This window comes from Astyanax mexicanus, chromosome 17 (assembly GCF_023375975.1).
Source record: "Astyanax mexicanus isolate ESR-SI-001 chromosome 17, AstMex3_surface, whole genome shotgun sequence".
Classification (NCBI taxonomy): Eukaryota; Metazoa; Chordata; class Actinopteri; order Characiformes; family Acestrorhamphidae; genus Astyanax; species Astyanax mexicanus.
In genome coordinates, this window is record NC_064424.1 from 7,301,400 (window position 1) to 7,517,898 (window position 216,499).

At 38.9% G+C, this 216,499-nt stretch overlaps 1 protein-coding gene across 4 annotated transcripts; it reads right to left on the reverse strand.

Moving 5' to 3' along the window:
• Nucleotides 1-19,828: 19,828 nt before the first annotated feature.
• zbtb16a (zinc finger and BTB domain containing 16a) lies at nt 19,829-213,151 on the reverse strand. Of its 4 annotated transcripts, none has more exons than XM_049466533.1 (8): nt 213,042-213,151; nt 206,591-207,348; nt 205,021-205,615; nt 138,183-138,280; nt 101,852-101,938; nt 37,582-37,752; nt 28,669-28,836; nt 19,829-24,788 (listed from the first exon to the last, which is right to left on the reverse strand). In XM_049466533.1, exons 2-8 carry the CDS (start codon nt 207,252-207,254, stop codon nt 24,559-24,561), a joined length of 2,013 nt encoding a protein of 670 aa, XP_049322490.1. In that variant the 5' UTR covers nt 207,255-207,348; nt 213,042-213,151; the 3' UTR covers nt 19,829-24,558. The 4 variants fall into 4 exon arrangements, with proteins under 4 accessions (XP_049322490.1, XP_007250128.3, XP_022531746.2 ...); XM_007250066.4 differs by lacking the exon at nt 37,582-37,752 and adding an exon at nt 53,229-53,399; XM_022676025.2 differs by lacking the exons at nt 37,582-37,752; nt 213,042-213,151 and adding exons at nt 53,229-53,399; nt 212,781-212,920.
• Between the last annotated feature and the right edge of the window lie 3,348 nt (nt 213,152-216,499).

The following is a 216,499-nucleotide window of genomic DNA, read 5'->3' on the forward strand; positions in this document are numbered from 1 at the left end:
GGACGCTATGTTGTCCTAGACATTATTGCAATAAATAGTATTGTCATTTCAAGACTATTAAATGCCACTGACATAATGATAATATAACAGCGTAGACAAGCAATCATACAGTATATTTATGTACTCACAATGGTAATGGAAGTTCACCATAAAACAACTGGTACAATCATAAACCACTGTCACTATTTATTTAATGTATATATATATATATATATATGCACACACATTAAATATTTTTTTTAATAGTAGATTAATGAAAAAAGTGTTTATTAAACCAAAATATGTTCGATTTTTAGATAGTTTTATATTTTAGATTCTTCAAAGTAGCAGTACTTTGCTTAGATGACAGCTTCAAAACTTTGAAAGTATCCTCAAGTCGCAAAGGCCATCAAAAATATTATGATGAAACTGGCACTCATCAGGTCTGCTCCAGGAAAGAAAGAGCAAGAGTTTCCTCTGTTGTACAGGATAAGTTCATCAGAGGTACCAGATTCAGAAATTACAAGTTAACAGCTTCCCAGATAAGAGCATCTAAATGCTTCTTCACAGAGTATTTTGGTTTGTTTAATACTTTTAAGTTACTACATGATTCATTATGTGTTCCTTCATAGTCTGAATCACTTCAATATTAATTTACAGTGAAGGAAAAATGAAAACACTGAATGACAAGGTGTGTTTAAATTTTCAAGGAGGATTGGTCCCAGCTCTGGTCACATGGAGGTGCGAGCAGGTACTAAAAAAGTATCTGATTTTTGTTATCGGAAACTAAATTTGCCTGAAAAAGCAAGCATAAAGCTAAGTATAGTTGAATTGAGTAGTGTAGGTACCCTGCAGTGAAAAAGCACCATGAAAATGAGATGCTAAGAACATATTTGAGCTTTTATGTTGGAGAGTTTGCTGCAATAGGTTTTGGTAGTTCAGAAAACTCAGTAAACACCATTGGCAGTACCGATGATACTTAAGCAATAGAACACGAGAGGGTGTGTGTTATCACGAATAACATCACGTGACATTCGTGATAACACGCCAAAAAGTAGTTCCACAAAAACTGTAACAGAACTGAAACTTAACTACAAAACTGTGTATGGTTTATACAGACTAATACCGCAAAGGTTAGCTTGAACGCAAAATTGGGAATAAGCGAAGATGGCAACGTTAGGAGGGTGAAATAACGCTAATACTCTCCTCTACTGCTCTGTGGAGTCGTCTTCAGGTGAACGCTGCGCATTTTTGAGCATTTCTGCTTGTTTTGCTGGATGGTGTTGGTTAGCATGCATGCTGGCTGGACTGTGGTTAGGTTAGCGTAGCTTGCTTTAGCTCAGCAGTTCTGGCTGTCAGACGGCATTAGCCGAGCGATTTTCCTTCCCTTTTTTCTACAAAAGACGAGTCAGCGCTGCAGAGCGAGCGTGCCACGGCTGAGCGCTAGCCTGTGCTAAGCTAACGCTGATGCCGTTGATAATGTAAAACTGTCCTGTGTGTATAAATACGCCGTTACTTGGCAACGCGTCGGCGGAGTGATACAGTTTAGTGTGAGCAGGCCGTGATGTTATCACAAATATTAGCACGGCTAGAACACTTCTCAACCAATCAGATTGTGAGGTCGGAACTAACAGGTTGATAATATAAACTAATGGTTTATATTATCAAAAGAAAGTTAAGTGAAACTATTGAATTGAACGTACCTATTCTGTACACTAGGGATGTTAGGTCTGTTATGTTACTAACCCTAGAACGCTAACGCCGGGTGATTTTCACCTACACAATATTTTCATGTGATTTTCATTGTGTTGTTGTTGTCTGAGTTGCATGAAACTTTGGGGAGCTTCAGGAGTCATTGATATCATTAATGTTATGGTTGATTACCTCCTCCCATCCCATGCATCCCATGTTAGTGATAAAGAGTAACATATTTTATGGGTGTAATTTACCTGATGTCAGTGTTTTTAGTGTGTTTAAATCAGGTGCTCAGGTGTCCCCAGAATGGGTGGACCAATGACCAAGTTCCCAGCAGCATTATTTATTTGTTTTTTTTTTGTTTAGGACATTACCTGTTAAGGATTACCTGATTTTCCAATATTTTTTCTGCCCTTTTAGGTTCATCTATGGTACCTTATTTTAATTTTATGGGATGTTGTATATAATTAAAGTTGTATTGTAAAATTAAAGAAGGGTTCCAAAACTTGTCATACAGTGTAAACCCAATGTTACTGATGGTGTTACTAATTTTAGCATTAGTGTTCCAGGGTTAAAATGGATATATCCTACTGTATAGTTGTGATTTTTTTGAGTTAACGATGCACAAACCCTGAAACACTGACATAACTCTGTTACAAAACTGTTACAACACAAACACACAACCCCCTCCTCCTCCTCCTCCTCCTCATATCAGCTTGTCTATAGAGCTGTTTGTTATTAATCCTTGCCTTAGGACTAACACTAAATGCACTAATTGTATAGATTTCTTTTACCTCGGTGAGAATGCACTCAGCAGGCCTGTGGTGATTGGATAAATGCCACTGACAGTCGCCATAATTAAAGCAAAAATGAGTTAGACAGTAAATGGGAGCATTGATCCCAATACAATCGATAAGACTGCATGTTTGCAGCCTGTCAGAGGGAGGAGTGTGTTCACACTTCACCAGCCATTAGCCCATCACTCAGTGGCTGAATACAATAAGCCATTTGGTTTATTTATTGTTACAGCCTGTACCACAATAATATATCAATTTAATTGCTTGAAAGTGGTATTGTTTTTATATACAGTACGTTTAATTTCTTAAAAATGTGACCCCTGTGATACATGTTGCCTTGTTGCCTTTAAAAGAAAATGGGTAAGTAAACCGGCTCCCTTTATTTGTTCAGTTTATATTCTGTATATCCATATTCTGCATATCCAACTTGATTATTCATTAAAAAAAGAAAAAGAAACAGCCAATAAAAATGGAAACAAATGAAAACACGTCACAATAAATACAGTGCCTGCCTAAAGTGTAAAAGTTTATTTTTTCTACATTGTGGATCCCTATATAAGACATAAAAACAATTTCAGGACACATATGGAATTATGTAATAAACAGTAAAAAAAAAAAGTTTTTGTTCTCCACAATCCCCTGATCCAAACCTGATCAACTGAGATGGTGATTTGAGGTGATTTGGGATGAGCTGGTGCTTCAACAGCAGCAACTGTTCTTCAGCACCTCCAGGAACTCCTTCTTTCAAGATGCTGAGAAAACTATTCCAGGTGACTCTCCCTCAAAAAGACACTGAGATTAAAATACCAACAGTGTGCAGATCTGTCCTCAAGAATCTAAATAATCTATAAAACTGTTTTGTTGTAATGGTTCAATATTAAAGTGACAATGTAAAACATCATAAAAAGAAAGAAAAAACACATTGAAGGAGAAGAAGCATGTCCAGACTTTAGTTTTTCATGTGTACTGTCTAAAAGCAAGGCAGTTCCTCTATTAAAGTCTACAGGAAAGCAGCGTGTCATGCTCGCTCTCCATCACTAGAGGGCTATAAAAGCTAAAGATTGTCCGCTGTAGCTCTGGCTCTGGCTTTGTCTGAGGATCTCACAAAACATCCCTATGAATAAGAAGTCTCACTCGAGTCTGAAACGGGAAATAGCAGACAGTTTATAATCAGTAATTTCCTGCTGAATGGAAATCACTGGCAGTTTTTGAAAAAAGGGGGGTAAAAAGACACAGAATCAGCACACACTGTGTCAAATTAGCAAGAGAAAAATCAGTCAGTGATCAGCCACAGCTGTCATTCAGTGAACCCATACCCTCACAAAACCCTGTGAATGAATGGCTTCCGTGGGTTCTTGTAGGACATCACTTGTTTTGTAAATGCGCCGGTCAATAGACGCCCTCTCGCCGCCTCAGGCTGAGCCAGCCGGGCCTGCTGACGCCTATGGGCACGGTTTAGCTGGGAACACAATCCGGGGGATTTGGACAAGACCACGTCCGCCATTCACCACATCACTGTCTAAACTCCCCTCGTCCATTAGATCATATCTGGGTCAAAGAGCGCCCAAAGATGGGACCCCCTTGGCCGCCACACAAAGGCTATTCAGCGCCAGATCCGCATTCACTGCAGCCCCTCTCTCACATGGCTGGGAGGGTCACATGACCCGAACCGAGACCCAGCGGCCCAGGGTGCCAGCTCGGACGCTTCTTAATGATGGCCTGAGAAAAGGAGGCACCTTTAATGTGATTAGAAGGCCTTACAGACGAGAGCTGGGCTTTGGACCCCACTCAGTTCTTCCAAAAACCTGTGTTTGACATTGAAATATGATTGTCGCTTTGTGGGTCCTGCTATCCCTAAAGTATACTAAGCATTATTATGTTATATAGTGCACTAAAGTGTTCTTATAGACACATTATTAATCAGTATATTTAAAGAGCAACAAACAGCAATCCACTACAGCACTAAAATTGCCTCTGGGATCTCAATGTTAAATTCTGTATTATTTGCTCTGAAAACAGTAAATCTATTAAATAAAATAAATAAATGTACTCGTTAAATGTAGCCAGTGATGTGGACAGTGGACTGGAAGTGTGTTGAACAAGCATGCTCTGAAATATGGGATTTATTGAATTTATTCAAATGAATACAGTCAAACATATAAAGATATAAATGTCATAATGATCTGTCATCACACTGTGTACTGTGCTTCTTTGTGCAGAAAAAGGTTAATAACTTGGGCGTTTTACATACATTTACATCGCTTTAAAAGGATACAATCAAGCTCTACCCTAGTTAAAATAAAGTAGATTAAAGTATAGTAAGCATTAATATACTATAGTATACTAAAGTGTTCTTATAGACACATTATTATTAATCAGTATAATTAAAGAGTGCTAAAATGGAACAACTTTTTTTGTACTTATTATACTTTAATTGGATAAAAATAGTACTTACCTAAAAGTCTTACTTAAATTGTGCTAAATGTACTTAACTGTACTAAAATGGAACTATTTTAAATATACTAGAAAGTAACATTTAAACTACTTTATACTACTTCATGTATGTAACCCCATATTTGAAATATGCTTACAGTAAAAGTATAATATATTTAATAAGTATTACAACTATATCATTATTATACACTGAGTATATTAAAAATACACTAAGATTTGATGTTAAATATATGTATTTATATATGTATATATCTATTTACATTAGCGTACACATATGCTTCTTGTTAAAAAGTCTCATAATACATTGCACTTTAAGTAAACTTCTGTAACAGTTGATTTTAACACACTTGCTAAAAATGTACGAAAGTATATTTGGAAATAAGTATTTTAGATGTAAACTGAATTACGTTAAACTAAAAGTGTACTTTATAGTAGTCTGTTTGTTTTAAATACACTGTATTGTACTTTATTTAAAATATGATCAAAGTTTTATATATATATATATTATATATTTAATATAATGGAAGTATTTTAAATATACTTAAGTAACATTTAAACTACTTTATATTACTTCATGTATGTAACCCCATATGTTAAATATGCTTACAGTAACATTATAATACATTTAATGAGTATTAAAGCTGTATCATTACTATACACTGAGTATATTAAAAATATACTAAGATTTGTTAAATATATGTATTCTATTTACATTAGCGTACATATATGCTTCTTGTTCCTGTCTTTTGTAAGTAGCACACTTCTATTATACTTCGTTGGGTATATATATTAATATACTGTACTACAATATTTAGCATGTTACAAATTTACTTAATTTTGTTTTTAAATGAGTAAAAATTATATATTTTACTTTAGGTAAACTACTGTAACCGTTGTTTTTAACACACTTTGCTAAAAATATACAAACGTATATTTGGAAATAAGTATTTTAGAAGTATGTTTAGGAGGTATGATCAAAGTTTACCTTTAAACATTTGATGAAAGCATAATATTAATGTACTTCTAATATATTTAAAGTAAGTACATAAATCTGTTAGTATGTTTACAGCATACTTATAGATATTTTTTAATATGTTTAAAGTACTATTAAGTATATATTTGTTCTCCAGGGTATTCAGAAAGCTCACAACACAAAACCAAACAAAACACAGACAAAAAACACATTTAAATATGCAGAATACCAAACAGAATAAACGGAAAACATTACAGATTTAAAAAATGGAAAAGTGAAAAGCGAACAGTTTTAAGATTTGGATGCATTATTTTACGCATTGTTCCCTCTCCGCTCTCCAGCCACGTATGCAAACTAAGCCATTTAAATTCACTGTTTTGGAGATGTCACAATAATGAAAGCATTTACGTACAGCCAGCTATTCAGCCTGCAGCTGTTTAGCCCCGCCAATTCACACTGAAGTGTTAGAAGTGTATAAGCACTGTTCCAGTGCAGCTTTTAAAGATAAAGGATAAAGAGAGAACGGAAAACACTCATGTAGGTATTTTTAGTGAAACATTACATATAAAGAAAGAAATACAGTACCAGTCAAATGTTTGGACACCTCTTGCTAAGATGACAGTTTTGCACATCTCTGCTGGATTTTCTCAGTAAGCTTTATAAAGTAGCGTCACCTGGAATTCAGGCTTTCAGTTAACAGCTGTGCTGAACTTGTCAAGAGTCATTACTTGAATTTCTTGTCTCTTAATGTGTTTGAGAGCATCAGTTGTAAAGTAGTGAAGAGGTAGAGTTACAGGTATACAGTGAAAAGCTCTATTTGAGTAATGTTCTAATCCAGATTATGAAAAGCAAGAACTACTCAGGTAAGTAAAGAAAAAAATACTTGAAGAAATGAAAGTCAGTCAATATGAAACATTTTAAGAACTTTGAAAGTATCCTCAAGTGCAGTCACCGCAAAGACCATCAAAAATGTTATGATGAAACTATCTCTGTTAACAGCTTTCCAGATCTATCTATCTATCTATCTATCTATCTATCTATCTATCTATCTATCTATCTATCTATCTATCTATCTATCTATCTATCTATCTATCTATCTATCTATCTATCTATCTATCTATCTATCTATCTATCTATCTATAAATATAGTCAAAAGTCACCCTCTCAGGTTCAGCTGTGCTATAGGACTATAGGTGTGAATGCAGATCAGTCACTTACAGTTTTTCTCAATTGGTTTGGCTCATTTCTTGAAACTGAGATGACATTCCTATAACTAAAAGGTAAATTGGCCAAACAGACTTACAGTTCTTCACAACACTTCAGATAACCAGCAAAATGTCATATGTCTCCCAAAACGTTCATTCTTGCTTCAAAATGAAGTCTTTCTCCCATATAAATAGTCAGTACCATAAAAATGGCATAGATCCTTCTCAATTGCTTTGGCACATTTTCATTAATTTTGTCCATCTGTCAAAATAAACTGGACGGTGCAGCAAAACTACATGGATCCTCATCACTGCTCATATCGCTCCAAAAACAGTTTACCCACGTGTCAAAACTGATTTCCTTTCTCACACAAACCATCAGTGCCCCCAAAATGCATTGTCCCTTTGGCATTGTGTAAGTACTGCAAGTCAAAATGCTTAGATGTTTTGTCTTTATGGCAGAGGTCTAGCTAAAGGAATACAATGTTCACACCACACACACTGCACTCTTTCTGCTGAGGAAATTGTAACTATTTTTATTTACAAGTACATCTTTACACATTACTGTAGGTAGAAAGAAAAGAAAATACTAAGGAAAATGTATCAAATATACTATGTATACAAATTACAAAAACCTGCAAAAACAAAACAAAATACATTACAGTAGGTAAAAAAATAGTCAAGCATCACAAATGCAATACAGTAACATTCTGACTACTCTGTGTCACTCCCCTCTCTCCATCACCTTCCTGGCCATCCATCCGCTGCAGTCTGTTTGGCCATAAATTCTCATCAACATTGCATCTGATATGTTCTTTAGCAATGCACTGTGGGAAGAATGCCTGAGCCATCCTCTACACTGATCGCCACAGGACTATATAATCATTATATCATCACAGGACTATATCATCATTATATAATCACAGGACTAGCATCAAAGAACTAGCACCAGGCCAAGATGTATACAGTGGATAGAAAAAGTCTACACACCCCTGTTCAAATGGTAGGTTTTTGTGATGTAAAAAAAATTACAATAAGACAAATAATTTCTACCTATAATGTGACCTATAACCTGTACAATGCAATTGAAAAACAAACAGAAATCTTTCAGGGAGGTGAAGTAAAAATAAACAACTGAGATATTGAGGTTGCATAAGTGTGCACACCCTTTTATAACTAGGGGTGTTGCTGTGTTCAAATTTAACCAATAACCTTCAAACTCACTTTAAATTGGAGTCAGCACACACCTGTCAACAATTGAAGTGCCTCTGATCAACTCCAAATAAAGTTTAACTGTTCTAGTAGGCTTGTCCTGATATTTTTGTAGCCACATCTTTCAGCACAAGCCATGGTCCACAAAGAGATGCCAGAGCATCAGAGGTATCTCATTATTCATAGATATCAGTCAAGTGAAGGCTACAAAAGTCATTAAATATACCATGGAACACTTTGAAGACTGTCATCATCAAGTGGAGAAAACATGGCACAACAAGACATTACCAAGAACAAGACATTTGACAAAAATTGATGATAAGACAAGAAGAAAATTGGTCAAGGAGGCTGCCAAGAGGCCGACAGCAGCACTGAAGGAGCTTCAAGAATTTCTGGCAAGTACTGGCTGTGTAGTACATGTGACAACAATCTGCCGACTTCTTCATATGTCTGTGCAAAACAAACATCCAGAAAACATCTAAGCTCTACTTCATTTTCCAAAAATTCATCTGATATCTACCAAACGCATGTGGGAAAATATGTTATGGTTTAATGAAACCAAGGTTAAACGTTTTGGACATAATTCCAAAAGGTATATTAGGCGCAAAAGCAACACTGCTCGTCACCAAAAGAACAGCATACCTACAGTGAAGCATGGTGGTGGCATGGGGCTTTATTCAGGGTGGACGGAATTTTGAACAGTTCCAAATACCAGTCAGTATTGGCAAAAACCTTTGGCCTCTGGTAGAAAACTGAAGATGAAAAGGAACTTCATCTTTCAGCACAACAATGACACAAAGGACACATCTAAATCAACAAAAGAATGGCTTCAGCGGTATAAGATTAAGGCTTTGGAATGGCCCAGCCTGAATCCAGACCTGAATCCCATTGAACATCTGTGGGGTAATCTGAAGAGGGCTGGGCACAGGAGATGCCCTCACATTTTGTCAGATTTTGAGCAGTTATGCAAAGAAGAGTGGGCAAATTTTGCCACATCAAGATGTGTCACGCTGATAGGTTCCTACCCAAAAAGACTGAGTGCTGTAATAAATGCAAAAGATGTTGCAACAAAGTATTAGTTATATGTATTTAACCAGGTGATTTTAAGTTTTTTGCTTTATATTTTTTTGCTGTAAAGATTTATGTTTGTTTTTCAATTGCATTGTACAGGTTATAGGTCACATTAAATGTGAAAAAAGTTATGAAATTATTTGTCTTGCTTTAATTTTTTTACAACACAAAAACCTGGCATTTGAACAGGGGTGTGTAGACTTTTTATATCCACTGTATATAGAGCAATGCCAGCATTCAAAATAATAGACAACAAACTGATGGATTGGTCACCAGTAATGTGGGACACTCCTTTTCGTCAAAACCTGCTTTCACCTGTTACCTACTCACCTGATTGTAATGAATTTATGAAATGTTCCAAAATATGTGTTCTGTATTGTATTACAATTTCTTAATTCATTTTGAGAATTGAGCAGACTATTCTGCAGATGATGACTTATATGATGAAATTGTGCTGACATGTTTTGAAGAGAACAACCATTACACTGAGAACTAACCAATTAAGATAGATCAACAAGATGCATTCTTTTGGAAAAAGTACTAAATGTAGGATGATTGTGTTAAGTGTAGGCTACTTGTACAAAACCATTTGCAAAGATGTACTAAGTGCTTGAGACATGTACAAAGCATTTGAAATGTGATGAAAGCAATGAGAAATGCCATTCTGTTATGAGAAACTGCAAGTTAGTTTGGGAATTTGTCCATGTTATTTTGAGAATGTCATCTCAGTTTCAAGAAATGAGCCAAACCAATGGAGAAAAACTGTAATAAAACGGACCCCATGTCCAACCATCTGTGCCTCGCTGCTATCAGAGGCACACTATTCCTCCTGCAGCTCAGCCACTCAGCTCTCCCCCTGCCCCTCCTCTAAACCCATACATCACTCAGTGCCCTGTTGAGCTGAGAGTGGAGTCAGTAAAAATGAGGGGGTTTAATGCCCCTTTAAGCTTGACAAGTAAATGTTTTAGGTATAATTATAGTTTTTAGTGAACATTACTTAAGTAAATTCAATGTATTCAGGCAAACTGTGTATCCTACTGGGGCCCATCTTTGATATTCATACGTAGGGGCAAGATGTAACCCATGAACAAAGATTTCGGGTTTACTATTGAGCAAGAACTTTAAAACAAGCTTTTTATTTTAACATATCCTTGGTGAAAAAAATATATATATTAAAAGTACAAATATATATTACCTAAAATATATTAAAAGTACATTAATAGTATGCTTTCTTCAAATTTTGAAAGTAAATTTGATCATATATATTTTTTTAAATCTATTTCACAGAAAATCTATTCTATAAGTCTATTTTAAATAAATAGACTACTATGAAGTACATTTTTAGTTTAATGTAATTCAATATACTTCTACAATAGTTATTTCCAAATATACTTTTGTACATTTTTGGCAAAGTGTGCTAAAACAGCTGTTACAGTAGTTTACTTAAAGTACAATGTATCATGTAACTTTTTAGAAAGTAAATTACATTACTAGATTTATAAAATTTTAAGTAAATTTATAACATGCTAAAAATTGTTGTGCAGTATATTAAAATATAGATTTATTAATAATATTTGTATACCCAATGAACTAAAAGTTACTAGAAGAGTGCTTCTTAGAAAGGAACTAGAATCATATTTGTACTCTAATGTAAATATATTTAACATCAATTCTTAGTACATTCCTGTATAATTTTAGCACTCTTTAAATATACTGATTAATAATAATGTGTCTATAAGAACACTAGTGCACTATAGTATAATAATGCTTAGTATACTTAAATCTACTTTTTTCACTAGGGTAGAGCTTGATTGTATCTTATTAAAGCAATGTAAATCTATGTAAAACACCCAAGTTATTAACCTTTTTCAGCACAAAGAAGCACAGTACACAGTGTGATGACAGATCATTATGGCATTTATATCAGACGTGTCTGACTGGCTTCATTTGAATAAATTCAATAAATCCCATATTTCAGAGCCTGCTTGTTCAACACACTTCCAGTCCACTGTCCACATAACCGGCTACGTTTAACGAGTACATTACCCGGATAATAGAATCACTATTTTCAGAGCAAATAATACAGAATTTAACACCGAGATCCCAGAGACAGTTTTAGTGCTGTAGTGGATTGCCGTTGTTTGTTGAAACGATTCCTCAGAGCCGTGTGTAAAGAGCCCAGGCAGACAGCGGAGAGCTCAGCGCCTCTGCAGGGCTTACGTTTGTATTCTCCACTCGTCTGCTTTCTGGAGAAAACGAGAGCTGAGACTCTTTTGTTTCAGTCTATTTCCCTCCAAATGGTAATCAGAGCAGGCTGTGATGGCACAGGCCCTGCACAGCTAATGCTACAGTACATGTGTGACTCCCCTCCACTAAGCAAAGCCTTTATCTGGGGGCTGTGTTTTTCCACTGCAGGAGATGTGAGTGCTAACAGCTACAGTTTATATTCATCTCTCTCTCTCTCCCTCTCTCTCTCTCTCTCTCTCTCTCTCTTAAATTGGTGAACACTATTGGACACCACAGCTGGTGCCGTTAAAGTGAGTCACTTATTACAGTTCACTGTTTAAAATGTATGTGGCAACTGTTAATTGATTCACTGACACTGTACAATACATATAATAAAGATTTCTTGGCCTGTCCATGGTTATAAAATCATTTTTCATAGATTTTCTTTTTAATTATGAATTTTCGACCTAAACACAACCAGTTTTATCTTGCACTTCAAAGCCTAGGCCGCCTAAGATGAAGTGGGGGCGATTTGAAGAGATAGAGAGATTTGAAGGACGCAACTGATGTATCCTTTGTGGCTGTCACTTACCCAATTTCAATTTACAATCAACATACCAAAATGAAAAATTATAAGACCCCTTATGCCTGGACACATGGATTGGCCACCACAGAGTCCAGATCTTAACCTCATTGAGAATCTTTGGGATGTGCTGGATGGAGAAGAGTTGCTTTGTGCAGTGGTCAGACTCTACCACCATCAATGCTGCTGCAAGATCTTGGTGAAAAATTAATTAATGCAACACTGGATTGGAATAAAGATGGTGACATTGCAGAAGCTTATTAAAACAATGCAACAGTGAAATTGTGCTGCAATCAAAGCTAAAGGCGGTCCAATGAAATGAAATTAGAGTGTGTGACCTTTTTTTTGGTGACAACTTTTTTTTTTTTTTTTTGGCCAGGCAATGTATAAATAGGGAATATAGCTGAACAGTGATTTTGTCCCAACAAGTATATATAAGTCATACAATAAATTAACAAAACATATATAAGAGACCACTTAAAAATGATGAGTTTCTTTGATTTTGCCAAATTGAAAACCTCTGGAATATAATCAGTAGGAAGATGGATGATGACAAGCCATCAAACCAAGCTGAACTGCTTGAATTTTTGCACCAGGAGTAAAGGCATAAAATTATCCAAAAGCAGTGTGTAAGACTGGTGAAGGAGAACATGCCAAGATGCATGGAAACTGAAACCACTTTATGAATATAAACTTGTTTTCTTTGCATTATTAGAGATTTAAAAGCACTGTACCTTTTTCATTATTTTGACCATTTCTCATTTTTGGCATAAATGCTCTAAATGCCAATATTTGTATTTGGTATTTTGAGAAATGTTGTCCGTAGTTTATAGAATAGAACAACAATGTTCATTGTTAAATGTTCAAACATATACATATTATATAGTAAAATCTGAGAAACTGATCATTTTTAAGAGGTCTCATTTTTCCCCCAGAGCTGTATATTGTTTTAAATTTATGTTTATTAATAAATAAATAAAATAATGCACTTTACATCAAATAAAACCACAAACTGAATTGAACTCTTGATTTTTCTAAACGTTTCAACTTATTAAAGCAATTCAAAAATAATAAATTCCTCAGTATAAAATGATAGCTGCAGGTCTGCTGATCTATAGCTCATGCTCGCGCGGATCTGCTGTGTAAATGATTTGTAGATCAGCGGATGTGCTCAGCGGGTCATGCGCTGGAGTCACACCTGTTCAATCACCGCGTTTATCGCTGATGGACGCGCTGCTGGGCTGGTTTCAGGTAAGAACAATATTATATACTAAAACATTAAACAGACGTTTAAACGTGGCTCTTCTCCTGGCAGGTGAATATAACAGGTACATGTGTTTTTAAACTGTTTAGGTTAGATAATGTTAACCTGGTTAACCTGGTTAATTGACAGTAAACAAACCTCGTTAGCTAAACAGGTAGTTAGCTTAATTAGCTAGTTTAACCAGGTTATATGTTGTAGCTACAAAACACGGTATAAACAGCTGGCTAACATTTACATTACGTTAGACACACCTCAGCTAGACCTGGTGGTGTAGGAGAAAAGATTAAATGATGAATTTGTGTGTGTGTGTGTTTGTGTGTGTGTGTGTGTGTGTGTGTGTTTGTGTGTGTGTGTGTGTGTGTGTTTGTGTGTTTGTGTGTTTGTGTGTGTGTGTGTGTGTGTGTGTGTGTGTGTGTGTGTGTGTGTGTGTGAAAGAGTAATATATAATTGTGATACGAAATTACATTACAAATTTGATTTATATGTGTTTTTGTGGTGCATGTTAGAGCATATCCAGCAACAGTAGTGGAACATCTAGTATTTATTTGTGTATCTATCATCTATCTGTTATCTTTGTTGTGTATCTATCATGTGTTTGTGTATTTGTGCTGCGTTTTGGAAGATATTAAGATACAATAGTTGTCATTGAATATGCATATTTTGTTAGTGTTAAATTGTAGAAAAAGACTGTCTCAAAAAGACACCCTACAAAAACTACCCACCACCACCACCAAGCATGAGCCACTGTTTATATATATATATATATATATATATATATATACATGTGTATATATATGTATATGTATATATATATATATATATATATATATATATATATATATATATAGTATTTATATATAGTATTTATATATATATATATATATATATATATATATATATATATATATATATATATATATGTATGTATATACATATACATGTATATACATACCAGTGCATCTAAAAAATAGAATATCATTGAAAAGTTAATTTATTTCAGTAATTCAGTTTAAAATGTGAAACTCATATATTATATAAATGTATTAAATACATTAAATAGTGATCTATTTTCACTGTTTATTTCTTTTATTGTTGATGATTATGGCTTACAGCCGATGAAAACCCAAAAATCAGTGTCTCAAAAAATTAGAATATTAGACAAACCTATTGGTACTTTCGGCAGTGTGGGCAGTGTGCCAAGTCCTGCTGGAAAATGAAATCCTCATCTCCATAAAAGTTGTCAGCAGAGGGAAGCATGAAGTGCTGTAAGATTTTTGGGGAAAACAAAACTGCACTGATTTTAGACTTGATAATAACACAAAGTGGATCAACACCAGCAGATGACATGTCTCTCCAAACCATCACTGATTGTAGAAACTTCACACTAGATATCAAGCAGTTTGGACTGTGTGTCTCTCCACTCTTCCTCCAGACTCTGGCTGCTTGATTTACAAATGAAATGTAAAATTTAATGATGATCAGTAATGGTTTGGAGAGTCATGCTAATCATCTGCTGGTGTTGATCCACTGTGTTTTCCTGCAAAATCTTACAGCACTTCATGCTATTCTTTTCTGGCAACTTTTATGGAGATGTGGATTTCATTTTCCAGCAGGACCTGGCACACTGCCCACACTGTCAAAAGTACCAATTGGTCATATAATAATTTACTTTTCCAAGACACTGATTTTTTGGGTTTTATTGGCTATAAGCCATAATCATCAACAATAAAAGAAAATTAGAATATTGTTTATGTACTTGCAGTAAAAATGGTGCACTTTGGGTTTGTGGTAGATTTTTGTTGTTACATGTTTTTGTCCCATTAACACACATTCACATTGTGACCTTTTGTAGTCTAACAAAATGTTAATTTTTAATGTTAATGTGCAAGAGAGAAGGGGACAGAGAGAGAGAGAGTAATCTTCCTTCTGAACTCACCTGTACTGTGCTAACAACATATAGTGACCAAAATTTGTCAGATTATTAATGCATAAAAAATAATTAACTTTTCAGATTGACAGACACATATTTCTTCATTATCTTCTATCTTAAGTAAAAGCCCTTTGTTAAAGTGACCTAATGACGTAACCTGTTGATGCTTTTTTACAGGTCAGGAGCACCGCTGCTGCTAAAAGATGGAGAAGCCCTGATTCAGAGAAACGTCCATGGTAAGTTTATTTTAATACATCGTGTAAAAGAAACCCAATTTGTAGATTTATTTTGTGTGAAAAAAAATGTACTGGGTTATCCTTATACTGAGCTTATCAAGTGATGATGTAATATACAGTCAGACCTATTAGCATTTGGACAGTGACACAGTGTTCATAGAATTTATTAGACACATTACATTCAGACAGTTTATTTTAAAGGTATAGATAGATAGATGGATGGATAGATAGATAGATAGATAGATAGATAGATAGATAGATAGATAGATAGATAGATAGATAGATAGATAGATAGATAGATAGATAGATAGATAGATAGATAGATAGATAGATAGATAGATAGATAGATACTTACTTACTTACTTACTTACTTACTTACTTACTTACTTACTTACTTACTTACTTACTGACTTACTGACTTACTGACTTACTGACTTACTCACTTACTTCATTGTTCCCCGAGGGGAAATTCAAAACGTAAAAAAACAACTTGGAAAAACACACAAAGAGACGGAGCTACTGGAACAGGAAGCCAGAAGACATTAGACATTACTTTACATTCAGCCAGTTACTGACTCACTCCAGTTTATTTTACTGGTCGAAACTTGACATTCAGACCGTTTATTTTAATGGTAGAGGCTTTACATTGAGACAGTTATTGACTCACACCAGTTTATTTTACTGGTCGAAACTTTACATTCAGACCGTTTATTTTAATGGTAGAGGCTTTACATTGAGACAGTTATTGACTCACACCAGTTTATTTTACTGGTAGAAACTTTACATTCAGCCAGTTACTGACACACATCAGTTTATGTTACTGGTAGAAAATTTACATTTAGCCAGTTTTTTTTACTGGTAGAAACTTTACATTCAGACAGTTTATTTTAATGGTAGAAGATTTACATTCAGCCAGTTACTGACACACACCAGTTAATTTTACTGGTAGAAACTTTACATTCAGCCAGTTTATTCTACTGGTAGAAACTTTACATTCAGCCAGTTTATTTTGATGGTAGAAACTTTACATTCAGCCAGTTACTGACACACACCAGTTAATTTTACTGGTAGAAACTTTACATTCAGCCAGTTACTGACTCACACCAGTTTATTCTACTGGTAGAAACTTTACATTCAGACAGTTTATTCTACTGGTAGAAACTTTACATTCAGACAGTTTATTTTAATGTAGAAGCTTTACATTCAGACACTTTCTGACACACACCAGTTTATTCTACTGGTAGAGGTTTTATATTCAGACAGTTACTGACACACATGAGTTTATTCTACTGGTAGAGGCTTTGAAGCATGAATTTGGGGACAAAATTGGTAAAATAATTACTGCATTAAATTATTAAAAATGATCAAATTAAAGCTTCCAAAGATTGACAGCACTATTAAATAGACATGTAATTTACAAATTAAGACACATACTTCTTGCCTAATCTTGCCTATTAAGTAAAACCCCATTGTTAAAAGTGACCTAAATATGATGAAGTTGTCAAAATGACCTTGGCAAACAACTACTGTGAGGAGTGTAGATACATAGATGTCGAGGAGAAATACCTTTTTTCCACCACCAGTTAACATCAGTAAAAAGCCTTAAAATATAAAATTAACCTGATGTTTTTTTAACACAGTTTGGGAGCACTGCTGCTGCTGAAAGTTGGGGGAGCCCTGCTTCAGAGAAGCGTCCAAGGTAAGATTAAACTTTTATTTTAAAACCCCATTCTGAAAAAAAAAAGAACCTCAAATAATGCAAAAAAAAAAAGTTAATATTCATAGAGTTTAGAAATCCATATTTGGTGAAATAACTGTTTTTTAATCACAGTTTTCATGCATCTTGGCATCTTGTTCTCCTCCAGTCTTGCACACTGTATTTGGATAAGTTTATGGCACTCCTGGTGAAACAATTCAAGCAGTTCAGCTTGGTTTTTATGGTTTGTGATCATCTTCCATCTTCCTCTTGATTATATTTCAAGTTTTCAGTTGTTTTCAATTCAATGGTGAACTCAAAGAAACTACCTCTTTTGCAGATAGTGTTTTTACTGTAGAAATAAAGTAACCTATTTACTTTATTGATTACTTGATTTTAAAAGTAACGTTTTTTTTAAAGTAAAGTTAGATTACAATAATTACAAATTATTAGTTACATTTAGCAGCTACCGACAACAGCCCTAGTTTTGGCAAAAACTTACTTTATTGGAAGCTTCTGACCACCTGGAGGGACTTGATCTGTTAGTTTAATTGGACGTCAAATGTAATTGTAACTTCAGATGTTTCTTCACATGTAACGTTGTGTTTTTGAATATAGATAGCACTCTGTTGCAGCACAAATTATACAACCAGCCTTGATTTTAAAACTTTTCAGCTGATAGTGGCTGTATTTCTACATAGATAACGTGCATCTCTCTCCTCCCTCCATTGTGTATGTTTGTGTGACTGTATGATATTGCATAGTATTATAGGCCAAAAAATAGATCTTTTTACTGAAGAAAATTTTATCTGATTACTGGATTGGAAACAGTAACTCATTAGATTGCTCATGGTCAAAAAAAAAAATGTTCAGATTAGAGTAATGCTTTACTGACATCATTGACTAAAAGAGATAGTAAAAAGTTAAAGTGAAGTTTTAAAGAAACTAGTTCTTGGTTTAAGTTCTTTGGTATATATTCTAGAACTAGTATATTACACAGGAAATAAACAGATTACATGCTTAAAACTGTAGATTTTCACTGCATAACATATTGTTTTAGCATCATCATTTTATTTTCAATGACATATCTCCCAGATACTATATCTGCTTATTCTCGTTTATTTTACCCCTCAAATCTTGGATACTGAGTCACTGACTGGTTAAAAATTGTGATTTTTTTTTCCATATTGCAGTATATAGTACATCATTTTTCCCCAAAATCATGCAGTGCCATTGTACAATATTTCCCCAAACTCCTTAAGCATTAAAAGACAATGATAAAATAATTTACTGGTGTCAATTTCACAGTATGTAACAACCAATACTCTCCACCACAGGTTTACCTTATTTATTTGAATAGCACCACCATGTGGAGTAATGAGGCAGTAACTTTAGTAAGTCAAATTGGGGCGAGTGATGGAGAGTTTAGAAAGCCTGTTTCAATAAAATATATAACAAATATTGATATTTAATGCCACATATGAAAACAATGCAATATATTGATATATCATCCCAAACCTAATGCTGCTAATTCAGATTTCTTTATTATTCCACTGCTTTTCTCACATATTAAGAAACAGTTTGAAAATATAAAATTAACAAAAAAACAGAGCTTGATGAAAATATATACAGCTCTGGAAAAAAATGAGACCACTTAAAAATGATGAGTTTCTTTGATTTTACCAAATTGAAAACCTCTGGAATGTAATCAGGAGGAACAGCCATCAAACCAAACTGACCTGCTTGAATTTTTGCACCAGGAGTGGCTTAAATTTATCCAAAAGCAGTGTGCAAGACTGGTGGAGGAGAATTAAAAACTGTGATTAAAAACCAGGGTTATTCCACCAAATATTGATTTCTGAACTTTTAAAACGTGAAATCTCTGCAACTCTTTTGTTATTTTAGCCATTTCTCATTTTCTGTCCCCAAAAACTCTAAATTAAAATATTTTTATTTTACTCACACATACCTATAAATAGCAAAATCAGAGAAACTGTATATATGTTTTAAAGACTTTAAAATATCTTTATACATATGGCTCTGTGTAGTATGATTCTGTTCATTTAAAATTGTAATAAAATTTTATAGGGTTATTCGATTACTAATATAAAATCAACACTTTTTATTGCTTATTAATGTAATTCTGAAGTGAATCAGAATACTCGTAATTGTAGAATACTGTCCCAGTTACGCCTGTTTAAACAATGTTTTGCTACATTTACAATTGTAAAAGCTGACTGATATTGGGCCCTACTGAACTCAATAAGCAGGTAGAAGACATAGAAAAAGCCAGACAAACTTAAGTCCACTTTTATTTTTCTTTTCTAACTGCAGATTTTAGGAATACAACTGAACATTTTTATTTGATGAGACTCATAAATAAAAATACAAAACAAAAAAATCACTACAAAACAATCTACTGTTAGTAGGATGTAAAAAGTCTCTCACTATTAAAGGCACACAATTGACTTAGTAACAACATTGAGAAGAAAACCTGCAGCATTAAATCTCTTTAATTTCTTTATTTTTTTTTCCACACTCCATCAGAGAACACTGAAATGTTACAAAGAGATGTGTCTGATTCTACACAGAAAGAAAAACTACATCAGAAACTGATGCCGATATCTGTAGCACAGTTGCCAGAAAGTAGTGCTACAAAAATAGCATGTTGCTGGAAAAGACAAAGGACCTTTGCAAAGCTTAATGCAAATTAATCTTCTTTTTTTTTTTTTTTTTAACTTTTTCTTTTTTACAATTGACAACCAACAGAAAAAAAATAATAAATGGGCACCTTCTAAGATTAGGCTAAGATTAGGTGCTGAGGTAGACGTAACTATAACAATTCAAATAATTATAAAAACACTATAATTTTTTTTTAGTACAGAGCAACTGGACTGGCACTTGTGCTGTCACAACAACAAGGATAAAAAAGATAAGCAAAAAAAAAATAATAATAAAAGTGGGTGTACAAGTAAAAAGGGGGGGGTTGGGGGGGGCGTCAGGTAGGGAGTAAGAGCGACAGAAAGAGAGAAAGAAAGGAAGATAAAGAGAGAGAGCAAGAGAGTGCAGGAGAAAAAAAGAAAGAGAGAGAAAAGCATTGTTACAATAATAAAAATAAGCTTTGTTATGCTTGGTCCGACAGGGCAATTGGTCCTCAGTGCTAATAATAAAAAAATAAAAACAGAAAAGAAAAGGAAAGGAAAAACAAAAAACACGACAATGTCTTGGTGCTTTTTACTCAAACAGTTTAGTCTAGACCTCGATGGCACATGCATGGCAACACGGCATGAAATGGCTACTCTTTCAAGAACACCACACTTGAACACAGTGAGCCAACTCCAGGGATGCCAGGATGATTTCTCATTTACAGTATAAGTACTCTAACCAAACAACAGGCATATATGTCAAGCTGGGGCAGTAATCTCAGTCTTACATAATAAAAAAACTAACAAAAACACTTCTTATATTCAGCTCTACTCGGCAAACCTGTTGCCGACATTTAAACGACTGAAGAAACAAGAAAATTTATAAAATAAAAAAAAAATCCTTCAACATTTAGTGAAGATAAATGCACAATATTCTATACCAAGGAATGTTTTTGTCTCATCCAGCTTCAGTTGGCTTTCAGATTGTGTACAAAAGCTTTGAAATGCAGCTGAAATTTTGTAGATGATAAAAAATAAAAAAAATAACTTTTTTTTTTTTTTATGGGGCCTCCTCTTGTATGGGAGGTTCCTCAGAATCATTATGATCATTATGGCATCCCTGGAGCCCTAGAGACACCAAATATAATTTTCTTTTTTTGAAAGTACAGAAACTAAGCAGATATAGATGGACAATTTGTTTGAACAATTTCATTTAGGCACAAATATTACAGAAACATCAGAAGAAGAACATTGAGGGAAGAACTATATCAACGCCAAGATCTTTTAATCATATCGAGAGAAAAGTGGCATAGAACATCACTGTTTGATTAGTGCATTTCCACACTAATATACTCTCTCTCTTGCACGCTTTCTCTCTCTCTCTCTCAAACACACAAACATTCACTTTCACATTCACACTTATATGCACACTTTCTCACACACACACTCACATAAAGTAAAGTAAAGTAAAGTAAATCAAAGTTTAAAAAAAAGTATATATAGAACAGTGACACAGGTATGTGGCTTAATATCTCATTTTTTTCCCCCTTCCGCCCCCACGTTACAAACTCCCCTCCACTCCGGTATCTCCTCAGGATCGTCCGCCGTTCGCCACGCATAGAAAAGCAAGACTCACTCCATCTCTTACACTGAGCTACGTATGCTTGTGTGTTTTAAATCTCACAGGGGGGCCCAAAAAAAAAACCCCGAAGCCCCCCAAACTCACAGTGTTTTCCAGGATAGAACAACAACAAGACACAATACAGTTACTCCCCACCCCCCGCCCTGGTGTCCGCCCATCCCTTATTTTAGTCACTTCAAGTAAAGAAACAAAAATGTTGGCAACATGATTGTTTGAAAATCGTGTGTGCAATGTATATTTGATCATTGGCATCACATTAAATCTCTTTCTCTTTTTTCTTTTTTGTCATATTCACGAAACAAAAAAAAAAGGAGTTTGTGGCTGATTTAGTCCTTCACCTACAATGTATTGACATCCAGAAATCAACACTTACCACAACATGTTCACACACTTTATGTCCAACATTACCAAAGAGGAGCAAGGCAAACAATTCAAACCAGAAAAATAAAAACATGTAAAAAAACGAACGAACAAAACTACAAATATATTTGCCCTGCTGAAGCCTCGACGAATGGAAAAGGGACTGACACTCAATACAAAAATATCACAATTTTATATATCAAATGGCCTCTGTTGGCTCTTGCTCAGGACTACACGCATATAAAGAAACGTTGACCGATAGGATTTTTCTCTTTTTTTTTCTTCTCCTCCTCTCCTTCTTTCCTTTCATCTCCGATTACCACTTGCAGTCCCAATTGTCCAACGCACAATGCACAGCTGCATATGACCTGTTCTCAGTGGTTCACGCCTAGCGAACCATCTTTTTTCACATTACAAAACTACAATTCTATTCACATATTTTCAAGTTTAATGCTTTTTTTTTTTACTTTAAAGTACTACACTCAGTCAACCCCGTACACACCTCCCCAGATCAACTCTTACCCGAAACTTAAGGCTTCAAATTCTCTTCTCTGCTCTTAAGGAAAAGGTCTGCGGGGGGGTAAAAGAAAGAGAAAATAAAACACGTGTTTTTTTTTTTTTTTCTCACATCGTTCACATATCTTACCCTTTTGTACACGTCACTTACAGATCTCACCAGACGAAGCATGAGATGAAAAGTTGCAAAAATGCAAAACTTTTTAAACAAAAAAATGCACACGGGCGCACACACTCTTACACACACACAAAAATGTGCTTTTTGCCAATGAAAGTAAAACATACAAACAAGGAACAGAACATAAGAGGTAGCTTACAAAAAAATGACCAAACCCACAAGCTCTTCAACAAGCAGGGTTAATAAAAAAAAAAAAAAACATGAATAAACAAAATACCAAGTTTGGTAACAACAACGACAACAAAAAAATAATAATGCAATAATAATCTCTCCACCGTGGCACTTAATTTCTGAGTACACATTTTTTTTTTTACACGTTTTTCACATCTCCTCTGCACGACATAGCAGACACGTGCGCTCACAATCAAATATACAGAAAACGAGAAAAAAAGGAAAGGAAAAAAATTAAAACACAAGCCCATGAGGTCACAAAAATACGAGGTAATTCAAGTACAATGTGCTGAGATAAATCAAGGTAAAAGGAAACGCAGACGTAGCGAAGGAGCGACAAAAACAATAGAAGGGTTGATCTATTCTTTCGTGGACAGGCCAGGCCTAACCTCACATACCCTCAAAGTGTGAAATAATAATTCTTCTTATTATTATTATTTTTCTTTTTCACCAATTATTCATTCAGATATGTAGGGACCAGTCCTGAACGTCACAGTGCCCTTTAGTGTCCAAGCCACTGGCGAAAGCAGCTTTTTAGTCTGTATTTTGGTCTCTATATCAGAACAGCATAAACCGTCGTTGATTAGATTAGATTTCTAGTGGGTGGATGTTCTTAATGCACTGCCAACAGACAAGTCTTGTGGCTGATCTTAACTGCTGATTACTGTGGGTTAAGTGTAGTTTGGAACCGGTCAATAAAAAAGGAAAGAAATGAGAACACTGAGAGCAATATAAAAAGAAAACCGAAGAACATCCAGTTAATATTTAAAAAGAAAAAGAAAAAAAAAAGTACAGTGTGCGCTGAAAGAGAGAGAACTGAGGGGAAAAAAATAAAACAGAAAACAGAGCAATGAAACATGAGATGTGGCTACTCAATAATGTCAGATACGAAATATCAAACAGAAACTGTCGTCGTGGTGCGTAGTACGAGAGTCTGCGGTGCGTGCGATGCAGTGCGATGAAGCTTAAGGAGGGCTATGGATTGGATATGGAAGGCTATGCAGAGATTATGCAGCGAAAGTGACGTTAAAAATGACATTTATGAATGTAGCATTGTTTATGAATTGAGAGCTTTGCTGATTTGTATGCTGGTTAAACCAATAAACACTTAATGGAGGTGAATCACGCAGGAAGGCTCTACTCTATTGGTACGTTGGTTAATTATTATAATAATACAAAAAAAAGCTCTTTGCGAAAAGCAAAGCTTCTCGTCTTGCTTCTTCCAAAGCAAAGCAGTACCAACAGACCAACACACGTGACGAGCTAGACCTACTGTACTGGAATTCAGATGTAAGTGCTTGGCAGTAGGTGTAGTAGTAGGCTTTAGTGTCCCACTTCAGCTGTGTAAAGGGGGATCACGTGACCTCAGGGAGTAGAGACGACCTCCTGTTTGAGACACAGCGAGCAACGAAACGCTGTTTCACGACAACACAACAGAACGCGACACCACCACACGTGATTCACAACGACGCCATCCTGAAGGGGTAAGATTTTGTTTGTGTTTTTTGTTTTGCCTTCTGTTTGTGTCCTTAAATCCTCTCTCTCTCTCTACTTCCCATCCCTTCTCGATTTGCCTTGCCCAGCCTCTCTGCCCCAAAACTGTGCCTCCTCCTCCTGCTTCTTCTTTTCCTCTTCTTCCTCCCCCCTGCAACTTCTTCTACCACTTCCTCCTGCATTCTGTCTAGCATCCACGCTTCTCTCGCCGCCATGTCGCCCTGCCCGCTCTCAGACGTAGCACAGGTACAGGTACGTCTTCTCTATCCTCCAGTCCGGCGGGATGTCCTCGGGCTTGTGGCCCTTCATGTGCTTCTGCATGGCCGACAGGCTGGGGCAGTACTCCAGGCAGATGGTGCACTGGTAGGGTGAGGCGCCGTTGTGGGTGCGCAGGTGCTTGATCATGGCCGAGTAGTCCCTGGAGCGCTGGTGGCACAGCTTGCACTCAAACGGCTTCTCACCTGCAGGGAATAATAATAAATATATAAATAAATAAAAAAACAGGGTCAGGAACCAGCAACACTCAGCTGGCACAAGGGTCCTCCGTCAAAGGTCTGTCCAACTTAAACACCTGGGTAGTTTTTTCTTTATCTATTTTGAGATAGGTAGGATTAGTGCTGGGTGTCGTTTTAATTATCAATATATTCTCGATACCGGTATTTATTTAACAGCTGACATGAGTAATCTCATACTCACAGTGAGAGACCCTATCTTTCTAGATAAGCATGTTTGGGACGATTTATTGAGAACAAATATTATTGCTTGTGATTAAACTACTTTTTTCTATGCATATTGCTTCATACATTTTAAGTTTTTTTAAAAAGGTTTTTTTTTTTTTTAATGAGTTATTTAAAAAAAACATCAGCATTACATTGACAAAATTATATTCAATTATATTAGCGTTTTAGTTAAAAATTAATTATAATCAGAGAGAGAGAGAGCGTTTGGTGATTTTAGGCACCTTTTATGCAAAGTATTGAAAACAGGCATCATTTTATTTTTAGTACTCTGTAGTACAAAGACATTTCAATCGGTGCCTTTTTGGTATCGAATTTTTATTCCCAGCCCTATGTAGGATCAGCATTTTTACCACAATTAAATTCTCACTTCAATAATGTAAAACCAATTATTTGCACTCTTTGTATTAAAGTAATGATGTCAGAATATCTATATAAAAAAGTCCACTAAATATTGATTTCTGAACTCTTAAAACCTTATGAATATGAACTTGTTTTCTTTGCATTATTTGAGGTCAAAGTTCTGCATCTTTTTTGTTATTTCAGCCATTTTTCATTTTCTGCAAATAAATGCTTTAATTGACAATATTTTTTATTTGGAATTTGGGAGAAATGTTGTCCGTAGTTTATAGAATAAAACAACAATGTTTAAAATGTTCAAAAATATACCAATAAATAGCAAAATCAGAGAAACTGATTAAGAAACTGAAGTGGTCTCTTCATTACTTCCAGAGCTATATTTACTGTACAGTCAAATGTATTCATTTGGAAGATGCTTTATGGAAAAAATGGGAAATTTCTCCTAAGAACGGTGATGAATGAAGTCCAATATTTCTAAGTCAGGATAAGTGTAGGGCATGGTAAGGTAAAAGATGAATTTCTGGTACAAGCTAAAACCTTTCTAGGCACAGTAGTAGTAAAGTGCAAAATAGTGTAAAATAAAGGAGGTTTTAAGAGAGCAATACTTCAAGACAGTTACAGAATCTCTCTTCCATTTATTCAGACAGCAGCACATAAGTCATCTAAATGTTGACCTTTAAGAATGTCACCGGAGGATGCGGAACAAGGTGACGAGCAAATCCACAGCTTGCGTAGGGTCATCGCGGCGGGACTCTGAACACAGCATTTGTTTGTTCACGTCTTTCCCTGCACTGACAACGCGCTGGACCAACCTTGACCTAGGCGGTGGGAGCAATGTCACATCCGTCTGCGGCCGTCTATGCAAACGGGCCTAATGAGGTGGTCATTAAAGCTTTAGGAGGCTGCGGCACGCGCATGTGTGGCCAGTGTACTTTTAACCACACTGTAAACAGGGTGGCCTCAGATAACCAGGCAATAATGAATTGCAAATGGAGCCCGGCTATCGATCGGCCATTGACGGCGCAGGGCTGCCAATGTCAATGCTTCATCAAGCGGCTCTCTTTTGTGTGCGCTGGCCTTTGACTGCGAGCTTGTCACTGCTCTTGTTATCTCGGGTGCGCTCGGCCCTGGCCGGACAAAAAAAGCCAATTATTTGACAGGCTGCCTTGATAGTGTGGCTTAACGGCAGCCTTTAGTGAGCAGCGGAGGGAAGGAGAAGGCCCAGCCTGGACGTACACTGGTCTCTCTGCTACTGCCCTAAACCCCTCCTGTCACGGGGGAGTGCTGACAGCACTGGAAATGCCCTGCCCTTTGGTGAAGGCCTTCTATAAAGACTAAGACCTTGGAATCAATCAGACTTCTACTTAACAGCACCACAAGGCTTCTTTAAGAAGAAAGTGATGCAACAGCTCAGTCATGTTTCAGTTTGAAGAAAACACACTCGAGTCGAGACATAAAAGAGACATGAATGCTGCACAAGAACCGCAAAGACATTAAACGCCACTGACAAGTTCCTTCTCCTCCCTCGGTGAAAGCGCATTTTAATTAAGGCTGAATGATCTGGACAAGGTTCAACGTGATCTTTTACCAAATCGCAATCGCAATGTCAGAACTCGATGTTTGATATACAGTACTGTGCAAATGTTTAGGCACCAAAGCACCAAATTACACTAATCCATTTATCTCAGCAAAATAAAGCACCACATAATATTTAAACAGATGTAAATAAACATACATGCAGTTAAATGTACCATGGAATTCTCATTTTTAACTAAGTATGTTATATCCTGTGATCTGAGCTGAAGAACAAAGTGTAGAGATTCCAGATTTCTCCTGGATGCTCCTCAGCCAGCATGTGTATATGTTCAGTTCCATCAGCAGCTCACCTGATTTACCAAATTGACCAATTTAATTTTACAAATTTATCAAACCAGGTGTTGATATGATGAGAACTAGAAACAACTCAGATGTTAAAGCTGTATAGCTCTGCTTTTTGTAAAATTGCTGTTTGTATTTATTGTACTGCTGGTGTTTTACTGAGCTAATAAACACTTATTGCACAGATAAGAAGCTTTTTCTTTACTGAAATTCCCACAGGTGCCTAAAACTTTTGCACAGTACTGTATATCTGCTTGATGTGGTGTGAAGAGCCTGCATGAATTGCATTGACCAGATTGTTTAAGTACATGGATGCGTTCATTCTACAAAACCTTCGCTGAATACTCCTCAGGGATGTCCGTGATTGGTCAGGTTACAGCGCTCAGGTATTTGTATATTAAGGCCTCTTGGGAAATCAGTATCTTAAAGGCTAATATTGTAGGAACGATTAATTGAAACAATGTATTATCCAGCCCTGTTTCTGATCTAATAGCAACAGATCTAGCACATAGCTTGGGTAGAGACACATTACTGGCTGATAGAGAGAATAGGGGTGGGACAGTATATTGATGTTGCAATATATCATATTGCTTTAATCGTATTGTAATCATATTAAAAAGTATTGTAAAAAGTATCAAATATCAGTATTTTTATGGAAACGTAGGCGCTCTAAACGAATAAATCCATAATTCCTGGTATTAAGTTATTTAGGAGTATTTCATCCTCTTCAGTAACACATACGCAAGCATGAAACATGTGGCCCATGAGGTTGTTTAAACTATAATAACCGATACCCCCAAAAAATAAAGAATAAAATAAAATAAAGAAATAAATTCTCCCCCGTCTCTCTGTCGCGCTCTGCATGACTTTAGTTTCCGCCCGTTTCTGTTTTTCCACTCGTTCTTGTGCTCCCTATCTCCTTATTAGGGCGGGTTTCACCGGCTGCGTCCCAATTCACTAGTTGGGGCAGCAATAGTGTATTGGACCGTGACCCTGATGACACAGGTTCGATCCTGTGTGAGGAGCAGTGTGTTTATTTATATATTTTTTCTGCCTTGGGATCAACTGTTCTGTAATTGGGTTCAACAACCCTCTGGGCTGGAGAGCTACTAGTCTGAAGCACTCCATTCCATTACACTTCATTTTCCAAAACAGATTTTTTTTTTTGTGGCCCACGTAATGGCTTGGAAAATATCTTAATTGCTGACCCAGGTCATAGAGAATTGTCTTATATCGATATATAGAGTATCGCACAATAACGGTGATATTGTGATATCATTGTTATTGTGGGGAGCATAGTGTGATTGATACTAGCATATGATCAGATGCTCTGTGATTTCTACCATCTAATAGAGGATGGACGTACCTGTGTGCACTCGGTAGTGGGTCTCCAGCTGGTGTTTGAGGCTGAACTTCTTGCCGCAGCCGTTACATTCGTAGGGCTTCTCTCCGGTGTGGATGCGCTTGTGACCCTTCAGTGTGCTCTCGTCCCGGAAGCAGCTTCCACAGAATTCACACTCAAATGGGTGGTCACCTGAAAAACCAACACAGGAAAGGATATTTTAAAACATTCAGGGAGCAGTACGTGTTTGAAATAATCATGCTGACACACAAAAAATAAAGGTAAAGTAAAGCAAAGCATCTTAATTTGGTAAATCTGCAATTGCAACCTGTTACTCTTAGCATAACATATATATATACATATAGCAAACATTTTTGAATTTTAAACCTTTGAATCTCACGCATGGGTATTTTTTTATTATTATGTATACTTTGCTTTTCTCGTTTCTCAGTACTTTAATTTTCAGTGTTATAGTGATGAGGACAGGTTGCTTATTTCATAAGGGTTAAGAACCCAATTTAAACCACCACCGCTATAATATCCACTATTTGTGAAATGTATTATGACTTCAAACACATTATCCCTATGCTCTGCTCTGTATTATTAGCACCCTGGGAAAAAAATCGTAATACACGCATTCCAGTAATAGTGTCAAATTCTAAGTAAGAGTGCTACAGCAGCACTTCCCACTGGCAAAATCAATTACATTTCACTCGGTATGTGTGAACCAGTATGTGTGAAACATTCAGAGTAATTTGCAAGGCCAATAGTTCCCCGGTTGAACCAACAACAGGTGTAACAAAGAGGCCAGGAAGAATAAAAATAAATCCAGTAGCAGAAAATTAAGCAAATGGAAGGAAATGGATTCCACTGAGAGTTTTTAGTTGCGCTGTGTTGGATATTGTAGTTTCCAGTGTGTGATTGTTTATTGTTCTGCCAATTACATTTCCAAAATGTGATTGGATGAGATGCTTTCAAACCTGTTGCAAAATGCATGATTTATACACTGCATCCATGTTTAGCTAATGTCCACATTAGAGGTGTGCCATATCGTATCATATGTGATAATATCACCAACATTTTTGAATAATGTGAACGATATTATAACCTAAAAATAGTGCCATATCACCCACCCCTAATTATCACATCAGGGTACTACTTTTTTGGCTGTTTTAGGCAAAAGAAAAATTCATACTGTTCTCATTTCCTATTAAATATCTACTGGAGATATATTGTATCTGTTCAGTATCACTTATTTACTTTAATCCTGAATATATGGAGATATATGGAGGGCATTATTATTAGTAGTATCATGACATTTATGAATTCTTGACTTCTGTTACACATCTGCTAAAATTCTTTTTTTTTATATCTTAGAGGTGTGCAATATCATATCGTATACAATAATAAAATGTAAGTTTTGTTTTGTTGCAGTAGTGTATTTTTTATTTTTTGTCATATCAACAAAAGTATCATTATCGTGATAATACCATGAAATATCGTGATATTATTTTATGACCATATCGCCCACCCCTAGTTCACATCTGAATTCTTTATTAATACACCTAGAACCTAGATTGGCCCGAGCCAAATCAACCAGCTCCATAAACTGTCACTATGACCCAGAATGACTCGATTTAAACCTGACATTTGTTAAGAGCGTTAAAACTGAGCTTTTTAAAAACAGATTTGGGCTGTTTGAATGAGCAAAATCTGTTCAGAAAGATGTTATTTTTTAACATTGCAACACTGAAGAAGCAAAGACTGTGTGAATTTAACATTCTAACTTGTGTAACTTTTTTTTTTAACAGTTGTATTTGTTCCTTTGCTATATTGTGATCACGCCACAGCTTTATATAAAACAAATATAGCATAAAAAAACAGAAGCCTACATCACAAAATATTGTCTTAAGCCCGACCTGATCCTAGAAGAGTGGTGAAAATTTACCAAGTAAACACTATCATGAAATTTTAATAATAAGTCTTTAGTGGTCTTTTGTTGCTGGGCAACAATGACATACTGTAAATGAACTAGCTATATTACACAGTGGAAAATTGTTTAAAGTTTATTACACATAAAGAATGAATAATTAAAGGTTTACTTATTTTCTCTCATTGCTGCTTTACTGTATAAAAGAAATAAAAAGCCACTCTTAAGGGTGTTGAGCGTTTATCCTCATGTCATGTGTTGATACCATGGGTAAATAACATTACAGTAACACACTTTTCTCTTCTGGCTTATTGGTTTAACCTAATACGATTTTTTTAGTAGTATTAATTTCGTTCATGATAACCAAGCTTTTAGAGCCATTTGATTTATTTTATAAAAACAAAAGCATAAAACACTGACAAATTCAGATCTACAGACAGGCATCCTTGGTTTCTAGAAATTCGCAGTCTAAACACTGTTTGACGTACAGTGGACCATGGCATTTTGCAAGCATGTTAAAATAGCATCTCATTTGCATATTATGATCCTCTTCTTACAGACCGAGTTTCATCGTGGCTTTCTGGGAGCCTGGGCACACATGTAATAGATATTCAGATGTCAATAATAGGGGATATTATGATATGCAGGGATGCTCTTTCTTGCCCTTTGCTAATTGCTTTCCTGTGTCTGACTAGCAGCCTGCTCATATATCATTCTCGCCCTGTACAGATGCGCGACGCTGCCAGGCGTGTAATGTTCTCGATTAATGCATTTCACTACGGCGCTGAAGGTTTAAGTCATCGTGAATGACCTACGTGTTTCATTATCTGGCTGTCCGAGCGGCACCGTGCCAAGGAATAAATTGCATTTCTCGTTATGTACTGTCATGCTCAGCCACTCGCCACCCCCCGTTACGAGACAATGTCAATTTCCTCAGGCAGGTTCGGTGGGAGACACAACCTGAACGCTCTGCACGTTTTACACTCGGCTATTTGGGCTCAAATGTCACCGCTTTCCGTTCGGAGAAGAGCCAGAGCCTAATGGGAACAGAAAGAATAACAGGAGGAAGAATCAAGAATAGGAAAAAACAAAGGAGGGTGGTGGAGGAAAAAAAAAATCAATAAAAGTGACAGTCTTTATTTGTCTGCATGAAGTTATCTGCGGCTCATGCTGTAAGACATTCTGCTCTTCCCAGCGTCTCTAGCCACCGCGCGCTGTGCAATCCATCACGCCCCTGTATCTAGGCTCCGGCACGCGACCGGAATAGTAATCCCGCCAAATTTCACCTGCCTTTAATTGCGACTAAGCCCGTGCTTCAATCAAAGACATCTGCGCTGAGCCCACGGAAGAGAAAAAAAACTGAAAGTTCCTCGCTGTAAAATGCCCCGGAGTTAAATTCGGTGACTTGCTCCCACACTCAGCGCGAGCATGTTTAATCTTTATTTGGCAGAATAATTGGTGACAGCTCGCACTCGACACTACAGGGCACAAATTCATATATCTAATATGGGGCGTTATTTTTAGGGTTACAGGGCTCTGTGTAAATACAGCATCCGCTTGCCACAGACACGGGCCAATCTGCTTATCAAATTTCACAGTGGTTCGAGGGGCTTGGCACGGATCGGGTTTTGTTAGGAATGCGTTGCGCTCGGAGGCAGTAAAGATACAAGGTGATAGATCAAGACGCTGCGTCTGTTGCTGAGCTTCTGTGCTTCTCCCCTCCCTGCCTGTAACGCAGAAAGCCATCAGGCACAGACAGAGTGAGAATCTGGTTGTGTGTGTGTGTTTGTATGTTTGTGTGTGTGTGTGTGTATATGTGTTAGTGAAGGGGGTGGGGGGGGGTGGGGGGGTTTGTTCGGAAAGCTCGGGGGCTGCCACCTGCGTCCCAGTGCCCCCGGAGGGGGGTCCGTGGCGCTGCTGTACCTGGCCGGGGCGCGTGGGTGCTGGGGCCGCGGCTGAGGGCCCAGTTCATTATGCACTAAAGCGGCGTAAATCAGGGATCCATCACTGCCAGGGCCTCGGCTGGCCTGCGCTATCAAACACAGCTGCGAACACAAAACACCCGCCGCAGATGGAAAATGGGCCCCCGAATAAAACACAAGCGCCGAACAACAACGGAATATTAACGAGGCCCAGCCGGCAGCGAGGGGAGGGAGGGAGCGAGCGAGCGGCCATGATTGTTAACCCCTAACATACTAATCCACAGCTCTCTGCTACTGTATGTGGGCAGTTTTTAAAGGGGCTTTGTAAAGGGAGGATTGCAGGAGATAAAAGAGAGAAAAAGACTAAATCTATCTATATACTATAAGTCCATCAGTCAGTAAAAATGATTAAAATTTAAATAAAATGATGGCTTCACAGAATATAGGGACAAAATCTGTTCATTCCACTTAAAGCAACAAATGATGTGCTCTGATTTGATGCTATAGACACATAATGCTAGAGTTTAATATATATATAATGCTGGTGTCAAATGACAAGCATTTTGGAAATATGTTTGTTTTACAAGGGATGAGAAAAAAACTTCAGCTAATTCATTTAAAAGCAATTAATATAAATTGCTCTCATTCACTTCAAAGAAAAGTGGTGAAATGATGGGGAAAAAAAGTTTGGATTGCCGTTAAGAGCAGCAATACAAGAGTAGATTTGTAGATTTGTGGGCAAGGCTGACTGTTTTGTGTTTTGCTCTCTGCATTCTCTGCAAAACCTGTAGGGAAAGTATTCATCAGCCAGGGTAATCACTTTAGTCACCCTAAAGTAGCAAGTTTATTGCTGATATTCAGATGTGTGGGTCTCTACGTTGGCACGCCGAGAGCTATAGGAATATATATCAGTCAGTTTCTAAATTTATCCAACGGTTGGAAAAAATAAAGCACAACACTGAGAAGTTAATTATTCCACACAGAATATTAATGCAATTTTCAAGTAGGGGTTAAAAGGGGTGAAGCCGGAGCTGCATGGGTGTCTGCTCTATCTGCAGCAGAACATCAAGTGTGTTTTTACACCAGTGATCCTTTCTACAGCATGAGAAAATATGAATGAGATTAAGAAGATCAAAGGAGAACTAAATGTGAGCATTGGTTTTCTCTCTCTCTATCAAACAAAAAAGGAAAAAAAAACAGACTTATTTTTGGTGCTTTTGCCTGGGCCAATTGCAGTTTTTCTTTTTAAATCCCTTGACAAAAGCCCCCACATCACATTAAACGGGTGCTTGTGATGCTCATTGTAATTTAATACACGCCTACAGAGAATTGGGTTCAAAGAAGCGCGACGCTGCATCTTTCTCCCCCTCTCTCTCTCGTCTCGGCAGCAGGGAGAGCCGCTGACATTTATGTGTGCAGGCGGGAGCGGCGGCACGTCGCCTCTGATGTGGCGTCCGGCGCCAACGAGTGTGTACAGTATCTCCACCCAATAAGGGCCATCCCTCGGCCCGTAAACAGGCCCCGGCTCTGCTCATCTCACCACTTTCGCTTCAAATATTTATCCCGGGCGCAGCAGCCCGGAGCGGCTTTGACACACCAGCCTGTTATTTAAGGTCAGAGACGGAGTGTGGATGGGGTTGGGGGGGGAGAGAGAAGCCTTTTCGAGAGAAAATGGGATTCATTTCCATCGTCTCATATTCTCGGCGCGTAATAGAGGCTGTTCCCTGAGTCACCTCATCTGCTCGCACACGCGCTGGGCCGGCCCGGGACAGCCGAATAACGGCACTGTCACAAACCATCACAGTGCAGCGCCCTCCGCTAAATGACCTGTCAATTCAGCACTGCTGTTCTCCAAAGGGCCGGCACTGCTGCTGAATGGCACGAGCGATCAAAGAGCCAACACTACAGTGCAGAGCCTCCACATCCACAGCCCTACACACTCCCTGAACGCTTCTAGTCTTGGACTACTGTATCAGTGCAAACTTTACATTGTATTGAAGGTTATAACAACTGTAACAAATACTATGTGCCTGTACATTTTTCCTATATAGGCATTTTAAAATTTGATTTGGAAATCAAGGAAAATCAGAGTCTGGAGGAAGAGTGGAGAGACACACAGTCCAAACTGCTTGAGGTCTAGTGTGAAGTTTCTACAATCAGTGATGGTTTGGAGAGACATGTCATCTGCTGGTGTTGATCCACTGTGTTTTATTATCAAGTCTAAAGTCAGTGCAGTTTTGTTTTCTTGCAAAATCTTACAGCACTTCATGCTTCCCTCTGCTGACAACTTTTATGGAGATGTGGATTTCATTTTCCAGCAGGACTTGGCACACTGCCCACACTGCCAACAGAACCAATTGGTCTTATATAATATTCAATTTTTCTGAGACACTGATTTTTTGGTTTTCATTGGCATCAACAATAAAAGAAAGAAACACTTATAATGGATTACTCTGTGTAATACATCTATATAATACATGAGTGTCACATTTTGAACAGAAATAAAGTAACTTTTCAAAGATATTCAAATTTTTGCACTAGTTTATTTTGCCTTATCTACTTCTGATGATTTATTAATGCTGTCACCCAATTTATATTATGTTTGGACAAAGTATTTAGACTGAAATTTAGAGTATTGAATGAGAGAAAGTGAGAGTTTATTCTGCTTTTGTTGGAGTAACTGTCTTTTTACTCTCTAAGCAGGCTTTCTATCCTTACTATCTAAGCACTGCCGTGAGGATTTAACGGCATTTAGGCTCCAGACCCATACGTAACCATATCTACCCAACCAACTCATCCCAAAAGTATTGGATGAAGCTCCATCATTCCAGAGACCTCAGTTCTACTTCTCCACAGCTTATTGTTGGTAAGCTTTGGCATGTTCATGTTTATCTGCTCCAGAAAGTCCTTTTTATTTAGCAACACTTCTCTAAAGGGACTAGACAAGCTGTCTGAGTGTATGGATTTGCACAACTGTGTCGGCAGTGGATGCAACCTAAAGTAGCTGAATGCATTCATTGGGACGGGGTGCTCACAAACATTTGGACATATATCGTGTAATTATTGTCAAAGACTTACTATCTACAAGGTGAGGGGCATTTTTAGATGTTAGAAAGTGGTGTAACCTGTCTGCAGCATGGAGTATTTTAGTAGTAAATGAAAACAGCTCTACAAGGGTGTAATAGTATATGTTTCTGTACTGAACTGCTATGGTTCGCTGCCTGCAGTTGTAGGAAAAATGCAGGCAGCTTACTTTAGACAATGTTTTCAAACAGTGGATAAAGACTGATAAACGTAAGGTGGAACAAAATATCCAACAGGAATAGATCCAGCAATAGATCCACTGTAAAGTTTTTAGCAAGTAAAATTTAGATTTGTATGCTAATATGCATGAAAAAGCTAAGTTAATCTGTGGGTATAACTGTGGTAGCGATTCCTTTAATTCTTTATCACTCACTGTTAAACAACTGAAAATAAACAAGTATTTCAGCTAAAAATGTGCAACATGACTTTAATTTATTGTATTGGTGATGCACAATAAACATTTCTAAGCATATTGTGGATATTTTCAGTGCTTAAACTGCGTAAAAGTACATTGACCAACTGCTCATTACATCACAGTGCAGTGCTAACACTTTACAATAAATGTCACAAATAGCAGTGTTTATGACAGTAAAGCAATGTTGATGATAATAACAATTAGTTAAAAATGTTGCAATCATTAATAATGTCAACTAGTGTCAATTGATGATTAGTTCAAATTAGTAACATTTGGCTCATTTCTGTCCTATTTTAGTCCATAAAAACATGGGGGCAGTTTCCCAGACAAGGATTAAGCCTAGTCTTGATGTATGCAGCATTTTAAATGGATATTTTCTATTAAAAGGAAAATACATTTTATGACTAAGTAGTGCTGGGTGGTATGATTAGAAATGTATATCACAGTATTTTTCTGATTCTGACGATTTACAGTATATCATAGTATTTTTATTATTTTATTAGATTGTTTTTTTGCATGACTTTTATATAGGTTTGTAACTTACTGTACTGTTAGGAGTATATATATATAATATAAAACACTAAGGCTTTAAATTAAGGATTTGATTAATATTGGGTTTACTTTGTCCCACAAAATGACACAATATATGAAGGAATCAGACTGCATTAGCAGAAAAACAGCTGAAGAATGTAACTTTAACACAGCTTCCTTTTCAAAACTTAATATTTAAATCCATTAACACTATAAATAGTCCTAAAATACTTAATTAAGTAATTATCCAAAGATATTTTTCTCAAAAGCTCTATTGCAAAAGACAGTCACCAGTTTAAGACACATTTCTTTTTTTCTTTTTGCACCAAACTCACACCGAACCATGATTTTTGTTTGAACCAAACCATGACTTTTTTTTGTGTATTGTGAAATCTCTACACTCAACAGGCTCTAGTACTTATTATTAACTCAGTACTGGTTGCAGCTAGATGCCTACTGTCATCTTTAACATAGGTTAACAAAAAAAAAAAACACATGACTCCTCAGCTACTGCTTACTAATTTAGTAGCATGAGTAATTTCTCTGTCTCATGTGCAAGACTGGGGCATCATTTTCATCAGCAGGAGGTTCATAATATACTCTGTGTGCTGCATCTCCTATACAGTGTGATGCAACAAGGGCATGGGTGCATGAATACTGCATAACAGTTGAAGAGTGCACTGTGTAGCTGTATTACGAAAAGAATCAATGTTGCATCAGGTATCGGCAGATACTCGATTTTAAAGGGCAAAAAAAAAAAACAGGGACATCCCTAACACCCGAGCCTTTAATACACACAGGAATATATATCTCGAAGCCATCAGAGCTTCAAGAGCTGGAGCTTCAAACCCTGGAATTCCCTGCGCTGCCTTAGAAATGGAGGGATTACAAATTCTGTCTGTTTACGAGTCAAAACATCAAAGCGGCTCGACTATTTGGGCCGCTCCATAAACTAGGGTGCGTGCGTGTTTGTTTATTTATTTTATTTTGGCATAGCCGGCGGAACATCTGGACTATTGGTGCTGTGGAGGGCTGGAGGGGGGTTCGGTACAGACCTGTGTGGGAGCGGAGGTGGCGCTTGAGTGCCGTGTGGCTGGGGAAGGTGCGGTTGCACTCGCTGCAGATGTAGCTGCGCACGCCTGCATGGACCTCCATGTGCTGCTGCAGGGCCGTCTGCGTCTGAAAGCGCTTCCCACATAACAGACAGAAGATGGCCATGTCTGATCCTATAGAGAAAGAGAGAGATAATTGTATTAGCAATGCACAGTATTGGAAAAAAATTACATTGCAAATGTGCTTTTTTCACAGATATATAGCACGATATTAAACAATGCAGGGCCCATGACATCACCAGCTGTCTCATGTCCAGGCCGACGAGAGCTGAATCAGCACTGCACACTCAAAACCCGAGGAAAACAGCAAAACAACAATAATCAACCCTGTAATCATGCATTTAAATGGCTTATTAAACGGTTTATAAAAGTGTTTTTTCTGTGATTAAAAGCGTGAATTCAGCTGTAACTGGAAATATCTGCACTGCAAAACTTCTCAGGCAGCAGCAGCCTGTAACTCACACAGACACAGAGACAGCTCTGTGTATCTACTTCTTGCGTCAATTAGAATCAAAACATTGCAACATGACGTGTTTGATTAATTTTTTTTTTAATGACATCACACGTCCTGCAATGTGAGTACTGTGCGTGCGCACATTGCAATGATGATGCTAAAACGATATATCGTGCAGCCCTACATTGAATACACTGACAGAAATAGTATGAAATTACTTTTGATACCATGAATGTATTTTTTTAATGACTAGGTTAGTAGAATATGGTTCAATAGCAGGTAAAATATGTTTTAATGGTTACTTTTGTACAAAGTGACTGCAAGAGTGGACGTGAGAGTGTGTACATATTTCTTTTTCTTTATCTAATTTATTTTCTACATTGTAGATTAATATTAAAGACATGAAAACAATTAAGAGAAATATGCAATTACTTAAAAAAATACATACAAAAGCACAAAGCAACAGATTTTTTTCCCACATTATGACTTTTTTTTTAATAAATTAATATATTATATTACACCAGCAACATCCAACTATTGTATTTACACAGCAGGTACCATTTCAAACACCTGACAACCCCCTAAGACACCATCACACCCTTCTAGGATGCCATAGCAACTGCATAGCAACCACCTAGCAACAGCTCAGCAAGCACTAAACAACTGTTGCTACAATGCTTTGGCAATAAACCTAACCTAAATCTAAATCATATAAATATCTTAATGAGAAATCAATGATTTTTCCATTATTTCACTTCGGTGTTGCACTAAACGATTAAACTATTAAAGTGTAGATGCTGTATTTAATGTATGTTTAAGTTTGCATCAGAAAGACAATCGATAGAGGACAGTTATACATTCCAAACAAGTTCATCATACATCCTTATAGGATCAATAGAATGGCTGCGCCGAGCAGGGAGCCCATAATCCAGAGCTGTGTGAGGTCAGGAGCAGTTAGACTGAGTAATCTGAGCTACACTTCAAATATACATCAATATAAACTACACTCAGCTGCTGCAGGCCCTGCTCTATAAAGACTCTAAACTCAGAGTACTCAAGAGTGCGCTCTCTCTCTCTTTCTCTCTCTCTCTCTTTCCTGCATTTCTCACTGTCTGTGACTCTCTCTATCTTTCTCTCATACACACACACACACACAGACACACGCACACTTTTTCAATTACCAGACTCTAGAAAACTCTGGGGAAAGCGGGAGTGTTTCAAGCGCAGCTTCTATTCCATCAATCAATAATGCATCTTTGGGGCAAAGCTGCTGCTAATTTAAAAATCTATGAGGAGCCCCATCCTCATGTTCATAAATGTGGATCAATCAGTGAGAAAGAGAGAGAAAATGAGAGAGAGAGAGAGGGAGAGGAATAAAATGAAAGAGAGAGAGATACACAGAGACAGAAAGAGAAGCAAGACGGGAGCAGTCGTGTTCTTAAATCTCAGACAGTGCGGCTGAATTGCTGCTTCTGTGCAAATAAATACTGACAAGGCTTCCTTCTGGCGCTCTCTCTCTCTATGTCTAACTCTCTTCTTTCCCCCCCGTTTGCTCTCGCTCCCCCCTTCCAGCTGTCTGTCTCCACATCTCTCACTCTCTCTCTCTTACTGTTTCTCTCTCTCTCTCCTGCCTTGCTACTTCCTGCTCTTCATTTATCAATGAAAAGGGAGCCATTGATTGGAGATGATTGTGGCTTTAGACCCAGCGGGATGGGCCGGTTTAGAGATGGAGCTGAATGATAGACACACTTCGCACTAGAACATTAGCCGGGGTTGCTTCAGGACTGTCTGCTTGTCTGGTGTATTCTCGTCTGCCGCTCGGCCCAACGTGCATGAAGAATTCATGGCGAAAAAAGTGGAGAGGGAGAGAGACAGAGAGACAAAAAAGTCTAAAAATGCAAACTCTCACAAGCAAGGAGATAAAAGAAAGAAAGAAAGCGAGAGAAAGAGAGAGGGGGAGAGAAGGTGGGTGGGGGGAAGCTGGCTGGAATGCAGCAGGGTTACAGGGCTGGATTCTGGACTGTGACCTAGAGGACACAAAGGTCTGGACAGGGCAGGGGATAACCAAAGCCATATCAACCAGTGCAGCTTTGTTTGCTTTGTAAAATCCCCCATTTCTCAGCCTAATTTAAAACTGATGAAGGTTAAAGGAACACTCCACCATTTTTTGCAGTAATCTACAATCTACAATTGAAACAAGTAATGTAGGCGTTTCACTATTTCACTTTTTCATAAAAAAGACCAGAAAAGTAAGTGACAAACACAAATATAATAGATATAGAAAATCAATAGTTAATTGGCAGTTGCTGAAATCTATTGGTAATCATAATATAGGTGCATTAAAAATGTGAAACTCATATTATATAGATGTTTTACACACAGAGTGTCTCAGAAAATGAGATTATTATATAAGACCAATTGGTCTTACTTTTGGCAAGTCCTGCTGGAAAATGAAATCTGCATCTTCATAAAAATTGTGAGCAGAAGGAAGATATCTCTCTAAACCATCACTGATTGGTGGAAACTTCACACTAGATCTCGAGCAGTTTGGACTGTGTGTCTCTCCACTCTTCCTCCAGACTTTGCTCCCTTGATTTACAAATGAAATGTAAAATTTACTGATGATCAGTGATGGTTTGGAGAGACATGTCATCTGCTGGTGTTGATCCACTGTGTTTTATCAAGTCTAAAGTCAGTGCCGTGTTTGTTTCTTACAGCACTTCATGCTTCCCTCTGCTGACAACTTTAATGGAAATGCAGATTTCATTTTCCAGCAGGATGCCAAAAGTACCAATTGGCCCTAAATAATAATCTAATTTTCCGAGACACTCTGTGTGTGTAATACATCTATATAATATGAGTTTCACCTTTTTAAACAGGCTCAACAGAACTGTACAACACTTCAGTCAAATACACTGTATACCCATACAATTCATTGTATATTGTGGATACTCCTTCTATTAAAAGCATTCAGTTACTGGCAACAGAATAGGACTACCTTGAACAGATAAACATGAAACTACTGCTGCCATGTCTAATTCCAGCCATGGGCTAGAGGGGCATAGAGCCACCAAGCATTGAGCTGTGGAAAAGTGGAGAACTGTGTTCTCTGGAAAGCAATCAAATCTATTAGAAAGCCTTTCTCTGGACAGTAGAGACAGTTACACTAACAAAAGCAGGCGAAATTTCCAAATAGACAATAAATGAGCTGTAAGAATAAATGTCACAGTACTTTTACAAAACAACAACTCTTCAGCAATACAAAATGACTGTTTATTTACTTAAACAAACGAATAAATAAGATATAACTATTTATCCTAAAGGAAATTCTTTTGCCAGAGTTACATGAAGATTACTGTCACAAGAAGATCACGCTTAAAAATACCTATTAGATAAAATAATACACCAATAAAAAAAACTTAAAAAAAGACCTCTTACATAATATAGTTCATGATCTTTATATCTGTTCTGTAGTAGTGTTGTAGTATTGATAGAAAAGGTTTATATAAAAATGTTACCCAGCCTGTAAGTCCATCTAAGCATTACAGAAAACATCTCATTCTGTTACTTTGAAGCAGCCCTGGAGGGTCTCAAGCATATATATCATATAAAAAGTGTGTTTATATTATGTTGTTTCTATATATTCTAAAAGCTGGGACATTTTTTCCAGTAATAACTCAGTTCCAATAATAAGTTTTCTACTTTAAGTCATCCCCTTATGTGTTTCCTAGGCCTTATAAATTCAGTGACACAAACAATCAAGTAATTAAAGCTTGCAGGTATAAAAATAAAAGTATAAAAGGAATTAAGAAAAAACATTAAACAGATTTTATATGGCCCAACTCTCACAATACCTTTCCTTGTTAAAATCTAAAGGCCGTGGTTTTGAATTAGCATCATTTACTCACATATTTTAAATATTTATGTGTGGAATTCAGCAACTGCCCAATGACTTTAATTATAAGATTATGTCAGTAGTCAATAGGTATCCTGTTCTTTTTTAAGTACAGAAAAACATGAAATTCCTCTCTGTTCTAATGAACTCTATGATACAGATTAGGTTGCTTTAACAGTATTTAGGCCAATTAAATCATCTTTCCACTTTCATCTCCTCCATTAAAGCAACCAAACGCATTTACAGAGATGTCAAGGCTCAAGTTGCACGCTGTTATGACTCGATCCTGATCTGAGTTGAGGCATATCATGAAGTAATACGTGTTTGTGTATGTTTATAGACGTGTGTGTGTGTGTGTGTGGGCAATTGAGTGTGTCTGTATGTGCAGCAGACAGACTGCCCTTTCACCCTGTATCTAAACATATCCTGTATGTAATTAGCTAGCGGCACAATAACCTACATTCATTCATTCACCTTCAGCACAGGGGGAGGGATACACAAATGAACACACCAGCTCACCACCTTCAGAAACAGAGAACAGATGATGTGGAGCTGGAAGATTAGGTCTAGATGTGTGTGTAAAATTCATAATCACCATATACTTCTTGTTTTGGTACATATAATATAATTCTGACAGTATAAACAGTCAAACAGAGCTGGGCAATTTGGTAAAAAAAAATATTATATCACGATATTTAAAGATATTTAAAAAATACGCAGTATTTATATTCATATTCTTACACACAGACAAGATGCATCAGAAGTGGTTGATTCTTAAAAACTATAATTCAGGCACCGAGCGGTCTTTAGAGAGGTCTAAAGCGCTGCCACTATGATTGGAATATCGCTGGTTCGAATCCTGGTCATGCAGCTTGCCATCAACTGCCGGAGCCCCTAGAGAGCACATTTGGTGTTGCTCTCTCTGGGTGGGTAGATGGCGCTCTTTCCCCTCATCACTCCAAAAAGGGTGATGTCAATCAGCACAAAGCATCTGTGAGCTGATGTATCGTAACGAAGTTGCTGCGTTTTCTTCCGAGCACGTTTGCTTCACTCTCCTTGTTTTGTGGCATCACCTGTGATTGGGGGATATACAGCTGACTATCAGCTGAATGTGTTGTGCAATTGGCCTATAGCTAAATTAGGAGAATACTCTTGTGTACAGTACAGTCATTTTTATTATTATTTTGCTGCTCTTTATTCAGTTTAACAGTTTTTTTTTACACACCCTGTTGCTGCTTTTCCTTCACGCTGTTCCAAATCTTAGTTTTTTTAATTTACTATTTAATTCCATATGTGTCCCTTGACTGTTTTAATGTTTATTATTAAACTACAATGTAGAAAATAAATTACATAAAGAGATAAAGAAAAATATTAAGAGAAGTTGTGTCCTTTTTTTCTTAACAGGTACTGTAGATTACAACCACAGTGAAAATAATAAGCATACTAAATGAGTATTATAATATGCTCAGTTAGTTAGAGGGTGTCACTGTTTGGGGAAAGAAAGGGCAATTTTACTAGAACAACAGTGTTGAACTTTAAGGATTCAAGGAGACTTTGTCATTCGCATCACATGTGGTGGTACATGAGGTGGAACGAAATTGTGATCTCACGATCCAGTTTACACCCAAGAGCTGTTACACAAAATACACAAAAAAAAAATGATAGGGAGAGAAGGCAGGTTGCAGCAACACGAAGTCCAGAGTGCAAGTTTAGCTATAGCAGCATAATAATGTAAATTAAGAGCAGTATAAGATAAAGTGTAGTGCAAGTGCATGGCACACATTAACAAAAAAACAGCGAAGAACGGAAAGCTGAGGCTGCTTCAGACGAGTTGTAAACTTTTCCTTATATTGAAACTACAAAAAGAAACAGTGCACTTTAAAAAAAAAATTAAATAAAAATCTGTGAGAAGTTCACCAAGGGTCACAAGGCCAAGCCAGCCAACAAGTCAGAATCAAGCAAGGCTGCAAGAAGTAATAGTGACAGATTTCACTACGGCTCTGCTGCTGATAATATTTTTTTTTTCAATCCGAGACAGATATTGGGAGTTCACTCAACTGGTAAAAACACTTTCGCTGGAGAGAAGAAGGGGAAAAAAACTATTTTGGAAAGAAAGAGAGACAGAGCTGATAGAGCGCAGGCTGGGAGAGGAAGTGCACTGTCCATCTGATTGGTGTTAGCTGGAATTAAGTGTTCCACACTGAGAAGTTAGGAGAGGCAGGAGAAAATGGACTGGCGGAGAGAAGCTCTGCTCAAAGGTAGAGAGCGAGAGTGAGCCAGACAGAGAGAGAGAGACCCAGCCACCTCTATTACAGTGTAAAATTGAGTCGGACAAAGTGGCACCTGGACAGAGAAGTGCTTAGCCTGCTGCTGCTGCTGCCGCTGCTGCTGCCGCTGCTGAGTTTTGGCATAATTTGCCTCCACTCATGTGTCTATTTGTAAGGGCCTCTTTGCTCTACTTGCAGTGTTAAGTTAATGGGGCTGTAGTGCCTCTGGCCGTTGCTTAACGGTGGCCGTACAGCGCCGTCCGGCCCCTGTGGAAGAACTCCAGCGCTTCCTGTGGATTATGAGAATGTACGGTACATGTGTTTTATTTGTGTGATCTATAGGCTGTTATTGAGGATATGGTGAAAATTAGACAGCGCTCTGATTAAATTGAAACATGTGAAGGGGACGAGATTGGAGCTGCTCCGGCTGTCAGCTTCAGCGTGAGGGGAAGAGGCTCCATGAGACTGTGTTGTGTGTGTATATGTGTGTGTGTATATGTGTGTGTGTGCGATTTGAAAGCCAGCGACTGTCATTCGAGACTGTAGTCAATTAGCTTGTTTTTCATTTCGGCGGTGTTGATGGAAAACAAACTCCTGCTGCTCTGTCTGTCACCCCAGCAGTGGGGTGTGATGTCACCTGTTGCTCAATGAAGATCTCCCCATGATGGTGCTGCTGGAGAGGCGCACTGCTGCTCTGATCAACAGGAGAGCATACATTAATGCCTGAACACTGCATTTCAGGAGCTATAAGCTGTAAGCTCAGCCTGACCGAGAGCTTCTTTCTGTCTGTAGTGAGTATTTGAAGTGGCTGGCGGTGGGAGTCATGATTTAATAAAAAAACATTGTATTTTAGAGATTTAAACTTCTCAATGTGAAACAAACTCTCTAAAACAAACTTTCTAAAGGAAAACACTAATTTTAATATTAAGATGTTTGAGATTTGAACCAATTTTAACTTTCAATGTCAGTGCAAATTAATATATTATAGAAGACCAATTGGTACTTTTGGCAGTGTGGGCAGTGTGAAAACCAAGTCCTGCTAAAAAATGAAATCACTGATTGGTGGAAACTTCACACTAGATCTCAAGCAGTTTGGACTCTGTCTCTCCACTCTTCCTCCAGACTCTGCTCCCTTGATTTTTCAAATGAAATGTAAAATTTACTGATGATCAGTGATGGTTTGGAGAGTCATGTCATCTGCTGGTGTTGATCCACTGTGTTTTATTATTAAGTCTAAAATCAGTGCAGTTTTGTTTTCCCACAAAATCTTACTTAAGCACCTAATGCTTCCCTCTGCTGACAACTTTTATGAAGATGCAGATTTCATTTTCCAGCAGAACCTGGCACACTGTTTAATACATCTATATAATATATGAGTTTCACATTTTCAACTAATTTACTGAAATATTTTTTGTTACCTAGTTTACTTATTACTAAATATACTTCAAGTTAAAATTTACAAGAAATGTTCTTTGAAGAACCGCTGAAAGGTTCTTTAAGAAGTGAAGGAAGGCTCTTTAAAAAGCAGGGCTTCTCAGATCCTTTCTGGTTCCATCTGGCACATTTATTTTTAAGAGCGTAGGACACGGAAGAACAGCATGGAATATAAAAAAAGACAGATGTAGAGCAGTTACACAGAGCCAGTAAATGTCATTGTACTATAGATGTCAATGTGGTTCATTCATTCATTCATTCAGGTATGTGTAAAAAAAAAAAAAAAACAATAATAGTGAATATTGAATTATATAATAAGTAATAATTATATATCATACCCATCTTTTATAGGTTTTCTATTTCTAATATTTTTACTACCGTTTTCTAGGTGCATTAACTTACAAAAAAAAAAAATATATATATATATATATATATATATATATATATATATATATAGATTTTGAAGCATTTCTATTGGTTCATTTCTTGTGAGCCACCATTGGAGACCATTGGACACAAAACTTTAAATGAAAATTTATGATTTAAATGAAAATGAAAACTTTTTAATGAAATTTTAATAATAAGTCTTTAGTGGTCTTTTGTTGCTGGGCAACAATGACATACTGTAAATGAACTAGCTATATTACACAGTGGAAAATTGTTTAAAGTTTATTACACATAAAGAATGAATAATTAAAGGTTTACTTATTTTCTCTCATTGCTGCTTTACTGTATAAAAGAAATAAAAAGCCACTCTTAAGGGTGTTGAGCGTTTATCCTCATGTCATGTGTTGATACCATGGGTAAATAACATTACAGTAACACACTTTTCTCTTCTGGCTTATTGGTTTAACCTAATACGATTTTTTTAGTAGTATTAATTTCGTTCATGATAACCAAGCTTTTAGAGCCATTTGATTTATTTTATAAAAACAAAAGCATAAAACACTGACAAATTCAGATCTACAGACAGGCATCCTTGGTTTCTAGAAATTCGCAGTCTAAACACTGTTTGACGTACAGTGGACCATGGCATTTTGCAAGCATGTTAAAATAGCATCTCATTTGCATATTATGATCCTCTTCTTACAGACCGAGTTTCATCGTGGCTTTCTGGGAGCCTGGGCACACATGTAATAGATATTCAGATGTCAATAATAGGGGATATTATGATATGCAGGGATGCTCTTTCTTGCCCTTTGCTAATTGCTTTCCTGTGTCTGACTAGCAGCCTGCTCATATATCATTCTCGCCCTGTACAGATGCGCGACGCTGCCAGGCGTGTAATGTTCTCGATTAATGCATTTCACTACGGCGCTGAAGGTTTAAGTCATCGTGAATGACCTACGTGTTTCATTATCTGGCTGTCCGAGCGGCACCGTGCCAAGGAATAAATTGCATTTCTCGTTATGTACTGTCATGCTCAGCCACTCGCCACCCCCCGTTACGAGACAATGTCAATTTCCTCAGGCAGGTTCGGTGGGAGACACAACCTGAACGCTCTGCACGTTTTACACTCGGCTATTTGGGCTCAAATGTCACCGCTTTCCGTTCGGAGAAGAGCCAGAGCCTAATGGGAACAGAAAGAATAACAGGAGGAAGAATCAAGAATAGGAAAAAACAAAGGAGGGTGGTGGAGGAAAAAAAAAATCAATAAAAGTGACAGTCTTTATTTGTCTGCATGAAGTTATCTGCGGCTCATGCTGTAAGACATTCTGCTCTTCCCAGCGTCTCTAGCCACCGCGCGCTGTGCAATCCATCACGCCCCTGTATCTAGGCTCCGGCACGCGACCGGAATAGTAATCCCGCCAAATTTCACCTGCCTTTAATTGCGACTAAGCCCGTGCTTCAATCAAAGACATCTGCGCTGAGCCCACGGAAGAGAAAAAAAACTGAAAGTTCCTCGCTGTAAAATGCCCCGGAGTTAAATTCGGTGACTTGCTCCCACACTCAGCGCGAGCATGTTTAATCTTTATTTGGCAGAATAATTGGTGACAGCTCGCACTCGACACTACAGGGCACAAATTCATATATCTAATATGGGGCGTTATTTTTAGGGTTACAGGGCTCTGTGTAAATACAGCATCCGCTTGCCACAGACACGGGCCAATCTGCTTATCAAATTTCACAGTGGTTCGAGGGGCTTGGCACGGATCGGGTTTTGTTAGGAATGCGTTGCGCTCGGAGGCAGTAAAGATACAAGGTGATAGATCAAGACGCTGCGTCTGTTGCTGAGCTTCTGTGCTTCTCCCCTCCCTGCCTGTAACGCAGAAAGCCATCAGGCACAGACAGAGTGAGAATCTGGTTGTGTGTGTGTGTTTGTATGTTTGTGTGTGTGTGTGTGTATATGTGTTAGTGAAGGGGGTGGGGGGGGGTGGGGGGGTTTGTTCGGAAAGCTCGGGGGCTGCCACCTGCGTCCCAGTGCCCCCGGAGGGGGGTCCGTGGCGCTGCTGTACCTGGCCGGGGCGCGTGGGTGCTGGGGCCGCGGCTGAGGGCCCAGTTCATTATGCACTAAAGCGGCGTAAATCAGGGATCCATCACTGCCAGGGCCTCGGCTGGCCTGCGCTATCAAACACAGCTGCGAACACAAAACACCCGCCGCAGATGGAAAATGGGCCCCCGAATAAAACACAAGCGCCGAACAACAACGGAATATTAACGAGGCCCAGCCGGCAGCGAGGGGAGGGAGGGAGCGAGCGAGCGGCCATGATTGTTAACCCCTAACATACTAATCCACAGCTCTCTGCTACTGTATGTGGGCAGTTTTTAAAGGGGCTTTGTAAAGGGAGGATTGCAGGAGATAAAAGAGAGAAAAAGACTAAATCTATCTATATACTATAAGTCCATCAGTCAGTAAAAATGATTAAAATTTAAATAAAATGATGGCTTCACAGAATATAGGGACAAAATCTGTTCATTCCACTTAAAGCAACAAATGATGTGCTCTGATTTGATGCTATAGACACATAATGCTAGAGTTTAATATATATATAATGCTGGTGTCAAATGACAAGCATTTTGGAAATATGTTTGTTTTACAAGGGATGAGAAAAAAACTTCAGCTAATTCATTTAAAAGCAATTAATATAAATTGCTCTCATTCACTTCAAAGAAAAGTGGTGAAATGATGGGGAAAAAAAGTTTGGATTGCCGTTAAGAGCAGCAATACAAGAGTAGATTTGTAGATTTGTGGGCAAGGCTGACTGTTTTGTGTTTTGCTCTCTGCATTCTCTGCAAAACCTGTAGGGAAAGTATTCATCAGCCAGGGTAATCACTTTAGTCACCCTAAAGTAGCAAGTTTATTGCTGATATTCAGATGTGTGGGTCTCTACGTTGGCACGCCGAGAGCTATAGGAATATATATCAGTCAGTTTCTAAATTTATCCAACGGTTGGAAAAAATAAAGCACAACACTGAGAAGTTAATTATTCCACACAGAATATTAATGCAATTTTCAAGTAGGGGTTAAAAGGGGTGAAGCCGGAGCTGCATGGGTGTCTGCTCTATCTGCAGCAGAACATCAAGTGTGTTTTTACACCAGTGATCCTTTCTACAGCATGAGAAAATATGAATGAGATTAAGAAGATCAAAGGAGAACTAAATGTGAGCATTGGTTTTCTCTCTCTCTATCAAACAAAAAAGGAAAAAAAAACAGACTTATTTTTGGTGCTTTTGCCTGGGCCAATTGCAGTTTTTCTTTTTAAATCCCTTGACAAAAGCCCCCACATCACATTAAACGGGTGCTTGTGATGCTCATTGTAATTTAATACACGCCTACAGAGAATTGGGTTCAAAGAAGCGCGACGCTGCATCTTTCTCCCCCTCTCTCTCTCGTCTCGGCAGCAGGGAGAGCCGCTGACATTTATGTGTGCAGGCGGGAGCGGCGGCACGTCGCCTCTGATGTGGCGTCCGGCGCCAACGAGTGTGTACAGTATCTCCACCCAATAAGGGCCATCCCTCGGCCCGTAAACAGGCCCCGGCTCTGCTCATCTCACCACTTTCGCTTCAAATATTTATCCCGGGCGCAGCAGCCCGGAGCGGCTTTGACACACCAGCCTGTTATTTAAGGTCAGAGACGGAGTGTGGATGGGGTTGGGGGGGGAGAGAGAAGCCTTTTCGAGAGAAAATGGGATTCATTTCCATCGTCTCATATTCTCGGCGCGTAATAGAGGCTGTTCCCTGAGTCACCTCATCTGCTCGCACACGCGCTGGGCCGGCCCGGGACAGCCGAATAACGGCACTGTCACAAACCATCACAGTGCAGCGCCCTCCGCTAAATGACCTGTCAATTCAGCACTGCTGTTCTCCAAAGGGCCGGCACTGCTGCTGAATGGCACGAGCGATCAAAGAGCCAACACTACAGTGCAGAGCCTCCACATCCACAGCCCTACACACTCCCTGAACGCTTCTAGTCTTGGACTACTGTATCAGTGCAAACTTTACATTGTATTGAAGGTTATAACAACTGTAACAAATACTATGTGCCTGTACATTTTTCCTATATAGGCATTTTAAAATTTGATTTGGAAATCAAGGAAAATCAGAGTCTGGAGGAAGAGTGGAGAGACACACAGTCCAAACTGCTTGAGGTCTAGTGTGAAGTTTCTACAATCAGTGATGGTTTGGAGAGACATGTCATCTGCTGGTGTTGATCCACTGTGTTTTATTATCAAGTCTAAAGTCAGTGCAGTTTTGTTTTCTTGCAAAATCTTACAGCACTTCATGCTTCCCTCTGCTGACAACTTTTATGGAGATGTGGATTTCATTTTCCAGCAGGACTTGGCACACTGCCCACACTGCCAACAGAACCAATTGGTCTTATATAATATTCAATTTTTCTGAGACACTGATTTTTTGGTTTTCATTGGCATCAACAATAAAAGAAAGAAACACTTATAATGGATTACTCTGTGTAATACATCTATATAATACATGAGTGTCACATTTTGAACAGAAATAAAGTAACTTTTCAAAGATATTCAAATTTTTGCACTAGTTTATTTTGCCTTATCTACTTCTGATGATTTATTAATGCTGTCACCCAATTTATATTATGTTTGGACAAAGTATTTAGACTGAAATTTAGAGTATTGAATGAGAGAAAGTGAGAGTTTATTCTGCTTTTGTTGGAGTAACTGTCTTTTTACTCTCTAAGCAGGCTTTCTATCCTTACTATCTAAGCACTGCCGTGAGGATTTAACGGCATTTAGGCTCCAGACCCATACGTAACCATATCTACCCAACCAACTCATCCCAAAAGTATTGGATGAAGCTCCATCATTCCAGAGACCTCAGTTCTACTTCTCCACAGCTTATTGTTGGTAAGCTTTGGCATGTTCATGTTTATCTGCTCCAGAAAGTCCTTTTTATTTAGCAACACTTCTCTAAAGGGACTAGACAAGCTGTCTGAGTGTATGGATTTGCACAACTGTGTCGGCAGTGGATGCAACCTAAAGTAGCTGAATGCATTCATTGGGACGGGGTGCTCACAAACATTTGGACATATATCGTGTAATTATTGTCAAAGACTTACTATCTACAAGGTGAGGGGCATTTTTAGATGTTAGAAAGTGGTGTAACCTGTCTGCAGCATGGAGTATTTTAGTAGTAAATGAAAACAGCTCTACAAGGGTGTAATAGTATATGTTTCTGTACTGAACTGCTATGGTTCGCTGCCTGCAGTTGTAGGAAAAATGCAGGCAGCTTACTTTAGACAATGTTTTCAAACAGTGGATAAAGACTGATAAACGTAAGGTGGAACAAAATATCCAACAGGAATAGATCCAGCAATAGATCCACTGTAAAGTTTTTAGCAAGTAAAATTTAGATTTGTATGCTAATATGCATGAAAAAGCTAAGTTAATCTGTGGGTATAACTGTGGTAGCGATTCCTTTAATTCTTTATCACTCACTGTTAAACAACTGAAAATAAACAAGTATTTCAGCTAAAAATGTGCAACATGACTTTAATTTATTGTATTGGTGATGCACAATAAACATTTCTAAGCATATTGTGGATATTTTCAGTGCTTAAACTGCGTAAAAGTACATTGACCAACTGCTCATTACATCACAGTGCAGTGCTAACACTTTACAATAAATGTCACAAATAGCAGTGTTTATGACAGTAAAGCAATGTTGATGATAATAACAATTAGTTAAAAATGTTGCAATCATTAATAATGTCAACTAGTGTCAATTGATGATTAGTTCAAATTAGTAACATTTGGCTCATTTCTGTCCTATTTTAGTCCATAAAAACATGGGGGCAGTTTCCCAGACAAGGATTAAGCCTAGTCTTGATGTATGCAGCATTTTAAATGGATATTTTCTATTAAAAGGAAAATACATTTTATGACTAAGTAGTGCTGGGTGGTATGATTAGAAATGTATATCACAGTATTTTTCTGATTCTGACGATTTACAGTATATCATAGTATTTTTATTATTTTATTAGATTGTTTTTTTGCATGACTTTTATATAGGTTTGTAACTTACTGTACTGTTAGGAGTATATATATATAATATAAAACACTAAGGCTTTAAATTAAGGATTTGATTAATATTGGGTTTACTTTGTCCCACAAAATGACACAATATATGAAGGAATCAGACTGCATTAGCAGAAAAACAGCTGAAGAATGTAACTTTAACACAGCTTCCTTTTCAAAACTTAATATTTAAATCCATTAACACTATAAATAGTCCTAAAATACTTAATTAAGTAATTATCCAAAGATATTTTTCTCAAAAGCTCTATTGCAAAAGACAGTCACCAGTTTAAGACACATTTCTTTTTTTCTTTTTGCACCAAACTCACACCGAACCATGATTTTTGTTTGAACCAAACCATGACTTTTTTTTGTGTATTGTGAAATCTCTACACTCAACAGGCTCTAGTACTTATTATTAACTCAGTACTGGTTGCAGCTAGATGCCTACTGTCATCTTTAACATAGGTTAACAAAAAAAAAAAACACATGACTCCTCAGCTACTGCTTACTAATTTAGTAGCATGAGTAATTTCTCTGTCTCATGTGCAAGACTGGGGCATCATTTTCATCAGCAGGAGGTTCATAATATACTCTGTGTGCTGCATCTCCTATACAGTGTGATGCAACAAGGGCATGGGTGCATGAATACTGCATAACAGTTGAAGAGTGCACTGTGTAGCTGTATTACGAAAAGAATCAATGTTGCATCAGGTATCGGCAGATACTCGATTTTAAAGGGCAAAAAAAAAAAACAGGGACATCCCTAACACCCGAGCCTTTAATACACACAGGAATATATATCTCGAAGCCATCAGAGCTTCAAGAGCTGGAGCTTCAAACCCTGGAATTCCCTGCGCTGCCTTAGAAATGGAGGGATTACAAATTCTGTCTGTTTACGAGTCAAAACATCAAAGCGGCTCGACTATTTGGGCCGCTCCATAAACTAGGGTGCGTGCGTGTTTGTTTATTTATTTTATTTTGGCATAGCCGGCGGAACATCTGGACTATTGGTGCTGTGGAGGGCTGGAGGGGGGTTCGGTACAGACCTGTGTGGGAGCGGAGGTGGCGCTTGAGTGCCGTGTGGCTGGGGAAGGTGCGGTTGCACTCGCTGCAGATGTAGCTGCGCACGCCTGCATGGACCTCCATGTGCTGCTGCAGGGCCGTCTGCGTCTGAAAGCGCTTCCCACATAACAGACAGAAGATGGCCATGTCTGATCCTATAGAGAAAGAGAGAGATAATTGTATTAGCAATGCACAGTATTGGAAAAAAATTACATTGCAAATGTGCTTTTTTCACAGATATATAGCACGATATTAAACAATGCAGGGCCCATGACATCACCAGCTGTCTCATGTCCAGGCCGACGAGAGCTGAATCAGCACTGCACACTCAAAACCCGAGGAAAACAGCAAAACAACAATAATCAACCCTGTAATCATGCATTTAAATGGCTTATTAAACGGTTTATAAAAGTGTTTTTTCTGTGATTAAAAGCGTGAATTCAGCTGTAACTGGAAATATCTGCACTGCAAAACTTCTCAGGCAGCAGCAGCCTGTAACTCACACAGACACAGAGACAGCTCTGTGTATCTACTTCTTGCGTCAATTAGAATCAAAACATTGCAACATGACGTGTTTGATTAATTTTTTTTTTAATGACATCACACGTCCTGCAATGTGAGTACTGTGCGTGCGCACATTGCAATGATGATGCTAAAACGATATATCGTGCAGCCCTACATTGAATACACTGACAGAAATAGTATGAAATTACTTTTGATACCATGAATGTATTTTTTTAATGACTAGGTTAGTAGAATATGGTTCAATAGCAGGTAAAATATGTTTTAATGGTTACTTTTGTACAAAGTGACTGCAAGAGTGGACGTGAGAGTGTGTACATATTTCTTTTTCTTTATCTAATTTATTTTCTACATTGTAGATTAATATTAAAGACATGAAAACAATTAAGAGAAATATGCAATTACTTAAAAAAATACATACAAAAGCACAAAGCAACAGATTTTTTTCCCACATTATGACTTTTTTTTTAATAAATTAATATATTATATTACACCAGCAACATCCAACTATTGTATTTACACAGCAGGTACCATTTCAAACACCTGACAACCCCCTAAGACACCATCACACCCTTCTAGGATGCCATAGCAACTGCATAGCAACCACCTAGCAACAGCTCAGCAAGCACTAAACAACTGTTGCTACAATGCTTTGGCAATAAACCTAACCTAAATCTAAATCATATAAATATCTTAATGAGAAATCAATGATTTTTCCATTATTTCACTTCGGTGTTGCACTAAACGATTAAACTATTAAAGTGTAGATGCTGTATTTAATGTATGTTTAAGTTTGCATCAGAAAGACAATCGATAGAGGACAGTTATACATTCCAAACAAGTTCATCATACATCCTTATAGGATCAATAGAATGGCTGCGCCGAGCAGGGAGCCCATAATCCAGAGCTGTGTGAGGTCAGGAGCAGTTAGACTGAGTAATCTGAGCTACACTTCAAATATACATCAATATAAACTACACTCAGCTGCTGCAGGCCCTGCTCTATAAAGACTCTAAACTCAGAGTACTCAAGAGTGCGCTCTCTCTCTCTTTCTCTCTCTCTCTCTTTCCTGCATTTCTCACTGTCTGTGACTCTCTCTATCTTTCTCTCATACACACACACACACACAGACACACGCACACTTTTTCAATTACCAGACTCTAGAAAACTCTGGGGAAAGCGGGAGTGTTTCAAGCGCAGCTTCTATTCCATCAATCAATAATGCATCTTTGGGGCAAAGCTGCTGCTAATTTAAAAATCTATGAGGAGCCCCATCCTCATGTTCATAAATGTGGATCAATCAGTGAGAAAGAGAGAGAAAATGAGAGAGAGAGAGAGGGAGAGGAATAAAATGAAAGAGAGAGAGATACACAGAGACAGAAAGAGAAGCAAGACGGGAGCAGTCGTGTTCTTAAATCTCAGACAGTGCGGCTGAATTGCTGCTTCTGTGCAAATAAATACTGACAAGGCTTCCTTCTGGCGCTCTCTCTCTCTATGTCTAACTCTCTTCTTTCCCCCCCGTTTGCTCTCGCTCCCCCCTTCCAGCTGTCTGTCTCCACATCTCTCACTCTCTCTCTCTTACTGTTTCTCTCTCTCTCTCCTGCCTTGCTACTTCCTGCTCTTCATTTATCAATGAAAAGGGAGCCATTGATTGGAGATGATTGTGGCTTTAGACCCAGCGGGATGGGCCGGTTTAGAGATGGAGCTGAATGATAGACACACTTCGCACTAGAACATTAGCCGGGGTTGCTTCAGGACTGTCTGCTTGTCTGGTGTATTCTCGTCTGCCGCTCGGCCCAACGTGCATGAAGAATTCATGGCGAAAAAAGTGGAGAGGGAGAGAGACAGAGAGACAAAAAAGTCTAAAAATGCAAACTCTCACAAGCAAGGAGATAAAAGAAAGAAAGAAAGCGAGAGAAAGAGAGAGGGGGAGAGAAGGTGGGTGGGGGGAAGCTGGCTGGAATGCAGCAGGGTTACAGGGCTGGATTCTGGACTGTGACCTAGAGGACACAAAGGTCTGGACAGGGCAGGGGATAACCAAAGCCATATCAACCAGTGCAGCTTTGTTTGCTTTGTAAAATCCCCCATTTCTCAGCCTAATTTAAAACTGATGAAGGTTAAAGGAACACTCCACCATTTTTTGCAGTAATCTACAATCTACAATTGAAACAAGTAATGTAGGCGTTTCACTATTTCACTTTTTCATAAAAAAGACCAGAAAAGTAAGTGACAAACACAAATATAATAGATATAGAAAATCAATAGTTAATTGGCAGTTGCTGAAATCTATTGGTAATCATAATATAGGTGCATTAAAAATGTGAAACTCATATTATATAGATGTTTTACACACAGAGTGTCTCAGAAAATGAGATTATTATATAAGACCAATTGGTCTTACTTTTGGCAAGTCCTGCTGGAAAATGAAATCTGCATCTTCATAAAAATTGTGAGCAGAAGGAAGATATCTCTCTAAACCATCACTGATTGGTGGAAACTTCACACTAGATCTCGAGCAGTTTGGACTGTGTGTCTCTCCACTCTTCCTCCAGACTTTGCTCCCTTGATTTACAAATGAAATGTAAAATTTACTGATGATCAGTGATGGTTTGGAGAGACATGTCATCTGCTGGTGTTGATCCACTGTGTTTTATCAAGTCTAAAGTCAGTGCCGTGTTTGTTTCTTACAGCACTTCATGCTTCCCTCTGCTGACAACTTTAATGGAAATGCAGATTTCATTTTCCAGCAGGATGCCAAAAGTACCAATTGGCCCTAAATAATAATCTAATTTTCCGAGACACTCTGTGTGTGTAATACATCTATATAATATGAGTTTCACCTTTTTAAACAGGCTCAACAGAACTGTACAACACTTCAGTCAAATACACTGTATACCCATACAATTCATTGTATATTGTGGATACTCCTTCTATTAAAAGCATTCAGTTACTGGCAACAGAATAGGACTACCTTGAACAGATAAACATGAAACTACTGCTGCCATGTCTAATTCCAGCCATGGGCTAGAGGGGCATAGAGCCACCAAGCATTGAGCTGTGGAAAAGTGGAGAACTGTGTTCTCTGGAAAGCAATCAAATCTATTAGAAAGCCTTTCTCTGGACAGTAGAGACAGTTACACTAACAAAAGCAGGCGAAATTTCCAAATAGACAATAAATGAGCTGTAAGAATAAATGTCACAGTACTTTTACAAAACAACAACTCTTCAGCAATACAAAATGACTGTTTATTTACTTAAACAAACGAATAAATAAGATATAACTATTTATCCTAAAGGAAATTCTTTTGCCAGAGTTACATGAAGATTACTGTCACAAGAAGATCACGCTTAAAAATACCTATTAGATAAAATAATACACCAATAAAAAAAACTTAAAAAAAGACCTCTTACATAATATAGTTCATGATCTTTATATCTGTTCTGTAGTAGTGTTGTAGTATTGATAGAAAAGGTTTATATAAAAATGTTACCCAGCCTGTAAGTCCATCTAAGCATTACAGAAAACATCTCATTCTGTTACTTTGAAGCAGCCCTGGAGGGTCTCAAGCATATATATCATATAAAAAGTGTGTTTATATTATGTTGTTTCTATATATTCTAAAAGCTGGGACATTTTTTCCAGTAATAACTCAGTTCCAATAATAAGTTTTCTACTTTAAGTCATCCCCTTATGTGTTTCCTAGGCCTTATAAATTCAGTGACACAAACAATCAAGTAATTAAAGCTTGCAGGTATAAAAATAAAAGTATAAAAGGAATTAAGAAAAAACATTAAACAGATTTTATATGGCCCAACTCTCACAATACCTTTCCTTGTTAAAATCTAAAGGCCGTGGTTTTGAATTAGCATCATTTACTCACATATTTTAAATATTTATGTGTGGAATTCAGCAACTGCCCAATGACTTTAATTATAAGATTATGTCAGTAGTCAATAGGTATCCTGTTCTTTTTTAAGTACAGAAAAACATGAAATTCCTCTCTGTTCTAATGAACTCTATGATACAGATTAGGTTGCTTTAACAGTATTTAGGCCAATTAAATCATCTTTCCACTTTCATCTCCTCCATTAAAGCAACCAAACGCATTTACAGAGATGTCAAGGCTCAAGTTGCACGCTGTTATGACTCGATCCTGATCTGAGTTGAGGCATATCATGAAGTAATACGTGTTTGTGTATGTTTATAGACGTGTGTGTGTGTGTGTGTGGGCAATTGAGTGTGTCTGTATGTGCAGCAGACAGACTGCCCTTTCACCCTGTATCTAAACATATCCTGTATGTAATTAGCTAGCGGCACAATAACCTACATTCATTCATTCACCTTCAGCACAGGGGGAGGGATACACAAATGAACACACCAGCTCACCACCTTCAGAAACAGAGAACAGATGATGTGGAGCTGGAAGATTAGGTCTAGATGTGTGTGTAAAATTCATAATCACCATATACTTCTTGTTTTGGTACATATAATATAATTCTGACAGTATAAACAGTCAAACAGAGCTGGGCAATTTGGTAAAAAAAAATATTATATCACGATATTTAAAGATATTTAAAAAATACGCAGTATTTATATTCATATTCTTACACACAGACAAGATGCATCAGAAGTGGTTGATTCTTAAAAACTATAATTCAGGCACCGAGCGGTCTTTAGAGAGGTCTAAAGCGCTGCCACTATGATTGGAATATCGCTGGTTCGAATCCTGGTCATGCAGCTTGCCATCAACTGCCGGAGCCCCTAGAGAGCACATTTGGTGTTGCTCTCTCTGGGTGGGTAGATGGCGCTCTTTCCCCTCATCACTCCAAAAAGGGTGATGTCAATCAGCACAAAGCATCTGTGAGCTGATGTATCGTAACGAAGTTGCTGCGTTTTCTTCCGAGCACGTTTGCTTCACTCTCCTTGTTTTGTGGCATCACCTGTGATTGGGGGATATACAGCTGACTATCAGCTGAATGTGTTGTGCAATTGGCCTATAGCTAAATTAGGAGAATACTCTTGTGTACAGTACAGTCATTTTTATTATTATTTTGCTGCTCTTTATTCAGTTTAACAGTTTTTTTTTACACACCCTGTTGCTGCTTTTCCTTCACGCTGTTCCAAATCTTAGTTTTTTTAATTTACTATTTAATTCCATATGTGTCCCTTGACTGTTTTAATGTTTATTATTAAACTACAATGTAGAAAATAAATTACATAAAGAGATAAAGAAAAATATTAAGAGAAGTTGTGTCCTTTTTTTCTTAACAGGTACTGTAGATTACAACCACAGTGAAAATAATAAGCATACTAAATGAGTATTATAATATGCTCAGTTAGTTAGAGGGTGTCACTGTTTGGGGAAAGAAAGGGCAATTTTACTAGAACAACAGTGTTGAACTTTAAGGATTCAAGGAGACTTTGTCATTCGCATCACATGTGGTGGTACATGAGGTGGAACGAAATTGTGATCTCACGATCCAGTTTACACCCAAGAGCTGTTACACAAAATACACAAAAAAAAAATGATAGGGAGAGAAGGCAGGTTGCAGCAACACGAAGTCCAGAGTGCAAGTTTAGCTATAGCAGCATAATAATGTAAATTAAGAGCAGTATAAGATAAAGTGTAGTGCAAGTGCATGGCACACATTAACAAAAAAACAGCGAAGAACGGAAAGCTGAGGCTGCTTCAGACGAGTTGTAAACTTTTCCTTATATTGAAACTACAAAAAGAAACAGTGCACTTTAAAAAAAAAATTAAATAAAAATCTGTGAGAAGTTCACCAAGGGTCACAAGGCCAAGCCAGCCAACAAGTCAGAATCAAGCAAGGCTGCAAGAAGTAATAGTGACAGATTTCACTACGGCTCTGCTGCTGATAATATTTTTTTTTTCAATCCGAGACAGATATTGGGAGTTCACTCAACTGGTAAAAACACTTTCGCTGGAGAGAAGAAGGGGAAAAAAACTATTTTGGAAAGAAAGAGAGACAGAGCTGATAGAGCGCAGGCTGGGAGAGGAAGTGCACTGTCCATCTGATTGGTGTTAGCTGGAATTAAGTGTTCCACACTGAGAAGTTAGGAGAGGCAGGAGAAAATGGACTGGCGGAGAGAAGCTCTGCTCAAAGGTAGAGAGCGAGAGTGAGCCAGACAGAGAGAGAGAGACCCAGCCACCTCTATTACAGTGTAAAATTGAGTCGGACAAAGTGGCACCTGGACAGAGAAGTGCTTAGCCTGCTGCTGCTGCTGCCGCTGCTGCTGCCGCTGCTGAGTTTTGGCATAATTTGCCTCCACTCATGTGTCTATTTGTAAGGGCCTCTTTGCTCTACTTGCAGTGTTAAGTTAATGGGGCTGTAGTGCCTCTGGCCGTTGCTTAACGGTGGCCGTACAGCGCCGTCCGGCCCCTGTGGAAGAACTCCAGCGCTTCCTGTGGATTATGAGAATGTACGGTACATGTGTTTTATTTGTGTGATCTATAGGCTGTTATTGAGGATATGGTGAAAATTAGACAGCGCTCTGATTAAATTGAAACATGTGAAGGGGACGAGATTGGAGCTGCTCCGGCTGTCAGCTTCAGCGTGAGGGGAAGAGGCTCCATGAGACTGTGTTGTGTGTGTATATGTGTGTGTGTATATGTGTGTGTGTGCGATTTGAAAGCCAGCGACTGTCATTCGAGACTGTAGTCAATTAGCTTGTTTTTCATTTCGGCGGTGTTGATGGAAAACAAACTCCTGCTGCTCTGTCTGTCACCCCAGCAGTGGGGTGTGATGTCACCTGTTGCTCAATGAAGATCTCCCCATGATGGTGCTGCTGGAGAGGCGCACTGCTGCTCTGATCAACAGGAGAGCATACATTAATGCCTGAACACTGCATTTCAGGAGCTATAAGCTGTAAGCTCAGCCTGACCGAGAGCTTCTTTCTGTCTGTAGTGAGTATTTGAAGTGGCTGGCGGTGGGAGTCATGATTTAATAAAAAAACATTGTATTTTAGAGATTTAAACTTCTCAATGTGAAACAAACTCTCTAAAACAAACTTTCTAAAGGAAAACACTAATTTTAATATTAAGATGTTTGAGATTTGAACCAATTTTAACTTTCAATGTCAGTGCAAATTAATATATTATAGAAGACCAATTGGTACTTTTGGCAGTGTGGGCAGTGTGAAAACCAAGTCCTGCTAAAAAATGAAATCACTGATTGGTGGAAACTTCACACTAGATCTCAAGCAGTTTGGACTCTGTCTCTCCACTCTTCCTCCAGACTCTGCTCCCTTGATTTTTCAAATGAAATGTAAAATTTACTGATGATCAGTGATGGTTTGGAGAGTCATGTCATCTGCTGGTGTTGATCCACTGTGTTTTATTATTAAGTCTAAAATCAGTGCAGTTTTGTTTTCCCACAAAATCTTACTTAAGCACCTAATGCTTCCCTCTGCTGACAACTTTTATGAAGATGCAGATTTCATTTTCCAGCAGAACCTGGCACACTGTTTAATACATCTATATAATATATGAGTTTCACATTTTCAACTAATTTACTGAAATATTTTTTGTTACCTAGTTTACTTATTACTAAATATACTTCAAGTTAAAATTTACAAGAAATGTTCTTTGAAGAACCGCTGAAAGGTTCTTTAAGAAGTGAAGGAAGGCTCTTTAAAAAGCAGGGCTTCTCAGATCCTTTCTGGTTCCATCTGGCACATTTATTTTTAAGAGCGTAGGACACGGAAGAACAGCATGGAATATAAAAAAAGACAGATGTAGAGCAGTTACACAGAGCCAGTAAATGTCATTGTACTATAGATGTCAATGTGGTTCATTCATTCATTCATTCAGGTATGTGTAAAAAAAAAAAAAAAACAATAATAGTGAATATTGAATTATATAATAAGTAATAATTATATATCATACCCATCTTTTATAGGTTTTCTATTTCTAATATTTTTACTACCGTTTTCTAGGTGCATTAACTTACAAAAAAAAAAAATATATATATATATATATATATATATATATATATATATATATAGATTTTGAAGCATTTCTATTGGTTCATTTCTTGTGAGCCACCATTGGAGACCATTGGACACAAAACTTTAAACATTTACTAGTGCATCTCAAAAAATTTTAATATCACCGAAAAGTAACTTTATTTACACAATTCAGTTTTCCTGCTGGAAAATGAAATCACTGATTATGGAAACTTCACACTAGACCTTAAGCAGCTTTGACGTGGTTTAAACTTGTTCACAATCATGTATTGTCAGGTTATATTTTTCCATATTATTGTATTCTATAACTAGCTGGATAGAGATCATGACTTCATGATTCAGTGGCTTGATGAACGGAGATAGAGATGTATAGTGGGTGTGTGCCTGTGTGTGCGTCTCTGTGTGTGTCCTGCGGCTGTGTCCTGAAGTGTTAACACAGTGCGAGTAGCTGATAGGCGGTGCGCTGTATGTACACACTGCGGTGGTGTGGTATGCACGGCGCTGTGGGAGAGGCTGGGCTGAACAGCAGGAGGGGTGAGGGGTCAGCGGGGGCAGCTGCGAGGGCCAAGTGGGGGGTGGAGGCACTGGGTGCTCTGGCAGCCCTGCTGAGGCTGAGGGACAATGGGGGCTGAAGGGGCGCAGGCGCACACACAATATGGCCAAAACGGTGCCAAAACTACACCACAGAGCGTCCACAGGAGCAGGTGTGGCAGCAGAAACAAAAGGAGTCAAACTCACACTGCTGCCATCAGGAGATATACATTATATATTCTAGTGCATCTTAAAACAATTTCAATATCATTTTAAAAAAAGTTACTTTATTTCAGTAATTCAGTTCAAAATGTGAAACTCATATAGATATTATATAGATATATATCACACATAGAGTGATCTATTTTAAGCTCTTTTTATTAAGCGATTTTATTGTTGTTGATTATGGCTTACAGCCAATGAAAACCTAAAAAATCTGTATCTCAGAAAATTAGAATATCACTTAAGACCACTTTTGGCAGTGTGTGCAGTGTGCCAAGTCCTGCTGGAAAATAAAAGTTGTCAGCAGAGGGAAGCCAAAAAAAATGCTGTAAGATCTATTTTAAGCGTTTATTATTTTTTTTTTTATGATGATTATGGCTTACAGCCAATGAAAACCTCACAAAAAATTTGAATTTCTCAGAAAATTTGAATATTTTTGTATAAGGTTTTGTTATGACACTCAAATTATGTGTTCAGAAAGTAGAATCCAACTTTTATAAGTGAATAGTTGCTTACCATGTTAATCAGTATTTGGCTAATATTTCAGATTTAACAAATATTTGATTATGTATTTAGAACTGTATTTTGGAAACTCTGGTTATGTGTTAAAAGTCTAAAAATGTAATTTATAAATTGTGTATTCATACTATCAGAAACAAAAAACAAAAAAACAAACCAAAGTACAGAATATTTATTACATGTACAGTACTGTGCAAAAGTTTTAGGCACCTAAGCAAATTATACTAATCCATTTATCTCAGCAATATGAGTGATTTTGCCAAAAAAAAAAGGCACCACATATGATTAACAGATGCAAATAAATACAAATACAGTAAAACGTAACAAGAATTTCTCATTTTTGGTAGATGCGTTGTATCCTGAGCCAAGCTGAAGAACGTTTAGAAAGTGTAGTTCCAGATTTCACTTGGATGCTCCTCAGCCAGCATGTGTATATTATGTTCAGTTCCGTCAGCAGCTCACCTGATTTACCACTAAACCAGGTGTTGATTAATATGATGAGAACTAGAAATAACTCTATTAAACTCCGATGAGGAGAGATTAGATGTTTTAAGGAAAACAGGGCTGTAAAAGCTCTGCTTTTTGTAAAATTGCTGTTTGTATTTATTGTAATGCTGTAATGTGTTTTACTGAGTTAATAAACACTTACCTCACAGATAAGAAGCTTTTTCATTACTGAAACTTCACACAGGTGCCTAAAACATTTGCACAATACTGTATATTAAAGTGCAAACATATATTATGCAAAAAATCCTCTTATATTACTATCACAATTTATATATATATATTGAATATATATATATATACTTTAATATAAGCAGCAGTAGTAGTAGTAGAAGTGAGTGAGTGCAGTATAAAGTGTCTGCAGTAGTGAATGTAGAGAGAGTACAGGGGGCTGAACTGGGAGCACTGTAAATGCTCTCCCCTTTGAGCTGGGTAATGGTTTTCTTAAAGAGTGTGTCTTAATTATAATTGGGAGGCATAAACGAGCACATTGTGGGTATCGCTGGGGGCCGACACCGCTACAGGCTGCTCTCTGTTCACCGCTGTGTTTCGGGGTTTGGAGGGCAAAGGCGCATCTAAAGTCTTCCCGGCCCATTCATTTCCACAGTAACCCGACCCTCAATGAAAACCAAACACCGAGGGGTCTCACGCCTCTGCCTCCGACAGACAAGCATGACCGATTGCAGAATGCATGCACACACACACACACACATACATACATACACACACTCTTTCCTATCCTCATTTTTATCTTGCTTTTTGTCTCAAACATGGCATGCAGAGATATCTATAAAAAAAGATCTAAAAGATCTATGCAGTATATATACAATAAAAGAAAGTAAGACATAAAGAGAGCCAGAAGGATATGTGTTCATGTAATGCTTCATGTACAGTAATTCTATGATGGGCAACTGAGGAGTCAATTATTTCAATTTGATTTTATACATATAGCGCTTTATTTTTTTTATAACAATTGTTGTTGCAAAGCAGCTTTAAAAAGCTTTATGAGTAACACCACAGTGATAATGCCAAAAGTTCATAAGAAAAAACTCACTCATATCATTGAGGAACCAAGTCTCAATGATAGCACTTTTTAAATCAGCACGGTTGTGGTTCACAAACATAATTTTGAACCGGTGTTGTGCCAAATTGAGCACCCCCGCCAGGAAAAGCACCCCCACTGGCGTCTGTGTAGACTACCTAGGAGTAATGGCGATGCTTTGAGCTGAAGCTCCCACTAATAGTATGTAAACAGTGTTTTTTAATAAGCTTCTTGTGCACTTTTTAAGTTATTAATGCCTCGTTTTAAATGTCAGGGCTCTCTGGATGCTACCAACAAGGTGCGGAGCTACTTTGAGCTGGATAACAGTGAAGAAAGCGATTTGTCAGTGCAAATTATGCACTGTTTCACCCAGTCTACCAAACTGTTTAAATTTCTGGATCTCTGAACGCTGTGGGAGAACAGAGGTGTGCTATTCATCAAAGGTAAGTACTTTTTAATCATGTTTTACTACAACAAAAGTCCATTTTACACCGGAGTTCTCCTTTAAATCATTGATGCCCATATTGTATTATTATTATTAATATTATGACATGTTGGATCACTATATAAATTACAACAACAAAATGCAAAATGTATCACAATGTAAAGATGTCCCAATATTGTGCAGCCCCAGTCTCTCTCTATGTGTGTGTGTGTGTGTTTTTACACAGCATGATGAGTCCAGTGCCTCACAGTGACCACAATATTCGCTCGCTCACTCACCGAGGCTGACACCTAATGAGGCCAGACTACAGGAGAAGCGCACATCCATGTAATCCCAGTGAGTGTCTGGGCATAATGTGGTATTAGAGCAGCCGGCAGCTGACAGGCCCACTCTGCAATACAGAGCATGTGACAGTAGAGCGAGAGTGCGGCTTTAATGCATTCAAAACGCCTCTGCGCCTCTGACAAGAAAAGCAAAGAGAAGAGCCCGAATGAATTGTTTATTGATCTAACAGGCGGGAGGGATGGGTAATGGCGAGAGAGAGAGGGAGAAAGAAAAAGAGAGAGAGAGAGGGAGGAAAAGACAGAGAACGCGAGAGCGCAAGAGTGAGCAAGCGAAAAAGCAAAATAACATTTTATACGTCGCTATCAAAATGCCACTGGCCTCTTAGGACACGCCGTCCAAATGCAAGTCAGCTCTGCTACTTAGCTTAAAAACTGTCTCCTCACTCAGGGTTCTTCCCTTTAAAACCAAAAAAAAAGTGTGAAAACGCCCTAAAATGACCACTTTCAGGCGAGAGAGGCAAAAAAAAAGACAGAATGAGGACTGCGCTCCTTCCATTAACACAGTGAGACAATTACTTCTCTTCACTCAGGGGTCGAGGCCTTTCCCAGACTTTGCACCAATAATAGCTCCCGATAATTCACTCTCATGTTGGTCTGCTGTAGAGTCCGGGCACGGCGAGATGCACCGCGCTGCTCGCGGACAGATTTAATGCCACCAGATGTCATTGTAGATGCCATATTAATTACCTCAAGATAATGTCATGGAACCATATGGTTCCTCCAGTGTCCATTTAGACAGAGAAAATGTCTTCATCACTCACAGACCCCACATGGAAGAAATTGGCCCTACTGAGTTTGACAGGTGTTGGAAGCAGATTCTTCATAATTAACTGAGCTTTCAACACTATCCCCGATGTGATCGGAAAGGACAAACTGTAAACAATTGAGATTTGGAAGGCTGATAATAACAGGAATGTACCTCTATCTCATGAATTTTGTCGTGTATTGGTTTCTCCTGCACTGAAACATTCCTCAATCATAGTTTATTTCACATTCATGGCTTTAAATAAGGAGTTTATCCTGCAGCTTTTGTTGAAGAAACTGTCTGTCTCTACTGTACTAATCTACTAGACGTACATTTATATTATTGATATAAATACAAATACTAAAAAAAAACAAAGTATTAGATGGCGCCCCATCATTCCATAGTACAAAGTTTAGTACAAAGCTAGTCAACTCAATACTGGGAAGTTGAGGCTTTATACCCCTCTAGCCCATGCCCATCATTAGGCATGGTGCCAACAGGTTCGTTCTGCTCTAGAGGGTCCTATTCTATTGGAAGTACTCCTCTGCAGGGATTAAACAAGCTGTGTGTGGATTTGCACATCTGTTAGCAGTTTAAAGCAGATGAAACCATTTATTAGATGGGGTATCCCAAACATTTGCACAATACAATGTGGTAAAATCAAAGAAACTCATCATTTTTAAGTGTTTTCTTATTTTTTTCCAGAGCTGTATGTATTTAAGCATTAAATACTGCTTAAAGTGCACTTTAATGTTGTTTTTTTTTAAATAAATAAAATTCAAGTATATTAAAAAAAAAAACATACTTAAATTTACTTAAGGTTTGCAGAAGATATATTTAATAGCACTTAAAAGCATTAGCATTGTGCTTGTATTTGAATATAGCTTAATTACAATTAAAACATACTTAAGTTGTTTCAAAACAGTAAATTTAGTATGTATTAATTTAATGTTAAAAGTATGTAATTTTGCATGTTAAATATACTTTAAAAAATATATTTAAAAGGAGCGCTTCGGTGTAAAATAGACTTTTAATTTCATGGCTCTCAAGGAGGTGTGGAGCTATTTGAGCTTGATAACGATGTAAAAGCAATTTATTGGGGCAAATTATGCCCCATGTCGCCCAGTCTGAAGGGTGTTTGGACAAATTTCTGGATCTCTGAAAGCTGTGGGAGAACGGAGGTGTGCTATTCATCAAAGGTAAGAACTTTTTATCATGTTTTACCACAACAAAAGTTCTTTTTTACACCAGAGTTCTCCTTTAATGCACTTTTCTCTTATAAGGCTATTATTGAGTGTAGAACATTTTTTCACTGTCATTCTGAAAGACTTTAGACAGAGCAAGAAGAAATTAGTTTGATTATTTGCTTACCTGAATATTTGATAGATTACGATTTACGATCATTATTAGATCACAGATATGGTCACTATATATAGTCAATAGCAGTAATCATCACAAATTGATCTGTATAAAAAGGGGCCATTTGAAATTGCAGCAATACCCTGATGAATGGATTGCTAATAGTGATAATACACCACAACTGCACCACCTATGTGAGACATCACCAGCTCACAAAGCTGAGATGCGGGATCTTCCTTTAAAAGGGCAGAATTTACAGTGTTATGTCTTCACCTTGTCTCACGGATCATTTGCAAAACACTGTGTCGCTCTCGCGCTCCCCTCCACCCTCCACCCATTCCCACAAATCCGATTTAATCAGACAACCCTTGCAGTGCGGCTCCCAGTAAGAAAAAGGATAATTAGTAAACAGGCAGCCTCTCCTCGGCTTCATTGGCATTCGAGCGGGGTTAGTGTGTCGCATTTAAAATGCAGTCTGATGAAGTCTACAAAATCAAACCATTTGTTACTCCTATTGAGGAGGCTTCAGGCCACTGGCAATTAAATTGGAATTAGTGCTGGGAATGAGATACGGCAGATTCATACCAAGGAGGGGAGAGAGTCTGGAGGATGTCTGGAGCTCTCTCAAGTTTACAGTGCTGATGGATTTTTGATATTTTGATATTTTACAAAATGTCAAATACAGAATGTAGTAAATGATTGTAAAATAGGATGTACGTAGCAGTGATCCTATAAAAACAGGGCGGTCATATAAAAAGGAACTTAGTAACATTATTTTATTGTATTGTGAAACTTTGTATTAATATGCAGTATACATACAGTATACCATAACTGCACATTTCATTGCAGACAGTATAATCAGTCCTAGTAAATTGGATAAATTGCATCAAACTGTGCATAAAAATGACTGTACTAATGATGGATGAAGTTGAGTATTAGTTGCTACTGACAATTTTCTGTATCCTTCAGTCCATGCTAAACAGACCCCTAGACAAGGGTTGTATCATCGATGCCTTTCTTATTCTTATTATCATTATCACACAAAACCCTGTATCTCCATATATTGCTTTTAATGTAATTTAGCGGTTACATTTAACAATTCTAATCCCTTTTTCATTTTCTTTCTTTTTATTTTCTCGTTTAGTCTCTATCTCTTTTGCATGTATCAAGATCCTGATCAAGTCCTGATCCTGATGTTCACACTAATAATTCACAACCTGTTTCAACATTAGCTATAACTCTCCAGTATCTTTTTAAACATTAACACTGAGCATAACTACATCACCTACTCAGATTCATAACCCATAACCTGTTTTTACATTAGCTATAGCTCTCCATTATCTCCATTACTGCTGGGTTGACCAGAGGAGGATGGGTTCCTCTCATTGACACAAGGTGTCTTCCTCTTAGTATGAGGAAGTTTGGCTCAATCACTGTGGTGTTGGACCCGTATCTCTGTAAAGCTGCATTTGTGATAACATTTGTTGTAAAAAGTGCTATATAAATCAAATTAAATTGAACTGAATTAAACTGAATTCTCTCCCCTGTAAAGTTACATTATAACAGATACACATTTTTTTGTTGTGACAGTGACTAAAAACAGTTTAACGTAAATTCTTCCAATTTTTTCCACATTGTTCTGGAACTGTTAACTCGTAGCGCTGCTCTTTCCGCAGCTCAAGCTACGCACATTTCCTGCCGATGTTATCATCCTCATTTGATTAGTATGACTGTCATGTACGAGACCAGATCTTATCGTCTCTAACTGAATACCAACCGCTCCGGATCGGATGCCTTTTCCCTTTCTACCTTCGCCAAGAAATGCACGAGAGGCGCTGAGCCGTAAACTCGCACTCGACAGACCCTCGCTGGTTAATAGATGCTGAAAACAGAAAATACAGTCTTGCGCTCGGCTGCCACGACACTAACGCTGGGGCTGAAACGAATGCCTTGCCCAATGTCAGTTTTGACATTGTTATTGATCTGCGGTTTAGGAGTAAGTGCTGCTCAATGCCTGGGTGTATCAGCGAGCAGCGTGTGTGTGTGTGTGTGTGTGTGTGTGTAAAGGCGCACACGCACGCACGCACGCGCGCACACGTCTGCACGACAGTATGATGTCTGCATACTGATTTCTGGGCTGGTGTGTTTTTGTGGAGAGGACAGTGTGAGCTATTTTGAATGAATAAAAGGCGGAGGGAAGAGATGCCATTTACTTTGCACAGCTGATTGGGCACAATGGAGATGGGGTTACCACTGGGAGCTTGTGTGCATGTGTGTGTGTGTGCGCACGTGTGTGTGTGTGTGCTGGCGAGGGCTGCGGAGATGGGAGATAAATGAACTGCAAATGAGAAGGAACAGCTCCTGCAGTACAGCTGGCTTCCGAATTGCTTGCTTGCTTGGCTGTGGCAACCAGCCGAACGGTTGCCAAGCGTGTCAGTATTCAGTATCCCTCATTGGCCACGAGTGAGCATTTCACAGGCTGCAGTTCTGCACTGTGGCCAGGAGGGGCCACTGCACTTAGCACATCCAACGCAGCCACCTTGTGCTCTTGTGTTTTTACACTCTGAAAGCCCAAAATATAGTTTGTACATATTATTCAAATATGAAGGTCTGGACATATCTGGACATTTCCATCAAGAGCTTGAATTGCAGCTCATAAAAATAAAATAAAATAAAATAGTATAGTACTTCTCAGAACTGGACGGTATCAATGGTAATGATTTCACACTGTCACTTATTGTGTATGAATATGAAATGCATGCTGAGTCAATCAATTCAGACAACTGGATCAACTCTACTGGATTTCTGTGCATGCTGTAGATCTGCAAATCACTCCACGAGCTGTTATTTGCTGTGAGTAAGGCTGGGGTAAATGTGTGTGTGTGTGTGTGTGTGTTTTCCCCTCAGGGTGTATGCAGAAACGCTCTCTATGCGAGCCCATTACTGGGAAACACATCAGGAGGATGGAAATAAATTACACTGTTCCACCAAATGACAAACTGTCACTATGAGAAAGATCTGCACTGAGGAAAATAACGCAAAAGTTCTGTGTTTTTTCCTTTTTTTCTTCCCGCCCCTCCCCCGAATCCCCTTCCTCCTAAAAAACTGTTTGTTTACTGCTTCTTGTTCACTTTGATCCTTATCTATTTCGGCTAATAATGGAGCTGGCTAATCTTTTAAAACGGTTTAACATGATCTTTCCAATCAATGCGAGCGGCTAAGATGTATTTCTAATCCGTTTGACAGATCTGATATACAAGCTTATTTGAATCCTGCCGTGCAAACGGAATACTGAATATTCAGAGATTGTAAACAATTAAAAGCACTTCTATTCAAAAGAGGAAAAGAGATAAAAAAAAAATAAAAAAAAACGAACAAACAGGGAAATTTGTGTGCATGCAATGAAGTCTAATTAAACACGGGTTGTTACGCCATCAGCGTGAATAAGCCGTGTTGTAGTGGGCGGAGAAAGATTGAGGCTGAGATTGTGATTGACAGCAGGTGGCTCCGCCCAGTTGGAGGGAACAGAAGGGCTGCGGGGTGATGAATTTACACAGAACCGCTCAACCTGCTTTCAGGAGCAGCCTGATCCCCTTCATCACCAACCCATTCCAATATGTTTGTTCGTTTTTGTGGCTTTGCTTTCTCTTACTATAGTTCCAAATGCTCTATGACAGACATTTGGCATGCAGGGCTGCGGCGGCAGCTGCTCGTTCAGTAGGAACAGGCAGATAACTCCTGCGCTCCGGAGTGCGCCGGGCGACTTTCTTCACTCTACATGATAATCTGACTGGAAGCCTTGCTCTGGAATTCATTCAGCCACTCTTTTCCCATGCTTTGTTCCCCCCACTGGCCATCTGGACAGTGGACAGACAATGTGGCAGGGGCCATGAATGACCGGCTGCATTAGTCATAGGCTCTTGGCTCGACCCCCTTACGTCCCTAATCTTTACATTTTCAGGCTTTTACTGTGGCCAAATGACCGGAGCACCTTTTCTCACTGGCCGCTGACACGGTCTTTCCCAATGGACAAAAGGCTTTAGGCAGCCCCCCTTACCCCACCCCACTGTCACCCCAACACCCTACCAAAAAAAGAAAAAAGAAAAAGAAGAAGTAAAAAGCTCCTGCCGGACCGACACCGACAGAGCAGAGACTTTTTTTTATATTGTTTTCTGAGACGGCAGCAGTAAGAATAGAAATGCGATGCTGCTGCACGGCTACAGAAAACAGCAAAAAGGTGGGGTGAAGGGTGGGGGTAAGAGAGAGAGAGAGAAGGCAAGGCATGATATCCTTTTGAATACTGAATACTGAATACCCCCTCAAAAAAAAGAGAAAAAAAAAAAAAAAAAAACATAGAAACCCTTAAAAAAAGAAGGAGTAGTGCTAATCATATTCAAATGCATTAAGAGTACCATGGCCAAATGACTTATAAAGATAAAGGTATTAGGTATAATAGGAATGCCATGCCTCTTTCCAGCTTAATGTAGGCTTTTGTGGGGCTATTAGAGGAAATGGGGCTGAGGGACAAGGCAACGGCCGGCAGAATCACCTTCCTGATGGCAGGAACAAGTTTGCTTTATTGGACTCGGCTGAAGGAGTGGCGTGTTTTAAATGCAGCACTCCGAATGAATGCTCAGCAAGATACCTACAGCTGCAGTGAAGGCACTCTCTGTAACAGAAAGAGGCTTAAATAGAAAAATGGATGGTAATCAACATGCTCCATAAATTGGAAGCTGGTGGCATTACAGAGCAACAGTGTCTTCTCCGCGGCGTAACTCTGGGGCACCGTAAACAAAATAACGGGAGTAAAATGGAAAACGACAGTCGCGGTTTGTCTAAGCGACTGGCGGCGGCTCGTAAAAACAAGGATATTTCTTGTGCAAAGCAGGGTCATACGGAGCGGCGCGGCGCGCGTCAGCGTTTCGGCTATCACGAGGAAAGACAAACACTTCATAAATATTCCCATTTAAAGGCCGTGCGTGTGTATATAAGCGGCTACTGTACCATCCATCACTGCAGGAGTCACACTAATGCATCTTGACAGCTTTACACCAGGTGATGATACAAAAAATAAAATAATAAAAAACAGAAAAATCTCTTAAAAAGAACCTAGAACTAGAAAGTAGCCAGCCCACCAACAGTGAAAAGGACCCCCCACCCCCCATCCCAAAAAAAAGCATTTTCAAGGGAGCCCCCTTTTTTCCCCCAAATAGTTAGTTGACAGAGAGCGACCGTCTCAATTAGGCTTGGGTCATTTTCCAAATGATCTTTGAAACGTGTTTATTCAGAGCGGACTGCCCCTGACCTTGAAGACAAACCGTCAACCACAAAGCCTTTGTGAGGGAAGAAAAGACTTTATTTATAGATCAGCTGAGTGTCGATCAAGCCGCATCAGAGCTCTGGGAAGAGGGGCCTAGGGGGAGCGCTTTTGAAGCAACTAATATAGCAGTCTGCCTCCATCACTTCAACCCTTTTTAATTCCATTAGAAAGCCAATTGATTTAGCTTTGTAGCCACACAGCACAGCAGACGACGTACACTTACAAGTAGAGAAAGAGAAAGGAAGAAAACGAAGGGGAAAAGGGAGAAAAAAAATAAAACCTCAGTGGAACTGAACGATAAAAACAGAGAAAAAGAAAAGAGATGTACTTGTCGAGAGTGTGCATTAGAAAACATTAGATTGGGGACACTTAAAGATGCGATGGGATGAAGAGTCAAGAGCATTCCACTTCAAAATCTTCAGAATCTCACACACACACACATACACACACAAACAAGAGCAGCTTCTGCACGCTGCCGGGATTTCGGAATGTTTGAAAAGTGCAAATGTGTTTGTGATTATTTAGCTAGCGCTTCAATTTAGATAGAATCTAATTAATTTCTGTTTGATACCGGAGGAGACGCTCTCATCGCTTTGTCAGTTAGCCCGTGTGATAACACCTGTTAATTTACTGTCTCGGTGGTAATGAGCTTTTAAAAGGGTGGAGGCTCCAAAAACCCAGACACATTCCCAAATGACTGTACACTGTCAGAACACCTGCAAACACCCACACACCCCCGCCCCCTCCCCCGTTAACACAGGCCTGAACACCTCTGCTGGTATTGTACACAGATTATAGGCTGCGCTCAATCAGCCCGCTGAGGGTCAAGCTAAACGAGATCCTGACTGACCACAGCTGTGCCTGTCTGACCGTCATCAAAATAAATTGTTGAGATGTAAATGCATTATTTCTGTGAATGCTGTTGATAATCATGCTGTTACGTGTAAATAATACCCATATTAAATATTACTGCAATCATGTACATATTGGTATATACTTAATATTTTTATCAATTTAACATACTTAATGTCGAGGAGCAAAGAAAACTTGTGAACATGACTATTAACTCTTTGAATCTTGATTCTAGTTTGGGAGATTCAAACCAAATAGTACATAAATCATAGTCTCCTAATTCGTTTTTAAAGAACACTTAGAAGACCTGTATAAGTTGTGAGGTGTTATCTTGTAAGTAATGCCTTAACACTGGCCAGTGTGCTCACTGAAAGATTCATTATGGAGTTTAAGCGAGGACTGATTGTGACTGCAGATGGATGGGACACATCATTTCTAAAGTTGTGTGGGCATTTATAATTTCTCGATCAACAGGGTTACAGGTGTATTGGAAATACATCATCATAAAAGGCTAATATTACCACCCACAGTGTCATGATGGTGACCGACAGCATCTGGCTAGGGTTGTCCTTGCACACAGCCACAATCAATGCAAAAGGTCCAACATGCAAGCAACCAAGCAATGCTGGCTGCAGTACAACTACTGACCGCACTACTACAGCGCTACTATAAAATCTATTCATTTGAGCCAAGTCTATTTATTTGCATTAGTTTCAATAGATCTATTGTTTTATTTAACCTGTTAGTTTAATAAAATAGGGGTTAAAACTGTGAACAGTATATTTAAGGACCAGTTAGCAAAATAAATGTGAAGAAAAAAAAATATCTCGAAAAACCTTTCATTTTATATATATATATATATATATATATATATATATATATATATATATATATATATATATATATATATATATATATATATATATTTCTTTTTTTTTTTAAATACAGATTGAAAGCTAAAATATATAAAAATAAACATTCTAAGGATATACCCAGATGTCTAGAAGTCCAAGTACTTATGTAATATTAGATATCGACATCTGCCTAAAATTCAACATCCCTACATTCCACCTAATGAAACTATGATACATTAGCTTGACGGCCAATACTCCCAATCTATTGTAACAGTATGCAATTTCTAAAATAAACAAAATAAATATGATTTGAGAGAAGTATTGCACCCTAAACTCCATATTTTTACTAAAAAACTGTTTTAAAGCTACGAATTCTCATCAGCTTAAACAACATTTCCAGCAACAGCTGCTGTTAAACAGTATTTGCGGATGGAGGTCAGATGGAGTCAACTGATGATAATGCCTTAATATTCCTTCCATATCACTCGTGTACCTATCAGAACATGACCTCCTCCTCCTCCTCTTCTTCTCCTCTACCCTGTTAACAGAAGCTTTGCACGACTGAACCGACGCCTGACCTTTTGTTCTGTTTGAACAGATGAAGAAGAAATAAACACGGAAGCTCTGTGAGGTACTAATTACTTTCATTATGTTCCTTCATGAACCAGATCAAAAACAAATCACTGGGTGTGCTTGTTTCATTTGCTCTAACTGCTACTGTAAATTGTGAGCCGTAATGTTGTTGAACGATGGGTAACGGTATTTCAGCTTTCAGACAGCGGCGTCCTGCCCAGTCAGCTCTAAAGCAGAGTCCAGTAACCTTGCGGCTGCCTGTCTGCTCGCGCCAGGTAAGACTTCTCTCTCTTCGCCGGAGGAGTCGGATACATACAGACGGACGTGCATAAATACAAGCAGCTGCAGACAAGTCCAATCAATCAGATCTCACAACAGGTCCAATTCAGAGAGGATCTCATATTGTTTAATCACATTTATATATATAGAGGAATATAAGGAGGAAAAAAACATAAAATAAATAAATAATCTGATACCAATCATGTACTTACTATCTACTGTATTCACATATATGATATGATCAGCAGATTAAAAATAACACATAATATGGAACTTTTTTAAAAATAATTTAAGATAAGATAAAATAAGATAACCTATTATAAATCCCACAATGGTGGAACTGGTCAGGAAAATATATAAACAAATAATAATAAACTAAATATACACAAAAGACTAAAAAATAATAAACTATATATACACAAAAGACTACAGGAAATATATAAAATATATCCTTCCGAAAAACAATGTGGTGTGGTAAAAATTATCCCTGCCATTTGGGATCAGAAGGACCCAATTATTCCATAAATTAAATTTGACTAAAACTACTTTTTAAACATAAAATTGGATTAGAATTTTTATCTGGCCCATGTTTTTGTATGAACTGGCTGTGGAAACTTTTGACTGGGATTCCCCTCTTATTACTTTTAATCATTTACATTTAATGTTGTCATGTGACCACTAGATGTTAGGTGCAGTGTGTCCCTGTGAGCCCAAACAGTCAGTGTTTTAGAAAAAATAAAGCATAATCCTGTAGAGAAGCAGAAATGTAAATGTCCTCATATGAGGACGCAGGGTCTCAAGAGGATATACATCTAGTGCAGCTAAGATAAGATAAGGTCAGAGGAGATTGATTGATGATTATGGTAAGGAGTGACCAGTATTATTGCACAAAGAGTAACAGTGCATAAATAACATATAAATAGTAGATAAAAAGGTGAGAAAATATTGCAAGTTAAACATACTGCACAAATGGTGATGAAGAGATCACAGTAGACATAATGAATTGGATATTGCACACAATAAAGCATTACAGCTATACTGAGTAAGTATGCACATTTTGCATGAAGTTTTGCACGAGGTACTACTAACCTAGTAAACAATTAAAATTTATAATTTGACATTATAAAATGATTTACACCACATTTTGATGTGTGAATAAGTTACAACACATCTACTCAGAACTAAAGCTTAAAATTCACCTAACAATATATAAAAATAGTGAAAGGAAGATGCTTTAAGAAAGGACAGACTGTCTGGAAGGGTCCAGTGAGTGCACTGACGCACGGTCTGCCAGCAGGGGGAGCTATGTTAGCTTGTCTGACCTCTGTCTGCTGCGGTGATGACCACACGAGCCTGACCAAAGCAGAGAGCAGAAAAGACCTCAAATGACCAGCCTCAGTACAGACATGCACACGAGGCCTGAAAACAAATAGAGCTGCTCATTTAACACAAATCAATCTCAATTTAAAGATTCAAAATGCTGTTTTATTAATGGTGGGATAGAGGGAAAAAAGCAGACGTGCAAGAAATGAATATATTTTGCATTTAAAGAATCATTTAGATTCTTTAAATTTGTCATCTTCAAACATAATGATTACATTTCCATATTTCTCTTGACTGATTTCTCCTGACTGACTGACTGTTTATTTTATCTCGGATCTAAAATGCACTGCAGAAGCTCAACAGTCAGTATCATGTCCCATGACTTTTGTCACATCCCACGAAAGCTAATAAAAACCTTGCACACAATCACATGATGTGATGTGTGTGTATTGTCTTTTGCATTTAATGTTGATGTGCTTTAAGCCAGAGTCAATTTAGCCCGACACCACAGGTCACAACCATTACCCACCACTGAGCTGTCCACTGTGGGAGGTAATAGTAGCCTTTTATGATGGCGGTACACAGGTGACACTGGGACTGAACATCCCATTCATTCAAAATCCACTAAATCAGACCTAACTCAAACTGCCATAATTCACACAGGGCTGGGTAATGGCAAAAACTTAATATTGCAGTATATACGATCTAATCTATTTCAATATATTGCAATACTGTAAGTAACACAATATAAGAAAACTCTTATAGTATTAAAACATTTATAAAATCTTTAAAAAAAGACTTTACTTTTCATGTAATCCGAACAATGTGTTCTAAAGATACAGTACGCCATCTAGTGAGCAGCTTTAAACCACAGCACAAAATGAACCACTGTCCGTCTAACCAATCTTTACTAACCTTTAACTAATAATTAAATACCAATACTTTGTTTTTTGTAAATTGATACTATAATGCAAATATATATATATATATATATATATATATATATATATATATATATATATATATATATATATATATATATTCTTACACCCCTCACTCACAAGATAGCACCTCACAACTTATACAGATGTCAGCATTCTCAAGCTTTCCCCTGATGCAACACTTCATTATCATGCTATATACTATATATATATATACACTGTAAAATAATAAAAATGAGGGAAAAAAAACAATTTTTTGTCCATTTCTTTTAAATGTGGTGGTTCTATGGGAATGTTATGACCGTATCTCTCAACTAATTTTTAATTGGACATTATTATTCATTATAACATTTTTTAATAAATGTCTTATTTCATTATTGTTATTTACAACATTCTTAAGCATTAAGAAAATGAGTTAGTATTATTTAATAATGTGTTAATTTGTGTCAATTAATAATTACTTTTGACAATACTTAACCATTTCTCAATGTCTGTTACTGCTGTTAATACTGTGATGTGACCCTTATTGTAAAGTGTTACTGAACGATCAGGCCACATTTGCTGTTGCTATTTGCTTTTAAAGACTCTTTAAAACTGTTTTAAATGTCTTATTTTATGTGTTTACACCATGGATTTACTTCTGTATTCTATATATATAAATTTTCAATGGTAACCATACTAAAAATATCGCAGTTATTTATCATGATAATGATAACCTCATTATATCACCCAGCCCTACAAAAAAAAAAACATATCTTTTGGCACCTGTATTTTTCAGTGCAAGGAGCGAGACGTACAGCGAGGCTAGACATCAGATCATTTGTAGAGAGCTGGAGGTTTGTGTATGACTCAGTCTGGAACTGATGAGCCCTGCGCTTCTCACATTCACATGAGGAATGTACTCCAGCAGGACAGCATCATCTGTTTGTTACAGGACGCGTCTCTGCGGAGCACTGCCGAGTGAGAGTGAGGCTCAGGGCAGCTCCGGCCCAAAGTGACATTCTTTACAGAATTTAGGTGAATGTTTCTCACTGTGGGGTGGAGGGGGGAGAGACCCCTGACCGCTGAGGCTGCTGGGTAGAAGATACTGCATTCCAGACTGAAGGGAAAGGGCTTACTCTCTCTCACTCTCTCTCTCTCTCTCTCTCTTTCGCTCTCTCTCTTTTTAAAGATCACTGGCCTTTCACCCTGCCCAGAGACCTTCCTCGGGGTTAAAGTATAATCCAGGTCCGCTGACCACAAAGACTGGCCCCTGAGGGCCAAGAGCCAGCACATATTCTGAACTGCACCGTCATCCTGAGGCCTGACTGACCACACATCAAAGGCTTCCATGGCAGGGTGGCTAATGGTGGCTTTGCCTCACTTGTCAAAGATCAGCAAATTGCCAAACCAATTCTCTTTTCTCTCTTTTAGAGAAGGGGGAGGGGTAGTGGTCAGTGTATCCTAGATTGTGACCAGAAACTAAAATGTGTACAGGGTTTGGACAGGGTTTAGACAGTTGAATGGTGCATTATCTTCATAAAAACATTTATCAGTCCAAGCAAAGAACCTCAAAAGTGCTTGGCCAGTCCATATTTGGCCAAAAACCCTTTATTTGTTGTATTAAACCAATTATCTTTTTTCTCTCTTTTAGAAAAGGGGGATGGGTAGTGGTCATTGTGTAGATTTTGACCAGAAACTAAAATGGTTAAACATTGTTTGGAAAGGGTTTAGACAGTTAAATGTTGCAGTATCTTCCTAAATACACCCATCAGACCAAGCAAAGAATCTACAAAAAGTTTATTTATGCCTAACAAAAGGTTCTTTACTCTAAAATACTGCATGTAAAACAGTGGCTTCGCTCATGCATTTAATTTTATTCTTCTCTTACATGTTATTACATTATTACATACAATATTAAGAAAAATGGTTAAACAGTCATGGACAGCATTTGGACAGTTGAATGGTGCATTATTTTCATAAATACACTTATCAGGCCAAGTAAAGCATCTACAACAAGTTTCTTGGCCAGATTTTTTTTTGGACAAAAAAAACAAACAAAAAAAAAAACATTTTTATTTATATAACAGGGTTCATTCACTGTTTAAACAATACATTTATTATTTTTTCGTGGCATCTCCATGCTTTCAAGGCAAATTTTCATGACCATACACATTTTTTAAACAGTGCAGACATGGACAATAAAACCAAATATCAACTAAATCTATAATCAAAACTGATTATAGTAGGTCTAAAATGAATGACACACAATATTTAATGATAAAATGTGTATCAGATCCTGAGAGCTCCATTGTGTAGGGTTAAATTACTGAATTAACTCTGTGCTGATGTTTTTGTTAGCTCAAAATAGCCAAATTTCCATGGCTTTTCCAAAACTTTCTTGGTATTTTTTTTTTTTTTTTTTAACTTATCCACACCTTAAAAGTGCTATTTTCATTTTTTTTTTTGTTATTTACGCCTTATAAAATGTTCTTTAAACTAAAAGCTAAATTGTATTTAAAACAGTGTCTCTTTAAAGAATCCACGCTCAGAAAGGTTCTTTAGGGAAGCAAAACTGGTTCCTTCTCCAGCATCACACAAACAGATTAGAGCTCAGATTAAAACAACCACAGTTCGCCCTTCCACATTTCCATATTCATACAGTATATTGAGCCGAATTTTCCAAAGGAAGCTGCTGTTATTGCCATCTCTTTAATAAGTTAAACATTTCTTTAATAACTGCGGAGCAATAAAGCAGACGGAGGTTTTAATATGCACTAACATCATTGTTCTCTTTATTGAGCAAAAATCGGAGACATTTTACAGCCTTATAACTCGTGCTTCAGTTGCCCGTTTTAGTTCAATAGATTTTATGTTGATGCTTTTCAAACGGAACGAGCCGGCGTATTTAAGAGCAACTCGCTCTTTAAAGACGGGCAAAAGAGAGGGAGAGAGACAGAGAGAGTATGTGTGCGAAAGAGAGGAAGAGAGAGAGACAGAAAAGTTGTTTAATTGACAGTCCCTTCCCCCACTTTCCCAGGGTGAAGAAGGAGGAAAAAGGAGGGTTTTGTGCGGCTCTTCTCCAGACCCTCACTGTACAAAAGAAAGCCGATTTGCGGATGAGATGACCCCGTAACCCCTGGAGCCGCTGAAAGGTTCTCAATGGCACAAATCCCACATAATCAATCACATTCCAGGGCCAGTGGTCAGCGCTGGGCCACGCGGCCTGCCCACTGAGCCGGACTGTAAACGGACACCCACTCCTGAGTGGAGGGGCCCTTAGAATTCAACTCAACATTCCTCATTCCTCTCTTTCCTTTTCTCTAAATTGGATTGATAGCTGCGGATAGATGTATGTTACTACTCTTCTGGTTCTTGGCTTTGACTTGTGGTTTTAATTCTAATTGGTGTAGAACCTTTACATTAAGTGTGGGTTCATTAAACTTAAAATACAGATGTATTTTAAGCTTTTATTTATTTTATTGTTGTTGATTATGGCTTACAGCCAATCAAAACCCCAAAAAACAGTATTTCAGAAAATAGGATATTATATAAGACCAATTGGTTCTGTTGGCAGTGTGGGCAGTGTGCCAAGTCCTGCTGGAAAATGAAATCCGCATCACCATAAAAGTTGCCAGCAGAGGGAAGCACTTTGGACCTGTTATACAACACATTGGACCAACACCAGCAGATGACATGTCTCTCCAAAACATCACTGAGAAAATGTTGCTTTTCATTTGGAAATAAAGTCCATTTCATTTTCCAGCAGGACTTGGCACACTGCCCACACTGTCAAAAGTACCAATTGGTCTTATATAATATTCTAATTTTCTGAGACACTGATTTTTGGGTTTTCATTGGCTGTAAGCCATAATCATTAACAATAAAATAAATAACTTTTCAATGATATTCGAATTTTTTGTGATACTCCTGTAACTACGCATTTTAAAAGAACCAATCAATTGTTCATGTTTTGCCGCCTTAAGGTTTTAACCCAGAAGTATGGCTATAAACATTGCCAAACATTGTGATGCAAGACAATTTAATTTATTTCATTAGTTTATGTGAGTTGAGTGTAAATATATGAACTTGGAAACATGGTGTTAATCAGCTCTCAGTGCAGTAACTTTATGTATTCAACAGAAAATACATCATCAGTTAAACACAGTAGAATAAAAAAAAAAACATCGTCAGTAAGTTTTAGTTTCAAGTTTCAAGTGGTGGATACAAATAAAGCTAAATATTGGTGCTAATTCCTACACAAACACACATAACTCCCTCAGAGTCATGCTCTCCAAACACGGCCAATTTTACTTGAACACAGACCAAGTGTCTTAGAAGCTCAGAGCACAGTGGGAAAGATTAACTCTCGCAGCCTCTCTCAGCTTTTATGAGCGCTGGGCAATCAATAGATGGGGATTTTTTAGCGATAGCTTATCTAAGCAGGCATTTCATTTCTTCTGCTTTGTGCAAGTGGTGAGTGACTGACCAGGTGTCATCTATCAAAAACAATCCTGGTCCTTGGAAACCTGCTATTAACTGATAAGGGCGAGCCTCCATGGCGTAATGGCTCCCATCTGAGTTGCCAACCCAACTCCAGCCATCAGAGAAAGAGAGAGAGAGAGAAAAAGAATGAAAGTCAGATTTGTTCTTGTGGAGTTTCTTCTTTGACGAGGTGAGTGAGCATTATTAACACATCCCCTATGATTATGGAGCCACTGTTACTCCATCAGTGGAATGGGGTACATACAGGTAGCTAGAGCCAACTGCCCATCTAAATTGGCCAACGTGAAAACCATGTCACTAGGCAACGGGACCTGATCGCTCCTTTGTTTGAGGTGAAAGGTTGGAAGTGTTCGCACTAATCTTGGCGTTCACAATTAAGTAACAGAAGAGGGTATTTTTTTTCCTCTTTCCTTCTTTCCTCCGTTCCCCACACTCTCTTTTTGTAGTGGGGTGGGTTTAGGAAGGAGGGGGGGATTGTGCGAACAAAGCCAAATCCCTCCATTGCTAATGGAAAGGTATTTGCACTGTAAATTAAAGGGTTCACTTTTTTATATGCATTATACCGATCACTTTTGAGATGTCTGCAAACAGCTCAAATCTAATTACAGGGGGGGAGATTTACTCCAAACGCCGAGGGAACAAAAGGAGCCCGGTCCATTGTGGAGCTTCGCTGTTGCGCCTCTAGTGAATCCTTTTCTATTCAGCCACTCATGGCACAGGGGTTAATCCATTACAGGGATACTTCAAGGTGGGAAACTCAATCACAAAAGCGTCTCCCTGTGTGTGCTGACATTTTTTTTCTCTTTTATCAAAGCAGAAGATTTTCCTGTACTTCACGCACCCCAACCTCCCCCCTCGACCGCCACCATCACCACCATCGCCAACGCCGCCACCCCCATCGCATCTCACCTCACCTCCTCCATGCTTGCTAATTAACTATGACCATTAGTATTTGAGATACAATACAATCAGATTCGAGAGGGGGGCTAATGCTTGTTCAACACAGGATGAGTCTCATTGTAGTGGGAAGATACGACACATCTCTGGCTTGGACGCTGGCGGATTGGGAGATTCCTGCTGGCTCCTTTTCGCCATGTATGAATCGCAGAGTCTACAGGAGTCCATAATCTCTGGACAAAACTTTCTCTCTCTCTTTTTTTTTTTTTTTTGTTCGAACATGTGCCGCTGTCTTCTCCTCACAATGCTCATGAAAGGCCCTCTCTCGTGGAGATTCTCCCCTAACGCCGGGCCAAACGGATTTAGATATCAACGTTCTCTGTCAAATCGGTGGCGGGAGACAATGTTGCCACGGCAGTCATGCAGAGACCCCACAAAGGACCACCGGCATCCGCGCTAAGCCGGCCCACAGAAGCCCAGAGCAGAGTGTCGGTGGTGGGTCTGAGGAATTCTTCTCTCTAAAGGGCCGGCGGTCCGCGTTCCCAAGCAGAACACACACAAGCCAGACTGTGACCAGAATGCAAGGAGTCAGTCAATAAACGAGCGACTCATTGTGGGAATTTATACTTCGGCTAATGGCTAAACATTCTTGCCAGCAGATGATTACTTCTGGGTGTTGGCTGCACGTCTGCACATGGTATCTATCAGCCAGCTGAGCATCGCAGCCACTGGAAAACTCATTTAGATCCTATCTGGGGAAAAAATTAGTTTGGAGGGAGAAAAAAAGGAGAGAAAGAGAGCGAGAGAGAGTGAGAGAGTGAGAGAGGCTAGTCTGGCCTGTAGTTGATTTAATTTGGTCACTGATACAGCGGCCAAAGCACTTGTGCGCTCCTTATTTTTGGGATGTAAAGAGGAGAAAAAGCCTTCTGTTCAAGAGCGTGGTTGTAAGGACACACACACACACATACATATGTACGCCAAACACACACACACACACACACACACACACACACACTTACACACACTCCACTTCAAAGCATTTAAGCATTACAGAGAAGATTGCAGAGAAGGTTGCTGCTGCTGCTGCTTCAGCTGGACCAAGTGCTTCAGCTGGACCAAAACTCGTACACACACAAAAACACACACACACACACATACATTCAAATGAATCTCTTCATTTCATCTTAAGACCTTCATGACGATGCTCAAACAGCTCTCAGAGCTCAGGGTCAAACACTAATGCAGAATCCATGTTCAGTGCTGGCTGTGTGCAGAAAGCCTGGACCCTGCCAGCCGTTATTCACTCAATAATCTATAAACTGAAAATGCATTGTTTCTTAACAGATGAAAATAATCTTAGCTTTTGCTAGAGATATTTAGCTTACTGGCTCCCAAAAAAAAAAAAAAAAGCGCATGACAACGCCTGTGATAATTACAATCACGCTATAAATCATAATAGTGGAGTCTGACTGTAAGTAAGCTATACAGAGAGTGAGAGGGACTCAGACAGATGGGCCCTCCGCTGGAGTGGGGGACAGCTTGCTCAGTAATGGATGTAAAATGAGATATGGGGATAGAGTCTGGCACAGCTAATAAGTCATTTAATCATCGGCAGCTGACCGGCACATGGACGCTTGTTGCCACACGAGCTACGGCCAAACTATCCATTTCAACCTTTCAGACAGGAGTACGTGCAAACGGTGCATGTTAAGTGCTGAGGTATCTTTTTGCTTGCATTATTTATTTGACAGAACAGAATCATGTCAAAATGGCTAATAACACAACTAAAGGAACTGGCTGCATCATTTAAATAGCAATGGTGCTTATAGATATACAGCTCTGGGAAAAAAATTAAAAAGGGACCACTTAAAAATGATGAGTTCCTTTGATTTGACCAAATTGAAAACCTCTGGAATATAATAAAGATGAAGATGGACGATCACAAGCCATCAAACCAAACTGAACTGCTTGAATTTTTGCACCAGGAGTGGCATAAAGTTATCATCCAAAAGCAGTGTGTATGACTGGTGGAGGAGAACATGCCAAGATGCATGAAAACTGTGATTAAAAACCAGGGTTATTCCACCAAATATTGATTTCTGAACTCTTAAAACTCTTTATGAATATGAACTTGTTTTCTTTGCATTATTTGAGGTCTGAAAGCTCTGCATCTTTTCTTGTTATTTCAGCCATTTCTCATTTTCTGCAAATAAATGCTCTAAATGACAATAATTTTATTTTATTAAATGGAATTTGGGAGAAATGTACATAGTTTATAGAATAAAACAACAATGTTAATTTTACTTACACATATACCTATAAATAGCAAAATCAGAGAAACTGATTCAGAAACTGAGGTGGTCTCTTAATTTTTCTCTAGAGCTGTATATATGCCAACACATGTACACCCCTGCTTGTTACACACTTACACATAGAGACAAAGTAGTGCACAAACCCATAGCACATGCCAGTTGACAACTACGCAAAATGATAAACAAAATGAACAAGCATGGAAGAGTAGGTCAGTTTCCTCTGCGCTGTTAAAATAGCAATCTGCCAAAGTCAGAGCACACCTGGTTCTTAAAAGGGAATGAAAAGTGATTCGCTGATTATATAAGAGAATTTGTAAATGCCTTTTGTACATTTTGAGCCACGCAAGGTGTACTTTTCCTGTCATTACGATAGCAAAGACACATAGACACATCGTTGCAGTTGAGGAACTGGTCTTCTGCCTCTTGCTATGTCTGTCTGGTGGATTTGTCTGGTGTCCATTATCTTACTTTTATCTGTAATTGGTGGATTTTGTCTATATTTTGTAAGAAACTGACCAATGGACACTCAGGAAATCTCTATGACCTTAATTCATTGTATAATTATTGTGGAATGACTTTAAATGCAGCCTTCCAACTGAACTTGCTTCATAGTTTAGGCAAAGAAGTGTCATAACTCTGTTTATGACTCATGCATAATCTCTCACATTAAGATGTGTTCAGAGAGGCAGATGATACAGATTCAGACAGTGTTTTCTACACTGTATTGAAAAGCATATTGACACAACTGGTTCTTTGTTTGAAGCCATAGAAGATTCAATTTTAGCTTGTAAAACAGATGCTCAAGTGTGAAGATCCTTTAAATTGGTCTTAAAAAAGAAAATTCATGAGACCTTCACTATAAAGGTGTTTATGTGATGCTAGTTCAGCCCTGGGACAGGGACAACAGGACATTATATTTTCTTTCTGAACTGACATTTATCTACACTTTATTATCACTATGTTATGGAAGTTATAAAGTTCTGACTGAACTGCAAATTCATTTTACCAAATCTTTACAAAACATTTTTAGTGATGGCAGCAAAAAAGCCTCAACACAGCATGATTTGTTTTAGTCTTTTAATGTCCTTTTACAGTTACTACACTAAAATGAACTTCGATTTTTGATAATAAAGAATCATTGTTCTGTACATTTTCAAATACAATGTTTTGATTTATTTATGAATTACATTTTTAGAAGAAAAGGGAGACTGGCCCTTTAATAATTTAGATTTTGATCTGGCCCAATCTGTCCACACTTTGAAAAAAAGTTAAGATACCCCAGTTGTACACTGTCTGTAAAAAAAAGTCTCCACCTGGATGTAAGTAAGTAAATGATGTGGGGTTGGTTGTTGCTGCAGTTGGTCTGCAGGTTTAGGTTCAGCAACAGTATGTGCTGAAAGAATGAGGTCAGCTGACTACCTGAATATACTGAATATAGACCAGGTTATTCCATTAATGGATTTTATATTTCTTCCCTGATGAACACAGGTATATTCCAAGATGACAATGCCAGGATTGATGGGTCTGGAATTGTGAAAGAGTGATTCAGGGAGCATGAGATCATCATTTTTACACATGAATTGAGAGAGTTCACCACAGAGTCCAGATCTTAACCTCATTGAGAATCTTTGGGATGTGCTGGATGGAGAAGAGCTGCTTTGTGCAGTGGTCAGACTCTACCATCATCAATGCTGCTGCAAGATCTTGGTGAAAAAATAATCCAGCAGTACTGGATTAAAATAAATCTTGAGAGATTGCAAAAGCTTATTGAAACAATGCCACAGCGAGTGTGTGCTCCAATCAAAGCTCAAGTGTGGTGATTTTTTTTTTTTGGCCAGGCAGTGTATTTTGCTATCCACTGTTTTCCATCTCCTCTTTTGCTTATTTCTGTTTGAGACTTGGTTACTTAAAAGGTTTCTTCTGCATAGTTTTTTTCCTGTCTAAGGCCCCGAACCTTATAATACTATAAAGCTGCTTTTTAAAGAGCTAATAAAAAAAAGATCTGAATAGAAGTGAATTTAATACACCTCTGAAAAAATATAAGCTCAACAGGGATCTGCACTCATCTTCCCTCATCTCTATACTCCATACAGCTCTTTACTTTACACTTTATACACTTTACACTTTTTAATTTTTTTTTTAGTGCACAAGCATTTGCTTTTGTGTAATCTGTAGCAGTTACTGGATAATGCGGCTTATGATTAATAACTAAATAATACGTGTAGAATTAGAGGGGTTAACAAATTTGCCTTTTTGAACAAATCTGCGCACTGAGTTTCCCCACCGCACAAGCAGCCGCATTGTGTTGTCCAACTTTAATGCACTCTGACAAGTTAATAACCTCACAATTAACTAAATGCTTAACAGACGCTGCGCTCGCACTGCTATGATTGAGATAATAGACGTGTATGACATGACCTTTATTTACCAGTGGCACAGACCTCGTTTGTGAGTGACAGGCAGGAGGTAGTGGAGGGGGGGGCGGGGGGTTCATAGAGCTGGGGGCATAATTAGGGGATATGTTCAAATGTGTGTGTGTCTGTTTTGGGGGGGGTGAAAGAACCAAGAAAAAAAAAGAGAATGGGTGGCAAGGGGGTTTGGGGTGTATGCTCCTTTCTCTTTTCTCCCTTTTCTCTATCTCTCCCTCTCTCTCTTTTTCTCAGCACCACAACACACAGGCGTGTTGTCCTCCTGCTTTTCTCTCGCTCTGTCAAAACTATTTCTGGCTTGAGAAAGAAAGTGTTTACTCTGTGGCCTGCTTCGCTGGAGTCACGCCGTGTTCCCACCGAGCAAATCCACTGTTCCCCATCCAAAATGGTTTGCATATTTTCCCTGTAACACAAGACTTAAAAAGGACGAGGGGAAATCGAGAGGGAAGGGGAGGGGGGGGGGAGGCAGCGGCTGCCATTATTTCTGGATTTACATGCAGTCAGTCAGTCAGCTGCCCTGCCTAGTTCGCTGAGCTGCTCTGGAAACAGCACTCTCGCTCGGAAACAGTCGTCGATCCTCCGGTTGCGCACTGAGAACGTCTCGGACGGCCCGAGGTCAAAACGGGAGCCGAAAATCTGAAAATATCTGACTAATACTGACTAATCAGGGTCCCAACGGACGCGTGATTCGCTCAGAGGCATCAGTTCTAGCGGAGACGGAGGGGTTTCCTGGTCTGTTTCTTTCACACTGTCATAACAGCATTGTTCACAGAGACTCCAGACACTATTCGTAGCCACCCACTCCGCCGAAGCTGCCACAGACAACCTAGAACTTTCCTCCCATCTCATATCCTCTCTCCTCTCATCATGGGGAGAATAACGGATAACAGCACCCCAGCGTGCTAAATACGGCTCCTATATATAAATATATATTTATATATATCACACACATCATTTCACTTAAACACTGACTCAATCTGAAGCGAGACTCATGAAATCAATACTGCTCATTTCAGATGCACGCGCTACATAACGTGCGAGCCCCTTTAGCAACATTCATGACTGCTTTCTCTCTTTTTTTTTCCTCCATCCTATTTCTCCCTTTCTTTCGCTTTTCTTTCTCGTTCCAATCCCAAGAGATGAATGATCCTGGATTTGAAGTCTCTTCAAATTGTGCTCTGCCCTTTAAAGTAGGTCAGACTCGAGCAGCGCTGGAGCTGTGCGTCAACAACAGCACATGATGTTGTTTTTCTCTCAAAGTCCTGGCACCGAACACCAACTATTTTAGGGCCTAAACTCAGCCCCTGCACTGTCTTAAAGAGCCACTGCTCGCACGTCAGAGAGAGAGAGAGAGAGAGAGAGAGACACCTAGCCAAAGAATGAGCGGCAGCAGCAATAAGCCAGACCAACTCCACCACCAGACCAACACCTACCACTTACTATTATTTTAGTTTGTGTGTGTGTGAGTGTGTGTCGTCTTAATGGTATTTAGTTATTGAAATAGATTGAGATTAGCTCCTGGTATGCAGCACTGCGTCATGCTGGTTACTCAAGAGGATTACACTCCACATTAATAGTGCAATACTTAAATAAATAATAATAAAAAAAAAAAAAACATTAATACAGATTAAAAACAGGAAGGCAACAGGATGAAATAATGTGTAATGTAAACAATGTGGGTGGGTCCGTGCCCTTCCAGAAGCCGAACTGCGGCAACAGCTGATTCGTCTGATGTCAGCGGCACACAGTGGGCACTACAAAGGCGCCTATTGAAGGGTCGGTGTTACCCTGGAATGAGCATGACTTCAGAACACTGGCAGAAGACTGGCAGAAGACTGGCATTCGCCACTGGTGCCAAGCGTTCGCTAAGACAGGGCTGACCGTCAAAAAGCTTGAATGCGGCTTTCATTCCACACCTTGCACCTTTTCTTATTTAACCCACACCCACTTAACTCACAGACATTTTAATCAATTTTCTGCTTGATATTACACGGCTTTGTCTTGAGATTTTGTACTGAAACATTACTAAGTTAAGTTTTCATGTTTAATAAGAAACATTACTGAAAATCATAATTATAACTAATTGTAATAAATATAAAATAAAATTTGGAAGAAAATATGCAACTGTTAAAATATAATGAATTAAAATCATAAAATTGGCCCTTACAAGTGAGCACCATCTACGCACCCAGAGGGAACAAGGCCAGTTGTGCTCTCTCAGGTCTCTGGCAGCTGATGGCAAGCTGCATAAATGGGATTCGAACCTGTAAACCCTCCCGCTCATAGTGGCAGCGCATTAGACCACTGGAACACTCTGCGCCCGTTTTCAGGAACATTTTAAAATCTATATTTTCATGAATACAAGTCAAACATTTTGCGTCCTTTAAACCTTTCATTTTGCCATAGTTATATAAATATGCAGCATTTAGGGTTGATTTCTCTTACTGATCTGAAATGATTAAGTGGAGGAGAACAAACTTCCAGCTTCTCTAAGTGTCTTGTAGGAGATATTAATTGAGATTTCAACTCAATTTTTTTAGAATGTAAATTAATTATGGGTTCTGTATTACCCACACTTGTAGCCTGTATACGGCCCAAGGCCTGATAAAGGGTTAAACCTTTTTTTTCTGGCTGAAAGCAGATTGCACTGATCTTGATTGCAAGGTCAGTAACTATGAAAGAAATCAGTTTAGATTTTTAAATGACCCAAAACAATCAAAGGACCTATCAAACAGATAAACAGCTATAAATATAAACACATCATTTTCCATGAACGATTCCGATTTGGCTGCGAAGGCTTTTCCAACAGCTCGCGTAAGGCAGCGCACTTCAGCAGCGGAGCTTCAGATAACATTACAGGAAGTGACCGCCGCTCTCTGCACTTCTCTGCTGCTTTGCTGGACCAGCTGCCAACTTGAAAACGGAGACCTGGATGTTTACAATGACATGAAAACTTTAGCCATCATAAACACCACCAACCTCCATGCCGACAGCCATTAACTATTTATAAGGTGGGTGCAACACAGAGTTACATATCCACTAGAGAGGGCGTGTTTGTGTTTGTGTAGACGAAGAGGGGACTGGAGGGGGGTTGGGTTGTGACTAGGGCTGCACGATATATCGTTCAAGCATCGTCATTGCGATGTGCGCATGTTGCAATGTTTTAATTCTTGACACAAGAAGTACTGTGGATACACAGCGCTGTCTCTGTGTCTGTGTGAGTGACAGGCTGCTGCTGCCTAAGAAGCGTGAGATATATCTGCATGACCTCCATCCACATGGTTGGGCACGTGCTTGTCAACGTGAGCATGTGTGGAAAGCTGTGCACCTCAGTCCAACACAGTTTTGCAGTGCAGATATTTTCAGTTACAGCTGAATTCATGCTTTTAATCCCAGAAAAACGCTTGCTCTTATTCACCTTTTAAAAAGCCATTTAAATTCCTGATTAAAAAAAGGGCCGATTACTGTTGTTTTGCTGTTTTCCTCGAGTTTTGAGTTGAGCTCGGCACTGATTCAGCTCTTGATCGGTCCTGATGCGAGATAGGTGGGGGCGGGGCTGGTGACGTCATGGGCCCTGCATTGTTTAATATCATGACATACAATACAGGCCAAAAGTTTGGACACACCTTCATATCCAATGCGTTTTCTTTATTTTCATGACTATTTACATTGTAGATTCTCACTGAAGGCATCAAAACTATGAATGAACACATGTGGAGTTTTATGTACTTAACAAAAAATGAGCTGAACCTCCACAGTCACCGGATCTGAACCCAATCCAGATGGTTTGGGGTGAGCTGGACCACAGAGTGAAGAAGGCAAAGGAGCAACAAGTGCTAATAAACACCTCTGGGAACTCCTTCCTTCAAGACTGTTGGAAAACCATTTCAGGTGGCCACCTTTTGAAGCTCATTGAGAGAATGATGCCAAGAGTGTGCAAAGCAGTAATCAGAGCAAAGGGTGGCTATTCTGAAGAAACTACAATATAATTTTTTTTTTTTTTAGTTATTTTACCTTTTTTTTGTTAAGCACATAACTTATCATGTGTTCATTCATAGTTTGGTGCCTTCACTGAGAATCTACAATGTAAATAGTCATGAAAACAAAGAAAACACATGGAAAAAGAGAAGGTGAGTCCAAACTTTTGGCCTGTACTGTGTATCATCAAAAAAAGAAAATTTGCAATGTAAAATATTCCAATATTGTGCAGCGCCAGTTGTGACTGTTACTGTGAAGCAACAGCGCTCCTGATTGTGCCTGATTGCACCTGTGTTACAAAATTATAATAAGGGGAAAAATAAAAAAAAAGAGGTGAAAAGAGGTGAGAAACTTCGGTTTAGTCAGCAGTAACTGAAAGATAACCAAACAAGCGTAAATTCCGCTTCCTGTCGCAGACTTCACACCATCACTAAAACGCCATTAAACTGCATTCCGCCAGCGTAAAACACACTTCAGAATGGAGCGTGTGCGTCAGTAATCTCCTCTCAAAAAGTGTATTTTCCACATTGCCTCACACATAAAACCCCCCTGATAACCCACTTCCAGTCTATCTAGGCTGCGGAGATGAAGCATATGGGTGAGCATATTGAGGGACTGTGCAGAAAAAAAGAGGAAAAAAAAAAAAGGCCCAGCGTATCAAACTAGCCATGCGTTATAGCACATTTAAAATATAAGCCTGGTAGCCACAGGGGAGGCTGGCCTCGCTGCTGTTCAGCTCCCTGGCAGGAGGACAAGTCTCGCTGCCCGTTTTTTTTTTTTTTTCCTTTTTTTTTTTTTTGCTCCAGACTCCAGTTCTATATTTAGCCAGGCTTTCCGCTGGTATGCCTCTCTGATCGTTAGCCCCGTTTAACCCCGCTTTACAACGGGCCCCATATTGGTCAAGGCCCTGTGGAGGCCCCATCAGTAGGGGCATGTCGAGCTCTTTACATGTGGCTGTCAGACACTCGTGAGCCTGTCCAGAACTGATCTGGGATCAGCTGTGGTGCTGGAGGAGGCCTGGGTGAGGAGCACAGTGTGCTGACCGCTTTAGCACTGCTGATATAGGCCATCAACTGTATTTTAACAGTGAATTTTTTAGTTAAATCTGATTGGCCCATTTAATCAATTTAGATCAATTTAAATTTGAGGAGGTTACTTAAATTAATTTGTTTAATTAAATCACTATTAATGCTATTTTCAAAAATGAGATAATAGAGATTGTATATTTTTACATGTAGAAGCTTAAAGAGTGAATCTCAGTAGACAGACATTTGCTCCTGTCAGAAATCTGTAAATAACTACTATTATATGTGGCAGTGATGGACGAATTTTACACAGATTATGAATACATAACGTGTTTAATATGAAAGCTACATGTAAGGTTGAAAGAGGCTTGCTTACTATTCTGTAAGAAAAAAATAATACATAATATTAAATAATGGTAAGAATGAATAATCTAAATCATAATCAAGAATTGCTCAAATATTTGAAGAATATCAAGTTTTTATTTTTAACAGTATGGCCCAGATCTAATTTAATGTGAATATCGGACTATTCATTCATGTTTTTGTCCTCTTATACAATTAATAATACAGAATTAATCAATCAGAAAATCCCTGTGCTTGAGGTTTAGTGCTAATTTCCACCACATGAAGAAAGTCAGCAGAGTTACATCAACATATTTTTGAGCGTTTATCTGATTTTTAAATAAAATCAGTAAGAAAAAGAGAGACACAGTATATGAAGTGCAGCCTAATTTAATTGCAGCCTAATTTAGTTGCAGACATATCTGATATATCAAGTCCAAAGTCAGTGTCAATGCAGTGTTTTCACAGAAAATCTTACAGCACTTCATGCTTCCCTCTGCTCTGGAGATGCGGATTTCATTTTCCAGCAGGACTTGACACACTGCCCACACTGACAAAAGTTCCAATTGGTCTTATATAATATTCTAATTTTCTGAGAAACTGATTTTTGGATTCACTGGCTGGAAGACATAGTTTCACAGTTTGAATTCACAACTGATTTACTGAAATAAAGTTACTTTTCAACGATATTTAAATGTTTTGAGATGCACTAGTAAATAAGGATTAATCTACAGTTACAGAAGATACAGAATCACCAGCATAGTATAGTCTGCCTCAGCTCTCTGTAATTGGTCTGAAAATCTGAAACATCTAAAACAAAAAGTATAAAAAAAGTAATAATTACAGTCTAGTCCAGGACTGAAAGCTTCTCCGTTTTTTCTATTAACGCAATATAAAATATCATCTGACACAATCGTATATTTAGAAGATGAGGTGATGCTGAATTGAATCAATACAAAACAGGACTAACTATATTTACGCTGCACTGCCACTGAGCCACACACTCTTTTAATAGAGTGTGCCTACGCTGTACAATACATCAGACACACTGCATTTTATTACATTTACCTGAATGGATAAGAGCATCCGAAGGTGTTTGATGCTTAAATTTACAGTGATTCTGTTATGAGAGCGTTCGAGTGTGAATCACTCTGCATTGTGCTTAACATGAACCCTTGACTCCAATTTACTTAACTAAAGAAAATACAGCGCACACACAAATGTGTGTTTTTTTCCAACTATAGAAGATGGTACATTAAATTTCCGTTTCACTCAAGAATATTAAAATTATTTAAAATGCTCAGCATCTGCGATTCTCATCTCAGTCTGGTTCAAGGCTACAAATGAACACATTTAGATGCTCACAAAAAACAGAAATATGCAGCTATGAATTACATTAACTTAGCATTACTATTAGCCCAGTAAAGGGCAAGAGTCTGAGTGTGTGGCCCACATTTACATTCCTTGATCTCATTCAGACGCAAAGTGCATAAGTTACATAATATACATTTTTATATTATATATTATATATAAAACGAATGTGAAGTTTAGTATACCGCAGATGGTTCTGATCATACAATGACTGTCTGAGACCATCAGAGAGTATCAGTCATCCTCATTCATCCTGAGCTCAGCAAAGATCAAGGCCATGATGATGAAAGTTTAACTAAGATAAAACGTTAATAGAAATAATAACTCTGGAAAAAATGTGTCTTAACAGCAAGTGTAATCAGGCTACACTTGGTATGGACACAACCAAAATGCTCTTATTAGAAACAGTTAACACAATAATAAGTCTAGGTAGGGCTGAACAATTAATAGTTTTTTTTTTTAAGAAATCGTGATTTTAATAAATGTGATTTTTCAATTGCAGGAGCTGTGATTTGAATTAGCCAATAGCCTGCTCTTCCGGAGACACGTCACGACATTGCGGCACATGTGAAGTGACATCACCGCATCTGTAGTCCGTAGAGTGCTGGGGATTGTAGTCTTTGGGCTCATAGTCACTCCCATGTTCATATTAGATATTACTTTACTCAGGGTTCATACGGGTGCTTGAAATCCTGGAAAATGCTTGGATTTTAACGTTCTGTTTTCCAGGCCTGGAAAGTGCTGGAATTTTGTAGAAAGTGATTGAAAATGCTTGAAAAACTACATTTACTATCTGACTAAATAAGTTCGCTTAAAGAAAAAAACTGCAGAGCATAAAATGAAAAAGACTTCAATTTATTCTCCTTCTGCTGTTAGCAAACACAATTCTAGTTGAGTTTATGTAAACATAATACCATCTCTTGCAGTGTGACAAGAAGCAGTTAATTTTGAGTATATGTATGTATAAATGCACTCAATTTATCCCTAAATTTGACATATTACAGTGACTTCTCAATCAAATGAATAGAGTAAACATGCGGCGAAGAACATTGGTATTTAAATTGTGTGAAACTGACCCCAATAAATCCATAATTCCTGCTATTTACTTACTTAGGAGTATTTTTTCTCAGTAGCATAGTTGCTGTGAAGTGTGGGGAAAAGTTTTGCGATACATTGATTATCGCTGAATTGCAGCTTTAAGATATTACCGTTATTATTAATTCACCACAGCTGAAAGGTGCTGAAGACCTTAAAAATGAGCCTTAAAAGTGCTTGAATTTTACCTTGTAAAAGGTGTATGAACCCTGTTTACTTAATTTAGCACATTCTGTGGCATCCCACAGGGCTCTGTTTTAGGGTTTATGTAGTTGCTGATTTGTTAATTTAAACAGTTTTGTAGTTGTAAGAGTAAAAACCCTATGTGTAGACCCACACCCACAAGAAGAATTAAAGGGATTAAACTCTTTATTGATCAAAAATCTGGTAAATTAGGTTTTAATCGTTTTAATACTCTCAGTGATATTTGCTATATACAAATGAATCAGGGTAAGATAATCACTATGGGATGTATTTGTTTACATTCAAATATGTTTGATTAATTGTATCTTTTTGACTTTGAACACAGAGTAGCAGCTGAATTTCAAAAAAGTCAAAAACATCAATGCAGAATAAAAAAAAAGGAGGAAGTGTGTGTGTGTGTGTGATTGAGAGCGAAAGTGAGAGAGGGAAACACAGAGTCCCAATATAACCCATATTTCAATATTTATAAAAAGTAATCTACCTTCTGAACTTCCGAGCAGTAATAATGTCATGTTTATAATCACTAAAAAGACACTTAAAACGAAGGCTCTGTAAAAAGAGTGAAATAGTACAGGATGTTGGGCCAAAATGTATAAAATGATTGCTGCGTCGCATTAGACCAATTTCTACGTAACCTACTGATATTGTTGAAGTCAAGGCATGTTGGGTATGGTAAGTGGGTAAGTGTGTCTTATCCAGCTTACTAGCTAGTGCTGGAAATATCCTTTTAATTAAAGCTGATGTCTGTAAGTTTTGGGATTTAGATTCCTCTCTGGTGAGAATGGATAATTGCACCGAGCATGCACAATCATTTGAATCATTTTAAACTGGGCGGGTGTGATGGGGTCTCCTTTCAGAGTGGATTAATCTGATTCCAGGTTATGTTCAGTCAGAGAGAGAGAGAGAGAGAGAGAGAGAGAGAGAGAGAGAGAGAGAGAGAGAGAGAGAGAGAGAGAGAGAGAGAGAGAGAGAGAAAACGCTCATTTAGAAACTTCACTCCTTTGTTTCTTTGCATGAGATACTGAGCTCTGAGTTTCTTCTTCTGAAGTCTCCATTGCTCCACCAGCCGCTCGCGTTCAGAAAAACTGAGCGGATCCTCTTTTAGAGGCTGTACGTAATGTGATGTAAGTACGTAAAGATGTGTGACGTGGCTAGAAGAACCCGACACCCCAGTTTTTAGAATATATATATTAGGCTCGTTCCAGCACACAGTATTTTATCCCTTCTCCACTCAGAAATGCTTATGCTTTCAGTTTAGAAACTAAATAATACGGACTGCCATTTTCATTTTTAGTTTTTAATTTTTCTTTTTAATAAGTGAATAAAAGGGCACGAAAGGCTCCAGTTTAGAAGATCCACAGTAAAATATTCTACTACAACAAATGACTCGGAATGCATAGCCCTGTTTTACATGGAGAATGATCTAAGTGAGTCTGATGGCTACACTGTGGAGTGCTAGACTTGTGCGAGTGTGTGTGTATAGTGTGTATAGTGCGAGAGTGTGTGTATAGAGTGTGTGTATGTGTGTGTATGTCTGGGTGCTGGAACATTCTCCCAGAGGCAGATAGCTGGGCCTGTCGGGAGAGTGAGGAGTTGGAGGTTGGCAGGATTCCAGTGTACCGAGGGCCGCATGCATCACCACATCACTAACTCGCTCTCTCTCTCTCTCTATCTCTCTCTCTACCCTCTTCCCTTTTTACCCCCATCCTCCCTGCCCCAGCAGCCCAGCAGCAGAGGTCATCCTGCCCTGGACAGCATCACGGCATCACGTCAGCAAATAACCCACACCCTGGTGCCAACCCAACACTCGGGCAGAAACCGGAGAAGCCTTGCTGTAGCCGAGGCTAAATAAAGCGGTAGGCGCGTACACATACGTCACATGGAGGGTTCCTTCACCCAGTACCGTTATTGTGGGGACACTAATAAACAAACAGAGCCGGCCAAGAGCGTCTTCAGCTATTCCATAACTCCCATAATTCTCCTCTCCGTAACGACAACCAGCTCGGGAGGGGGGCTGACAGGGGAGCTCATGACCACCAACTGCGTTCCCCACATCCACAGAAAAGGTTGGCTGGCCTTTCCAGCCGTTTTCCAGTAAGCGCTCATCTCCCGGCCTGCGTGCCAGAGAAGATTCCAGACCCGTCTCCACACACACACATGACCATGACTCAAGCTTTATCTGTTTATAAATAGTCCGGACTATCGCCTTGCCTAACGTTCACTCATGTAAACAACTTTACGGTGCTAAGAAGAGGATATGCAATACAGTTCGAGATACATCACGGGGCATTACGGGGTTTGGGAGGGGGTGTGGTATCTAAAAAGGGCTCGGTCCTGGAAGTGCATGCATCCTGTATCTGTTTGTGTGTGTGAACCTATTAGGGCTGCACTGATTCATTGATATAATCAACAAATTACAACTATAGAAATGTGTTGACTAATCGTTAGTTCAATAAAAGCAGAACACATCTAAAAAGGGCCCGGCCCTGGAATGGCATTCATCCTGTATCTGTTAGCATGTGAGCACCTATTAGACTTTTTAAGCAGTACATGTTAAAGATTTTTTTCATGACCAAACATCAGTTCAGACATGAACAATACAACCAAAAAGCAACTATAGCAAGCCTAAAATGAATCTTATAAAAATGTTGACACACAATCTTTAATAAAAATATGTGTCTGATCCTGAGAGCTCCATTGTATTGAGCTAAATTATTGAATTAACTCTGAATTAATAAGATTTTCTCCATCAATAAATGGAAACACAAAGATTTGTAGACCTAATTTCCATGATTTTTCCAAAACATATCCAGGCCTAGAAATTGCTATTTTCAAATTCCATTACTTTTTAAGGTTTTTCATGACCCTTTATTAGTGCTGCAATAATTAATTGATATAATCAACAAATTGTGACTATAATCATATATTTGACTAATCGTAAATATGTAACTGCGGTACACTATAAGCAAAAAACATTTATTTTGTGATAAAGGAAAACAAATAAAGTAAAGTAATGGATCAGAAGAAGAAAACTTGCTTTGTAAACAACTTTACAGTGCTAAGAAGAAGATATGCAATACAGTTTGAGTAAGTTTTGGGAGGTATCTAAAAAGGGCCTGGCCTGGAAGTGTATGCGATTACTTGATAAAATCAAGTCAATCCAATCGGGACTAAAAAAATTGGTTGACTCCAAATTTCAGACTAATTGTTAATTTGTAACTGCAGTTCACTGAAAACAAAAAGTGCTGGGGACAGAAACAAAAAGGGAGAAGGGAAATGGGCTCACTCACACAGATTACGCTCAATTTGGCCACCAAAAGGCTTAAAAAAGGGCATTTAAATCCCATTTTCTGCTATTTCTATCATTTTGAAGCGAAAGAGAAAACTAGGAACAGCTAAGAGCCATACCCACAGGAAGCAGAGATGGAAGGCATGGCAGAAATAATTGAAAAATAATAAAAGATTAGTCAACTTCATAATAATCACTATTTGCAGCCTAGTTGTATGATCAGAACCATCTAGCCTAGCTAGTTTAGTGTTTTTATTGGGCAGGTGACACCAGGGGTTAGCACAATCTTAAAAATAAAGGTGCTGCAAATGGGAAAAAAGCAAAAGAAGAAAACAACTACTATTGTTATAAAGCAAAAATAAAAAGATGTGTACAAAACCTTTATAAGGTTTAAAGTAATGGATTAGAAGAAGTAAAGTATTTTTGGTTTCATAAAGAACCATGTTTGTTAAAAATAAAAGATAGGTGTAAGTAATATGTAAGGGTTTAAAGTGGCAGAAATGTTTTTGTTGTCTTTTTTTTGTACAATTTTAAGTTTTAGGATATTCTCATGTAAAAAAAAAAATCCTTTATTATTCTTGGAATTTAAATCAAATCTGATCTAAAAATCACAAAAACAACTGTTTTTCTGTTGCAGATGACATGTATTTTTAAGAGTGCAAGATATGTGGTGGATGTGTAAGCAACCACATCAAAAACAGGAACCACAAGTTCACAGGAAAAATATTCAGCCAAAAATATAAAGTTGCTAAATAAATATAAAAAACAGAGCGGGTGGCAGAGTTTCAGTAACTCCTGAATTCCTGAGATGTGTTTGCACTTTTCAAAATCCAGGAGGCTAAAAATGCTGAAACACTGCAAAAACTAATGTTGTCATGCTATGTTGATACTGGCACCAGCGTCAGATATCTACCTGTCAAAACAAGGCCTGCTGACAGCTGGCTGTCCGAAAATAAAGACGGTACAGTACGGTGTGTTCAGACAGGTTCACTCAGGAACTCACTCTCTGTGCATGTTATTACAGTTAGAGCTGTGTGATTAATCAGATTTCTGTTGTTATTGCAATATGAATTTTAACACACTGAGATAAAAAACATTGAAAAACACAATGCAATAATGGATTGAAAAATGCGAGTATGCTGCCTTTTATATACATTTCTATACAAGTGCCAAAAAAACAACAACAACAAAAAAATCTTAAATGTGACAAATTAAAAAGTCCTTTGCATCTTAAAATGTAATTGTATGCATTATAGAAAAAATAAAATGGAGCTGTGTTGGACACATTTTTAAGGATGCACAATAATATCAGAATCATAGCAGCAGACAGTTGCTTTAAAAGGGGCAAACATTATTGATAATGCATCCTATGAATCCTGCATTTATAAATCATTGTTAATGCATGTTTAATGCATTATATATACACACTAGTGCATCTCAAAAAAAATTTATATCATTGAAAAGTTACTTTATTTCAGTATTTTAGTTCAAAATGTGAAACTCAAATTATATACAGATGTATAAAACCCAAAGTGATCTATTTAAGGCATTTATATCTTTTATTATTAATGATTTTGGCTTACAGCCAATGACAACCCAAAAATCACTGACTTTAATTCACTGAAAATCTTACAGCACTACATGCATTTCATTTTCCAGCAGGACTTGGCACACTGCCAAAAGTACCAATTGGTCTTATATAATATTCTAATTTTCTGAGATACTGATTTTTGGGTTTTCATTGGCTGTAAGCCAAAATCATCAACAATAAAAGAAATAATCGCTTAAAATAGATCACTCTGTGTGTAATACATCTATATAATATATGAGTTTCACATTTTGAACTGAAATACTGAAAAAAGTACATTTTCAATGATATTCTTATTTTTTTTTTTTAGATGTATATTACCTTATAATGACAGTCATACACTCGAAGGTAACAAATTACAGTACGGTTCACAATTAACAGAACTTATAACAGTAATAAATATTATTAAATGGTTAAGTTATAAATCTTAATGCTTAAGAATGTTGTAAATAATAATGATTTCAAAGGTTATTTAAAAAATGTTGCAATGATTAATAATGTCTTAACTAGTGCTAATTAATAATTAGTTGACACATTCTATCGTAAGTACTGTTAAGTAATGTACCCCCTTTTTGTAAAGAGTCACCAGTGTATATACTAATACTATTAACACTATAAGTACTTACAGCAATATCTATTATAAAAGTACAGGTTTCATGACACCTTATATATTGACATGCTTAAGGGATACAGAGCATCATGGAACCTGTTTTAATAAGGTAGCACAATTTATAAACGCAGTTTATAATGTGCTACATATTATCACTGTCCAATGAATGACGAGCATCTCCAATACAGCAACTTTACAGGAGGGAGATAAATCCTTCTTGACTTTTTTAATGGAAGTAAATGTAAAAAAAAAAAATAGTTTATTTCCTGTCATTTTGGAGAAATTCTATTGCTCCTTTTTATCAAGAAACTTTGATTCAGTATAAGGGACAGTTAAGTGTGTTTAAATTATGTATTAAACTAAAAATTGAGATGCTTGTTTTTCATAGAACAGCGACAATATTATGTTACTATGCAAGCTTATGACTGTCATTATAAAGGTATGTTGTATGTTATATAATTATAGGATTTTCTTTGGACATTTAGGTGATTAAATGTGTTGTTTTACAGAATAATGGCATATTTCTTCTTCCTTTTTTTTTTTTTAATAAACAATTTTTGTTTTGGTAGGGCCTGCACATACGCACTCACAGGGAGTGATCAAAGGGTTTATAATCCTACCTGTGTGGATCTGTCTGTGTGCTTCAAGAGCATCTTCCTTCTGGAACTGAGCTCCACACTGGTCGCACACGATGGCCTTCTCTCCAGCTGCACACAGAAACAACACAGACCTTTCAGCACACCAGGCATTTAGAGGGCAGGCAGCAGAAATGCAGACACAGTTCAAAATCTAACAATAAATGCCAATAAACAACACGGTTACCAAGGACATTAAAAAATGAGGGGGAAAAAAAAGCTACATCCCCTCTATTAGTCACTCTCCTAGAATGTGGATGTGCAGAAAGTGTTGCAATCTGGATCCAAACACAGGAACTAACAGTGCACACAGCACTCACACACTGGCTCTGGCTCCAGCGTCTGATCAGAGGGGTCATCTCAGGTCACAGCCCTCATATTGTACTCTATTCGCGCTGCCGCAGGTGTGGCTCAGGCAGAGGTGGAGCTACTCTTTCTTTTTTTTTTTTTTCCTTCAAATTTTACAATAAGGCTCAGTGTATTCACAACACCATGTCCTCTGGTTACGGCACCTCAGCAATCAAAACAGGAAGTCATAGTTAACATAAAACAGTGCGATGGAGATGAAGCGAAGGCCCTGTTTCACAACCATTGTGAAGTTACAAAACGTACTGTACCCTCGCCTGACACAGGAAGACACACTTTTCATCCTCCACTGGTGGTACACGTGGTGCAACAACACGTTCTGCTTTATGCACAAAAAAAATAAAAAAATAAATAAATCCTGGTCAGAAACATTCATTTGCAACTCAACCTAAATATAACGTTATCCGCAGAGTACACTACACCACACACAAAGTGTGTAAAATGGTATTCCCAAACTTGTACACCAATTTGATCACACTGCAATCAAAACACAGTCAATAATTACATCCACGCTATGTGACACTGCACACCCGTTAATCAGTTCTGGAAAGAAGTTATGTTAAGAAGTTATAGAAATTATCTCATGCCTAGTCCTGTCACGATAAGATTTTTTTTGTGCACGATATATTGTCCCAGAAATTATTGCAATTAACGATATTTTTGTCATTTTTAAACTATTAAATGCCGCTGACATAATGATAACAGAATAGCATAAAAAAAGCAATGAAAAAAAGATTTGAATTAATAAATTATTATAATTAGTTTGGGATTATATACTTATTTCTTCACCTAATTTAGTCCACACTGTGTGTATATAACTGAGTCACAGTTATTGAAGCATGACTGGCTAAAATACTGTTTACTGTTAAATATGTGAACAAACATACAAATAAACACAATAGACGACATCACGATTATTACAAATATAAAAAATGATTGAGGTCATGATCATTTATTGTACGATAAATCGATATTGCAATTATTGTGACAGGCCTACCCATGCCCTCACCACTCAAATTTGGACACATCTAATTCAAACATTACAGTAAATGACATTACAATCCAACACAAGATAAACCGTAGCAAAGAAATTAGTTATAACTGCACAGAAATTCATGATTCTGTTCTCTGTTTAGCTGTATTTTGGTATATATGTATTTATATATGTATATGTTCTGTTTCTTTCCTCCCCTTGTACCCCCTTCTGCATCTCTCTCCCGAGTCCCTCCAACCCTGAACCCCCCAACTGTAAAAAAAAACAAAATCCAATATTCTGCAATTAACTGTGAAATCACACTTATTCTTTATAAGATGCAAGTTTTCATGGTGGATGTTTAAATGTAAATAAAAGAATGAATGTAAAAAAAAAAAATAATTCAATTATATTTATATTAGTGGTGTCAATTAAAATACTAGTATATACTGGTATGTTTGAGGGGAAATAAAGCCAACGTGGGGCGCTGGAATAAAGAATGCATGATAAATTGGATAGAGGAAACTTTTTGTACTTTATTATAAACATCTCAGCTTGGTTGTAGGTATTTCTGAATAAGAACTTTAGAAATTTGCTGAGTATAAAAGAGCGTTTTCAACCTGTGGTTGAAAATCAGTTGATTAATTATTTTTTGGAGTGTTCTTTTCTTTCTGTTTGGTTTGGTTTCACACAGGCATAAACATTAACTCATCAAAATAAGCACCAATAAATCACTCGAGCACATTCTCTCCTCTGATTGGTCAGAGCTGTCTGGCACGAGAGCAAGAAAGTAATTGTAGTGAGAAGATTGTGTGTTCCAGCACGTATATCTGTATATCTGTGCAGCATGAAGCTTGAATGCTTTAACACAGAACAGTGAAAATTTGTAGCTGCGCTTTTAAAGAACATTTTTAATGGGATGTGCAGTGCGGCTGTGAGCAGTGAGCACTGCACATACTGCGCTCTTAGAGTGTAAACAGCATGGAGCAGCAAAGACACTGTTTTTTCATTGCAGTATATTTTCTGGCTAATATATTAGACTAAACTGCACTTTATGAGCAGTTTAGCTCAATAAAAAGGAGTATAATAGATTAATCTCATCTTTGGTCACCCGTAATATATTCTGAATGGGACGAGTTGGGGACTGAGATGGGGTGATAATCATCCGACATCCTGACCTTATTAATGCTGTCATTTCTGCATGCAATCAAATCCTTACAGCAATCCTAATATTAAATTGTAATGGAAAGTCTTTGCCTAGCTCTAAGCTCCTAGCTCCATGCTAACACTGACCTAGGCCCAACCTTCACCGCACTGCTGTAGCTGTGGTGCAGACATGCAGACAGACCCGTCCTGTGGTGGAGGTGTTGGAGCGCAGTGAGGTTTTGGGGGCAGGGGGAGATAAACAGCCCCACATCTGGCCACAGGGCAGCTGGATGCAGGTACTGCAGCAACAGCCTCAGGTGGGCAGGTGGGAGACATTAATCACGGCATTAAGTGGTAGAGAGAAAGCGAGGGAGCCGGTCTACAACCCACCCGCAACACAAGCAGCAGCCTATCAGAGCAGGTCATTATCTCGCAGGGGGGTCACGGTGTCCAGCCACCCAGCGGGAGGGTGCTTTCAGGCCTCGGCTAAAAAGTCATGAAATTAAAGTGATAAATTCTAGCCCTCCTCTTTGATCAATAGGTGCTTTCCTGTTAAGTGAGGGTGAAAAAGGGGTGGAAGAAAAACACCTCCTTCAGGTTTGGCACAGCGTCTCCCCGCTCCTTAACCCCACTCGTTCCGCCACTCGTTCCCCATCTCTCTCTCTCTCTCTGGGTCTCTCTCTCTCTCTCCGGGCTATGGTGCAGAAAGAGAGCAGAGGGCCAAGGCTAGAAATAACTGGCTCTTGAACACAACGAGAAAAAAAAAGAAGCAGTGGCTATAAAAGAACTGTTTTCTAACAACTCCCACTTCCTTCTTCTCCCCCCCCCCCCCCCCCACCCCCACCTCCTTGGAGTTGCCACAGCGGGGCCAAACCTGACATAATGGGCCCTTACACAACACGAGGTTCCCAACAAGCGCAGGAGAGGTGCCACGTGCCACCCCGGCCTGTTCCCTTTTCACTTCCCCTCTGAAATATTGCACAACTGGAAGAGAGGGATTTACAGCTGCAGAAGAGGACACTGTTGATCACTTGGGCAGGAGAAGTGCAGCAGACTTGTGCTAATGGTTTTTGCAAGTGTGCTCCTGTGTGTGTGTGCAGGTTTATAAAAAATGGGGGTTGCACAATGCATCATTTACATTCATTTATTTTCAAGATTATGACCGTAGCATTGATACTGATATTGCAGAAAACAATGTTAAAGAGTGTAAAAACATATTAAGGTGACACTTTATTTAGATGGTCCAATATAGATCTAGAGCCTCCTAGAGTGGAAAGACACACAGTCCAAGCTGCTTGAGGTCTAGTGTGAAGTTTCCACAATCAGTGATGGTTTGGAGAGACATGTCATCTGCTGGTGTTGATCCACTGTGTTTTAATATCAAGTCTAAAGTCAGTGCAGTGTTTTCCCACAAAATCTTACAGCACTTCCAGCAGGACTTGGCACACTGCCCACACTACCAAAAGAACCAATTGGTTACCAATATTCTAATTTTCTGAGATACTGATTTTTGGGTTTTCATTGGCTGTAAGCCATAAATCATCAAACAATAAAAGAAATAAACGCTTAAAATAGATAACTCTGTGTGAAATACATCTATATAATATATGAGTTTCACATTTTAAACTGAATTATTTTGAGATGCTCTAGTATAGTCTAGTACACCTAGGCTTAATTCCACTTCTTCTGCAGTTTTCCTTTTAAAACATCACATTTAATGGACAAACTGTATATCCAGGGTATATAGTCAAAACTACTTTATATTAAATTATAAAGGTAAAGTAATTTATTGGGGGAAAAATTCCATTAAGGACATACGCTTATGACCACACCACAGGGGAGTAGAAAAGTACAGATACTGGTGTAAAAATGTAAGGATTAGAAGTATTAAGTTGTCTGAAAAATAACTTTTTAATGATTTTTTTTTATTTTTTGAGATGCTCTAGTATAGTCTAGTACAACTAGGCTTAATCACATTTAATGGACAGACTGTATATCCAGTTGAAAAATCTGCTTTGCTAAAGACTGTAATAAGACCATGCTGTCCATATACTGTATAATGCTTATATACAAGCATTCTAATCCTAATCCCTAATCCAAAACCATAAATCAAGCCTAAATTAAGACAAACCTTAACCTACAACTTTTAAATCTAACCCCAAACCTTACACTGAAATGTTAAAATTAGAATATTAGAATACAGAATCATTTACCTTCACCTTTCAGTTCAATTGCATTTAATAGACATGCAGTTGAATGTTAGATGAGAATCTTTGAGGCATCTGTAATAGGCTGTCCAAATAGCCATATTAATAGCCATGTAACAACAATGTAATAACTGGTGATTTTCCTGTTACTTCCAAAATTAAAGATATTTAGAAAAGGTTTTCCTGCTTTTGTTGGAGTAACTGTCTCTACTGTACAGTTCTAGTCTATCTGAGGATCAGATTGCAATTAGCTAAAATAGCATTTATTATATATCCCAATTATAGAGCCTACAGCATTTTGAATGGAGATTTTCCATTAAAGGACAAATATAGTCTACGACTAGGCTTAATCTCTGTCCGGGAAACTGACCCATAATGTACTTTTACAGCACTTTTACTTTTGAAACTAAATGAAATTGTAAATCCAGTGGAAAATTCTGCTGTGCTACAAAGGGTAATGAAACCATGGCATCCATGCTTACATACAAGCATTTGAGCAGATAAATAATGATTTACGTCTGTTTATCTCATGAGGACTTCCTTCATAAAAACTCCACTCCAAGAACATCTGTCAATAGAATGCTTATTGCCTGTAATAAAACACTAATCAAAACACTGATTAGAGGCTCATATCAGTGGTGTAAAGAAGGCTGATAGCATGATAATAACAATATAGTAACATATATTGGCACGAAATGCCAAATTCAAGGATGCCTCACATCTGCACTGCTCTCTCAGAACTGTCTGGTGTGTTTAAACTCCCAGATGTGTGGTGGAGGTCGTTGTTGAGGTGGTACAGAGAAGATGCTGCTCATCCTGCCTGATATCTCTCAACTGCAAACAGCACAGCCATAAACAGTCTTCAGATGGCTGTAAAGATTCCTATATTTACTTCCTTGATCCGCCCCAGACTGGTCTGACCAATAAGCTGAAAGAACATTCTCACATGGTTTGTTGAGACAGATTTTAGTGTGCTTGGGTTTTTCCAAATCAGAGACGAATCAAATGGGAAATGCTCCAAATTTACAAACTTGTTAAACTGATTCTGGGCAGAATAAAGGACATATAGTTGTAAAAAAAAATCCCTAACATATTGGAAAAAATCAGTCAGACTTTGTAATAAGCATCCCTAAGTACTTTGTAGTTACTTGGTAACAATCCATATAATTACATTGTAACTACTGATTAAGTACACATTGTTACAGGTTAATTACAGAGGTACAGGTTATGTAATTACATGTGTGTATTAAGGTTAATTTTGATGTAATAGGGCAAGTGTAATTGCACATGTGTAACAATAAGTTAAGTTCTCTTCTCTGGTTTGTAATTAGGGCTGATTGAGTGTTTTATATTCTAAAAATCATTATTCAGTTATTCAGGAAGCTGTGGGGAAAAGTTAAAATGTATCTTTAAGAAAAACTATTAAAAGTGAACTATTATATAGTCTATGTATGTATATACCTATGGTATTATCAGTACAGTAATGGCGGCGCTCGGAGCTGAAGCTTGCGTTATGGAATGTAAACAGAGGTTTTTGAGCTGGATAACGGTGGAAAAAGCGATTTATTGGGGTAAATTATGCCCCGTGTCTCCCAGTCTGAAGGGTGTTTGGACAAACTGTTAACATTTCTGGATCTCTGAACGCTGTGGGAGAACGGAGGTGTGCTATTCATCAAAGGTAAGTACTTTTTATTATGTTTTACTACAATAAAAGTCCATTTTACACCAGAGTTCTCCTTTAATTCACATGTGTAATTACATAACCTGTACTTCTGTAATTAATCTGTAATAAGGTGTACTTAATCAGTAGTTAGGGACACTTATAAAGTGTATTGCAAATAATGATTGCAATATACAATGTACTTTCAGGAAAAGACTGAATGAAGCGAGAACAAGCAGATCTTCAGGAGCAGTCAGAACAGAGAGATGCTGCACTGATCCAGGTTCAGATTACCTTGAAGCCGGCAGGGAGGAGAGAGCCGGAGGGTGCTGCTGGAGCGGGGCTGTAATGGACAGGCCGGGTTAGCGAGCACACTCGCTAATGTTATAAAACTGACTCCTCGTCAGCCCTATGTGATCAGCCTGCTCCCTCACTCGCTGTCCGTCTGTCCGTCTATCTCTCTTTCTCTCTATCTCTCTCTCTCTCTTTCTCTCTCCTTCTCCCTCGCTCGCTCGCTCGTTCTCTGCTTCTACAGCGCCAACGAGAACATGAGTAGACAAATACAGCACAAAAACAAAAACATACCCTCGCTGCTCGGTGAGCCTACACAAATGGGTTATATAAGACAGCACACTCAGTACCAAAAAACAGCTAAAATCCATAAAAAGGGGGAAAAAAGGAAAATCTGTGCCGTCAGAACAATGAGTGCAGACACCATGCTCTACCCTCTTTCCTTCAGCAGTAACGCGCTGTGCTGTACAGTTTTATTTACACTACCCTCTTATCAGTCACAGAGCAGTACGGAGACTGCCAATTGGAAAGGACAGCCAGGAACTGTGTGTTCCCTCGCTCAAGTAGATGTGTACTGCAGGCAGAGCATTTTTTATCAACCAAGACAAAAATCCTGGGAGTCTGCCAGATTCCCCTCATAAACACAAACACACACACACTCGTGCACAAGCACAGACACATAAGTGAGGGCTTACACACAAACACACACACATACACACTGATGGCAAAACACAGACAAAGGGACATGCACACACATGCATGCAAACGTAACAGAAAAAAAATAGATAGAAAGAAAGCAAGATAGAAAGAGAAAGAAAAACAGAGGCAGAAAAAAGAGAGAGAGAGAGAGATAGAGCAAAGGCGAGGGCCAGGGACAGAAAAGGAAACTCTGCACAGTCCACGTACAGTAGATAAGGCAGTTAAGTCCCCGCTATCAGAAAATGAAGAGCAGTCAGCTGGTTAATATTTATACTGCCATTCACAGAAAGGAAGGATTTGTTCAAAGATAAAAAAAAACAAAAAAAAAAACAGACAATATTTGGGCTTCTTCTGATAGCCTCACGGTCCGGCACACAAGGCAGAGGACGTCTAGGGACAGAGCAAAAGCAGACAAATATTGACACGGCAAACACACTTCCCCACATCAAAGACGCTTCCAAATTTCACATTCGCTAAAATGAACACGCTGTCACATCATCATTCACTCTTGTTTTCTGCACACTAAATCTCCTAATCCATTCTGCCCGCACACCAATTTGTCTGTCTGATCAGAAAACATGCACACACAGAACGAGAGAGAAAGAGAGAGGGAGAGAAAGAGAGAACAAGAGAATGAATATATATATATATAGAGAGAGACAGTGGTGGGTTTTTGGTCCAAATACGCATAGAAACTGAATGAAAAGAGACATAATTTCTTTATCCGAAAATATTTAGGCTAAGACGGGAATCGTTCATATATAACTAAAGTCAAATACTAAAAAGTGATAGTAAAGAGTTTATCAAATAAACAAAGATGTATTAAGACAGTAAAGTTATATGACTCTCTTATCAGTTGCCAAAAAATGCCAAATACAAAGCTTCATCTAAAACAATGTTTCTGCACTTCTCTACCAGAACTGTCTGGTGTGTTTGCACTCCCAGACGCATGGTGAACATTTCAGCCTGATGTCTCAGAACTGGGGATGACCCCACTCATCCCTCACACGAACTATTCTCCCTCCTGCCTTCGGGAAGAAGGTACCGCAGCATCCGGTCCAGCACGACCAGATTCTGCAACAGCTTCTACCCCCAAGCCATCAGACTCCTTAACTGCAGAGACTGAACTGATGGTTTTTCTGTACATGCACACACACTCTTACCCCACTTACCCCAGAAAATGGAAAGCACTAAAAACCCTACTACCTCACTGGACTCTATTGCACACTGTGTAATAGAGTAATTACTACCTCACCTGGTCTTTTTTGCACACTGCAAAATTTGCACACTGTCTTGTTATTTATTATTCTTTGTCTGTATTGTGTTGTATTGTCTGTCTGCACTTTTGTACTGTTGCACTATTGTTCTGTCTACACTGTGTTTATGTGCACCATGGTCCTTGGAGGAACATTGTTTCGTTTCACTGTGTACTCTGTATATAGCTGAAATGACAATAAAAACCACTTTGACTTTGACTTTGACTTTGGGGGAAAAAAAAAGCAATACAGCCTTAAAAAGATAGAAGATGGCTCTAAAGGTCATTTTTGGAGTGAAATCTTTCCATTCTGTTTGATTTAAAATATTTCACCAATTCTTTCCCAGCTGAAATGTCATAATTAAGTGTATAACTCTTGCGAACCATCTGATTGAAAAAATTGCTAAAGAGAAAAAGAGAGGAAGAGAGAGAAAGGGAAAGAAAATAGGGAAAGAGGAGAGAGTTAGGAAAAAAATGAGAGAGAAACAGTAGAAACGAGAGAAGTAGAAAGCAAGCATGAAAATAGGATAAAGAAAATACAGAGACATAGGAGAGAAAAGGAGAAAAAGAGACAGAATGAGTGAGAAGATTAAGTAGTGAAAATAAAAAAGAAATATAGAGAAACAGAATGGACAGAATGGAGCACATGCAAGAAAAAGAAAAGAAGATGGACAGAAGCAAAGGGAAAGAGCATGAGAAATGCATGAGCATAAGTGGCTGAGAGACATAGCAAGACAGAGACAAGAGAGAAAGAGTGAGAGAGAGAAAGTGGGAGCAAGCGCGAGAGCGGGATATGTAAGAGTGAGTGGGACTTGAAATGCAATGCAGCCATTCCAGCTTTTGGTCCCTGGGGACAGTAGGGGCATTTCAGTTCACACAACACACACACACACATAACACACACATACACACACATACACACACATACACACACATACACACACATACACACACATACACACACATACACACACTGCAGACCCTACAGGGAAGACAGACAGTCGTGGTGTCTCGGCCTCCTGAAGTGTCGCAGTCTGATCTCCACACTCGGAGGCAAAGTAAACAGCACTAACAGGAAAGCGCTTCAGCATGACCCCGCCGGCGTGTCCTGGACTCAACCAGCCACCCCACCCCTCCAGCTCCACCCGCCCGCAAAAGGTTAAAGGTTCCATGTGTTTTCCGCTTCCTGTTTCACCCCTCTTTTGTCGACCCCCGCTCCTTTAAATTATGACACAGAGCAGCTCCGCTCCGGCCGCGGTGCCGGGGACAAAGGCCTTTAAGAAGTGGAGGAAACAGGAGCCGGGTCGGGGAGGAACCAGCAGGGCCAGACTGGTGTGAAGTGGCAGGAAATGAGCGCAGGCCCTCCTGCATCTCGCTGCCATCTTCCACCGCCCAAAGTCCGTTTAAACCCATTCCACCACTATGAGAAAGATCAATCCCAATGCCCTATGGCCAGCCATGTCAAGAAGCTCCGCTCTAATGCTTCGGACACACTCAATGCGGATTGGAGATGCCGGCTAATGAAAAGCTGCTATAGGAAATAGTGGAGCAGACAGGCTTCGCTTCTGACCCCGGCATAACAAACGCCGGCTTACGGGGTCGAATCCATTTCGAGCGAGTTTTGAGAAAGCTGGAAAATGCTTTCTGTCTGAAAGAAAGCCTTAAGGAGAGCCTTCGTTTCATTAAAGCCATTTTATGAACTTTCTGTTTGCTGATTTTGCTACTGTGTCTTTAAAACTGATGTATGGAAAAAGACCCATATTCGTACTATATTCACACCAAATTTGCTGCCCTGTTCAATGTATGGAACCAACATGTCAAATCTGAAGGGAAGGAAGGGAACTTGGGATTAAATACATTTCTATAGACGTTTATTTGGAGATATTACTGCATACAATATGATATGGCACACCCCCTAATGGATATTTTTAACAGATTGAAAAAGAAGCCAATGATCCAACAGTTCATGATACTAATGATGCACTCCAAATATCTCCATATATCCAGGACTGAAATAAAATAAATGATACTGCAGATATAATCTGTCCTTAGTAGAGATTATTTAATGGGAAATGAGAACAGTGTGAATTCTCCTTTTTGCTTCAAACAGCTAAAAAAGTTGTACCCTGATAGCGATCACGATATTTCAGGATATTTCTAGGATAACAAAACTAAAAAATGTTGGAGATATTATTGTAAATGATACAACATGGCAGACTGCTAGTAAATTCAAAATTTTGCCTGACTAAAGGAGTTTATGGCAAATTTTGAAACTTAAGTACTGAAAGAGTACTTAAACAGACTGAACACTTAAACACTGAACTCGCAACTTATTTCTATAATCTGTATATTTCCACAAGGGTTTGAGTTTCCAAAATTGTAATTTTTTCATACTATGAATCCGTTAAACCAAAGAAAATGCAGATTTTTGGGTAAATAAATGCATATTTCTGTAAATAGGCTAAAGCAGAACATTCCATACAGCAGCGTCTGTTCTGAGGATCCTCCACATAGTAAAAGTGGAGGAAGAAGTGAAGCTGCGGTGGCTGATCAATAACTGGGAGGTCGGCTGTAAGGGGAGCTCGTCCCACCAGCCCTCTTTTATTTATCAAGGCAGAACCTGAGAGGCTGACCATGCGGTGAACCCTTCCCCAAACGACCACCGAAACTTTCAGCGAGCCGCTGGATACGGCAATTGAGGTGCCTTTACAGTGCTGTAAATGCCTTTATGGCTAAAGACAGAGCAGCAGGAGGGAGAGGCGGCAGCTCCTTCCTCCTTGGCTCAGAGCTTTTATGCCTTCATTGGAAGGCTCGGGCTGCTCCTTGAAATATGACTGGACGGGCTGATATCAATCGACAGCTTGAGCCAATAAGAGAGGCCAGGAAGCAGAAAGTGTCCAAGAAATAGTGGCAATCAAATGAAACTAGAGACAACACGCTCTGGCAATAAAAAAAGCATGGGGGCCTCATGGTTGGAGTATCTCTGGGGAGCCCGAGGCTTGTTTGAGATGTGAGAAATGCTGACCAGGAACTGACAAACGCACTCATGCACTATCCAGTTAACGGTTAAGATTTTCAGAGAGCAGCACGGAGAGCAGAACAGTGCAGAGAGAGAGAGAGATCCAATGGCTGGCCGGATCCAATGGTAGAGCCAGGCGAAGGCTGCGGCCTGTAAGCAGAGGCTGCTGTACGTGCGCTCTCTCCACAGGTCAATAACCTGTAAAGATTTAGCGTTTAGGGCCCATTATTTCCTGCTTTCAAGTCACACGTTGTCAAAGGCAGCCTTTGGTTTATTAAGACTGAGGTCAGAAGGCCTGGGGGCAAAAGGGGGGGTTAGCAGGCGACACAATGACCTATGGGACAGTAACTAGGACACAGTGACAGAGTAAAACCCGTTATTTATAACGGTTTGATTTCTGGCTTCCCTACTTAACACATGCCTGCGACAGAGGGAGGCCGAACGATTTTCCCACAAGAAATAGAAAAATAGCGCATTTTTCAAAAAGGAAAAAGCACAATGGTAAAAAATTCTCTGTGCCAGGAACGCCTGAGCGTCTCCAGATAGAGTTGGAAAGCCAAGTCAAACAACTGCAGCAAACAGAAACAGTGGAGCTTCAGATAATAGGAAATCCAAAAAAAGAAAAAAAAAGAAAAAGAGAAAACAACAGGAACTGCCGAAAACACACAGAGTTTAACTGCTCTCAGGTGCACTGATTTACATAGTTGTTTATCATTTGATTCCAGATATTCCCCGCCCCCCCCCAGCCCTACCTGTCTCTATTAGGCCCATCCATAAAACTTAATCACCTGCAGACTCAAATAACAGGGTTTAAAAAAAATATCAGATATGCACGTTTACAAGGTAATCATGTTTAGTAAAATAGGAAAGGAGAGATTTCAATAAAAAGCTTACTGCCACAGAAAGCGAAATGACACGCAGTAACCCGGCGCTACATTTCCATTATGTCATTTGCTGTTTTGTACAAAAACCTTAAACCTTCCTCTGCTTTAAAAAAAGAACGACGTAAAGAGGAAGAGAAAGACAGTCCCGGCGAGAGAGGAGGAGGAGAGAGAGAGAGAGAGAGAGGGAAAAAAAAGGAGTCACTTCCATAAAATGTCCTTTCTTCACAAATGTGGACAGTGCGACACCTCCTCAGACTTCCTCACTAAACCGTTTTTACAATGTCCGACACACATTCCAACCTTACGGCCTTCCCCTCTCAGATCTGCAGGCTTTATTTGGACGGCCTGTGATTTTTAACTCAAACAGATAAGCGTGGACTGACTGACATCTCACAGATACGCAGTACGACTACAGAGCATCCACTAGCAGAGCTCAGCTGGACTGTAGTGCTAAATTAGTGCTTTCCTTATCGGTTTTATTCTAGTACTTTTCATTAAAAAGTTACTTTATTTCAGTAATTTAGTTTATATAGATGTATTACAAACAGACTGATCTATTTTAAGCGTTGATTTATTTTATTGTCGATGATTATGGCTTACAGCCAATGAAAACACCCAAAAATTGGTTTCTCAGAAAATTAGAATATTATATCCTGCTGGAAAATGAAATCCACATCTCCACAACAGTTGTCAGCAAATGAAATGTAAAATTTACTGATGATCAGTGATGGTTTGGAGAGACATGTCATCTGCTGGTGTTGATCCACTGTGTTTTATTATCAAGTCTAAAGTCAGTGCAGTTTTGTTTTCCCACAAAATCTTACAGCACTTCATGCCTCCCTCTGCTGACAACTTTTATGGAGATGAGGATTTCATTTTCCAGCAGGACTTGGCACACTGCCCACACTGCCAAAAGTACCAATTAGTCTTAAAATATTATAATTTTTGGGATTTTATTGGCTGTAAGCCATACTCATCAACAATAAAAGGAAAAGACAAGTAAAATAGGTCACTCTGTGTGTAAAAAAGTTTCACATTTTGAACTGAATTACTGAGAGATTTAAAGAGATTTCAAAGAGATTCTAATTTTTTGAGATGAACTAGTATATGCGGTCGAGTAAATCATTGATTAATCTGATGAAAAAAAATTGGAAAGAGAAAAACCACACTGTAAAATCAAACTCATTAGTATTATTAATCAGTGCGCAATTGGGATGCACCAAAAAAATCAAAGCAAAAGCATCTACAGAATGAGATATAGAAGAAATAAATGCGATTTAACAGAAGATGCAAGAATACCTGGTTTAAAAGAATAAATCACTGGTTAAATATAGAGAAATTGGATAATACTACTATATTTAGATGCTTCCTTATGAAGTGGATTTGGAAATACACTTTGACCTACATACACAGATTTGTACAGTGCTTCCTGGTACGTTCCCCATATTTAATACTCAGAGCATTTCAGCCAGTTTTTCTGGGACTAAAATCGTGAATTCAGCTGTAACTGGAAATATCTGCAAAACTGTGCTGAACTGAGTTGCACAGCTTTCCACACGTGCCCACGTTTACAAGCACGTGCCCAACCATGTGGATGGAGGCCATGCGGTAAACTCGTATTTACTACCCCTCCCACTCTGCTACACCCTTCTGCTTCTCAGGCAGCAGCAGCCTGTCACTCACACAGACACAGAGACAGCGCTGTGTACTGTATCTTCAGTACTTCTTGTCTCAAGAAGCAAAACATTGCAACATGATGTGTTTTAATTTAATTGCCTTCAGAGTGACATTGCACGTCCTGCGATGTGACTATTGCGCATGCACACATGCACACGAAGTTGATGCTTAAACGATATACAGTGCAGCCATCAGCTAAATGCCATGTAATGTAACGTAATACTGGTGATTTCTGAACATAATACAAAAGCATCATCGTTGCAATTTGATCAACAGGGTGGTTGTGACTACTTTAATTATACTTTACTTCAGTGTGCGGACAGTACAGTGCTTCACGCTGCAACAAACAAGCTTAATTGGTATGCATAAACATGCAACCCTGCTAGCCAAGAGTTCAGAGTGGGTTATGTAATAGTGTGGCTTCACTTGTTTACCTGCAATAGCATCCCCGCTACTCTCGGACTCTCTGAGTGTTTTAGAAACCGGAAGACAAAAACGGCTCGGCTGGTCAGTGACATTAATTACCCATTCCACCAAATGAGCCTTTTACAGCCAGTTGAATGGAAGCGGAATTGCGTTGTTTTTTTGTTTTTTTTTCGGCGGGACTACGAACCATTCAGCCAGACTCGGATTAGTATTCTGATCCATATATGTGGCTGCAACAGTAATAACACAATATGCATGGCTGCTTTTCATGCTGCACCTCCCAGTGGAATGGTGAGCATAAAAGCAACCCTTGTGTGTCCTGGCTACTTCCAGATGGCTTTGGGACTGCTTTTATCTTTTTTTTTTTTCTCTACTCCTGCTTTTGCTTTTTTTCCCCCCGCTCTCTCTTTCTTTTCACATGAAAGCGCCGTCGGCAGATCTTTGCTCAGCGCTTCGTTCTCTCTTCATCCCAAATATAAAAGTTTCAAAGAGCGTTTCACGAGGGAACTCTACCATAAATGGGATTCATAGCTTTTTAATCTGTGCTAAGAAATTGATCTAAAAGTTTCCCAAAGCCATCGTCCAAACTTACATAATGCAATAAAAAGCGGGCCTCCGAGAGCATTTACTTTTATTGCCATTACATGGAAAGTAAATCATGTTTCCTTCAATTTGGCCCTGGTGAGTGTGTGCGTACGAGTGTGCGTGCGTAAGAGTGTATATGTGTGTGGGTACGAGTGTGTGTGCGTGCGTGGAGGGGTGTGTGCGTATGTACATTTGCGATGGATGCTGCTGTGTGTGTGTGTTTAGTAGTAGAAAAAGAAAAAGAAAAAAAAATTATATATACATATATATATATACATATGTATATATATATATATATATGTATATATATATATATATACATATATATATATATATATATAGAGAGAGAGAGAGAGAGAGAGAGAGAGAGAGAGAGAGAGAGAAAGCACAGTAAGAGGATTTTCTTGGTGTCTCCGACAGTCTCGGACTGTTAAACTTATCATATCAATGGGTTGGGCAATAACTGTGTGATCCTGTGTGTGTGTAGTGTGTTAATGTATTAATATACAGTATTGTGCAAACGTTTTTTAGGCACCTGTGGGAATTTTGAGTAAAGAAAAAGCTTCTTATCTGTGAAGTAAGTGTTTATAAGCTCAGTAAAACACCAGTATTACAATAAATACAAACAGCAATTTTACAAGAAGCAGTGTTTTTGTTTTAAACATCTCCTAATCTCTCCTCATCTGAGTTTATTCCTAGTTCTCATCATATCAACACCTGGTTTGGCAAATCAGAGCTGGAACTACACTTTATTCTACAGCTTGGCTCAGGATACAACCTACTTGCCTAAAAGAGAGAAATTCATGTTATGTTTTACTGTATTTATGTTTATTTGCATCTGTTTAATGAATGAATGAATGAAGTTACACTTATACAGCGCCTTTCTAAAAACCAAAGAACGCTTTACAATTTACACATTCTACACACAACCATTTATACTCAGCACTCATCCACACACCGATGAGAAGCGACAGCCAATAGCGCACAGCGTACTCTCAACCGAAAATGACCGTCCACCTGGAGGACTGCATCGGGCACTACAGCATTTACCCAGGACAGAGTGCCACAGTCCTACATACATTTACACACACATACACACCAGACTAATTATATAGTATCCAATAAATTTTTTTCTGGGCAATTTAGAATATCCAATTTACCTGATCTCCATGTTTTTTGGACTGTGGGAGGAAATCCCCTGTGGGAGGAAACCCACGAAGACACGGGGAGAACATGGAAACTCCACCCAGATAGGGACTTGAACCCAAGACCCCAGTGCTGGGAGGCGAACGTGCTAAATGTGCTTAGGCTCCTAAAACTTTTGCACAGTACTGAATGTGTGTGGTTGTGTGTGATAATGTATGTGTATGTGTGTGTGTGTGTGTACCCATCAGACAACCAACCAGACAACCAATCCATAATTAAAGCCACCCCAGCTCTGGCGTGCAGCACAGACGACTGCGAAGCAAATCCAGAAGCATGTTGAACACGTCTGAACGCAGAGGGCTAGAAAGACGCGAGGGTCTGGAATAAAGGCGGCCCCCGTGGAGGAGAGGCAGGCAGAGGGAAACAGATGTGTGTGAATGGGATAAGCGGGATGGAGGCATTTATCACACTACGGCACACACACACAAACACACACACACACATGCGTACGCTCAGTCTTCACAAGCCCGTGCCCAGATAAAGGGCAGGTGAGCTGTTCGACGGGTGGCGGTGCTGAAGCGTTGCAACGCTATTGTGCACGTGCACGCATGTGGACGTGTCTGAGACTCGAGAACGGCCCTTCCTTCTTAACATGCAGCACCACGTGCGAGGCGGCGGCGACAGTGGCAGCGGCGGTGGCAGCAGGGGCGGCGGCAGCTCCGGAGGTGTGCCCGCCTGCTCACTCAAACTCAATTGAACTGGCACAGTGGGTGACAACAAATTCCTGCACTTACTTAAAGCTCCGGCTACGGATGACCCTCTTAATCCTTAATCTAATAATCACACCAACGCTGGAGACACTGTTATATCATTACAGCCGCAACACTGAGGCTTTATATTTGAGGGGGGATGATCACAGGGCGTTGACAATTGCTCCTTTTAATCTGAGATTATGTCTGATTTGAGGAGTGATCTGATACACCATAAAAAAATAAAACGTGTGTGTGTGTTTATCTGATCAGAGATTTGTTTGTATGTGTGTTTTCTTTTGTTTACTGTACAAAATAGATGAGAATATATGGGCTGCCTTTTGAATATATATATATATATATATAAAAAAAAGTGAATGAAGCTCTGAACCTCTGAAAACATATACTGTACAGTATTGTGCAAATGTTTTAGGCACCTGTGGAAATTAAAGTAGTAAAGAAAAAGCTTCTTATCTGTGAAGTAAGTGTTTATTTATTAGCTCAGTAAAACACTAACTTAGCATTACAATAAATATAAACAGCAATTTTACAAAAAGCTGAGCTTTTACAGCCCTGTTTTCCCATAAAAACATCACCTAATCGCTCCTCCTCATCTGAGTTTAATAGAGTTACAGTATTTTTAGTTCTCATCATATTAATCAACACCTGGTTTGGTAAATTAAATTGGTAAATGTGGTAAATCAGGTGAGCTGCTGATGGAACTGAACATAATATACACATGCTGGCTGAGGAGCATCCAGGAGAAATCTGGAATCTCTACACTTTATTCTTCAGCTTGACTCACAGGATATAACACAGTTCAAAATGACAAATCCTTGTTACGTTTTACTGTATGTATGTTTATTTGCATCTGTTTAAATCATATGTGGTGCTTTTTCAGGAAAAAACACTCATATTGCTAAGATAAATAGATTAATGTAATTTGCTTTGGTGCCTAAAACTTTGGCACAGTACTGTTTATCTGATTAGAAGACGCTATTTATTTCAAGATTCCTCTAAATAACCTGGTACCTCCATATCTCTCTGACCTTATGTGATCACCTTCATCCCTACAGACCTTCCCGCTCTCTCAGATCCTCTACTGCTGGGCTTCTAAATGTCTCGTCATCCAATCTCTGTAGTTTTGGTGATCGGGCTGTCTCCAGGCTCGCTCCCTTATTATGGAATTCTTTTCCAACTGCAGTTAAGCAGTTAATCTTGCACTCTTCCCATATTTAAATCTAATCTTAAAACTTTTAAATTGATTATCTCTTCTGCTTAAGATCTTTCCTCAGCTTAAATGTTGTATATTTGTATTGCTTTGTATTGTCTGTGTGTTGAATATCTGTATGTTCTTTGTATTAATGATTGTAAGCATCTTTTGGTTTTGGAAAAGCCCTATAGAAAAATTATTATTATTATTTGGCGACGCAGTCCAAAATCTACCAATGATCGGATCTCATCCAAAAGCACAAATCTCATCCGATCGCCTGCCCATGTAAATAAACTCTAACAGTAGTGGAGCAGGTGTTTCATTAACAGTAACCGACACGCATCACCGTGACAGGCTCTGCTGCATTTTCAGCGATACACAAAAGCCACACCAGCGCACACAAAGCTCTTTGTATCTCCGCTCTCGCGCGCGCGTCCTCACATCAGACTTAAATGGGTGAATCTGTGCAGAGTGTGAATGCGATTTGAAAGGGAGGTGAAAAGTGATATGATAAATCCAGGCCGCGCATCGTCTATTCAGCGGTCCGCCGTTCCCGGCAGAGAGGGTCCGGCCTACTGCCATGAAAAGAGCGGGGCCTGACAAAAAAACAAATCCATACTGGCCACAGGCTCCTCTCCAATCTATTTTCTGCTCAGCTGGTTTTAAATGAAGTTATTATGACTCATTAAAATGCCCGCAAGCTTGTGGAAGTCGGCCAATTACAATTTAAATTTAGCCTCCCTCGTACCCCCCCTCTTCCTTTCCCCCCTCAATATCCCCCCCTTACACACATTTCCCCCCCGCCCCTTCCCCTTTTCCCTCCGCCCGCACCAACACAACACACCACACGGCTGCGATTCAACCACTGGCTTACAGCTGCCATCAAAGCCTTGATCTTTGAACACAAACGCAACCCAATAAACAAACAAATCATCATTTTTTCCAGCCAGCCTGCCAGAGGAGGAAACAGCAGAATCTGGCAGGGCTGTGGAGCGAGCTCACCACAATGCCTTCATTAACGTGGCTCCAAGCCACCCCAAAAAACGAGCATTAACCGAGAGAGGCCGGCCTAATGAAGGACAGTGCTTTTCCTTTTTCTTTTTTTTACTTTTTTAAAAGAGCAAACCCTGATTAATTTGCAGGCGCTGTCGTGTATGAGTCACAAAACATGACATAATTAGCGGTGGACTCGTTCCACCCCTACATGCTTTAAAATAAAGGTGCTTCAGAGGGTTCTTTTGCCAGAGCCATCAATGCCGTACAAGAATCACTTTTGGTACCAGATAAAAAAGCATGCTTGCAACACACAAGTTACTTTGTTGTGAAACTCATACATTATATAGATGTATTAGATACAGAGTGAAAATGTTTTAGTGTTTTGTTGTTGATTATGGCTTACAACCAATGGAAACCCAAAAATCAGTATCTCAGAAAATTAGAATATTATATTTTAAGACCAATTGGTACTTTTGGAAATGTGCGCAAGGTGTCAGTGTGTGTCCTACTGGAAAATGAAATCTGCATCTACATAAACGTTGTCAAATCAGAGGGAAGCATGAAGTGCTTAAGTAAGATTTTGTGGGAAAACAAAACTGCACTGACTTTAGACTTGATAATAAAACACAGTGGACCAACACCAGCAGATGACATGTCTCTCCAAACCATCACTGATTGTGGAAACCTTACAGCACTTCATACTTCTCTCTCATTTGACAAGACAACTTTTATGGAGATGCGGATTTCATTTTCCAGCAGGACTTGGCACACTGCCCACACTGCCAAAAGTACCGATTGGTCTTATATAATATTCTAATTGTCCGAGACACAGATTTTTGGGTTTTCATTGGCTGTAAGCCATAATCAACAAAAATGACCTCAAATCACCATCTCAGTTGATCAGGTTTAGATCAGTGGTAGAAAAACACTTTTTTAATCTGTTTAATCTGTTTACTACATAATTCCATGTGTCCCTTAATTGTTTTCATGTCTTTAATATTAATTTACAATGTAGAAAATAAATTAAATAAAGAAATAAAGAAGAACATAGCACGAGAAGGTGTACAGTACATTTTGACAGGTACTGTACTGTAAATTAAATCACATTACCAAGTTTACAGAGTCTGGGAACATATTAGCTTCCTATTCTTTTTTTTTAGTGACTCAAACACAGTCTTGCTACTTCTAAGTAAGTTCAGAAGGTAGATTACTTAAAATATGGATTAAATAACTTCCTCTACCTCCCCTACACACACACACACACATATACACACATTTAAATATCTATTATTGGAGATTAACGCTTATGTGTTAAGAACAAGTGTGAATAACTGTAATTAATCACAGAACATTGATATGATTAGTCTGATTATTTTTTTAATTGACTGACACCACTATATAATATACAATATATTATATTTTATTATATATTGTATTTTATTATATAAATAAACACACACACAAACACACCACAAACCACCCTCGACCCTCACCCCTCCCTCCCCCAATCCCTCCATCACCATCAGCGCCAATGTCCACCATTGAGAACAAGGGCATGATTTCAATTCTTCACTCTTTCAGACGGCCAGGAGCAGCACGGAGGTAACAAATGTCTTCTCTCCTCTAGTTGTGCCTGTGTGCCTTTTGCTTTATTTTTCAGACTGTGAGTAGTGCATGTGTGTGAGTAGTGCATGTGTGTGCGTGTGTGTGTTCTGCTGTATCGCTCTCATTTCCAGCAGAACAAATTAATCTGTGCCCTTCCAGCAACGCTCCCCTTTTGACAAAGGCTGCTCAGAGGAGAAAAATGATGAAGCAAATCCAAAATTCAATTGCCTGTGTTCTGTTTTAGAAGGCACACGGTGTACTGTACAGACCATAAAACTCCCAAACAGCCTCCAGACGCTGCTGCAATCACCCTCCATCAAAACACTTTGTCTCGCATACAAAAATAAGACCCGGCATCGAGCTGAATACCAAATCAGCCCATTAGAGCACAGGGGCACTTGCTACTTAGCAACCAAAGGGATTTAAAGCCGCAATACCCAACAACAAAGGAATAAGATCAGGATCTTTTACAGGGTATTACGGGCTAGTTCCAGCTTATTCTGCGTTTTAATCGAAAACCTTAGCAGCGGCACAATCGCAGAAACGTAAACAATATTACAATATTACTATTAAAAAAATGAATAAACATCTTTAAAGGCTCCAAAAAAGAGCATGCTTTTGTTCCTTTGCTCTTTTTTCCCCACGTCTACGGACGGGAGGGTGGCGCAGGTTGTTTTGTGATTTATTCAACATCTATTACATCAACATCCATTATGCCGAAGAAATGTGGAGAAAGGATTAAGCTGATAAGAACATTCAAAGTGATCATAATCGTACACACACTGAATTACAATGCAGAGCTCGCACTGTATTACATGTATTATTACTATTCCATTTTATCAGACAAATAAGCACACTTTACTTGCAAAAAAAAAAAGAGAGGTGGTTTAGGTTTAGGGTTCCTATATGAACCACATAAATATATAAAACTTAAAAATTAAAATGTGCAATACTGCAATATTTTGGTCATCGCCATATTTAAATTGACGTAAACATAAAGTTAAGATTAGAATAAATTAGTGGAATTTTATTTATTTATTTATTTATTTTTACTGTGGACCTCTACCTCACTCCACCTCCAGCCTAGTCAAGTCACGTGACCACAATCTGAAGCATGAAGTGCTCCCTATATTGCCGCATACTGGTAATGTGATGTGGTTTGCTGTTATTCACAATGTTATTACAATTCTTCCGGTGTGCTTATCGTAAAAACTCATCACCACATCATTAACCACACATTGTTGATGCAATTTCAGTTGCTGTTATTCACAAATGTTACAGCAGCACTTTTTAGGTTTATCATGAAAATGTATATTGCAAAAAATATGACTAATTGTTACGTTAAACTTAGGTAGCGCTAAGCCTAGGTTACGTTAAGCACAGGTTACGTTAAGCACACATTACTTAATCTACAGGTTGCGTTAAGCACAGGTTACGTTAAGCACAGGTTATGTTAAACCAGGTTACAGTTTGCTGTTATTTTAGCATTTTCATTTTTAAATGTTTTGTTTTATAATAAAAACTCATATCACGATAATGATTAAAGTACGCTACATCATACAGTCCTTGTTTAGGTATTCTCATTCTTTGTCCAGGGGCTTTATTAAAGGCAGATAAGCAGACCTTGTAGTAAGCACAGGTTATGTAAAGCACAGGTTACTTTATCTACAGGTAACGTTAGGTACAGGTTACATTAAGCACATGTTATATTAAGCACGTTACGTTAATCACGTTACGTTAAGCACGCTACATTGAGCATGTTACGTTAAGCATAGGTTACTTTATCTACAGGTAACGTTAGGTACAGGTTACTTTACGCACGTTATATTAAGCAAGTTACGTTAAGCACGTTACGTTAAGCACAGTTTACTTTATCTATAGATAACGTTAGGTACAGGTTACATTAAGCACGTTATATTAAGCATGTTACATTAAGCACATGTTACATTAAGCATGTTACGTTAAGCATGTTACATTAAGCACATGTTACATTAAGCATGTTACGGTAAGCACAGTCTACTTTATCTACAGGTTACATTAAGCACAGGTTTCGTTAAGCACAGGCTATGTTAAGCACAGGTTACTGTCTCTACAGGTTCCGTTAAGCATAGGTTACGTTATCAACAGGTTACATTAAGCCCAGGTTACATTAAGCACAGGTTGCTTTAAGCACAGGTCACGTTAAGCACAGGTCAGGTAAAGTGCAATAAAACTACACCCAGCAGTGTGAGTGGTCTCCTCACTGCTGGCAGTCAGTGGTAAGATCCTAACATTAGTACAGGAGATCCCAGCATTAGCACTCCCCCGTTTGTGACCCAGGTTCAGGACTGGGTGGGCAGCGCTACACGCCGGTCGACCTCAGAGACGTCACGGGAATAAACTCCACTCGGCTTCCTGATGAGGAGCGAAGTTGCCGAACAATTACAAGGCCATTACCCGGACGCCTAATCATCTCTCCTGGACCTTATAATGGAGGAGATTTATGCCCCACATAATTCAAGTGTTGTTTTAAATGAGGGTTTAATGTACATCAACAGGTCAGGGGAAAGTATTATGGGTTTAAACCACCGGAGAGAAGTTAGGGCATGCGGCCAAACAGAAGCTCAGGCCATTTATCCATGCTGCCCGTCATCCCCCGCTAATGCTCTGCAGGGAGGGAGGGGAACGAGAGAAAGAGAGAGAGAGAGAGAGAGAGAGAGAGAGAGAGAGCGGGGGCTTTATCAGCTGCTCTAAAGAATTTACATGAGAGCATGGAGCACCAGGGCATTTTCCGACTTTTTTTCCCTCCCCCCTCCTCTTTATTTAGAGCCCATTCTCTCAGTTCCCCCCTCTGCCCCCCCGTCCCACTTGCAGGCTCTCTCTATTTTGGAATATGTGGCTTGGAAAGCAGTCAAGTTTCATTAATTTCTGGTTTGGGTACAGTATGTTCCTGGACACACATCTGCGAGCGATCATAAACGCTCTGGAATGCTGGCAGAACATCCAGACCTGCCGGCAGCCGATGATGTCATCACTCTGAGGGAAGAGCTGGCCAGCGGCCAGACCGAGGGAGCCCGGCGCTCACTGCCTCCGACACACACAGAGAGAGAGAGAGAGAGAGAGAGAGAGAGAGAGAGAGAGAGAACAGAGATGGAGAGAATGGGAGCAGACAGAAGACAAGTGAGAAATGGGGAGAGAGTGAAAGAGTAAGAAAGTCGCACAGGGAGAAAAAGTAAAGTCAGACGTAGAAATACAGATACAGGCTGAATGAAAGTTCCAGAGTAAGATGAGGCAGAGTAAGGTCAGACATTAAGTCTAAGAGTCAGAGAGAAAGACAAAATTAGATATAAAAACATAATAATGAGTCTGATCGGACCAAAAATGAGAGTCAAAAACAGAGATTGACTCATTCTCTGTTTTTTTTTTGCTCTCTGTCTGACTCTTGTTAGGACATGTGAGAGCCAGACAGAGCATGAGAAGATGAGAGTCAGAGAGAGCTAGAGTCAGAGAATGAGAGTCAGAGAGAGCTAGAGTCAGAGAATGAGAGTCAGAGAGAGCTAGTGTTAGAGAATGAGAGTCAGAGAGGGCTAGAGTCAGATAATGATAGTCTGAAAGGGCTAGAGTACCAGAATGAGAGTCAGAAACAGCTAGTCAGAGAAAGATAGAGCAACAAGTAAGAGAGCACAGTCAGAGAGAGAGAGAGAGAACAGAGATGGAGAGAATGGGAGCAGACAGAAGACAAGTGAGAAATGGGGAGAGAGTGAAAGAGTAAGAAAGTCTCACAGGAAGAAAAAGTAAAGTCAGACGTAGAAATACAGAGACAGAAAGAAAAGGAGGGTCAGATAGAGTGAAAGTTCCAGAGTAAGATGAGGCAAAGGTCAGACATTAAGTCTGAGAGTCAGAGAGAAAGACAAAAAAAAAAAAGTGTGAGTCAGGACGTTGGACACAGTCAGACAGAAGAGTTAGAAGTCAAAATTAGATATAAAAACATATAATGAATCAGACCGAATCAGACAAAAAATGAGAGTCAGAAATAGAGACTGACTCATTTCTCAAAATGATGCTCTCTGTCTGACTCTTGTTCAGACATAGTGAGAGTCAGACAGAACAAGTCAGACAAAGAATGAGAAATCAGAGACAAAGAGACTGTCAGAGAATGAGAGTGAAAGAGAGCTAGAGTAAGAGAATGAGAGTCAGAAAGAGAGAGCTAGGCTCAGATAATAAGAGTCAGACAGAGAGAGCTAGACACAAAGTCAGACAGACAGAAAATGAGAGTCAGAAATACAGACTGACTCATTCTCTGACTCGAGCCCTCTGTCTGACTCTTGTTCAGACATAGTGAGAGAGCAAGCTAGAGTCAGAGAATGAGAGTTAGAGAGAACTAGAGTCAGAGACTAAGAGTTAGAGCTAGAAATATAGACAGACTCATTCTCAAACTTTAGCTCTCCATTTTTCTCTTGTTCAGACAGAACAGAGCCAGACAGAACGAGTCAGAGAGAGCTAGAGTCAGAGAATGAGAGTCAGAGAGAGCTAGAGTCAGAGAATGAGAGTCAGAGAGAGCTAGTGTTAGAGAATGAGAGTCAGAGAGAGCTAGAGTCAGAGAATGCGAGTCAGAGAGAGCTACAGTCAGAGAATGCGAGTCAGAGAGAGCTACAGTCAGAGAATGCGAGTCAGAGAGAGCTAGAGTCAGAGAATGAGAGACCAAAAGAGAATTGAGAGTTGGACAGAGAGAGAGACAGAGAGCTAAAGTCAGGGAATGAATGAGCTAGAGTCAGAAAATAAGAGTCAGAGAATGAGAGTCAGAGAATGAGAGTTAGAGTCACAGAGATTCAGGCCTAAAGAGAGTCAGAAAGGAGGTTAAAACATCCTCTTTCTTTCTCTCTCTCACACACACATACCACAGATTTTTCCAGTCTTAATACTTTAGCCATTTATACTGATACACACACAGAGCAAGGGTCAGTCCAGCTAAGATTATGTCATGGTCACTCACACACACACACACACACACACACACACACACACACACACACACACAAACACACACACACACACACACACACACACACAGACACAGACACACACACACACACCTCTCTCTGCTAGCATGGAGCAGCACTGAAGGCTGAGGACATGAACCAGGAAACTGACGTGGACAGAGCAGACAAACGCTCCTACACAACACAGATAATGGCACGCCAACAATGGAGCTAAAGAACAGCCCACGGCCACAATAGCACGCTTATAATTGAGAAAAAAAAGGCTAATACAGTGCCATCAAAAGCAGCACAGCCCGTCTGCTCAGCGGCAACATGAGAGCAACAGTTACTGACTCACAGCAGCACACAAACTCATCTCTGCACATACGGGTGGCGGCATCCTTAACACAGATAAACCGATCCAAATATGTATCTCTCCGGCGTTCTGAGCAGCGATCCTAGACCAGAGCTCTTATACGATCAATATATAGTATAGTAAAACACATCTACAGTATACAGACAGTTATACAGACAGTCATACAACAAGGCCCGTCACGATACTTACATCAGCGATTTATCATACGATATATGAATATAACCTAATCGTTTTTCAGATCTTAATATTTATAATACATATTTTTTCTTATCAAGGAGAGACCATTAAACACACAAAATGAGATTAAAAACAGCTTTTTTGAAAATTTAAACTTGATTTACAAAGCCAATTAAATTGTGACTACACGTGCAGTAGTATGTTTTTAGGAGGAAATTACAAGACAAAAAAGTTAGATTAGTTAATTGTTTAAGTTGAGGTCAACAAAGCAGGATAAACTCTATCTTAATACCCTTGATTTTAAAAGTAACATAAAAAACACCTGTAATCACATTGATACATGCTATTAATGTGTAATTACACAATGGTCTTCAGCTGTATCAGGTTTGGTATACTAGTGCATCTAAAAAAAATTGAATATAATTAAAAAGTTACTTTATTTCAGTAATTCAGTTTAAAACGTGAAACTATTACACATGGAGTAATCTATTTTAAGTGTTTATTTCTTTTATTGTTGATGATTATGGCTTACAACCAATTAAAACCCCAAAAAATCAGTGTCTCAGAAAATTATAATATTATATAAGACCAACTGGTATGAGCAGTGTGCCTGCTGGAAAGTCCTGCTGGAAAATGAAATCTTAAAACCACAAATCACTGACCATTAGTAGCAATGTCATCTGCTAGTGTTGATCCACTGTGTTATATCAAGTATAAAGTCAGGGCAGGGTTTTCCTGGAAAATCTTAAAGTACATCATGTTTCCTTGTGCTGAGAACTTTTATGGAGATGCAGATTTCATTTTCCAGCAGGACTGGAATTGGCACACTGCCCACACACACTGCCAAAAGTACCTTAACTTATATTCTAGTTTTTTTTTAAAACTTACTCTGTGTGTAATACATCTATATAATACATTAGTCCCACATTTTGAACTGAATTACTGAAATAAAGCTTTCTGGAACTTTTCAATGATATTCTAGCTGTTTAAGATGCACTGGTACATGTTTTTTTTTTTTTAGAAGAAACATTGAATGTGCAGTTTTCTGATACTTTTAATTATATAGTTTAACAAGCATCCCTATCAACCATATCAACCGAGACACAGATTGATGATCTCTTGCCGTACAAGTGTAGTACCAGTCCGAATACAAGTCCACAAGTAACTCAGAGAACAAGTAACAACAAGGGAAGCTCTCTTAGGTTCTCCTACAGGCTTTAGTTCAGAAAGTCACGGCCTCGATGGTCCTAAAGGATGGCACAGCATTAGGGGCTGGGTGTGGGCGCTGGTAGCCGGGCAGAGAGCTGCTGGAGCCTGGTATGAACAGGACCCTGCTGTCTGAGCCCTACCTCTAGTCTACTGAGCTAATGAAGTCAAGTGAGGTCCACCGGCTGGGCCCTCTGGAGAATAGCACACAGACTTAATCAGCCTGGGCCAGGCACTCTGGCCTGCTAATGAGAGTGTTCACACAGCCCCACGAGAGTGCGTACGTCTGCGTGTGTGTGTGTGTGTGTGTGTGTGTCTGGACGGTTCAATTCAGCCCCGTCTTGTCTGCGCACAGGTGGGTGAGGAAGCAATAGGACCATTTTGTTCTGCTGCTCTCATGTCAGGTGCTGGTTATGTCACCCTGCTGTTGTTGACCTCCTGTTTTTCCTGGAGGCTTGTGGTGTTTTTTTTTTCTTTTTTTTGGCCTGTTTTTTTAGAAGGGCAGAGGCGAGACAACAGCGACGAACACTTCATAAAAAGGCTGAGGATAAAGACATCCAGGAACAGGAAGAGAAAACAAAATAAAGAGGCTCAAATCATGGCGAGAGCTACATGTCTGGAAGCCTTTTGTCAAGCTCCACATCCTTGAGAAAGAGAGAAGAGAGAGAGAGAGAGAGAGAGAGAGAGAGAAAAGAAAAAAAGAAAAAGATGAGGCAGATCTAAATATGTCTCTTGGCCAGACCGACGAGACCCAAGTCTTCCAGTGTGCTCTTTGAAGTCACAAGGGGAGCTCACATAACACTAATAGCCCAGCAACGCTCCAAATGGCTGAGTCACTTTTTTTTTCTCTCTCTCTCTCTTTCACTTCAGCGCTGCACCGTCTCGGTACCCAGCAGCTCGTGGACCATGTTGACCTTAACCTGAGGAGAAAACACGAGCGCACGCCATTCCATTATCGGGCCCTCAGCATGGACGCCTCTCCACCCAAGGCTTTCTGCTCCCGGTGCCAGACACAACTCTCGACTGCGCCATTTCAGATATGGGTCAAAAAAACACCAAACCCTTAAATTAACTCATTCATAAAAGCTTTAACTCATTATAACCAATGAATAAATTTATTCCCATATTTTAAAAATATATTATTTTTTCCCCCATACTCTCAGTATCAGCTGACACAGTTTTATTCTTTTGGGTCATACACAACTGTAACATATTTATTCTAGCGCTGTAACTAATGTCCTTATCCACTTATAGATGAAAAAAGGGCTGATTGTTGGATTTAAATGCACTTCAAACGCCAAGATGATGTAAAAATGTAGACATTTCTGATCATAAGGATCATAAGGATTATTTGACACAAAAATGTAACAAAATACCCCATTATTAAGATTAGTTGCTGACTGGTGAACGTCTTAAGCTCTACACTTTAAGGTTAATAATTGTAGGACTTCACTATCAAGCACTGTGGAATAACAGTGACACTAGTATTATACCACCGTGAGTTCGGTCCCCGGAAATCTGACTGGCTGAGAGGCATTCTATGAGTACCATTATCAGCCGGTAATGCACTGTAACCGAAGCTCTCCATGCATGTATTACTATGCCACATACAGGTAACCTAGCAACGATGCAGCGCTTACAAACCAAACAGTGCAGCTACAAACAGAGCTGCAATGAAACTATTTTAACTCGCATACTGTTTATAACCAATCAGATCGTATTTTCTCATCCTCTAATGTTCCATCAATTGATTTTGGCCAGTATTGGAATGGCGCCGATATTGAGTGTCAGATCGGCACACTCCTGAGCACAATAATAGTGACTAAAGTGCTTAAGTCTAAAGATTAAAATTAAAATTTTGATTAGGTAACTATGTAATTGTACAAAACGTGGCTCATGTGTGTATAAAATAAAAAAAAATTGCACCTTAAGAAGTTAGGATAGGTCTCTTTATCAAGCTTTCTGCTAATTTGCGATGCCTGAGCCTTCCTAAAACTCCTGAAGCCAACTGAAGTCTTCCTGAAACTCATCTTTTTAGGTAACTTTATCTAATTTAACTTTTATTTAAATTACTTATTTAATTGTCTGCTACTCATCATGTTCTTTTACTTTTTTTTTTTTTACAGGCTTTTACTATGTATTTTTACTTGCTTCTGTTTTATACATGTCTTTTTTACTTGTTTTGTGTTTCTTTCAAAATTGTACTTCTTTTAAATTCTATTTCATTATACGCTAATGCCATTTTAATTTTAATATTTTATAGTTTTTACATGCAGTATTCTTGTGTTTGCATGCTTACTTGTAGGTGCTATATAAAAATAAAATTGTATTAGTATGAGTAATCGTGGTAGTTATTGTTTATAAACACAGTGGGAGAATAAATGCTTTGTTGCTTTGTGGACCATTTTATTTTACATGCTTAAAAATTTGCTATGTAATATAATTAAAAAAAGTGATATTTTGTAAAGTTTTAAGTTCTGCAAAAAGTTGAGTAATACTACACTCTTGTAAACTGGCATGTAAACTGATTTTTTTTTCCAGCAATATTCCATTCAAAATAAATCAAACATTTACACAGTCATGAGCTAGTAAAAGTTCTTAGGCACTTAATAAAAATAAAAAGTCCGGTTTATAACCCCCCCTCCTTCCTCCCTCCTTCCTCCCTTCTCAACCCCCACTGCACAGTCTGTGCCAGACATCATCCACCCTCCAAACTCCAGAACATGGGGCACATGCGGGCTGCTGTACCACCTCAACCACCAACACCACCACCACCACCACCACCCCTGCCGCTGCTGTCAGACAATGATTAAAGAAAAAAAAAAAGAAAAAAAAAAAAAGACAAACACTGGAGAGAAAGGAGGAAAAAAAACACTGGCACAGGACTCACTGTACATACTGTACCCTCGGCTGTGGCAGGCGGCCCAGGCTGGCGCCCTGCCAAGTCTACAATAAAACAAACACAGAGACAGCGTGCACCAGCCGAGAGGATGGAGGGAGGGGGGGAGGAGGAGGAGGAGGGTGGCAGGGCTGTGGGTCGGCTCTGAAATGGCACACCACGGTACACACACCGCACGCCTAATATCATTCCCCGCCACCTTCTCGGCCTTTCTGCAGCCAGGAGAGAGAGAGAGAGCAGACGGAGGAAGAGAGGGAAGGAGAGAGAGAGAAAGATGGAGGGAGGAGGAGGTTGGTGGAGATGGTGGTGGAGGTAAAGGTGGAGGGATAAGGCAGTGTCACCGTTGCGAGCGCTGATAAAAATCAAACTGCTCGAAACAGGAAGGATAAAAACAGAAAGTTTGAGATGGAGAGAAGAAAACAAAAAAAAAAAAAGAAGAAAAATCAAAGAGCGCTGCTCCGTCTCTTGCCTCTCCGCCACTGTCTGCGTCTATAAAAATGCTTCCACTGAAAAGCTTGAGCATTACACAAGAGTGAAGCTCTCCTGAGCCGAGCCGCTACAAACAAAAAATCAGGTTAGCGTTGTGTGTCAACTAGCAGACGAACGTCAAAACCTCCTCCCCACACCCTCCTTTTCTCTTTTCCTTTCTTTCTGTTTTTTTTTTTTTTGATGCACTAAAAATACGCTGCCTGCAACACTCAGTTATTACAACTGTTGAGGGGGGAAACTGTCTGCGGCTGCTCCCTCGGTGAACATCTTACGGAATTATGAGTAGTTTTCCCAGCTTCTCTCAAAACAAAGCTGTCATCATTGTCGTGATCATTATCATCACAACTGGTGTGATTACAGATTCGGTTCTTGGCACGGCGCTCGGAACGGCGCAACTTCCAGGGAGGTGGAAACAGCGGAGATGCTCCGTAAACACTCACGCCATGTGGTACTCTAGTGTACTGTAGTGTACTGTACTGTTACAGTCCAGTCCTGCACACAAACACACACACTGTGCATTACACTTGCACTTGTTACGAAAAACACTATTAAACTATTCCCTATTCTATTAGGGCCTACCTAACATCATGTCATTTGGTCATTGGTCGATATTACAACATTGATAATACAGGGATGCATGGACTAGACTAAACTACTAAACTAGGGCTGTGTATTGGCAAACATTTGCAATAATCAATATGACATAAATTAGGCTTTTTGATAAGTTAAATTTACTTAAAAAATTATCATTTATAACACATATGCAAAAAGGGCAACAATATAGATGGCTGTGGGATCACTATTTGACAAACAACAGGTCATTGTTGCCCTTTCTATGTATGTGTTATAACTGATTATTAATGATTTTTATGGCATTTACAACCTAATTAGTAACCATTAATAAACTAATTGTAAACCATTTATAAACCCTTTATAAAGGTAGTCTTATTTTAAAGTGGTACCAAAAAGTTAAGTAATGGGTAATGAAAACTTAAGTTAGCATAGCTTAGAATATCAAGTTATTACAACTAAAGGGGAAACCTGATTTAACTTTTTTATTTTTGTTATAGGGTAAGACCAGATAAATTGAGTTTACTTAACTTTTTAAATTCAGACGGTTTGCTCAATTTTATTAAGTAATGTGAAATGAAAACTTGAGTTAACATAAATTGAAACACCAAGTTTTTACAACTAAAGGGGAAGTTGATTTATTTCTAAGGGATCCCCCTGGGGGAATCACTACACACTGATGGTGAGTGTCTGTCAGAAACTGTTGGACACACCCAGTATGCAAATAGATTGCAACAGAAGCCAATAGAAAAGAAGCTGTTAATGACAACAGACTAAACTCAGTTATTATAAGTTGGTTTAACTCAAAGATCTCAGTTTGAATAGTACAGTAAATGTGCCCACAAATGTTCAACTAACTCAAAATAGTTGCGTATTGTTTAGAAATATCCTAATGTTATGTAGAAACAGACTTAAATCGTTTGAGTTCAAACAACGTATGGGTTTACAGTGTATATATTATGATATATATTTTATATTCACACTACTATATTTCTAAAATCTGGAAAAAAAATGTTTACTTTTTTTATGCAGTCATAACAGGGATCTAATGACAAGAGTACAGCACTACTATCTAGTGGGCGGGGCTTAAACACAACAGTTTGACACCAACCTTAACATGTAAACCAGTAACTAAAGTATATAATATGGATAATGTCAATATGACATACAGTACCAGTCAAAAGTTTGGACACACCTCTTCTCATTCATTTTTATTAAATTTCGAAAACATTAAAAGGACACAAAAAGCCTTAAAAATTGAATGTTTTATACTTTAGTATACTTTATACTTTTTTTAAGTAGTATATTTATTTTTGAGGACAGATCTGCACACTCTTGGTATTTTAATCTCAGTGTCTTCATGAGGGAGAGACACCTGGAATAGTTTTTTTTTTTTCTCAGGGTCTCGGAGGAAGGAGTTTCTGGAGGTGCTGAATAATAGTTGCTGCTTTTCCTTCACACTGTGAAGCTCCAGCACATCTATATGCTCATTCTATATGTGTCCCTTAATTGTTTTCATGTCTTTAATATTAATCTACAATGTATAAAATAAACTAAATAAATAAAAAAAGATTTTGTTTAGGCCAGTTTAGGCTGTTATTGTCTTGTTCCTCACACGGACTCTTTTCTACATTAACAAACACACTTCTATTTTTGTGCCAGACTGTACAGAGAGTGTTTAATCACCAGCTTTATAACAGCAATACAAATACGAGATACAGGAACACTCAGCCTATTATTATTATGTTATGCTCAACTGTACGGAACAGCAATAACATGCCCAGGTCATACTGACCTGAATCATCTAACCATTAAAATTAACAATCCAAAAGTAGTTCATTATAAATGTAGAATGGTAGATAAAATGAATTTGATTGGATTAGAAGTATAAAAATATACTATTCTGACACTATTGCTTTATACAATCCATCACACCTGCACACGCCATGCCTCTTACATTACTTTTACTTTTATACTTTAAGTAACTTTAAAACCAGTACTTTTTTACTCTTATACTTAAGTAAAAAGCTTGAGTTAATATTTCAACTTCTAGAGAAGTGTTTTGACATATACTACAGAGTAGTATATGTCAATTTTTAGGTCAATATTAGCAGTTATCTGCTGGCAGTTATTTTAAGATCAGTCCTTAAAACACTTGTGTTGGTCAATCTCTGACTTCAACACGCCCAACTCAGATAAGACAGGGTTTGATAATTAACTAAAATGAGTAGATCTGGTGGTGGGAAAATTTTAAGGACTATAAGGCGCGCTGGATTATAAGGCTGACCATCAATGAACGTCTACTTTCAGGTCTATTTTCATACATATGCTGTAACCGATTACAAGGCACATTATAAGCGGCACTATTAAGGATGCCTACATCGAAGGAATCGCCTAAGTAAACAAAACCATAATTATAAAAAAATAAATAAATGTCAATCTACACAGATTTCTCTCCTGAAAACTGTTTATTTTGGTGAGTAAAGAGCTTCTGTTATTTACAGACAGCTTAGATTTCCAAAGTTTTGTCTAAGGGTGAGTTTTCAGTGAAGTTTCTCCAGCACTAAGGCTGGGTGCAGCAGCATTAGCTTTAGCCACTAAGCACAGTGCTAGCAGGACATAAATACCACTGAGGAACCCTGAGTGATTCAGTAACCCAAGGCTCTATCAGCTATGTAGCTTGTTTTAACAAGGCTAACACATAGAATACAATTGAACATACTCGCCTCTAAATGGCAAAAGTGCTAGTGCTGTAGTTAGCGGCTAGTGCTAATGCTGCTGCACCAAGCCATAGTGTTTGGAGAAACTTCACTGAAAACTCTTAACCCTTATAACGCTGTGCTTCAGTGGAGTGGCTTTACTGCTCCTTAATACCTTTACTGTTCCTTAATATTTGGGAGAATTAAATTATTTTTAGTGCACCTTATAGTCTGAAATATACAGTATGTAAAACTGCACAGTGGGTTTTTCCAGGCCTGGAGTTACAGTGATCTAGTCCAAAGCTGAAGCCTCACAACCTGTCTTACTGAGACAGCCTGATTTGAAGGGTGTGGAGAGGAGAAGTCCCTCAGTGATTTGGAAAGAGTGAGAAGGAGAACAAGAAAGAGAGAGAAAAGGAGAGAGAGAGAGAGTGGACCAGTCTCCTGCCTGCAGCACTCTAAAATGGTTTCAAACGCATTTCCGTCTGCACCTGAAATGGGCCGAAGGTGCTAAGGCCATCTCTCCAAAGACGGCGGCGCAAGCTGGGCTAAGGAATGAGCTTTTTGAAGTGTTCTCCAGCCTGCATGCAGTGGAGGAAATAAAAAAAAAACTAAAATAAAAAAATAAAAATAAAAAATACCCAGCGTCTGAGCTCGGGATTATCCCCCACTCGTTTTATCCAAACTGCGCAATCCCACCTCCCATACGGCTTTCTGGATTACAAAGTCTTACCGTAATGACATGAAGTGTACGCTTTTTTTTGTGCGAGTAGGAGCGCATCGACTGAGGGCCAGCGTGGAGCGGTAGATGAGAAAGTCGACACACTGTTCCCTTGTCTTTATTAGAGAGCGGCTCTCATAAATGTCACAGCGGAGCACATGCGCGGTGGGTAGCCATCACGAGTGCAATGGCGCTACAATATCTCCGCGGAGTCTGTTATTGAACATACATCTTGGGATTAGAGTGGCCTCTAAAATAAACATAAGATATTTTCTTACAGCAGCTTTCCTCACGCTGAGTCGTGCATGAATTGAATTGGTCGGCCCAGCGTGAAATGCCATTCATCTCCCCACTCAACTTAGCCTCGAACGCTCACGCGAAAAAGTCAATCCTATCTCACTCTATGGAGATATCGACATCAAAATATTCCATTGTTATGGAGAAAGGTGACTTTTTTTTTTTGTGGGGCGTGAAAAATTCTCCTTATTTTTCCTCTTCTTTTCTAGCAAATCTAGCTAATCTGATCTGCATCCCTAATTACTGAAGTTACTGAATCAATTACTTTGCAATAAAGTGCTGCTTATTACCACATCTACCCAAAGCTAATCTACAGAAAAAGAAAATTGGCTAGAAAATTTGATCAATGAGATGCTTCTTTTTGGGAAGATCTGGTCGTATTTTTTTGTTTTGTTTTTGCGGAGAGACGGGATGGGAGAGAGGAGGGGAGTCCCGCAGAGTCCAAACACACTCTCCATATAGACTCCAAGAGGGGACTTCAGCCCCCCGTAAAAAAGCTCTAACTCTAGTAAAAACCCAACAGTGCAAATAAGCCCCCCATGATTTAGGCAGGTTAGCAGAATCAATAGCCTGTGTGTGTGTGTATATATGTGTGTGTGTGTGTTGAATTACATGGCTGTTAAGCTAGTAATGCAATAAGTGTTAGCACACTGCTGCTGGCACACTGTCTCCTCAGTAGCCATTTCCAGCGTTGGCTAGAATCGGGCGGACTCGTGAATGGATTTCACAGACGACATGCTAACGACTTTAAAAAAGGAGCTCAGATCTGGTCTGGGCCGTTTTGTCTGCAGCCAGATGCTATTTATGTACAGTTTCTTTTTTTTTTTTTCTTTCTTTTGTGTCATCACCACCACCACAAAATATATGTCTCCCTCTCCCTCTCTTTTTCTCTCTCACTCTCTCGTTCTCTCGTTTTCCTGATGGTACGCTATTTCTAGCCGCGTTTGCAGCCGGCGTGAGCTATATTTGGCTATGGATGTACAGACGTGGAGGCAGGCCCCTACAGATGCGAGCGGGTGAGTATTACCTGAGTGAGACAGCAAGTGCATCCTCAGGCGTAGGCTGTCTAGGAAGCGCTTGCCGCACAGCTCGCAGCCGTAGGTCTTCATTCCGCTGTGCAGCTTCCTGTGGAGAGAGGCAGGGCAAAACAACATCAGCGACTAGCGCACAGCCAACTCCATTTATTTAACTCACACAGACACGGCGCTCAAATCCAACCCCCCTCCACCCTCCACCACCTCCAGCGCCGGCACCAAGTACACAATGTACATGATTTGATTAGGGGGATAAACGGCAAAGACAGAACAGTGTAATTTCACCTTGCAAATGGGACGTGAGGAGCCCTCCGCTGCTCACTGTTTAACAGAGCAGGAGGGAATTGGAGGACAAAATGATGCACTGTGTGGCAATAAACAGCCAGCCATCCTCAGACAGATAAATTAAAGCAGGCTAGTGGACTGGAGGAGACTTAAACAACGACGAAAAGCCTATTAATTCATAACGCAAGACGTCCAAGAGCACCGAGAGCAGTTTTAAGTAAGCCATTTCAGTAGACACCCTTCACACCGGTAGGAAGTCATTTACTCAGTGCCACACGCACAGGAGTCGTCCTGTTAAAATTCTCAGCGGCACACAAGGTTTTAAAGTGCTATTGTTCATTCATGTAGTCCCTCAGCAGGAATGAAGGAGCTCTTTATCTGAACAGAAACATATAGATGGCCTGCGAGCCCTGAGATGAGTGTGCATTTACTCAACTCGCGGGGTGGACCGCCTTAAAGCCCTCCAGGCATCGTTTCAAACTGAGGGCCAACCTCTCTCTGGACAGAAAGTGAAACATTTGTTCTTTTAATTATACAATCTCTGCGCCGCTGGCACAGACGACCGGCCAGAAGAAGAGGAAGAAAAGGAGGAAGAAGAGGAGCAGGAACTCACGCTGTTTGAGTTTCTCAGCAACATGTTGCAGAGTTAATCCACAGCTCCACGCTGCAAATCCGGCACCGCCAGACGCCTCCAAACATATCCAGACATAAGTGTTCGCAGGCAATTACGATAGCCGCAATTAGCATTCCAGATTGACCCTGTGACCCTTGCAGGGATTAGCATGAACCAGTGTCTGTGTGTCAACGTTCATGTGTGTGTGTCTTTCTCAGGGTTCACAACAAAGAGCAGGCTATCTCAATCTTTAACCCAAAGCTAATCATCATCAGACCCGTTGCATCCTCACACAGATAAGCCAGCAGGACCCATCCAAAAGTCAACACGAGGAGGATTACCAAACTCAGGTTGGGTAAAGAGCTAAGTGGCTGCCCACCCATAAAGAGCACGAAACCGAGCCTCGGCAGGTAAGCCAGTTTATTGCTTTATGGACGGCCCCCCCGCTTAAGTGGACTGCAGTGGAGCAACCGCTCGACCGCTCAAAGTAAGAATGCTGGTGATGTGTTACAAGTGGTGAGCTGAATTAGCTTTTATTAGCATGCTTACAGCATTCGGTAATTGTTTCCAGGGTAGTAATTAGCTCATTGTTTGCACCTCCGTGCCAAAAGTATATACACGTTTAACGAGAGAACCTTCGACGAGAGCGAGGAAACCTTCTCCTGTTTCTATTTATGTAAAAGAAAAGAAAAAAAAAGAAAAGAAAAAGTGAAGAATGATTATTGCAAAACATATGGTTACAACATGCATGGCTGTGTATTTATTTGAGGTCGTAAATCACACAATAAACGCTTAGATTTCAGCCTGAAAGAACAGGAGGTGAAGGAACCTCGTGTGGGTTACGTTCTTATCCAACTCTCAACCAAGCAGACCAACTGTCCGTCCTTATCTGTTTCCCGAAACTCAAGGCCATATTTCCTATCTTATGCATTAGGGGTGGGAAACAAGGGGTATCTCACAATACGACCACAATATGACTTGCCTAATATGCAAATAGTGACAACATCAAAGAAAAAAAAAAACCCTGCATAATTGCTCAGTAGACCCTGTTCAACTAAAGAGTCAAACTGAGCATGAGCAGTAGCGCAGAGTATTTGGCTTGGTCTTAACTAGGGTTCAACTACAATTTGTACATTTTGCCAATACAGATTATTTAGTTAGAATTACTTTTAACAAGAAACTTAAAAAGTTAGTTGAGGCAAGTTTTAGTTTGCTATAGTTTATGGTTCAATTCAATTAATTTTTTCCAGAAGCTGTAAGACTCTTAAACTTCACCTAGCCAACACACATTACTGATACTTCTTTACAAGGACAAGTCCATATTTAAAACAACACTGTCACTTTAAAATCTGCATCAAGTCTTTTTAACCTGTTACTGCTCTTCATTCAGACTTATCCATGCTGCTTTAGCAAAACTTGCACTCTGGATTTCTTTTTGCTGCTACTTTTCTACTCTTATTTATATTTAGTGTATTTATCTTGCTATCTATTTTATTATACATTATTTGATTAGATTTTATTTAAGTTTAGTTATCTGTATATTTATCTTATTATTTTAACAATTGCTCTTTTGGGTGTAACTGGACTGCGAAGTCTCCTTAAATCTTTGAAATGTTATTGTTCAGCTGACTTTAAAATCACATTAATTTTTTTTTTTTTTTTTTTTACAGTGTGCAAATAATTTATTTCTTGTTATTTTTTACTGTTTCTTATCAAATCCAGTTCGTCAACATCACAGACCCGGCTGCAGTGAGTTAGGTGTTTTTGTTATGCATGCGAGTTGGCAGTTATAAGCGTAGTGGCCAGATTTCTAAAGCATGGAAGTGTGGTCTAACCTCAGTGAGAATAAATTGATGGAAAACCATTTTAGGCTCTGAACAGAGAGCGGGACAGAAAAAAACTCCAGAAAATAAAAAAAAGAATAGGAGGGGGAAAGAAAAAAACAAAAAAAACTTGCAAAGCGTCCAAAATCCTGATGGCTGTCTTCTAGATGGGAATTGTGGAGACCCAACAAACAAAGGGAAGAATGAAGCAGCAAAGCCCTTTGGCAAGCTGTAAGTAATTAAAAAGGCCTGTAAACGCCTCCCAGGATAAAGGGCACTTCAAAAGGCAGGCGGACGAGTGAGCGAGCACTGAAAAAAGTGTGTGTGGGGGGCGGGGGTGCCTGGGAAAAGCCAGGGGTCCGTGCACCTTTGGGAGTCGGGGGTGAGAGTGTACTGCTGCACTACTGCAATACTGTAAGGAGACCCCTCACTTCACTCACTTCAAAGCCTTTGTGAACTCTCTCAATCTACTCATTGTCTTTCTCCTGCGGCCTGAGAGGAGAGAGAGGGGCAGATCATCCGTCATATATAAACCTGGCCACTTCATTAGTGCCGTCTTTATTTTATTATTATTATTATTATTATTATTATTATTATTATTATTATTATTATTATTATTATTATTATTATTATTATTATTATTTACTTTAGTAGACCTGAAGATCTAAAAAAAAAAAAAAAAAAAAAACAGCATCTGTTCTTTACATTATGAGAAAAAATCATTCTATTAGTACTGCACTTGTTGACTATCATCAGTAACAATGCAGCTTAAAAACAATGCAACTGATCATAATGACAGTTTTAAGGCTCTTAAATAACTAAATTAACAAATAAATACAATAAATCACACCAAAGACAATAAGACCTTGGTCTTTACTCATCATTGCAACTGTATAAATAAACTAATGGACAAATAGATTGTGAATAAATAAGACTAAAGTTTAAACTACACAGAGATCTGACTACACAAAACTGACTTGGGCTTGGGAATGCCCACACCTGTATACATTGTGAGGTGTTGTCTTGTGAGTAAGGATAAACACTGACTGGCCAGCGTACTCAAGGAAGGCAAGGTGATGTGAAGGTCTAATGTCAGATAAGGCATTACCACCCATCATGAACAGAGTAATGATTGATCATGACTGGCGGCTTCTGGCTTAAGTTGTCCATGACTTTTGGCATGTCAGCGTATAACAGAGTATGTATAGTTAAAGTTTTTTTTATTTTTTTTATTTTTTTGAAGCTTTGAAATATATATTATTCAATATGTACTATATGGATTTATGTTTTATTTATTATGTATAATATACTAGATCATCTAAAAAAATTTAATATTATTGAAAAGTGGCTTTATTTCAGTAATTCAGTTCAAAATGTGAAACTCATATATTATATAGATGTATTACACACAGAGCGATCTATTTTAAACGATTATTTATTTTATTGTTGAGGATTATGTCATCTGCTGGTGTTGGTCCACTGTGTTATATCAAATCTAATCAAGTCAGTGCAGTGTTTTACCAAAAAAAATCTTACAGCACTTCATGCTTCGCAACGTTTATGGAGATGCGGATTTCATTTTCCAGCAGGACTTGGCACACTGCCCACACTGCCAAAAGTACCAATTGGCCTCATACAATATTCTTATTTTCTGAGACATTGATTTTTGGGTTGTTTTATTGGCTGTAAGCCACACTCATCAACATTAAAAGAAATAAACACTTAAAATAGATCACTTTGTGTGTGAAACATCTATATTATATATGAGTTTCACTTTTTGAAGTGAATTACTTGTGATATCATGTGATATCATGTGATGTTTACGAACTGGATGGGCAATAACGAACATTTTAAGATTTTTTGCCCATAGATAAATTGGTATTAAACATTATTACACTATATTTGGTATTGGTATCAAAAGTGAAATTTGATATTGGACGACCCTGAGTAACAGTATTGGGCGGTGCAGGCCACAGGTGGAATGCTATTGGCTGCCTAATGTGAAAAAGCCGAAGAGAGGAACTGTGAACTGCAGTCAGTCATTATTACCAAGCTGTATTTTCTGGACAACCAGAAGTGACCCCAGTTTATGGGATGGGTGCGCACACACACACACACACACACACACACACACATGCACACATATACACACACACACACAAACATACATCTCCTATGGGTGAACTGTGGCAGCTCACTTTGCCCTCAGGTCTCTCCAACCAGCTGTGCTTTTAATTTGCCGCAGAAACTGTAGATGATGTGTGTGTGTTCGCTTTTTGTGTGTGTGTGTGTGTGTGTGTTCAGAGTAAGTGTGTGTGTGTGTGTTTAGTGTGAAAGAAAGACAGAGACGGAGATGGTGGGGGGACTACGAGTGCCTGAAACAGACTGACTGTAGTCATTAAGGAAGCAGACATAAAACTCTCTCAAGCCATTTACTCAGTTAATAAGCGACTTTGTCCAACAGTCAGTTTTGACAACGGCAATAAATTTCAAATTTATGTCAACAAAACATATGCTGAACACCTCATTTCAGAGCCTGAGTGGCGCGCTGGCTCGTAAATCAGGGCCGTGTTTGAAACCCGAGTAGATTACGGGGCCGTGTTATTGAGCTGTTACAGCTCGGCCCGTATAAATCTGAACTTTCTCACTCCGGAGCGGACCCCGGGCCGTCCATCATACCCGGGAGCTCTGCTGTCACGAGAGCCAGCTCGCTGCCTCCCAGCGGGACTGCAGAGTTTAAGCTGCCGCGCTGCTCTCCTGCCTCTACAGTCATACATAAACAGCAGCCCGGCTGAAAAAACATGCTATTAAGCAGCTTCGTATAGGAGCGGGCCGTTACCAGCCTCATCCAACCCCTCCAAATTACCCCTGCAGAATACAAACCATCTCAGAAACACCTCCAAATAAAACTAATGGTGGGAGACGAATCTTGGTTGCTTAGTGCCTATACTTCGCAGCTTCGATAAACCATGCTCCATTGTCCATCGTCTACTGTCCGCTGCACTATCCTCTCCCAATCCAATTTCCTTTGCTGCTTTGAATACTTGGCTTAAATGCGCCATTTGTGCACTTCAGCTGCAACCGGGCCAGAAGATTTTAAATGAAATCTGTGAAATCTGAATTTAGTGCAGGTCAGGAACGTTTTATCTGAGTCTGACTGACCTACAGCATTGTATAGTTGGTCATAGAGTCCAAACTCAACCGTAGACTGAAGTTTGTTTAAATAGGATACAAAGACTGAGAGGTGGTACCCTCAAGTAGACCTGAGGGCAATCTGATAATATTTTATCCTGTCATAGTGTCATAAATGTTCTTATTGTATTGACAATATCCTGGAATAAGCATATTGATGAGCTGCTTTTTTTTATTTTTTATTTTTTATACATATTTTAAATCTGGCAGTTGTTCTATTATGTTTTAAAATGATTGAAAAGAAGTTCTGCAAAACTGAGGATTTCATTTCCAGCAGGACTTGGCACACTGCTCACACTGTCAAAGCACCAAATTGATTTCAATGGGTTTTCAATGGAAATATTGACTTTCATTAACTGTAAGTAAAGTATCATTAATCATTAAGGTATTAAGGAGATACCACGTGCTGTAGATATGGTGAAATATTTCCAGTAGCAGGTTACTCAGATCCTGCAGGGCGTGTGGTTAATGGGCAGGGCTCTGGAGTGTGTGGTTCGCGAGCGGACGAGTAATGCACGCCAGTCAAAAGAAATGATAATGGAAAAAAGGGGACACTAAGAGGCGGTTCCTGGGAACAGCAAAGCTGCACCATGCAGCCAGCCAGGCCCCCCATTCATAGAGCTTCACGAGGTCCCACTCAGACCTTAAAAAGCATGCCAGCCCATGTGCGCGGTCAGATTAAGGTATTTGTCAAAGGAGCCCAACAATGTGCCCGATAGGGTCAGATAGAAAAAGAGAGAGAGAGAGAGAGAGAGAGAGAAAGAGAAAGAGAGAGAGAATGGGTGGGGGTGGTGGGGGTGAAGGAGGTTCCAATCTGTCAGTCTATGGTCCTGCTTGCTCTTAATAGAGATTTCAGTCAGGTGTTGACACCGCGCTGCCAAAACATTACCATAATGATGATTAATGCTAATTGACTTTTCTATAGATCCACTTCCTTCAAGATGACAGGATGACTGACCCCATCCAATAAAGGAAAAATGACACAGCTAAGAGATTTAATCTTAAACACATATACTGACATACTGGTGCCAATACCCTGCATGGACAAAAGTATTGGGACACCCAGAGACATTCTTTAGTGCATATCTTCAGAAATCAATGCTATTAAATGCTAAAATATAAAATGACTTTATTGACCAGCCAGGGAAGACTGTCTACTACATTCTGAAACATTTCTGTGAGGATTTTTGACTATGTAACCGCATTAATCAATGATGGTGCTTCATCAAATACTTTTTTTTTTGGGATGAATTGCACTATTATTCCAGAGAACAGAGCTTCACTGTTTCACTTATTCTAATGGCAATTATACGCAACACTGACTATATTACAGTATATGTGAATTTTTACATCTGTCTCAGCAATCAATGCAGCTTAAAGCAAGTGTATAGATTCATTAAACCAGTTTGGTTTGGACAAAATCTTCCATTTACCAAATTAAACCTTTAAAAGAGAACTAAAACGTAATTTACTTTAGATAGATTACTTTCATTCTGTTTTGAACCTTTTTTATATATAGGTCTAATATATTTCCTCACAATGTAAAAAAAAAAAAGGAGTACTATTTCAGAAGTGATGAAAAATGGTTATTTCCAATGCTGGGATGAGATAACGAGATTTAGTTTCGCGTAATTACATGTAATGTTGGACTATTTCTGATTGCCTATTCTTAGTCAGTTCTTAAAGAAATGTTAGTGTTTTAAAATGTAAAAAAATATATGTTAAAATGTAAAAAAAACACAAGTTACTGGAAGAAAATGTTGATTATTTTGTTGCGGCCAAGAAAAAAAAATTGTACCTGTTGTACATTGTGTCAAAGTTTCATAAAGTTTTACAATGAATGGATCAGTAGATATACACTAAAATTGCTTGGAATTCAATCTTGTTACACTGTCTTACATTGATAATTAGGAAGTTACTTTCTTTCTACTGTAAAATTACAATTTTTGGTAATATCGTTGCTGTCCAATAAAAAAAAACAAGCAGCTCAATTTTTGTTGATTTTTAGTTTACTACATAATTTGAACACACAACTATCCTATACACTGTGCCAAAATTTCTTAATAACCAGACCAATAGAAATGCTTTAAAATGACCTGAAATAAAATCTTTTTCCATTCACTTCCATTGAAACATTGATTTTTTTTTTCTCTCTCCTGTAAAATTAGGATTTTGGACAAATACAAACTAAAGATCTGCCACAGTGTCTCACACACACATCCTAAGAGAAGCTCCTGACCAGCGTCTGAAAAAATATATATTAACATAAAAGCTGGATGAGATCATTCGCCACACTGTTTATGTTCCGCTCTGGTCTACGGTACATAGGTAGACTAACTATGTGTAGCATCTTGGTTTTATTTTAGCAGTCTTTGTAGAGGACGAGACTGGCGAGCCTTTTTCCCCAGCCCTTTCCAGCCCATTAGGAATGAATGAGGCAGGCAATGGCGAATCAGATGGTATGGGGGAACAGAGGAGGAAAAAAAAAACACAACACATCAGCATCCATGCCAAAAAAAGAGGGAAAAAAAAGAGAGATGGCAAAAATAAAGCTAAAGCTAAAGCTGAGGAGATAAGGACCACCCTCGCACCCTGGAAGTGCATCCAGGAGGATTCACCTTTCCAGATTTCAGTGTTTTTATGAACCTTGAACATCATTTAATAACAACAATAATAAATAAATAAATAAATAAATGAGCACTCAGACTAACACAAATGAAATAATCTGACTGATTGTTCAGCCTGGTTCTGCCCTTTGTTTCAAGATCCCCTTTTCCCCCTCTTTTCCCTCCACCACTCCATACATCCATACATCTATCCATCCATATACACCACCCCTTCCACCCCCACCTACCCAAATCAAAACGTATCAAGCGGCAGGGTAATGCTGGGCGGCGCTGGCTGTTTATCAACGAGTCGTCCCGCACATATCAATGACTCGGCCCCCTCTGTCCCTGCAGCGAGACGTTCATATGAATTCCAGCCACAATCACACATGCTGCAAACTCGTGCTAAGCATAGATGAGTAGCAGCGAGAGCGGGGAGAGAGGGAGGGGGGGGCAGAGAAAGAGGATAAAGCGAGACGCTCGCTGCCTTTATTATCATACACACTGAGCTGCTGTTGTTGTTTGGAATGCACATGCGTTAATATCCACAGACCCACCTACCCTGCACGCACAGCCTGATAGATAGATAGAAGGATAGATAGATGATATGGCTGATAAGTCACATCATCTTCACAGGCTGTGTGTTACATGATGAGGTTTCAATAGGGGTGAGTAAAAGGATGTAAAAGGATGTGTAAATGGCACGATATTGATATGGAAAAATGTATATTGCAAATGGTCTTTTTTCAACGATATACAGGGGTTGGACAATGAAACTGGAACACCTGTCATTTTAGTGTGGGAGGTTTCATGGCTAAAATGGAGCAAAAACCTGGTGGCCAATTTTCATTTATTGAACATTGCACCAGTAAGAGCAGAGTGTGAAGGTTTAATTAGCAGGGTAAGAGCACCGTTTTGCTCAAAATATTGCAATACACACAACATTATGGGTGACATACCAGAGTTCAAAAGAGAAAAAATTGTTGGTGCACGTCTTGCTGGCGCATCTGTAACCAAGACACCCCACGGTATCGAAGGTAATGTCAGCATACCACCAAGAAGGACGAACCACATCCAACAGGATTAACCGTGGACGCAAGAGGAAGCTGTCTGAAAGGGATGTTTGGGTGCTAACCCAGATTATATAAAAAAAAACATAAAACCATCGAGACAATAAATTACTGTGGTCTAAAATCAGTTTCATGGTCCAACCCCTATATATATATCGTCGCTGTCCAATAAAAATCAAGTATCTCCATTTTTGTCAATTTTCAGTTTAATACATAATTTGTACACACAAACTGTCCTTTAAACTGTGCTACAATTTCCTGATGAACGGACCAAAAGAAATACTTCAAAATCTGAAATTAACACTTTTTACATTGACTTCCATTGAAAGTTTAGAAGGTATTTTCTCTCTCCTGCAAAGTTGCTGTTTCGGAGATACAGTCCAGTTTTTTACTGGACAGCCTCGATATACATCACGATATTAAACAATGCAGGACCCATGGCGTCACCAGTCCCACCCCCACCCGTGCATGTGCTGTCTCATGTCCGGACTGATCAAGAGCTGAGTCAGATCCGAGCACTCAAAACCTGAGAAAAACAGCAAAACAACAGTAATATCAGCCCTTTATTCAGGCATTTAAATGGCTTTTTAAAAGGTATAAATAAGAGAGAGAGTTTTTTTGGGAGTAAAAGTGTGAAATCAGCTGGAAATCTGGAAATATCTGCGCTGCAAAACTGTGCTGGACTGTGGTGCACAGCTTTCGACACGTGGATGGAGGCTTCTCAGGCAGCAGCAGCCTGTCACTTACAGAGACACAGAGACAGCGCTGTGTATCTACAGTACTTCTTGTGTCAAGAAGACGATGCTTAAACGATATATCTTGCAGCCCTAATTCCAACACAGCTAATTCCAGCACATCAACCCTAAGACCAAGAGCACACAGGCTTAGGAAAAAAGAGCTTGATCAACGTGAAGCGCCCAATTATCAAACGCTGAGGCATTACAGTGAAGTGCAGAGTGAAGGTGATCAATAAGACGCGGCCTTGTTTTATTTTCCCTCCCGGATCAATCCCTTTCTTTTTCTCTCTCCCCTCAGTGAATGTCATTTGCGATGCCCCCACCGAAGCCGGGGCTGGGTTAAATAACCGGCGTGCCGTCCAGGCTCCCCTGTGCGTCGCCTGCGCAAGAGAGAGAGGGGGGCTCTTCAAAAACAAGACAGTGAAGGTGTGCTGGGAGACCGCGGCGTTGAACAAAGCTCAATTATGTTGTCCGGGGGAACGACACAGCGCTCCTTTCATTATCCCGGTGAAGCAGCCTCTTTTCTGTGGAGTCAACAGGCAGAACAGCTTCAGCGCTATAGCCGCGCACACAAGAGCTCGCTCTGTCAGGACCCGGGCTTAAGCCAGCTCCCCCTAATTGCGCTACCTGGGAAAAGGAAAAGAGAGAGAGACACATTTCCCCCCTAATCCACAATTTATACCTGTAGCCGCCTCAGCTTAGAGGGTAGGATTCTGCGCTAATGCCTCTTTTACCTACAGCCATTATGAGGATGCTTCTGTCATTAACCTTCTGACACCGGCACACACACACTATGATCAGTACATTTTCCAATACAAGAGCTCGAGCACAAAGCTTAAGGTTATTAATGGGTCTCTCTCTGTGTCTCTCTCTCTCTCAGTCTCTCCTTTTTGTTTTCTCCTCAGGTCATCATTCATGTTTGCAAATACCTATATAATCTATATAGATTATAATACAGGCCTGTGAATAGTGATTACCATGGTGATCTGACAGTTTGTGACAGTGATCCAAAACCTTAACCAGCAGCAGCCTCTCTCTCTCTCGTAAGCTAATCAAGGGGTCCTGGGCTCCTGTTGTTGAGGGTTGGGACAAAAGAGAGGAATGTGTTGGGTTAACTCCCATCTTTAAGCCCGTCAAAATTCCAGGTTAAATGCCAACGCAAGCTCCCAAATCCCCCTTTTCTTCTGCTTTGTATCAAAAAACGGCGAGCTCTTTCTACCCCTGAATATAGCTCCGCTTTTATTGAGTTTTCTCTTTTTTTTTATATTTCACCCCCCTCTCTCTCTCTTTTTTTCTTCTTTAGCAGTTTGTTATGTTCTTGTTTTCTTCCGCTCCCATTTGTTGATCCTCAGATCCACGAGGTTAGAATGCGCGAGCGCGCCACGGCTCTATAAAAAGCTCCAGACGAGAGTTCCCTCTTTGCCATGCATTATTCATGGGCATCACCTTCAATCGAGTGGCAGAAACCTCAAGGATGTCTAACTTTAGGTCTCCTCTTTTTGAAAAAGAAGACAGAAAGCAGCCAGGAAACATTCCGCCGTGTCTTGTATAATTTATTCCCGCCTCAGATGACATCAAATGTTTGTGCCCTCTTGCGCACTGCAGTTTATATCTGCCAGGCTTTTCAGCACACAGAGAGAGACAGAAAGAGAGAGAGAGAGAGAAATAGAGTGTGTGTGAGTGAGAGAGAGAGAGGGAGAGATATATATTTCTCCCTGTTCTAACAAGCGAGCACCTGTTACATTAATAAAGATGAAACTCAATAACAACCCCGGAACATGGTGGAATGTGCAAAAAAACAAGATGCCAAAAGTTAAGCGGAGTGCGCGGCGGAGCGCTAACAGAGCCGGAGTATGGCGGCATCATGGCACAGATGTTGTTTATCATGGAAAAAACATTGCACCCCATCATATCAGTTCATATCATCAGTATCACCACCTGGTACGACATTCACTGTAAACAGCCACGCTCGGCTGTCTGGGCAGCCGTACAAGATAGAGAGAGAGAGAGAGAGAGAGAGATTGAGAGATTGAGAGAGAGAGAGATGGAAAGAAGCAGAGAGAGAGAGAGAGAGAGAGAGAGAGAGAGAGAGATTGAGAGATTGAGAGAGAGAGAGATGGAAAGAAGCAGAGAGAGAGAGAGAGAGAGAGAGAGAGAGAGAGAGAGAGAACGAGGCTAGCACAGACCAGTCGACAAGCAGGCAATTATTTGAGCTTTGGCTGCACTTCCTCAAAATATTATGCAACGACTCAAGATTGATTTACCCGAAAGGAACACAGTTCAATTACATTTTTCGGACTGAGAGTGGCAGACCAAGAAGACAGGTGTGAGAGAGCTGAGAGAGCTGAACGAGATGAACGGGTCTCACAGATGGAATATAACAGGTATCAATGGTCATCAATGCTGGCATGCTATCAGCAATCAGAAAATAAAGACATGAAAATTTGAATGGGAATGTCAGATATGACAAAATATAGATACAGATAGATATCGTATCGTTTTTTTTCATTTGCGATACTATATTTGACCATTTTAAGACCATTAAATGGCGCTAACATAATGATAATCTCAAGGAACAAAGGAATTACACCCTTTTAAAGACAACAAACTTTCCATTCCTGTTCACACACCTAATTTTAGAACCCAAAAAGTTCCCAGCTTGAACCAAAGTAGGTTATAGTAGGTTCTTTAACATATATATACACACAGCCAAATAAATCTGATCTGAGCAACGCAACTTTTAAAATGATGTTGTCTTAAAATAGCTTAAAGTTGTGCTGTTCAACATAGCATTTAATCATCAGCAGTTCATACAGACCTAAGGATATCAACATATCGTATATATCAACATATATCTGCAGCTATGTATCCTCTCCCAGACACCGTATAAGTACATATGTTCTTTTTGAAAGAGAAAATAAAAAGGACAGCCAAGGAAAGCAGAGGTCATTTACATGCATCGGACTCAAAACTACAACACAAAAAGGCATGCTAAACCTTTTTTGTTTGTAAGTGGACTTCAGAAAAGCAAAATAAAATAAAAGAAAAATGTTAAATATAGGCACTTTAAGCAGAAGCCTTCCCTTAAAAAAGGCTCATTTTAAAGCTAAGCTGTTTATAAATAATAAATACGGGATTTGTGTCAGCCAAATTCCTATTTCTAATAAAAGAAAAAAAGATAAGAGGTTTGAAATGAGATTTAATTGTAACACTGCAGGCAACTACAGCTAAAATGAACCAAGTCAGACTAATCTGGCTCTTTAGCCAACAAGCCTGTTTATTAAACAGCAGCAGCAGCATCCAGAAAGCTGGATTTCCTTAAGAGCTGCTGTTAATAACAGTTTTTTTAAATATATATTTATATATATATTATACATTTACCATGAAAAGCTCATCTTTTATAGACAATGGTCAGGATATGCTGCAGTTTTTTAGTATTGTTGTAACTCTGTCAACTTTGGTCATTTAGAATAAACCTGCACCACTTGCTTGACAATGAACAATTTATTAATCTTAAGTTTATTTCTAGTCCATTGTTGCCATCATGCAAAAGCTTATATCTCCTTTTTTGTTGCGATTCTGCACAGTATTACTTCACTTTGAGGTTATTTAAATTTAGTAGTTTTACTTTTTGTCACCATTTCCTGATCATTCAATGTTGCTAGATTTTTGTACGTATGTATAATAGTTGATCACGGCTTACAGCCAATGAGAACCCAAATCAGTCTCTCAGAAAATTAGATTATTATATAAGACCAACTGGTACTTTTGGCAGTGTGCCAAATCCTGCTGGAAAATGAAATCCATAAAAAGTTTCAGTAGAGGGAAGCAGTAAGACAGTGCATGAAAACAGTAAATTCAGTTCATTTCTAGTATATTGTTGCTGTCACCCAAACACCATCAATATCCATTTTGCCATTTTTTGGGCATAATTTAAATCTGGTAGTTCTACTTTGTGTCAACACTTCATGGTAAATCCGCGTTGCCGGTGTATATACACACATAATTATATAAATAAACCTGGTAATGTAAACACTGCAGAGAACATTTATATTTGCATTTTTTACATTATATCAGTTTTTTAATACATGTAATAATAGGGGTGGGCAATATGGCCCTAAAATAATAATATCATGATATTTCATGGTATTTTTGCGATAATAATACTCTGTGATATGACCTTTTTTTTTTTTTTTTTTTTTTAAAACACACTACTGAAACAAAATGAAAATTACATTTTATTATTGCATATGATATGATTATGGCACACCCCTAACTAAGATATTAAAAAATACATGAATTTAATCAGATTTGTATCAGAAGTCAATGATCCAGAATATCTCCATATATCCAGGATTAAAGTAAAATAAAAGATACTGTACAGATATAATCTGTCTCTAGTAGATATATAAAGGGAAATAAGAACAGTGTGAATTTTTCTTTTGCTAAAAACAAACAAACAAAAAAAAACAAAAGTAGTTCAAAAACTGCCGTCCTTTGAAGACACGCTGTGCTGATGTTTTCTAGTAAATGGGTCAACTTGGGTCATTTAGAATGAAAATCTGCCAATTTCACCATTTCCCTCAAACACTGATCAATCAGAGCGTTCCTAACAAACACACCACCCTTCACCCACTTTCATCCCTCTATCACACAGAGTGATAGAGAGTTTCACAGAGTGCTACTTCTGTCCACAAACACACACACACACACACACACACTCTCTCCCACACACCCTGCCAAGACGAAAGCATCTGCAGAGTCACAGCATCTTCTGCCCTGCTCTGTAACTGGAGTGGTCTTCAACAGCCCCCCCAAAGCCTGGAGTAAACAAGACCCCGGCCTGGCTCGGCCTGAGAGGCATCTGAGCCCTGCTACGTGCAGAGTCACCGTCCCAGAAGAGGAAAGAGGGTTAGAGCGAGGCGTGAAGAAGACGAGCAGCACAGGAACAATGAAAAAAAGTGGAAGTAGTGCTGGGCGATTATGGCCTAAAATAATCTTCGATAAAAAAATAAATAAAATAAGATTTTCTATTCTAATAGATTTTTACCTTCCTACTACTACTACTAAAAATCAAACTACATATGACGAAGAAATGGTTTAAAACTAGGTTTACCTGTTATAATCGCACTAAACGAGTCACAGAAGAAACTTCGAAGGAGAGATTATTATTGTTTTTCACGATTAATCACAACCAAGATAGCCAGGGAAAGACGGATAAACACTTTAGAAATGAGTAGCGTTTCCGGATATTTTAGATAAAAAAACATAAAATGTCTGTATTGCGACAGCGCCCCTGGGGATAGGGCGTTGCCACCGTGACCCATCACAGGTCTTGAGTTCATGATTTCAAAATAAAAGCCCTCTGCACAGTTTTGTAATTGTGATTTCATGACCTTTTATATAATTCTGAAGCACCAGTGCCAATAAATTATATCATAATAAGTTTAAATAAAACATTTATTTACAAAAAATATATACATGCAGCGAAGACACCATATATTAGAAATGATCGAAAATATGGAGGAATTTGGTACAATATTTTACAAACTTTTCTTAGCATTTAAAGCTAAGAAAGTTTATAAGAGGTTTTCCCTATTTTACTAGTAAAGCTTGGAATTTACACAAGGGTTTGGTTTAGGTTTGATTTCACATTAAGCACAGGTACATGCTTTTTAGACTTAAAAAGTACCTTTATTTTGGGTACAAATGCCCTCCACCAACACCCACAACAACTCAAAATATAATTACGCCGGGCCAGTGGGGTTCCAGTCGCTTAACTTGTGACTTCCAGTCTTTTAAGGGTCCGTTCTGCCTCAGCCTTCCTCTCACCTGTAGCGTCTCTTTTTTTAGTGAAGGCTGAGTTTGAGTCTTCATGCCGGTTGCAGCTGCATGTGCGGACCCTCGGCTTCCCCACCTCTGCATGTTACAGCATGTAAAAATTGCATTAAAACTGTAATTCGAATTAACCGAATTAATTGTAAAAATCGCCCAGCACTAAGTGGACGAGAACAACGACAACAGCACACAGAACAGGGCTATGTGAGGAATGTGTGCTGTATTAGATTTCTGCTGCTGTACATGCCGACATAATGCTATTGGCTGTCGCAGATTTAATGTCACCCTGTCTGGCTGTTTGTGCCGCCTCGGCGCGGAGGTTTATAGAACGGGCCAGTGTTCTAGTTCAGCTGAGTGCCATTACACAGTGCATGGCACTTGGCGAAACTGCATTAGAAAAATGTGATGCAAATGTTTGTGGGTAATTTAAGTCAGCATAGCACCACCCAGACGCTGAATACAGGAGAACTGTTGACTGCTCTCGCAGCCCGGCAGTAAGACTTTATATAAAGGTGGGGCTCGGCCCATCAGATTCCCTGTCAGAGAAACCCTCCCCCACAATATTGGATTAATCCAAATGATTTAATATCATGTTTGTGCAGATTCAGAATCTGATCTGAGGTATTTATTATTATTTCAGAGTCACACAGTGCACAATTTAGATAAATAACATTACGCGAATCTAATCCAATTTAGACACAATTTGCAAGACAACAGTTAAAATACTACAGTAAATTCAATTCATTTCTAGAATATTGGCGCCGTCACGCATTTCCATCTCCATTTTTGCTGTTCGTTTTTCACCTTCTGACATGATTTACTTGATGTAAACTATTTACTGACATACTTATATTTATTTATAAGACATCACTCTTGGTATCGGTTAAATGCCTCTTTATACACAAACTGCTAACTGTTCAGAATCAAAATCAGAATCAGAATGACTTTATTTTGCTTTATTATTTATGTTACACATACAAGGAATTTGGCTTGGTGAGAGCAACACATGTATGACATGTAACAGTTACACAGCCAATAAATTAGATTAAAATAAGGTATTTTATTTAAATTTGGTGGAATCTGGTAAAATATTTCACCCACTTTCACTCAAAGCTAAGAAGGTTCATAAGAAGTTTTCCCTCTTTTACTAGTAAAGTGTTTTTGTTTTTTGTAAATATGTTGCCTTTATATTTCAAATTCGTCTAATTTCAAATTTGTCTTTATCTCAGCTTTGAACGTGTTCCTCTTACCAAGTGTTTAACAGCTAGTTTAAATGTGTTTTTCTTTCCTTAATAGGTGGCTAGTTTAACCACAGGGGAGCACTGGAATTGAGGATATTATAATTGGCTGTGGGGATGCTATCATTTTCCACTTTAAAAAGCTCCATGCTGCAGACATTTAGACCTCTTACTGTATGTATCATGTGAAGTTAGGTTTGAGCACACAATATACACCATTAATCGAAAAAATATATATATTGTGATATATACAAGATACATATATTTCATTTTTTATTTATTTTATTTATTTATTTATTTATTTTTTCAGCTTGGACCAGGTCATCCCTGCAGAAACCCTGATGCTTAACTTGAGTTACACACTGATCACAGACCAGGTCTGGACTCTCGCCACTGAAGGGGGTTTAACCTGGGCGCGAGTCGCGGAGCACATTCGGGCGGTGGGGTGCGGTGCGGTATGGTGCGGTGGGTGTACAGTGGTGAGAGAGAGTGCGAGCAGCTGGGCAGCAGTAAAGCAGTAATAGGGTGTGTGAGTCAGGTCCACCCCGGGCCTCATTACGGACCGCCTGCTGGCCCAGAGCGAGAGGAGAGAGAGAGCTGAGAGACGGGTGAAGAAGTGAAGGAGCCGCGGCTCTGGAATGAGAGCATAAAGAGAAATCAATACAGGTTTTGACTCCGCCGCACTCCGTCTTTCATTGTGAGGGGAAATCAAAACAGACTTCTGTACAAAACTAATAACTATCAGCAGCATGGCAGGACTGGAAGGACTTGTCACTCCAGCACCGTGTCTGAGTGGCTCGTCCAGAGAGAGGGGGGGATGGAAAGAGACAGAGGGAAATGGGAAGAGAGAGACAGAGGGAGAACGATATTGAGAACAAGAGAGAGAGAGTGAAGGTAAGAGGGTTGTAAGATAAATTGTACTTAAGCTTTATAGCGATATGAGTTTTCATGATAAGGTAAATCATAGGAGCGGTCATATCATGAATTAGAATAATCTCAAGCTGGAGGTAAAGCGAGGCAGAGCAGGGTATAGTGATATATAGTGAGGTAGAGCAGGGTATAGTGATATATAGTGAGTTAGAGCAGGGTATAGTGATATATAGTGAGGCAGAGCAGGGTATAGTGATATATAGTGAGGCAGAGCAGGGTATAGTGATATATAGTGAGGCAGAGCAGGGTATAGTGATATATAGTGAGGCAGAGCAGGGTATAGTGATATATAGTGAGTTAAAGCAGGGTATAGTGATATATAGTGAGTTAGAGCAGGGTATAGTGATATATAGCGAGGTAGGGCAGGGTATAGTGATATATAGTGAGGTAGAGCAGGGTATAGTGATATATAGTGAGGCAGAGCAGGGTATAGTGATATATAGTGAGGCAGAGCTGGGTATAGTGATATATAGTGAGGCAGAGCAGGGTATAGTGATATATAGTGAGGCAGAGCAGGGTATAGTGATATATAGTGAGGTAGAGCAGGGTATAGTGATATATAGTGAGGTAGAGCAGGGTATAGTGATATATATTGAGGCAGAGCAGGGTATAGTGATATATAGCGAGGTAGAGCAGGGTATAGTGATATATATTGAGGCAGAGCAGGGTATAGTGATATATAGCGAGGTAGAGCAGGGTATAGTGATATATAGTGAGGCAGAGCAGGGTATAGTGATATATAGTGAGGCAGAGCAGGGTATAGTGATATATAGTGAGACAGAGCAGGGTATAGTGATATATAGTGAGGTAGGGCAGGGTATAGTGATATGTAGTGAGACAGAGCAGGGTATAGTGATATATAGTGAGGTAGGGCAGGGTATAGTGATATGTAGTGAGGCAGAGCAGGGTATAGTGATATGTAGTGAGGCAGAGCAGGGTATAGTGATATATAGTGAGGTAGAGCAGGGTATAGTGATATATAGTGAGGTAGAGCAGGGTATAGTGATATATAGTGAGGTAGAGCAGGGTATAGTGACATATAGTGAGGTAGAGCAGGGTATAGTGACATATAGTGAGGCAGAGCAGGGTATAGTGATATATAGTGAGGCAGAGCAGGGTATAGTGATATATAGTGAGGCAGAGCAGGGTATAGTGATATATAGTGAGGTAGAGCAGGGTATAGTGATATATAGTGAGGCAGAGCAGGGTATAGTGATATATAGTGAGGTAGAGCAGGGTATAGTGATATATAGTGAGGCAGAGCAGGGTATAGTGATATATAGTGAGGTAGAGCAGGGTATAGTGATATATAGTGAGGCAGAGCAGGGTATAGTGATATATAGTGAGGCAGAGCAGGGTATAGTGATATATAGTGAGGCAGAGCAGGGTATAGTGATATATAGTGAGTTAGAGCAGGGTATAGTGATATATAGTGAGGTAGAGCAGGGTATAGTGATATATAGTGAGGTAGAGCAGGGTATAGTGATATATAGTGAGGTAGAGCAGGGTATAGTGATATATATTGAGGCAGAGCAGGGTATAGTGATATATAGCGAGGCAGAGCAGGGTATAGTGATATATAGTGAGGCAGAGCAGGGTATAGTGATATATAGTGAGGCAGAGCAGGGTATAGTGATATATAGTGAGACAGAGCAGGGTATAGTGATATGTAGTGAGGTAGGGCAGGGTATAGTGATATGTAGTGAGGCAGAGCAGGGTATAGTGATATGTAGTGAGGCAGAGCAGGGTATAGTGATATATAGTGAGGTAGAGCAGGGTATAGTGATATATAGTGAGGTAGAGCAGGGTATAGTGATATATAGTGAGGTAGAGCAGGGTATAGTGACATATAGTGAGGTAGAGCAGGGTATAGTGACATATAGTGAGGCAGAGCAGGGTATAGTGATATATAGTGAGGCAGAGCAGGGTATAGTGATATATAGTGAGGCAGAGCAGGGTATAGTGATATATAGTGAGGTAGAGCAGGGTATAGTGATATATAGTGAGGCAGAGCAGGGTATAGTGATATATAGTGAGGTAGAGCAGGGTATAGTGATATATAGTGAGGCAGAGCAGGGTATAGTGATATATAGTGAGGTAGAGCAGGGTATAGTGATATATAGTGAGGTAGAGCAGGGTATAGTGATATATAGTGAGGCAGAGCAGGGTATAGTGATATATAGTGAGGTAGAGCAGGGTATAGTGATATATAGTGAGGTAGAGCAGGGTATAGTGATATATAGTGAGGTAGAGCAGGGTATAGTGATATATAGTGAGGCAGAGCAGGGTATAGTGATATATAGTGAGGTAGAGCAGGGTATAGTGATATATAGTGAGGTAGGGCAGGGTATAGTGATATATAGTGAGGTAGGGCAGGGTATAGTGATATATAGTGAGGTAGGGCAGGGTATAGTGATATATAGTGAGGTAGAGCAGGGTATAGTGATATATAGTGAGGCAGAGCAGGGTATAGTGATATATAGTGAGGTAGAGCAGGGTATAGTGATATATAGTGAGGTAGAGCAGGGTATAGTGACATATAGTGAGGTAGAGCAGGGTATAGTGATATATAGTGAGGCAGAGCAGGGTATAGTGATATATAGTGAGGTAGGGCAGGGTATAGTGATATATAGTGAGGTAGAGCAGGGTATAGTGATATATAGTGAGGCAGAGCAGGGTATAGTGATATATAGTGAGGTAGAGCAGGGTATAGTGATATATAGTGAGGTAGAGCAGGGTATAGTGATATATAGTGAGGCAGAGCAGGGTATAGTGACATATAGTGAGGTAGAGCAGGGTATAGTGATATATAGTGAGGCAGAGCAGGGTATAGTGATATATAGTGAGGTAGGGCAGGGTATAGTGATATATAGTGAGGTAGAGCAGGGTATAGTGATATATAGTGAGGCAGAGCAGGGTATAGTGATATATAGTGAGGTAGAGCAGGGTATAGTGATATATAGTGAGGTAGAGCAGGGTATAGTGATATATAGTGAGGCAGAGCAGGGTATAGTGATATATAGTGAGGTAGAGCAGGGTATAGTGATATATAGTGAGGCAGAGCAGGGTATAGTGATATATAGTGAGGTAGAGCAGGGTATAGTGATATATAGTGAGGTAGAGCAGGGTATAGTGATATATAGTGAGGTAGAGCAGGGTATAGTGATATATAGCGAGGTAGAGCAGGGTATAGTGATATATAGTGAGGTAGAGCAGGGTATAGTGATATGTAGTGAGGTAGAGCAGGGTATAGTGATATATAGTGAGACAGAGCAGGGTATAGTGATATATAGTGAGGTAGGGCAGGGTATAGTGATAGTGAGGCAGAGCAGGGTATAGTGATATATAGTGAGGTAGAGCAGGGTATAGTGATATATAGTGAGGTAGAGCAGGGTATAGTGATATATAGTGAGGTAGAGCAGGGTATAGTGATATATAGTGAGGCAGAGCAGGGTATAGAGATATGTAGTGAGGTAGGGCAGGGTATAGTGATATATAGTGAGGTAGAGCAGGGTATAGTGATATATAGTGAGGCAGAGCTGGGTATAGTGATATATAGTGAGGTAGAGCAGGGTATAGTGATATATAGTGAGGCAGAGCAGGGTATAGTGATATATAGTGAGGCAGAGCTGGGTATAGTGATATATAGTGAGGTAGAGCAGGGTATAGTGATATATAGTGAGACAGAGCAGGGTATAGTGATATATAGTGAGGTAAAGAAGGGTATAGTGATATATAGTGAGGTAGAGCAGGGTATAGTGATATATAGTGAGGTAGAGAAGGGTATAGTGATATATAGTGAGGTAGAGCAGGGTATAGTGATATATAGTGAGGCAGAGCAGGGTATAGTGATATATAGTGAGGCAGAGCAGGGTATAGTGATATATAGTGAGTTAGAGCAGGGTATAGTGATATATAGTGAGGTAGAGCAGGGTATAGTGATATATAGTGAGGCAGAGCAGGGTATAGTGATATATAGTGAGGTAGAGAAGGGTATAGTGATATATAGTGAGGTAGAGCAGGGTATAGTGATATATAGTGAGGCAGAGCAGGGTATAGTGATATATAGTCACACAAAAAAATATAAATAAATAATTAAAAAAATACTGTAATATACTGTGAAACTGTCAGAATCTTGCAAAATACTGTGACATAAGGTGATTATATATATATATATATATATATATATATCACCTTGCTATACATCTTGCTATATTTCACTATAGCACAAGGTAGAGCAAGGTGAAACGAGGTAGAACAGGGGGGAATAGTGATATATAGCGAGGTAGAGCAGGGTATAGTAAGGTATACGTAGGGTAGAGTGAGGTAGAGGTCCACAGTAAACTTCACACTGAACTACTTCTTAGTCTGAAAAAAAATTGTGCTGTAGAATTGAACTAATTTAGGTCATTTTTTTATCATGTTTTACACCAATATTGACATTTCTAACAGTGTTTTGCACATCAGATTTTTTAACAGTGCAAACTGTGTTCAGGTTCCATATAACGAGGCTGGAGGCAAAGCGAGGTTGAGCAGGGTTCAGCACAGTTAAACAGGACAGAGTGAATTTAGGACCTTAATTTATCAAGATTCACATCAATAAATATCAGCATGTCCAAAAGCGTTATAGGAGATCACAATTTTTTGCCATATCGTACATCCCAACACGGCAGGAGGGATGAAATATAAGAAGAAAAGGAGAAAGAGAACGAGAGAGAGAGAGAGAGAGAGAGAGAGAGAGAGAGAAAGAGACGCTCAGCCTCTCTCTTGCGTACATACACACACCACTATCTCAGCAGGGGCGTACTAACAGCACACTCTGAACCGTTGGATGCAGGTACACAGAACACACACAGACGTCGGGAGGCCTTTATGAAGACTTTTAACTCTTAACTCCTCCTGTCACATTAGATCAGGCTCATAACAGCAGCGCTGAGTTGGGTCTGAATCTACAAGCCTCTCACTGTAGAGGAGTAATCCTGCATGACTCCAAACAGAGCTGAACAACCTGCTGCACGTCTGCAACACCAGACTATTCCCAGACACGCGGCCTGCTGGAACGGGAATAACCATGAATACTGTTACTATAGTTTATTATAGACTATTATCAGAAGTAAAATGAGCTCTGGGCCTCTGATTCTAAATTATATCATAATACTTCAATATATAATTCCTTTGATATCCTTCAACCCTTGTGTGGTGTTCGGGTCTGTGGGACTCGTTTTCATTTTTCATCAAATGATACTAAAAAAATATTTTTTCTAACTCAAATTCATTGGCATTGGCTCATTTTTTATGAAAAACATCTCAAAACACATTCCCCCCTACACATTTATATTACATACAGTATGTTTAGCCAAGGGTTAATAAACATTGCTTCATTTGTACATTTGAAACTAAACAAATTTTCTACTCATATCTTGAGTTTAATTCATTTTCTTTTACATTTTCTTTTAAAAAAAACTAATAAAAAAAAGAGTAGCACTTTTTAAAAGAAATAAGTAACATAAGAAAGGTAAAGGGCAAATATTAACCATGTAAGCTGTTTATATTGCTTGCAGTTTAGGTGAAGCGAGCATGTGTAAAGCATTTTAATGTAGAATTGCTTAATTTTGCTGAATTAAATACAAGTAACAAAGTAAACGAGTAACAAAAATATGAACACCACACAAGGGTTAATTTGTAGCACAAACTGCACATTTAATAGTATAGTTCTATATATAATTAAGGTTATGCACTGTAAAATGTAACAGCCAACAGTCCTAAAGTTCATCAAGCCTACACACACACAAAAAAAAAGTTCTTCTGGTCATGCTCACACGTTCTTGTTGCAACATATTCAACAGGTTTTTCTTGAGTCATGCAAATCTGTGTATAGGTCACATAACTCATTTAATTCTAGCGACTAACTAGTTTAGACACTTTTTAAATAACGTTTTACATCGATGCTGAGATATCAAACAGTGTTCTCTCACATCACATATTTTCTATTTTCTTAATATCAGAGCGAGCTCCTAACAGTGCAAAGGGAGCTTATGTTCCATGACGAGGTGACTGGAGGCGAAGCGAGGCAGAGCAGTGCAAAGTGGTGGAAAGTTTTTTGGCCTGTTAAAACTTTAAAGCAAGTAAAACAAGGCATTGTAAGAAATGAAGCCTAATTTTATTTTTCGTGTTATAGTTTACGTACTTTTATAATGCAAAAAAACAGTAATACTTTTAAAGCATTCCAGGGCTGTCTAGTAGGGGTGGGCAATATTATATCGTATACAGAAATATCATGATATTAAAAATCCATATTGTGATAATAGGTCAGTTCTGTCTTAAAAGTAGTCTATTATTTACTGTGAAGCTTTAAGTGTATTTATTGTATAATTGTTTTAGTTTGCAGTTTATATGCATGCACTAAATATTCTGCAATATTATTTGCTGCATTATATTATTTAATGCGATATTATTTATTTTGCCACATTATGGTTATTCTGTTATACTATTATACTATATTCCTGAAATGAATGAATTATTTTAGTTTTCCTATATCGCCAAGTATATCGTTATCGCAAAAATACCCTGAAATATTGTGATATCATGTCACCCACCCCTAATGTCTGGTAATTATAGTACTCCACGTAGTATATCAGATTAATGTAATCAGAGAATGCATTCTAATTTATGCTGTACAAATAGGCCCTAGGATATGTAGAATGTGTTTTAAATGACTGAAAGACTAGTAATAGTTTGAGCCTGATTGGCATAAAGTTATCTAAAAGCAGTGTGTAAGACTGGTGGAGGAGAACATGATGCCAAGATGCATAAAACTGTGATTAAAAATCAGGGTTATTCCACCAAATATTGATTTATGAAATCCTAAAACTTTATGAATATGAACTTGTTTTCTTTGTTTTATTTGAGGTCTGAAAGCTCTGCATCTTTTTTTTTTATTTCAGCCATTTCTTTATATTCTGCAAATAAATGATGAAAAAAAACAATGTTCATTTTATGTAAACATATACCTATGAATAGAAAAAAGCAGAGAAACTGATTCAGAAACTAAAGTGGTCTTTTAAATTTTTCCAGAGCTGTATATGTGAACAAACCCAAACATTTATTGTGTGATCATTCGATAGTGTAATTATGGTTATAGGCCTAATACTTAATATACTCAATACACAGTTTTAGTATATAACTCCAGCGGTTTGATGTTGTGTACTCTGTTGTGTGTGTGTGTGTGTGTGTACAGCTTTAAGCTAGTTCTGCACATCAGTATGGTTGTGCGAGCGCTGCAGCAGAGCGAACAGCGAGAAAGCTTTCCGTTATGTCGTTCAGTAATAATGATAATGAAGCTGAATTGAGCTGAACTGAATTGGCAGCCCATAAGAAAGTGTCGCTTTTAGCTGTAAAAACTTTGAGAACATTTAAAGTCAATCATCTGTTCCGTGTGTCGTAGGGATATGAATAATGCATGCAGGGCTGGTGAGCGCGGCGCTGGCTGCCCAGCATCATCCAGCACTCGCTCCCATTAGGTGTCAAGTCTTTCAGCAGATGCACGCGACAAAAGAGTAATTAATAGCCCCGCGGCAAGCGCGCGAATCCCCCATGCCTCAATATGTCTTCATTTGCCGTGCAGCGTGCGGCGGGATGGAGCTTTCTGCAGGCCACGTTTCTCCTCAGCGCGCCCATCAACTACAGTCAGGAAGGAGACACGGCTGATTTGGATTCAAAACGCTCTCGTAGCCGCCGTCACATACCCAACGTATAGAACACACTTCTTATGAAACGCGCTCCGACTGGGGAAGAGCTGCACTCTTACAGATAAATCAGCTGGGGGTTTATCGTGTCCTGCTTTGGGCTCCGAAGAGCCCGGTGCGTTTCTTATTTCTGACAAACTTTCATTCCATAAAAGAACAATATGAAACCTAGAAGTCAATACTGCCTCGCCTTTAGGGAAAATCCTCAAAGGAGAACATTTAAACAAGAATTTATTTGAAAATGCGCCTTTACCGGGGAGATACGTCTCCTGTCTGACAGCTGAAATAGATTTGTTGTGGGTTCTGTCTGTCAGTGTGAGGGTATAGCTTCTTGTATCATTTCATTCATATGTAATACATCAGATTCATATAATAACTCTGTCATGCATCTCGTGCATCTCATGCATTTTTGTGTTTGCTGGATTTTGTTTATAAAAAAAATGTGATTCTGGATGTTTTTTCTTTATATCAAATCTTGTGATCGATAAAAATGCTCCAAAATGACAAACTAACTAATAAAAATGCAGTTTTCATTTATAGTTCTTTCGTAAATTTGCTATTTCTGAGAGGGAGCAAAAAAAAAAAAAAAAAAAAAGACCTCTTAAAAAGTATGAGTTTCTTTGATTTTACCTAATTGAAAACCTCTGGAATATAATCAAAAGAAAGATGGATGATCACAAGCAATCAAACCAAACTGAACTGCTTGAATTTTTTTCACCAGGAGTAAAGGCATAAAGTTATCCAAAAGCAGTGTGTAAGACTGGTGGAGGAGAACATGCCAAGATGCATGAAAACTGCATGAAAACCAAATATTGATTTCTCAACTTTAAGAATATGAACTTGTTTTCTTTGCATCATCTGAAGTCTGAAAGCTTAAGCTGCTGCATATAAGTTTACAAGTTTATCTTTGTTTCATCTTTCCAGTGAAGCAGGTTTTAAGGTGGTTTCTAACAGTCTAATCTGAACGTTCTGTTCTTAACTGTTATCAGATGGCAACTTTTAAAGTAAAACACATTTAGGTAATTCCTGGACAGGGATTAGGCCTACTAGTTGTAGACTGTATTTTTTTAAATGCAAAATCTCCATTTAAAATGACGACAATGATTAAGATGAAATTATACCCACAGTGACTGAATATGTTTAAAGTTTTGAGGGTAAAGATGCTCTAAAACAAACACACTGGTGAGAAGCAGCATCCAATCACACACAGCATACTCTCAACCAGAAACAACCTGATGTCTGCATGTCTGTAAGCCCATACATACACATACAGTTCTGGAAAAAACTAAGAGACCACTCAAAAATTATGTTTCTTTGATTTACCAAACTAAAAACCTCTGGAATATAATCAAGAGGAAGGTCGATCATCACAAGCCATCAAACCAAACTGAACTGCTTGATTTTTTGCACCAGGAGTAAAGGGATAAAGTTATCCAAAAGCAGTGTGTAAGACTGGTGGAGGAGAACATGCCAAGATGCATGAAACCTATGATTAAAAACCAGGGTTATTCCACCAAATATTGATTTCAGAACTTCTAAAACTTTATGAATATGAACTTTATAAAAGTTTTCTTTGCATTATTTGAGGTCTGAAAGCTCTGCATCTTTTTTTTTTTTGTTATTTCAGCCATTTTTCATTTTCTACAAATAATTGCTTTAAATGACAATATTTCTCTTTAGAATTTGGGAGAAATGTTTAGAGTAGTTTGTAGTTTAGAGAATAAAACTACTATGTTCATTTTACTCAAACATAAACTTATAAATAGCACAATCAGAGAAACTAATTTAGAAACTGAAGTGGTCTCAATTATTCCAGAGCTGTATTTTCCTTTTAATGAAAAATCCCCATTAAAAATGATGATGGCTATTATGATTATGATGACATTATACCCACATAGTACCATTTTAGAGCTTCTTTACACTCAAAATTTTAAACATATCCAAACAAACTGGTGGGAAGCGGCAGCCAATGGCATACGGCATACAGCATACTCTCAACCGGAAACAACCTGATTGAAAGCATCCCTGGAGTCCCTGGAGGAAACCCACAGATACACATACAGAACAAATAGGGACTTGAACCCAAGACCCCAGTGGTGCTAGGAGGTGGACGTACCAACCACTAAGCCACCATACCACCTCTTCTGTGCTGTGTGGTTCAACACTAGGCTTAATCCCAGTCTGGAAAACTGGAAAACTGCCTTCATTATGGTTTAATTTGAGCTGTGTATAGTGGATTCTCTTACTATAAAACATCTCCACTGTTGTTCTGCACAGAGGTGTAAATCGTTCACACTGCTCTCCAGTGGGACGAGCAACAGGTTTGCGCTGATGGTATTTAGAGTTAGGTGCAATCTCCAGAGTGGCGAGGGTCAAGCGATGCTTTTCACGCCGCTGAGTCGCCGTTTTAAAGTCTCCTGCCCACTGCATTTAAATCAGCATTTTAACAAACGTCCCCGAGATCAGTCTCCAAAGACCACCCCCCCTACGGCAACCCGCGAGAGCGCACACACCTTTCGCATTACTCCAGACAAGCAATTTGCCTTTTTTTGTTGTTTGCTTGACCTAGAGAAAACAATTTCAAAGGGTCTTCCTGTGGACTTAACAGCTCGGCTGAGCAGGTAGGCAGCGGGCAGCTTTTTTCCCCCGGAAGATGAATTGGCGAGCTGTCGGCTAGAGACAGGGCGAGTAGTTGTGTTTCTGTAATGGGACACTGGAAGTGTCTTTGATTAATGAAAGAGCGATACTGAGCTGTTAGGGAGCCTTCCTACCGAAAGAGCGATTGAGACGCGGATACGTGCCGACAGATGTAGGAGCACGGCAGGACCCAGAGGAAAGAGAGGCTGCCGCAGACACGCTCTCTCTCCCAGCAGCAGCGCGAGAGGACGCTTTAGCTCCAGACGAGAGGCTGGAAATGGGCCTCAGACACGTTCCAGCACCCCGAACGAGAGTCATTAGTGAGCAGCACTTTCTACTAATGACACACGCGCTGGGAGATGCTGCACTAACCAGCAGTTCTGTCAAAGAATGATCGTTATGAGCATCTCAAAAAAAAAAAAAAAAAAAAACTATGGTTTCTGCAGGAAACTTATCAAAAAGAAAAAATAAATGTACAAAACTTGTTTTATGGTGTCTAAGATTTTTAAGAATTTTGTGCGATGACTTTATTAGGCCATGGGGCTCAAAAAAGCCTAAAAAATGTAAAATGAATATACTACTGCATTTTAAAACAAGCGTTGATTTCTTTTATTGCTTACAGACAATGAAAAACCAAAAAAATCAGTGTCTCAGAAAGTTAGACTATTATCTTAGAGTGTGTGTCTCTCCACTCTTCCTCCAGACTTTGCTCCCTTGATTTTCAAATGAAATGTAAAATTTACTGATGATCAGTGATGGTGTGGAGAGACATGTCATCTGCTGGTGTTGATCCACTGTGTTTTATTATCAAGTCTAAAGTCAGTGCAGTTTTGTTTCTTATTTAAGCACTTCATGCTTCCCTCTGCTCTGCAACTTTAATGGAGATACAGATTTCATTTTCCAGCAGGTCTTGGCACACTGCCCACACTGCCAAAAGCCTGATTTTTAGGTTCTCTCATCGGCTGTAAGCCATAATAATCAACAATAAAAGAAATAAACACGTAAAATAGATCACTCTTTGTGTTTAGACAGCATTTTGCTTCAGTCTGTATGCCACCTTAAAAGATCTAAAATGAAACTGACTAGAGTTTTAGCAAGCTTGTGAGAATTTCTGCCTTCAATTTAATTTTATTCCATTCAGACTGATTCAGCAGTTTAAGAACCTTATTTATTTTCTGCTATTTCTGTTTCAATACATTTGATCTTCTTGATAATGTAGATCATGAAATAATAAGGGACAAGACCACACCTGACCAAAAAACTGCTTGGCCATTAACTGTCCATTTTTGAGCCTGTGAAGAACTAAGCAACAGTTATTGTTTTGCTATGCAATTTTGGCTATTTTGACTGCTTTATTTCACATCTATTAAACTGGTGAACACTAAACAAACACTTATGGACCGGGCTGCATGTTTCAAACATGCAAAGTTTTAAGCATAGGTGTAACATTTTACTGCATTTTGGTACTACCTAAAAACACATTTGAGGGGAAAAAGATAAATCTGAAATATATACATATAAATTATACAAACAACACATTTGTTCTCTTATTTATTGGGTTGGGAAGTGGAGCTAAGGTAACTTCCTGCTCAGTAAAACTAAACATCCTCATGATGTCATTTTTGATCCACTGGCTCTATTTTTGGGCAGCTTTCAGCAAAATGTTCTTAATTTTTTTGAATTAATGTAAAAGTAAAAAAAAAAATTAAATCATGTTAAAATGAATCCAATGTAAATAGCAACAATTCTTTCTGGATTTTGTGAACATTCATCATAAACATCATAACATCATAAAAACAAAAAATATATAAAACATCTAGAAAAATGCTATTTTTATTTTTATTTAAACAAATCACTGCACTAGATCAGATCTCTTCTTCAGCATCATCAGAGTTAATCTATCCTGTGAGCTAGCTGTTCCGTTCTTGTTTGTTTAAATACGTTTGTTCTGTCTCTCATTTAAAACTTTTCTCCCCCTGGCTTAAGTCTCAAACCTCAAAAAGCTGCACGCCGCGCTCAACCAAACACGTCTTATTCAAAACATGCTGGCAAGCTTTACTGTTTACCAAGTTTTATAAATGCCCAACAATGCTGCGTTCGAGATTCAACAACCCTCTGTTGTGCTGCTGACAGGCCAAGTTCTGTTCCAGAGCTGAGAGAGAGAGAGAGAGAGAGAGAGAGAGAGAGTCCTCAGAAAAATATAAATAGTGTCTAACAATATAGTCAAGTATCAACTGCATTAGTGCAATATGTAGGTAAATTGATAATTGATTAGTAGCTGATGAAAATGAAACACTATATTGCAATTACTGTGACAGGCCTATTTCATACCCTATATATTTGATCAAAAGAATCAAAATAACTTAATTGGTTACTTTTTGTGCTTTTTTTTGTTCAAATCACACAAAATATGGTTAAAATTATAAGTAAGACTGATTAAAGGTCGTTGTTTCTAAAATAAGCAAAAGATCCAAAATACTTACTTAATGCTAAGTAAGACAACACTTCTTTCTTATCTGAGCAAAAATACAATTTATTGCCTTGAAATGAAATCATTTCACTTGATAAAGGACTGAAATAAGATCACTGGATTGGCGGTTGCCTGCTGTAGCATTTAAGTGCATTTATTGGCGAAGCCCATTAATACGTTTGGAGGCAGAACTCATTTTAAAGCGGTGATTAGCTATCCTGAGATGACATGACATTTTTGGGAGACCACATAATGATTACAGGCTTTTTTTCTCACCAAGAACTGACTTTATAAGCCTTTTTAACACATCGCCCAAAACGCTTCAAGATGCGCAAAGCCAATAAGAGAGACTTATTAAAAATCAACTAAATGCAGATGACTAAACTCCGCTAATCTACAAGTATTTTTCTTTCTTTGTAGGAGCCCATTTTTTTAAACTCAAAGCCCACCCAACCCTAACACATCCCACTCCCCCCCGGTGCCCAAGCCTTGGATTGGATTATTTTTGGGGGACACGGAAGAAAGGATGTTTATGTACGCCTTGTTTCCAGGCTGCGAGTCCTCCCAAGGGAGTGCATTCCTCACCCAAAGCATGACTAAAGGTATGTGAACCATCTGGACAAAGCCACTGGCCACAATGCCCCTACACACCGAGCCCAAAGAGCCCTTTCATTCGCTGGCCAGGACCTTGATATCCATCTGCTCCAGCGGGGTCAACCATAATTTCCACTGTTATCAAGAGCGTTCGCTCGCTTCTCTGCACAGAAACTGCCTCTGAGGGGTGTGTGTTCGGGAGGGCTCGCCTGTTTGATGGATGTCTGCGATGTGACAACACTGAGGGGGTTAATAAAACAAAAAAAGATGCAGGAAAATGATAACGTGATCAGTTACCATGACCTAGTCAAGTGTCACAGTAACCTGTGTACCAAAAAAAAATGATACAGTTCAGATACCAGACATGATTCCACCTTTACCTGTCTGATTCTGATACTGATAAGTAATTACTGATCAGTAATTACAACAGAACATCTTAACTAATAATGAATTAACCCTAGTTAAGGGACATTACTAATCATTACTACACTTTTTATGCATTTTTGAATAACGTGAACGATCATTATTATACCCTGAAATATGGTGCCATATCACCCTCCCCTAATTATCACATCAGGATACTACTTTTTTGCCGTTTTTAGCAAAAAAAAAAAAAAAAAAAAAAAAGTCACACTGTTCTCATTTCCCATTATATATGTACTAGAGACAGATTATATCGGTTTAGCATCATTTATTTTACTTTAATTCTGAATATATGGAGTTATTTGGAGTGCAATTTTATTAGTATCATCACATTCTGGATCATTGATTCTGTTACAAATCTGAAAATTCTTGTATTTTTTAATATCTCAGTTAGGGATCTCATATGATATCTCATATCATATCATATGCAATAAAAAAATAATTTTCATTTTGTTGCAGTACTGTATTCTTGAAATATACATATATATATATATATATATATATATATATATATATATATATATATATATATATATATATATATATATATTTTTTTTTTTTTTTTTAATTCAGTATCGGCAAGAGTAGTCATATCGCCAAGAGTATCGTTATTGGGGGGAAAAAAGTACCATGAGATATCATGATATTATTTTAGTGCCATATCGACCACCCCTAATGCTTAAAAATGTTGTGAACAAAATTGTTAACATGCAAACAAAAAAAAAGCAACAGCAGCGGCTTAAAAACACTTAAAAGCTCCTATTCAAAACACGCTCTCTTAAAACAGTTTTTTATTACAGTGAGGTTTTGTTCTCTTTTTGCTAAACATCCTCTAATTTAAACATGTCCTTTTTTTTTACACTCTCTGTAATAAAATGTGCAGTTGGGTCAGAGTTCTTTAGGTACTAATGAGGTGATTGGCTGTTTGATATGTTTATTAAAGCATACTGACTATATGATATGATAAGAAAATCTATCACGATATGATAAAATACAGTATCGTTATATTGCCCAGCTCTAATCGCAATCACAATGAATGATGTATATGATGGTTATGATTATATTTCCCACAAATGAACACAAAATAAGCACAGAAATCCCCAGCCAGGAATATCATTATTTCTGCATCAGCCAGCTGTGTGTGTGTGTGTAAGGAGTGTGTATGTGTGTGTGTGTGAGAGAAAGAGAGAGAGAGAGAGAGAAGTGTGTGTGTGTGTGGTTAGTGTTTAAGGAGTGTGGAGCTGAAGTGGCCTAAAGGGGTCGTTTCTCCACCTGCAGCTCCACTACGCGCCGTTCTGCTCCACTTTCAGACGCTTGGGACTCGCAGAGCGAAGTGTAAGGAAGACACACACACTCACCATAAAATGAGACCCCACACACACACACTCACACAGTCGCGTGGGGAGACGCTGCAGCTAATAAAGAAGCTGGATTTGATAATCAGCTCAGACAGTCCATTTGCAAATAAGGCAGTCTAATTAATTAATCAATGTGCATTTCAACGACTGTATTGTCAAGAGCAGTCAAGAGCGGTTTGCTCATACGCCGGCTCCATCCTCCAAAAAAAAAAGGAAAAAAAGAAGCTCCATCATTTATTATACAAGTACAATTTACAACACAACAAAAACTGCAAAAACTGGCCTTTTACACAATAACGTTCAGCCAGTAATTACCCTAAACCTCAAGGCCCCTGAGAGCTCCTGTCCTCCAAAAAATCATTACCACATAAAAATGAATAAATAAATGAATAAAAACTCACAAACTCACCATCTTCCATTATCCTTTTGTTTTATCTACCCATCTTCTAAATAAAAACTAGAATAAAAACATTTTGAATTTGTAATTTAGCCTGAATTTGAAATGCACATTGTTGCCCCTACAAAAAAAGCCTGCATCTCAATGAAGCAGCAGGGGAGGCAGTGGTGTTTTCTTGTTAATTTGGGAGATTAAAGGTTAACCTCAGACAAACTGCCTCCATTCTCCGGCCTGTTTGGAGCGAGCCGGGTATTAAAAGCTCCGGCTCTGGCGCTCGCATGTGAATACCAAGATTGTTAGGAGTTTTTTTTTTTTTTTTTTTCTGAAAGCTCCTCGAGCCCCGAGCCCAAAACCCAAAACGCCTTCTCTCTCTCTCTCCCTCACTCGCTCGCTTACATTACGGCCTCAAATTATTACTGTACTCCTTACTCCTTCTTAATCCAAAGTACATCATCTATTATAAAATGATTTGAGAGAGGAAAGAAAAAAAAACACGGCAAGCTTATTTTAGAGTGCCGTTTGCTCCGAGAGATGTGGGAGAATGCAAATGATCCAAACAGAGGCGACTGTGCCCGAGGCATTTAATGCTACAGTGAATTGGGGAGAATAGCGGAGAATCTAATCTACTTGAGTAACTCTATTCATACAGTGATGATCCTCACATGCTGATCCCAACTTAGGGCCCGATTTACTAAAGAGTTGAGTGGAATGCAGCTTTTCAGCAACATGGTTTCATTGTGGTTTGATGAGAAAGTTTGTTCTGTAAATTCCTGCTGTGTTTAAAATGCTCTCCAGTGCTGAACGAGGCAGCCCTCCTGCTACACACTCAAGCAGCCTTGGCCTTTTTACAAATGTACTGCCACGAAAAAGCAAACTGGATAGTGTAGTGGCTGTTTAGAAGGGTGAGAATTGAGAATATTGAGTATGTGTTTATGTATTTATGTGTGTGTGTGTGTGTGTGTGTGTGTGTGTGTGAGTGTGTGTGAGTGTGTGTGGCTAAACAGGATTTGGAATATGAAGACAACGACGTTGGCCTTGTTGAAGGAAAGAGTGCCTGCTTGACTAAAAAGCAAACAGCCTTCCCCAAATAAGAAGGCAATCTATGTTAAGAGAGAGAGAGAGAGAGAGAGAGAGAGAGAGAGAGAGAGAGAGAGAGAGAGACCACTGCTCACCTACAGGGGGGGCTACTGTAAGTAGGAACAGACATCAGCTAGTAAAGCTTGAGAACCTTTAAAATGTTACAGTCCACAGAAAACCCTGAATCAAGACAAATTCTACATCTCCAAATTGAAAACCTCATCTCAATGCAAAAACCAAGTATTTCTGGATCATTTCTATTGGTCAACTGATCATAAATTGTCTATTTAACATAGTTATATTTATTTGCAGTTCAGAAACCAATATTTGGTGGAATAACCCTGGTTTTTAATCACAGTTTTCATGCATCTTGGCATCATGTTCCCCTCCACCAGTCTTACACACTACTTTTGGGTAGATTTATGCTGCTCCTGGTGCATAAAATTCAAGCAGTTCAGTTTGGTTTGATGGCTTGTGATCTACCATCTTCCTCTTGATTATATTCCAAAGGTTTTAAGTTTAATCAAATCAAAGAAACTCATCATTTTTATATACATATAATTATTCTAGACTGTAAATGAATACACCCTGTTATCAGACTCAGTTACCAATGCATCTTTTTTCCAATTATAACCAGGGCCTTCATTGATGACCTACAAGAAAATAAGTGACCCATGTTAACAGCGGTGACACGATAACGTATGTAATAATTGACCAGTTACGTGCCAGTTACAATAATGATTCCCAATTTAAGAGTGTGAGAAGGTCTGTTAGTTACCTAAAAACTTTTCACCCAGCTCCTCTAGAGGAAGAGAAAAAGTTTTCCACTGCTTGACTTAAGGAGAAGGAATTTATGGAGGGGAGGGGAGGGGTGCTAGGGTGGGGTGGACGTGTCAAAGGTCAGCCCTAGCACTCAACAGTCAGCCTAAAAGCTCAGATAAGGGCTGAAAGCATCCTGTGTGTGGGGCTGATACCAGCCTCTGGCCAAACAGATACAGTAAAGCTTGACCAACTGGAATCCAGCACTTTAGAAGCTGCGGCTGTTAAAGTTGAGCTACGGGATTTCTGGGGGGGTCGCCGGTTGGTTGGCGGTTGGGTTGGGTAGAGTCATTTATCATGTGAAGAAACGTGACAAACTTTTCTTAGGGCGACTTTTCTTAAAATCTTTTTTTTTTTTTTTTTTGGTTGTCAACTGAACAGTATAACAAACAGTATAACAATCAATCAATCAATCAATCATCAATTCCAGAAATGTCAATATTAAGATCTCAGTAAGGGAGGAGGGAGGAGGTCAGGGGGTCGCCTGGCCACTCAACACTCACAGCCAGGTGGCTAAAGGTGACTGTTTGTGTATTAGCGCAGAGACTGCTTATCTGAGATGCTGGAGTCCAGTCCCTTTTTTTTTCAGAGGTATTTTCTGAGGCGTTCTCAACGGTCTCTATCTAAAACAGAGCGAGAGCGAGAGTGAGAGAGAGAGAGAGAGAGAGAGAGAGAGAGAAAGAAAGGGGTGGGGGAGTGGTGTACACAATGGTGTACAATGGGAGATGTGTCCACTTCACGGCGCTGCCTCATGTAAAAATACCCCTCATTCAATTAGGTGTTGCAGGCCTAAACGAAGAATTACATCAAGTGAATGAAAGGCATTTATATTCCGAGGAGCAAACGTGCTGCCTTGATCTAGATCAGACGCAATAGTACTAGACGGGGAGGAAAACCTGACTGGAAAACTAAAGCTACTATCATGAGACCCGTGTCTGGAGGAAGGTAGCAACAGTTGCTTCCACGGATAGAAACCCTTTAACTCAAGATAGGAGCGCTTGCGGCTCCTAAAATACCCTTGAAAAAGTACGCGGCGGATCACGAGAGAGCAGGAATAGGCACATTTGTCATGCCACCTTCTCAAGTAAGTGCTATTTTTGAGGAAGCACCAGTGAGCAGTAAAACCAGAACAATCAAAGTTGTGAGAAGTCTTCCTCTCTTTCAAGTGCCCCTTCCTTCTTCGTGCCGTGTCACAAGCCTGTCAGCAACTACTGGGCCTGCCGCACACACACTGACAGAGGAAATGGCTGGTCTCAGCGACGCTCACACACACACACACACACACACAGACTTGCACGTGACACATATGTGCACATACATACAAGTAAATGTACACTCACTCAAACACTCACATACGCATGATGCTGCTATTTGCTACTAGCAGAGTTCCTTACGAAACAAACTTCCCACCGCAAACCAATGCAAGCAGTAAAAAAAAAAAAAAAAAAAAAAAAAAAAAAACTCCAGCTGCAAATCTTGCTGCTTTCGCCCAGACTGACCAGAGAGGCACGCACTGTATTTGCTATTCATGAATTTCTCTTTTGAAATGACTAATATGGCAGCGGAGGAGAAAAAAAAGAGAAAAAAAAAAAGACGTGGGTTGAACATTCTGGTTGGCGTTAGTTCCCCCTTGTTTCAATAACAAATGCGAGCATAATTATTCAGACATCTTTAGTACATGGAAATGGGATTCTTTCAAGACTGCTGGCTTGCGTCCTGTTGGCAACATGTAAGACACCAAACAAAAGCATCCACGGGCAGAATTGTGCCTGGTATTTTAGCATTAAAACAATGGCCAAATTTAATTAGTCTCATTCCGAAAGAAGCCTCTCTGTTACTGTGCGAGGGAGCCCGGCCCGTCTCCCAGACTACAAAAAGACCATGCGCACGTACTAATTGATGAAATAACAATTTTCCTAGCCACATCAGTGCATGCGTATGTTTTAGTCTTTTAGTTTAGTGTGTGTGTGTGTGTGTTTTAGTTTAGTGTGTGTGTGTGTGGACAGGATCTATTTTTTGCATCAACCCATAAACATTCAGCCCAGCCATAATACTTCTTTCAGAGGCGCTGGTACTATTAGCAGTGAATGAAAGGCAGGGTCGTCGCTCATTAGAAGTGATCTGCCTGCATTGATCTCGGCAGCCGAGCAAAATGTCACCTTAATTAAAATGCGTCGGTGCTCAGCAAGAGCGTGTGCAGGAATCAGAGTACACGCTGGGGTTTACTTCTTTATACACACACACACACACACACACAAAACGAGGCTGCACAACACGCCTGTGCTATGTATTAAACGCTGGAAAATCAATAATCGGACATGATTCAAGGCTATTTTGGATGGAAATCATTGGCTTTTGCTGGAATATATGAACATGTTGATATATACATACATACAGAGGTGGGCGATATGGCACTAAAATAATAATATCATGATATTTCATAGTATTTTACTGTATTTTACTGCATACGATATAATATGGCTCAATCAAATAATAATAATAATAATAATAAATACAAGAATTGTATCAGAATTGGAACAGAAGACACTGATCCAATAATGCACTTCATATATCTCCATATATGCAGGATTAAAGTAAAATAAATGAGCAGATGTATAATGGGAGATGTTTAATGCAAAGTGAGAACAGTGTGAATTTTTCTTTTGCTAAAAACAGCAAAAAAAAGTAGTACCCTGATGTGATTACATTAGAGGTAGGTGATCTGGCTCAATATTTCAGGGTATAATTTTGTTCACAATATTCCAAAAAGTTGGTGATATTATTGCATATGATGCTGTATGGCACAGCTCTAGTGTTGATTCATGAAATTACCCACAGAAAGTCAAAAAAGCTGTGGTGATTGGTTGGTGAAACAAGTGTAGGACCACAAAAATTGGACTGATCTTGGATTAAATGAAAAATTAAATGAAAAATGTCATGTTTACAGCTTAAATGCAAAAAAAAAAACATCCAAACTCCTAAATGTTAAGAAGTATAAATATAGAGAATAATACCAATTAAAAAAATACATAATTAAAAGTTTGAATACAAAATAAAGGTAACTGAAAGCTAAATTCTTGAAAAATATTTTTGGAGATATTAGTGAATCTGTTATTTAATGGTCCATATCTTTTAATCCTTTAAACTGTTTATGTACTGATGTTGAACACTTAGTCACAGGATATAACTTACATAAGTTGTAGGATCAACACCCTGATTGGTTAAAAGCAAAAAAATAAATGTTACAAAAACACAAACAATACATTGTGCAAACTATATACAAATTAAGATATATACATACACATAAGGCACGTCTTGTAAATTGTACATTTTTTTTACATTTTCGGTTTGTCGATTAGTCAATGATTATTTCTGCCATGTCTTCCATCTCTAAAAACAACAGAAAAACAGCTGAAAATGAGATTTAACAGGCGTTTAAAATATCCAGATGCTGTTTAAAACACAGAAAGTTTAATGAGTAATTATGTAATCTATTGTGTTTGGGTACTTTTGAAGACACAGACCAAGTTGTGTAATGCAGTACTGTTACTGTTTAAAATTAACAATTAGTCAACAATGACGTATTTAGTCGACAAACTTAAAATCAACATTTTCAATTATATCAACTAATCGTTGCAGCCCTAATTTAGTTGTTGATCATGCAGGACAAACCGTGGACATTTTTTCACCCAGGTTGATTGTTTTGTGCTCCTCTGACTTTCAGATGTTTTTTTTTTTATGTGTGTATCTGAATAACTGCTTGCTGAAAGAGCTCAGCAGACTTTGCCTTCAGAACACAATGCTCCACATCTGCTGCAGCTGTGGTCTTGTTAATATTCTTCAGGATGACGCTAGAGTGTTCAGCCAAGTGCAATCTCAACACCTTTCCATCAGAGCCCCTTAAAAACCTTACCTCACCCCTCCCCCCCCCCCCCCGGCCCCTGCCCCGCACACCCACCGCGACGGAGCCCGGGCTAATGTATTCAAATTACACCCAGGTTCAGCACACACTACACTTTGTAATTCTCTGGCTCTCTTTAGCCTCACTGTGAGACATGCTAAAGTTGCGACTGTCCTGTCGTCTTTCATCCCCTGCCTGTGTGAGAGGAACTCGCCGAATGAATTATACTGGGATTTACATACGCGGGTCAGTTCGGGTGATGGAAAATGTGGTTTGCTGATCGTGACCCAGCAGCGTGCCAATACTGCACGCCATCAGTATAGACAAATTAAAGCATAGCAAAATAGATGCATCTATTATTTGGGTCAGAAGTGGTTACAGTGGTAAATAACAGAGCGATTCTGATAGAAAGCTAAGCAGTGAGTATAAAAACGTATCCTCATGTATTACTTGATAAACTTATTAAACCCTGATTAATTGACGGATTATTTGTCAATATTACTGTTTATTATTTAGAACTTAAGTTTGATGTCTGGTTAAGGCTGTTATGATAACTTTTATTTGTGAATGATATATCGCAGAAGAAATGAATGCGATAAAAGATATTATTGTCATTTTAAAGCCATTAAATGCCACTGACATAATGGGTGGTGATAGTTACTTAATAAACTTATCAAACCCTGATTATTTGACTGATTGCCTACTTTACTGATGTTTGGATAGGCCGATAAATTATATTATTGTCATTTAAAAAACATTAAGGGCCACTGATACAACTAGAATATAACAGCATAAGTATACCCTTTTTAAAAGAAATAATAATTACTATAATTTATTTCCAATTATCTCCCATTTTTCTGGCCAATTGTCCCACCCATTCAGATGCTACTCAGCTTTATATCCCCAATCACTAGTGACGCCTCAACACAAGGAGGTTGAAGACTAGCACATGCCTCCTCCGATACATGTGCTCGGAGGAAAGCGCAGCAACTCGGTTACAATACATCAGCTCACAGACGCAGCCTTGTGCTGATCCACATCACCCTTTTTGGAGTGATGAGGGGAAAGTGCAACTTTCCATCTACCCACCAAGAGAGATCAAGGCCAGTTGTGCTCTCTCTGGGCTCTGGCTTTTAATGGCAAGCTGCATGACTGGGATTCGAACCAAGGAAAACATATACTTTATATAATATATAATACAGTTCACACTATGTGTATGGAATCACAGTTATTGAAGCATTGGTCTGGACAATATCACTATTATCGAATATTATTGAAGTCATGTTCATGTATTGTACGATACGTCAATAATGTAACTATCGTAACAGGCCTCGGTTTGATTAATGAAAAGTTAAAGTGAGCACATGCCAGATAAAGTCCAAAATGTTTCCAACACAATAGCGGCTGCAGCTGATCTACTTTCTCTTACTATCCTGGGCCCTCCATCACCCCAGGGCTGGGCAGTGAGTAAAAATATTAGTGATCATATTAGAAGTAATGGGTAAAACACGGCCTATTCTCTGGGCACAGAGGCTGACCTAGAAAAAGTACAGCCGCTCTCATCTGGAGAGAGAAGTAGGAGAAACTGGCGCGGGATAAGACGAGCCGCTCAGCCGTGGCATTCGTGCCCAGGTGCTATCAATTTCCCTCAGCGTGTGCCAGCTCCGAACTGGCACGGAATCAGTCCACAGGAACCATACAGTGATGCTAAATACAATACCGCTGCGTCTCCGCCCGTGCTGCAGCAGCAGCAGCAGCAGCGCGTCACGCGGCTTAGCGTAAAGTTTCCCCCGGCGCTTCAGGACGCCTCCAGCTCCCGCGGTCTAAAAATCCATAGTTTGAGAAAGTAAATGGGTGTTTTTCCTGCGTGCTTAATTGGCATTGTAAATAGCATTCAGAATTAATTACAGGCCTGTAAAATAAGTATTTTTGGATAACAAATGTCATATAAAAGTCTTACTGGCCTTTCCATTGCTGTTATTTAGTTTTATGGTGGGATGCATGTGTGATCGGTGGACCGGTTGGCCTGCCCCACCAAAACACCATAAACCAGGCTCATATCATCGCTCTGGAATGTGTTCCTACACAGTACAGGAAACCTGCACCCATTTCATTTGAATCCAATCAATTATTTACAAATAACAGAAAGCACGCAACACACAATTGCAAGCACCCATTCCTTAACTTGCTTTAATTTCTAAGATACTGGTGTAAGCGTAATTCCATAAACCTTAAAATAAAAATAATAATAATAAAAAAAATAGTTTGTATGATGTGATAACTAGGGCTGCAAGGAATGATCATTTTGGTAGTCGACTAATCTGATGATTATTTTTTTGATTAGTCGATTAGTCAACGATTAGTCAATGATTATTTCTGCTGTGTCCTCCATTTCTAAAACAATAGAAACAGCTGAACATGAAAATTAAAAGGCATTTAAATTTTTGGATGTTGTTTAAACATGGAGAGTACTGATATTTATTGATTTAAATATGTAATTTGTTGTGTTGGAGACCAATTTGAGTGCAAACTGTGTAAGTGAGCCATTTTTTCTATGTCCCATTGCATTTCTGTCCCTATCACTTTGTGTAAGGCAGTACTTTTACAAATTAACGATAAGTCAACAATAAAATTTGTAGTCGACTAACTTAATTTACCTACATTACTGATTTTATCGACTAATCGTTGCAGCCCTGGTGATAACCAGCACAATGTAAACCATCCCCAAACTTGTCATGCAAGATGAACCTACGTGATCAATATGTCAGAAACTGTCTATTTCAAAAAGGAAGCATGCTGGATGAACCTAGGTGATCTAATCAAAAAAGAAACATAAGCCAAAATATGAACAGGCTACTTAATAGTACCTGACTGAACACTGAACACTGAACACAATCTAATTGGTCCCAAAGCTGGCTCACAGGATGGACCTACGTGATCTACGTGATTTTATATAGCTTCAACAACAGTGATTCAACAGTATTTCATTTGTGACTGATGGCAGCACAATATAATACATCTTCAAGTAGGCACATAATTTGAACCTACGTGATCTATCTCTCTAAAAAAGCATAAGCAAAAACGTGAGCAAATTATTCTGAAGTAGCTCACTCATGTTCATAATAATGTATCTGTGACTGCCTGCAACACAATATTTTAGATCTTCAAGTAGGCACACAAGTTGAACCTACGTGATCTACCCATCTGAATACCACAAACAAAAAAGTGAACAGGCCATTCAACAGTGTTTGATTCATGTTCACACTTATGTGACCGTGACTGGTAGAGACACAATATGATAGATCCCCAAGGACGCACACAATGAACCTGCATGGTCTCCCCATATAAATAACATGAGCATAAAAAAGAAGAACAGACTCTTTTCATTCTACACTACCTAACTGGTGTTTATTATCATACTCTGTGACTGATAGCAACACAATATTACATGCATCCTTTATATATGTACAGTACCAGTCAAAAAAAAAAGTTTGGACACACCTCTTCTTACTTAGTTTGTTTTCTTTCTTTTATTTATTTTTTTTTACATTGTAAATGTAATATTGAAGACTATATTTAAGCTATACAGGAACACATGCTGAATTATTCTGTAAATAAAAAGTCTTAAAACAAAGCAGAATATGTTTTATAGATTTTTTAGAATCTTCAAATAACCACTTTTATATTTGAGGCCAGATCTGAGGACACTCTGGGTATTCTCTTGGTGTCCTCATTAGGAAAAGTCACCTGGAATAATTTTTTTTTTCTCAGGGTCTTGAAAGAAGGAGTTCCTGGAGGTTCTGAACAATAGTTGCTGCTCATCCCACATTAACTCAAATCACTATCTCAGTTCATTAGGTTTAGATCAGAGGATTAATGTGGAGGACTAACTTTTTTTTTTTACTATATATTTTTTTACTTTTTTTACAACATTATTCCACATGTGTCCCTTAATTATTTGGACGTATTTAGAAATAAAATAAAGCTTTTGACTTTTACTGCTCATAAGATGAACCTACACGATCTACCAATCTAAACAACTTTTTTTTTTCCTTTTGAGTATTCACAGCATCAAAATATAACAGATGCACAAGTAGGTGCACTAAGTGATGTCCCTAAGTGATCTACCAATCTAAAATAACACATAAATAATTGACTCATACTGATATTCATCCTGAGGTGACTGTGACTGGTGGCAACACAAACACCATATTATTATATCTCTACCAGATCCGGAACTTGTCACACAAGATGAACCCAAGTGATCTAACTAGCTCGGAGAAAGAAGTACAACGAAATCAAATAAAACAAAAATAGCAAAAAAGCACCTGCAGCTCTAACTAAAGCATGTTCCAAAGGCTGTCTGGGTGATGTCTAATCCCCTCTGGCTGTCCCCAGGTTCACTAGCCCTCCTCTTGCTCCTTCTCTCTCTCTTTCTCTCTCCCTCTCTCTGTGTTTTATCTTGTGCTCTGCTGAGTGCCACAGACACAGACAGTTCCTGGAGTGGCTCTTCAGGGAGAACGAGCGGTCCACATGTGGCGTTTATTTTTAGTGCAGCCCGAGACCAACGAGCCCTCTGGTTAGTTTCTCCAAATGTTTCGAGAGGTGATAAATCTAATATTGACCTCCTCCCTGCTTGCGCTCCCTGTCTACCTACTGCACATTTTTAATTTGGCCCTGTGGGCACGAGAAGCAGGGAACAGTGTCCTCACACCAGGCTCGCAGACGCTGACAGAGACACAGCTCTTTCTCAGCTGCGCACGTGTTGACAGCGCCTAAGAAAGACACTGATTGTCTGTTGTCAATCAAACGCAACCCAGGTACCCAAGCGTCAGGATACAGTATGGCGGCGGCGGTGGCAGAGAAGTTTACTTTACTTACCAGACACTTTTAAAAGTGCTTTATTTTCATTTTTAAGTTTCATACTGTATATTACGTAACTTTATGTTAAGACCAGGGGTGTGTTTTATATATATATATATATATATATATATATATATATATATATATATATATATATATATATATATATATATATATATATATATAAAAATCTTTGATTTAAAATCAATCTTCATTTGAATGATCCATTATCCATTCATATGAACCCACATAAATTGATCTTTAGAATCAATTAGAGCCCATTTTTTCGCCAGTACAGTGCAACAGGTTTAACTGTTGGATGGAATAACTGTAGATTAACTTGTAACTCAGTGATTTAATGTGGATAAATAAATAGTGGAATAATGATGGTTTTCTCTCTATAAAGCGCGATTACCATTGTCGAATCGGATTTTATAACCTTTTATTCCTTTGAATTTAACAAAGTTTTCTCTCTTAACATTATTTATATCACTATGCTTATTATAGTATCACATCTGAACTAGTGGGTCTGGGGTAAATTTCAACTTTTCAACTTTTAATTGCAAATAAGTAAGAAATTTTAAAAGCATATGTTATGTTTTTGTTTTGTATAACTAAAATGTCAGTATATACGTTCATAGATGCATCATGACTTCCAAAGCATCATTATTGTTCTGGATCCACGTTATGTTACGTTGCCCAAGTGGCAGACAAACCAAGCCTCCCTGAAGCTGCGGGAGTCTCCCGCATTTCGGTAGTGGCTCCCTGATGCCCGCGAGTCACATATAATCTCCCGCAATTCAGAACGAGCGCCCCAAACGTGCACACAGGCCACAGACTTTTTTTCTCTAATCTCGTGTGGGAAGGAGAGAGAGGAAAAAGAGAGGGTTGTGATTGGCCTGTTCTCTGCAAAGAGTCTGTGAGACAGCCAATCAGTTTTTAGTGTGGGCGGGCAGTGTTTTTGGTAGGGTAACCTCCCTGAAATCAACTTTTGCAACTTGGGATGTCTGAAGTGGTCATTCCACACCTATGGAATGATGAGATGTGATGCACAGTGTCGCATTTAACTAAGCTACATTAACTGTTGTGTTAAAAGTCTATACAATATAAACACTAATATTTAAAAAACAGAAGTTTTAAGTGTTCCTTGTATAATTAAACATTTCACATTTAAATTGCAATTTTTATTGTAACTGAAATTTCCCTAAATTAATGGATTTTGAATCGGAATCGAATCGAACTGGGAAATCAGTGACGATACCCAGCCCTAGTTAAGACTGCGTTTATGTATAAATGGTGCTCTCACCCAGACAGACACACACACAGCGTGAGAGAATCACACCAAGTGTGAGAAAGTGGGGCTGGAGGTGGGAGACGTGATGCAGCACCTTTGAAGGAATTCTGCATTGCTGCAATAAAATAATAAAAGCTCTGGCTCAGTCACCGTTGACTTCACTTTGAATGAAGCCAGAGTGGAAATCAAAGAGACGAGGGGAAAAAAACACAGCGAAAACAAGAGGAGATCAACAGTTGTCCAGTACAGCACCTTTGCTCCACATAACACACACACACACACACACACACACACACACACACACACACACATTTGCCAGCATGCGATTATGTGAATGTGTGTGCACACAGAAAGAAGAGGCTAATAAATATTAAGTAAAGTAATGTAAGCAGGTCAAATGTTAAGAAGAATACAGTTGACACAAATAAGGAAAATATATGAATAAATGTATTAAAAAATGCATTAGAAATGTATCTGTCCATCATTACAGCATTACATCATTACATCATTTCATCGCGCTTGCAAAACACATTCATACCACAAGATCCAGAGATAGACAAGTGGCCAAGTCTATCAAAGTTCAGGCTTTGATCACATTCTGAACTGCCCGAATTAGACAAGCTGTATTTTATAACAACAGTTTACAAAACCGCCAACAATGCCATGCTTGCATGACAATAGCAAAAAAACTAAACTAAAGACAAAGCGAAATAAACAATACAAAAAAATAAACTAAAAACGCTGAAACATGAACAAAGTTCATCAACACAAATCAGGCATTGAAAGCAAAAGAGGTGAGCTATATAAAAACATTAAATTAATAAACATAATGGAATTTATTTCTGAGAAAATCATAGAAATATAAGTAACTCAGGGACAATGGGCATCTGCATGAACTCAACTACAAGAACTCAATAGCACAATGACAATGAATACAACTCCATCACCACTACATAGTAATGAGAAGTGGGCTGGACATTCCATTTTGTTAAATTTAGCATTTTTAAGCACTTTATTATGAGAAAAGGATTGATTTTAGTTGGAAATTCATCATAACACTATTTAAAATTAGCAATACAAGCATTTTCAGTGGATTTGCTTCATATGTATCTGATTACAAGCCTCTTGCACTTATATTCAGATGCCATAATATATAATTTTTTGCAATTACCATTAACCTGCCCTTAAGTGGTCTTAATCGGTCACAAGAACTCAATCATATCCTTCTAAATCCCATAAGCATCCTAACTAGGCCTGCCATCTATCTGTATTTTAAGCTGTAAGCTGTATTTTTTTTTTATAACAACAGTTTAGAACACAATTTAGAGTCAACAGCTTGCATCACACTGCCATGACTTCATGACAATAGCAAAAAAAAAAAAAAAACTAACAAGACAAATAGAGAAACTAAACCTAAAACACTGAAATGTGAAGAAACAGCCCCAGAAAAAAAATAAAAATGCACAGAGCTCCTCAAAGCACTATACAATATCAGATTCTTTGAGTTTGTGGAGACAATGCAGGGGTTCCAAGACATCTGAGGTTTGAAAATTAGTTCCAGTGCCACTATTAACGTGGTGAAGTAGAGGGCTCGGCAGGGGGTCGAGGGCACTCAAAGAGCCCACTTCTCGCTGAGGAAAAGCGAACACGTGGAACAAAGGCGCGGGTCAGGACCTCGAGGCCATGTGAAAGGCGGCTCGCGGCCCTGAGAGCCCGCGCAGGCGCAGACGCAGCTCCCGCCGCAGCCGCCGGCCTTCAGCCCGAGACTCGGGCGTCTCTGGAATTATTATACATCATCAGCAAGAAAATGTCAACCTCACCTACCCACACAACAGCCACGGCACAATAGCCCACAGGATAGAGAGAGGACCCATCCTGATTGTTCACGTTTCAAGCACTCACCTCTGTGGAGCTTTGTGTCAAGGAGTCGCTTGAGAAGGGTCTCCATTTAAAGCCAATCTTTTCCAAACAGTGCGACAGCTGATCACTTCTACCATCATTACTGGACTCACGGTCAGTCCTGAAGGCCAAGCGTGGCTCGGCGGATTCTCTGTTAAAATGCTTATATCCTGGCTGTTTTGTATTGAATATACAGTATTTTTCCTTACAATGATTGATGTGCACTTGATGTGCACAAATGTAGGGCTGCAACAATTAGAAGACACCATCTACAATTTTTTTAGTTATTTTTTTGTTAGGTAACATTTTAGTTTTTTTTTTATGTTGGTTTGTTTTAGCGGGTTTTATTTATTTTTAGTTTCTTACTTTTTCTTTTATTGTTTATATTTTACTATTTTATGTGTTTAGTTTTTTATTTATTCATCTGCAGTTCTACTACCTTTTTTTACCTACTCTTAAATTAAAATTTTTACCTTATTTGTTTAATATCTTTATATATTTTTTTATTATTATCCTCTTTTTTTAATAATTCTTATACCTATTTATAATGCTGTTTTTTATGCTTTTTTATTACTTATTTTATTCTATCTACTTTTTGTTGTTGTTGTTTCTGTCAATCCATTCCCTATGTAAATGCTCGGCTGCATTGTAAATGAGGGCCATCCTCAATGTACTCAGAGTTTAAATAAAGGTCGATTGAAATGTTGACTAAATCATTTATTTATTTATAATGATTGGAACGTGCTTTATAAAGTGTTGTGGACTGAAACGCAATTGAAGGGAGGGGTTAGGGACGCTCACTCTGTTTCTGTGTCCTAAAGTGTTCAAACACAACACACTACATACCATACATTTACTCATTAAATATCTTTTTTTCCCCAGGTTTTCATTTTTGATTTTACTGATTTCAGAAACTCATTAAAAATGTCTGCATTTTCCTTCTAAGAACACATGCTGTACATTCATTCTAAATCACTAAATATCTTAAAATAGCTTAAAAATGGCATAATTTAAATACTGTGTTTTTCTGTTTCTATCACTTTAAAGCAATAGAGAAAGTATAGAGCTGTTATACAGTATGTAAATGTGACTGGAAAGCAAAATGACCATAACAGGCATGCAGACCCGAGCAAGTGGGGTAATTTATGTATGTATGTATTGAAACAGAAGCCACGCCCACAGAAAGAAAAAATATTATTGATTAATTAACTAATCTGAAAGATAATCGACACATTATTTGTTAAACTACCAGAATAATCACTAGTTGCAGCCCTTTAACGATTGTGAAACTTCCAACATTTCTTTTTTACTTTTTTACTTAGATTTAAACAGTTTAGGGCTAATTTGTTATTATGCCTTGAATAATTATATAAGATAATATGATATGAGGGGAGACCATTTTAAAAGGCCCATTTAGAGCTAAAACATCCCTGAAAACTGCGATTTAAATGGGTGGGGCTAAACTGCAGTAGGCTGAACAGACAGATATATTGCCATGTGGGTTTTAAAATCCATTTCCAAAGCTCAGTTCATTTTCATTACTTCATACCAGCTGCATGTTGTTAACTACCAATTACCTAAAAATGCCCCTGACAGTTTTTTTTTTCTTTTATTTTGTTTTTTTTTATTTACATTGTACATTTTTTTTAGGTTTTAGACATGTTTTCTTCAAAATTCCTGGATTTTGTACCATCTCAGGTTATTCCCTGGACCTGAAGAACTTAAAATGTGGAGTTCTAAAACTTTTGACCGGTAGTGTATGTTTTTAATGTCCCTTTAAATGGTTCAGAGGCATGTGTAATGTATTTGAACTGTGGTAAAAGTCCACCAGGCCTTAAAACTATACAGGCTGACCTGATTTTACCCCAGTTATCCCTGGACAGTTTGACCTGTTTCAGTGTTTACTGGCACAGAGGACAGAAAGTGAATGAAAACACGGTACACACTCCTGCTACTCTACTATAGATAAAGATAAAGATAAAAGATCAAACATGGAAAGCACTAGGGTTGAGATATATAATAAATTATGATTAATAAATATAATGGAATTTATTTCTGAGAAAAATCATAGAAATTATAGTAAGTAACTCAAGGACAATGGCCATAACGCATGAATCAAAAACTTATACTATAGCAAGGACTATGAATACAACTCCACCACCGCCTATGATGAGATATTTTATATTGGTTTGTTTGTTCCTTAGTAAATTTAGCATTTTTTTCTAAGCACTATATTCTCTTGAGACCCTTTGTCCTCTTATGAGGACATTACATTTCATTGAAGATTCTACATTTTTAAAAAACGTTAACTCTTTGTTGACAAAATGTAGTTTTTAAGCTTGTTCAGTCCTACTGATCCCACATAGATATGATAAATAAAAAATGCACACCAAGCAAACATTCAGGTCTCAGGGATATATTATGACATAAAAAATTAAGCATTTAAAAAAAAATAGCAATACAAGCATTTTCAGTGGATTTGCTTCATGTGTGCTTGATTACAAGCCTGGAACAGGTGAAGAAGGTGGTCTTGCACTTACACTATATTCAAACGCCGTAATATATATTTGCAATTATCATTAACTTGCCCTCAAGTGCTCTTAATCGGTCACAAGAACTCAATCGTATCCTTCTAAATCCCATAAGCATCCTAACTAGGCTTTGTTCAGGACCATTAAAGGCCTCCCTATCTATCGCTTTTTCTCGCCTCGGTGTGTAGGAAGTGTACACAGCCCTTCATCATCATCATTCTGGTGCTAACAACTCCTTCCCCCCCTGACTAGACTCTAGACACCAGGCCTCGCTCTCCTGATATTTTCTCCAGCTAGTGTACACAAATGCTTATTTTTAACCATTCCACACATTAGACAACGGAGCGCAGCTGACAGGCCCAGAATGAAGGAGCCATTACCTCATCACAATAGCAGGGGAGAGGGGACGCGGAGACAATGGGGCGAGGGGGGGGGGGACGACGAGCCGAGGCCACTGAAGCTCTAACACTGAAGCACAACTCCATTTAAGAGGACTCAGGCCGGATGGATAGTAGATTGAGAAAGATGTGCTGCTTGTGCCGACCACTTTGTTGGTGGAGCGGCGGTAGTAGTGAAGTCCAGAAATGACTAAAGACGCTTGAGAAAAAAAGGCTGAAATACGACGTAAAATTATATATGTGAAATGTTTGGAGCATGTTGGGGCTTGTTTTTATTTATTTTGAAAGCTGTATATAATTTAAATTGGAAAAAATTAAGAGCCAACTTTAGTTTCTGAATCAGTTTCTCTGATTTTGCTATTTATAGTTATAAGTTTGAGTAAAATGAACATTGTTGTTTTATTCTATAAACTACAGACAACATTTCTCCCAAACTCCAAATAAAAATATTGTCATTTAAAATAATTTATTTGTAGAAAATGAGAAAAAAGCAGATCTTTCAGACCTCAAATAATGCAAAGAAAACAAGTTCATATTCATAGAGTTTTAAGAGTTCAGAAATCTATATTCAAAGTTTTATGCATCTTGGCATGTTCTCCTCCACCAGTCTTACACACTGCTTTTGGATAACTTTATGCTATATCACTCCTGGTACAAAAATTCAAGCAGTTCTATACATACACACACTGTATATTTCACTTCAGTACCTTTTAAAATGATTTACAGAGTTACTATACAAAATGCTGAACTAAATATTTTTAAAACAGACTACACTTTCTGTTTCATTTTAATTCAGGCAAGGCAAGTTCATTATTTGTATAGCATACATCATACACAAAGGCAATTCAACAAGTTTTAAATTAAGTTATAAGACAATTGAAAATGGTTCAACTTTTTTAATGTAAAAGAGTTTGATTTCACTGCATGCTCATGTACAGTACATACAGAACGCTGCAATTTATCATCATTTTATTTGATGGCAGCTAACCACAAAAAAAAGCTTTGCCCCACTGATTGGTCAGTTCTCTCCCAACCAAATTCAAAGCCTCTGTCAAACTCTGCTTGAGTTAGGGCCAGGACAATGGGCTGAAAGGTTGGGGGTCATACTGCCCCCACAACTCCCCACCGGAATACAGCCCTCTGACCCACGACCTCTGACCCTCCTGGCATTGTGGAACTAAAAATAATAAAATCTGTTCCGCCAGACTGTTCGGTTCGGAGTATTGTATGTAGGGCTCTCTTTCTTTGCCTGTTCTCTCCGTCTCTCTCTCTCTCCTCCCTACCATTTAAGTCAAGATTATGCCAAGATTATGTGGGATTCTACTGGCAGATGGTGCTTTTGCACCGTGCTTATGAGAGCCAAGAGTTGGCTGGGCTACTTTCCCTCTTCTTAATGAAAGAAAACAAATACTACTGGTTTCAGGAGGCTTTGGGGATTGGGTCCAACAACAAGGCATATGATAGTCTTAAATGTGTCAGCTTTCATCTCGGTGTTAATCAATAACACACCAAACCGCACAGGCCGCCATTTAATACAAAATTGAAGAAACGGGCAGGAAATTTCAGGTTGTGGTGCGAAATTATGTAGAGATCTGCTGGCGCTCGCAGTAGAGAACAGTACAGGCAGAACAAGATAATGCAGATCATGTAAAGAACATTACTGGACTGGACTTTCTGGAGTTCGGTAATTTAGACAATCCATTTGGACCAAACAATGCAGACAAAAGAAAGCCTCTACATTGTCTACCAAGTCTCCGGTCCTTTGTCCATGTGACAGAGATGACAGTGGCGTGTTCTGTCCCGTCCCACAGTTCGAGCAGCTCTCCAGCCATGGTGACTTGCTGTCATTGATGTCATCCAGCCTCCCACCCACTTGTTTTTCTAAACTTTGCCTGTGTGACAGAATTCTTTGCTGATCAATAAAAAAAAAAAGAAGCCCTACTATGAAGGCCCTGGAAGTCAGCTCCCCCCTCCCTCTCCAACCGGCGCTGCTCTTTGACCTTATTGAAGGCCTGACTGAGCAAAAACACTGCTCTTCCCATGAGGCCCCTGGAGGCTCCTGTTTCACTTGGGCAATGAAAGGGACTACTGTAAATAATGGGGGCCTGTTTGACCCTGCCTTTGTCCGGGACGAGACCCCTGCATCCACTCTACTGTAACAGAGCCGACCTCTCACAATGGAGGCTCTCATGGCACGGAGACCCCCAGCCTCCAGCACTACACCCACCGGGCCAGGGTTTGAAACGTGCCCAGTTGGACGACTCCAAGCTCTGAAGCCGAAAGGGGTTTCCTACGTTGCTGCAGGAGGAGAACAGCCTTTCCAAAAAGCATCATCTTGATTGTTTCGCCAAGAGATGATCCCTTCATACAAAGCACTAAGCAATATATACAGTTAATATAGCCACTCTCTAAGATCTTGCTGATGAAGCCAGCGTCCTGCAGCCAGCTGGGGCAAATGCTACCGTTGATGGTGAAACTGTCCTTTCGCAGCCAGAGCCTGGTGAAGAGCTGCAGACGTGATGGTGTTTGTGTGTGTGTGAAAGGTCAGAGGCTAAGTGAAATATTTCCCCACTCTGAAGCCTGTGTTAGGATGCAGGAAGCTGAGCCCCAGAGATAAGGCGTGACGCTGCGATAAGGACGCAAACACCTGTTAGGGACTCAGGCTTCGACGCGCCGGTGGCACACACAACCCCGCAAAGCCCCCGGGGGGAAAATAAACTTTCGTCACTTCAAAGGGATGCCGCGGCTAACCCCAAAGACAGAGAATCAATGTGACTTTCCTTCACTGCGAAGGTCGAACAGAGAGCACAGGGCGTAAAATTGCAGGACAGGGCTGTGGAGGACGGCGTATCGGGAGGGGAAGAAAAAGAAGGCATGGGGGCTTCTGCTGGAGCACACTATGCTTAATGGTGTACGGCGCCTCCTGACAGCATCATCTGTATCTTCCTGCCATGGACACAAACAGCAGAAATGATGCTGTTTGAGTCATGACATGTCACAGCGGGCCGCACTGGTGATCAGTCCAGTAAATGGAATGGCTTTTGGACTCCAGACAGCGAGGGAACACAAAAACACTTCAGCCTGAACTAAGGGAGGAAAGCTCCCTGCCTGCAACAAGCCAATAAAATTCAAGCACCATTTCAGCGACAGGTCAAAAATAGTTGAGGGTAAATGCTGCATCGGTTCGTCCGCACACGCTCGCGCACACACGCGGAAAAAAATTACGTTCTGGCTCGTGCTGATTCATTTCGGATTTAAACAGATGGTCATGAGAATGATAAAGTGTGGGCCACAAACAATATGGCTGTTTAGGAGCATGGGAAAACGACAGCGAGGCAATTGGAAGATTAGTCGAACATTTCAGCGTCGCACAATGCTCTTAGTCTGGCGGGTGATAAAGTGGGCCTGACTGTCATGTTGTTGACTGCGCAAAGGCAATTTCCAGAGCGGGCTCCCTCACTTCAGGCCTAAATGAAGGTAGTGTGCCTGCCTGGTGGTGAAATAATCTCTTGTCTATTGAATTAGAGACATTATGAATTCCATAATGTAAGTGGCGAGCCCCGTCCCTCTCCAAGGCACGCTCTCTTAAGGGCACGCCATCAATCATCCAGCCTCTCCTACTGGTAATCACTACAGGCGTCTCCAGTCAGCAAATACATAAATCAATTATGGTTTTAAGCTTTATTCCACGATTTATCCAACTGATCCCCCTGGATTACAACGTGGCTTAAAACATGCTGCGCGGCTTTCTGTGTTTTTCCCGACTGCGTCCATCTCATATCTCTCAACTGCCTCCGGCTCCGGATAATAGAGGACGGAAAGAGAAAGAAGAGACAGAAGGCGAGAGAGGCGTCTTCTTGAGGCTATGTCTGAACTAACTCAGCATATATTGCTTAGAGAGAGAGAGATAGAGAAAAGAAAAAGAAAGAGAGAGCAAGAGAGAGAGAGGCCATTATTATAACCGTGCAGGTGATATCATATCCATCAACATTCTAGTCAATAATAGAAAAGCAGGAATCAAAAGAAAAAAAGAAAAGAATGGCACGGATTATTTTCTCAGATTCCTCCGCTAAAGGATTACCACAGAGTGTGTAAGCACGGAGCACAAATGGCGTCCTGTTGGCATGCACCATTTGGCCTTTCAAAAGCTGGGCCAGGTTTAACAGATAAACAAGCTCCGGCACCATCCAGCTCCACCGCTCCTACCTGTGCCGGCTGCACACAGATCTATTGTGATGGGTATTTTATGACCCCCTTCTTAGCACGCTTGTATCACTCTATCGGGGGCCCCTTGCCAATCTCTGGCACCCCATTCAACAGGCAACAAAGGAGCTAATTAGAGCCCCTCTCGGTGGAAGCCCGCGGAAGGTTCTGATTTGATACTTCCAGGGGATTCCGAAGCCCCAGCAGTGCATTCACACAGCCCCCCCATGCACGCTTGGCTTGGCCCTTTGCTCTGGACCTTCATTGTGCACGGAGCTCAGCAGCGCATTAGAACCACCGAGGGGGAACCGACACGTCTTCTTTCATGTGGCGAGAGCCAGAAACCAGATGCTAATGGGAAATTGATGGGATTAAAACACTGTACTTGCTGGAAAGAGGAAACTGCTGGTTTATTATACAGCCAGATCAAACTCCTCCTAGAGCATGAGCGTTAGTAGTGGTCTACTCATTTTCAGTAATTTTCAGCACTTAGAGCAATGTTTCTCCTCCCCTCCTCCCTTCACGAGGACTTCAAACACTGTACTTAAACGATGTTTAAAGTAACCCAAAATTACATGCCGTATCTCTCGAAACACTACAATTACACTTATTTCTAGGGGGCACAAATCTAGGACACATTTGAAGGAATTTAGCACGTAATTAGGGAGATTAAGAAAGGAGCGAAACTTTGACACTGTTCGGCTTTCTTCCCCTTGTTTTCACTAACGAGGGGCACGGCGGAACAGTAGCCTATCTGAGGACCCCCTGGTGACAAAAGAGAGAGTCCAACTAAAGCCTCTTTTAGCAGAGGCTGCCTGATGAGCGGAGAGTCAGAGGCCCCACTGCAGGACCAGCTGCTATTCAGCGCCGGCGGCCAGGTGAGGGAGGGCTACGGGAGCACCAAAGAGACAGGGCCTCCTCTTTCAAAACACCACACACTCTTATCTTGGCCAGCCTCGCACTCGCTTCATCTACATCGCCATGGCCACAGCTTAAATCTGATTTCGGTGTGCGTTTGTGTGTGTGTGCGCACGCGTGTGGTGGAGCAGAATGGCTTTAGATGTTCGCATAGGGTTGGTGTGCCACCTGGCCCCGTGCTGGGCTCCCTAGCACTTTGCTGCTGACTGTAATCCCTCCATCTCCAGTTGCAGGCTGGAGATAAGGAAACGGCCAGTGAAAAGCAGCCCAGCCAGAGACAGCCTTGTGCACAACCGTCCCGTCTCTTTACCAGGACACAAGTACACACACACACACATAAGCGTGTGCTCACAAACACACAAACACACACACACACGCACAGACACACACGATGCTTATCGCTTTAATAAGATGGGGTTGTGTTGTCTGCCTATCTGAGTTTACTTTTATTTGGTATTCATGCTAGCCTCGCCAACTCTGCCTCTCATTTCGTAAACGTGAGTGGCAGGCCTGTGCCATATCTACCCCGAGCCTCACAGAGATACCAACAGAGAATATCCGGCTCGACTGCAGCGGCAGAAATCAGAAAAACGCCGTCTATCAGTAAAAAGATGTTACAATAAACTTGTTCTACTAAAACAGAGATGTTTTGATACAAGTCCACAGCTGTAGTCAAGGTGTGCAGTCCAATCCACATGATGTAACCCTGTGTTAAGTCTTTAATCGATACATCTCGCTTCTTGACAGGGGAGACAGAAGCCAGATCTCAGATCAGAGGGGTGCTGGTGTAAATCTTTACAGTTCAACCAGGGCCTTTTAAAGCCTGTCCATAATTGGATGCCTGCCAAATGCTGCTGGATCTGCATGGCATAAACAAACACTGGCGTTGAGAAAGGCACAGTAGGAAAGGAGCCTTTATTAGCCATTAAAAATCTACATTCTACATCCAAGCCGACTGTACAGACCCTTAGATCTTCCTTTCGACAGCAGCCCGACCTTTCATTATCAGCTTTACAGCAAAAATGCACTGAGGAAGATTCTACAGTATATACACATGTAGTGAAAATGGAGATGAATATTTAACATCACCTGCAGCCATCACATAAAGTGACAATAGTGTGAGTGTGAGAAATTTAATCAAATGCTTCAAATGCTATCTGTTCCAATTTGAATCCATTTGCTCCAATACACCTTTATTTTTCAAAGAGACATCTGGCTTAAATCAGACACCGATAATGACTTAACATGTCATTATAAATGAATAAAAAATAAAAAAATATATATAAAAAAAAATCAACAAGCACCAACTCATAATGAGCAATTACGAGCCTCATATTATATATTAACTCAAATCAAAACTGAGAAAAGCTCAAATTAAAGTCACAAAAGCATTTTAAAAAAAGCTATATTATATTCCACTTCCTTTTCCCATATTCATAATAAATTAACGGAAAGGTCAGATTCATTCCGAGCCACTTTTCTCATTTTCCAGACAACCTTGCAAAGTCAAAACAGAGTTTCAGCATTAAGACATTTTAATTGGGCAACCTGACAAAATGATGGGCTCCCTTGTTTGAAGTCTCTCACTTTGGCTTAATTACCTTAGCACTCAATTACCATACTGCAGCAGTGTTAAGGGCTACGCTAACTCAGTCCAATCAGCTAGTGAAAGGGACATTTCAAATTTTTACACAAAACAGGGCAGATAAATGAACACACTTCAATGGCACCTTTATAGACTCTTGGAATTTCAAGAGCCCTTTACGACGTTGGCTCGGTGACCTGTTTGCCAAAGTTTTCTCCAACTGATTGCTACTAGAAGATACATGTGAGACAGAAGGGAAGAAACGGTTGATTAACGCTGTGTGTATATTTCATTACATTACAAGCATCATTAATCTAGTCTGCAGAGTTTTGCTCAGATCAGATTTGGCTACCTTGTTGGTTCACATTAATAATAAGAAATTACTTGTATCGGTCACATTTGTAATGTGAACAAATCTGTCCCTGAAATGAGAGAGCATGCACAAAGTCATATGCTACTTAAATCCAGCTTTAAAAAAATATAATCTGTTTGTCAAGATTTGGATTTTAGATTTGAGATATGAACATAGCTTAAAATGTGAATACTTTTTAGTCCAGTCCATCAAGAGCTGGCTATTAAACTGATAATGCTTAAGAACATTAAAAGGTGAAATCTGATGTAAAATGGACTTGGATTGTAGTGAAACATGATGAGTTCAAACTTTTCTCAAATAGCCCACCAGAATAGTCCCCAGAATTCCAAAAATAGAGAGTTTTAGTCAAAACTCTTAAGGCTTACAGTGCTAGAGGTACTACCTAAAGGTACTGTGTGTCTAAACAGTGTTTTAATAAACTATCTAAAGGTACTGTGTGTATAAACACTGTTTTTAATAAACTACCTAAAGGTACTGTGTATATAACCATTATTTTTAATAAACTACCTAAAGCTACTGTATGTATAAACAGTGTTTTTAATAAACTACCTAAAGGTACTGTATGTATAAACAGTGTTTTTAATAAACTACCTAAAGCTACTGTATGTATAAACAGTGTTTTTAATAAACTACCTAAAGGTACTGTATATATAAACATTATTTTTAATAAACTACCTAAAGCTACTGTATGTATAAACAGTGTTTTTAATAAACTACCTAAAGGTACTGTGTATATAAACATTATTTTTTAATAAACTACCTAAAGCTACTGTATGTATAAACAGTGTTTTTTAATAAACTACCTAAAGGTACTGTGTATATAAACATTATTTTTAATAAACTACCTAAAGCTACTGTATGTATAAACAGTGTTTTTAATAAACTACCTAAAGGTACTGTGTATATAAACATTATTTTTAATAAACTACCTAAAGGTACTGTATGTATAACACAGTTTTTAATAAACTACCCAAAGGTACTGTGTGTATAAACAGTGGTTTTAATGAAGTACCTAAAGGTACTGTGTATATAAACACTGTTTAAAATAAACTACCTGAAGGTACTGTATGTATAAACAGTGTTTTTAATAAACTACCTAAAGGTACTGTGTGTATAAACAGTGTTTTTAATAAACTACCTAAAGGTACTGTGTGTATAAACACTGTTTTTAATAAACTACCTAAAGGTACTGTATGTATAAACAGTGTTTTTAATAAACTACCTAAAGGTACTGTGTGTATAAACAGTGTTTTTAATAAACTACCTAAAGGTACTGTGTGTATAAACACTGTTTTTAATAAACTACCTAAAGGTACTGTATGTATAAACAGTGTTTTTAATAAACTACCTAAAGGTACTGTGTGTATAAACAGTGTTTTTAATAAACTATCTAAAGGTACTGTATGTATAAACAGTGTTTTTAATAAACTACCTAAAGGTACTGTGTGTATAAACACTGTTTTTAATAAACTACCTAAAGGTACTGTATGTATAACAGTGTTTATACACACAGTACCTTTGGGTAGTTTATTAAAAACACTGTTATACATACAGTACCTTTAGGTAGTTTATTAAAAACAGTGTTTTTAATGAAGTACCTAAAGGTACTGTGTTTATAAACACTGTTTTTAATAAACTACCTAAAAGGTACTGTGTGTATAAACACTGTTTAAAATAAACTACCTGAAGGTACTGTATGTATAACAGTGTTTTTAATAAACTACCCAAAGGTACTGTGTGTATAAACACTGTTTAAAATAAACTACCTAAAGGTACTGTATGTATAACAGTGTTTTTAATAAACTACCCAAAGGTACTGTGTGTATAAACACTGTTTATAATAAACTTCCACTGTTTCTGTGCACTTTTTAAAGTTCTCAGTACTTGAAATATATTGAAATATAGTCAATTTATTGAAATTGAGTCACAATAAGTTGATTGACCAGTATGAAAAGATTGATAAATTAGTCCTGTGAAAATGCATGAATTCTTGCTGTTGCCAAAAACAAATCTCTATAATATTCAAGCTACTTTGAGCTTGTTGTTAATGGTGTAAAAATAGTAATTTCTTTGCATGGGCAACTTCATGCCCCTATCTCTATCACTGTAAGCCTGTTGGGAGCATCGGCTAAATGAATCGTCTGTATTTCAGAATGCTGGGGAAATTTAAGACTTCTTTATTTAAGTTTGTACTTATTTTACTTATAAGTTTCACTCCACCCCAAGTCCATTTCACACCAGTTTTTCCTTTTTTAAATCGAGTCAACCTTACATAGTAAGCTGAACCCGTGCAACAATCTCCAAAGATAAACTCCTCCACCTTACATCATTTCGCAAACGGTGACTAACTGTTACATTTCCAGGCAAAGCTTTGGACAGGAGGCTGCGCTTGTTATGTTGCAGAGAAGAGCCCTCACCTGCGCTGCCTAGACGTAGGGTTTGAGGGGCTCTGCTCTCGGAGTCACAGTTGTGTTGTAGCTGTTGCGTGAGCGTTGGTGGCTTGTGGTGAAGCTCAACTGCGCTCGCGATGCACGCATGGAACATTGCGAGGTGCCTCTCCCACCTCTCTGCAGCCTGACGCTGGTGTTATCGCACCCTGCGAGCTCCGTGGAGCTTATCGACCCAATCTGCTCTTGGTATACTGGAGAGGAGAGTGCAGGGTTATCAGTGCCTCTGATATGCAAAGATAAGGCCAGCCTCCTGTTTGAACACCGAGGCTAGACGAGGTGCTATAGAGGTGCTGGCGATGCGTTTTATATATATATATAAATATCGTTTATAATAGCTAGCTACCTGTATTAGGGTCAACCCTGTTACTGCAGAAAAGAGCCTGAGCTGGACCTCTGAGGAAGCTGTTTTATAGTAGAGTTGACAAGTAAGGTAAGGGACCTTGTGAAGCACAACAAAACTAATATCATCCTCAGAGCTTTCCACAACGCTCTCTTCTTTCATACGGAATAAGCTCCTCACAATACGAGGAGTAAGAGGCCACAGAGCTACACATTAAGTATAGAAGACAGACCTAAGGTGACCTCTTTGTCTGAAGCAGCGTGTACAGAATACTAAGCGCAGCCCTTTTCTTGTGCATGCGTTTTTTCCCCTGAATTATTGCTGTTCTGCGCAAGCTGATTACTTTCTTATCGGCAGGTTACTAAAATATTTCTGTAATCCCGTCTCCCAGAAGTCGTAAGAGCGCGAACCTCGCCTTCCTTAGCAAAACAAATCAGCGCTGGTCAAATATGCCTCTGGTTAAGAGAAAGGGGAGGAAAGAGGGAAAAAAAAAAAAAGAAGCTGTTATGCTGTTGAGAGCGAGCTTTGATTTAGCCCCTGTAGGAAACCATGGGTGACTGCAAAACAAACAAACCCTTTCATTTAGGCATCCCACAGTCATATATCTCTCCGATACCTCCACAAAACTCCTGAGGTCCACTTCAAGGGATAGCCTCTTCGCCCCTCCCCTCGCATTTTAGAATCAATACACATCTCGTCTAGCTGTCCACAGCTTTATGACATAACCCAGGGCGCTGGAGGATGAATGGATGAAGGGAGGGAGGGAGGGAGGGAGGGAGGGAGCTGAATGCACGCAGCAACCGTCTGATTATTGATGCATTCATTCGCATTCGCAGAGACACATACAAACGAACGAACAAACGTACGAACGACAGGCGCCCAGTCCCGTGCCACGTCTGCTAACAATTACAGCCAATTAACTTGACCCGTTTGCACCAAACGACCTCTCAAACAGAAATATTTTTCACATTTGGAACTGGAGATGGCGGGGGACCCTGGCACAAGATGCTGGGAAATAATCTGTAATTACTCACAAGACCCGTCTCCCTGTGTGCCGCAAGCTGTCAGGAGTACAAGCCTCTAAAGAGCCTTTAGAAAACACGAGCACGGCCATCTCCGTCACACAACAAACACAAGCACCCGGCTTCAAAAATAAACCGAATTACGGCGACTGGTGTCCTCGCTTGATATCTCTGGCAATAAATAAAAGAGGGGCAATTAAAAAAGGCCTTTTGATTACTTTGTGAAGCCTCAGTGAGATCATAATGCTGTAATACATTCTCTTTGAAAATGAAGAAAATAACTATTTCCAGTTTCCACAGCTTTACAAAAAAATAAATATAAAAGACAAAATAAATATTCAATCAGGAGATTAATATTAACAAATAAAACCAAAATAATAAACTGAAGTTAAAAGAATATAAAAATAAATAAACATAGTAAATTATACAAAACTAGCAACATACACAACAAAACAAGCAGTATTGAATTCTATATCTACTGTATCTACTATATAAACCGTGACACGCTCATTTCTTATTTCTACCAACCTTCTCAGCTCCATGATTCATCATGATTCACTCAGCACAGACGACTTTTAAGTTACACGATCGTGTCAACCGTTCCCCCTCCCGCACAAACAAGTCAAACAATTCTAAATATCACAGAAAGTGAGAAAACTACAAGCTGCTCTTTATCTCTCCACCAGTTCCCAGCCTAGTCGATATCTGAGAGAGAGGCCTGAAACCCAATCTTCAGCTGAACTTTAACCACCGTGCATTCCAGCAGATTAGGAGCAATATCAACACATCAGAACGACTAGTTTCAACTGACTAAAACAACCAATCAGGGAAACCACAGAAAAATATGAGAGTTTGGAAAGATGCCATTCAGTCATATAGTGAGTGAAATGAATGGAAATAAAAGCAAAAAAAAATATTAGATCAAAAACCCTTGATAGGATATTTGAGCTTGATAGTGATAAATAAAGTGATATTGGAGATTTTGCAGCACATTCTGAATGTATAACAAAATCAAAGTATAACAAAGTACATTTTTACTACAGTTCTTGAGTGTAAATATTTCATAATAAATAAAATAAAATATAAATATAAAATATATTTAACCACATCGCCCACCTTTAAATGTGACTGCAATGTCATCAACTAGGGCTAGAAATATCTAAAACTGATGCATTTTAAAAGATCTCTATGATATTTTTTCTTATCGAAAACATCAAAGCATTTTATCAGTAAAAAATTCTTTAAGGGATTAATGCCCTTAAACTGTACGTTTTCTGAAGTGTAAACCAGTCTTTTGCAGAAGAGGATTGAAATGATAAGGAGCAATTATCTAATCTAATTAGGGGTGTGCCATATCATAGCATATGCTATAATATTGCCATTATTTTTTAATATTATCACCCATCCCTAATTATTTGTAGTAAAACAGTAAAAAAAAATCCCCTTCATATATCTACTAGAGACAGATTATATCTGTCTAGTATCATTTATGTTACTTTAATCCTGAATATTTGGCGATATCTGAAGAGACATTCTGGATCATTGACCTCTGTTATAAATCTGATAAAATTATTATTGTATTTATTTTAAATATCTCAGTTAGGGGTGTGGCATATCATATGTCATATATGCAATAATAAAATGAATTTTTATTCAGTCATATGGCCAAAAGTATCATTATCGCGAAAATACCATGAAATATTGGCATATTAATTAATTTATTATCCACCCCTTTTGTATACTATTAAAAGTCAACACATTCTGATACCTTTCAGACACAAAGCCTAAAGCCGTCTACAGCGGACTGCTCCAAAAATGTAGCCAAGGCTTCAAAAGCAGAGCGCGCCTGGCGTGGATTTCCTCGCCCCGTCCTGCTCCCTGTGACACCCCCTCCAGCTACCCTGACGAGAAGCAGAGGCCAGAGCTGTGGCCAAAAGGTTACAGTGTGGAGGTCGGCCCGGGTCCTGCGCACGGCCCTCATTTCCTGAGCCGGACAGCCTGCCCCACTCATAAAGCTAATAAGGCCCTCCTTGTGGCGGGTGGCTGGGGCCCAGGCGAGCCTGCCCGTCACTGGCCACACCATGGGGGTCAGGGGGTGGACGGAGAGGCTGCTTCCCATTAGTCAGCCCCCTCCCCAGGTGCGGCTAATGGGCTCAACCAGCACCTCGCCAGGACCACTCAGCAGCCACCACAGCAAGCCTGGAAATGATCAGCTCGCCCAGCCGCGCCTGCACGCCACCAGCAAACACCACACTACCACACTGCCACACTACCACACACAATCACAATCAGAGAGAGAGAGACGTGAAGCTCGGGGAGCTATTCTGACTTCCTTTATTCACTACAAATTATAGCTTCATATATCAGTATTGAGAACTTGTTCAATTAAACTGAATGGATCTAGTTCGCATTGTAAATATATTTACCCAATATATTTAGAAGTTACAACAGAGGTAACTCTTGATCTCACTTTCCTCACTTTGGGGTGGTCCTGATAAGTGCCAGTTTCATCATAAAGCTTTTTTAAAAGATCTTTGCGACAGCACTTGAAAATATTTACAAAGTCAAATTTTTTTAAATTGACTGACGATCATTTCCTAGTCATTTCTTTCTTTACCTAATTGAGTAGTTCTTTCTTCTCATAATATGGATTAAACACTCAAATAAATATATTCACTGTATACCTGTAACTCTACCTCTTCACAACTTTACAACTGATGCTCTCAAACACTTTAAGAGCCACATTAAATTTTCACATAATTTTTCCTTTACTGCTTTATGCCTTTGTTGAATAAAACTGAATGGATATATTTTTAAATCAAATGTCAAATGTCCCAATATATCTAGAAACGTTCTGTACTAAAATATAGAGAGCTACAAAAATATACAGCTCTGGAAAAAAAGCCACTTAAAAGTGATTTATTTAATTTGATCAAATTAAAAAAACTCTGAAATATAATAAAGAGGAAGATGGATGATCACAAGCCATCAAACCAAACTGAACTGCTTGAATTTTTGCACCAGGAGTAAAGGCATAAAGTTATCCAAAAGCAGTGTGTAAGACTGGTGGAGGAGAACATGCCAAGATGCATTAAAACTGTGATTAAACTGTGAGAACTGGGGTTATTCCCCAAAATATTGATTTCTGAACTCTTTCTGAAAACTTTATGAATATGAACTTGCTTTATTTGCATTATTTGAGGTCTGAAAGCTCTGCAAATTTTTTGGTATTTCAGCCATTTCTCATTTTCTGCAAATAAATGCTCTAAATCACAATATTTTATTTGGAATTTGGGAGAAATATTGTCTGTAGTTTATAGAATAAAACAACATTGTTAATTTTACTCAAACATAAACCTATAAATAGCAAATTCAGAGGAACTGAAGTAGTCTCTTAACTTTTTTCAGAGCTGTATTTAGTAATATTATAGTAATCTTTTACTTTTCTTCAAAATAGCTTTTAAAATCAAATTTAGAGAAAAAATAAACATATTAAATAGATTTGAACACTAAATTAAATACAGATATTTCATCATCTTAGAACACCAGAAGAGATTCATACTCAATTTTCCAATTACAAGATTCCTGCATGAAACACACACATACACACAAACAACACAGCCCTACATAACCCATCTTATTTATCATCTGATAAATTATACTTGTATGTATCTTTGCAGAAAATCAATTTCCTGTAAGTAAGTAGAAACCTATACATTGCACAGATAAAACCTGCACCAGGTTAAATCTGCCGCTCATTCATTTTCATTACATTCATCAAAGCAGACATTAAAGGATACCGACATTTAACATAAAAGTAAATAAGCAAATCATCAGCTCATCAGCTATCACCGTGACTCATCTTCTCCCCCCTTAAACCCTCAGCTCTTTAATCAAGACGTTTCTAAAAATGTGTATCATTTATTTTTTTCCCTGAGTCACAATAACTGAAACACTGGAGCTTTAATGCACACATTCTGCCTGAGTAAAATAAGAAACCAAATAAAAGACTTTTCACCTGAAAAAAAAAAACACCTCAACACCAGCCAACTCAACACAAACACACGCCCACACAAAACAAAAAGCTACGAACAAAGCCAATCCAGCATGCAAAACACTCGGCACCACCACAGCACTTCCGCAGGTCACAGGATGTGGAACATGTAGTTCAGGGGTGCTGAACGCTGGTCCTGGAGTTCTACTGTCCTGTAGGGTTTAGTTCCACCACACAGATCCAGTTAACTAAAGTTGGGCCTATTTTGAACACAGCTTGAATGAAAGTGACCTATTTTCAACAGATTCAACAGTTACTCCTCCTAAATCCACAAAACTCCATTGTATAACAGCTTTCTTTCATGTGCAAAACTTTAAAAAGCTGTGTAACTTACTCAATTTCTATTTCTTAAAAGAGAAAAGACGGGTATAACCTGTGGCAACTTCAGTTGCCAGCGGCCCCAAATAGGCTTTCTGGAGGCGTCGGTTTTGGATCTGAACTCTCAGAGGAGAACTTTCGTAACACAGAATCAGTTTCTCATTTTACCAGATAATTTACGCCAAAAGTCAAACCTTACCCACAGGAACATAGAGCAAGGAACGTACAGGGGTTGGACAATGAAACTGAAACACCTGTCATTTTAGTGTGGGAGATTTCATGGCTAAATTGGAGCAGCCTGGTGGCCAATCTTCATTAATTGCACATGGTTGCACCAGTAAGAGCAGAGTGTGAAGGTTCAATTAGCAGGGTAAGAGCACAGTTTTGCTCTTTGCAAAATATTGCAATGCACACAACATTACGGGTGACATATCAAAAAGTTAAAAAGAGGACAAATTGTTGGTGCACGTCTTGCTGGCGCATCTGTGACCAAGACAGCAAGTCTTTGTGATGCATCAAGAGCCACGGTATCCAGGGTAATGTCACATTAACCACCAAGAAGGACCAACCACATCCAACAGGATTAACTGTGGACGCTGTAAGAGGAAGTCTGAAAGGGATGTTCGGGTGCTAACCCGGATTGTATCCAAATCACGGCAGAATTCAATGTGCACCTCAACTCTCCTGTTTCCACCAGAACTGTCCGTCAGGACAATATATTATTGTGGTTAAACCAGGTGTTTCACCTCAGTTTCATTGTCCAGCACCTGTAGATCTACAGAACCAGAATTAAAGCACTGCTCCAATATTAAACGCAGAGTTTAACTCACCTGTGCTGCTCCACAGCCTCGTTGTCCGGCAGCTCTGCTCCGCACACGTTGCAGCGCTCGCACTGGCCGACGCCACCGCGCCCGTCGGGCTTCATGCTGGCCGCCAGCTCGCCCAGCTTGCTGAAGAACTCCCTCTGGATGAAGCTCTGCGGCAGCAGCCCACCGTAAGCGCTGAAGTCCATGGACATGGGCAGGGCCGGCGTCATGTGCAGCGACGAGGCCATGGAGGGCATGGAGAGCATGGCCTCGTTCTTGTGGTTGGGCGGCAGGCCGTACAGAGAGGCCAGGTGCTTCTCGGTCATCCCGGCCATCCCCTCCAGTCCCAACGGGCCCACGTCAGCCTGAGGGTCCGCGCCCCCCTCCTCACGGACGTAGTGGAGCTCACGGGCGCTGGTGATGACGCTGCTCCTGGTGGGCGTCCCGGGCCCGTCCCGGTTCCTGTCCGCATCTCCGTTGCTGCAGCCGCCCGTCTCGGCAGTTCTGGGGCTCTCGTGCTCTCCGCCCTCGTCCACCTGCATCATCTCCGTCTTGATTTCAGTCATGGCGTGGTGGGAGTTGCCCTGTAGCTGATCAGCACTTATGCCATGCTGTAAGGCTGCAGAGGATTTGATATCGGTTACTCAATATCACAGTGCTGGATACTGCAAACATGAAAATCTAATATAAACTGCTGCCCACACATAAATATATTGTATCATTAAACAGGTGTTATTGTATGATTTTATACATTTCTATATATTATGATAGTGTAAGATATACTATGTATACTGCTATATTTTATTTCCAAATCATATAGAAGGAAAGTTAAGTTTTAATTCTAAAAAGACAACATAATGAGTAATAAATGACAGTTTAGTTCAGACTATGAAGGAATACATAAAGAATCATGTAGTAACTTAAAAGTGTTAAACAAACCAAAATACTCTGGGGAGATGTAAATTTAAGCTTTCTGTGGCTGGTAATTCTAATGAACTTATTCTGTACAACAAAGGGAGGCACCTTCATTTTCTTTTCCTTTCTTGAATTCATCCTGATGAGAGCCAGTTTTATCAATGTTTTTGATGGGCTTTGATCTTGAAATCATCAGATTGACTGTACTTCATTTCTTAAAGTATTTTTTCTTTACTTAGTTGAGTAATTCTTGCTTCTCATAATATGGATTATAACATTACTCAAATAGAGCTATTATTCACTGTATACCTGTAACTCTACCTCTTCACTACTTTACAACTGATGCTCTCAAACTAACATTAAGAGGAAGAAATTTAGGTAATTAACTCTTGAGGAGTTCAGCACAGCTGTTAACTGAAAGCCTGAATTCCAGGTAACTCTACTTCATAAAACTAACTGAGAAAATCCAGCTAAGATGTGCAAAACTGTCTAATCTAAGTAAGAGATCCTACTTTTAAGAATCTAAAAACATAGTTTGGATGATTTTAGTATTAATCTACAATGCAGAACTATTCAGAAAACGCTGAATTTAAGGTATATTGATATCTTCTTACACACCCAATATCAAACCACTGACCAATGACTGAAATACATTATTAATACAGTGTTCTGTACTCACCGTGCTGCATGCCGCTCTGCAGGAGGGACTGGCCGATGCTCATCAGGCTGTCCACGGCAGCTTTGGTCGGGCTCATGGTGGAGAGGCCAAAAGAGGTGGAGACAGAAGGGCTCTGGTCCACCATGCCAGACAGAACCAGCGCCTGCTGGGCGGCGGACACGTAGCCGCTGTCCTCCATGGAATGTTTCTTGACGCTCCTGCCGTGCCTCCCTTTGCGCTCGTCGTCCTCCTCCGTGCCGCCGTTGCCCTCGTTCATGCCGACCTCCGCGTCGTTCTCGTCCGAAGACTGGATGGTCTCCAGGATCTTCAGGCACTGCTCCTCCAGGTACTCGATCTCAAGGATCTCGGCCGCGTACAGCAGGTCGTCCAGGTCCTCCACTTTGGCCTGGAGCGTGGCAGTGTAGGCGTACTCAAGGATCTGCTGGAAGGTCTTTGGTGAGAGAAAGTCGAGCGTGTAATGCTGGCTGCTGCGGTGGAAGAGGATCTCGAACATCTTGCTGGTGCAGGCCAGCACTGTCCGGTGAGCGTGGAACTCCTGGCTGTCCACCATGATGACCACATCGCACAGCGTGCCAGCCAGCCGCATCTGGTTGGCCTTGTGCAGCAGAGCGGTGGGGTGGTTGGGGTTCTGGAGCTGTATCATACCCATTTTAGTCAGATCCATAATGTCTCCCAAAACCCACCAGGCCAACTCATGAGTGTCTCTTTTTCCACTCAGCAGTCTGTTCGGTTATCTTTGTAAACAAGATAAGGTCAGTCTAGAGAGAGAGAGATAGAAAGAGAGAGAGAGAGAGAGAGAGAATGGAAGAGGAGAAGGATTGGGTTAAATATCGAGAAAGAAAGACACAAAAAAATGTTTTTTGTGTATTGCTCCTGATTGATACAAGAAGCAGACAGACATTTTCATATCTGGTAACTGGTGAATATCTACACACACTAAGGCTGCACGATACCGAGAAAAAATTACATTATGATATATTTTATATCACACAGTACCAGTCAAAAGTTTGGACACGCCTTCTCATTGAATGTTCTTTAATTCTTTATTTAATTCATTTTCTACATTATATATTAATATAAGGGACAAAAACACAATTAAAAAGGGACACATATGGCATTATGTATTAAACAGTTTAAAAAATAATTATAATAAATCCCCCAATCCCTTGATCTAAACCTGATGAACTGAGATGGTAATTTGAGGTTATTTGGGATGTTTTCCTGTAAAGCTTTAAATGTATTTAGTATTACATTTATCATGTAAAAAATATATATATATAAATCATAAAAAAAGAATGGAATGATTGAATGAGAAAAGGCGTGTCCAAAATTTTGACTGGTACTGTATCTTGATATTAACAATACAAAAATCATCCCAAATTTCTTTAGGTCAATGATCCAACATGTCATGATAATAATGCAATAATGCAATCTGTGCATCAATAACTGGAGTGAAATAAATGGTATTAGGTAGATACTGTATAATCTTTACTCTGGTACATTGAAATTGTAAGGTAAAAATATATATTTTTTTATGATATCAATGTTAAAATGATATATAATGCATCCCTAACACACAACCTGATAAATAAACCTGAAACAAATCTGAATCTGTTCAAATATCAATCCATAAAAGCAACATAAAAGCCATTAAACCATACATTCTAATTCCTACAACCTTTAGTCAACACTAAATGCAGCAGAGCTGTCTTATAAAGACGGCAGCAAATTCTCCAAGCAAAGCGAGCGACTTTAAATTGCCATCCAAATAACACGTTTGCAAACACAGTTTCACATGCAAAAGAAAAAAAAGAGCCCAAACCCCTCAGCCAGGTCTATCAAAATGTTAAAATGACAAGTGCCCCTGATGACGAGAGGCATGGAAATTTAGCATCAGTGCTGGGAAAACCCTGCCTGTAATCACGCCTTTGTTTCGGTGTGTTGGAGCCCGCCTCACAAAGCCCATCAACAGCCTCCTGAAATGAAATGGCATCTTATTCAGTATTCTCATCACAGAGTGGGATAGCGAGCGGAGCATGGAGGGTGAGGCAAGCTGTTGCCAGGAACAGTTGGAACAGAGGATGTCACAAAAAGCTCAGAGCCTGAGCAGCAACAACATGTCCACCTAAAGCCGCGATTCTGTTTTTAAATGACGAGAATTCACACGATTACAGTGTACAAATAATATAATTAGTGAATTATAGAGGCGCTAACTCCATTTCTCAAAAATAATACTAAACATTATTATTATTTTTTTATTCACCCAAAGGAGACTGCTTTGAAAATGTGAAAAATAAACAATTAGTAAAAAGAAAATCAGGATTTTAGTATGTATTTTAGATGTATGTCTGTGGATGAAGGTGGGAGAGAGGTCTGAGTGGCTGTGATTAAGACTTTTGGTGATGATGATGATCTGAGCGAGCTCATCAAGCTGCAATAAATATATGCTAATTCATACGTATGAAGCAAAACTCTCCTTTTTTAAATATGTTAAGTCATATGAGCAGCTTAACACCACTGACACCTCCTCTCTCCACAGCACTTCATGCACTTTATACAAATAATGAGATGTGCAGAGAAGAGCTGGTCAATGTGGCTATTATTATATGATATAAAATGCATGATAAAAAAAAACTATATAACAGATTATATAAATGTGTTAAAATATCAGTATTTATATGTAATGCTAAAAACTAGAGCTGAGCAACAGGATACTTTTTTCAGTTTTGTTTAAGTACATAAAGCATATTAACAGTGCTTTACGTACATTGAATAAACTCTACATTCCATGTGTAAAAAAATCCTGTTTAATTGGATGATGTAAAGAAAAAAATAATGTAAAAAACTGTCACTGTACTGTTAAAGAAAACTTAAATACTTTTGAAATTTTGAAATAAATTTGCCATTGCTTATGTATTTTGTATGGGAGTCAAAATACTCTGATAAATATTTATGAATAAATAAAAATGCCTTAATATATCATGATATAATTTTGTATGATATCGCTCAGCTCTACCAAAAACACAACATACTGTATATATTTAAATAGCACATACTGTCTATCAGTGGATCTATATATAACACTTAGTTGCACTCATTTTGGTATTCCAGTCTCCACAAACTGCACTGAATTATGTTGTTTAAGATGCTGGTGAAATAATGTAGACATGCTGCTCCTTTAATTATGAACTTTCTACAACATAAATTTCCACACAAACAACCGATATACATATATTTTTTTAATTAAATAAAATTTTGGAATTAAATCATACACTGTAGACATACTACAAGTTGTGTAGCAATATTACGATAGTCATTTTGAATATTTTATACAAGTCTATAAAAATATTGATATTTCTATATATCACATATTGCCCAGCCCTAATGCAGAATGCTTTATTGTGTTCTGTAGTAATACTCTTAATAGTAGATCTATGTAACTTACATAGTCTAAAAGATTTCTATCTTCTTATACATGAGTATGTATTAATATAAGCAATAATACAGGCAATGCAAGTTTCTCAACACCACCATATATTGCATATAAAAATGTTGAGATATATATATGAATGTGTATTAATAAAGGCAAAACAAGCAATGCAAGTTTCTCCATATACAGGTGGCTCATCATCACCAGCTCAGTCACTTTTCCTGAGAATTAAAGCAGGAAGGGAAGCGCGTGGCATACAAATGAATGTGCACCCCCCCTTCCTGATCGCGTCCAAGCAAGAAGACAGTCTCAACCTCAAATTTCAACAGGCACTCATTCACTGAAACCTAGCGTCTCCAAAACACAGTCCACGTCTGGGCGCACAGGGACAGTCTCACTCTTACGTTTACGCATGCCTGTGTCTGTCTGTCTGTCTCTTTATCTGTCTCTGTCTCTCTCTGTACTGTTTCTACACGCCGTGTGTCTGTCTGCAAAAGCTGGGAGCGCTCAGAGGCTGGGAGCACACATGGGAACCGTGCGTAACGAGCTCGCCCGTGCGTAACGCGCTCCAAAACGCCTGGGTCCCGATTGTAATTCAACAGAGAGAAGCCTTTATGTGAAGCACGGAATGTCTGTCTGTATGTGTGTCTGTCTGCGGGGCTGCTGAGACGCTGATGTTCCTGGGTAGGACGTGAACGGCAGCAACAGGGCGGCGAGACTGAGAGACAGCCTCGTCTCGCCAGTGCAGCGCGCGGGACACTGCTCGCCGTGCGCTCTCTGCTGCTGCACCCATAGTGAACAGCCAAAAGTTACAACTATATCTATATAGATAGATATATCTATCTATATAGATAGATATATATACACACTATGTACATCTACAGTGAGCGAGCACGCGCGTGCGCGGGGTGTGCATGCATGCTGTTAAATTAGGTAACGCACCGAAGGCGCAGCCTGATCAATAGCTGCGTAAAGTGCATCCACCAGCGCTACGCAGAAATTACGCAGCGTTTTAAACGGTATGCATGCAAACGGTAAGCAAAGCATGATGAAGTCTACAGTACCCGAGTACACAGCACCACGCTGTTGCACGCCTGCCTCTAACCTCAACACTAATCTGACGTGCTATCGATTATATTGACTGTCCCTATCAATTGATTAGCCACCAGAGCGTCATTAACGTGACTTTCAACTTACAGCAACTACAGATAGACAGAGTGAGACAGACACAGACAGAGGGATAGAGACAGACTTAATGAGAAAGACATACATGCTCATTTAAAGACAGAGAGAGAGAGACAGAGAGAAAGAAGAAGGGGTAAGGAGAAAAAAGAGAGATGCAGACAGAGAGTAAGAGGCAGTTTTTATTGTTGTAATGCTTAATAAAGCTTCTTTGCCTCTTGAATATTAAGAGGGACAGAAACATCTCTTACAGAGTGAAATACATTCAGAGAGACAGACAGGCTCAGTTTAGAGAGAAACACAGACAAATATGTTCAGAGAGGGAATGAGACAGAAAGAGAGAAACAGACATATAAAGAGAAAAGGAGAGTGAGAGACAGGCAGACAGGTAGAGAAAGAGAGACAGAGGCAGAAAGAGAAAAAGAGAAACAGTATGACAGAGAGAAATACAGATTGACCGGCTCTGTTCTAAATATGTAGAGAGGGACAGAGACTGAGAGAAAGGCAGACAGACAGAGACAAAAAGAGAGGGACACAGAGACTTACAGAGAGAAATATAAACATTGAAATATATATAGTAAATGAGACAGGGAAATGGAGATAGAAAGTGAGACAGGCAGCAAGACAGACATAGAGATAGAGACACACAGACACAGAGAGAGACCGACAGACAGTTGGTGATTAAGAGAGACAGATACACAGAGAGAGAAAGTGGACAGTAACAGACAGACAGAGACAGAAAGAGAGGGACACGGAGACTTACAGAGAGAAAGACAGACATATGAATACATAGAAGGAGACAGGCAGGCAGGTAAAGAGAGGGATAGACAGAGACAGATATAGACAGACAGTGAGAGATAGAGACAGAAAGAGAGATATAAAGATACTTACAGAGAGAACTACAGACATAGAAATAGAGATAGTGAATAAGACAGGCAAGTAGAGAGAGAAAGACGGAGAGGAAGACAGACAGTGAGAGACAGACAGAAAGAGAGGGACAGAGAGACTTACAGAGAGAAAGACAGACATAGAAATAGAGAGGGAGAGAGACAGGCGAGAAGGTAGGGAGAGGAATAGAAATGGAGATAGAGAGTGAGACAGGCAGAAAGGCAGACAGAGAGAAGCAGACAGATAGACACACACAGACACACTTATAAAGAGAGAGACACAAAGACAGACAGTAAGTGAGAGAGACAGACAGACAGGCACACTTACAGTCAGACAGAGTGGTTTTGCTGGTGCTAGTAGTAGTGGTGGTGCAACAGTTTGGACAGAGCGTGCGCGCTCGTGCATGTGTGTGTGACAGAGAGAGACAGACAGTGAGTTTAGGCAGGGAGCTCGTGCAGGCTGGAGGCTGGATGGAGGCTCGTCCCCCTCGCTCGAGCCGCCCGCTTACGTCAACACAACATCCCTGCATGTGGCCCGGTACAATCAACCCGGAGCCCCGGAGCTCCAGCAGGTGCTCATATATACAACACACACACACACACACACACACACACACACACACACACACACACACACACACACACACACACACTCTCTCTCTCTCTCTCTCTCTCTCTCTCTCTCGCTTACCTTTCCTCCTCTCCTCCTCTAAACAGAGCGGAGCACGCGGCTCCTTTCATCCCCCCGAGACGCGCGAGCTCCGGCGTGCTTTAAACCAGCGCGTGCTCCACAAACAAACACAGTAACAAACAGTAGCAGAAAAGTATCCAGCAGCACTCTCTCTCTCCCTCTGCACGCGCGCGCGCTCGCGAGTGTGCGTGTTTGTGTGTGCATGTGTTTGTATGTATGCATGTGCATGTTTGTGTTTGTTTCCGCGCCGCGTGCACTCACCTGACTCTCCGCGCGGGCTCTGTCCGCTCTCTGCTAGTGCGCGCTGACCGGCTCTAGATCATAGTGAGGCAGGTCGCGCGCCGCGCTCTCGCGCTCTAACTCCGCTCCGCCGCCGCCTCAGCAAATCAACGCCGCGGTGACGTCAGCGTGCGCGCGCGCGAGCGAGCGAGCGAGCTCCGAGTCCCGGCCAGCCGCGAGACGCTGCGAGAGCGCGACACCTAGAGGGGCTTCTGCGCAACAGAGTCAATCTTTGCTGTCAGTCAAACCTTGCATAGCAAAGAACATTGATTAAACGTTCATACTTTTTTTGCTTGCATTGCATTACATCTTTCGGTGTTGATGATCTGTAAAAAAACAACAACATTAAACAACCTTTATTAAACATCTCTTCTTTTGCAAATGGTGCATTCTGACAAATTGAATAAAACGTTTATCTTTTTAAAATGGTGATTGAAAAACAACATTTAAACAACATTTATTATACATCCCCTCATATGCAAATGGTGCTTTCTGACATATTTGATAAACATTTATTTTTTGGTTGCATTACATGTTTGAATGTTGATGATTGAAAAACAAAATTTAAAACTATCATTAAACATCCCCTCATATGCAAATGGTGCATCATTACACATTGAATAATCGTTTATCTTTTTAAATGTTGATTGAAAAACAGCATTTAAGCAATCTTTATTATATAATAATATAATTAATATATAATATAATTAAGTAAATAGGAGCTTTTATTATTATAATTATTACAGAATGTTTAAAAGGGGTGTCCACTGTATGTCTCCTACTACTAATAATACTACAGCATGTGAGTAATAATTCTAGAGCTGCTACTAATAAAAATAGATGAATGAATAAATAAAAATGTAGTAGTAGTAACATGAATCAGCATAATAATTATCAAATCATAAAGATATGTTCAGATTTTAGATTTTTCCTGGTCAGGGTCACAGCAGGACCAGACTCATTGGTCACAAGAATAATAATCATAATAATATATAACAATAATTAAATAAAAAGTCACCTGTTCATCTTTTTGGGGGGCGGGGGGGGGGGGGGGGGTGGCAAACGTAACCAGTATCTTTGGACAAAGGTCCATACTACTACTACTACTACTACTACTACTACTACTACTACTAATAATAATAATAATAATATACTCTTAATTTAGGAAAAATAAATAAATTACTAAATATCTAACTAAGTAACTAAGTAAATAAATAAATAAATGAATTAGTTTGTGGTGGGTCCTAAATAAAGTTCCATTATAAAAAATAAAGAAATAATAATAATAATAATAATATTAATAATAATATTTTTTTTCCTGAGCTCATGATGAGCTGCAAATCATCTTCAGAGCTTTCTGAGGAGAAATTAAGCTCCACCCACTTATCTGACCACAGTGAGAGGAGTTTAATGTACATGTTGAAGACACCACAGGCTTTATGAAGCATCACAGTCTCCTCTATCTTTCCCACCTGTTTCATATCAGAGCTCTGAGACTCTTCCAGCTGTGCTCAGTGCTGCTGAAACTCAGAGCGGAGGGTCAGCTACAGTGGAGGGTCTCTCAGGCCCCGGTACAGTTCATGTCTGCAGGACAGGAGATCACACAGTGCACCGTCACCTCTGAGCTGCATGCTCCGCTGGCTTACAGAGGGATAAAGAAAAAGGCACTGCCATAATCTCCACTTAATCCCCATTTTAGCAGGGAAGAGCAAGATGAGAGAGAAATTATTATAGTCTACTATTATCATCAGACGTACGAGGCAGGAGCAAGCAGAGGAATTTCATCCAGGCAGATGCAGCACTCCACCAGCTCCTGCTCTACAGTGCACAACAGTTCAAGCACACGTATATATTATATACATATATTAACTGCAGTTATTGTGCATTATTCATTATTCTCATAAAAGAAAGAGTCATAAAACTCTTTTATTTCTGTGTCTTTACCAGACAATTTAACTCCATGCATTTTTAAATAAAGCATTTTGGAAACAATTCAGGTGGATGGTTTAGTTTAAAAGTTAAAAAAAGAGCATTGCACGAAAAGAACACATTGCCAACTGTGATCATACATGCTTGTGTCACAGCCAGTGGCACTGAGAATATTTGACTGGTAGAGGGAAGCATAGATACAATAAATAAGCATTGTCTGTGTATGTTTACACTATTGATATCACATACAAAAATTGGTTAAAAAGGTTAAAATGCTCCTAAAAATGTTACTTACCTGTATTTATAGGAGATGGAAAAATATTAATAAGTGTTGTGTGGGATCAAGGGATCATGCGTGGCAAACAGACCTTTTTTACTTTTTTATTACATTATCTCAGAGCATTTTGATGATTTTTATATTTGAAACTTTTAATCTGCTAAATCACTGAGGAAAAAAATGTGTGTAAACGGCCAGCAGCTGTGTGTGTATGTGTGTGTGTGTGTTTGTACTTGTGTGTGTAAGAAAGATAGAGAGAGACAATATTTAATCCATATTTCACTATAAATAACATGTAATCTACTTTCTTTTTACTAGTGATAATTTTTACTAGATAATTTACTAGTGAAAATTTCCAGATTGATACTAAAGCTCTAGACAACTCTGCATTTAATTGCAGAGAACAGGAAATGTCTGAAATAACAAAAAATATGGATGCAGATCTTTCAGACCTCAAATAATGCAAAGAAAACAAGTTCATACTCATAAAGTTTTAAGAGTTCAGAAATCAATATTTGGTGGAATAACCCTGTTTTTTAATCACAGTTTTCATGCATCTTGGCATCATGTTCTCCTCCACCAGACTTACACACTGCTTTTGGATAACTTTATGCCACCCCTGGTGCATCATCCATCTTTTTCTTGATTATATTCCAGAGGTTTTCAATTAGGTAAAATCAAAGAAACTCATCATTTTTAAGTGGTCTCTTATGTTTTTCCAGAGCTGTATATACAAATTTCTTTTTTCTATTTTTAAAGCTTTTTGTTGCCCTGTCCCTCTACACTGTAAAACCATTTTTACATGATTTAAGTTTGTTTCAAATAAAATTGGATATTTCTAATCAACACACTAGTATTTCGAGTTAGTTGAACATTTGTGGGCACATATACTGTACTATTCAAACTGAGATCTTTGAGCTGAACCAACTTATAATAACTGAGTTTAGTCTGTTGCCAGTAACAGCTTCTTTTTCATCGGCTTCTGTCACAGTCCATGTGTAGTGATTCTCCCTGGGCTACCTTAGAAATAAAGCAAGTTCCCCTTTAGTTGTAATAACTTGATGTTTTAATTTATGTTAACTCAAGTTTTCATTCCCCATTACTTAAAAAAATTGAGCAAACCAGCTGCCTTAAAAAAGGTAAGTAAACTCAACTTATCTGGTCTTACAGTATAACAAAAATAAAAAAGTTAAATCAACTTTTCCTTTAGTTGTAATAACTTGATGTTCTAAGT

What these genes read in the sequence shown, in the direction of transcription:
- zbtb16a (XM_049466533.1), bottom strand. Translation starts at nt 207,254, where the DNA reads ATGGATCTGACTAAAATGGGTATGATACAGCTCCAGAACCCCAACCAC. An exon ending in GAGGCTGTGGAGCAGCACAG is followed by an intron (nt 138,281 to 205,020) that starts GTGAGTTAAACT and finishes CTCTCTCCACAG; the next exon opens with GAAGCTGCACAGCGGAATGA. An exon ending in GCACTTGCTGTCTCACTCAG is followed by an intron (nt 101,939 to 138,182) that starts GTAATACTCACC and finishes TTCTGTGTGCAG; the next exon opens with CTGGAGAGAAGGCCATCGTG.